General features: G+C 38.4%; 1 protein-coding gene across 10 annotated transcripts; it reads left to right on the top strand.

Annotated features, from left to right (window-relative positions):
• Nucleotides 1-53,484: 53,484 nt before the first annotated feature.
• STXBP5L (syntaxin binding protein 5L) lies at nucleotides 53,485-248,081 on the top strand. Of its 10 annotated transcripts, none has more exons than XM_068957917.1 (28): nucleotides 53,950-54,387; nucleotides 69,948-70,045; nucleotides 122,941-123,022; nucleotides 125,083-125,183; nucleotides 142,446-142,580; nucleotides 153,855-153,918; nucleotides 160,924-161,007; nucleotides 167,646-167,769; nucleotides 169,328-169,406; nucleotides 171,030-171,184; nucleotides 173,335-173,407; nucleotides 174,662-174,809; nucleotides 176,595-176,662; nucleotides 177,893-177,933; nucleotides 181,357-181,574; nucleotides 185,359-185,531; nucleotides 191,453-191,578; nucleotides 195,516-195,667; nucleotides 197,340-197,411; nucleotides 212,408-212,458; nucleotides 221,425-221,595; nucleotides 233,198-233,296; nucleotides 238,136-238,375; nucleotides 239,349-239,709; nucleotides 240,688-240,853; nucleotides 243,446-243,557; nucleotides 243,945-244,165; nucleotides 245,222-248,081. In XM_068957917.1, exons 1-28 carry the CDS (start codon nucleotides 54,190-54,192, stop codon nucleotides 245,261-245,263), a joined length of 3,654 nt encoding a protein of 1,217 aa, XP_068814018.1. In that variant the 5' UTR covers nucleotides 53,950-54,189; the 3' UTR covers nucleotides 245,264-248,081. The 10 variants fall into 10 exon arrangements, with proteins under 10 accessions (XP_009687936.1, XP_068814018.1, XP_009687934.1 ...); XM_009689639.2 differs by having other exon boundaries at nucleotides 233,195-233,296; XM_009689638.2 differs by lacking the exon at nucleotides 212,408-212,458 and adding an exon at nucleotides 204,157-204,222.
• Nucleotides 248,082-250,275: the final 2,194 nt, after the last annotated feature.

The following is a 250,275-nucleotide window of genomic DNA, read 5'->3' as shown; positions in this document are numbered from 1 at the left end:
GTAGGATTTGTGTAGCACATTAGCAGTAAGAGACACACAGATCGTTGTCTCCTGGAAATGTTACTCTTCTTTCCTGGCCTGTTTACTTCCCCCAACCCTTCTCTTTTGTTTGAAGAGGCCAAATACGGAAAAAGTAAATTTGCTTTCAAACTGAGGGAAAGAAATAGATAGTGCCCAAGCTTAATGGTGAGGAATCAAGGAGAACAGATGTTTTCAGGCCATTTCAGTCTACCTTGCTGATAACTTTTCCTCACACCAAGGGCTGTAAATATAAGGAAGGCTGCTCGGACACATGGATGCTTAGAGCAAGGGTTTTGCTCCCAGCACCCAGTGGCACAGGCTCCATTCTTGAAGAAGGAGGGCACCTTACCTCACTGCTACTGCCTCTAGGATCTCAGCTAAAAGTGCTCTTACCCCCTGCTTGGTGCTCCTCTTCCAGGAGGCTTGGCCTCCAGATGAACCATCCAGCATGCCAGGAGGCGGGGGGGCCTCTGCATTGTGAATGCCCAGCAGATGGTCAGGAGGTGCAGCAAGACACCTGCCTGCTTGCAGCTGTCCCAAAAGGATTTTTTTGGCACGAGAGAGTGAGAGCTGCGTCGCTGGAGCAGGAGCTGTCCCCCAAGGGGACAAGTGTTACTGGGCTGGCAGGTCCCACACACGTTTCTGAGGCCCGGCATGACTGAACACGCTGGGTGAAAAGTGCCTGTGGAAGTGGAGAGAAAAGTGGAGAAGCGGTATCCGGAGAGCAATAAACAGGGCACTTACCTCCTCCTTAATCACGGCCCAGCCTTCAGGAAGTCTGCAGGGAGATCTAATGGATTAAATGCAGGTATTAAATGAAATCTTGAAAACATTCACCTCACCTTAAAGAAGCTGATGATACTGTAGAGCACTCTGAGCACTGTGTAGCATGTCAGGGCTGGTCAGCAACTGTTGTAAAAGGAGTCCAAAGGGAAAAGAGATGCCATTACTTGCAGCTGGTTGTGGGGTCTAATAACCTGGTTTTGCCTGATGGGTGCCGAGATGAGTTCTAAAGTTACCCGAGTTTTTTTTAGCAGTTCCAAATGAATTCGCCCCAGTGCTCCTTCTGAAGTTGTTTTAGTCTGAGGAGGAGATAAATACATGCTTTATTTCACCATGGTCACTTGCTGGAAAGCTTGGCCTCCTCCAGCGCTGTGCCCCATGCCCATGCACAAGATACATTAGCAAAAAGCTGCAGCTCTTTTACATCCAAAGACTATAGCAGCATTGTAAGAGATTTGTCTCCAGATGCCTTATCTGCTATTGATATGAACTGGACAAAATCTAACTGGAGTGTCCTTAAAATGCTTATCTGGGTCCTTCTATCTGAAGGGTAAAGTGTTGTTACCCTTTAACAGAAGGAAGACCCCAAATGCCCAGCTGAAGATGAGGGGTGCTCTCTGTCCTGGTGCCCTGGCTGGCTGAATGTGCATGGGGGCTTCCCAGGAAGGCTTCAACGGGTAAAAGCACGCTTGTCCTCTGTGATTTACGTGAGTCAGGTCACTGCCTACACTGCCCAGCCCAAGGCAGGACTGGCATTGCTCTTGGGGAGAGAAATCCAAAGGACCTGTTGGCTCAGTGCTTATCCCAACGGGAGGGCCAACAAGAGAGGCTTGGGACTGGTACACCCAGTTCGGGTCAGCAGCTCTACCCCCGGCAAAACCCGGGGCTTTTACTTGTTTGATCTCTGCCACACGAGACAAAAATGAAACACAAACAAAACAAGGCACTGGCAAAGAGGCATGAGCAAGGGATAGTTCAGGCCTCGTCCTGCTGTCTGCCAGGACCATCTGTCTCAAAGTCGGAACAAACCTGGTGATGGACCTCTTTTACCCACAGGCCTGAGTGGAGCCTTTCATGTTGCTGCTGAACTGTTCAGAACTAGGAAATGGAGGGAGCACCGTGTATTGTTAATAATATGCCTTGGTGTGGTGAGTTTTAATAAAAGCTATGTTCCTGGGTCAAAGGATCTCACCACCATTGGTGGTGCATTCAGCAAGGATCCAGTAAGCTTTCTTCCTCCTTTTTCTCCTGGCAACTGCACAATATACGAAGCATTGCAACAGGAGCTGCCTTCTTAGCTGTTCCCTTGCTCTGAAAAAGGAAGCAAACTGAATACTACCGATTTTTGATGCCATGTGACACTGTTTTCAGGGAAGAAGGCTTTTAGGACCTGCTCTGCTGAGGAATGGAGCTCTGCCTCTCCAAGATCTTTGATTTTGACTGCTTGGCTGCCCCTTGGTGATGGTGCAGGTCTTCACGACTAAGCTAGAAACAATGCAGGAAATTGACTTCCAAAGAGATGACAGAGCAAGGAGCAAAGTCTTTTTTTCTTACTTCCCCTTCATGCTTGCACCAATGACAGAGGCCTCTCTTGAAAGCAGAAGGGCCCACTGGGAAAACAGTAGCAGAGAGGAAAGGAGGAGGGAAGGCTTCTGTTCATTTCCTTCCTTCTCCGGGTGGGAGCTAAATTATAACAACACTTCTGGAACAATTAGCTGCTGTTGTCAAGCATATTTAACAGTAAGAGTAAAACTCATCAAAACAGATAGGCTACAATAATAAAAGAGAGCTCCTTCCAGTCTGGGCACAGAGAAAGAGAACTGCTAACAGGAAAGGGCCAGGCTGAGTTAATGGGCGACTGAAGAGGTTTCAGGCAGGTCCTTCCAATTAATTTAAGTACGTGGCTCAGGAGGAACAGCAGCTCAGAGAGAGAGCTTCCCAACAGGCAGCCAAACAATTGCCCTTTCCAGACAACGGAGGGATGGACATAGGACTAGATTCAGTGTAAAGCCTCAGCTTAATTACAGAACGCAAATGAAACGTGTCATCAGGGTCAGCACAGCAAAGATGTCCAGGGGAACAGTGTAATGCAGAGAGGATACAAGACACCTTAACGCACCAGCACAGGCAACGCATATGGATGCATCCGCAGGCAAGTGGAGCGCCCCATTATGTTCTAAAGTCAAGATACCAAGAGATAGACTCCTTGCCCCAGCCCCCAGGGTGATTTTCCTTTCCGCTTGCTTACACGCACTCTACATTAAGTACTGCATAGTGGATGTTGGCCAATGAGGACCAGGGGAGCTCCCTGATCTGTAGAGCTGTATTGATGCACTACACACAAAGATCTGACCTCAGCTTCCCATAGCATCATTTTTAGAAACTTACCACAGAAGGATGTTTTTCCCAAAACGCAGCTGTCTTTGAGCTGGAGCCCAGCAGTGCTGCCATAGTGCAGAGCAATTCAGGACAGGAGCTGGAAGCTGCAGCAGAGAATATGGGGAAAACAAATGCAGTAAACCTACAACCATCAGGAGGCTGTGCACCCAGCAACTTAGGCCATGGGAGTTTTAGGGTCCATCAGTACTGAGGACTGGCTTTCTGTCTAACCGAAAACTGGCAAATTCCCTCCTAGCCCTGTGCTCACAAAATGCCTGCATGCTGTTCCAGAGAAAGGGCCCTCAGCGTTCCAGTGGTACCTAGTAACAGCAGATGGGAAAAGCCACCGGGACGCTGACTGACATCCAGCCCCATGCAGCCCACAGCTACAACTGGGCTCTCAATTAACCAGTGAAATTCCTGGAGAAAGGTAATCTGGCCTCATTCTCCAAATCTGTCCACCTTCCTGTCAGCACCTGCTGTGTCATTTCTAGTCATTACGTGGCCACAGGAAGAACAGCCTTGCTGAGATAGCCTGCGCTTCTCCCAGATTGCTTCCCAGCAGATTAAGGTCTCCCTAAAAACATCAGGGAAACCATTGCTTTTCAACATTTTGGTGTGTGAACCAGACTTGCTGCTCACATGGCTGTAGTACAGTGGAGTATGAGGGGTTATCTGCCTCCTTTAGTACTTGTGGATGGGCTGGTTGGAGCCAACTGCCCCTTCACAACCAAATGACTTGCAAGTGCTATTGGGGAGGATCGCTATGCCCCCGGCTGAAACTAACACTGTAAACTCGTCTTTGAAAACTAAGCTTCAGGTACGTGGGCAAAAGCAACACATCTGTTAAATGAAAGAAAACATTAATAAATGGTATCATCATTCAAAGTATTTTCTTGATAGAAGACTAAATTAATGTAATACACTTCTTAGGGACAAATCAAGAGCAATCAGGCTAATCAAATTGACGTTTAAAATAATCCGACACAAGCTAGAAAATCCTATTTAGCTAAGTAATGATGACAGTCATTTTATTCAGTCACTTTCAGAGTATAAAGAGAATACTGCATCTTTGAAGCTGGCAACATTATTAGTTTTCTCCAGATCCCCCTCCCTTTCCTAACACATGGTGTGGCTCCCCTTTGCTTTTGGAAGGTCAATGGCTAGGAAGTCTATTTCCCAGAACCCTTATGCCATCACTGCCTAAATAAAATCTCAACAGAAGTAATACTTTATTAATACACTCCATTAACACCTTCCAATTGTGTTATATAAGCATTAAATGCTGAATTATCATTAGAGGGTGCTTGAGCAAGACTAGGAGTACAGACCCCCCCCCCTTGCATTTTAAACAAAACTACATTGTTGTTGTTGCTGTTGTTGTTTTGACAGTGGGAAAAGGCCAGGTTGACGAGGTGTAGCCAAGTGTTGGGATGTTTGAAGCTCTGAAGATCAGGTCTAGGGGCTTCATTTGGGGCTGCTGAATGATGAAGGGAACTCACTTGAAAGCTCTGAATGAGGCCAGGACTGCAGTTTGCATCAAACTTTTAAAGTAGGTGCCTGAAGACAGGAGGAGAGAATTAAATACTGTGAAGAACTATTCCCATGTGGGAATGCAATTTCTCTCTTTTCTGCCTTACTGCAAGGAGCCAGACTGGGTAGTTGTGGACTATGGGACTTGCAGTTGCGGGACACAGCTACAGCACAGCAAAGCTGTCCCGGCAGGGTTCATCTGAGTGCCGCCTGCAACACACTAGGAGCAGCCTGGACCTCATGCCATTCCCAGAAACCTACCCAAAATCTACCTGTGACCAAATGCTGAGTGAAGCCATGTGCCGACAGCAGTCATGATGGTGGTGGTGGTGGCTAATGAGGCAGGTACTGACCAGCCTCCATGGGAACCCCCAACGTCTTGCCAGGGAAAACAGCCACCTAAGCACAGGGCTGTCCTGGAGGCTACAGCACTGACCTGCCCAACAGACAGCTCAGTCTTCAGGGGCTCTTCGCTTCCTTCTAAGCTGGCAGCTCATCCTAGCTCCTGCAATGACACCTCTTTGCTAGCTGAGAGCAGAACAGCTCATAATATCTGTACGCCATGCCCTGAAAGCACAGGTCTTTGCATCCTGGGGCCTTATGGTGGAGCAGAAATGGTGATAATGATGCAAGGTATCCATCACTGTGTAACAAGCTCTTCTTCATTATCTCTCTCCTCTTCCCCTCCCCAAGATGGATGGAGTCTGTCTTTTGTTGTGTGACCACGTGGCTTGGTTAACACCTGCCAGGTAGGATCAACACCATACATGGTCTGACTGATCAGAAAAGCGGGACCTAAAGTCATCGTTTAACCAACACTGAAATGATAATAATTAAAACACAGCAGCAGGATATTACTTGGAAAATGTTTTAAAAGAGCATCTGTTCCCAGACTGACAAACCTATTTCAGTACTATGACTGGTCAAGAGGCAACCTGAGGTGAAAACTGGATGGAAGGCGATAGGCATAGAAGTTAAAAATTAATAGCTAAATCATTCATCAGATAACACGTGGGCATTGCTATCTCATCTACTTGTCTTCAGCTGTAAGGCATCCAAGGATCTCTGGAAGTCATATGTACAAGATGCTCTGGTGATCATTATTTCTATGTCCTAAGTTGGAGACTGCTAATCCTGCAATATGTACCAGCTGCTGTCTGGAATATAAATCAGCCTGTGCTGTCAGGATAAGAGCAAAACCCCACCTTTTGCAGGGACTTTTCAGCTCTTTCATTCTGTAGGAAAAAGATCTTCCCAACCAAATTGTTTTCCAAGCATTTCCACTCTTTCCTCCCCAGATGCCTCCAGGAAGCTACTTCTGAGTTCTGCTACTCCAGGGCCTGTCGAAAGCCCCACCACATTCACAGATACAGTGGTGTTATGGCTGCCTAAGAGGGAAAGCGGAAACTGAGCATCCCTAAGAGGGTGAAGAAGGAAGCCTGTGAAGCCCAGCAGGTGTAAGATCACACCCCTGAGGGTTAGGCACTGCTATATTCAACTGAATGTGACGGTATACTCTTCCCCTCCTCGATGTGCTCTTCCTCCCCACAACCTGATCGCTCCATAAACAGCACATAGCCACGGGCTAATTAAGCATGCGCCCACCCAAATACGGCTGGTATGCAAATATGACTACGAGTCAACCATCTTACCCCATAAATAGGAGGCAGCCCAGAGGCCACTGAGCTCTCCTGCACAGCAGCGGACTGCACGGCAGAATTTCCTCTTGAGCAGGGACGCCTCTCAAGGTTACTCCTCCAGGTTGAGAGATTCCTTACCCGTGACAGATCCTCAGTAAGTGACTAATAGCATGCTAAAACTTTGCAAACTTTGCTAAGTTACAGCTCTGATTGATTGATTGTGCGCGCAGTCCTTTAGACATAAGCTGTTGACAAAGTCTGGGACTAAGACTGGAGCCAGTTGCACCCAGACTCCTCTGAGAAGGAGTTTGGAAAGCAAGGGGGTCCATTCTCAACCTCGTGACTCAACGGCTGTCCTCCATGCAGTAAATAACCGAGTGAACCTTGCCATCGGCCCTTGTTAAATCATTGTCTTACTTACGATTGAACTTTTGTTAAATCACTATCTTATCTCAACAAAACATGTTGCTGCTTCTCTCTTACAAGTGAAGTGCATCACTCCCCACTCATCTGTGACAAATTGTCATAGTCGGCAAGATGGCAAGTAGTATCACTGATTATTTACGGAGGCATGGAATGAATCGGAGTCCCAATTTCTCAGAAGAATTGGCTCGTGACAATTGGCATAATAGGGAAGCTGTTGAAGAACACCTAAAAGTAACTAGGGGCCACACAAAGGATGGAAAAGGGAAAGGAGTTATCTGCAAGATGCTAGGTACCTGTTTAGAAGCTGCATATCAAGAAAGGGAGAACAGAAATAGAAAGGAGCAGGACCTAGAGAAAGAAATGGAAGGTAGGAAAGGCAACTGAGTTTTTACTGTCTTTGAAAACTGAACAGATGCAGAAACAGTTACAGGAGGAAAAGGAGAAAAAACAAAAGTTGGGAGAAAATGTTGAAATGATGCTTATGCAGGCTCCTCACCCGCCTGACATCATACAGACAAGAAAACTAATAGTATCCCCTGAAGACTGGGATGGAGACATCTGGGGTGATCCCAATAATAGCGAGCCAGAAGATGATGATCCTTTGTTTCCCTCAAATCCCCCTGAATATGAAGCTAGACCCATTGTTATAACAGAAAGAACCAAGGCACCTCAGGGCGGTGCTCTGCAATACACTACATGAACCATCCCTTGCGATTCATTACAACTGACAAACTTGCAAGAGAGAGAGAGCAGAAAACCAGGTGAAAGTGAAACTGAATATCTGTGGCAAGTCTGCCTAAGTGGCGGCAACCGAGTAATGCCGAGTGGGGATGAAGCAAACGGCTCTTGGGGTCCAGGAGTTTTCTTAAATTTAGGACCTGACCCGGCAGATACACTCCATTCTCTCACCAGCCAAGTAGCTTATTGGGCTGGGTGAATAGACACCATGGAGAGAGATGAACTCTCTGTAACCCCCATTAAAGCTCTAAGTGAGCTCTCTACAGCCATCACAAAAGCCGCTTGCATACAAGCCATGCGTGAATGAGGATCCCATAATGTCCCACTATCTGCTACAGTAGATTTTGCAATGTTAAAATCACTGATTAGAGGAGCCCCGGCAATTCTTAAACCCTATCTAGTTGCAAAACGGAATGAGATCAAAAGGGACACAGAATCTAATGAAAGACGAGGTAATAACTCTGGCAGGCATCTCCCTACATGGGCAGAATTAATGCACGGCATTGTTAACTATAGCTATGAAATGGGCTGGGACGACGCACCAGCTGAAAAACCAAACTTGAAGCCCTGGGGAGGAGCTCATAAGATGAGATGTGTGAAACAGGGAACAGAAACTAAATCAAAGGTAAATAAATCTAAAAACCTACAAACAAAATCTCGAGAACGGAGAAATGAATTACGGAGGAAAGCCTTAGCCCTAGGCATTCTCAGAGCCGCGATTCAAGGTCAGCCTACCGGCATTATCTTGAGTCTGACTGAAGCATTCCAGAAGTGAGATAATGGTGAAGGGAGGCAGTGTATTTCGACTCCTCCAGTGCCAGTTCCCAGAGAGGGAGACAACCCCTTACCCCCTCTTAGGGAGGAATTGCAGGGCATAAAGCAAAAAAGAGTAATGCCCGGAAGGCAATAGGGTCTGCCTGTCCTGCAAGTGGAGGCTTATCAGTGGATAAGTGATGATGGCCCATATATCTTGATTCCAGTTGGTCCTCAAGGACAATTGGTGAAGTTTTTAATAGACATGAGAGCACAAATTTCAATACTAACACAACAAGACACCAAAAAGCTGGGTGTGCGATCCGGATGGCAAAGAGTTAATATTACCAGTGTGAACAGAGCAAGTATTGTGTGCCAAACTGCCAAGGTCAATTTATGGCTCCCAGGCAAGAAGAGCATGTCGACTACTCGCTTTGCAATTAAAGATCATCGTGAAAACATTTCAGGTTTCAGTGTTTTAAACAGATGAACCTGGCGCCTGCCTGCAGGGTGTGGTCCTTCGGCTCAAACATTGACCCCAACCCCAGTAGAAACAGGGATGCTACAGAGCGTGTACTTCATGCAGCTCCTGCCCTCCCTGATTCAAAAATTACTAATGTATCGCAATATCCAATTTCTGCTGTGGCACGAAATGGAATTTCTGAAGTCATAGCTGATTTGGAGAAAAGACAAATTACCCCCAGAACCCACTACCCATATAACTCACCTATCTGGCCAGTTCGGAAACCAGACGGGAGGTGGCGTTTGACAATTGGTTATCGGTGCCTGAATGCTAATACAGCCCCATTAACAGCTGCTGTACCAAATATTGCAAACTTAAAAGTTATATTAGAAGCAGCTGCACACCCATGGATGGCAGCGCTAGACGTGAAAGATATGTTCTTTATGGTTCCCTTGAAGGAGAAGTTGGGAGGGAGGAGAAGCTTTCACTTGGGAGGGAATACAATATACCTTTAACAGACTCCCACAGGGGTATAAACATTCACCCAAGATTGCTCATGCTGCACTTGCTCAACTTTTACAGACAGTCTCACTCCCTCAAGATGTGAAATTGTACCAATATATAGATGATATTCTCATGGGAGGAACTTCCCCTAAGAAGGTGGGGGAAGCAGCAGCAGCAGTATGGCAAGCACTACATAAAGCAGAAGTTGAGGTTCCACCTTAAAAATGTCAGAGACCAAGTAAAGAGGTAAAATGTTTAGGTACTTGATGGATAGCAGGCAGTGCAGTGATTCTTTCAGACACTTAAAAAAAAAAATCAAAGAAAGAGCTGCAAATGCCCAGTGAAGGTAGGAGTTACAACAGTTAATGGGAACTTTAGGATATGGAGGAAGCATATATCTGGGTTTTCTATTATCGCTCATCCATTATTTTCACTCTTACGGAAAGGCAAAACTCTAGGAGTGGAAATTAGAACACAAAGAGGCGGTCAAAATTCTAACAGAAGAATTAAAAACATATCAGTCATTGGGACCAGTACACCCCCGCAATCCTATTATAGCTGAATGGAGTTTCGCCAAGCATGCTACTTACTGTAACGTGTTCCAAACTGGCCCTAATGGACCAAAAAGACACTGTGCCTATGACTCTAACTCAACCTCATGGCCCACTTGCCTGGGAAGCTACCAATAGCAGTGGTGCAAAACACAGAATTAGTGCATGATGGATTTTTCCTTCTTTTTAGCAGGGTAACCTGTCTGTACAACCCCACCAAGATGGGTCTATTCTATCCTTTTGTTTTGCAGCACCCAACAAGATGAAAGGATGCGTTATTCTGCTGCTGTTGAAGATTTTGTTGACGACGACATCCATACCTGCTGTGATTACTCCTCCAGTTGTACTGAGGAGTTTAAATAAGCGTGCTGTGTTCAGGCCTAAATATATTACAATAACAACTGCTAACAAGAGCTATAATTTCACAGAGTCAGGATTTCTAAATCCTCACCTAAATCTAACAGAAGAGACTATAAGTATAATATGTGAAATACACCCCCCAAACCATAAAGGGATTATGTCCTTACTTAGTCATCAAAATAATCTTTATGAAGAGGCAATACTGTAAAATAGCTAGTAGCTGTTCGATGGATGTTATGTTAAAGAGAAATACAAAGAAATGAATACAATGTGCATGCAGGTTCAGTTGTGCTACACCCACTGGGGTATGTACATCCATGTCTCTGCTGTTATAAAAGATGGGAAGCCCTACCCCCACAGATTTCTGACATTGGACCGTACGCAATTAAATATGCAGGCCAATAATGTGTGTTATTTAATCCATCATAGTCTCTTAAATGAGTAGAATGATTGATTCAAATTAATATCTCCACTACCAAACCGACCTGTTCACCATCCCTAAGCACGTCCTATGCAGGATGGTCAGCATACCTGAATGGGAAAACCCTCACCTCTCCAAAACGGACAAGGAGAGATGTGACCAGTATCATAGGAACAGGATTGGGAGTCTTAAATAGTATAGATGCTGAAGTGCTCGTAAATAAATTAAGTTTATCACAACAAGAAGTGACTTGCACAAATTAGAACATCCATTGCAGTCTTCTCTGTTAGCACTGGAAACTAACAAATGGCTCTTATATGATATATTGCCTCAATGGGAAAGAATTAATGAAAGAGACCACCAATTAATTGTGGATGCACTTGGTGTAGCCCAAAATAATGTTTTTCTAGCTCTTAGTTATATCCAAGCTCAACTGTGGATGCAGCTCATGGTAGCAGCAATTATAAGAGAAGGTGAAGAGGGCACCTTACCTACTGAAATTTGAAAGGTAATTTGGGATGATGCAACTAAATTTGAAAAGGAATTCCAGTCTGGGTGATTTTTAGTCAGTTTTGCTTACGACCCCATCCACAATAAGGCCACAGCTTTTGTCTTAACAGTATGCAATACTTTGGTATACACCATATACTCAATCGTTGCTCTGGGATTAAATCACAACAGAACTATACTCTATCCATTAGAACATAATAATGTGGGCTCAATGAAACGGAAACAAATGGCAAACTGTTGATGTTAACGTATGTGTAGTTTGGGAACAACAAGGATTTATTTGTGTAGGTAATACCATCAAAGCCCAAGACATTTGTCTTAACACTAAACAAAATGGTTGTCTTTTCGAGATACATCCTGATGAAACCCCTAAAACTGTACTTGTATATCTTGGAAAAGCACGTGTTTGTATGAGAACTCTTTGTGATTTTATATTTGTAGATAATATTGCTGTAGATATAAGCAATCACTCAAATACTTGTGTTTGTAACTTTACTGAAATTATGGGATGTGACTTTAATTATTCAGCTCCTGTTACGTCTCATCAATCGTTACAATCTAATTATACATTAAATTGAGATTTATTGCCTACCCCCATCAGAATTAATCTTACATTGGTGAAAAACTGCTACAACACGCTAACCTGTGTCAACTGCTGAAACGCATCCGAAACAATGGACAAAGAACCCTAATCACCGTTCATCATGATAGAGAAGAGATATACCATGTTCTGGAAAGAGTGAAAAAAGATGGAGAACATCACTGGTGGAAAACTCTTCTTAGATGGTCACGGACAGCAATGGGAATTCTTAATCTCATGCTTCATCCAGCTGTGATTTTACTAACTCTTAACACTATTGTATCTATCACTTACTTATAATCATAATGTATATAGGGGCCTGGTACATGATGGAACAAATAATCTGTATTCAACTACCCAAAACATATAAGTTAGTACATAATTAAGAGCAAAACTTTATGCTAAAACTGCTTATTTGCCGTGGACCTGTAAGTGCATCAATTACCAATATACTATTTTTGGCACAGAGGCAAGAGATGACCATACCACCACTCTGTGAAGGATAAGATGGATTGACTATAGTCATAGGGTAGAGTATGATGGTATACTCTTCCCCTCCTCGATGTGCTCTTCCTCCCCACAACCTGATCGCTCCATAAACAGCACATAGCCACGGGCTAATTAAGCATGCGCCCACCCAAATACGGCTGGTATGCAAATATGACTACGAGTCAACCATCTTACCCCATAAATAGGAGGCAGCCCAGAGGCCACTGAGCTCTCCTGCACAGCAGCGGACTGCACGGCAGAATTTCCTCTTGAGCAGGGACGCCTCTCAAGGTTACTCCTCCAGGTTGAGAGATTCCTTACCCGTGACAGATCCTCAGTAAGTGACTAATAGCATGCTAAAACTTTGCAAACTTTGCTAAGTTACAGCTCTGATTGATTGATTGTGCGCGCAGTCCTTTAGACATAAGCTGTTGACAAAGTCTGGGACTAAGACTGGAGCCAGTTGCACCCAGACTCCTCTGAGAAGGAGTTTGGAAAGCAAGGGGGTCCATTCTCAACCTCGTGACTCAACGGCTGTCCTCCATGCAGTAAATAACCGAGTGAACCTTGCCATCGGCCCTTGTTAAATCATTGTCTTACTTACGATTGAACTTTTGTTAAATCACTATCTTATCTCAACAAAACATGTTGCTGCTTCTCTCTTACAAGTGAAGTGCATCACTCCCCACTCATCTGTGACACTGAGCCAAGCCAAACCTCAGCGCTGTCATTACCACCAACATGAGCCCAAACATGTAGTGAGCCTGTTACCTGTTAGGTTGTAACACACACAGTCCCACCTTTGCACTCACTGTGCAATTTTAGATGGTAGACCTCTTTTTAATTCAAATAACTTCTAACTCACTACTAATTTGCCTTCTTTGGTCATTTTATTCCTGAAATTAGAATCAACATTTCCTTCTCTTTGTGCTCCTGAAAAGCAGTTGCACCTTTGTGCAGTTATAACAGTCAGCACGTGCAAAGCTATGTAATTCAGCCACATGCTTAGTGTCATTTTCTTCCTCACTCACCACCTTTTTTTCTCCCCCAGGCTACCATTTGGGCATTTCTAACCATCTCATAGTTTTATGAGCAGGTGATCTATCTCCTTTGATTTCTTCCTGCCCAGGAATCTCTACATTACAGAAATGTTTTTTGACCATTTCTTTTGCTCTGTATCCCTAGAACCTCACAGGGGGTCCTTTTCATTGGTCCCTGGCTCTGCCACTACCACCACTGTCCTAATGTCAGGGAAAAACGTGTGGGCAAGAAGGTCCTTCAGAAAATCACCATTGCCCTGGGTTGCTGTTCCCCAGCTCTGGAGAGAAATAACAATGAAGTCGCTCATCTGCTATGTGATTTGCCATCTGGAGAAACTATCCCACACACAGAAGGGCGTTAACATGAGCTGAGGGATTCAGGCACGTCTCAACAATTTGAATGCATGTGAACTTTCAGGGAGTATTAGATTCAAAAATATTACCATGCCATGCCAGTACCAGGCACACCAGAGAAGTAGATTGAAGGATGCCCTTCTCAAATAAGTCAATTCAACTTCTTTAGCTATGGCTTCCTAGGGAAATCATGTTTCCCCTCTCTCTCCCCTCATTTGGGACGCTGGAAATGCGGACTTCAGAAGATGGATACATGCAATTAAGTTCATTCTCTCCGATATACTGGAGGTCATCCAAGGGCTAGGCTACCTAGGTGAGTAGAAATATCTAGATAACATGGAACATAACAGAGAGCAAAGTGCAGAGGGGGTACCCAGGGGACCTTGCAGAGGGGAAGTGTGGGCTTGGGAAAATTTCTTCTCTGTTTCTCTTCCTCCTGCTGGCTCCTGCTCTACCCATTTCTCCTTTTAGTGCCAGTCTCTCCCAGTGCCACCGCATACCACTGCTCCCAGGACATGAGGCAATATGGTATAGAGAGAGATATATGGGTTGCTTTGATGCCTGGGTGGCATCAAGCTAGTCCTAAAAAATGTCCTTGGACTCCAATTGAACTCATCCAGGGTATTTATTTCTCAAAGCATCCCCCACAAGCGTTCTGCGCAGAGCTTGTTGACCCTACAGTTTAATAACTGTGGTTCCATGCTGTGCAAAAGTTGCCAAACTGCTTCTGGACCAGAGCTGGCAATAACAGTGATAGATGGGTTTGCACAGTACTGCATCCAAGCTATGACACCATCCTGGATCTGAAATGACACTACAAGAGCCAGCTGCCATGTCTGCATCCACAGCACAGCAAGTCCACAGCTTGGATGAACTGCCTGTGAGAAGGGAGATTTTTGCCGTAGTCTTAGATATACATGTCTCCATGGCAGTGTCTGGCAACCTGCTGTCCCATTCAGCTGCGGCCCTTCTCAGGAAAGGGATACAACAGCATCTTTAGGTCCCAGTAGTGTTAGCACCATCAGTGGGAGCTTCCTGGAATCATTGGGCTGTTGCTGCAAGTTGTTCCATAGGGACACTGGATGCTGTCAACTTCTGGGAGGAATAAGCCCTTAGGGAAAAATGGGAAGTTATTGTTCAAAGGTGTTGTGTGTGCTCTGGAGCTTTGCAATCAAGTTTGCTTTACAAACTCCAAGAGCCTCTCTTATTGCAGTCTTCATTCTTCATGCAGCCATTAGAAATCTCCCTGTGCTTTTCCAAAGCTACCCTGGTGGCAAACACCTGTGTTGGGACTTTGAACCAAAAGGTATATCCACACCAGTGCAAAACACCCTGCTATAAACAAGCCCAATATCTGTATCTGCCTTTCATTCCTACAGCAGTCCTTTCCTCTCTCTTTTTCTCTCTAATAAAGACATCCTGGCAAGTATCTAATTTTTCAAGAATGTTCATAGTTGCCAGTTGCTCTGGCTTTGGCTGCATGGAAAAATAAAAGGCCTCTTCCTCTGCCCTCATTAATTCCTCTTTTAATTAGATCACAATGAAAGGGAAGCGGCAGTGTAATTTAATTGTCCTCTGAGTACAGCGAGGTTGAGAGCAATGATAGTGATGAAGAGTCCTGCTCAGAAGACAGCTTCACCCTCATCCCTTGCTTCAATGGCAACAAGGCAGTTTATTGTGTTCTCAGGAGAGGAAATAATCTGCCCCATTATGGAAGGGGAAGTGGTGTTGCTTGGATTGGCTCTGGTTGGTGAGACCAGAGGCATCCAGGCCATACTTGTTTGTCACCAGGTACCCACTACAGCCTTCCTCTTTAGGACATCCTTTAGTGACTTTAGGACATCCAAGAGCCAGGGCTCTCCCTTTACAGAAGTACAACGGTTCATGTCATTGTTTCCTCTTTATTTCCCTATATTTTATTTTGTGGGGTCTTGGCATTAGCTTCCTCTCTGGAGGACTGTTCCTAACTCTGTTATAATATTCCTGAAATCGCAGTGAGAGCTGAGAGTCATCTAGAATGTACCTGCCACCCCTGCGTGGCTTCCAGCCTTGCATATGCACTGACAGGGAACTGCTGAAGTTCCCTGTGCTTCAGGTCCCTCTATGGGGAAAATGAGAAAATCAAGACATCCTCACTCTGCTCTGGGTGTAGGGATGGTGGATGGTGAATGGGAATTAATTAGACAATAGTTGCATGAGCTTTGAAATATAAAGTGCTCTGTCACTGTGGTTATCAGACAGTTCCTGTAACTTGGCATAGCAGTACTGGATCTAGTTCTGTCTCCAGTGAGTGGGAGTGGGGGAGAGGAGGGACTGTGAACTGAGAAATCTGTATAAGGAGTATTTTCTGCAGAGAGAGAAGCTCATTAAAAAAGAGAGTAGGGGCAGTAGCCAGGGTAGCCATAGCAGTTGATGTTGGTTGGGAAATGGCTCTAGACATTTGTTAAAAACTACTAGATGCTCAGACACACAAATGAACTGCCTTGGGTAGGAAGGTACCTCACATGACCTGAGCAACAGTGCGTCTCTGTGTAAGTGTGCTCTTGTACACAGGCAAAATCACAGTAACAAGAATTAGCGTACTTTTTTTTTCATCAGGGGCCAAAGCTATGCTAAGATACCTGCTTTTCTCCACAGGGAAAGAGCATGTCCTCAAACAGTTACCATGCTCCAGCTGATGCACGGTAACGTGTTTGCTCTCTCTCTGTTCCTTAAGCTCCGGGTTCAAATTAAGACAGTGTTGGCTTTTTTCTTCCTCTTAATTTCTTTGCATTATTCTAAGGCTTTCTCCAATCTGTTATCCTTCAGAAAATTGTCACTAACTTGGGCAATTAGATAAAAGTGACCGTTTATTGGGTAGCTACTGGCTGGTATGGTCGGAAAGCTCAAGAAAAGTGTTGATCTGGAGTCAAGGAACACTGAGACTTCATTTCCACTTTGTCCTTAGGCAAATTTAATTCTAGAGATTCTGATACATATAGGCTTATGTATGATAGAGAGATCAGCTGCAGAGGCTGTCTGCATGGAAGTGGAGGACATTGCCCAGCTTTCCTTGCCCAAAAAGCAGGAAAAAGATGGGAAAGGTGAGTGGGACACCCCTGTGACTGTCTGTAGGAGGTGAAACTGAGGAGTCTGGATCATGTTTTATGATCTCAGGCTCAGCTCTACATTCAGCAATGATCCACCGGAAATAAAGCAAAGGCAGCAGGTGACATGGTTGGGGAACAGGGTTAGCAGAGAAAGTCCTGGCTAACACATTAGAAAATCTGAATTGATAGATGGTAGCAGCCCATCTTGCTATAAGCCATGATGGAAAGGCGTATAAGCAACAGTGATCTGCTATAATGCTGTCAGCCTGTCACAGAGATACCGTGGCCCTGTGCATAGGTGAGAACTAGTGCTGGATCTCCTATACTGAGCTACAGGAAGAGGTATGCTGTGTTCTTGCTTCTCTGGTGCCTTTGCAGCCTTTCCTCTTCTCTCGAAGTTATGTGTGGGGATCCCCAGCTGGCTGCTGTAAGGGGGTGAGCCATTCTCCTGGAATCAGATGAGAAAGAGTTAAAGAGGTGCTCTAGGTGTGAGTAGGTCCAGGTGGGCCACAGCTGCCAGATGCAGCCAGGCCAGAGAGAGGCTCTAAAGGAGAGAGCAGGAGCCTCACTTCTCTGGGAGGTGCCTGAGGAGGAGTGGTGGCTCCTCATGAGATTAGCAGCTTACCTGGAACAGAAGTGGGCTTGAGCACATGTCAGCACTGACAAAACCTGCTGTGGTGCCTCTGAGGAGAAGGATATCTGCTATATACCCTTCTAAAGAAAAGAAAAGGATTGGGGCTAGAAAGAGGTGAGGCCTGGCTCTAACACCCCCAAGCAACATCCATGGCTAAACAGATGTAGTGTTTTGATCCACAGACTTGTTACTGTAATCCTGGGCTCTTTTTCCTATTCCTCTATCTGCTCCCAAACTTCTTGCATAGCTGGGTATTTACTGTCCTCTTCTCTATTTTTTTAATGTCTTCTTGAGTTCAGCTCATAATCTTGTTCATTTTCCCTGTGCTTATTCAGTCCGAGCTTTCCTTCTTCCAGTGACACCTCATCTCTCAAGCTGTGGTAGGCATAGCTGGCAGTGGAAAGCTTCAACCTAGGTACCTGTGTCAAGTTAGAAGTAGCTGAAAACAGGGTCACTCTAATAGATGCTATGACCGGTCATGTCAATAAAAGGCATCTGCTGTTGATTTAGAGATAACCTGAATTTAAGTAGTTGCATGCAGTATGTGTAGCACCTGTGAAAAGCTCTCATTAGCTGCTGGATACCAGAGACCTTTAGCTGCATGAGGTGGTAGCTACAATTACAAGCATGTACGTTTTCATTGTTTGGGTTGTCTTGTGCTGTTGGCTCTCTGTCCTGCAATTTCCAAGCAGGCCTTCTGTTTCTACTCCCCATCAAGATCAAAAGGTCTTGCTGGTAAAATATTCCTGTTTCCTCACTTAAAAATGACTGAAGTGTTATATGCATCTGACTTTCCCTCCAGGTGTTTTGTGATTTAATTAATCCCAAGTCAAATCTGAATATCTTCTGGGATGGAGGCAAGATACTAATCCACTTGACTAGGAAAAAGGATATGAAGATAATTGCTTCTGGGTCTCTTTTCATATGGGAAGAAAGCTGATCAGATGAGGAGTCACTTCCTTACACAATTCTCATGAATTAATGTATTCATTCAAATTCCATAAAATAATAATGTAAGTTGATATGCTCCTGAGTATACTGGCCTCCGAATCATTGCTGGATGAGATATCAATGGCAAGTGTTTAGCAGACTGCAGTCTGCCTGGCTGTGCAATATCAGGCTGAGATGGACAAGACTTCTCCTATGTGATAAGTGGCCCTTACCTGCCTGGATCCTGTCTAATATCCTGAGGATGTAATTCTGACCAGAAGTGGTCAGAAATGCTTTGCAGAAACATGTGAGCTCTTAAATCCTGGTAGAAGTAGATAGGAGCAAGGATGTGCCTGGTTCTTTAAGTGACTTCTTATTTGCTGTGAGATTGAGCCCTTGTTTCCAGCTTTTTGTCTCCTCAGCAGCCTGTGCGCTCATGGCCTCCAGGCTCCTTGCTCCTTGCCAGCCCTTCTGGAGTCAGTTGTCCTGTTTTGGAGCTGAATTTTCGTCTTTCAGCCAGCTCTGGTAACTGATTAATACCCAACCTGTGTCTAAATCAGATTAAGTTCAAACACAGTTGCCACCAAGGACACAGCTGTTGAAGTGGCAGAATAAGAAACAGATGCAAACCAGGGCACACAAACATCCTCAGACTTTGACGTATGAAATGTTTATAACCCAGACTATTTACAGTGAGATGTCAAACATCATGAAGATGAACAAATGGCCTTGTAACTAAACAAGCAGTAGAAATCATGGTAGGTAAAAGCACGTGTGAGATGTTGCTGATCCTGGTCACCTGAACCATGGCTTAGAAAGGAAGACAACGGTCTGACAAACTCAGTTCCTTCCCTTCTCATATAGCGCAGAGCTGGATAATCTAAAAAAACCTATCTGATTTTTCTTCTGGTGTATAAAGACCTTTCGTCTTGCCTTCCCTTGACCTGCAAGCTGTTCTGGTCTGTCACTGCTTCTGATGGCTTTCCTTCTACATATGCTTGGCAAAGGACCTGCTACACAGAAATCCATGCTGGGTAGAGCTGGATGTTGACAGCAGTCATTGCAAGCTTGAAAATTTAAGGAGTAGCTCTTACTCTGTATTCTACAAATAGAGGATCTAATCTTCCATTAGACCAAGTTGAAAAATACCATGTCTATTTCTATTTGCACTCGCACTGCAAATGACAGTGAATGGCAAATTCCAGGCAAAACACTCTGAAGCTGAAAGTGAGGCTGTAAGCGTGTGTGCCTCTGCATCTGTGTATACATGCAAACATATGCATATAGGTTTATATATGTAGAATATTAAGTGACTAGTACTGGAAAGAAATGCATGGCTTGCCCTTGAGATGCTCTCCTCTGCATGAGGAACTTGGTGTGGAATGGTATGCCCTTACTTGGAGTCGTCTTAGCTCCTGTATTTAGGAATAACTAAATTAACTTTGAGTTTGCATGTCTTCAAACATTGTGCAAAACTGACAGGTGTAATGCTATGGCTTTGTAACCGTGAGCTAGTTGTGCTGGAATCTATATACTGTCCTGAGTCTAAGTAATTTTAGCCATATATACTGGGATTTTAGATGCTAAAATGTGTGGTGTTGCTAGTACTTCCTGGCAGAAAGGGTTCATCTATTCCGTATCAAAATATGCGTGTTTGAGTTTGCTTTCATTGCTTAATGAACAGCCAACCTCAGCAGGTGATCAGAACATCTCTGGTACAGCTCACTGCTTCCAAAGTCTGAAGGTGGAGGAGGAAAGCAAAAGTGAGTCTGCGATCACGCTCTCAGCAGCGTAGCACAGACTCACAGCCTGGGTATCAGAGCAGCAGCAGGAGGCAACTGTGTCCAATTCCTTTACAGGATGTGACTTCCATACTCGTCAAATAGTGGAAACTGGAGTAAATAGAATTAATGAGCTCTTGGATGATTGCACAAGGTGTCAATAGAAGTTCATAGGCAGAAGCTGCACTTTCCTGATTTTAGTGCTCTTAAAGGAGGCACTGAGTGTGTGAAGAAGGGCAATCCTGCTTGCATCCCACACTTTTTTTCCAACCAACTCCTACATCAAATGCTCATAAATGAACAAAGGATGAGATTGGGAGCAAAGATGGAAAGAAATGTTCAGTGCTCTCACTGGAGAGAGGCGTGCTCCAAGAAAATCCCTGCTGAGCCAGATGCTGTTCAGAACAGTCCTTCTGATGGAAGGGCCTAAAACTTAGTGTGCTAGTGAGGAACTGCTAGAAAGATTTGACAACACGGGATGATCAGAAAAACAATTGTTTATACGTGTAAAGCAATGGGAACTGGTAGAGGAAGCAGGTGGGGAATAAACCAACCCTAAACCATGTTATTTCCACTGCTCAGCAAACACTGAGAGTCACCATGGATGACCCCATGAAGACAATGATCAAAACTCAGTAGTGATCACAAAGGGACACAAAAAGCTGGCAGTGACATGGAAAGAAGTAGAGTACAAACCATAACCCTGTAATACCAGGGTATGCCCACATCTTGAAAAAACTGATTGCAGTTCTGCAAGTTCCTGTCCCCAGACCTCAGGGGGGTGTATTAGCACTTGAAAAGGTACACAAAAAAGTGACAAAACCCACAAAATGCCTGTCACTTCAGTGTCTTGTTTCCCTGATTCTCACCCAGCGATCTACCCAGTCAGTTTTCAGCCTCTAAATTAAACAGAGCATTGGAGGTTGCTATGTGCTGCGGTCACCTCCCTTCCCTGCTTTGGAGCTGTCATGGGGCTGAAATGACCCAGACTTGCTAGATCCTAGAGTTAGACAGAGGGAAGATAGGGAATTGGCCCTCTGTGAAGAGAGATTAAATAGATTAAGACATTTGCCTGGAAATAAGATGATGAATCCCTCAAATTTAGTACAGAGCCTGTTGACAGAAGAAGCCTTATTCACTTAGGTACGTAATTTCATGAGGTGTCTCCAGTTCTTGGGTTATCAGGCAGCATCTTTACAATCACCAGGAAGCACTTTTTCCACAGAGCATCCCTGTGCAGAACTAATCATTGTGAGATGCTGTGGTGGCAAGAATCATAAACCTGTTCAAAGAGACTTAAAAAATCTGCAGATGAAGTCATAATTTGCTATTAGAAATGATGTAGCTTCTAATACAGCAACTGGCTGTTTAGGAATGTGTTCTTCCCTGTGGCCCTGTAGAGTTTTTTGTTCTTTACTGCCTCCTAAGCTACTTCCATGGATCATTGATTAGACTGGCTTCTTGTCCCAGTGTCTTACTAAGACACAATATGGATGTTTTTAAGTTTAAAATGGGGACATAAGAGGTTCTGTCCTCCCAGGTCTCATCTTCGTGGGAGCTAGTAAGATCCTTGGGTAACAGAGCTTTGTGCGCTGCGCTGCCCCTGGGGTTATAGTGCTGCCTGGCTTACCTGGGCCACGGCTTATAACAAGGGTTGTAGGGGGTTTTTTTCCCCTCCTCTCCCTTGTGCATAATGTAAAAGGAAGGATTTTTCTCTGCAAGTTACAGGCCTTTTATAACTCTGATACTATTGTGGCTTCTGTCATTAAGAGTCAAGAAGAGGGTCTCATCCTCTAAGTTCTAACCCTGGTTCTGCAAGGACCCACTACTGAGATAATAACTATTTCACTTAAAAAATACTGTTTTCATAGTGAAAGAAGGAGCTGAAAAAAAGAAGTTGCTAATTAATGCTATTGATGATTTATGGAAGAAACGCAATAAGAAACACTCTTGGTGTGAAACTGAGATGAAACCAATTTAAAAATTACTTTCCCCCCTTTGAAGGCAGAAATAATTAACTTAGAAGTCCTGGCAATATAATACCAGCTCTGAGTACTTTTAGTACTTCAGTTGTCCAGTTCTGAGAGATGCTAGGGGATAAGTTTTATAACAACTATATTATCTCCACATCAAAGAGTTTGTTTTTTTTTTTTTTCATTTTTTTCATTTTCAAAGTCAAGCTTTGCAAAAGTCATGATGAACAGCAAGGATGGCTAATGGGCAAAACAAATCCTTGGGAATGGATAGATGTTTGTTCCCCTGCACGGGTGTTTAGAAAAAGATTTTTGGGAGTTGTATTTGCTGAAATTTATCCCAGTTTCTGGGGAGATCAATGGAAACATATCTGCCCCTTAAAGTATATCTGTTTATGTCCTAGTGTCAAAGACTCCTGGAGGGAATAGGGAAACTGGAGTATTTTCCTGGTACAAAAAACCTTAAAAGCATAATCTCACTGTGCTTTAGTTGTTTTGTGAGTGACCTTAGGCTTCAGGGCTTAGTATATCCCGGGATAGGATTTTTTGCTTTGTCTTTGGTGCTTTGGAAAGAACATTGGATCTTTTATACAAATGATTGTACTGAGCCAGGCAAAAATGAAGTTTTAATTGTGTGACTGTTCATCCTGGAACAACGACGTGGTAAGATGCATAGATCTGCTCAGTACAATCAGAAGAAAACAATTTTCAACTGCTGCTCTGTGGTGATAAAGCTATCTTCCCAAATCACAGAGAATGGAAATGGGGCTGGGCTTGGCTAACGCTAGCCACACAAGGGGAAGAAAAAGCATACCTCAGTAGGTGAAGTTCATATCATCATTGACCAAATTAAGTTGGCAGGGTTCTCTGGAGGCCACCCAGTCCAAACCCCAACCCAAAGCAGGCTTAATGAGAGCAGGTTGTTTAGGGCTTTGTCCAGTCAAGTTTTGAATATCTCCAAGGCTGGAGATTTCATAACTTCTCTGGGTGCCTATTTAAGTCTTTGATCACCCTCATGATGAAGTTTCTCTCATATCAAGTTGGAATTTCTCATATTCCACTTTGTGGCTGTTCCTTTTTGTCTTCTCACAGTGCATCTTTGAGAAAAATCTGGCTCCATTACTCTATACCTTCCCATTGTAAACAGAAATAAGATCTCTTGATACCTTCTCTTCCTAAGGCTGAACAAGCCCGATTCTCTCAGCCTCCCCTCATGTTTCATATGCTCCAGTTCCCTAACCATTTTAGTGGCTCACTGCTAAACTCAGTCTAGTATGTCAATGTCTTCCTTTACTGAGGAGCCTGAAACAGGACACAGTACTCCAGATGTACTGTTTAAAATGTGTGGAAAAACCTGATTCTGCAACTGGAAATTCCTAGTTAGTGTTAGCTACATGCCTTGTGTCTCAGGATGCGAAGTTTCCATCTCCCTTGCTGGCAACACAAATATACGTCATTCTTTTCCCAGCCCATAACCAGACTGGATATTTGCACAAAGTGCAAGGAGTCTATTAGCAGGAATGCTGTTAGAGGAAAACAAGTGTTGTCAGATCATTAAAAATAAAAAAAAAAGCTGCAGGGGTCAGATCACTCACGAGTCCAAACTGTAATGGGTTCACACGCTGAATATCCTTTGAAATGTAAATGATTCCAAATCATTTCATTTCATAGGTCAAATCATAGCAAAGAAGGCAGCTGGATATGAATCTTGGATGCTCCCAGGTTGCAAGTAGTACCTCCAGAGGCAGGTAGGGTGTACAGCTTATTCCTTTTCTGCTGGATAAGAAGATTGGAGGAATACAGAGTGGGAGGGGAAGTGGGTCCTGGACTCTAGCACAACGCTCAAGGCGGGAGAGAGCTGCCAAATCAAAGTTGCCTGGAGAAATGACATCAAATAAGCCACGACTGTTGGTTGACACCTGAACGTCGCTGTAAGTCTCTTAGATGGAGCAGATCAGGCTTTTTCACAAATTACACACAGCTTGAAAGGAAAGCAAGGCTAGGTTTTTTGGTGTCTCAACCAAGGAAGAAGATATCACAGGTAATCCCACTCTTAATGGCAGGTAGAAGACCTTATTCTAAAGGAGGGAGAGAAACAGGATCACACACGGCACATTCCAGTTCTGTTACAGATCTTTCTTCTGAGGAGCGTTGGTTTTATCTATTTTTACTTTAAAAGCCCAGGCTTTGATGTTCTGTGGCTCTTAAATGCAGAGGAGGAAGGCATGGGGATGCACGGTGGGAGCTGGGAGTCCTGAGGGCTGCCCTATCGGATCAAGGGAAGCTGTGTGAGGCTGAGAGCAGCAGGAAATCTCATTTTCTTTGGGTAGTTTGTTCTGATTATGAAAGTTCAACAGATTTTTGTTCTCTGGCATTGAGTGGGTAGGTGTAGGGGGAAGGAGTAATCAAGCTAACATGGCTGATTTTAAGAAGCATCTGCTGAGTACTCTGGCTTTGAGGCAGAAAGCAGCACTGAAGAAAAAGCGAGGGACTGAGGAGCCTTCCCTCCCACCCACCCACCATGTTGCAGTGCTGCTGTTACTGGCAGGCACTAAGATAATATCTTCACATGGCTTGAAACAGCTTGTAAAATATTGTTAAAAGGCTTGAAATTCTCAAGAAGACTTGGATTAAAGTACAGACTTTCAGTACTTTTACTATTTATATTTGTGACTGATGATTTTTTTCCCCTCTGCTATCAGGCTGTGACTTTCCATATATTTTTGTGACAAATCACTCACCCTAATTATTGTGCCATTTAGAAAAAGTAAGGGGTTGGCTATGGGAGGAGGTTTTGATATATTATACTTTGGGGTGTGTGTGTGTATATGTGTGTGCGTGTTTGTGTAAATATATATAATTTCTCACATTTTATTCCAAATGGACTGCTCTAAGCATGTGAGAGGCTCAGGTCACCTAGAGGCAGACACCAATATAGAAAATGTATTCTAACAACAGTCTGTGCTGCCAAGTCCTTGTGTTCAGAAAGCTGAAATATGGGAAACAATTCTGAACAGTTCTCATCCTATTACTCTCAACATGTGCATGTAGGAAGCTTCCATGCATATCCATCTCTTGTCTTCCATATTCATCCACTCAGACATCTCAGAATTATAGTTCTGCCATTTTGCTATGTCAAAAATCCTCTTGAAAAGCTATTTTCAGTGCATGTGAATGATTTTTAATTCAATTTTTGTTTTCAGAAGCAAATAGGCAATTGCCTAAAAAGAGGAGATGAATAAAGCTCACACAGTTCATACTGGCCTCACGTAACTCATTAACGTTAAAACACTTTCTGCACTGTGCTGCCAGCATTGTTAAAATGTCACCTGTTATTTATAGTGCTGCAGCCAAACATTTTATTCATGATTCTAAATGAGCAGTAAATTTGACACACAAACAAAGGTGCTGAGTCCCACTGTTTCACCCCATTGCCTGTCACGTTTCTTGAGTTCTGCGTTGCCAGCTGCAGTTTAGCATGGGGAGACCTGGGCTGCGTTTGCTGAAGGGCTGTGATTCACAGGAATGCTCACTGCTTTGGGTCTCTTATGGTTTAAATATAACTTTAAATATAGATAGAGCCTTCTGCTTCATTGAAAAATAGCCAGAAAGCAGTCTTGCAGTGAGGGTGGCTGTGGGGACTCTGCAGTCCTGAAGCTCAGGGGGCCTGGTTGGGTGCTCCCTGCCTTCCCCTGCAGCTTCCCACCTGAGCTGGCCCAACACAATGCTCTCTCTGGAGCACTGCAGATGGTGTAGCTCCAAAGCAGCAGAAGAACTGCAAGCCTACGCCTGCAGCTGTCCCTGCCTTCCAGCAGCCCATGGCTTGCAACCTCAAATCTCTTTCCCCTTTAGCTCTTCAGCTCGGGATCTGACTGTCTTTCCAGGCACAGCTCAGAGCTCATGGGTTTGAGCTCACTTTTAGTGAGAGGATTCCTTGCCTTTCAGAGTGGTGCTGCACGGCTAACGTATTATCCCCCTTTCCTGCCCTCTTACATGCCTGTGTAAACCAGCAGTCTCTCACTGCCAGCACTGTGCTTTTACAATGCTGCTGCATTTTCATGTTTCATAAAGTTTGGTACTAATTGAAAAGTGCTCATTCCTGTTTAACTCTGTGTTTAATGCTGCCTGTGTGGTTTTCAGAGGGAGGAACAGGCAATGACTCCAGTGCTAACGAAGAACTAAAGTTCAAAAAGTAGGGATTCGCTGTACGTCATGTATGAAAAATGTCTTAGCCTGTCTGGAGCTGTGGTATTTCTACAGCACAGGAGAAATTTTTCTGATGCTACTCAAGTTAAACTGCTAGCAGTTTAGAAACTGAAAAGGATTCAGTTAGATGCCGTCTTTTCCTCACCTCTATAATAATCTGACAGGGAAGAGGTGCCCCAGCTTCCTCACCCTACAAGCCACATAACCTCCATGTAGCTAGAAGCTGTGTATTGCTTACCACAAATTGTCGAGGAGATCCCTGGGAATTGTTCACAGATGAGAAATCATCTCATCTGTGCACGTCATCTCAACCTCCCAGCACCCTATTGGTATTTCCAGGCTAGGACGTGGCTGTTGGATCATCCCTGTAGCTGGGCCTCGGCTTAGCCAGCTGCCAGCTCAGGCTTGTAGCCAGCCGCATGACAAAGTCCCAATAGAGGAGCTGGACACTATGAGATTGGAGCTGGCACTAGTAAAACAATCTTGTAGTTGCTAGGAATGATAGATACGCTTTCTTTTGGAAAGTTATTACAGTCAGCTATGACTCATGCTCTGTTAGTCCTTTTTCTGAAGGATAAAAACCAAGTCATTCACAGAACTAGAAGTTAGTGCCTCCCTCCGTGGAAATGCTGACAAAGTCTGTTATGTGCCAACAGAGCATGTTCCCAGCCTGAAATAATCTATTTGATTCTTTCCAAAGACAAAGTCTAGAGGTCAACTACAATAAAAGAATAGTTACAAGGAAAAACGTTCACATAAAAATGTGGATGTTAGAGTTACTTTTTTAGAAAACCTAATCAGATTCCCTCAAAACCACAAACTGTAGTTCTGCAAGACGTTTTTTGATCTCAAGTCAATCTTAGTAAAGATAAGAAGTGAAAGTAGCAACCAAAAATGATCATTACAAACCCTATTACATATAACAAATACAAAAAAAAAAAAACAGAAGAAAAAGTGATAGCTATCCAAACAAGTCACCAGCTAGGAAACAGACAGCTGATGGAGGAAGAGAAAACATTAATGAAAAAATCCTGATTTAAGGATTAAGGGCAAGAAGGCATTATTTAAGTATCCTGAGACCTAATGAAATCCTTGCTATAGTACAGGAGAATAGGGTTCATAGGGACCTCTTGGATGCTACTCCTCAAATCCTCCTGCTATCAGTAGCGCTACACTAGGTTATCCTCTTCGTGAACAAATTGAATTTAATCTTAAAGTAGTTCTTTTTGTCCTAGATCCCAAGGGAGGAGGAGTGTAGAAACTATTTTAGAACCTCATAATTTGGTTGGTTATAACCTTCTCGTGATTTCCTATTTGAATTTATTTGGGGCTATCTCATATCCATTTTGTCTGACTAAAACACCATTCATCACCTTCACTAACTCCTTCTCCCCTTGTTAGTACCTCTAGGTCCAGTATTAAAAACGGTATTGTCAATCGTGATATACAGAAAGAAGAAATATTCACTGAATATTTATGTTTTGTATTTGTACACGGGATGTACTTATTTAATAGGGATGAAGAAACACTTTCTATTTCATCAGCAACAATAGAGGATGTCAAATAGCAACAATTACAGCAACGTACAGTTAGCAGTACCAGAACACTTGTAACTAAGAATATTGAAAGAAGTGTCTGAGGAGCTTCCTGAATCACTGATAGCGATTGGTAAACGTTTTGAAAGATGAGGGAAGCTATAACGGACAAGAAGAATGCTGAAGTTATACTGTTCATTATACTGGATGAACCAGGGTGGTCCTCAGAAATCATGCAGTCCTAGGTATAGCTCCTTCGCAGATGCACAAAACCCTGTTGTATGTCCAGTTTTCCACAGACTGACAGTCTGCCAGTGCAGTTGGTGCAGCATGTCTGGTGTCCTCCTGGCTAGCCTGTGATCAGTATGACACCCTTGAAAAAATGCGAGTCCACACTTCACAATGCTATTGTGATGACCTGGATATCCCAAGTCCAATTAGCCTGACAGCAGTCCCAGAGAAAGTCATGGCTAAGCAGATATGGGAGGCAAGTAAAACATTAATGAATGGTAGCACAGTCAATGCCAGTCAATGACAAAACCTATTTCCTTAAAAGCAATCAATGAAACCTCTTATAAAAATGAGATTGCAAGTTTATCTGATCAAGGTAAGTTATCTTTATAGATCTCTGGAAATCAGAGAGGCCTATTTGACAGTTTCGTGTGTCCTTCTGATTTAAAAAAACAAATGCAATACAAAAATCAGTATAGCATGAACCACACTGGTAAGATTAAGAACTGGTTACTAAATCTCCAAGTAATTGTCAAAAAGAAAGAGTTTAGTGAGTTATTTATATAGGAGTCTCAACTTCATTCCAGAGAAGATCAAGAAGTAACTTGATTGTGATCTATAAATACATGCATGGGGAAGAATTTCTGACAGTAGAGAGCTCTTTAATCTAGCAGGAAAAAGACTGAAGCTACATAAATTCTGGGTAAGAAGAAAAGATTTTTAACAGGGGAAGCTGACCATTAGAACAGCTCATTAGACAAGTGGTGGATTCACCACTACTTGAAATCTTTATACCAAGATCGACAGTTTGCCAAGACAAATTCCAAAGCTAAAGAAGATTATAAGTCTGTGTACAAATCCCTGTGTCAGAGCTGGTGGCCAGTGCGAGACAGCAAGTCTGACTAGATAACTCAGGTGAACCCTTTCTGCTATAAAATTTCGGAAAAGCTGCATAGGAATCTAGTTACTTCAGTTTAATTCCACAGTGTAAAGTGGTGGTGTCAGCTCACACCACAGTGCATGCACCATTTTAAGCTTCTCAGCTTGTGAGCCATTAAATTCCCAGAGGACAGCAGAGTATCAGTAAGAGTGCATTGCACTGCAGGCAGATATTTCAGAGTGCCAGTCACTGCTCTAAGCTTTGTTTCTATATCTTTTTTTATGGCGGTGTGTGGGGTAGCCCCTGAACCCAGGGTCAGATATAACAACATTCATGATACCTCTTGCTACAGAAATCATCTGATTGTTACTTGCGTGCACTGTTTCCAGGCAGCTGCTTGCACTAGTTTCAAATAGCTGCTTGCAAGTATTGCAGATACACACTTGAATTTCATTATCTGATCTGTTGCACACGAGTTACTCAGCTAGATATTTGTGCATCATATCACGTTACGTCAGGCACTGTAATTTCTGTGAAGTTACTCTGGGAAACTTAAGGAGGAATCTGTATAACCGGTTCCCTAAGCATCTAATCTCAGAAAAGGACCACTTCTGGGACAGTCTGAAAAGCATAAAACAAATAGTGGGTCAAAGCGGGGGTAAAGTAATGATGCAGACTTGGCTGACCAACCATGCCCACAAGACTGCAGAATGAGAAAATGCTTTAATAGTGGGAAGATCATCTTGGCCCTGCAGTACTAAACTTGTGACATGAGAATCCTCATCTGCCTCTAGGCGCGTGGCAAATGCCATCTGGAACCTAGCTATACCACGTGGTTAGCGGACAAGCAGCTCTGTTTTTAAAACAAGTAGATGCACAAACAGCAAACAGGGTAGCTGTGGTAAAGGTATATCAGCCTTTGTTACAAGATCTGAACTGTACATGTTTGTGGCAGGGAACAGGGGCCTGGTTCAGTCTAGCTCTAGTTTGGTCCCATGGACTGAATTACCCATTAGCAGCTGGAGCACGTTGGGAGTGTTTCTGGAGCGTGTCCTTTGCTTCTACTTCATCTGAAAGGAATTCCATTTGTGTGCTCCAAGGCTGCTCCACCTTGCAAGCCAAAGTGCAAGATGGGGGGACAACCACAAAAGTCTCCCCAAAAGCACTTGTCTAATCCAAACTGAAATGCTGATGTTGACTTGCTCACCAAAGTTCACACTGCAGTATGCAGGAAATGAGAGCTGAATACTTAGGGTTACCAAATTGTGGTAAGAATTGCTACCTTTGGCACATCCTCTTCTTATGGGGAAGTTGCTTAACAGGGAAAGCTTGCTTTCTTCAAGTCATCACAGAAGATTATCCAGCTTTCTAAGAGTGGTAGGCTCATGTCTGCTCTTAAAGCAATGGAACTTCTGTTCCTAATCACACTATGGCTGATAACGGCATGGGAAGGCCAATCTTGCTTATTCTTTTTCTCACTTAAACAGGAAACGTGAAAAAAATCTATGCAGATACTACATGCCTCCTTGGATGACACTAGAAGGAAATATAAATGACACAAGTGCATCCCTTCTTGTATAGCTGACCTCATAAAATGTTGAATCTTAGTGTATAAAACTATCTACTTTTAATGCAAAATCAGTATCACGCATATTCTGCAGAATCTGGTTGAAAGCTTGTTAAAGTCAGTGAAAACTTTTTATCTTTGGGCTCGTAACAGGCTCACAGAGCTGTTTTCCAGCTGAAGGGTACTGCTTTAGATGTAGCATGATAGCAGGTTTTTCTAAAGCCTCTACAAAATTAAGGCATATAGAATGAGAGAGAGAGTATGTAGGAGAGATCTACCTACATCTCTTACATATTTCACCAAAACAAATCTAAACATCTGTCAAGAGATATAGGGTTGAGACTACAAAGCTCTAAGCTCTCTTTAAGGTGATGAAAGCACTTATCTCTCACTGACCTCTATGGAGAATCAAACACCCTAAATGTCAAATCCCAAAGTTTAGTGAGGCGAGAAGTTTGTTTGTTTGTTTTTTTCCTGCTCTTTCTTCTGATCACCAGTGGCTTTGTCTTGCTTTCCTCTACTCTATTTCTGAGCAGTGTGTTGCAGAGAGGGAAGGGAATGTCTGAAGTGTGCAAATCCAGCTGTTTTCTCTTGGCTTCTGACACAGCATGAATATCCTGTAATGACAGGAGTTTGCATTTACCTTTGGAATTTCATTTCAGTTGTTTTTCTGCCTGTCTCTTCTAATATTCCCTGGCTGCAAGGAAACGACATTGCACTAGTCATTGAAATGTTAGGTAGGGGATGGTTACTGGCAAAGTAATGATGATCAAAGCACGACACACTTCTCTTCACATGTATGAAAAGACATTTCAATTATTCAGAAGCAGCACTGAAAAAATCTACATCCAAATTAAGGTCTAAACTGTGTGGCTTGCAAGGTGCAGGGAAATAGTTGCAAATCCCGTTTGCAGGGACTGCTTGAAAAATAGCAGCAGTGGGTGCTGTAAAAGTAGTAGAGAGAGAAACATCACAAATACAAATGGATGAGAATAAGTGATACCATCCGCACCTCTCTGTCTGAGTTTGTCTGTAGCTATAGAGCTGGCAGTTGTAAAAAGTTCCTAGCTTTTCTGATGCATGTGAGCATAGATTGCTGCTGAACATGACAAGCAGTGCGACTACGGCCCCTTGCTGTAGCTGGCTCCCCGCTTGCTGTGGGAAGCTAAGCAAAAACTCCATCCCAAAAGCTTTTCTGCCTCTCTACTCTTAGCTAGCTGCTTTGCAGGCCTTCTCTTCTAGTCAGTCAGTCACAAGTGTCCATTTTCCCCTCCATCTTTATTTCTAATCTCAGCCAAAAACATCACTCGTTTTCTTTTGCTGCGATCTCTTAACTTCCTTTTTTTTGTACGCTATTATTTATTATTTAAAGCAGTGCCTGTACTTAACTCACTAAAGCATTTTTAGGATAAGGTTTTCATGAAAGAGGCTGTGCAGCATCACTGTGCTGCACTATGAAATAACTACGCCGAGGGCAACTCCCTTCTTTGTTACAAATTTTCTTTTGACAGGCTGTTCACAAGTTTAGAAATACTGCCTCTAAAAACATCTGAGATTAATTAAAGTGTATTTATATATACATGTTTACATATATGTGCACGTGTGTAGTTCCATGTGTATGGTACGTGTCCAGAGGATGTGACAATCCACTGGATAATCTGCAGAGTCTTTCTTCAACTGCAGCTTTCTGTACCCTGTGCTGTTTATCATGGGTCCTTGCCTGCCCCACCAGCACTCTCACCCCCACTAGACTGTTTCCCAGTGAGCTTTCTGCTGTAGCTCTGTCTCTGCTTTCCTCCGCTCCACGCTGAAGCTGGCCACGTTCTGATGTGGATTAAGCTACAGGTTTGCGATAATATACATGCTCAAAGGAAGAAGCAAACTGGCTAACCATTCCACTAACTGTCCTTTAGTACACAAGGCATTTGTTTCTCTATATGTTCAGGGGAGACTGTCTCTCTAGATACTCTACTCACTTACAGGGCAACTGTTTTTTTCTATCAGCTGAACGCTCTTTCTGCTGATCCACCATGGAACTATTTAGTGACTATTTAGTTTCTCAGTCTTAAGGCTCAAGGGCTGTCATGCAATTTAATTTTTTGCCTGTGGTTCTGTTAGTATTTCTCTGACTTCTCCCCATTCAGTCCCTCTTCCTCTCATTCTGCCATAGGTTTGCCAGAGCCTTGGGCTATGTGTGCTCTGCAGCTCTGTTTTAGTTCCCTGTCAATTATTCCTCCTTGTTTACGGTAACAGCTCATATCACATTTTATTACTGTGGCTCATCTGCCTTTTACATCACTGCTTTCGAAATACTGAATTTATTCTGAAATGCGTCTGGTTTTTGGTCTCGCTCCTTATTGTTTCTTAAACCCAGGGGGATTTTGATGTTGGTTTTGCATCATTTTTGTTTGTTATAGCTGTGTCCATGTTCCAGGATTATTGCTCAAGTTTCTGTGAGGAAACATGGGAGTTTTCCCCCTCTTCTCAGGCCTTTCAGCTGCCTCTGCCCCTTCTTCCCCTCCTTTCTGAGCTTTAAATGCTGTGCTCCCTTGCTGGCCATTGTGTTGAGCAGAGATGAAATGACTGGGGCGTGTGAAAGTGCTTGCTGACACTTCAGCATTATCTTCTCCTGCAGGATATCACAGTTAACCCTGAGTCTCTATTGCCATTTATAACTGCCTTATTTTCATTTTGAGAGAATTCCATGTTCCCAGCAGCATGGGACTAATATCTCAGCTTCTGCTACGCACAATCTAGGCAGGCACAGAGCCAGCTTCCTCTCACATCGCGTTGCCAAACTGTCTCTCACTTGACCACCTGTATTGCTGCATGCTTAAGGACAGCCCTGAGCTGTTTATCCCTCTTGCAGTTCCTCCAAGTCAGTATATATCTATGTTAGGGCCCAATTTCACCCAGGGATCTGAATATTCTAGAGGGCATGTGTCAGACTTACAGGGGGGCTTCTGCTACTCCCTTAGCAGAAGCAGAGAAGTTCCTGTTTCAGCTGTGCACTTCTTTAAACCCGCTCTAGCTGCTCTGGGGGGAATGGGAGCAATGAATTCTGTTTACAATGCAAACAGGATTTAAGACTTCCCCAGATGTCCATACTTTTGCCAACTCCAAATGTTAAAAAGACATGCGTCAGGTCTCAAAACACAAGATTGTCTTTAAAATTCATGAGATTTAAGAATACACGTTTTGAATGCTTATTCACCCTCTGCATTCTAGGCCTGCAAGCACATATAATAGAAACTTCCTTCTTATTTTTCTCTAAGGAAGCAAGCTTTAAACCTCCTTTAATCACAGGGCTTCAGCATTTGGGGTATGGAAAACATCAACTGCCTAGAGAGGTGATAGCTCAGGAATGACTCAAAGCTTCAGTGATTTTGGCAAAACTGAATTCTGCTCTTTGAGGGTTGAGGGTCTTAGGAAAGGGAGGGGAGAGAAAGGAAGGATAGGCCTGCACTGAAGGACTGGAGAAACCCCTGGAGAGTTGATTTTGTTGTTTCTGAGAAGTGAGGGTGACTACTTCTAGCTTTAACACCTGCTGTCCCCCCACTAGTTCCAAATATGGAAACTTTTTTCAGCAACTCATGTAGCTTGATTGCCCATGCCCCTGACTTACGGAAGTAGGCAAAAAAGCCATGATAATTTTGCTAAACCTAATACTCTAGTACTCTAGGTGACAGCATATTCTCTACCTCTAGAGCTAGCTCCATCTTATCTCATGGCAGAGATTTCTCTGGAAAAGGATTTTAAGGAGCTCAAGCTACAGGGTAAAACCATAAGGCTGGGGAGACCTCCAGAGCCATCTTTTTCTTGTGAGTGACAGAAAGAACCAGAAGAAATTCAAGGGGCATTTCACCCAAAGTGTGCATCTGGCTATTGCACGAGGAGAGAGCATCTCAGGAAAAAGAGAGCTGAGTGCAGTGGAATCGCCAGCTAGAAAACTTGAATGTAGAATATTACTCAGTATAGCACAACAAAATGTAAGCTGGTTAACTAGCTGAAATGTCAGAAGCCCTGGGGATTACTTGTGAGTGTTCCTGAAAGGGGAGTGAGACCCTAAAGGCTGTCTGTTGCTAAAACATATGAAATAACATTTCCTTTCAAGAAATGAGATGACTTCCTCTCTATACAGGTAATGGAGGAACAAGAACATAAACATTAATATCAATAGCTAGCAAACTGGTAGAGCAATTAATAAAGCAGTAGTTTTGTAAGCAGCTACAGCAAAATATGGTGATAAATAGCAAGCCACTGGGGTTTATAATACATCTAAACAAACTACCTTAATTGTATTCTGACAGGATAACAAGCCTACTGGATAAAAAATACCCCAGGGTAGTTTTTCATATAGTTTGCTGAGATGTTCTTATATGGAGATAATTGAAATCTGAATGGCACTTCTCAAACTCCAGCTCTTCCAATGTGTGCGCCAAATGCAGGGAAGTGTGTGACGCCAGACATGGTGTTTTGCAGCCAACAGATAATAATTTTAAACTATACAACTGTTTTAAGGGTGTTTTCCCAATTCACAAATTCAAAAGCTATTGAATGAAAAGCAGATTACAGCACATCTTCTTTTTTCTTTGAGTTTAGTCAAGAAGGATTTGAATCTTAAAACTTCAGTATTCCGAGGGGCTCAAAACCCCAGCTATGCCGACATTTTGCTATTAGAGCAGCCAGTAGAGGTGATACATAAATCTAGTTAATTTTACCATCAGCTAATAGTCAGCAGTTTCTTGGAGGTAGAAATCATAAGCTGTGAACAGATATCCTCTTCCAAATGCATCGAGAAGGCTACTGCCCAGGCGTGCATACGTCTCTCCTCCTTACTGCCTATCATGCCCCTTGCCTGCCTGACCTCTCATACTGGGTGGCAGAAATGTTCATGTACCTGTACTGATTTCAGATAGTTTTGAAGGAGATCTTTCCCTGGTCTTCTCTATAATACATTTTCAGGCAACTTGCAAGGGGACTAGGAGGGGTAGGAAATGGTGTCAATCTAAATATTGCCATGACATGACAGATGTTATGTGTAGAGGTTAGAGCTGTGTTTGAAACATTGGCAACGTGCAGCATATTGGCATGCCTGTAGTAAAGGCTATTTGGTTTCCCAGGTCCTGTTTCTGGCTCTAAGAACACAATGTGCTCTAGAGGTCAGAAACAGCATAGCTTGCATAATGACTTTTTAGTATCACTGATAGGAGGAAAAAACATGAGCCACTGAATGACAGGGTCAGATCTGCTAACACAGAGGTACTAGAAAATTCATAAACCTCACTGTGGTCTTGCCAGTAGAGGAGGACAAAAAGCCATATTCTCAGATGAGGTCACATGAGAATGCACTTTCATCCATTTCTCCTGAGAGGCTGTGCAGCAAAGTGCTTGGTCTCTGGCTTCTACTGGTTCCTGCCCTCAGCTGCGTCCTGTATGAGTATGTACTGTATCAGTCCTCTCTTATCTTTGTGTGAACGACAAAGAAACAAAAAAAGCTTTGGTTAAGAACAGGGCTTATCAAGTGAGCAGAAGAAATGTTAAGCTTGAGAAGAGGTGAAACTACCTCATGGCCTCAGGGCTTACAGGTAAGCACCTGTTCCTTGGTAGCAGTAGTTTTTTTTAAGAGGTTTCTGTCTTACTAAACACATGGTATAGCGCCTTTTCTGCGGGAGATGAGGACAGACTGGCCACCGGAGGAGTGTAAAGTGGGATGGAAAACTAGTGATAGGCTGCCCTGTAGAAAGCCTGGTAAAAAATAACTAGGTGTCCAGGATAAGTGTTAGTGGTAGAGGATTAAGCAAGGAGATCTCCTGGCAAGCCCAACCTCTCTCAGCTGGACAAGAGACTGTGCAGAACCTAACCTGCAGGATACAAAGATGAAGGAAGATACATAACTGAGGAGAGTGAGAAATACAAAGTGCAAGCTAGAGGAATGAGCTAAAATCAATAAATTGAAGTTCAACCCCAATAAGTATAAAAGAAGAGATGAATAAACATGAGTACAGAGAAATGGAGAGATCACAGAAAAAAGTCCAGGGGTTAATGAGAACACAGTCAAGGGGGAATTGCTAGATGTGGTTGGCACAACTGCACAAAATGCTACGTCAAATGGTTACTGGGATTAATGGGTGTCATGACTTTAAGCAAATAACGTGGCTGTAGAGTATCAAAGCTCGCTTTGGTCAGCATAATTCAAAAAAATGCCTAAGCCAAATGGATGGAAATGAGATGACAACGCAAGAATTGGAGAACCTGGTCCTTTTTGTTCATGTTTTTTAAAAAAACGAAAAAAAAGTATGAAACTTTCTTAATGCTGATATGCATACATCTTCTAACTACAGGGCCTAGAGAACTGGGACCCTTGGTTCTCTCCAAGAGAGAAAATGGAACCAGGCATTTCTAGTCAGTCTTATTTACATGAATTAGTTTTGTTTACCCATGGCTTCACATACAGTGTCCCGTTACGTTATTTACAAATGGAACAACCCCTAACTAATATGTTGTTGCTCTGACTGTGCCCCTCAAAAGGTACAGGGAATGTGTATGATAGGCTTTAGAGTGGGTGAACTGTGAATTTGTTGATAACTTTCTAGATTGGGGATAAGGATGCAAAATTAATAAAGGGAAGAGAGCTCTGTCTAAAACAGTCTAGATCTCAGGGCATCACCACTTTTCAGACTCGGAAGAGACTCTGGAATGATTTTTGCACCTCTCAAGGCTGGCCTGGTGATGGCAAGCTATCTTCACAGCAAAGACCACAGCAGACCATTTTCAGAGGTGCACAGGTGAAACATAAGATACCTGATTAAACCAATAGCAGTGGCATGAGTTCAGTGCTTTAGACAGGTGGTGTCAAATGCAGAAGGAGAGCAGAACAAACCAGATGTGATGAGCCAAACCAGACGGCTCAAGTTTATCTGTATTGGAGAAAATGGATTTGGTACCCATACCTGTGAGCGGGCTGGAACAACTGTGTTCTTCCATTTTCATGGCAATAATTGCCATGCAATGTAGAGATATCCAATCCAGCTTTACATGAGGGTGGAGTTCAGCATTAGCCATCACCTTGGTGAGAAACAGAATGGGATGGCAGAGGGAAGAAAAAATTGCACACAAGGCAGAAACAAGCTGTTCTGTTTAGAGATCTTCAAGTGAAGAGCCATTAAGAAGGCAAGCTCCGAAAAGCCTGCCCAGTAAGAGTGGCACTCAGTGGTGCAGTGAAAAGGGCTTGATGCAGCTGTGGTGTGGACAGGGGGCCTGTGCAATCGTGTGGCTACTACAGCATCTAGTGCTGGGGAGCATGTAGCAGTAGTGCTGAGGAATAAAAAGACACCTTTAGGCCCCTGTCTCCTCTTTTTCCAGCTACTGTAAATCCACCATGCATAAATGAGTGGCATGAAGAGAAAGGAAAGTAAGCAAAGTTAAAACATAACCAGGATACCCTCAAGTTAAGGATGGACACAGTATATGTGATGGGGAAGTTTTCATCTTTAGTTATTTTTTAAAATGTTTGTTATCTTGTTCAGAAAGTTTTCCGGCAATGAGCTGAATATAAACTGCTGGCTCCTCACTCTGAAGCAGATCTAAAGGAGGCATCCTAAAGTGATGTTAACTCTGGAAACAAATTATGATAACTTAGCCCTTTAACTCCTGTGAACTTGTTAACTTTCACTGATTATAGCTACTGAGGAACATCCAGTTACCAAAGGCTGTATCTATTCTGCTAAAGGCCATCCACCCTAAGAGATAAGCCCTGGTCTCCAGGCCAAGTCATGAAAAGTGGAGCAGTCACCATGGCTAGTCACTTCTAGAGAATGGCTCCCATACTTTCTGCAGCAAGGAGCTCCTGTGACCCTAATACACAGTTCTTCTAGTGTTTTTCTTCCTTTGCCAATTCAATATGCCTTAAAATGGAAGACCTATGTTGTAGCCCTAGCAGTTTTTATGCGGTTACATGCTTGGTGGGGCTATTTCTTTCTTCAGTCCCAGCTTTGTTGGCCTCAACAGAGACTCACCTTGCATGTTTCAGATACGCTTCTTTTGATGAGAGGAAGTGTTACAGCTGTGCAGAAGATGAGTCTGTTATGCTTGCAAGACGGATCTTAATTACAGGGTGCAAATTGTTACTTGGTGTTAAAGCCCTAGGAGAAGATAAATGAAAGCAGAGGAAACATTCAGAAGCTGTTGAAATGGACCTACAGCACCCAGACACAAGGAGATATCTCAGTAATCACTTGCTTCAGGCCCCTTTTGGGCTCCAAAGACAGTGGCAATAAAATTACTTTTGTTTGCAGCTGTGAGTTCTGCTCTGACTGAGATATATGTTTTCTATTTATACCTTAATGTGTTTTAATGTATTTTGTTCTGGTGTGGGAATTAATTGCCTAGAACTTGTTTTACCTACAGCCTATGCTTCCATCCATGTGTCAATCATTCTTGTTTAATGCTGTCGCAAAAACTGTAAAAGAAGTAAGGACTACTAATACCAGAGCAATCCTTCTATCATAGACTGAGCCACTCAGGACATAGCTGTTAAATGCCAGCACAAGTAAGTATGTGATATTATGCATTTGAATTCTTCGTCACTGAAATAGCAGTAGTCCTCTCTGGGATGAATTCCAGAGAAAATCTCTTCTCCTAGGAATCAGCTTTGTGCTTCTGTTTTTCTTTTCCAACATTTCTAATTGGAAATCTTGAAGACAGTTCAGAGAAAAGTAACAGAAACCAGTGAGAGACTAAGTTACAAAGAAGTAGTGAAGTAAAACAGTACCAATTCCCCAGATAAAAGATAACTACTTCAGATTAGCAAGGGGCCTTAACTTGTGATGTTGCAGCCTAACCCCATTCAAAATGCATAAATATAGCAGTCAGGTTTTTCATAGCCTTATGAAAGAAAGGCAGTGATGAAAGTCTGAGTTTCCTGAAATGTGAGAGATACTATAGGCCTCGGGATTTGTTTCAGAACCGTTCCTTGTTAAATGGAATTTGTGACTCTCTTAGGAATAGCTTAGCCCTATGAATCATCCGCATCTGTATTTGTTTACCAAGTATGGTGGGGAGGGACAGGGGGAGCTGCAGTAACACCAGCCATTCTTGAACTAGGACCTATAATGCCGGTTTGCCTGCTTTGTTCATCTTGCACCTTTCCACCTTATTCCCCAGAAGAATGGAATATGTGAGAGAATATTGGGCCACCTCTCCACTGTGCTTTGCCACCACTACCCATGATCTTGGCAGTTTATGTTTATTCAGGGAGAGAGGAGGCAAATCAAAAAGAGGAAGGGAAGACAGAGGAACAGATGAGAAACTAACAATTTATAAAGCTACAAAACCTGCCAGGCTCTGATTTTATGGCATCACGGTGGAGGGCTGCACAATGAAGAGCCTGCTTCTGTTGTTAGCAATACTATCAGCAATTTCCCATCCAGCTGGGAAAGGTTTTTTGTTAATACACATCATGATTTTAATAGTATGTGTGTAGGTGGTGAAGAATTGGATTTTTTTTAAACTTCATAATCAAGGTGAGAGGAGGCAGGCACAGTACATGAGAAACACGCAGTGTCAAAATACTCTCATCTATTATCCCCCAGGTCACACTGGCAAATCCTTCCCACTTCCCACCTACTGACCGGTCTTACAGTTCAGAACTGTATCCAGCTCTGAAAACTTGGATTTACTAATTTATTTATTGTAAAAACTGAGCTACAGATAGAGATGAAGTACCACTGAGTACATCTGTTCATCTCAGAGGTTAAAAGTGATTGTTCATACTTTGTACCCCCAAAATGTTTACATTCGAACCTCAATGTAAACTGTGCCTATAGAAGGAAATCAAAAAACGTTTGTTCATGGAATAAGATGAAGAGGAATGTGCAAAAAGCAAAATCAAAGATAAAGTAGTTAGTAGTTTTACTGTTAACACATGTAAATGTAATACAGAACTGCAGCCTTGCAATTTATTCTGCTCTGGTAACTTGGATTAAAGTACAGCCTGCTTCATCGGCACAAGGATGTTTTTACTTTATGCTAATTACAGGGAGATTGACTCCAGTGCTACTTTTTGTTGCACCTAATCCAGTGGCTCCTGGAAGAGGCAGTTCCCAGCTGTGTGCTCCTGCCACTTTTCTTGCATCAGCTCTAAGCTCTAGAGATTGTGCAACTCCAGGGTGAGCTGAATGAACAAGCTGACCCAATGAAAAAGCAAATAGTTTTAGCATGTTGATCTGACTTATGTTTCTGACCTCACAAGGTCTGATACAAGAGATGGGGCATGAGGCAAAGGAGAGATGGCTGGTGTGATGTTAGATTAAGTCAGACCAGGATTGCCCTACCATCAGCACCACAAAGCCTGACTGAGTTACTGTGAATAAGTCAATTTTGAGATACCTCTTCAGAGCAGTATGTCTGCGGGTTTTCTCCTTCTTAGGGGAAAATTGTTTGATAACTCAGATGGTTGGCCTTGTGCCACTCCTATTAAATAATGCAAAAAGGTTAGGCCCTGTGCAAAGTTTGCTGGCCCACAGATGAACAAAGGACTCTTCTGAGCTCATCATGTGGAAGGGCAGAGAACAATTCATCCTGCTACCCGTCCACTTAAAGCAGCTCTGTCTCCAAAGATGGCATGGCATATGCTGCCTCCAAAGATGGCACGGCATGGCATCATCATCTCTGTGCTTCTGGGTCAGCAATATTTGGTTAAAATGATAAAAACCTTTCTACCCTCTCCAACATGGCAGTATGTTGGTTCCTATGTCTTAAATGGTTTGTGGTGGTCCCATAGCCTTGGCTCTAGTTTATTTTCCCTCTGCATGTTCCCTGTGGGTAATTTCACCCACAAACACAAATTCAACTACCATCTCTATACTGACAAATTCAGAACAGAGTGGAGGCAGTACTGTGCCCAAACTAAAATCTCAATTATTTTCTGACGTCATTTTGGGGGTTAGCCAGCTAGCAACTTAAATTCAGTATGGCCAAAACAGAAAGCTAATTTTGCTTTGTTTTTTCCTCTCTTTCTCTGTTACTTCCTCTTCTCTTCCTGAATCAATGTGAAAACCCATGTCCTCCTCGCAACAAAAAAACAAAATCACTTTGAATTCTGATCTTTTTCTGCAGACTGCTTGCAAATCCTTTTAGCTGTTGCAAGATGCAGAAATATGCTTTTATTGCACCATCTAAATCATAAATTAAAATATTAAATAGAATCAAAAAGCCAGTATAGATTCCTGAAATGACCTTTTAGTCTGACAAAAAAAATTAATAATTACTTTGAGACTAGTTTTGACCTTGCATATAGCAACCGCATCTAGATTGTATTTCTGTTCTTTGCTTGTGAGAATGTCACAAATACCTGCAGAGTCAAATGGGTAGCGGAACCAGAAGCCACTGTCGTCACAAAGCTGTCTGTATTGGATACAGCATATTGCTTTCTTATAGCCTGCGCAAATCCTGTTCAATGGAACAGAATAGATAGATAGTTCTAGCCCAGGAGTATTCTTCAGCATTATAGATGCCTTTTATGGTTTTACTGATTCTAGTCACTGCATTATTACCATACTAATTTCTTAGCAACTAATGATATATCTTCCTATGTGCCAGCCAGAGCAGGTTGTACAGCAGGTTGAAGGAAGGGATCCTTCCCCTCTGCTCAGCAGTAGTGAGGCCACATCTGGAGTACTGTGTCTTGCTCCAGTATGTCCATGTCTCTCCTGTAGAAGGAAGCTCAGAACAAGTTCAGTGAAGGGCCACAAAGATGATTAAGGGACTGGAGCATCTCTGATATAGGGAGAGACTGAGAGAACTGGAACTGTTAGAGAAAGCTTGGGGGTATCTTACAGTGTTTATAAATATCTGATGGCAGGGTGTACAGAAGACAGAGCCAGTCTCTTCTCAGTGGCAGGACAAGAGGCAGTGGGAACAAACTGAAACATGGGAAATCCCATCTAAACATAAGAAAGCACTTTTTCACTGTGAGGTAGTTTCACTTCTCCGTGGTGCCCAGCAACAGGACAAGAGGCAACGGGCAGAAACTGAACCACAGCAAGTTCCATCTGAACCTGAGAAGAAACTTCTTCACTGTGAGGGTGACAGAGCATTGGAACAGGTTGCCCAGAGAGGTAGTGGAGTCTCCTTCCCTGGAGATATTCAAAACCCGTCTGGATGTGATCCTGGGCAATATGCTCTAGGTGACCCTGCTTGAGCAGGGAGGTTGGACTAGATGATCTCTGGAGGTCCCTTCCAACCTAAACGATTCTGTGATTCTGTGATTCTGTGATTCTGTAGTTGAACACTGGAACAGGGTGCCCAGAGGTTGTGGAGGCTCCATCCTTGGAGACATTCAAACTCATCTGGCCATGGTCTTGGGCAACCTGCTCCAGGTGAACCTGCTTGAGCAGAGGGGTTGGACCAGATGTTTTCCAGAGGTCCCTTCCAACATCAAGCATTCTGTGATTCCATAAAATATAGCAGTAGTCTATATTTGTAGTGCTCTTTACTATAGCAGAGTCAGAACAAATTATGGAGAGAGATCTAATATTGAAACTAAACTATTTCTCCAGTGGAGGAAGCAAATCCCAAATATGTGAGTAAAGAGGGAATTTAAAAATTCAATTTTTTTTCTTCTAAATAAATGTAAGGCATCCGTAGCATCAGAATAAAAAATACTTAAAAAAAATAAAGTCTTTGTCATAAAGATCCAACACAGATTGAATTTTAACACAAGTTACTATTTGTCTCTGGAAAGAAAAGCCACCTCATCTAGCCAGAACTGTTTTTGGTGAGCCCAGACTAAATACAATGATCAGAATGCTAAGTCAGCCAGTTATGTGATATATTTTAAAGAAAGACTGATGAGAACGAGAAACTTTCATTGTTCTATCAGTCATTTGAAAAGCATTTCCTTCCAAGTGTGTCTAGAATCTACACAAGCATCAATGTATGTAAATTCAGAGCTGAAAGTGATAATTCATACTGGTAGGAAAGCATAATGCATTTCTCGTATGAATGCCAATCATCCTCCATAGGTTATCTTGCTGAACAATGAATAAGACGTGTACGTACATCTGCTCAAAACTGAACATTTCAGAAGAGAGACAGCCCCTACAGTATCTGGGGTCTTAATATTCAAAACGAGCAAGTACTTTGGGTTTTTACTTTGTCTGAAGTGGATGGCAGAGGCAAAGTAGCTCTGATACGCTGTGTTCATTTTAATGAAGAACGGAGAGTGTAGCCCAGACTTTTCCAGAAGTGCTGGGCACTTAAGGAAAAGGCCAAAATCTATATTGTCTGGAGGACAAGTGTGGAGAACTTTTGATGAGTCACCTAGACTGCTTCAGTCCAGACACCAGTATGAAAGCCTAAATACTGAATAAATTCCTACTTGTATCTGTTTTACCCATTCACCTTCAAAGCTGCCAACAGGTGAAACAAATGACCAAAATATGTGACAAATGACTGAAAAGAAGTGTATTTAGGTTTGGGTGCATGCTGTTTAATAGCTGTCAGATTATTACAGTGTTATCCTTTAGACTAGCATTTATAGTTTGATTTACTTTATGGAATGAGAAAATTCTCAACAACAACAAAAAAAGAATTCTGTTAGAAAGGAACTATCAAAATGCTCCATACATACGGTTTATCAAAATGGTTTGAACGCTTTCTTAACAGTGAAGCCAAAAGATTACATGTAGTTTTCCTTGTGGGTAGAGATGATTATGACATGACGTACATCAGTGGGCTACACAATTACTTGCTAGGCACTTACTAGAACAATAGGTGGAAAGATTTATGAATTCTTTTCCTGGATCTGGGTAATACAGTATGGCTTTATGACACAGATTAGCTAAGCACATGGGTCTGGTGTATCTCATCTAGAAGGCAGAGGATCTGCACGATAGAGACTTGAATTTGCAAGGTAGAAGCATGGCCTACCCCAGACAGTTCAAAAAACGCCTCCTGAAAATTCCTCCTGCAGCTTCTTGGGACACTCCTTTGGTTCAATGGTCGTCACACAAAGCTTGAGATGTAGGATAGCTGGATTTACTTCTCCTCTGGCAAAGCCTTCTAATTGGCCAAGGTTAGGATAGGCTTGCACTGACAGTCTGGCCAGTATAATGTTCTCCCTCAGGCCCAGACCTGCTGATGGTAACTGTAATCCCCAGCGCAACCAGACAGCCACAGCTCCAGCCCACGCTTGGGAGCCTGGTTCATGTCAGCTTGATGGCCACCTCTGTCTCTTTCCTGCTAAGAGCACAGGGACTTTCCCTGGGCTTCAGTTCTGCAGGGCAGCTGCTTCTCCTGCAACCTATCAGGAAGCTTCTGCTTCCTGATCTCTGCTTATCCTCTCTCACTCAGAATGAAAGACCCTCATGCTCACCTCTAAACGCCAGTTCAAATAGACTCTTCATGTTCTGCTTCAGATCTTCAGTAGAAAAATGGACCACATTTCCTTCCTGCATTTGTGTGCTCTGGAGATACATTATATATATATATATATAGATAGGTTCATCAGACATTATGGGAACAGAAACAATACAATTGCCATAGGCAGGTGAAATGAGGAGATATCCTCTCCTACAACAGAAATGAAGAGCCTTGCTCTGTAAGAACAAATGGAAACTGCCACCAGGGAGATAAGACTAAGAACCCTGGCTCCTACATCATCCTGGCTTTTACGTCATATTCTCTTATGACATAATATTCTCTGGTCATCTTTTGTCTGAGACGCGTTATTCTGGAATACAGTGGAACAGGGAGCCTGGCGCAAATGAGCTGCGGAATATGCCTCAAAACTTAAATAAAAGTGAGTTCTCTGGTTTTCAAAATCAAGGAAGTGAAGTTGAAGTTGGACAGGTTGAAGTCACTGGCAAATCCTTTCCAAAGGACAGGAGTAGAGGTCAGTGGCCTGTTTTGAGTCAACAGAAAGCCCAAATGAGTATGTCAGGTTTAGAAAGTCGTTCTGGTATAAGTAAAATATAAACAACATTTTGAAAAAAGTCTTTCTGATATTTTAAAAGCAAACATTTCCTATTTGAATTAACATTTAGAAATTTTTTACAGTATACTTACAAATGTTTTAACATTTTTTTGAACTTCCAGGAAACTGGAAAATAAATCATTCCTATCACCCTAAATAAAATATGCTGATTATAACATCAAGTAAATTCTGCAGGTTCTGCCTGAAGGTATAGGAAGTGAAACAGATTTCAGCATTTGGGATATGAGTAAAAAAGGAAAACTTGCATATGTATTTTCAAGAACAGCTATATGTGTTCTCCAGGATTACCGTTCTGATGATCTGGCGTGGATTTTTGGGAAACACGTATTAATTCTTCCTTGAGGAACGATTACTGAAAATATCAGTAAAAATTCTTCATGGAATTTGCAAAAGGGGAGTTGGATGGAGAACGAAGCTGCCTCTGACCATGTCTCAACAGAACAAAGAAAGGGGCAAACTGAGATCGTTATCTTGAGCCAGCTGCAGATACAGCTTTAATTCCTCTGCTTTCATGTTAGAGAATAAAACAGGATTATTTCTTAGTTGCTCTCTAGAGATTTTAGATCTGTTCATTCCAGTTGTTATGGGGCACTATCTGCATCCAATTCACTATAGCCAACTACTATAACACAGATGTTTGTTTTTCTGCCTTCTGGGAAAGCACTGCCCACCTGAATACTTTTCTGGCAATTTGGAAAAAAAGTAGCCCTTATTATATATGTGTCCTCTCTGAAGACCTTCCTTGGGCAATGGCTAATTGCCAGCACTGTTTGTGGACAAGACCTCCTGGACCCAAGATGATGAGTGAGAGGAATATGTCACTTAGATCCTTCTTGTTCGTTTTAGAAAACGGAGCAACGATTGACTGGGATCCATAAAGACTGTGGCTGCACCAACTGAAACGCATGTGCTGAAGAGTAAATCTTGAACTTGGCCTGAGGGGGCCAAATAGGGGTAACTCTTAATCATGGGAAGGGCCAAGATTCTCATATCCTTCAGTCCTTGAAGAAATAGCCATTAATAGGATTACACATAGCATACGAATTGCAGAGGTGCAGGCTTTACATGGAGCATTGTGTTGCAGACCAGCACTACACTAACGTCTTCAGTGGAAAAGCACTCTACAAAATATCCACTGCCTGAAGAATGTGGATGGGACAGCGAGGATTCAAAGCCCTTGAGACAACTCAATCCAATACAATATGGGCACTACAAACCAAATTCTTATTTGATACATCGTATTGGCATAATCCCTGACTGAGAGACAGAACAAGGGCTGCAGAATAATACAGCTGTCATTCCTAGCAAGAAGAAACGTTTTCTTAACTTCTAGGACTGATTGTATTTTCACTGCAAACGTTTCTGTCAGACTTCCTTTCGCTGAAGCATCAAGACTGGAATGGAATATTTTGTAGGACACTGGCAGAAGATACAGAATGGTCCCATTTTTCTTCCATTTTTTCTCACAAAAAGATTGAAAGTGGGGGGTAGCAGGATGGAGAGAGGGGGGAAGGAGCCATTGGAGCTGATCAAACTCACACAGCAACTAGCTCAACCTGGGGTAATCCGTAGACAGTTGATTAGGTGGTTTTCAGTCTCTCTGACGAGGTACCATGGCATGGCTGTGGTCAGGACGTGGTCCTGAAGCAATGGCATGGGGGATGATGCCATAGAGTATTAACTAGCGTTCTTCACAGGCTTCTTAAAGGCATTGAAAGTCAGACTACAAGTAGCATTTCTTCCCTGGATTCTTCTGATGAGACTGTTTATTGAAAAGTATTGCCTATTCTAGAAGAGAGAACTGTATTGGTCTTGCAGTCAATAGTAATGTATTTGCAATTATCCCAGGTTTTAAAAAGGAAAAATGCAGACACAAAATTGAATGCTTTCAATGACAGAGGGATTGAAATACGGGGATGTGGCTCCATTTTCCCTTGCTCATCTCCCTTTCTCTCTCTGTTTTCATCTTTCTGACTTATTTTATGCAAATATGGACAGTAAATTTAAGGCTATCCATATGAACTCCCATTCCCCTGCTTTTGGATGAAGGTTATGGCAGGTCTAGACTTTTCTATGGAGATTTTTTTGCACAGAGATCAAGGATGTGATATCTGATGTTTTATGAACTAACACATCATATTTTTGGTTCCTATGATTCATAGAACTAGTTTGAGTGTATGGACCTTTTTACCCTATAATTTAAACTGAAAGATTTTGAAGGGCAGCTGAAATTTTCCCCTAGCTAAAAAGAAGCCTCGTTTCTCTAAGCATTGGAAGAAACCCCCATAAAATGTAAAATGTGCTGATGGTTTTTCTATAGAACAAGGGTAGACTCATTAAATGTATTTTTTTTTCTTTCCAGCTCCTTATGCTCTTACTTTACAGACTCCTCTAAGTGCAATATGAATTCAAAAATTATGTTCAAACTCACAAGACTGTGTGGGTTTGAAAGCAACCAAGACAAGTAGCCCAGTCCTAATTGAGACCTTTGTTAGTGGAGGATCTAGCAAAATGCACTAACAATTTGGAATGCATTAGCTGTCACTTCAAATGCCACTGATAATTTGCAAAAAACTCAGAGCACTAATGGAAAAAGGCATAAAGCGTCAAATTTGTAGCAAAGCTGACAACAAAAAGAATATTCACTGTGAATTACAGTCTTCCTGATTTGATAAAGCTCTTTCTGATTCTGCTTTAATAAAGGATCTTGTTCTCTCAAGGGATTTAAATACAGTAGATTATCTAACACGTTCAATTAATGCTTTAAGTAAGTTCCTTATCTAAAGGCTTATACTTGATTCCTTGGAAATTTGTGATCCTTTGCTAATGTGCTTGGAAGGGTGTTTGGTCAGTTCAGTGATCTGGCTATATATTATCAGGATAGGTACCTATTTGGTCAAAGACCACTAGCCTTTCTTTCTATTTAGATCTATCACATTTTCATAGCAGCCCTTTTTAGAAAACTGTTTTCAGAACTAGTAACAATGGACTTTGAAAATGCATTAGTTCTGCAGATAGATGCATCTGTTTTGCAGACAGAGAAGACGGAAACTTTCAGAATTGAAAAAGCACTAATGAAAATATTTTGCAAAAAATTCAGAAAATGTACAGATTGATCAAAAGTCAGACAGATCTTAAGATGGAGTTCTTCAGGGTAGGAAAATAGCAACTTTGCTTTCTGACTGTCTGCATTAGTTACTAAATATATTTTAATGAATCATTACACCTTCAGATTCATTAGGTGTCCAAACAGTTTAAACCCCAATCAGATATACAGGCTGGATTGCAACCCAGGCCGTTAGAAGTCCAAATAACCTGGCTCACAGCAGGACCTGGGAAAGATGGGCAGTTTTGGCTAGGGGTAAGAGGGGAAAGATGTCATCAAGCTATGTGACAGCTAGTGATCTATAAAATGAACTGCTAAGAAAAAAGGCTTAAGAGGAAAGACTGGAAAACTGTGTATGGAGTGCAGTACAAGCTGGCTGCAGAGGGAAGACCAAAAAGTTAGCCTGAGAACTAAGACAAAAGCTGATGAGATTAGCTGCTAACCTAAGAGGTAGACTGGGGCCTGCAGGTGAGCAGCAATAGTGGCAGCAAAAAGGAAAAGCTTGCAACAAAGTACTCTCTGGAGGAGTCTAGTATCTCAGATTACAGGACTGAGCTACGGATTGATGGGAAGAGGACCAGGCTTAAATACACTTTTAGAGAAGACAGGAGACTAGGTGGCCCAGGTGCTAATTCTGAACACTGCTCCCCAAGAACTAAAGCAAGAATCCAAACTGCAGAGCAAGTTTGGCTTCTGAGTCAGGCAATCTTGCAATGATTCAAGTGATTCCACTAGATTTTCAGAGAGACAAAATGAGAGAAATTGTCCCACGTGGTGCTCTGTTCTCTAGGAACTAAATATCAAGATGCCAGATATTCTTGTCCCAGGTCTATAGCAGGACCCAATTACACAACAGAACCAAGCCTTCTCTATCTTATCACAGACATGCATGGTTCAAAGGAGAAATTTCTATAATCATTAGTGATTTACCAGTAAAGGTGACTCAAAGTATACCTACACTGCAATCAGAGAAGACAGCATAGCGTAGTGGTACACCTTTTGATCAAACTATAACACCTAACTATCCACAGACACCTGTACTTAGCCCACTGTGCAAAGTGCAGTTCTTATTACAAAATTACATTCTCAGTTTTGTATAGACACATCCTCCCTTGTCATAGCTTCTTCACTACGAAATCTGGTCTCTGAGCATGAATAAGAAATCCAACTTTTACGGTAAATATTTTTATCTTGTACTCATGAAAAAAATAGGATAATGTATTAATGATACATGAGGATAATGAACTGTTTTCCTAGTCATTGATACTTAAGGAGGATGTAAAATGGCATTACTGGTTTTCAGTCAGCGATGTCACAGGCACCTGGACATCCAAAATTCCTAAATAGTGGGCTTACAAGACTTCTAGCCTTCTAATGTAACTTGTCAATAGCTCTCTATACAGCAACAAAATTTGAAAGGCCAAAGGAACACCTATGTTATCCCAAGAATCAAAAGAAGCAGAATGACCCAGGTAATAATAGACCTGGCATCCTCAGCAATCCTAGACAAAACAATGATGTTTTGTGAATTTAAACAGTCATGCTATGTGTGATTCAATCAATGAGGAGTTAAAGGGTAGGACTATAATGAAAGCAAGTCCACATGGCTTTATGGAAACAAGTCTTGACAAGCAGGCCTGACTTCACTTTTTGATGAGATTACAGGTTTGTTTGATCAAGGTAACCACACAGATGTGATATACATAGACTTTGCTAATGAATTTGATTTAGTACTGCTTGACATTTTGATTAAAACATTAGCATTATATAGCCTTAATAAAACACATTAAATAGATTAAGATCTGGCTAATTGATAGAGTTCAGCAAGCAAGTTCGAACCAGATACTCAGCGCTGCATGGGGGTATTTTTAGTGGGATTCTGCAGTCAGGAACATTATGCTTGCTGCCATTTGATGTTCTCCTCTAGTGTGTGGAATTACATAGAAACATACATAAAACTGGCAAAAGTCCCAAAGTCTAATGAGGAACGGGCAGTTACGGAAAGTCACAGGTTCCATTATGCCACCTCCCAATTCTCACTTGCATTGCTCTGCCTCTGCTTCTGGATTTGTGTCTAGCTTAGTGCAAAACTTTGAAAAAGGGGCTCCATGCCTACATATGTTAAGAAGTGAACCCAAGCATTGGTGTTTCTAAACAGGATTGCTTAAGGTTTTGCTGGGCAGTAACCATTTTTTTCTCTTTTCTACAACTCTGTTTTTCTAGAAGCACATTGGTATTGTGAGGTTCCTGACCCTTTTGGATTCTCTGAAGTAATATGCAACCATCGCTAGCTATCTCTTAATACCGAATCTCTGAAAGACAATGTTGTTGATATTTCAGAAATGCATGTATTTTATTCCACTTTCACAGGCATTTCTCATTCTTTTAACTGCAGCCCTTGCCTTTCTTCACTTAAATCTAATCATCGTATCTTTGTCCTCCTGTGGGAGGACAAACTGTGGGAGGACAAACTGTGGGACCATTTATTAGCTTTTCTACCTCTAGCCTCCCCTGAGTCCCTGTCCACTTTCTGTTTTGCATGTCTGTCCATGACAGTTTCTTCATCCTAGTTATTTCATTTTGAACTTATATTTCTTTATTCTTTCCTATATTTCTTTCGTACAATTCATTTTGTTATCTTACTTTTGTTTTTTTTTTTTTTTGGCCTGCACTTCCTGCAGGGAAAATAACATCTGTAGGACATGGCATTCTTCAAATAGCCTCAGTTGAGTTTTGACTTTTCCTTATTCTCCAAAACCTTGCACTTACATTTTCACAGATCTGCTTATTGAGTGCCATCCTTTTTCATTTTTGCCTGCTGGCCAGTCTTTATATATTTTATTTCCCACACAAAGATTTGTTCCTTCTTCAGGCTGTAGAAACTTACCAACCTTTCCAGATTCATCAGTCATGCATCCTTTATGTTTCATGATGATATAAGTGAAGCTATAGTTACTCTTTGAGCTTCACTGAAATCTTCTTATTCTTCAGATAGGAAGAACTAAGCCCTTTTGGAACACACAAGCATGATCCAGAGTAAAAACAAAATTGTATGGAGCTCTGCACAAGAAGCCGAAATAAACACTTATTGCCCTGTTCTACCAAACTGCAGGGTTTACAAAAAATGCATTAGGCATTAGAATGAGTACCATAACTACACTAAGCGCTCCTGAAGACTCTATGGATTAGGGTGAGCAATTTGAAACACTTACAGGTTTTATCATACACGAAGACATGCTATATATTTAGTAGTACACAAAATAAGTTTGTTGTTTACACATTTTCAGTCAGTTCTAAGCTTCCACCTACCTTGACAGCCCTGTGTCGTGACTCATTTTTAATAGGTATCTCATTTGCTTCTGACCTGAATAACCTTCTTATAGTTTCTAGCGTGCAGCATAACCTTTCTCTTGCTGCATCACGCTTCCAAGGCTGGAGACACCGTCCTACACAGGTGCCAGGAGCTGGGAGCAAGCCTTGGAGAATCTCCAGAACTATCCTTGCAAGCCCCTGGCAAGGTAACGGGGGTTATTTTACTGTGGTGTTTTTCTCAGGAAGAATAAAGGGATTTGTACCAGAAGTGTCAAGCAGTATCAGCAAGCAGCTCGGACGCTGAACTGCACGGCCTGCTCTGCGCCTGAATCCACTGAGGTAGAAAATGGAACCCCAAATTTGCTGTTAAGCACCTACAGAACGGCTGCCCTCCGCTACTGCTGGAAACGGCAGAAACGGTAATTTCCTGAGGCGTTTTATGTTTGTTTGGTCTTCCACAGAATGAAAGGTATTACAAAAAAAAAAAAAAAATAAGGATTCTGTCAGGAGAGCAAAGAAACTGAGGCCCCGAGCTCGTCCTCCTCCCGGGCCGCTGGGCCGGGCCGGGCGCCGCCGCATTTGGGCGTGGCCAACGGGCGAGGCGGCCCCGCCCCCCGCGGCCACCCGCACGTGCCCCACCACGAGCGCGCCCCTCCCCTCCCCCCTGCTCGGCTGGGCCCGGCCGCGCTGGGGGTGGGGCGCCCCCGCGGGGCCAGCACCGCGCGGCTTGCGGGCAAATTTTTTGGCCTGTTGGCTCTTCCAATTGGTGGATGTGCATGCCCATCTTTGTCGTGGCCCAATCAGAGGCCGGGCAGCCGGCGCTGCGGGCTCCGCAGCTGTCAGTCATGTGGACCCCACCCTAGCAAGTGCCACCCCCGACCCGGTCTGAGGCTCTGCCTATTGGTCCGCTTGCCCAGCCTTGAGCCTACTGGCCAGGGAGCCAATGAGAGCAGTCCCCGCCCTCCATTCATGTCACCCAGCTGGCCCTCAGGCAGCCAATCTGAGCCTGCCGCTGCTGTCAATCATCAACCGTTGCCCCTCCCCCTGCCGAGCGGCTGGGCGCGCGCCCTCCAAGCCGGGTCGGGGGGGGGTGGGGGGAGGAAAGGGGAGAGGGAGGGGCGAAAGCGCCCGGGCGCGCGCTGGTGCGGCGGGCGGGGTCGGGCGAAGAGGGTGGGCGCGGGGGAGGGAAGGAGGAGGAGGAGGAGGAGGAGGAGGAGCAGCTGCGGCTCAGTACCTCGGAGAGCGGCTGGCGAGCGCGCCGGGCGGGCGGGCAGGAGCCGCAGCCGCGGGCTGCGACCGCAGCCCCCGCCGCCCTCCGCAGCCCCCGCTCCCCTTGCTCCGCTACCCCCCCGTCCGCGCCAGCCACTCGCGCCCCCGGCGACCGTTAGGAACGGTTGCCCCGGCGCGAGCGGCCGCGCCACACGCGTTGCCCCGGTTACCCCCGGGGCCGAGGGGGCGGCGGGCAGTCCCCGCTGCGGCGGGAGGGCGCCAGGGCTGCGGGGGAAGGAGGCAGGGGGTGCCGCGGGGCAGCGCCGGCAGGCACGGGGCGGGCGGTCAGCCCCGGGACGGCCCGGCTGGCTGAAGGGGTCGCCGGTTGCTGCGGCTCGGTCCTCGCGGGGCGGCCGGGCGCGGAGAGCCGGGCGCGGCCCCTCGCCCCGGTGAGGCAGCAGCTGGGCGCCGAGGGGAGCCAGGGCTTCGCCCCCCGGCCCGGGAACGGCTGCTCACCCTCCCGCTCGGGAGTCCGGCGGGGGAGAGGAGGATCAAGGGCAGCAGCCGCCGCCGCCGGCACTTGCTCGGAGAGACGGATAAATAGGTAGCAAGAGTAGCGGCAGCTACAGGAGGAGAGTGGCGGTAGGGAAAGAGAATCCACTCTTCTAAAATCCTGGAGGCAGGAATACCTGTTATTGACAGGCTTTTGGGGAGGGAGAGGAGATTGAACGTAGTTGCATTTTTGCAGTTTGGTTAAAATATCCTGGTGCCGAGGGCAAATTATAGACCAAAAAAAAAAAAAGATAGAGAGATGGACCCTACTCTTTTGGATCCTGGCTTGAATTTTTTACTTACTTTTCTTCTTTAGCCACAGCTAAATGTGGATTCTGTGAGAGGAGTCAGCCGGTGGGTTTTCCATTGTTCCTTGTTTGAACATAAATCGTAGTTTTGCTGCTTGTGGAATTTTTTATTTCTTGAAAGGACCTCTCCAGGTAGCTTTTACGTCTGACAAAATGAAGCCTTTGTATTTTTCAGTCAATTATACCTAATACTAACGTTCTGTTTGGTACAAGGGACTAAAGTGCTGCCTCACTCAGAGGACCGTTAAAGACTTTCTCTTCTGCTACACGTAGCTGAATGTGTTATGATACATCCTTTCCTCCTCCCCAAACCCTCCTAAAGATTTTTCCAAAATGAAGAAATTTAATTTTCGCAAAGTTCTGGACGGTTTAACTGCCTCATCCCCTGGTGGAAGCAGTGGTGGTGGCAGCGGCGGTGGAAGTGGGGCTGGTGGTGGCTCCATGCACCCAGGAGGAACTGCGGGAGCTGCAGGGACTCCCCGAGATGAGATCCAGGAGACGCTAACTTCAGATTATTTTCAAATTTGTAAGGTAAGAGCTGTCAATATTTTTTTTAACTATGGAAATAAAAAAGCTGCGTTTTAGGGGGGGGCTTGGTAATACGACACCAACAAATCTTTTACTTGAGAACTGCAGTGGTTGTATAAGGACTTTAGCATGCAAGGACAGAAGTCTCACTGATGATTTTTCTTTCTGCTGCAGAGTTGGGGTAGTCAGTAAATTCATTAAAAAAATCTTAATTTCAGCATTGAGGGCCCATTCCTAAGTTCATTTGCAGACCCAAAACTAGTAACGAGATCATGGTCAGAAAAGCAAATCAATAGGTGCTAGTACAAAAAACACTTACAAGTCATTACAAATCTAAAATTGTATACATCCACTACCCCTCCTCCCTGTTCCCATCCTCTCCTCCTTTCCTTCCCTTTTGTAAGGAAAGGGCATAAACTAGAAATAAAAGCAGTGCAGTTTTTGCTTAACATAGTGTTTTCATTTATTATTTGTGAGGGATTGAATGTAGCTTCAGTTAGTTTTGTGGGTTTGGTTTTTTTTTTTTTTTTTTTTGGTATTAGCCCTGAAAATAATCATTGGATGACAACAAACTTAGTAGGACAGCATAAATATTGAAAGTTTGCAAATTTGTTTGGTACTGGTTTTAGGTATTTGTTAGGTCCTTCAAGTAGAAGGCATAAGATATCCCTATGTTTACTACGTTTTATGCCTGTTTTCTGCAACAAAGCTTTCTGTGCTGTTCTTAAATACAAGAGTAAAATCAGTACAAGCTACTTGGCACTTCTGACCAACCTTGGAATACAAAATTACACTTCTGTAACAAAGAACAAAAAAGAAAAGAGAGATTGCATTATGATCTTCTGATCCTATGCTGTTATCTTCAACTTTAACCTTAATTCTGTAGACTTCACTAGAAGTTTTGTTTGCTTATTTGTTTTGCTTAGAACCTTTGAAAAACAGTGTTTTAAATGAGTGCAATTTATATTATTAAGAGTGAATGACCTTCACCTGTTAAATATACCATCCTTTCTTTAGCCAGTGTAAGGACATCCATTGATTTGAAATTTAGGTTATGGTCAACTTCAGCACATTGTCATTTCTTTTTATGTTTTGGGAAGAAGGAAGAAGTATAAATGAGCAAGACAACCCTATAAAACAGCTGTGTGCAGATCTGGTCCTAGTGAAAAACACAGCTTTCATAATCTCAGATATTATGATTCATGTTCTAATCTATTTTCGGATACAGCTGATGTCAAAAATCATACAGACTTCAGGGCAAGAAGGATGAGCCACCATGACTTAAAGAGCTTTGGAATAGGTTCTATACAAATTCTAATTGCTGGGAGTTTTACAGTCCTTTGCCATCCATGAAAGCATATTCAGGCCTTTTGAGTCAAATTCATCTGTAGTTTAACAGAATGCCAGTAGCAGTTGCATTAGAATCATATCTGTTTATACCAGGGTTGAACTTGACTCCTTTTCTGTATGTGCACTGTATCTTATGAAATTCCAGATAGTTCAGTACATCATTTTCTCTTGTTAACACTTCAATAAAAAGGTAATGAAAATAATCAAGATACCTTGAAATATCATTAGAAGGTCTGACGTTCTGAAAATTTGGAGTAAGGCTAAAACTGAACACAGTTCTCCATGTTTAAGTCATTTGATAGTGCCAAAGATCTGTATTTTGTATGATATATTTTTATTTTGTGGGGTATGTGGGCAAAAATAGACAAAAGAAGATGAATCATAAACAAAAAAAAATGAATTCTCTACCTTATCTCTGTGTTTCTCTTCTTTGGCTTAATATTGCTTGAAGACAGTAGCGTGTTATGTTCTGAAAGATCTACTTGGGAACATGAAAGATCTACTTGGGAATATGAGTGTGCTGGGAATACATCATCTTGAGAAGATTTCAGTAGGCAATAATTGCCTCCCTTTTTAAATTAGAAGACTTAACTCTCAGGTTAAAATGTTCTCAACAAAGTAAATATTTGTATAGAGGGGCTTTTGGTTGCAGCAGCACTTGCTTGTGAATGCATGGTACTGCAGAAGTCAAGGTACAGTGTACAAAATATCGGCTTCCTTTTTTCAAAGTACAGAAGTATTTTGGGAAGTTTGCTTTTAGTATACTTTGTGATTATGTGCACAAAATACTGCAATGTATATTCAACACGCTCACCTTATTCAGCTGTATTGCAGTCTAGTAACATTACAAACATGTTTGAGTAAACCAGCAAAAAACCCACAGGCCCCAATCCTGCATTATGTAGTATGCAAGTGGACTGAAAGCAGTGGGACTCTACGCAGGCGCAGCTTTCAGTCTGCATGCTACAGGGCGAAGGATCTGGGCCATAATTTGTGCCTCAATCAATTTGAATTAAATTAAAAATAAAAGCAAGACACAGATAATGAAAGCTTTGTCTTTCTCAAGCTTTTGTTGTGTGGAACTTCTGACACTTCAGTTACTTTCAGTTATTTTCACGTTAAGTTACATAAGTTACATAGGCTGCATGTTTAAGGACCCATGATCTGTGATCCTGCCACACACACAACTGATTAAAGCTAATGGCAGTTTTAGGCTGTTATAATCTGCAGGATCAAGGCAGATTGGATGCACAGTCTAAGTAATGTTCTAAAACAGTTTCCATTTCTTTGCTGATTATTAAATCTTCATTTAGATATGAAACATAAAAGCTGACTCATACTTAAGAATTAAAGGGCCTTACCCTGCAGTCTTTACTGAAAGTAAATAAATTGACTTTTTGGAGTTTGTGGGAGGTCTTCTAGACTGAAAATATAGATTTGATGCTCTGTCAGAACACTGGTTTTATCAGTAACACACCTGAAAGCTGCTTCTCCCTTTTGTGATATTTTTAGGATTCTTATTACTACAGCGTCTTTTCAAGATGTAGATGAAACTTAATAGAAATAAACTTGAATATTTTACTTTACTCTGAGATATTCACAACGAGTTACTTCAGGCATTTATTTTTCAATACTGAAGATGACATTAATGATTTAAAGAATACAAATGAAATGTTCTTGACACTATTATGTATAAAATAGCTGCAGCTTTTCTTAAGCCTGATAAATTTATATCTATGTAGCTGTACTATTGAATCAGTGGCACCCTTTTAAAAGTGTTAATGTAATGATGTGAAATTCTGTCAGCTGTATTTTGGGACAACAGCAAGCTGAGGTATAGTTCATGCTGTATTTAGGACTGCCCTTGGGATTTGGGTATCCACACGCAGATCATAAAGATATTGATTATAGTTCACATTAGCTGAATTGAATGTGTGAGGTAGTCTCATGCCAAAAACTAGGTATGATCCAGTAGAATGTTTTAGTAAAGTTTATGTTAATTTTAATAAGGATAAATTAATTTTAATAAGGGTAGAGCTAGTTTCCTAGTTAATCCTCCTTTATTTTCCCCTCAGGTATTTTTCTGGCAAGGGTTTTTTAGGCCAGCCTGTGTTTGTCCGTAGTACGAAAAAGTTATTATATAGCAGTGGGAAGAAGTCTCATATTAGTATAGGAACTGAGAAGATCACAATTAGGAAGTTGCAAATCATTTGAGTAGAACTTTCAGCAGCAAGAACGTAAATAGAGGAACTAGTGATTTCATTACTTCTGTAGAAGGTCAATTGTTAGGGGATGACGTAGTTCGGAGAAGACTGAATAAGAATGAAGATGCATGTTTTTTGAACATATAGTGCGTATTATTTACGAAAGTAAGTCTCCCATAGAGAACTACATGAGCTTGCCTTGAAGAAGGATCATAGGATTGAATTTGTAGAGCATGATGTTAATAACTATATGCAGAAAATGTTTGAAATCAATACCTCAGTTAGGAACATAGTAAAAGTTATACTTCACTAGGCCTGTCTAAGTTAATCCAGTCCAGTATATTTTCTGTAGCTCTAGGCAGCAGCCAAATACTCTGGAAAATGTTCAAGAGCCCTAGAGTATTCTAACATAATTGTTTCTGAAACTGATGGTTTTGTGACTGCCTTTAAACCTTGAAGTATGAGATTTATGTTCTCTCCAAAACTGGTCCAACCTGTAATCATTGGGTAGCTTTGCATCCCATAATAATCAACTCATAATAAGCATCCCTTTGAATTTTGCTGTGTTACTCATGTTGCTAGTGTAGTCTTAGTTTCAGTATGCATATTACCTGGTCCTTACAGAAAAATCTGTGGAGGCCAGAACAGGTTTAGGATTTTGTTGAAAGTGGTATGGAAGCCCTCAGGTTGATTACAAAGGTGCCTTCCTAATCCCACTTATATTTGACAAAAACAAGCTGTCAAGATGCATCCAATCAGTAGCCGTATTTCAAAGACAATTTCCCTTTCTCATTTTTCTGCTAGCATTTCTTTCCTTTGGGCTCACAGCTATAATAGAGGGTGTACTGTTTTTTGGCCAAACTCCTGTTTCACAAAGTGAAATTATCTAAAAATATTTTATTTAGATATTTCAAAGTGTATGATGCCAATGTAGATGCAGATGAGTTTTAAAGACCTATTAGATGTTTTTATCATTTTGGTGACCCAATAGGACAGAATAAGATTCTGGTAGTGCTGTTAAAGCCTATATTTACATACCTTAACTATCTGGCTTTCCTATAAGCTGGCCTTAAATTTTAGCTTCTAGGGTTTACAGATGGTAATACTTTATTTGGTCCACCTATGAAGCGGAGCATTCAGTCCCTCTGACAGCAGTTGAGTAGATAACTTGAAGTATGGATACAACATGGAGCTGCAGTTCAAAGATAATAGAAGATGAATTTTGAAAGGAGAGTTTAAGAACAATTGTGTAGTAGCACATTATTCTATTTTTGCTTATAGAGCATAATGGAAAAATACTTCTGACCTTAAAAAAATTCTTTGGTGTAAGACGTGCATAGTGTTTTAGTTTGAACTGTTTGGTTAATTTGTGCTGTTTCTGTGTTGTAAGATCATTCAGGTCCAAAATAAAGAAAATCTGTATGAAGTGCTATATTTCAGAAAAGGCCCATTTTAATATTAGCCCTACTTAGAAGTGCTCAGAGTTCATTCTATAGTCAGAGAGTAAATAAGATATAATGTCGGGAAGGATTTCTCCTATGTAACAGAGTTTGAATCTAATGTTAGATGCAAAACCCGAGTTCTGTTGAAATGTACAGAGCCAGAAGTGACACTTCTGTAATTAAATGATGATAATTTTATGGGATATGTGATGAATGTGATGTATTTTTCTTTTTTAAATGTCTATGTTAATCTGAAATAAGGCTGATCAGTGGTAAAGAGCATAGCACGCTAAAAGCTTCTTTGTTAGCAAATTTGAAGATATTAAGTCTACCTATGGTAGCATAACTGGAGACACTGTTTTGATTTTTTTTTTTTGCAAATAAAATACTAACCTTTTTGCATTAGTATATCTGATTTGTTAATCAAGTATTAATTCTAAATGCATTAATGAAGACCCATCAAGGCCAATACATGCAATTACAGCCTCAAAATCATTGTAAGAGGAATGTTAAGGTGCAAAACAAAGCACTGCAAAATTCTGAATTTCCTAAATTAAGTCTACTTGTAAATACAGCCTTTAATTACATGATCACATATTAGTTCTTCTATATGTCTTATTTAGTATAATGAATAGTGTTTGCTGAATTGAAAACCCTTCAATATTTCTTTGCGTACTTATCATTCATAACATACCCTTATACTAAGTTCCCCACGGGCTTTCTCAGCAGAAGTGCTCATCGCTGTAGTTTTGAAAGCTTTATAAACATTAATGAATTGACTTTCACAATGTTTCTGTAAGATGGAGGTATTATTATTCCCACAGTATAGATGAGGAAATGAGGCACAGAAAATCCGAAATGCCAGACTGTTGAGTGTCCAGCTTGACCTGCCTGGTTTTCTTTTTAATATACTTAATATTTTCATACCACTTATATCTTCCAGATATGACTTCTGTTGTTTTCACATTCTGTTGTAAATATTGCTGCACCTCTACAGAACAGTCTTTAGACTGGTTATCCACATTGTCAGTTTAGATGTCCACCTTAGTCTAAATGGCCCTGAATTTCCTTCTTGTCTCCAATGGGCTAGATGGAATTCTAATTGGAACTGTGAATTTTGCCTGAGATGTCTGAATATCATCAGCCTCCATTATCTCGTCGTTCAGAAAATGAAGTACACGTGATTAGCTGCCACATGAGAAAAGCTTAATCTGTTGCCCTTGGCTGTATCATTTGTAAAACCAAGGGGTAAAAGCATTGGCAGAATTTACTTTCTGCAATCTCAATTATACCTTGCACCTTCATATTTTGTACCAAATAGACCAAATTGACAGAAATATCTCTTCTATTACATGCCTTTGGTATGTCCATAGGACAGGCCAGACTGTACTATGCATGGCGTGAGGTGAAAGTTTTATGGCGGAAACAGATTATTTAATGACAGATAATGCATACACAAAAGGGGAACAAATTCACATTGCATAGATTACCTTCATTTGCGTATGTCCTAATTTTTCTGCTTTTCATGGTTGACTTTGCATTTTTAGCAATATTCTTTCAGTGTAGTTTTGTGTGACATTTCAAGTGTATTTTTTTCTTTTATCTAATAATTCCTTAATTTCAGTTATGTGAAGTCCTTGGATAAAGAACTGGAACCCAGGATATACTTGTTCCACATGAGAAACTGAGAATCTCTCTCCTCCCTGGGAGCATACATTAAGGATAGCTAACTTCCCCATATTTAGGGGTCACTTTTTCACAGCCACTTGTTCAGAGGTCAGACCATCAAAACAGGATGATGTTACACTCCACTCTTCCTTTCCTGAGCTGATGATGAGACTGTGAAATCCTGGGATATCATGGGAAAAGATGAAAAAAAGCCCATGGAATGTACTGAGGAAGAGTACATTCCTCAGTACATGAGGAGTGTACTGAGTGTCTTCTCACTTGTATAGCACAGGCTTCCAGCAGTCTGGTGTGGTGATGTGGTCTCTCACCCTGTGAGAACTGTAATGAATTCATACCTGGGATTTGGAGCCTGTCTCTCAAAGTTGATTCCCATCCCAAAGTTTTCTCTCATTGTCTCTCTTTTTGAGTGCTATAATTTTTATCCTCTTACCTGCTCTCCCCAGCTAGTGGGAACTGGATGCACTGTTTCCATGTGCTGTACCTCACCTGTGGGTCACCAGTTGGTCGATGAGAAAGTTTCTCACTATTGTGTTAAAAGTGATTTTGAAACGCTTCTAGGAGGATGGAGGAGATTCAGCTTGGGCTGTCCATATCGCAAGATTTTTAACTATAGAGCTGTTGCACAAAACATTGGCTACATAAGCAACTCTTCTTCCTCTGCTTATGTGTGAAAGAAAATGATCTGTACTTCACTTTTGAAAGAAATGACTGAAGTACATGCTATTAGAGCCTTATGGATAAAATATGAAGTAGCGGGAGATTTTATTCCCAGTAGAAATGCATATACCACCCAAAATAAACAGCTGTCTTCAAGGGAGATGAACTGAATCTAAGACAGACCCCATTGCCTTTGGTTGGTTTAGAGACTCTCCTTTCTTATCTGACTCCTATTCTGAGGCTTCTGATGCTCTGTGGTGCATATTGTCTTCCTAAATCCCTTGTTGGGCTCTGTGTCAAAATATTGTGAAAAGTTGATATCAATATCTTCATTTTATAAATAGTGAAAAGGAAGCAGGGGAGAGGTGAAGTAGTAGACTCCAGGTTCTGTAAATGTACTGTTTTACTGGCTGTACCAAGAAACTGCTCATAAAAGCAGCTTATATGGATTGGCTAATTTTGTCACAATGTATGTTAGAATCTTGTTAGGAGGCGGTTAGAGGGCTGTATGATTAGAAGTACCAATAATATGCATCAGTGGAGGGGAGAGAGAGCAATATTGTTAGGTACAGATGGCTGGTAAATATGCTCAAAAGTAATGAGATGTTATCTTTGAACAGTGCTATGTCCATTTCTAATAGTTCACTAGTAAAGACTGTGAATAGTAAAAAATAGTGGAGACAGTCTGTTGCCTGTAGCTAGGGTCAAAGTCTATTGAGATACATTTTTTACGGTTCTGTTGAAGTTAAGTTGTGCAAGGTACTGAAAAAAAAATTGATCCCTTGTATTTAACGGTTTGAGTTGATGAATGCATGTACTCAAAAGTATCCCCAATGAACTCAATGGGATACCGTACAGATCCAGGTGTATATGGTAGCACATCTTTTTGCAGAATTGGAGTCTAATAAATTAAAAATCAATGTATATATTTCATACAAATTCAAGTTCATACTATATATGGACTTTCATGTTGCAAAGTCAAACACTCAGAAGTCAGAACCCTTATTCAGCTCTTATTCAGTTATGCTTGTATGTAAAACAATCTAGTCATTATCATATGAAGTGTCTGCTTATATTTTGTTCAGAACCTCCATTACATTTGGTTTGAACATTACACAAAATACAGGTTGCATGGATGCTTGTCTGTAGTGTTCTTTGCTGCGGTTCCTGTGAGAAAATCTTTGTATTATCCATTGGGCATTACAAAAAGTCATACTGAAGGAGTTACAAACTTTGACCTCTGCTTCATTCATCCCATTCCATCTTTCCTGTCCTTTAAGAATGGAGATGTGTTCTCAGTTACACCTGTCTATAGTCGGTTTTATTACAGATATTTTCCATCATAATTCTGGATAAAAGTTGGAAAAAAGCAGGTCTTTAGAATCCTTGTTCATTCATTATTTTTCCTTAAATATATTTTAAAATATATTTTAAATGAGGCAGTGGCAGGAAAACAGCTATGTGATTATGTGAACAGAGATGTGATTCTTCTGAGCTTTGGATATTGTGTCCTCGTTTGTGTCTGTAAGCTATGCCCTTATTGGTATGTAGGGAGGAATAGCGGTGTGCAGGAGCTGCTGGATTTCACTGTTGTTAGAGGGTGAAAAGCTGCCACAAAATATCTCTGTTTCATTCAGAATATATTTTCACCACATGTGAGAGGAGACACTGGCCAATATCTCCAGATTAAGTTCTATATTCAGTATCAGAAGAAAAAAAAGTACTCAAATTGCATAAAATATGCATACAGTGAAAAGTTAGGAAAAGATTAATTATAAATTAATAATAAATTGTAAATTATGTTGTGTATGATGAGTTAGCAATGAATTCTGCTAATAGTATTTTGTGTTCTGGTGTCTGTGGTGATAATACAAGAACAGCAGATTATGGTGCAGATTATGTCAGTGGAGTGCTGATGATTCTATCCTAAAAATACAGATTATTTCTGTGTCAAAATAGGAATGTAACACTGTTTTTATTCAGCTTTTCAAAAACAAGCTTCAATAATTTTTTTCATAGCAGTGAAATCATGGGAACTTTCTGCAGAATTTTTTAATTCCCCAATATGGCTGAATTTTTAATTAAAATATTGTGAAAATATCAAACAAAACATCCAATTCAGAACAGTAACCAGATCTGGATATAATCAGCCCAAAGCATTAATTTTCTAGAAAATCTGAAAATGGAAAGGCCTGAAATATTAATTTGAGATACTACCATGTTGTTCTGGTGCAACTTTAATAAAAACAGATTTTTTTTAAAAAGTTTCCTATCAAAGTTATGAAATCATGTTATTCTCTGCCTCCCCAGTCATGATGAAGGCAGAAGTGTTTTCATTTCAGAGGTATCAAGTAGGCTGAATGTTTTTACCTTTCTTGTAAATATCCATAAAACAGATCTCTGCTGTATTGATGACATTCTGACCATAATTTTGAGTTTTGGAGTAGTATGTTTAGATGCTGTGACAAAACCAAGAAAGATCAATATGAGCTGCTGTTTGAATTACTTTGACATAAAGCCTGTGATAAGCCATTTGGATAGAAGTCTTATTTAAATAAATAGGCCAAATTTAGGTTCATTAAAGTCCATTGCATTTTTCTATTTTACACCAAAGCTGAAGTTGACCATAGGTATTTTTATAAAGGTTTGATGCCCCATTTCTTCTTGCCAGTTTCACTGGCAAAAGTGGGAAGTCTGTTACAGCACGTTTGCTGAACAAGGGATGCAATTCCTTCCTTATATTCTCCATTTCCTGTCTTTTTGTGTATTTCTGTAATTGTGAAAAATCCTCTAGTGAGGATTGCAAAATTTGGTCTTTGTTTTTTGATTGTGTCAGACTTTAGTGTTTGGTTTTTTTTCAAAAATACATTTTAAAAGAAAATGTTTTCATTTTTAAAAATAAAATGTATCCGGAAGATGCATTTGGATATATATATATATATTTTTTTTTTTTTTCAGAGCCAAAGTAATATGATGGAATTCAAAATTTATGTGATGTGTTGCAGAACTGGCATGTTTCTTAAAAATAGTCATATGGTCTGCAGGCAGACTTTTTAAAAATAGTAGAGTGAAAAAGAATACATATTAAAAATATATACTTTATATTAATTTTTGCAGTCTTAATGTTTTAAATTTTTGAAGTAGAGTTTTGAAGTACAGCAGCTTCCAAAAGAAGAAAGTTTCATATGTTCATAGTACAAAAATGTATAATATACAAGTCAGTTCGTTCAAATACTAACAATATATATCTCTGAAATTTTCATTAAAAATATAATTATCGGTGTATAATATTTGTGAAACCAAACTGTTAAAATTTCAGGTTGTTTTTAAAGTCTATTTTCTGTCCAGGATGGAGGTTTTCTCAGAATTCTACTGTAGCTTATTAAGTGACCTTTTGTAACAAAGTCAGTTTTGTAATTTAAAAATTAAGAGAGAAAATCCCCACTGAAGCTCCTTCATCACCTTTTTGCCCATCTAGCCAGGTTAATGAAGTCTTTTTTTGGAGTTGCTCACTGTTGGTACTGAATTTGACCACCCAAAAGGGCTTAGTATCAACTACAAACTTGGGGATCTATATTCAGTACCTTTTCTAGATTGCTGAAGATGCTGGATAAAATTGGTCTGAGCAAGTGGGGTACCCCATTTCTGACTTCTCCACGATAAAAGTCAACATTAAACCCCATCCTGTGTTTTCCTGTTCTTTACCAGCTTCCAGTCCATAAAATAACCTTTTCCCCAGTCCTATGGCAACTTTGTTACTTTAATAGCCTTGCTATGTGACGTTATTGGAAAGCTTTTAGAAAATTCAAATATATCCATATCCCCTTTGTCCACATGCTTACTAACAGTTTCATAGAATTCCAAGCAACTAGTCAGACAGAATTTCCCATTGCGGAAACCCTGCTGGCTCTTTTCCAGCAGACCATCTTTATCCATTCACTCAATGATCTCAGACTTTATTTTACCATCTTGTCAGGGACAGAAGTCAGCCTTCCTGGTCTGTAGTTTCCAAGATCTCTTCTAGAGTCCTTTTGGTAGACTGATTTTTCCATGCTGCTGTTTCTAGCTTTTATGTGCAGAGAGAAACAGAGTAAAAAAACAACAACAAAACAAAAAAAAACAACAAAAAACCAAAACAAACATACATACATATATAAATATTCCTTTGAAAAATGAAAATTTAGCTTATAAAAATGTATCCTTCCTGAATCATTTCCTTGAAGTGGAAGACCACTGCTATCTTGTCCTCTTTTCATCTTTCCTGAGCAGGAAGCAAACAGTGTTACCAATGAGAGAATCCAGACACAGAAGCCTATAAATGAGGGAAGTCATGGCTGTATAGGGCTACAATGCATGGCAACATGTCTTTATGAAGGCGCATTTTCACCACTACAACCTCAGTGAAAGCTGAAATCATTGACATTTATTAATTTCTTACATAGCTGAGAGTAACAGTATCTCTGAGAATTGTATGCAGGTTTCAATCAACACTTCATCCCTTATTGCACAAACAAATAAATTACTTGCTTCAGGGAGACTGTTGCATGTAGCAGACTGGTTGCTAACTGGAAGCGGATTCTATGTTCTGAGTCACAGGCTTAGACTGCACTGTTCAATTTTAGTAAATACACTCAAAATATTATTTACCTAAGTAAATCCATTTTGCTGTCAAATGTTACACAAAATGGGATATATATAAAGTATGAGTAGAACAGTTACAAATTTTACCTTCAGACAAGTTAGTAGGGACAGTTGTGCATCATACATCTTAGTACTTCACTGATAGAGTTTAAAATAGAGTTTAGTCCCTTATTTTCTGAAATGATTTAGAGAAAATCAAAATTACTTTGAAAAAAGCATAGCTTTGCAGTCGAATATAAGGTACCGTAGGAAAAAAGTTAGGAAACACTCTTATACTGAAAGGCTACATTATTTACCATGTGAACAATTAGACTGGATGTTGCATATTACTGCTAATGGGCTTTTGGTTTTTGGCCACAGAAATGTATCATGGTATCTTAGAAATTGTTGTTTCATTCTGTATAGATTATTCAAATTCATTGATAAAATACTGGCAAGCCCAAATAATCAATTTCCTACATTCATTTAGGTAAATTGGTTGTATAAAGATTATTTTAATGATATATACATGCAATTCACCATAAGAAAACGTATTTTAAATGATTTTCATCACATTTAAAATGGAATAACAAAACTGAACAAGGATTTATGCTGAAATTGTAGCTGCATTTATAATTGTTCTGTTTCAAATAAAATATTGTAAGTATTGCATATACACTGTATGTTCTAGGGAGCACAGACTGCCTCTAGAGACAACACACCAAAAAAAGGAGACATAAAGGAAGCTGGATAATGCAGAGAGAAGCAGTCTTGGCTCCATCTGCTGTCTGCTTTTTCTCTCCCTTCTTTTGGCACCTTTCTTAGGAGAGTAGCAATAAGTAGGTCCTACATTTATGAGAAGGCTGATTGGTATTTTAGGATTCTTTTTCGCTGCTCTTGTCTGCTATTGAGATAATTTAATTTTGGAAAAGATTTCTACCTTATTTTGCATTTTCTGGTCACTGTTGATAGTTTTGATCTACATTATTCCTACCAGACACAGCACACAGTAAGTGGTAATATACTTTGTCATCTTAGGATCAAGTTATTTCTGTAGTCCTCCCTGCTTCTTCACTTGTATTACTAAACGCTGTGAGGAAGTGCAGGCACAGTTCTAGGATCATTACTAATTCTTGCATATATGCTCATATTAATTGTATCAATATATTGTTGACAAATCTACTTTAAGTGCTATGTTCTCACGTCCGTTTTTCTCATAGTCCCTGGAAATAGGACGGTTCCTAAGGACAGGAGGCTGGGGTCAAAAGTGTTAGAACTTGTCCCTGTTCTTATATTGAATAGGCTTGATCTCCAGAATGACATCTGAATCTGCTCCAATTTATGCCACAGTCTCAGTCACTGAGACTTTTTTTCCACTTCAATGGTGTACAATATAGTTTGGCTTTCCTTCTAGAGTGTGTTTGTCCTCGTTTTTTTTTATTATTATTATTTTTAATTGGGAGTTCTAATAAATATGATTATTTTACTTGAAAATTGTGATTTACTTGAAAGATCAGTAGATGTCAACAATATTTCTTATTCTACAAATGGAAGAATCATGCATTTACAAGATCTTAGGTTAATTCCACACAGGAATAAGTGTAAATCCCCTAATTTCAAAAGTGGCTGCAAAATAGAAATAACAGTTTTGAATTAGTCCTAGAATTCAGGAATTTTTACTGAGCTATGATCCTGAAAAGATGCACACAGCGATTCCCTTCCAAGTAGCTCTGCCTCCAAATGAAAAGTTTGACTGCATATAGACTGCAGAAATACTGAAAATACAAGGAAGATGCTAAATGCATAGGCAAGATTCACATAAATCTTTAAAAATGCTGATATTTAGGTTCTTAGATTGAAGAAACAGGACTATAAGCTGCATCCAGGGATAAACCTCAGAAAAGTTTTATTGTGATTGGAATTGCTAGAAATTCAACTTTATTTTAGGGAGGATATTTAAAAACTAATAATCCAAAAAACGTTTTTGAAAAATATGTTTTTTTCAGATAGGGAAGAACATTTATTCAGCAGAATATAGAAATTTCAAGTGTAATAGAAAATTAGTAATGCAGTTAAGCCACACATTAGACACACTAGAAGATATTCCAATTAGTAATTTCAGAGGGTTTTGTGACATGAGAGGTAAAAGCATTTTTACAGGATGTAAGTCTAGTTCCATTTTAAGTGTCAAAAACCAAGTTGTTTAGTTTGAGCAATCTTATGATTTGAGAAGATGAGAAAATTAAAAAAAAAAATAGAGATCTTTAATACATGTCTACATTAACATAAAAAATCAGTTATTATTTTGCAACTTACTGAAGTAGTATATGTTTCTAAATTTTTGGGGTCTGGAAACTAGTAATTAGGATTTTTTTTATAGATATCCCTTATCAGCAATAATTAAAAATGAGATGAGTAAGATTTCTTTTAAGGAAGAGTTTATATGCTGAACAACATGCATTTAGTTGTTCCCAAACTACTTGTGAATGTCAGCTGAAATGTTTCCAGCTGGAAAGAAAGAAATCAGAGTTGGAGTGATACAGCTGTAGAGATCATCAGCTGCCTTTTACTCAACAGGTCTGCAATTAAGGACTCCCTCTTGTTGAAGTTGTTCCACAGGGACTGCTGAATACTTCAGCAGACACAGATCATGAAGCAGATAATTTAAAAGGAAGAAAAAATATCTGAAAATGTTAAATTTCATTTAGTTCAATGTACTTCCTCTCCAAACCCACCTGTATACTAAAAAAGACAATTTGTTACCCAGCCTTAGGTAAGCAGTCATACCCATTGCAGTTTCTTTTTTGCTATTATTTATATGTATATGGTCTAGTGTAGTTATTCTTTTCCTTATGCTGGAGTCTTACTCCTTCATGAAAATCAGGTAGGTCATACTGGTCATAACCCTCAGGCTAATATTTTTTTAAATATCGTTGTTGTCAAACTCAACCATGCATTACATCATGCCCAGTTCATTTATTCCCCAGGGTATCTCTTAAGCAATTAGAATTAAAAGCATAATATTATAGATAAAGATTAAGAAAGGATGGGTGGTTCCGTTGCTCATTTTGAGAACATTTTTGGTATGTTATTTTTTTAAATGATATTAAGGATCTTTACCTCATAGACTCAATTCAATTTATTGGTTTATGGGATGTCTTGCCCTGGACATACTCCATTTCTTTCTGCTGCTGCTGTTTGTGACAGTGTTTTAAAAGCATATTAACTGTATTTTTTTTCATTTTGCAATTACAGTTGCTTGATATATTAAGGTTATCTTTCAATATACCATATAAGCAAAATGTACCAGTTATATATTGACATATTTTGCCATCTACTTTGTTACAATAAGAGCACATTTAAAAAAAAAAAGCATATAAAACATTACAGCATAAATAGCATAATTTGAAATTGGCATGAGTGAAGTTCACCTCTGTATTCAGAATGTTGCATCTTTTTTAATACTTTTCTTGAAATGTATTGCAAACAATACAAATAAAGCAAAATACAGATTCTCTTCCTATGCAGGTAAAATAAAATATAAACTTGTTCTCTATTGCTATAAATCATTCAGTTTGACTATTCATTTATTCTATTTCAGACTGTTCGCCATGGTTTTCCTTATCTACCCACTGCCTTAGCTTTTGACCCAGTTCAGAAAATTCTGGCAATTGGGACAAGAACAGGAGCCATACGAATGTATCCTTTTTTAATTCAGAATTTACATGATTTCTATATGTTTGTAATACAGTGATATGAATCATCTTTACTTCCACAAGCACTCAGGTAAGATTATACTTTATGATGTTCTACTTCATTCTATTTTACTATATGGACCAGAAAAGAATGTGTTGTTGAGGAATTACTATTGGTTTATTAATGTGTCCAAAGGAAAATTTTTTGACAAGACTTTTTGGCATATTATCAATATTGGTTAATATAAAGCAGAATCAATTTTTGGTTTTCAGTATGTAAAAGTAGACATAGAACCACCAAGTGGTAATAAGCAAGGTGTGAATGTCATGCTAGCAATAAATATAGTAATTGCTGCAATGCAGCTAACAAACTGGAGGGATTTGCAATGTAGATATCCATGGATGAGATCTTTTTCACACTCTCCACAGTGAATGGTGGGATATAGGTAGTTCTAGGGCACAGTCCACCTCCTGGAGGAAGTGTCTCAAAAAGGTCAAATGAAGCACTCCAAAAGTGCCTGTTTCTCTTCATTAATTATAAAGGTACTCTAGTGCCAGTAACTTATACTTAGATTTTTATACCATAGGAATTTTAAGTTAGGTGTCTACACAGAATGAATTGAACATAAATGTAACGAATATATTCTAATTTGATGAAACTACATATAAAGTGAGAAAAAAATGAAAGAGAGAAAAAAGAATATTACAGGAAAGTTTAAGAGTTCTGGGATACAGAAGTAATAAAAGTAATGCTTTTTTATAATCACTTATACCTAAATAAATTCAAGGGTTGAAAGTAGGGGACAATGCTTTAAAAAAATACTAAACTAATGTTTTCTGGTCCTTTTGCTCCCAAGATAGCTATGAACCTAATGAACCCAAAGGCAGATTACAACTTAAAGAAAAATTTCCTCCTGGAGAATCTGACTGTGCTTCACGTAATATAACTAAAACTGGGAATATTAATTTCCTCCATTTTTAGGTGCTCTTGTTCTGAACAGTTGCGTTGTTATAAGCCTACTTTTAATTGTAATCCAGAGATTTCCACAAAACTCAAACAAACCAGCTATACCATGAAGTTTACTCTGAGGATTCTACTCAATATTTACTTAAATGGAGTAGATTGTAATTATGTATTGAATATAATATATTCTAAGTGCAAAATTCCCATTACTTTGTGCACTTCTGAGAAAGTACAAGTTTAATAGTCATGCTTTCTTCTTATGGGAGGTATCCTAAGTCAGAAAGTTAGAGCTTTGTCTCTGGAAGCTTCATTCGTATCAACTTCTGTAAGAGGAGGGATTGGGAATTTCACAGGTAATATAGATTTTGTAGGAAGAACTTGCAGAAGGTTGACCCCTTAGCCCACCTGTCCTTTCCATTTCAGCAGCCAGGCTTTTGTAGGAGCTGTGCTGCTACTGGCTAGACATCCGATTCCTGTATAAATCCCTCTTTTAAGAAAAATGTAGGTGCAGAGCCTGATTTAATACTTCCTCACATAGCATTAAGTTAAATCTGCATGTCTTCTGCCACAGGAATGGAACATACTGTGGAAAACAGCTGTATGCCTAAAAAGTAGGAAGAATGCTTTTTCAAGCATCTCTTCCTTTAATATTTCTTCTCTGGTTCTGCTAGCAAAAACATCCTTCATTCACGGAAAACTTTCTACCAGTTCTAGTACCTGAATCAAACAACAGCATCCAGATTACCAGACATTTGAATTTTTAAGAATATTAATGTCTCATCTCATAAGTCCCTATCTGCTTTGGCACACAGAGCCTAATTTGCAAAACAGAGCACTGAGTCAATGCGAGCTGTGCTTTGAAGACAGGGGGTACTGTGAAAGGAATTATGTATTTATTTTAAATCAAATGTCTGAATGTGACACTGAAATGTTTGTGGAACCTATTCCATAAAAACCTAGGTGGAGACTAATATGTTTGTTTGTTCACAGGGCTGAGCAGTGACCAGTAAAATAGGGCCTGAGACCACACACTGAACACCACTCGTTTAAGCCGACTTTGTTACAGTCTTTTTAATTGTTGAAGTCAGGCTATAAGATTCAAGCCAAGATGTAACAGGTTTAGTGTTACACTTCTGAAAATACAATTTATAGTGAAAAATTCTAAAGCAAACTAAAAAAGCATAGATTTTAATGGCTCTCAACCTTCCACAGTATCCTATGAAAATATTTTTAACAGAGCGACACAATTTCATTCTGCCATGAAATTGATTAGTGTTAGATAATGGAATAAGATAATTTGTACCGTACGTTCATTGTATTCTGTTTTGTTGGTGCCTCTCAGCAGTATTGTGGATGGAATGAAAGGACAGACTGTTTGACTACCATCAGAGAAATGCATTCCAGTTTTGGTATTTTTATTTTGATGGTACCAAAACAGCCTAGTCTGGATCAGACTGTTGTGCTGGGCAGCACAAACGCATGACATGAGAGAGTTTATGTTTAGTATTCATGTAGTGATATGGAACGAGTTTTCCTGTGACCAGTGTAAATCACCTAATGGTATTGTTGCTCCCCTGTCTTTCCAAAAGATTCACAGAGTACTAGGATGTCTATTGGTAGCAGGTTAAAAGCTCTCAAAAGGCAAGCTATTTCCAAAGAATATGAAGTGAGTATCTCAATGTTGGGAATTACGGTTTAACATCAAGCCTTCTGGTGTTCGTTTCAAATGGTCAAGCTGCATTACTGAAATTGACTATGCTGAATTGGCCCGAAATAGAGTATATTTTTCAAAAGCTGCCATTAGAGTACAGAGATTAATGAAAGTTCATATTGGTATGAGAATCAATTTGTTTTCTCCCAGACTTCTTTTCAAGTTGCTTTAGATGCAACTGCTATAGCTTCTATAGCAAGGGGAATTGCTGTTGCTATGCTCTACTGATCCTAGCAGTCTCCTTGGGGTTTTCGAGGAACTTTAGACAACAGTGTAGGTTTTACCATTTGATGACTACTGGGTACTGGATCCTCACAGGGACAGCTATGATCCAGCTCTAGAATGAATGCACTGCAAGTTATCTGTGAAAGATATTCTTTCTGCTACAAACACAGGCTACCAAAATCTGCAAATAAAAGGCAAAAAACCCTACTCTTTAAACAATTTTTATGTGACCTGATCATCCTTCTCCTTCCTCCTAAACACAGCAAACTTCATGTCCCCTCTGAGAACAACTTATTTCCTCTTTGAACCTTTCTGTCAGCTCCCATACTTTTGAACATTGCTCAGATCATCATTCAGATTGTTGCTTATTACTACTCTACCTGGACTAGCCTTACTTCTGGCAAACAAGTTCAGGTTTTAAGGTCATGAAACTGAATTCCTTTTCTTACTGTCTCCATACTCTTCCTCTCTCCTCGTAGTCCAGAGAACTTTATGACATTAAACACAATAATCAGAGGTTGCACACTTTGTTTTACTATCAGAGAAGGTTCTATATCGCCATACAATGGGGAGAGAAATTAAGAAACTTCATCAGACTGAGGTCTCTTCCTCATTTCAGAGGAAAAGTAGTAGTCTGGGGTTTTATCACATCCTAGATCTGAATTACAATTCTAGCTGGCATATTAAAATCAGTGTTGTTAGCAATGATAATTCCAATATCATATCTGGAGAAGTGTCATGCTGCTCTCAGATTTCAGGATGCAAATTTCTGTATTGTCTTTCATCCAGCTCACAAATATTTGCTGAAATTCATTGTAGGTTCTTTCTGGAGTCACTGAATCCTTTCCTTTGGACTTCTTCCATCACATCAAAGATGTGCTTAACCAGTACGGTGACCTACTTTCAAGCACATAAGCATCTAAGAATAATTGTAAATGAGTGATTGATTAGCTGGTAGTCAGCTGAAGTAACAAATTCTAAAAGATCTTGAGACTATTCTGTAGCTATTGTCATCTTTGTTGATTAAGAAATAAGAGAAAGTCTATTTTAAATCCAGTGCAAAGAAAATGACTTACTGGGTCCACACTGGACTAGATCCCAGTGAAAGCTTATCCATCATCAAGGACATGTGAATTAATAAAATATCTTTGGACACATTTAAACTATTATATTGTTATTCATAATAGATCTTTTCCAGAGTTATGCACTTCACGTTGTCATGGATGCTAGCCATGGAGTATTCAAATCTTCATTTCCACTGTTTGTTGCTCAAGTAAAAAAGCAAGCTACCCCCAACACATACAAGGCCTTTCTACAAGGCATAGCAGCTTACTCTCTTCCAATATTATCAGACAATGTAGCAGCCATTTTATACCTAAGCAAACAAAATTATTATGACTCTCTGCCACGTGAAAGTGGAAGTGTTGCTCTGCCTTCCCCTCTCACCTGGCTGCATGGTGCATCCTTGTTCTGACTCTTATCTACTGTCAGATAGATCATCAGATCTTTCCACAAGCAATCCAATTTACAAACATGACGAAAAACTTTCTTTTTTGCCGTGTTATTTTTTTGCCAGGTTAGTGAGCTGAACTGTCTGGTGCTTACCTCAGATATTTGTTTGTCAGAGTGATGCATAAAAACAGAACAAAAATTCTATAGGCCCTGCTCAGGAGAGGTTCTGATTTATGCATCATATTAGGTATCATTCTTCTGACCTGTTTGATGCGTTTCTTCTCATGCTTTCTTAGCGAGAGTAATTTTTTGAATGTCAAATATAGTACAGCACTGCTTATTTTAGTAGGTGCATCTGGTGAAAAAACAAAACATGACTCCAAGACTATAACAATTCTTTCCATGAAACAGCTAATAATCATATATTTGATTCCAGTGTTCATGTCCCAAGTAAAGGGGAAAGTGAAATCTAAATCTAAGATCGTTCCATTGACTAGCAGCTCATGTATACCAAGAGACATTACTAGGAAGTATCATTTGGACTGTTTGTGCACTCTGGAAAAAAATAAGACAAAGAAAACAAATAGCAGTAATTTAATCGTGGACCTGTTGTGTATGTAGAATCCTGAGGAGGGATGGAAACTTACAGCAGTTAAAGGAAGTGTGATAAAGAATGTTTGACATCATGTCTGATATCCTTAAAAAGAAAAAAGAGAAAATAACTTGAGGTTTTGCCCTCTGAGAAGGGTGGCGTAGCATCTAAATATAAAGTGTGGCAGATTTACTATCTCTGGAACTATTGTCTTCTAATCTAAACAAAGTTTCATTAGATCTGTATCCTTAAAATAAGCAAATTCTGTTCCATGCTGTTTACTCTGTGTGATTTGTTGGGCAGATGGAATGGGGGAAGCACAGACAAGATCGTAAAAACAAAGTTCTGTTGTTTGACTTGGAAAAATCATTGATGTATTTTATCTTTATCTCATTGTGCAATATATCTGGGATTTTTCCAGAGCACTTCAGTGATTCAGGAACACAAACCTCACTGACAGTCAGTAACATAAATTCTGCTGAATATTCCTCTGATCATTAATATATGTATATATTCATTTTTATATGCACAGATACCTACATAGGCTATTATGGAAATTAAGTTATTGTCAATCTACAAGAGTACAAAGGTATTATATTTGATATTTTTTCTATATTTTATACTTGTATCATTAAATCTGAAAGGACCAGGGTGTAGGGAATTTTAAATCTGTACTGAGATTATTATGCATCTGATTGTATGTGCACTCATATGTGTACACATATTAAGTCTATGCATATATGCATATATTTGGGCCCATTCAGCTCCCAAGCCCCTTTTATGCTTTTTAAGTAAACAGGTTTGTTACAGGTAAATATATCCCTTTCAATTGATGTTTATCCAGGAGATGAAAATTGAATCTAACATCTGCAAGCAACTCTACTAAGAAAAAATATATTTTTCATATATTCTGAGATGCGCATAAAAACGGCATACAGGTGGATGGATCTGGCAACATTTAAATTAGAGCTGAGAAAAATATTCATGATCACTGTCTGGAAAAACTCTTCTCGATGTTTGAGTCAAGAATATTTTGGAGTTTAATAAAAAATATTTGTGATAATGAAAAGATGTCTATTGGTGATAGGCAACTACCCTAAAGAAGCAATCAGCCTCAGTTAGACTGTGTGAGGTATGGAGCGCATCACCTTTGCCTACCTTTTTTTGTTCAAAGCAGCCTGTCTGGGCCCATACATCTTGTCTTTGGTAGATGTATATGTTTTATATTAACAAATTAATGGATAAAATGAACAGATTATAATAATAATAGGGGCTGGAACACAAGATTTCTCCATCCCAAATGAAAGCCTGCTGTCTATGATCTCTTTTTTCCCCTCTCTCTCTTACTTGACTTACCTTCTTTTTCCACTCACACACTGAAAACAATCATTCAACCATAAGCGTTCCAAGCTGTCAGCTCTCTCAGGTAGGCTCTCCTAGCTAAAAAGAAAACAAAACTAGAAAATCAAGGATTTTGCTGGAACAACAGGAGAAGCAAATTGTCCTGTAACGATCACCTGTAAGAATGTCCTCTCCCATGCTCCAGAAGTTCTTAGCTTAGGAGTGCTAGCATTGCAACTCTCATCTCAGGTGAAAGGCAAGAGCAATGAAAAACTGTTTGGTTTTATAGGTTCCTTCAGTTTTAATTGAGAGATCATTCTTTTGTACTTAAGAGTAGGAAGTAGAAGAATCACTTCATTAGGCTGGCAGATTTTACGACAGTAAAGAAGTGCTCTCAATTTCTTTTAAGAGGAAATTAAATCCTAGGGAAATCAATATTTGCAATAAGAAAACTTTAATTTTCAAGGCTGCTGAACAACTTAGGGACTTTAGACTTTTTCCAGTTGTTAAAACAAAAAAAAAAAATTTAAACTATTTTTAAAGAAGGTTTTAAAGGTGGCTGCTGTTTTGTCTTCCTTCAGCCTCTCCTCACAGGGCAGATGCTTCAGCTCCTTGACAGGCTTGGTATCCCACTGCTAAACTCACTCCAGTTTAACATCTTTCTTGTACTAGTGTAGTACAAGAGTAGTAGTACAAGATACGGTCTTGTAAGTCCTGAGTAGAGGGTGGGATAATTGTTTCCCTCAATCTACTGGCTATGTTCCTGTTACTACAACCCAGTATGCTGTTGGCTTCCTTTGCTGCCAGGGCACCCTGCTGTCTCACGTTTAGCTTGTTGCCTACTTCTAGGTCTCTTTCTGCAGAGCTGGCCCCCAGCCAATCTGTCCTCAGCTTATATCATTGCAAGGGGTTCTTCCATCCCAGGTGCAGGACTTTGCATTTGTCCTTATTAATTTTCATCAGGTTTCTGTCAGTCCATTCCTCCAGCCTGTCTAGGTCCCTCTGCATGGTGACCCTGCCCTCGAGTGTATCAGCTTGTCCCCCCAATTTAGTGTCATCTGCCAACTTGATGAGAGCATACCCTGTCACTTCCTCCAGGCCATTAATAAAGGAGGTAATAGTCTGAGGGCAGGATGAGCCTTGACAGTCTCTCCTGAATATCACACATATGAGGCACCAGGAAGCAGCAAACCTCCCAAGACAGGAATTCAGGTCAGCAGGTAGGCGCCTCCATTCCCTGCAGCAGGGAGTCTCCCTCTCTTATCACCTGCTGCTTCTTTGTAGTACTGACATATGTTTCAGGCTGAGCCAGCTCTGATACCTCCCTAGGCAGAGCTTTCATTCCCTTGTTTGCTACCAGGGGACTGAGCCTATTCTGCCATTGAGGATCTGAGGGCAGAGAAGATGTCCTCCCATTCCCAGAAATCAAAAGCTTCCAGCCATCTCCATCTTGGGAATCTCTATTTGCTGTGCAATTGAGCACAGTCTCACTGCATCCCTTTCTGTGCAGTTAGGGGTTTAGTCCCTTGTCAGGCTTTCTATCTCTGAGAAGATATTCTCAATCTCTTTTTCATTTGCTGCACAGTCTGCTCACTTTCTTCCACTACTCCTTAGCTTGGTAACACAGCTCCTCAAGCAGAGCACACATCCTGTAGGCAAAGATAGTGTCTCCCGAGCCTCAGCCTCAGGGAGAAGCACCAGATGCTCCCTGCAGCCTAAGACCTGGATGGCTGTGTCCAAGTCAAGGCCTCTGATGTGGCAGAGGTTATTGTTCCAGTAGATGCTGGGGACAATGCCTTGTGGCACATCACCACAGGATGCAGCCCAAAGCTGTCTTGAGCAATACTTCTGGCCACCCGCTGTGTGTGCTGATGCAAATGTAAGGCCAAAAAGCCCAGCTGTAATGGAGAAATTCAGTGCGTCATTGGTATCGTATCATAGAGTAGCATAGTAACATGTTCCTAGAAGTAAGTTAGAACCCATGCTACACAGGAGGATAGAAAAAGGGTTACAGTTTCATTTGGAGGAAGAATTCTGTTCTGACTTCAAATCTATGAATGTTGTGCCTTACTTGCATGTTTTAGCTAGCCATGGTTGGTTCTGGGATTTCACAGAAAGACATTAAAAAAGGTAATATTAAGGGTGACATTTTTCCTTCTTACTTCCTATATCTAACCAAGGAGACTCTGAAACACAGAGAAAATACAAGTATAGTACAACCAGGTCTGCCCCTTCAGCTGAGTCATTTTCCTTCAATCCTGTATCAGTTCTGTTCCCCTACCTGCTCTCCAAATTTACTTCTACCACTCTCAGGATTCTTCAGCAATCGTATGCTTCTGGGCCTGGTGGGGAAGAGCTGCATCAGGCTCCTTCTCTCTACTTTGCCATATTGAATGCTACAGAAAAAGGAAGAAGCACAAGCACTGCAGTTAGAGGAAATGAGAATGAAAGAATGAAATATAGCCTCTCTGAGCTACTGCATTCTTTGTATTTTTCTGCCTTCCCTTCTGTCAGATAGGTGTCATTTTGCGAAGGGAAAGAGAGAAAATTTTGGTAATTTCCTAAAGCAGTCTAATTGGCATTGCCTATTCCCAAAGAAGAGGAATCATAATATCTAATCCTGTTCTCCTAGCAGGCTTGAAAGAGGCTTGAGAGGGACTGAAGTAATGAGGGTTCTTTCTAGACTGGCATCAAGTCCAGCTAAACTTATGGGGGAGGAATAAAGCTACCAAAACTGCTGCCACTGGTTCAGTTGATACTGAAATATAGTTTGAAGATCTCTTATGCTTCCATAGTTTAGAACAGGATCCTGAAAGTTGGCAATTGAGAAATCATAAAAGCCCACTTCCAGCAATCTGGTAATGAGGTGCAATTTCTAATAGGAAGGAGAAACTTGTGAAGGATGGGGACTTTCAGAGAGAATGTTCATAATCTGTGTGTTGGGTGTCATCTTGGCTTTCTAGAAACAAGACTTCCACTGATATCTAATAGTTATCTGGTTACTGGTTTCCTTTTTAGCACAAGTGGAAGAGGTTCATGCTATATACTTATATTTAAAGTTTCCTGAGTTTGCAAAGATAAGGAAACAGGAGTTAAGTAAGGATATGTTATCTTTCCTTAATTCTGATACTTCCCATATTCAAGGCTTCACCTGTTTGATCATCAGCTCTTGGACTTTGTTTTGACAGAGGATAGACAATGGAAGACTATTACCTTGTATTTTACAGATCAAACCTAGAGTAAAGTAAATATATTTCACTTCTGGTCTCTTTGATATGATATTAGCATCATGATCATAACTAATACACAATGAAAGAGCAAAACAAGGCTGTGCATATAAATTTTACTCTTGTGTTTGATAATCTGTAGAATTTTTGGCTTTAAAGTCTTCAATATTCAACACGAAGTCTATGGAATTCCTTTAACACTGTAGTGTGATTGTGTAATAAATAATTCTCATACAAGACATGATCACAGAAGTAGAGTTAGTTTTTGCTAGTGTAGGAGTCATAACTTTTATTTTCTTGATTAAAATGAATTTCAGACTTGAGTGCAACTATTGAATTAATCTTTGTGTACAGTGTAGGTGAGTTTGGGACAAAATTAGATTGTATAAAGTAGTTCACAAATAAAATCTGAATTGGAAAGAGCCAAATCTATTAAAATCATCATTTTATTTGCTCTTTAATTAGCAGCTTTATGATCCTAATTAAAACAATAATTAATAGTCATCCTCATTGCTAGACATATCTCTAGAGTCCAAGTTGTAATTAAATTTTCTCATTCTTGCTTTCTCTTATTGTCCTTTAGTAAGGAGTAGGAAGAACTATTATTGTCTATAGTTCCAGCAGTGATTGTAAATGAAACTTTGTCAGTATGCCATGAAGGCATGAATACTATCATGAATAAGGCTAAGCCAGGAGTCAAAGACATAGGAGATCAATTTTTATCTGCCCCTGTTGCTGCTTGTGGAATAAACTGCTGTAATTGAGTATGTTGTATGATAATAAATAAAGCTTAACTAAGCTAGGTAGCGTGATAATTTTTTAATAAGCATTACCAAAGTGATTGAAGAACTAGTAAAATTCTTGCTAAAGGAAACTTTTAGGGGAAGTGGACTCTTCTGTACGCTCTCTTTATTTAAAAAAAAACCTTTCAGTTTTCACTTATGAACTTGCATATTTAGAAAGTTTCTTATTTTCTAAAGGGCAAGACCAACTACATGGACTTTTATCAAGTGTTATTTAAGTGAGATTTTTATATTGTCCATGGAAATTATGCTGCTTTTTTTTTTAGTTCTAGTCAATCTATGATTGTATAATCACAGTATATGTGCCATGGAACCTTGTTCTCGCCACTCATTGCAATTATTGGTCAGACGTGATTTCTCGAAATTCAGGCAGGGTAGTTTTAACAAAAGTGTTGTAAAGTTTTCTCTTGAAGAGAAATTGAGCTGTCAATCTTCATGTCAGATTTAAGCTGACAGGCGCATAGGATCTTGCAAAAAGGAGGCCATAACTCCCTTCTCCAAAGGAGCCCAACAGAGGGATGTACAAAGGACCTATATAACCCTCTTTAATAGTAGGGATAGTTGTATCTAGACAATTTTTGATAACCTTTTTCCTATCCTATTTTTAAAGATTTCTGAAGATGAAGAGTCCACAAGCTCACCAGGCAGTAGATGCTGCTACAGTAGTTCAAAATACTAGATAAATACCCAATCCTCTTTGAATCTTGTTAAAACATAACAGCTCTGACAGTATCATACAACTAAGCTAGGAGCTGCACAAGAAGTTCCTTTAATCATTTGTGAATTTGCTAGCTTCAGTCACTTTTTTGCTGTTATTTTTTTAAAAAATAAGAGAATATAAATGTTCAATCCACCTTATCAATATCACTTTTTTTTTTGTATAGCTCTGTCTTGTCCTCTGTCCCCACCTTGTCCTCTCTTCTTATAGAAATATTTGTTTTGCACTCTCTCCCTCCAGAAAGATTTTTTATGCCTCTGCTCATTTTTACTCCCCATCTCAATCATCTGATTCTGCAGTATGTTTTCGCTGTGCATAGTGGTTTTTGCACACATGAGGCCAAAAGATGGATTTTCATAAAAAGGTCACAACATTAGTTTTTATTTTTCTCTGTACTTTCTTTATGGTTCCTTTATTGCTTTTTTAAATTGCAACTTTGTATTCAGCAGCAATCTATATAGATCTAGTTACAGGGTTTTACATATCTCTTGAATTCATGCTGTAAATTTAGAATCTTCTAATGTGCATAAGCAATTAAACTTACTTTTCTTTCCAGTGGAAATTACTTTGAGTTTTTCAACATCACACATGGCCATCATCTTGCTCTTTCACCACATTTGGTTGGGTGTGTTGAAAGGTCCTTGCTAAACTTTTGGATCTGACTAGCCTAAATTACGTTGTCACATGTTTAACTCTTCAGGTCTTTTACAGATTAACAAATATATTGAACTTTACAGGATCTGTAGTGGAATATTGTGACTTCAGCCTAAGTGCCTTTGATTTTCAGTGAGATTGTCTTCAGAATGCCAAAATCATTGTTGAAAATGGATTGTGCTCCCATGTATCCTACCCATTTTTGAAATGCTTTTCAAATTCTTGAAAATCTAACTAGAAATTTTTGAAGTGTGTTACAATTCAAGTTTTTCAAATTGTTAACAATTGATCATACACACTGTCTTTCTGTTATGTTTTTGATCAATGGAAGTATTTTCCTTGTTCAATGTCTTTTCATTTCCCTATTGTTCTCTTGTTAAGGATGCTGTCTGCAGCCTTTTGAAAACTGTAGAAATTGTTACCCAGTTTCACTTTACTTATGATTTTTTACAAAGCCAAACAGTAACAAGAGATTAGTATCACAAGACCCTTTTTTCTGAGGATTTTCTATTATTTTTAGGGAGTGCTGATTAGACTAGATACTTTATTGCTCTAATTTTATTTAAATTTAAACAAGATTGTTAGGTGCCAGCATAAGATTTACTGGTTTGTAATTTCCCATTTCATCCCAAATACCTTTTAAAACTATGTTATCATCCCGTCAATATTTTTTTTGCTGGCATCTGCTCTGCTTCATTCCTAGGCCCCTCCTAAACGCTCACATATAAATCATCTAAACTTAATGGTAATTTAGTTGGTACACTGTCAGTTTGTTCCTGAACCTACTACTCTGATATCCTGATCTCTAATAGCATTACATTTAAAAAAAAAAAAAAAAAAGTATGTGCATACAGGATCCTCCACTAATATCCTCTGTTAAAAGCAGAATCAAAAAAAAATTTTTTTTTAATATTCTTGTTTAATTGCTTCCTTTAGCCCTGGGTAACCCAATCATCAGTTTTTGTTACTGTTGTTGTTGTTGTTGTTTTGTAAGCTTGTCATTTCCAATGTGATAAAAACATGCAAGATTTGTTTTTTCTTTTAGCTTTTTTAATATTCTGGGCCTTAGTGTAAATCTAGAGCAACTCTACTGAGTTGAATTAGGTTATTCCAGATCTATTCCTCCTCCACACAGCCTGATTGCATTTTTTCCCCAGGTTTTATTCTCTGCATTAAAATATAATAAAATGGTTGAACAAGAACATATATTTGCTTTTTAAAATAACGGCCAAAGAGTTGTGTTTGAAATTGATTTTGCGTGAAGAAGTTTGGACTGTTAGCCCAGACTCTGTAGTTATTTCTATATTTTTTGCTACATTAGCTACTGTTCTTTAAATGATAAAATCTCCACTGTAAATATTTTCTCATACCTTCTGCAGGAAAAAATGTCATTCATATTGGTGTGATCATGTTTAAAATGTAACATAGCCTTTAGCTGAGGTGAATTCTGTCTTCTGAGGATTTGTAAAATCAAGAAGAGATCTTTATTATTAACTAATGCTTTTTGGTGTAACACTAAGCAAAATGCATAATCCTGCTGAATCTCAGTCAGTTTTCCTAAAAAGAAAGTTTAAATGCTCTTTAGAAGCGTGACATGTAATGGAAGACAGCATTGTTTAATTTTTAATGCCATGACTTACACTTTGCATTTACAGTTTTGCATGGACTTTCAAATGGAACAGTTCTAAATAAGTATTTTATAAGCTGTGCAGGTATGAGTTAAGATTGCAAGATGCAGCACTGTATAGAATGGGGGAAGAAAGTATCTCTTAAAGGAGCTTTTATCACTAGGTTTCAGAGTAAAAAGGGAATCGATACAGCTATCCCAGTTTTACTGAGGAGGAAGCTGAGGCACAGAGTGGTGAAGTAATTTGACCCAGCCTTTTATAACAGATGTGTAAAGGGCATAGGTTCTTTGAGTTCTAGACTGGCACTTTGGCCACAAGCTGTTTAATGCAATGGCATTTAGCCTGAAAGTTTGTGTTCATATTTATGACCGTACTCTTTTGTGTTGTCTTCTAGATCATAAGGACTTCAGGACTGATTCCCTTACTCTCTTGCACTGTACTGCTGTAAGAGCAGCCTAATACTGCAATGAGTTACAGATGTGTCAAGTACATTCTATGCTTTATTTTCCCCCTATATGTTACTATTGTTGAGGCTTAATACATAGGTTTTAGATTACATATTACAATCACTAGATGGAATATGTGGCATAAATGGAAACTGTTCCGAGTCAGATTTTGAGCACTTTGATGGCATACATAGGCATTGGCTTAATGTTCTGCTACACAGGGAAAGGCTGTACAAAATCCCAGAATGAATAGATTCAGTAGGCACGTTCCTCAAATGTCAGAAGAGGTTTTAAAAATTTCATTGCCCGAACGCGCATCACTGTGTGTTATTTTAGTTCTTATCTGAAGTGAGGAAAAAGGAAACAGAATATACATAAAAAGAGAAAACAAAAGGATATTTTGGCATTTGAATACTTCCAGATTGCATTTGCTTTTTGGGGAGTTTTCTGGGAAAATGCTCTGTAAGGTTGCCACCTGTCAGGAAAATTACCAGCTGTCTCCTGCCTTGATCATAGTTGTTCAAAACACAAAAGGAACATAAAAATAGTGGTATCACTGGAAGTGAAAACAGTTGATAGGGTAATCATTTTTAATAGGATTACGAATTATTTACCTGGGTAATAAAAGACTAAATAAATTGCTTGTACTGTATATCAGAATATCAAAGTCTCAGGCAGACAGAACTGGCTCTTGATATCAGTTGACCTGTATGTTACTTTTTAGGTACTATAAACCTGAATATTAAAAACCTCTATTTAAATATCTCTCTTACCTTAGTACCGCTCAGTCCTTTCATTTCTGCCACAGTGGCAAATTTTGATCGCTATCACTTGTGGGTTCAAGCAACTACCAGCCTTCTCATCCATACTGTAGAATCCCATTGTTTGTTTCTCTCACCCCCTTTTTCCCAAACAGAGAATGGGAAACATTTGGGTTCTCCTTTGCCACTTCTTCTCTATCTTTTCAGTCTGAAGGATGAGGCAATGTTAACCACTGATCATTCACTGCCATTATGAATACATATATGAAGACCTCAGCCTCCAGTAGCAGTTATTATTACCATAGCCGGTCTTGAGTCCTGAAGTTACTCAGTGTGGATCACATCTTAAGGGAAAAATGTTCATAGGCAAATCCTGCTGCTGTTACGTGTCTTCTACCTGTGCTTTCTTACTATTTTCAAACCTTCCCTGCTACCAGTCAAGTAAACCAGGACTCTACCTCTCACAGTCCTGAAATGCATCTTAAATTTGGCTGCACTCTCATGTTCTGCAAAACTTTAGGAAATTGATAGGTGATTTGCCTTAGCTCTGTCACGTGTGATAGTTATCATATCTGCTGGACAGGAAGCCTGGTATTGTCCATCTGGCTATTCTGCTGAGATCTAACAAGGGAAGATAACCAGGAGAGGAGGAAGCTGAGACAATATGATCTCAGGGTGAGGCCACAGTCTTCCCGAAGACTGCTGCTGTAGAATACTCTCCTGCTATCATGGGAGTTCTAAGATTCAGTTCCAGCATGTTCATGCTAGTTATTCCTCATGCAATGTGGTACCTCTGTTATTGCATGTATCTGCAGCCAATTTCCTGCAGCCTCTCACTATACCAGAAACCCACACCACAGCTATCTTAAATTGAAGAACCCTTCACTCCTACCTGCCTAGCGTTCCTCTGCATGTTACAATGTTCTGCATGTTACTCAGCTGTAATAGTTGCCTTTCATTCTACAGCGTCCCAGAAGTTCTCAATATACCCAGTGACACATATCTTAATATACATGTATACATACATACAATATTTGTATCTCAGTGTACCCCTTTGATTCTCCTGCAAGAGCTGCCAAGTTTTGTGCAGAGCTGTGACTTTTCTTCCTATTGTTTTCAGCAAGATACACTGCTGGTGATGGAATATATACTGATGTTTCTACCTATACACAAAATATTTGCAAGTATACAGATTACCTCACTAAATAATTTGTGTTAAATACAGAACTTGAGGACTTGGCAGTTATGAAGCAGGGCAAAAACTTCTTCTACTTGCAATCGAAGAATGTCCCAGTGACAGCTATAGCAATTGCTAACAGGGGAACAGAATAGAAAAAAATGTACTGTGATTTTCACTTCTTTTAATGCAATTGGATCAGTTGAAAAGAGGAGGAGAATAAAGACCATCTGATTTGGACAGTTGTCTGAATTCTTCAGCAAGACTCCAGAGATTGTTTGAATACGCTTGCGCTTTCAAGTCTGTTTTTCTAGTCTTTATAAAAACTTTGAAATTTCTTTGAGTATAGCCACTCTGCCAACTCCACCAGCAGTGGACACACCTAAGATTATTCCCTGGAATACAGTTGTGCTAGGAAAGAACTCAGTGAAGGCTATAAAGGCTAGCTAGGAATGTGAGTCGTACTAGGGGGTCAGCCCATACTGATTGCCATGCTGCAGCAGATAGCGTTGTTATCAATACTTGAGCTTTATGAACTTGTTGCAAATTATCTACCTGAGTTGTAGTCACATATTTGCCTACTGTATGATTGTCTTTGTGTCACTAGAAGCTGTACTCTTTTCATACTTTACAACAACTCAGAAATGTTTAAGACAGTTTTTGAGCAATTAGTACTGCTTCTGCTCTAGAAGCTATGAATTTGTTATGTGCAATGATTTTCATAATGTGTCATCTTAATTGATTTCAGTCAGTTTGGCAGAGAAAAGCAGTAAAACTGAAAACATGCGAGATTGCAGTTTTCTAGTTGCATGAATAATGCGTGATAAGAATTCTAATCCTTTTTCACGAAAAAGTAACAAATGGCTTATTCCGCTCTATTCTTAGCCTGGAAACCTGCTGACGCATCTAATGCATCATGAAAAGCAATTTACACGTGAGTTACCTTGGTTAGCGGCTCACTGGCTCCCATACTACTGATTTGTATTTACAAAGTGAGAATACAATTAAGTGCAATTTATTTTGTAATGCTAAGATACAAATAACCCTTTACAGGTATGAAAATGTGAAAAAAAATCCATTAGGCTAGCAATCTTTTCTTTTCACAGCATTTTTTTTCTTTCTCTTCGAGGATATGGTTGTCATATATTTCTTATTCATCCCTCGTGCATGACCTATCAGACTGCAGTGGTTTGTGAAGTGGAAAAGCAGTTCCAAGATATAATACTAGGCATAGCACTGGAAGAACACTCATGTAGCTTTATTTTTAAAAAAAAATCCACGTCAAAAAGACAGGAAGGGAATGAATTTTTGACTTGTGCCCATTGACAAACATTTTTTTCAGAACATGCTGGAAAGTATATTTATTTGCTTATCTGTAATCATTCTCCTCTTACAATGTGATCATTTGGACTTGATATGTTTCCTGGAACACTTGAGAATTCTTGTCTTGATGAGTTCTTGGGCTGCAGCTGAGGTTGGTTATTGTATTATCTCTCTAAGAAGGTCATCCATCACAGCTAGAGGCCATCTGGGTAACTGGAAATGGTGAGCTGTGCTGCATGCATGCACGCACTGCATCAGGTGGTACTGAGGCAAAAGAGACGACAATGAAAGATACTGTCCTTTCCACTTCACCTTTCTCTCATTACAACTGCTCCATTTGCCTCTCTTTTTTCCGTTGTGTGTGTGTTTTGGGGGAGGTGGAGCAGGCTGAGGGGAGGGATGCATTTCTATCACTTTCAGAGGAAAGGCCAGAAAATAGCATTGAAATTGTTTAACTTTGGTCGTCAGCGTTAGCTCTCTGGTGTCTGATTTCCAATGTTCCTGAGAATATGCAGATCCACTTCTATCCTGTAATTGGATTTCCCTTAAATGGCCTATTTCAGAATTCAGGATCAAGATAAATCAAGATAAACAATTTTGAAACATAATCAAGAAAATACGATGCCACAGTGAATATTCAAATTAAAAAAAAAAAATTCTCCTAGATAACTACTTGATATACCTGATAGAAATTTGGAATTCCCATTGTTTGGAATAACTTAAGCTGAAAGTCACAGGAGAAAAGAAAACCTTACAGAAAAAAATCTCCTGTTTTTGCTACCGTTGTTCAGAGCCAACTCATGAAGTAAAGTAGCTTTTGATTTAATCACTTCAAGATGTTTTTTCTTTTTTAAGATTCCTCACCCATTAAAAGTTATATGACAGGTACAGATTTGCCTAAAGCTTTGGATCTCTCTCCATTTTCCAAGAATTCACATAATATGCTGTATAGTGTAAGCTAGCTTTACTTCAGATTCTAATGATTTTATTATTTTTATTCTGTTAGGAGTGTGAATGAAATTTCTCTTTGTTGAAAATGGTCCAGATGAGAGAGCTTCCTTATGGAAATTCTCCATACTTTGTTCTGACTCAGGTATAATTGTGATTTCTCTTCATAGGAGAGACGTTCATAGAACAGGTTGATTTCTTTCAGAAATAAGGAACACTGACAAATCCCATTTACTTTAGTTTAGTAAGATTTTTTTTATAATGAACACCTAGAAAAATCAGGTTGCTTCTCTTCTGGTGTTAAATTATGCATTTTTGAAGTTCAGTACCAAAATCTGAAAATGTTAGAATAAAATATTTAACATTGTCTCAGAGGGTGCAGTTACACAACTGATTTAAACAAATTTGTGTGTATTCTTGCTGTAGGGGTTGCTTCCATTCAGTACCCTCCTCCAACAACCATGAATTCCCATTCCCTCCCTCTTGCTGGCTGGTGAGCCAGGTCTGGAAACTGATCTCACTGAAAAGTAGACTTTTGAGAGGATGGGGCTGTTTTGTTGCGGAGCTGGTTTGCGGCACAATTGGTTTCCTGTTGTGTTTGTGTAGCAGTGGAATGAGCCCTAGTGTCAGCCCAAGGAAGAGTATAGGACTGTTCAGCCAAGGGGAGTGATGAGAAAAGCAGGAGCATGACATTTGGTGGTAGCATGAACTTAAATTAGTTTAGATGAATTATGAAGCCACACAATAGGATTTCTCTCTTTAGTATTTAACATTTGAAATTAAGGATGAACTGAAAGTATTAACTAGATTGATTTTCAGTTTGGCAGGCATCTTGCAAACATGGTAGATTAAATCGGTCCCTAAGAGTTAACTATCAAAAAGACAAATAAGAAGGAGGAAGTCAGGTCACAAGAGTTCCACATATAATATGAAGTTTCAAAAGACTGAGTGCATTTATATAACTAACACTCTAGATGTTATTAATATGTGTCTTGTTCACCGGAGACGGCAAATTTCAGTGAGGAATATCTCTATTTTAGAAGTTTCTGTTGGGTTGTAGGATGGCTATTCCTTAACCAGAATTTCCACATGCAACATTTTGTCTTGTCAAATGCATTTTTGTTTCTTTCAGAAGAATATCTGTATAAACAATTCTAAACTCTTCTTTTAACTAGTTTTTTTTTCCCATCATCTTGAAAAGAGTGATGTCTGCAACAGTTACCTAGTTAGTTTCAAATTATGCTTTAGTTGTAAGTTTTAGCTTTCTTATTCAGATGTTATGTGCGAATGTGACTATGGACTTCCTACCCTTGACAGTTATTTATATGAATACTTTTTAAACATATTTTTGCTTTATCTTATTTTACTCCAGACAAATCATATAGATTGTCCAAAAACTCTAATATAAATCTTAATCCATATTTTTAATTTGTGCCTGAGTCTATGATTTCCATCCTCGTTTCCCTTCACCTTTCATTTTCCAGTACTTTAAGGAATTGTCCTGGACAATGAACGGTCAACATTTTACAGTCTACGATGAGTAGTGGATTACTGTGGACCTCATACTTGAATTAGTTAAAAACATTTTCCCACAAGAAAACAAATGTTGCATGTGCACAAATTGTTTACGGCCTCTGTGTAGTCGGTGATGATAACAAAGGGAGAAAAAAGTCCTAGAAAGTAAGCTATGCAGAGATTTGCTCTTTAATTTTGATGGTATATTGGCGACTGCATGATTTTTATGAAGACTAGAAATATAAAGTGCAGTTCTTGTTAAAAAATCACCATCGGTTGCTGAGACAGATGCTTTTCAGTATGACATTCAATCTGTGACATTCAAGTAGTCAAAATGTTTTTTCTTGTGCCAACCTATTGCTTATCTTATTATGTTTAGATAATTTTGTCAGATCGTATTGTATAATTACATGATAGCTTCTCTTGGAACAGTGAAGAGTTATGTTTCTGTCTTGGTTTGTGCCTTTTTCATTTCTTTTCCCATTCACATTCTCTAAGTGAGCACTTCCCTACTGGCAGTTTGATTTTCTGTTTAAGAATTTGTTCTTTATTTAGTAGCTGAGTTTAACAGCAGTAAAACATCATTATCACTCTTTGTACTTCTGTTCCTTTTATTCCCGTGTTGTTGTTTCATTATTACTGATGGAAATATGTTTTTATTATATATTGAGTTCTCAGTCAAAATATTGGCTTGATTTGATAACAAAGCAGACCTGTTCCATCAATCAGGCATAATTTTATAGATTAAAAAAGATTAGAAATTAAACAATATACATGTAACAGTTGTATAATATACACATACAGTGTACAAATGAATATACATGGAACTGTGTGCCTCGAACAGAGCAAATACTTCGGAACATTTAACTTCCACATTGACTGAAATTCAAAACCGCTGGATGTTGAAGTGATTTTCAAGTTTTCTTTGTTAAACACTGAAAACTTACTGAGCTCAGACAGGCCTTCTGAACCACTAAATTACCTATGTTATGTTTATATTATACTTCACGTGACTGTGCTTGGAAGCTTGCTGAGCACATACACTTGAATCCCCAGAATGCTGGATGTGTATAGCTAAGGTGGTAGTTCCCTGTTGCATAATGACTGAGCTCTTCCAAGACCTCACAGCCAATTGTCTGTCAGATGTTACCCTCTACACTGTAAAGGTAGAGGGATGATAGAGGGGTGAATTGGAACAGGTTCAGGATAGACATCTGTCATACTTCAGGATTTTCCTGGTGCCATGGAAAGTTTTTGACAACTATCTTTCCTTTTCAAAAGCTTGGGGGAAGTGGTGATTCTTAAATGAAATGGTGAGGCTGCATGGACAGTGCAAAAATTTGTCTGTCTAAAGGAACGCCTGCTGGACTCCAGGGAATGGAGTGGCCTTCCTCAAAACTATGCAAGTCTTTATGGCCACAGTCACCCAGCATAACACTTGATCAGGGGTCTTCTGTGGGCCTAAGATGCAAGTTTTGTTTTGTTTTCTCTTTTCACTTCAAACCTCTGAATTAAAGCAAGCGTGTGTTTCAGTACATGATGCTGTTATAACACGAGACCAAGGATGTGTCTTAAAAGCACCAGAATGTGGTATGAGTGCATGTAGTAGTATCCGAGGATGAAAAGCCTTTGGAGATAGAGCTGAAAGACTGCATAGGGCAGAAAGAGCCAAATTAGGCACAACCTTTTCACACTGCCTATGGGGAGCAGTCCCTGGAATATTCCTCCCTGTGAACTGCTCCCTGGTTATGTCTCAGAGTGAGATAAATGGGGCCCTCCAAAAGAGAGTCTGGGAGCTAAGTACAGTTATGTCACATGGACAGTCAGGGAATCTGATCCTAGGTTTGCTCCTGAGTATTATTTTATTTAGCAGAGTAGATGCAGTAATCTGCTTTTCAAGTGGCACCTGAGTACATTTTGGACTACTTCCACATTCATCTATGGTCTTTTATATTCCTTTGGTTTAAAACTGTAGATGTAAATGCATTTGATGACTATTGCTAGAATCAGGCAATCTGATTACTTGAAGGTTCCTACCTAATTAACCAGGAGTATGTCAACTATGGAAATGTCACTGAGGGCTTTTCCTGGGGCCAGACACCATAATTAAAGACTATCTACCTCCTGCTTGTCAGCCAGCTGCAATTGTCCGCTATGGATTTTTCATTTTACAATCACTGAATTACTAAGGCCACTATTATGTTACTTTTAAATATTACATAAGATACCTGTTATGCATACATTTCATGATCTTTGGTACCCTTCCTGTCTCCCTATGTTGCTAGTGAAGTATCATATTAACAACATATGAACATACGATACTTTATTAACATAGCTGATAGACCCAGGAAAAAATTGTTTTGCTTAAGTAGGGCTATTAGAACAAGCTTGTCCTATTTACCCTGCTCTGAATTCTCCAACTCTTACTGGGGTTCCAGCACCTTATGCAGCTATAAGTAGACATGTATTCTGGGTAGTCTAAGCTTTCTCCCGCTGTGTGTTTCAAGGCTTATATGAAATCTGAGTACAGACTTTGTCTCCCCATGGTGTGAACATGGAAAGACTTTGAGCTCCACACACATATCATAAGCCCTTTAATTCCATCTACCTACCTCTATATAAAACCCAGCAACTTGTGTTTTAGCTGCAATATATGCATCAATAAGACATAAGAATTGATATGAAGATATAGAATGTAAAATTCACCCTTTTGCTTCTATACTATTTTCCTGAATTATCCTCATTGTTTATAAAAATAATAATTTTTTCCATGTTTCTAATTTGATTCTTTTCCAACTTCAGCTTTTAGCAATTGCTTCTTGTTATGACTTTCTTAGATTAAAGAACTCTTTAGTATCCATTTTTTCCTCTTGAACCAGATTTATAGACAATAATCAAATCATCTCTGTCTTCTTTTTGGTAAGCTATACTGATAGCTTATATTTTGTCCTTGATTCCTTTCTGAGCATTTTCTCTTTTTGTGTATGAATATCACAGACCTGTTCCATTATCTCTTTTGATAATGCTTCTAATCTCACTATCACATATCCAAAGGTCACAGTAGCCTTGGTTTTAGAAGTTCATAGGGAGTTGTTTGTGTGCTATGATTCCTGAAACCTACTTAGTCACTACTTTTCAAGATTCATTAATCCATTTTGTTTGCCTGGGCCACAGAGTCTGGAATTCTGCAGGGCTGACTTTCCCCCTTTTTATTTATTCTCGAAGAATACCTTTTGCTTTCCCTGCAGATTTTACCAGCACTAGTTTAGCTTTTAAGTCACAAATGAAAAATATAAATAATGTTGGCCTCCTAGGCAACCCTGTGGAGCCTCACTAGCAACATTATCTCTCTGACCACAGAAAGGAGCTCATGAAACTATTTGATGCCTTTGTTTCTGGCACATTGGCATTGCATACTAATAAAGGTGTTTTGGGACCACGCAACAGTCTCTGAGAAATTGACTTTGGCCACCTTCCCTTAGATGCAAAAAAAGCATTAAAAAGATACAAAGTGCACAAAATTACTTCAGACAGTTCTGTATGCATTCAGTTCTGGGATTTCTAGAGACCTTTGTTTAAGAAGTCATCCTCATTGGTTAAAAGATTTCCTGTGTTAAAGTCATCTATATTATGGTTTAGATATGTTTCTGGATACATGTAAGTGATATGCAACACATGAACTCTTAAGTACTGTATAGATTTAGCAAAATATTCTACTTCTGGTTTGGAAGATTCATCCTGTTATCATTTCATTCATTTTTAACCATAATTCCCCTGCCACACACATACTATTTATCTGATGAGATACTGTTGGTTAGTCTTCCATAAGTGCAAATGCAGAGAAACCTCCACAAAGAATCAAATTGATTGATTGTTAAGTGTTTTCTGTTTGAGGAAATGTCTTTATATTTACGCAGCTATCCACCTTCCATATGAAAGTTTTTTGTGGTATCATGATCCGGGATGTGGGGGGAGAAACAAGCCAGGAGGAAACATGTATTTCTCTGTATTGAGTAGAGGATGACACCATTTTTATGCAAGGCTCTTGTCTAAATGAAGCTTTTTAAAACAATTCTGCAGCTCAGCAGTAAAAGGGTGAATGCACAATATGCACTCTTGAACAACACTGAGTGTTGACATCTTGAAGGCAATATTCGGTCACTAAGTTATATTTGTCTGTTGAAACAGAATCATAATAGCACATGAATCACGTAACAAAAACCTGTGACCCCATATTATGTGTAGATAAAATTATCTGGTTATAATAATCCCTTTTTACCTTAAAAGCTTGTTATGAATCACTTTCTTTTCAATGTGATCATTAATAAACTCATATTTAAAGACAAGTCACATGGAAAATCAGGAAGGCTATTCCATTTTCCATTAATTTGTTCCTATACTTTTTGAAGATATTCCAAAGATCCTGCTAGCAAATGATTTCATTAGGTGAAACTATTTCCTTTGCAGTTTCCGAGCAAGATATGATCAAATTTAATAGTATCAAAAATATATTCTATAACTTGATGCTTATTAATTGCAACAGTCCAAAAAGAAGCTGGATTATTTTTAGTACTAGTTCCAGAATGGCTTTTTGAGGTTCCATTTAGACCATTTCTTTTTCAGAAAGTTCAGAGCTTAAAACTACTATCATTCCTAAAAGTTCATAGATTTTAAGAGTGAAATCCATTGCACAACTGCTGATTTCAAACTTGTGGGCAAGCTGCAATAAGTCAGTACATCAATCAGAATTATACTGTCTCAAGGGAACTTTTAAAAGTTCTCTCAATGAGTTTATGTACAAGTTGACTATTGTTCGTTTATCTGTTACATAATGGCAATACTATATCCAGTGAAGTATTTATTTTTATTTAGAAATACAGGAATCATTTTTTATTATGCTATTAAGAATAGAATATAACTCAGGAGGTTAAGTATATTTAAAACAAGGAATTACATTGTATTTATGTCTGGAGTTCTAATTTTAAATCTGTCTCTTGGAAATACATTAGAGGTGATCTTTAATTACATGAACATGCAGTATTTTTTCCATATGATTCTTGACTTCATTAAAGTTAGCAGATGGATTAAGTTTGGGATAAGTTACATGTTCAGTAGTTTTATGAATATCTTTTGGTTACCTGACTATCATATTTACAGTCCAGTGTCCAAACGTTGCAGGGAATACATTCTTTTTTTTTTTTTTTTAATATTCTTTTTAGAGCAATCATGAATATTAGCACAAGCTTGTGGTCATTTTAATGCAGCTACATAGATTCCAGACATAGAGGTAGCATGCATTTTATCTACTTGGAGCCCACAGAACTTGGATGAGTGACTGCAGTTGTCTGACTGTCTGGGTAGACTTAACTAGCAGTGTCTTCTGGCTAATGTTTGAAAGTCTTGAAAGAGGAGACCAGAAGAGCATTGGTGAAATTTTTTTAAAGAATAAACAGAAAATCAGTTTATCCATGTGAGCAACATCTGGACAATAACCTCCTATCTACTAGAGAGCAAGGGAAGCTGCTAAGCTGGAACAGCTTTCACTTGTATACCAGTTGTGAGCCAGTTAGATCTCCCCAGCAGTTATGCTCTGCTAAGCCCCCACAGTAAAGGGCTGGGAGCATAGCAAGGAAGCAGAATAGTGGCAAGTTACTTCAGTAGCCACTCACAGCTGTGAAAGAAACTCTGACCTAGACTTTTGTCAGCATTATTCTGGGAGAGTGGTATTCCTAATTACTCAAGTTTCCCTCTTTTTCATTCAATATACATCTATTTGCTTAAATCTCTGTGTCATCTGTTGCCCATGAGAGGAAGTGCTGCTCATTTTCAAAGTGCCACTTAGTTTCTGCCATTTCTGGCCAGGATCTTGCACTGATGTAATGCCGATGTTTTTAGTAAGAACTCTTAAAATTCTTCAGACTACTGCCAATTACACAACTATGCTGGCTCTATATACTCTAATCGCTGTTATATGCTCTGGATGTCTTCCCTTTTTAATTCCAGGGAGAAAATAGAAAAAAGAAATACTGAACCACAGAGTGTTTTCATACTTTGAGGCATATTCCAGGAAGCCCCAGCATGGACCACCTTGTCCAGGAGTAAGGACTTAGCACATAACAAGGCCTCTATATAAATGAAGAATAGAAGTCCTAGAATACTGATGTTTATATGACACATGGCATCATGTGTTTGTACATCCTCCAATCTATCCCATGCCAAACCACCATGAATTCTAACTAACTTCTGCATTTTTCATTCCAAAATGTACAGTTATGTGTGTAAAAGACATCCAGTGGTTATATTCTGTAACAAAGACCTTAATATTTAGATATGTTTGTTGAAAGTGATACCTAGGAATTAAAAGAATGAGGGGAAAAAAAAAACGTTCAGATAGAAACAGTAGCAGAATAGAACTATTCAGAAGCAGTTTTACCTGGCTGGAGTTTGAAGAAAAATCATCATTTTGAGAACATACGTGGATGCAATTTAAAATGGCCATTCTCATACTTCACAAGATGTGGACATAGCATTGCATGTTTTTTTCAAGGCATAGAAGTGTTAGCACTAATCTTTCTCCTTGAGGTTGTAAAATGAGAAGGGGCAATGACAGTTGCAAAGATAGGCAACATGATTAAAAAACACTGACTAGTGCTTTATTCTAATGCAGAAATGGTAAATGGACGTTTTGACTGCAGTGTACTGCCTGAATTATTAAATAGCTGAGAAATGAAAATGAGCAGAATTTTGGCAGGCTTCCTCAAAAGCTTATGCAGAGTTTGCCGTTTCCTTAATTGTGGCTCTTTCTAGGGGAAAAATGAGTAGATTCTATTAGTTTGTTGCATCTATTTCGGTTAACTCATTGATAATTATTAAAATGTGCTCCCAAAACACAACATTTCAGGAATTCCAGAATCTGTAGAACTCTCTTTTCTCTGCTGCTTTCCTTAATAAATGTTCTCTTTAACTGGAAATAAGGAAGGCCTGAGTTCTTATCCCCTTTCTTCCCTTGATTTGTCTTTATAATTTGCTTGTGATTCACAGTCCTAAACTTTGTTGACCAAATTTCGTTACCCTGTCTTGAAGGTAGGATTGTTGAGGCTTAAATTGTCCGTCTGTGACAGTGTTGTAATTTGAATCCTTTAGTACTCCGCAACAAAAATACGTCCATAGACAATGTTTCCACTGATGTGCAGGTGTTCACATCACCATTGCAATTAAACTGCATATACTCTGAACAGTTGCTAACATTATGCACCAAACAAGTGGGAAGTTGCAGTATTAGTGTGGACAAAACAAGTAACTTACTGTTGCAGAAAGAGGCATCTGGTAAAATGGAAAAGGAAAATAATTTGTAGGTTTGCAGAACCTCGAAACTCTAGCAAATTAAGCTGATTCTTTTGAATGTTTTCTTTCCCTATTCCTTTTTCTGTTTCAAATGGAGATAAAACTAGATAGATGTTCAAGGGAAAAAATGGCAGGAGCTTACAAGTGTATCCCTTCAAGGTTTTGCAAGTAGGGACTATAAGGAAATCAAATAATTCCAATGAATGATTTCTGGACATCGGTTAGACAGAACACCGTGGGATAAGGGCATGGATATGATGTTTTAAAGTCTCTTGTTCTGTTTTCTCTGAGCTCTACCTCTTCTTTATGCTACACAGCATAACTGGGTTGCATTCACTTTGAAAAATAGCTTAAAATATATTCTCCTACAACACTGAATATAAATAGGTACTGCTTCTCTATTCTGTGTAGTCATTTATATAAAAAAAAATAGTTTAACTAACTACATATGTGTGATATTACTATTTTAATACATTTTTCTCTCCTACATGAATGTTGTATACAATTAAAGGCACAAGAAACTTAGAGTAGCTTCAGTATTGTCAATATCCTTCTTAAATAGCTTTATTTTCCAGGTTTAAAAAAAAGTAATTCTTATTCTTTTTGTTAGTATTTGGATGTTTTACTTGAATAAGAATTTGACGCATTTTGTTCTGTGTCCATTGTACTCGTTATACATAGGATGACTGAATAAGAAACCTGGATTAGGATCAGATTTGGGGAACTTTGATTCCTGTTATCAGTTTTTCAATTTGACAAACTCTGAAAGCTATATCAGTGTGTCTTTCAGAGATTATCTCATCTATAAGCTGGACATCCATTATTATCCATATGTTACTGCTGCAAAAACTGAGTAAGCAAAGGATAAAACAGAAAGATCTAAAAAATCAGTTTACTTTTTAAATTGTCTCAGCACATAACTTCAGGCATAACGTTTTAGGCATACAACTTGAGAGCTGGGGCAATTTTGGCATCTTTAACTTAACAAAGGAGAAAAAAGAAACAAGTGCTTCAGCAGCGTTCAGTCCATGTTGATGCTATTGATCTGGTTCTTCTTTTGACCAAAGGTTATGTTGACTGAAAAGGAGAGAGTGGCTGAGCAAAAAGCAACTGACTTAGAAGGAGGTTGTTATTAGAGGTAGCTCAGAAAATACTGTCCTTTCAACTGTAAACTGAGCTGGGATTTCTGCAGAATTTGTTGCTTCTGCTTTATTTCTCTGAGTTCAAGAGGCCAATTTTGAGCAGCTGAACTGAGCAATATGAGTAACGTGACGTTTAGAAAAAGTACATATTTTTAATGTAGCAGTCATATGCTGTCAGTTGCATTCATATATTATATGTGTGTGTGTATTTATACTTTTATATATATATATATATACACACACACACATTTTTTTTCCAAGATTTTTGTTTTATACCAGGGATTTGGCAGCAGTTGAAAAGACATTAAGAGACATGCAGTGGAAACACCTTCCTTCAAAGCTTATGTTAGCTTCTGCTATAGGATCTGAATGCCAGAACCAGGACAATATTTGTTTTGTCTGTTTTCTCCAGGCTATCTACCAAGCTTAGTTCAGTGGTTACTGCTTCAAGTTACTTCCTATCTCCACGTCACAAGAGAGAAAAGAATGATAAACAGATTATATTTGCTAGATTCTGATAAATGAACTATTGTGCCTCCATGTATTCCTTAGAAGTCTTTTGACTTCCCTTCTCCTCCTTTAGGATTTTCCAGTATCTTCTCTTGGTACTTCCATCTCACTTCCAAAGTCTTGAGAGTCTGGTCTTCCTAATAGAGGGGATTTTCAGTTAATAGTTCACCCTATGAATTAACAAGTTATTCTGCAGGAGAAAACGTCTTTCCAGAAAGGGGAGAAGTGAGCTTCCATAAAACATGGTTTACTGGAGCATTATGGGCCACTATGAATTTTATTCTGATTTTTTGCCCTGCAAAGTTACTCTACTTTGTTTAAGTGTGACTGGTATGATTGTTCACAATCATCCACTGTTAAAATAATTGCTTCAAATACCTGATGTTGGAGACAGGGAAGGACAAATTACAGCACTATAATCTCATGAAAATAGATTCTAAATTAAATCTAATCTGTTGTGAGTAGTTAATGCTTCCAGTGAGTAACAATCTCTGTGACATTATCATTAGCTCACATACTGCTCCAAACTGATATCAATACCTGCCACCAAAGAAAGAAATTTCTTTTTAAAAATGTCCTAATTTGGGATAGCATATTTTTCACAAAGTAGTTATTGTTTCTTTAGACTTACTGGGCTGAGCGTATTTGACATAGGAAGATAAGGCATTCTGGACTCACCTAGTACTAGACAGGGAGAGCACCTTAAAATTCCAGATCCTGAGGGTCCAAGACAATAAATAATGATGGAGAGCCTGAGGAATGCTAGACCATTTGTTCCCATCATTGTTGTGTTATGGGGGAAAAGAAAGAGAAGCTCTGCTAGCTTATATTAACTCTTTATGGAATGCTTTATTCAAGATCAATGGGGTTCTAAGCAAGCACATCATCAACCTTTTAACTACTTGATCTAAAGTTTCCTTAACATCAGAACTGAAAACATTGCATATATAAAAAAGCAACAATATATTTCTTTGAATAATAGCATAAAGAGATACCTCTGTAGTTAACATTTCTTACAGAAACATATTTTTTAATGTTAATAAGGTTGCTTGAATATTAGCATTTATTCTTTGAAACCACCCATGATAAAATGGCAGAAATAGCTGCTTATTTCTGAGTTTTGTTTTGACTTCTAATTAATTTTTTACTCATACGGTAATGTCTTTCTTTTATTCTGATGTAATTTCAGTAATTTTTGTGACATTTGTTCAAAGATTTCAGCTTGAACTTGGGCAGACCTCAGAACTCCAGCTAACAGGCTACAGTCAGGTGGAGTTAAGAGAACAGTTCTTCTTTCCTTCTTTCTTGCTATGTTATGCTTGGAAGATATATCTATTTATCAGTCTAACATGGATATTCAGTAGTTCAGAAATAGAATTTCATAAGCTGGGTAGTGTTTTCCCCTAACTCTTTCTCTGCAGTCCTCTAGGTTTGTGTATCTTACTTCCTTGCTTCTTTTCTAGCCTCTCTGTTCAGCATTCTGCTCACCGCACTTCTAAATGGTTCAGATAAATGCCCGCTGACTACATAGAGTGCTACAGTCTACTTTCCTGTTACCTCTAATATTTCTGATGTTAGGCTTACTTTTTAAAGAAAGTTTGTTTTGTTTCTTGATATTCCTGCAGTCCAGCTTTCATCAGAGCTTATGTTATTGCTTTCCCCAACCATCAGCAGGTTAGTGACCCTCATGGCAGGTGACCCTGTAAGCACTGTAGAGTCAGTTTTGTTCTATATAACCTGCTAGTTAACTACTGACTCTCTACAACTTTGAGAGTGATCTCTGAGAGTAATTTTAAAAAAATCCAGTGATTACTGGATCTGAAGAGTGGAGAAGCAACACTGAAAACTTACTGCAGGGTGAGTCCGATGAAACACACTGAAAAGAATATTTTAGGGATTTCTACAGTTTGTACAATCATTGGAAGTGACACTGAAATCTTTCACGGCAAGCTTGACGCCTCTCAAAACTGCCTATACAAGCGTTATGCATTGTGCAGCCTAACTTAAGCTCTTAGAAAACGTCAAATGTGCCATAGTCTTCATTTGTCCCATACAAAACAATAAATTTGACTGTGACTGAGCCAGTGTTTTCAGTTGTTGTGCAGACATTGACTATGTGCCAAATGCAGCAGTGACTAAGTTAATTTTGGCTTGCTTACCTGGAGATTTTTCCAGGCTGGATGGCAAGTTTTGTTGAAGTGCAGAAGAGACATCTTCTGACCAGCAATCCATGAGAAAATGAAATGAGGAGGTTTGGGGTCTAGGTTGCACTGCCTCTCTTAGGAGGAGCAAGATAGCATGTGAGCTCTCAGCTTGTCTGCTCTGCTTGCATGCATTGCTGTGATTCATGCAGGAAGTGACAGTGCATGACAGCATGTCTGACAGAATAGAGTGAGCCTTTTACACAGACAGCACAGGGCTGGAAAGTGGGAAATGTGCAGTGAGGGTGGAGGCTTATGGTAAAAGAATGGAGCATACATGTGCTCTCGTATAAACTACGGTTAGGAGAAATGTAGGGGTGTCTGGGTGTGGTACAGTTATATGACTCATAAAGCAAGGAGGTGTTGTATACCCAAGCAAGGAGGTATTGTATACTCAAGCAAGGAGGTATTGTATATGTATTTCATCAGTGCTGCATTCTTCAGATTTGAGAATACTTGGGTCATAGTAATGTCCTTAAATAGAAGGAAGTGAAAGAATTTTTTCTTTATGAGTTGAAGGTGTCTGTATACTTCATGGATTTTAAATATTTTTGAAAATTGGTTCATGTTTTTGTGTAACATTGTTTAAACTCTTCTGAACAGATAACCCTCTCATCTGTATTAGTACGTGATTTTTGGAGGTGAGTTAAGAAAGGATAACTGTCAGCTGAATTCTCTCAGACCTTAACCTAGAACTGTGGAAAGATACTACAGACTGACTTGTCTCATAGCTAGCAGGTCTAATATCTTTAGGGTGGCTAGGCTTAAACTGAAACTAGGCTATTTTGGGTTGCTTCTCTCATGTTAACTTATTTTTTTCTGTAGGCTGCAAATGCCTGAATGTTCTCTTTTGCTCTTTTTTCTGCTGTAGTCTTTCCATTTCCAATTTAGAGATCCATTGGAGTTTTCACACAATGTAACAATAACTTCTGTTTAATTATTACTTTTTCATTCTGGAGCAATAAGTATAGTGAACTGTTTTACTGAAATTCTGAAATAAAGAGGAGTTACAACTTGACAGTGAAAGATAAATTACCACCTTTGCTATGTTAATAAGTAGTATTTATATAATTACACAGCCACATGAATATTATCTGTGATATTACAAGATAACCCACATTTTAAAGCACAAATAGCAATAGTAACGATGGTGTAAAATTTATAGCTAAATAAATTAATTTATAACTTATTATTGTAGGCTGAACTATAAAAGATTCCAATTTATACATAATAATAAACAACTATTTTCCTTTTATTTGCTTTATAGATTTGCATTTTTTTGTAAAATAGATTTTGAATTTTCAAAATATTGCTGTAATGTTTTTATTATATTGTTTATGTAACATCCTATATCTAGATTTCTTGTGTCAGTCCTTGTTCTATATGCTGAAAAGACTAATAGTGTTCTGCATATGCAGTAAGAAAGACAGACAGCTTAATAGTCTGAAAGCTCAAACTATATGTATGTAAGGACAATTCACGTTAAGTAGTTATCTGTGGAATTAGGTGAAATCTCTTGCATTACCTCCGAGTGAGTAATTTCTGACAGACAGAAGATAACTTGTTAGAAAATACCCGGCTATTTGAAAACAAAACCTCAAAATATGGAAGTCATCATAAGAGTTCTAGTTTCTAGTAATGTAAAACATTTATTTCAACTTTTCTTCAAGAATAAATGTATTTAGAGAGTGTGAGTTCTTATGAGCCTATGAAGCAAAATAACAATATGAAAACAGTTATGTTCGCCATATATAGCATGCTTTTGCACACATTTATATGTCCTGAATATTGCACGGTTGTAACTATGCATAGAAGTCTGTAGAACTGTACTGCATCACTTTTTATTTAAGCAAATAAAAAATAATAAATGGCTATATATCTGATGCATTTAAAAATAGCCTATTGATCATGGGACTAGTGGGATACCATATCAATATCACACAATAAAAAAACTCTTGGAAAGTCTTATTGTCTAGCATAACCGAAAGTAGGAAATATATTCCAGTATGCCTCCCCAAGTTATTTTCAGATATCAGATCACAAAAATTATGTAACTTCTGAGAAGGCCCATATGTTCTTTGGATGACAGTAAGTGTGGATTCCTCTATAGGTATACAAGCATTTAAAGTATGGGATAAGTTTATTTCAGAATATTGGTGTCTGCTATAACCATGCCAATACTTTTCAGCAACTGCTCACATCTTCAGACTCGTTTCACTTCCTATGTACTCCCCTGCTGATAAAATGGAATATTACAATTTGCTTTCTTCTTAATTTCTGAGATCATTTGAATTGCTGTTATTTTATAGTACGTTATGTTTATTTTATGATCACAGGAAGACTCATCCTAAAACTCTGGTGCTTTAGTATTTTTGCCATATCAAAAATAAATGATTAGTTTCTATTATTTCAAAATTTTATTGGACTAATCCCTGCTTCCACAGCTGCAATAAGCTACAGTTGTCTCAGCTACATAAGATACTTGTGAAGCCTGGTAAAACCACTACCAGCACAGGGTTCTGCCTTCTGGCATTTCCTTATCATCAAAAACATTTGAAAGATTTGCATAGCAGAGGGAGTCTCCATTAGGTCTCTAGGTCTTACCCTTTTCTGGATGACTGACTAATACGGGTATCATTTTCATAATGTGACACAAACTCTTGTAGAAAAGGTTATAGGTTTTGTAGGTTTTGTTTTTTCTCACAAAATCATTGGCTAGGTATGGTGCAAAATACTGCATTTCTGGGGCAGTGTTAGAATCCATGCTGGTAAATAAAGGGATACCACCTCAGCAGAGATACCACACCATGACAGCCCTTATATAGCAGACTTCATGTTAAGTCCAAGCAAGCTCCTTTGCACCAGGGGATAGTTATACAAAGGTTCTGAAACGTGTAACAGCAGGCATCTATGTCACAAAGGGTGCCAGGCCTCATCTCTGTGCTCTCAAGAGTTCCTAAAATCAGTATATGTGGCGAACAGGCCTAGAAAGGGCCACAGTATAGTCTTCCTCCTCATGGGAGCACTTTCATTGTTGACAGATTTGCCAACGTGAGTGTGGGGGAATTCTGTTCTCCATATCACCTCTATCAATGACAGCCACTATTCAATGATGCAAAATGTGCTGAGACCAGGTACAGGTTCAAGAGAAACAATCGGCTCATGAAGACTTACTCTATATCAGTAGGTCAGAATTTGAATTTTGTCACAAAAGTATCTTTTGCTTCTCTTCTATGGACTCAAGGAAGAAGTGCTGACTGAGAGCATTACAGCAACGGGCAGGTGAGCTAGCTTCACTAGGAAGTAATATGCATGTGAACTTGCCATGCTTGGAACAGTGACATCCTAAAACTATCGAGCTTTCCAAATTTTAGAAAACTGTGGCAAAATAGCTCAACAGATGCCTCTCAGAGTACAGCAATGATGCCACATTGCAGGCATCAGCTTATCTTCTGCAGAGGGAATGCTCTGATGGCTTGTTCTTCTGTGCCTGTTGTACCAGCTGCATAAGACTTCTTTCTTATTCCTAAACCAACAGATGTAGCTATAACAGACAGAAGTTTTGGTTAGTTGGTTGTGTTTTGGTAAAGGGTTGTAATTGGGCAGCAGAAAGAGAGGCTTTCCATTTGCCTCATCCTTGCTGGGTGGATCCCAGAGGGAAGGTTGCCTCTTTGTGAGTTGCTGAGCACTCTCAGCTGGGGGAGGTTTCCAGCATATGGAGGAAGGGGAGAGGGCAGAGAGTGAGGATCAACACGCCAGGAGCTTGGAGACACTGATAGATGATAAAGAAAAGATTTTTCCTGGGGGCTAAAGAGAGACTGTATAGGGTTAGAGTGCCTTCTTTGCAAGTATGCTGTGGGGAGATTTGTTCTCATGAGCTTTTACTTGGAGCCACCTCATCCCCAGCTGAACTGAGTTTTCTTCCTTTCCCTTGTTTTTGTGTCCTGAGAAGAGTTAATGTCAGGAGCTCTGAGCCATCAGGGAGTTCTGGGGATTGCTCCCTTGAAGCAATGGAGCTGGCAGATCTGCTGTAATGTCTGGTTGTGCAGGGGCAATGCTTCACAAGGGCTCAGGATGCAAGCTTTGCAAGAAGAACTAAGGCTAAGGCTGGGTTGTGTTCTCTTCTGCTATGGGGAAATGTCTAAAGCAGTGCTTTGAGCTTTTCACCTCTCAAGCCTTTCTTTTCTGCTGTTTCAAGGTAGTGTTGCATGATTCAATATATGTCTTTCTATTCAGTGGCTACTTGCGTTTGTTCCCATATCTTCTTGCTGACTGTAAACGTCACTTGAAGCGTTGGAAGAACTCATGCTCTTCCTTATTTTTCATGAAAAATAAAAAATTGTCTTCAATAAAAAATTGTCCTGATTTTCTTACAATTTCAAGCTTGTAAACAAATCAGTAGGCAGTATTTGTTTCCAAAGTCTTCACAGGCTGTGCTAATTCCTGCTTCAGAGACCTTTTTATTGTGCAAATCTGGAACTGAATTTGTGTAGACGTGAGAGCTTGGAGAGCTAAGTTGTGTGTGAAGTGACAAGCTTTCTTGTGTGTTTAAAATGTACTTTTTAATAAGTATTTTTTTTAGCTACTTAGAGCACTTTTTATTGGATTAAGAGTGTTGTACTCTGAAAAAGAGAGCTCTCTTGACTAGTGTTCTCTTAAACAAAAAAAAAGAGCAAATTAGAATGCATATCATGAAAAATGTTTTTGAGTTGCTTTTGAATGCTGGGTTTGTGCTAGTCAAAAGTCATATCATTAGCTTGCAGAAAACATGAATGCTTTTACATAATATGAGGGATGTTAGCAATTGGAAGAACTATAGAAAATATTGTATTTTTAAAATATCAGGAAAATGTTGTATGCTGTTGCTTACCTGACATTACCTGTGTTATGTGCTGTCCACCTGAAAATTTTCTGATTTTCCTTTGAATAATGCAGCTGTTACAAAATACTCCTCATGCTCTAATTGTTTGAAGTCCAGGAAACAATTTCCTTATTATTTTATACACTATGTTGTAGTTTATTTTTTAGTGAAAGCCAGGGAATTGGCAGCACTAGGTAGGAACTCTGTAACTAATGAAAAATCAGTCAGAATTGTCAATGGTTACTAATCTCTTACTTTTTGAAAAAATACTCTTGTTCTTTGAAGGTATTTATTTTTCAGTATATAGCAAAATGTTTCTTCTTATAGGTTTTGTTGCCTTCTTTGATTACTGTATCATTAAAGAATTACATAAAATTCCTTTTGTTTCATACTTACAGATGTGATCACTCTGAAGTGTTTTTTGCAGTTTTTTCTCAATATTAATGAAAAAAATGAACGTTTAAAAGATAATCACATTCATGAATTACATGAAAATTTAACCCTGCAAATGAGAGGTGTTATCAGAGCTGAGGAAAACGTTCCTCAGCTGCTTCTTGGTGCTTGTGGCTTTAACTACACTACAAGGCTGAAAGTATTCTCATTAATGGGGTTTCAGATTAGGCCAGGCTTTCCAGGTTGAATGCAATACCTGGAATTGTACCATGGAAAGTTTCAGTAGATATCTGTAGCTGATAGAACAATTCTATGGCATAAACACGCTCTGAGAACCTGCTTTAGGACTAGGAAAAGGTTGCTGTTACCTTCTGTCTGGCAATGGTACTGGGATTCATCTCTACTTTTAAAAGTCTAGTTTTGAGTATGATAGAAGCCTGATAGCTAAGATAACTGATATTTTTAGCCATAGGGTAATCTTAGTGCTCGAGAGTAGTTTGTGACTTAGAAAGGTCCGCTTGTCTTTTAAATCATATGCTCTTTTAGAAGCTAAGGAGGGGAGAGGGGAAGAGACAGCAAAATAATTAGCATTGAGAAATCTGTTCCTTGGACGGAATTGTTCCCAAAATGTCCTAAAAATATATCTGGAAGTATATCTCTTCTTTCTGCTGGACAATGACAGAGGCTTTGATTATGCCAACTAACAACAGACCACTACTTTTCTGACAGCCCTCCTAGTTAGAAAAGACACAAGTCTAATTAGAAGTGATAGCCTAAACCATCCCAGAAGCTCTGATACTACTGTGAGTAGCAGCAGCTATGGCTAGCATAACTGAAGACTTCATACCTATCATGGTGAGTCACAGCTTGGTCTAATCTTTATCTGAAAAGAAAGTGAAAAGAGAAGGAGATCATATTTAATTATTTTGATCTAGGATGTATTTACTGCTGCTGTGTTTAAAGAAGATCATATTAGAAAATCTCTCTGAGTGGCTGCAGAAAAAGGCCAGTAGATTACTTCATCTGCAGAAACAAGTCTATATTTTCAAGGAGAATTTAGTAACATAGGTTAGGATAAAATGGATAAAGACACTTCCAGTGAAGAAGCAGAATGTATGAATCATTTTCTTGAAGTAAATATATGATAAGTTTCCATTTGTGATTCTGTACCTTAATGTAAGAGTTATTATTTAGGGAATTGGTTACTTGCCTTACCAATAGGAACGTACATTGCTGGTACTGAAGTTTTAACAATTGACTGCTTCATTGCTAGTTTAATTTTGCATTGGTCATTGCAGTATTTCCTCTAGTGGAGGTGCTAAATTACTAGTCTGCGTAATGTAAATACTAACTTCAGCCAAGGGCTACGTAACCAGGAGGCAGTGCCTGTTAGGGAAACTTTCACCGTTTTCTCTCTCTCTTTTGCTTATCTTGTCTTCTTGGTTTTGTGTATATGAAAGACAACTGTAGAAATCGTGATAGATATACAGGAGAGCTACAAAAATGATTTGGCTGGAAAAAATGTGCTGAGAGACTTGAGGATCTCAGTCTGGTTTAGTTTATTAAAAAGAAGACAGAGTGATGGCCTTATTGCTTTGTACATGTTCTTTCACAGGAAGAAAATGGGTCCTGAAAAGGTTTACTCTCATAGAAATGCATGATATTGGTAGCCTGAAATTAAGGTCTGACAACTTCAAACTAAAAATTGGCATCAAATTTCCTCAGTGTTTGTAGATAGTCTTTGGAATGTATTACCAAGCAAAGTCATAAGGTATTTGTCTCTTGATATCTTGAACTCTACTGACTTTCTGGAAGATAGGCTTCTGTTAAACACAATATTGCCTTTATTGGGACATAAATAAATGGATTTATGGCTTTGTAACACAGAACATCAGACCATACAGTTTCATGGTCCCACTGGAACCTCTGGAGGAATATACATCTGGAATGAAATTCCCTGGGTGGAGAAAATGCTATTGTTCTTGGGAAGTCAGTACATGTTCTCTTACGGCATGTCACTGGTTAAAAGCCTCTGCAGTGAGTGTCTTAGAAACGACATCCACAGATATCATATCTGCCTACTTTGTTGTGGTTTCACTACTGGACGTAGATGTGAAGAGTATGTGTAGGATGAATAAAGGTTGCGCTTATTACTGTTTTGGGAATATTTACTGGTAAACAGCAAAGATAGATCAGATGTGAAGCAAATATTCTTGGAAGGACTTCATTGGAGAAAATAATGTTACAGAGGCTTACTTTTTCCATTGAATTACTATAATTTGAATGAGACCTACAACATTTTTAAGGGTTCACACTTCTGCATGTGTGTTACAGCTTAGAATTCGATGAATCGGTCAGAAAAAAGAAGAGATCATGCCTTTCTGCTATTGTAGAGCCAAAAGTTTCACTTCTCTACCAGTCATTTCTTCCCAAAACAAACTATGCACGTTTGTCTCCCATCCTAGAAGAGAATTAATAGCAAAGAAAATTTCTTTTTTCTCCATTAAACTATTAGAGACTTTAAAAAAATTAATATCAGGCAGAGTAATCTTTTTTTAGTACTTTACCTAGTGTTTTTTTCTCCTTCAGTTTATTTAATGTTAATCCAGCAATTCTAGTAAGGTTTGTAAAACTGGAGCTGGAAATAAAGAAAAAAATGATGAAGGATGCAGTATTAAGAGTTGTGGCTAGACAACCAATAACTGACTACTCTTACTTTTTATGACAACATGATATATAGTACAGTGGAATAATATTTCAGTGGAATTGAAATAAATTCAGTGCTAGAAAAGACATCTTGGCAAATGAAGTATAAATCTGTTTTAAGTTTCATACTCTGTCTTGCAAACAATATGTCAAAACATACCTGAATTAATACAGGACACTTTGGCATAAAAAGTGCCTTGGTGCAAAGCTTGGAATTTGTGATATCTGAGTCAAACAAGGCTTAAAACAGAGGAGGAGCTCCCCAGAGTTATGCTCTGCCACCTGGACTGTCAGGCCTTGGGTCAGTAGAGGATTACAGTCACTTTGTTTTTCTGCTATTTTCTTCATCTAATAAAAGGCAGAGTACAGGGTCAAACCAGGGTCCAACTATGTCATCTGTATTGTGCTAGAGGAACATGACTGATGCTGATAGCATGGTGGGACAAGTGTGGCCATCATCTGAATATTTTGTATTCAGAGATGTTGTCTACTGTAGAAAACATTGTTTTGAAAAGGTAATGATAGAGTGCATTAAAGCTGGCGTCATTATCTTGGACTAGGTATTAGGTGAAGTGGGATGGATGCATTGATCATCCACAAGCATAATGTCTTGAAGTTGTCAGAAATTTAGGATGTGACCTGCATCACTTAAAAATAACAACAAAACAAAGGAACAACAAAAACCCCTTTTCCTTACCTGCCTTAGCATTATAAATTAATTTCTTAATTCACTTCTATTTCTGGGTCCTATTTGTTAATGAGCAAATATAGCACAGAATAATAACGTGTAATGTGTATATTCAATTACTAAAATAAGTGTTTGGACTTTCCAGGTGAAACAAAATGCTTGCATTTCTGTGTGTGACTGTAGTGGCTGGAGCTAGCAAGTAGATTTTATGTATTCCCATTGTGAAGCCGTAGTCTAGAAGGAGTGAAAGAAAATTACAAGTATTCAATGTTATAAAGATAGTAAATGAAAAGAATAGCTTGACTGATTCTAACATGCCATGGATTGCTGGTACAAAAATTAATCATTCTAAAGCTGGTAGACAGCCTTTTCCGTTGTCTACAGTAAGCTGAACTTGGAATGCTTTTTTGCAAAATACAAGTTTATGAAACATTATGTATATTTGAGTTATTGGGTCGATAACTTAAGTCTCCAAACAGTTTGCTATTTGACGAGTGTTATTGAATATATTCTTCTTCTCTGTGTCAGAGGGCCCACTTAATTCTGATATTATCAGTATCCTTTTGCAGTACCATTAGCAATAAGGCTGTCAGACGAATAATATGCAATGAATATGAATGCTGAAGGTTGGAATAGGCTTCAGGAAATACGTCTTTGTGGTTTGGATTTTAAATCTGCTCTGGTGTGTGTGCTTTAATCAAAAATAATAATTTTTTAATGGGATCATAGAAATCATGTTGAGCAATGAACACTGTCTAGTTCTGTGTAGTCAGGAAAATGAAGATTCTGGTCCCAGGAAAAGCTTCAGGGTGGTAAGTTTACTGTTACCCTATTCCTGACAGGATCAGCATGGGGAGGACAGTTAGGGCTCCTTCTTCATTGTTGATTGTTGAAAAAGAAAATCAAGTTACAAGAAAAATTGGGCAATGAGTTAGGAAACAAAGGCCTAATTTAGTATTTTACCTCTTTTATATGTATAGAGCTGAACTCATTGGCAAATGTGAGCTTAAGAAGGAAGGTTTTGCTGTAGGATACAAGGGCAGAGGACTTTTTGAGAGGCTTTCATGTTCTTGTGTGAAAACGAGTATAAATATTGAATGTGCATATTGTACATAATAGCTTAACTTGTAGGAAAGTAGCTGTTGTGGACACTAATCAGTTGCAAGTTCTAACACCTGTCTTTGGCAGAGAGTGAGACCAAGTAAGAATAAATATTTGTATTCAAACACGGAGAGCTGGACAAACTTCCCTTTCTTGTGGCGTTTCATCTCTTGCCGCTTACAAAACGGTTCAATTTTTCATGCCAAATTCAGTGTTTTGATGTTACATATCTAAACTATGTAACTTTAAACCATGCCCCTCTATTTCTATCACATATTAGGGTACATCTCATCTCAGAGAGATCCGTCAGCAAATTTGGAAAAGAAAGCTTCCAAGTACTGTCAGTAGCTGTGAGTATGTCTTGTCGGTGCTAGTTCTAATGCATCGTTCTGTTCTCTGTAGGCCTTTTGGTGCAGCTCCTAGTTTATCTGTGTGGATACTGGCATTTCTCTGGGCAGACCTAAACTCTAAATCTATCCGTCAGGGTACTGACAGCTAATAGGCTTCAAGTTTACCTGTTCTTTGAAGATTCAGAGAATCCTTCCAAAGTATAAAACTCACAGCATGAGAAAGATCTATGTGGATTTTTTTGTTTGTTTAGGTTTATTGGGGGAGGGCGGGTGGTGCATAGTTTTTTTTTGTTTTTGTTTTTTGGTCAGGATTTTGTCAGGAAGTAAAGTTTTTGTTGAAGACTATAGTTCCTTAGGTATTTAAAGTATTTTTTTGCATCGCAAAGTTTTGATTATCCTATGTTGGGTCAGTGACCTTCTGGTAGGAATCATCTGACCTTTGTATCCGCTTTCAAGTCTTGCAGATAATATAGGATTAAAGAAATGTAATTTTTATATGGATTTTTGTGGGATAGAATGGAATAGATATTTTTGTTATTTAATGTTCAGTAATATTTGTTAGAATTTAGCAAAATGAAAGCTAAAAGTTGATATCTATGTTTGACCTCTCAAAGATTTCTGTTTTGCCTCTTGTGTTAGAGTCCAAGGCTTTTAACTAGTCAAGGGTAGCCACCCTTCCTAATCTTACCTACCTTTTATGTACTAAGGCCTGTGTACATAGCCATATGGCTATGCAACCGATATCTCAGACTTATGAAAATCAGTGGGGGAGAAGCTCATGCAATGGGTATGTATGCTGTCAAGCTGCATTTCTTCCTCTGTTGCTGCAGGTTTCAGTTCTCCATTTGCTCTTGCGACATGCATGTTAGATTGCTTATTAGAGAAGTCCCTGTATTAATTATAATTACTAAGGTGGATTTTGCCTGGGGAGAGACAGTTGTTACCATCTAAAAGGGAACTTAAGAGCAATGTGAATGGTCTACATCGTGTCTTGCTTCTTATGCCAATCCTGTATTCCTGCAGGCTTCCTTCTCACGTCACATTGCAAAAATACAGATAAGATGGACTTGAGGCATTTTTCTCATTATCTTTGGTGGAGGAGACCTAGGCTCTTGTGGTGTTTTACCTGGTGCTGTGCTGGGTCTGCAGCTATCTGCGTGGCCATATCTGGAACCAATGTAGTTTTATGCTGAAGTGTTTAAGCCTAGTCCTGAGGGGCACCACATGAACTCAACAAAAACTAGCCCACTTTAAGACTTGTAATGAGAACCACTATGGCTCCATGTAATCATGCAGAAAACAGGCCTGTGTTGTTATATGTGGCTGTTTTGTCATGCTAGGCAACCTGTAAGGATATGCAAAGGACTGTGGATAGGTGTAAAATCAAGGATTACTCCAATTCTGGCTATTTGATATAGAGGCAGACATTCTGCTGCGTGGTATCTCATTATGAGTAGCTTGAGTGTGTCAGTTCATACCGGTTGGCCCAGAGAATATAAGTTGCTTTCTGAAGTAGATAACGGGCCCTACAGAATTAGCCAAACAGCACAGCAACCCATGGTAGGACAGGACTACCATGATAGTGATCCAGCCTCAACAGTCTCTGCTGGATCTTTTCATTCTGTTAGAGAGGGATCTGGATTATTGCAAAGCCCCCCATGTTAGCACCATCTTGCTGTCAGTGACCTGATATAGCCTCCGCATGAGAGCTACACTTGAACCATGCCAGTGTTTCAGTTCTCTCAGATTCTACTAAGTGTAATTGCTTGAAGGGTAGCAAAGCCTTCAGTCTTTTTTTCATTTAGATTTCCAAGGAAGTGTAAAAGCAATTCTCATCCCTTTTGACTCTTGTCTAGCAAGATTCAGAAATAGATTAGTCTGGAACTCGAATGACATATTAGCATGGCAAGTCTGGGAACAGTGTCCTGTTTCACTGAAGCATGCAGGCTTTGAATAATTTGCATGAAAAGATTGGAATCCTGGAAGGTATCTGTTAGATTCTGCTTTATTCTCAGAAGTTAAGTCTTTTCTTAAAATGCTAACCTTCTTTGGAAGTTGCTCAGTATTCACCAAGTATACTTGTAAATCCTTACTCATGTTTCAACCCATGTTAACTAATGTGATTATAAATCTTAATGCAAATGAAACATAAATGCTTGATACAATGGACATCAAATGTATGTAGTTTGTACATTACAATCTCCAAGTGTTTAAATTGGCAAAAGTATTGTTCGTACTCATTTACACTGAAAGATAACCAGTTGCTGGTTATCTATTTCATGTAATTTAAATGGAAAGGTTAATTAACTGTGGTCCACTGTGTATTCTGTTTGAAAATCTGACAGTGATTATGTGGCCCAGGAAGCATATGAGAGAGATGAAATGTAGATAACATTTAACCTATATCTTGCACTAGAAAGGCGTAATGCCCTTTCCATATAATTTGTTACTGAAAACTTTTCTTAAAAAAAAATCTTCAGATCTAAAATAATAGAAGGCAAAGCTAGTTAAGGTTGACTGTCTAATATTTGGGATACCTTTAAATTCATGCACGTTTACAGCATGAGAGAACTGAACCTAAAAAACTCCACCAAATAATTCAGTGAAACCGAATTTGTCAAACTCTAAAAAAAAATTTCTTAAATTAACAACATTCATCTTTCTAAATGCTGTTTTTTTTCCAAACTTGAGTAACTTCATTGCCAGTTTTGTTCTTTATTCATAAATAATTCTTGTGTATTTTATATTCCTCTCCTTCCTCAACAAATGAAATTCTAGATTAATATCTTTACTAAGTGTCAAAAATAAGTACTTTGATTCACAAAAGTGCTGGGTATTAATAAAACTTATCTGAAGCTTATCAAAATGTCACTCTTCTATTTTTCTGGAGCAGGAATGAAATTTCTACTCAATTCTACAAATTGAATCTGCTTTTAATAAGTTATAGAATGTGAAGTCCTTATTGTGTTGTACCACAGCCTCGTGAAATCACTTAGAACTAAATAGATAATAACAGCGCTGAAGCAGCTCATGAATTTGAGGCATTACTTATAACCTGACTAAAAAGCTGTGAGCAGTTTTCTTTTAAGTAATAAGACAATTTAATAATTTAGGCAGCACTGCACTGCCTAGAAGAAATGTGATTTATGACCTCAGCATCTATATTATCTTGTGGATGGATAAACAATGGAATGTCTGAATGAAAGTCTTTTAAAGTAAGTATTTCTTCTAGCATCTTGATCTTATAGAGTATACCCCTTTGGAACAATGGAAATGTTCAAAAAATCAAGGAAATGAACCATAAACCACTCATCACTTACAAAGCCTGAGTCAAGATCAGGTACTGGGTTTTTTTAGTGCATTAATGTGCCCTTGTGTTACTGTAATTTTGTGTGACTAAAGTGCCCTTCTTTAATGCATCTCTATAGGGATACTGATAATGATACTTAGACTACCCCGTTAAACAGAAGTGTTCTCTAATGCTAGGCATGGAAATTTTCTCAAAGTTACTGAATAAGACTGTACGGTACTGCTCACTGCTTATTCCAGTGTAATCAGAAAACTTACAGAATATTACCTTAATTTGATTTATGAAGTTGAGTTCTTACAGTAAAAATGTGAATCAGAATACAAGCTCTACTTAACAATCTATTATTGGACTGTTACCTCACTGTCATAATTGATTAGCTGTCTTGATAGCTAGTGGTGTGAAAAGTTTTCAGGGACTAACTTCAAACAAAAAAAACCAAATTCTGTTTCATGGATCAGATTTGTTAGGCTTTGCATTTCCTTGTGAATCTAACTCTGAGACCAAATAGGGTAATTATAGAAAACAATTATTTTCCAGTTAAAGGACTTTCTATTGAATGTATTGTTAAGGTGCTCCTAATTTTTCTGAGGAGTATGGAATTATCTCACCTTCTCAGTTGAAATTTTTCATTCTTTATTTCAATTTATTTCAGTTTTTTCATTCTTTATTTCAGTTTTTTGAGAAGTCTAAATGAAAGTAGATTGGGGGAATCTTATCACATGATAAAAATAAAATCCAGGATGTTATCAGTGCAGGACTGATGTTTGAGAGTAGAAAAATGGCCCGTGTTAAGTAGTTGTGTATATGCTCCTAGAAGAAATTGCTTTTGCTTTGATCAAACTGGGAGCATGAAAATGGTGTGTTTAGTCTACGCAATAGAGCTTGGCTTAAAACTCCTTACATGCTTATGGAGCACAGAACTGTAATTGTCTGGCACTCATTGGTGTGAAGTATCTGGCATGAAGAAGTGTTCAAATGTAATCAGGGCAACTTTTAATTACTCTGAAAACCTACTCTGAAAAGTTTTTCTTCCCCATATCTATATTAGCCAAAATAGATACTCGTGCACTTTCAGATCAGAAGGACAAACTCTTTAATCATCTATTCTCATCTGCTGCAGACTAGAGGCCTGGCCACATCACCCTCCTGACCTTGTTCTAATTCCAGTGGTTGTGGATGAAATTAGAACTTGGAAAAATATGCAGTCTTATTGTAAAGATTTCCAGTAATGTCTAATTGCTGTCTCTTTTTAAAAGAAAAAGTGCAATGTGTATTCTCAAACTCTTTCATGACATGGATTAAAGTTCAATAGATTAATTATATAGCTTTTCCTTAGCAACGACAGGAGGAAGTAATATGTGGAAAAATGTCTTTTTATTTTTAGATGTGTTTAGTTTGAGAGGTGTTTTGACCGTTTAAAAAAAAAAAAAAAGTGATTATTGTTCCTCATAACTGGCAGCTATGAGGAAAATCAGCACCTTAGGGTCATTGTTATAAAACTGCTAAAAATGCAATGAATGCTTTCAAATCTGTGCTGTCAGAAAATATGGAAAGTCCTAAGTTCTGATCTTATGTAGGTCATACATAAACAGCCTTCCCCTCTTTTGTGTAGAGCAAGGACAAAATTTCTTAAAACCTGCTCTGAACCTATTATCAACAAATTTCGGGTAAAGTATGCAAACAGATAAAACAAGTACTAACACAACATCACACCTTCCTTTCAAGTGCAATGCTTTTTAGTATGAAATCATTATATATAGTTACTTTTTTTTCAGTAGCTGTACACAATATAATCTGTGTAATGTATGTTGTGGGTATACAGATATATGAAGCAGATACTGTGTTAAATATTAGTGTCTGAAAGTCAAGAAAACAAAATTTAAAAATGACTGACTTACAACGGAAACCATACAGATGGCTTTAAGACAGAATATGTTAGACTACTGTCTGCCCTGTGTTTATAGATAGCCAGCAAAGAATATAATTTGCATAGTCTTCCCAAAGGGCGGTAAATTGAGTAAAATGTAGTTTTGTCATTGGATTTTTTTAATCTATATCTCTATGTGGTGTTATGCAGGCTCCTTGGTTGTGTTAAAGTGGCTTTCTGGCTTTAGGACATTCCAAAATGCACAGGCTTCTATTTTTAGCTCAGCTTATTTTTCTATAATCTCCAATGTATATTAGGATTAGAGTATTATTCTTTCCCACTTTATTCCTTCATTCTGTAGCATTTTATCAGATGTGTATATAAACAATCTTTTGCAGATACTCTCTTACATCTATTCCCATATTCTTTATGCCTTTGACTAACTTGTGTCTGCTAGCTTCTCTGAAATAACAGCACCTGGGTATGTAATAAATGTGCTCTTCATTCACCTCTGCGGATTCAGTTTTCACTCATTGCCTCTCGTTTTATTTGCATGTGCTAGTGAGCTTACTTTGTGACTACCTGAAAAAAGAGGCGGCCTTTCATAAATGCAAATTCATAATGTTATTTGTTACTACTGCGCTGGAAGTGCAGTCTCAAAATACAGAGCTTTCAAGGTGGCTGCAGGATAGCTAAATGGCTTCTTTGGGGGGAGAGTTTACAGTTAGATGGTCTCTATATTGGGTATAAACAGGAAATAAGGAAGGACTGAGCCACTGAGAATTAGGCTGCCTACGTGGCAGCCTATGCTTGTCTGCCGAGGATTGACTTCCTGGGTGAACATATTGTGGTGAACCTTTCATCTTTCCATTTACTAAACTTCACTTTATTAAAAATATATATGTACAAATGGTATGTATGAACTTATCAGCCTGCATGTTTTTTTCAAAACATTACTCAAGTCATTACATTTGAGTATTTGCTTTTCATAGTTCTCTATTTGAGGTTTAGGATTGATTGAGTTCAGTCACAGGTTGAGTGTATTTGTATTCAGTTTCTTGAACAGGTGATTCTCAAAATGACAAAGCTTTCAAGGTAGTCTTGCAAAGAAATGAAAATGTATAGCCCTATGAGTGTTGGTAATGCTTTTGGTGTTTGTAAGTATTTTGAGAAGCAAAATAGCTCCTAAAATGTCCGTAGCAATCAAACTGGTGAATTTGGGAATTTGCATTTTAATTGAATAAATGGTCAGTTATATTTTTCATAGTATTCCCCCAGCTATCCAACTGTAGTTAACGTTTTGCTGACAAATATATATATATATACACATACATACATATAGACTTGCCATTAAATATAAGCTGTCTGTAAGTAGCTTATCATCCTGAAATAAATGAAGGTTGTCAGTGGCAAATATTTCAGCTTTTGTGTATCATAACAGATATCTAACAGTTCCTGAGATTGATTCTACTGTAATTGGTACATGTTCTTAACGGAGAAATCTGTGTCAAAATAAATACGCAAAGCAAAAGTCGTTGTAGTGAAAAGCTGATGCTTACTGGTACCAAAAAGTTTGTCTGTGTTTATAAGATGGTCCCGGTTTAGGATCCTAAAAGAGCAGCCAAGCGTAGCAGTATTTCACCTTTTGGTAGCTAAGGGAAAAATAAGAGGTCTTTATTAACAGCCAAATGAACTCAAAACATAATGCAGGTCTTTGCAAAACTGAATCCCTTTATGTTTAAAACAAAAAACACTAACAGTTATTGCTTAACGGAGTGGTTCTCAGTGCATCCGCAGCACACAGAAGGCCATACAGTTAGAATGTGGTTGCATGTCCTTTCTGAGGAATTCAGTGAGTTCAATTACATGTAGCTAACAGAATGAGGGTTTTTCGCAAAGCAGTAGAGAAGTCTCAAAAAACATAACGAACATTAGTTCCTAGTTTGATAACGTAACTAAGAGTTGTCACTTAGAGTTGTATAAACAAAGATGTGTTGAATTTAAAGAATAATAAAATGTTGTATGCTTTTTTACACTGTATTAGAGAAATCTTTACTAAAATGATATGTGGCTACGTTTTGCATGCCTGAAAGGTGATGAAAACAAATTATAAAAGAGTAAGATCTATTCAAGAACTAACAAAACTGCTGTGCAACATAAGAATAAGGGAGCTCAGGGTTTTTACTTTTATTATGCAAAAGATGGATAAGATACAGCTTGATCATAGTTTCAAAGCGTTAGCAGAAATTTCCTGTAGCAGATAAAGTTACTTAATTTAACATACAAAGACATAATGAGATCCAAAGGCTAGAAACTGAAGCTAAATATATTCATTTTACATACAACACAACATTTCTAATAGTAATGCGGATGACTTAACATTGCAGCAATATGCTTCAGAAATCATGAACTCTTTGTTGCTTGTACTGTTAAATGAAAATAGACTATCTCACAAAGGGAGAGAATAACTCAACTGGAAATCCATAAGAAGTAGAAAAAATAGGATTATGGAGTTTATTTTATTTATATTAGAATTTAGACTATCCTTACTATACAGAGAATTAACATATATAAGGCTTACAGACATTCTAGGAAGGAACTGTAAAAATGTATGTTCCAGGAACTGAAAGTGACTGTATGAAAAGTCAGGGCACTAGTCCAGAACTGCAAGTCTAGGTGATAAACTTTGACCTAAAGATATATAGTAAAAATATCTGGTGTTTTCTTAATTGTTATCTTTGACAGAATCCATCTTATGAGAAAGAGACAACTGACTAACCTTCTAGATGTTTTGGTTGTTTTTGTGTTTTGTTTAAATCATTTGACCATTCTATTCATTGATTGTTTAGTTAGATACATTGGTACATTTTAACTGATAAATCATTCAAATCAGTGCACTAGTTCTTCTGCAAGTAATAGCTGTCCTATATTCAAGAAACATGCTAAATCAATTTTGCAGTTGGTTTATATAATGGAGTAACACCATCCCACAAGCATCTGCTCTTAGTGTGCTGCTTATTCCTACTCAAACATGTACCAGTCATTGCAGATCAGATGATGGCATCTCCTGCAAGCAGCACTGCTACTTCTGCAGCACCCCACAATTCCTGACAGTTTTAAAGGAGAGGCTATAAAAGCAGTTGCCCTTTTCCACCTCTGTATCATTTAATAAAAATGATGAGTGTGAGCTTCTTCAGACCAGGATTTCTGCTTATTAGTCCCTTATTTTAGTGTTCATTTCTGTATGAAGAGTACTTTTAGACTTGCGACAAGTTAGTTAAGTAGTTGAAAAATGTTAGACTTATTTATTTACATAACTTTTTTTTTTCTACTACTAAATTTTTGTTTTGAAAAGATGCCATATATAATTTGACTGTTTTAGTTGACATTGGATGTTTATGTCAGCTACTTGGCATGAGGTCCTTTGGGACGCCATGGCTTCAGCTCCTCTACCTTCCAAGTATGCAAGGAGAAAAAAGTCAGACTACAGTCCTTTTTATCTCAAGAAGAGTTAACATGAAAACATTTGGATCTGACACTACTGAAGAGCTGTGCATCTTGAGAAAGAAGAAAATGTCTCACCTCTGGATGCTCTGGTGCTAAAGAGGTTGAAGACCTGCTGCAGGAAACTCTGGTCTCAAATGCAGGAGTCAGTTCAAAAGTATCTGTGCTCTTGGTTCTCAGTAAACACACAAGACTTCAAGTCTTTAGATTCTGTTAGTACTAATTTCTTAGAGGAATGAGAGACATCAGATCTATCTGTACCAGAATTTTAAAGATGAGTGCTGGAATAAGAAAGCTGTGGGGCACTGGTGGAAGCTGCTACCATATACCGTGCTTGTGAGAACCATGGTATCTCCCCAAGATATACAAACAGTTGCTGTGAATTTTCGTTTCCAGTAAAGCATATCCACATGTATATGTGCTCTGACATCTGTTATTTTGGTTTTATTTAACAATAATAAGCTTGGAAATAAATAATTATCCTTCTCGTGGGTAGTATGAGAAAAGATCAGAGGTAGGAGAAATTGTTTTGTTTAATTTTTATTGTGGGGTATTCTCATTCCCTTTTAGTTTTTCTGCGTATTTGTGATCCTCTAGCCATGGAGGGAAAGAGTCTAGCTGACTCCTCAGATTCTCTTATTTGTATAGCTACAGGACAAACTTGAAACAATATAAACAGCATATTCCACGGAAGATCAGATGTGATGCATGTATGTAGCATGTCGAAATAGTCTCCAAAAAACTGTTGCATGCAAGAGAACACAGAGCAAAATATTTCATTTCATGCGTACAGATCTTAAAAATAGGGCATTAAATGTTGTTTTCTAAAAGAACATTTCCTTATTAGAATGTTATTACTGTGATACTAATGCTTCTTGATGCATGTAGTTCTGAGTCTATTTGTTTTACTCTGGATCTCAAGCTTAGTTTTCATCATTTTCCCTTTTATGTATTAATTAGTATAATCTGACATGTTGCCTGTGAAGGCCCTTCAGGGGCTTCCACATATTGATAAGAGAGAGGGGACAGTGACTGGCTTTTAGGCTTGAAATCCATGATATGAGGTAGTCAGATGTATCAGTATTAGTCCTCCCTTTTAATATCTTCAAAAAGTATTCCACTCTCCCTGTTAGCAGAGTCATTATTTAATAAAAAGACAGAAATAAAAGAATAAATTCAGTCCGAAGCCTCCACTACTATTACTTCTGCTATATGTCCTGGTAGAGGATACTGGCATAAGAAGGTTTGATGAAGTAAGGTTGTACTTCTCCAAGCTTGGCAACAAAACACAACCGTTTGCAGAAGATGGGCTAAAGTGCCAAAAACGTGTGCTGGGTCATCCTATTTCTTCAATTTTTTCTGCTGGAAGGACCCCAGTGCAGCTCCTAGCATTGTCACTGACTGATGGTGTTTTTCAAATATTCTATTATTTAAGATTCAGCCCTTACTTCAGGGTGATTAGCCAGACTGAAGCAGACGGTGTATTTTATCTCTTACTGAAGTAATTTGTGAAGTATTTATTGGCAAATGCATACTCAAATAAATGTGAAATATTGGAGAGTACTTTGTTTAGAATATGCTGAATAAAATCATCTAGTTCATTAGGATGTTTCCTAGAAAACTGATTTAGCTTCCTGATGATCAATGGTGATGTCCTGATTAATCAGGACAATATTAGGATAATTTTTATTAATAAAAATCATTAGCTAGTACCCTGTATTCATGTTGAGTATAAAGCTCAAGTTAGAGTGAAGATTTTTTTTTCCAGCTAGTAATGGAGAGCAATATAAAAATGAGGGCCACAGAACAATCATTCAAAATGGACTAAGGGATCACTTATCAACCCTTAAAATATATTCTGGGCTACCATATACCTGTATTGTCCATTTTAAAAAGGTAATTTAAATGATGTACACTTTAATATTTTTTCACTTAGGATTGCATTCAGGACAACAATTTGGGAACAAGTGGCATTTAGGGTTACCCAGTGATTTCTCTATTCTTACCATCCCACAATGCAGTTATGATGTTTGAGATTTAGGTAAAGCTTTTCATCTATAGGTATCAATACACTGAGATCACTATCAAAGGAGATACTGTATTTTTTGGTAAAACACAATGTCCGGTTTACAAATAGGGAAATGAAGACACAGGCAGGAAAAGGGATTTTTTTTTTCCTCCCCCAAGGTTATCCAGTAGGCCAGCTGGCAAAGTCAGGAGTAGAACTCGGGTATCTGAAGGCAGGTGGTTGTTTAAAATTGCTAAATTGCTTGTTTAATAACTGTAATTGCTTAATACATAAAAGTTTTAACCCTCAAATTCGCTGACTACGGAATTTGCTTCCCTGAGGCCCGTTTTGGAAGAATTTACTACAAATCTCTTCACTTATAAAAGGGCAAGTAAAGATTACGCTCTTCTGACATTTGCAGTCAGTTTGGGTGGGCATTTGGTATTTTTATTCAGGAATTTAAAATATGCTAATAGGATCATGTATGACAAGTAAATAGGGCCCTATCTTGTAAAAATTTTTTTCTCTTGCTTTCTGTCATGAATATATATGGAGTTTTTTCACCCGTTTCATACAGCGTGGTTGTTAACAATATATTTCATATTCCTCTCTTCTTTTATTTTACCCTTTTGGTTAAATTTCTGGAAGAGCAGTTTCTAATTAAACTCTCTGACTCAGATTGGAAAGGCTGTCATCTAAGTTAGGGAGGTTGCAGTTAAGCATGCAGAATAAAAGATTCAAAGGGAACAGGTAGAAAGCTACATCCATGACATATGTGGACAAGACGATGCGCTGCTTTGCAGAAACATCTGTGTTAATTCTGAGTGAAGTAGGTGGGTTGCCAGAAACTGTAACTGTGGTTTCATTCAAGAATTGGTGTAGTGCATGTAGTGTGCAGCTAGGCTTGGGTACCTCTGCATGGCACTGCATTGTGCTGTGTTGATGAGACAGCAATAGTTATGTGTAGGCTTTTATGTAAATGTGGTATGACTCACTCTAATTAGCACTTTCTTAGTTAAAAAAAAAAAACAAAACACTGCCACAGAACTGTTACTGATCTTAGTTCTAAATCACTAATTTTGTATTATCTGGATAAGTATAAAAATCTAACGTGTTCATGTGTAACATGAACCAATAATGTGTAAAAAGGAATTTAAAGTAAATCCTGCTGAATCTTCATGTTAATTCATGCTCTTTATTGCAAAAAAAGCAGCCAAGAACAAATCGCTCATAATTGCATGTGTTTCAGGCTGATGGTATTCATACTTTATTAGAACAGTGGAAAGGCGATGTGAATTCTTTTGATTTGCAGTAAGCAAGAACAATTGAGGTTAATTAAAGGTTAATTAGATGTTAATTGATAGGTCCCTCTCCCCCCTCCCCCCCAGCGATAACAGAATGTTGGAACCCTTGACTCTGACTGCAATAGACTGGGCAGGCCTGGTGTTGATTGCTACTGCCAACATGAGAGCGGTGCTGCAGTCCTACAGCTTCAGTTCTTAATCAATGAGGTAAGGATATACTTATTTAGATTTTTCTATATAAATTTAGTTTAATAAGGCAATTAGTGTATTGTAATTGAGTGATATAACTTTCCATATGACAAATTGGGCCAACAAGTAAGAGGCTTACATCCAAAAGATGTTTACTGTATGGACTTTTAGAAGACGATGTAAAAGACTTCATGCAGAGAAAAGCGTTGCCTTCGTATACATCAGTATAAAATACTGAACGAAAGATATTCAATACATCAGTTTGTACAGGTAGATGTAAAATCCCTTAAGTTACTGAATCTGTTGCACTATCCTGTTTCAGATAGAAATTAATAAAGGAGCTAGGTCTTTCTATGGAAGGATGATGATGGTGACTGACTGAAAACTCACAGGTTGAGGGTATGCTACTACTTGTAGCAAGAAAAAGCAATTGCAGGGATTATCCATCAAACCTGTATGCTTAGTCTTTGTAAATGCTTTGTGAACACCAATTTTTGGGCAATATACAGGAACGATGAGAGACTGTAGCTTACCTTCTGCAGAAGGTCTGTGGAGATAATAATAGTCAAAAGGACTCTGCTGAGCATATAATTCTTTTTTTTCAGAAGCCCATAAGTTGGCCAAATTCATAAACTAGTCATCTTAGTTTAATTAACTTTCTTCTGTGAAATAAGAAAACACTTTTGACATGTTCAAGTCCTATTTTCTGAGCATGGAGATGTTGTAGTTTCTCAAGAAAGAGTCTTGAGTTAATTTTGTTAAGCCTGGCAAAAAATTGATTTTTATAAGCTCGTTGGGGGGAAAAAAATGTCTGATTCTTTAAAAGTAATCAGTCCAGTCAAATCCTTCAGAGGAAGGTGGAAGAAAAATAGGGAAACCAAGATTTGATTCAGTATTCTTTCTTCTCATGAGGTGACCAGAAGAAGCCCTAATACAAGGGATTAATTTGATTTCCATGGTGGAGATAATCCCCTCTCTGACATTGGTTTAAACTCCTAGGGAAATGAGAAAGTATGAATTACTCCATATTAGAGAAGTCTCGCTTTCATAAATTGCATTTGCATATGTTGATATCGAAAAGAACAGATGTTAGGATTAGAAAGGAAATCCAAGATGCAGAGAGAGCTTTATCTCCGTCAAACAGTCGTGGTTGGTATGACCTGATCTTTCAGTTATATCCTCCCCAGGCCCCAGGATTGAGCACCGCCTGCTGTTTAGGCAGTATCTATTTCCTCTGTGTCCTTACAGATATGTAGGGATTGATCCTTCTTACTAGACCTGATTTGAGGTGTAAATTTAGTAAACTTCTGCAGCAGGAGTAGGTAGCTTCCTCTGCATTCCCTTTTCCCCTGGCTTCACTGTTCCATGGTGAGGAGAAAGATGCTAGGAAGGAGGAAGAATATGGTTACTTCCAGCTGTCCAGGCAGTTGGAGGTCTGGACCTTGAAAGAAGCCCATTTCTGGGAGACCAGAAGCAGAAATAGGCTTCAGAGCATTATTGATCTGTGACAGACTCCTTCCTTTTGTCTGTATCTCTTCTTCCTCGTTCCTCTCCCTGTACTAGCTGTTCCTGCTTTCTTACCTGCTTTACCCAGTTCCAGTTTTGAATTTCTTGTTGTCTTGATGTGACCTCTAAGTTGTGCTTGGCACTGTCGTTTGTGTGTGTGTGTTTGCACACTAATCACTTTTTCTTTCAGTTATATCCTTCAGGATCACCTTTTTAAGTAACTGCTGTCTCTCCCCCTTTTCATTAATCTCTATGCTTGCTCTCGTCATTTTAGAAATATATGAGAGTTCAGATGTATAAGCTTCGTACAAAGCTTTAATTTGTATTTTAAATTGATGGAGTTTTATTTTAACCTTGGCTGATCTTGTACTGTTTTAAAATGTTTGCATTTACCAGATTGGCTCAAACTGAGTGTTATTTATGGTAGAAAATATTTTTCTACAATAAAGCAAGTATTTATCAGAAACTGTACAGTTTTCTACAGCTGCATCACTGTAATTGAGGATCACTTAAAAATAAGACAGAATCTGCAGAAAAATAATCTGCTGTGCCATATTTTGTGTCTACTCTAGGGTGCTTTGGTCAGTGCAAGTGCAGATGACACACTTCATTTGTGGAATCTCAGACAGAAACGACCAGCTATCCTTCATTCTCTGAAATTTAATAGAGAACGGTAAGACTATATAACACAACATGATCATCTCATTTAAAAAAAATTACTTGCTTTGTTTTCAATAGTACCTGCTTATTATTTTGTCATTCTAATAGAGGATATAATTTCTGTCTCAACTTTTTTTCTTACGTTTTTTATATCTTGTTTCCACAGAACAAAAACACTTTGTGTTGCAGCAGCCTTCTCGGAACTAGAAAAACTTTATCTGCTTTTTGTCAAAGTGTTTTTCATGTGAACTTCTATTTACGTGAACTGGTTCTTTTTAAGGGCTAGACACAACCACTGTGATCTTTTAGGCTGACCTGTTAAGTACAAGCCAGAGTACCTCAGCTGGCTGTATCGGGGAAAGAATTCATTTCTCCACCTTGAAAGCATTTGTTTTGTCAAATACTGGAAACTTGGTGAAAATAATTTGTGATTTTATGTTATTATGGTAAATCTCAAATAAATCCAAGACTTTCTAGTCTTGGATTTTCTAAATTTTACTTTTTCAATACAAAATTGTATAAATCCATACACAAAGTAGATTATATCAATGGCTATTATTTTCAAACTCAAATAGACAGAAGTTAGGTGCCTTAATCTGTATTTAGCTGCTCAAGTAAAGCATGCTACAGTACTAGGGAGGCTGATTGTCACGCTTATACAAATATTAAGAAAAAGTTTGATGTTTCTGCTAGGAATTAAGTCAGTAGTCAGAAGAACAAGTTTCAGTGCACAAATGCAGCAGCTATTTTCTGTGAGTGCTTGAGCTTTACTTCCTCTTTGAGATGGATTTTTTTTTTTTCTTTTAACACAACTGTAATGCAGAGTAGTTTTGGTTAGGGGTTTAAATGAGACTGTAATTCTGTTATTATATGCACTCAGTCTCTCTGAAGATGCAGTGCTGAAAGCAGTCAGTACTAACTTTACCACAGCTATGAAGTAAACAGGTTCATCAAAGTTTTATCTGCAGCAAATCTGAAAATTGCTATGGAAATAGACATTTTCTTTCTTCTTATTATGTCTTAGAATAGACATTCTTCTTATTATTATTCACATCTATGTTGTGAATCTATATCTATATTGTGCTTGCACTTAAATGTCATCAAGTTGCAGGTTTTGTTGTGAGAAGTACTACGTAATAATTTAGAAAATACAAATTCTGATTTCAAAGAGTTGATAATGTATGGGAAAAATATACTAAGTGGTTTGGGACTGGGGGAGTAACTGGGTATGGGGGGGATGACAAAAATGATATGTACATTTGCTAGCTGCATCTAAACAATAAGTCACTGTCTTACATATGTAAAAATATCTGAATCTTGGTACACTCATGAGGTAGGTAATTTATCTACATTTTTGTAGATGATAAATCTAAATATTGTAGAAGCTATTCCAGTTTGCCGTGATCTAACTTTTTCACCAGCAGCCTTCCTTACAACCTAAGGAGTCAATACTTAAAGAATGCAATGTCTGTCTATCTGTTTGCCTATCTTTTTTCTTTTTTCTTTTTTTTTTTTTTTTTTTCAGAGAGGCCAGCATGGTATCTTGGTCAGAATTGTTTTAGAATTTGTTGATGAAATAAACTCACATGTATTTGGGCTTAAATGAGAGCAAAACATTTGTCATAAAATTTTCTGCAACTTTCTTTTGCTTCTGATAGTTTAAAACACTAGGCAAAATATTTGGAGGCAAGTTATTTGGAATCCTCGAAAGCTTTGTGTAAAACCGAATTTTGTGTTATACCATATTTGAACTGAGGTTAAAAATCTTTTTGTTTAAAGATATAGTTATTTGTGAAGAAAAAGGAAAGGGAAAAAAGCATAGCTAGCTAACTAGCCTTTTATCAAAATCTAGTAAATTGTGAGTAGGGTTAAAAAAACCCAACAAACTAATATCAGTTCTATGATGCATATTTTAAGTAACTGGTAGTCGCTACCATTGAAAAGCGCTTAACTGGCACATTAAAGGCTGCCAGGTAAACATCCTGATCCATATGTAAATAATAATGGCACTTAATCAGGTCCAGTTTTAAGTTTAAAAGGAGGTTTAATAAATATGAAGAAATAACTTTATAGACAGGAATTCTTTCTTGTTGAGAGTTCAGATGCAGTTCAGCTGTGAGAATGGAGCATGTTGTTTCTTTTTATTTTACTATTTGTGTATTTCTCCTTGGAGGAATTATTAAGATGGTAATTTTACTTCTATGGTATTTTTGTCTCCTTGATGTGCAGTTTGATTTAGATTTCTTCCTGAACATTTGAGAGATTTGTTTTATAAAATGATACAACCTAATGCACTTGTACTTAAAATTCTAGTATTTTATCTCCACATGTGATGAGAAAGATCACTGTAGCAGCCCAGATTCTTGATTAATTTGATTGAAATCAATTAGATTTAATGTAGAACCAGTTTATTCTAAGCTTTTAAAATATTTGAAGCAAGATCTGTACATCTGTTTGATTCTGTTAGATGGACGAGCACTGCTTAAGTCTCTGCATTAGTCAGTGTTTTGTTTTTTATTGTGCCAGGCTTCATATTGTTGAACTGTTTAATTTGGTTCTGTTTCTTCACTTTTAAAATAGTGGGATAATGGACCAAAATCTATTCTTGGTAATGTTTATGTACATGTTTAACTAACTACTTGAGTCAAATTTTGCCAAGTGTATACATTCCTCCTCTCCCTCCTCCAAACATCAAAAACATGTTTGTTCTTTTCTTTAGATGTTGGCAGCAACATAGATGAATAGTGCAGAGAACTCTGCAACCAATATCTATGTTTGTATTTTATAGCTTTGCGTTGCTCAAATAATTCCGGGATTGCTGTTTCAACATTAACAATATTAACTTGTTTCTGACAATTCATTGCTCCTTTACTTTGGCACAAGCGTAGAAAGAACACTGAAGAATGAGACGTAATGGCGAATTGATATTTTTGTTTTACAGCGTAATGCCCTGCACTTTTTAGAATGTGATAGGTTTTTGCCTTGTATCCAAATATAAAGTTACCATCTTAAATTCCTCTTCCTATAATTGGAAGGTAGTTCAGAGCATTAGGAACCTTCAAAAATGTATAAATGTAAGCATTTAGTTTTAGTGCTTAGCCCCATACTGAGAGCTATAATGATGGAACTCAAAGACATGCTTGACAGTAGCATGTGGTTGATACTGTAGGATTTGATGTTCTGTTTACAAATAGGAAGCACAGGTAGAGGTTTTTAACTTATGTGGTTACTCCATAACAATGACTCCTAAAACTCTTGAGGGATAACATTATGTAGCTGTTCTGTAGATTCACCCCTCCCTTGACTTCTCTGACATCACAGAAGATGCCAGATTCATCTTCAGAGGACGCTTTAGGCAAGATATGTAACTTGGCTAGTGGGACTAGATGATGTCTTTAGCCGTTATAAAGAACATTAACGTTAAACTGAACTACCAAGAACTATAATAGACCTTAATTTTATTTTCTTTTTTTTATTACAGTCAGTTTTTTATTACAGTCAGAGCAGACTGTAGACTTCATCAAGTATGACTTTAAATATAGTTAACACAGTTTTCTTGTGTAAGATAAGTGATCTTAGTTTAAAAAAAGGAGGGGCAGGGGAGGAACTAGCAAAGGATACAGTGTGAAATCCAGGTCTTTTATATTTGCTTGCATTAGTGTCATTTATGGATATGGTTCATATTTTTCGGTATAGAAAATTTTAAACATCCAGATCCAACCGTGAACTTAAGTGTCTGTCCTTTTTTTAATGATGACTTGCCTAATCTTTCCCTAAAGTAATTTTTGGTCCACCCAGACCCTGCTCATACCATTTTCAGTTTCGTTTCCGTTTAAAATGTCCTTAACGTACTTCATGCCAGTGTCTACTTTTATACCTGTTTGCTAAGAAACTTAACTTCTCCAAAGGCAAGATAGATGCTTAAGATATTTAAGATTTATTTTTGCATAGCTTACTATAAGCTGAGTTTTTTTTTCTGAAATGAGACTTAAAAACACAGGATAATAACATTAGGCAGCACAGTATATAGTAATTTCATTTGTGATAGCTACTCAGAAAAGTCTCAAAATAGCAAGTGCACATACCAAGTTATATTGTTTACATATATATCTTTGTTTTTAAAAGCTTCTGTCCAGGTCTTGAAAAAGGTCATGCCAAAGTATGAGGAATAATTTGACATATTTTCCTTTTTCTTGGTTATAAATCCATTGCAAGTCAATTCGGTCAATGTGCATTAAAGTAGGTTAACATCAGCTGACATGGTATATGTGAATTAATCCTAGAGATCCTAGCTGCATTTAATAGCACACGGACCAAAGAACTGAAAAGGTAGCTTACAACCAGTCACCTCTACTTTTCCCCATTTGCTAAAATTGTAACAGACAGCCAGCATTTCTCCCGGGCAGCTCTCAAGCTGTGCATTAGGCCGTTATTCTTTTATCTAAGGCTTTGTACAAGAAGTATTTTGGGACCTGATCTAAAGCCCACTGAAATGAGTAGGAGACTCTTGGGATTTGATCTGGGACTTTACAGTGCTGCAGAAAGCGTATTAAATGAAGATTTCTAAGCGAGAAGTTTCTAAAATCTGAAACAGCAAGGTTGCTCTTTCTCTGACTGATAATAAACCAAATATTATGGCTATAAATACAGCACAGTTAAAACGTTTGACAAGTGAAATTTAATTATTAGAGTTTATAATTTAATTTTCTAAATTTGCTCTATATGTGTATATATGTACACATGAAATAACTCTGACCAATAGAACTCCTGGAGAAGGGTGCCTATTTAGCACAGTTAGCAGAGGATTTGCCAACAGTAAGGAGACTATAGGGCCCCGTGCCCTGACAAACCCTCTCTTCCAGATTACCTCTTCCTCTATGTCACTCTGATTGTCCTTCCTTCTGTTATTTCTGTGAGAAAACAGATATCTCTTTGGAATTTGATGTTGCAAAAAATCTCTGTGCAGTTTTGTTTTTACTCCAATGAAAAACATGTTCTGAAATATTTCGGTTCTCGTGTCACCTAGCCAATTCTGATTGCCTGCCTGAGTAACTTGTTTGTGTGGATTTCTTTCCTCGGAAAAATCCTTTAACTCTTAGCAGTAGACATAATGTTGATATATGCTACAAAACTTCAAACCTACACTAAGTGATGTGCTCGTTATTTCTAATAGCTTGTAGAAAACATATCGTGTTTGTCAACAAATTTCCACTTTTTTGAGGCAACACAGGATGACATTTTATGTTGCTTTTATAATAGCAGCTGCATTGCCAACCTGTCCTAAGGCCAGTTTGGATAGCAAAAAATAAAATATATACACATGGCCATATATTAATCAACAATGTTTTGAGACCTTAGTTATAACAAGTGAGACGTCTGCTATTGTAAAATAAAAATATATTATAATGTAATCATCATAGTTGGGTCATCTCCTTCATATCATATCTACTTGTATTAGACAACAGCACAAAAAGATATCTTCAAAAATGTAAATAAATTCAGATAGGAGTGTAAATTCCGAGACAATGTGGAATAGTCTACGTTATCAGTTGGGTTTTTCAGGTTGCTACAGTTACAATATACTGTTACAGGAATTTGGTTTTTAATTTTATATTTAACTACTATCAAATTTGAGTTTTAAGACATCTTCCATAGCCAATCTTTTCCATGATGTCATTTGATTCTTGGAAACCATATCACTCCTTTCCTGTTCAAGCACATGGCAGCATTAAGCGGAATGCAATGCAATGATTTAGGATACTTTTCCTTCTGTCCTGATAAACTCTGGGCATTATTCCAGTAAATCAGAAGTAGAGCTAGTAATGTCAGTGTTGAGATTATCTCATTAACAGTATGTGAGCAAGAGAAGAGAGACTACAGCTTGCAGAAAAACAAAGGCCGTTAATCACAGAGTCCCTATCTGCTGAAGCATAGCAAACAATAACAGCTGGTCTCCAATAAGACTACATGATTATAATTGATGGTTAAAAAAAGCTGGTTAAAAAAAAAGTGTGTATACACAGAAAGCATATACACACATACATGCACACACATAAAAAACTACAATTTTTTTTTACTTTGGAGTCAATTACATAATTTTAATAATATCCTGACAGAGTCATTCAAAATAACAATATTGATATAAAATAGGTTTTAAACTTGTTATAGTGAGAAAGTATAACATAGTCACGGATTTCTGTATGTTGCAGCAAATAGTTTTGGGGATGAAGCGATAGCATATCTTTAGTTTACCTTTCTCAAAACTATGCAAAGCCAAGCTGTTTAGCAGAAGGTAAGCTTCAACCTTTCATCTCTGAGCTTTCTCAAATTACATTTTTGAAGCTATAAGATTGGGAAGAAAAAAGTGCATTTTCTTTTTATAGCATCAATGTTGGATGAAATGAAGGCAGAAACTATTCTTATTTTATTATTTTTTTAATGCTGCTTCTACAAAATCAATGACAGAAATAAATAAAAAACCTTCCCTTTTAAGAATTCCAGTCCACTCTTTCCTCCTCTGTTTTTTGGCTTTCCTTTATTGCTAAGATGAAGCAGAATGGCTATTACTGTGGACTGCATTGTCCATCACTGTCACAATGCTTGATACTACAACTACGTTTTTACTTAACTTCCAAAGAAATTAATGGAGAATTGATGAACTGCTACGGATGAGAAAAATCATGCACGCTGTCTTTCCCTTAAAGGTGAAAGCAACAATCTAGTCTATTTGCCTACCTCATTTCGTTAATTTTCTCACTTCACTGATTTTGTGGAACTTTTTTCTGCTCTGTTGTCTAAGACATCAGAAACAAATTGGAAGACAATAGAAAGTAGGAAAGTATGCTTCTTTCTTTCTGCATCTCCTTCCTGTTAAGGAAACACGTTTCCATGCTGAAATTGTGTGTAGTTCCCTTGTCTTGTTCCTTAGTTCCAAGCCCACTGGTTATACCTGTTCAATCCACTGGGTTACTGTTGTGTCATAATAAAGGTCTAGTCAGGGAGAGCACATCATGGTCAATGACCTGTTTCCACATAAAGAAATCACGAAGAGTTTATAATCAAAACTAGAAAATGGGAGCTGACAAATGAGGTGTCTTTTTGCTGTGAGTTTGTCCCAGAGAAAGGAAAGTAATTTTCTGTGATCCTGAAGATGGACAAGTTAGTAGTAGTACAGGCTACAGAAGCCGTGATATTCTTGCAAGCTGGGGTTTTAAGAATGACCGTTAAATTGTTCTGGAGTTCTAAGAACGCCAGTTAAAACGATGCAGTTTTGCTGTTGCAGGTAGCCATTGAGTTACTGAGGTTTTGGATTAAAGTGCCTGTGTTATTAATTATAATGAGTTATAGTGCAGCTGTCTTTCTGGATGTGTTATGACATATGGAACAGGACCAGATGATGTTTTATGGGATTGTAAGAAAGTTAGGAAATAAAAGGTAAAAAATGGGAAATAAAACTAGTTTTAAAAAAAAGGGGGGGGGGGGAAGGACTTGCTGCACACTTTATATTTCGGGTGTCCTTGTAAAGTGCTCTGGTAACTTTGTAAAGTTTTATCTAAATATGTATATTCTGTCTGTATCGAAGGAAGATCTCTAGGTTTAAGCATTTAATCTAGTAAAATGTAGAGTGCATTTTCTATTGTGATTTTCTGTAGTGATTTTTGATTTGTCTAGGTTCTTTTAAGTTTGAATGAACTGCTTGTAAATAATTTATGATAACCCCCATTATAAATGCTCGTACAGTTGCTACACTAACATTTTGTTTCTTGAGTAGTTAACATAAGCATTTGTACCTTAAAACAAGTATTTATGGAATACAGTAAGCTACTATTTATAGCTGTGACTGCAAACTTAAAATGCTAGGCTCACAACTGAAGAATAGCCCCAGCTTTTGGCTTACGGAGTTATTTCATCTGTCCAGAAGTTTTGCCTAGGAACTTACCACTTCTGAAGAAATAGAAGCACAACCTGCTTTTATTCAGGATAGTTTTAACAGGGAAAAAGAGTTGAAAATACTACTGATAGTGCTTTGCTCTTTATAGTTTAACTTCTAACCCTTTAAAGGGTTAATTAGGAAAAACCAGGTGCTTCAGAATGTGCCAGTAGATCCAGAAAAGAAAGCCAGCTAATGGAAAAAAACCAAAATATCCCAAGAGATAAATATTTTATGCACATTTTTTGCTGCTTCTTGTATTACTTTTTCTTGTAGGTTGTTTAAGTGAAATATTTCAGGGAATGGATACCATGAAAAACACATGGATGCCTTAAACACTACAAAGGAAGCAGTGGACCGCTGCCAGTTGGACAAGTCTAAATAATTTACTGTAGAATAGCTACAAACGCTTTTTTACTTTATCAAAGCAGAGCAGTATTTGTAATATCCATTTCTTAAAATAAAACTGTAAAGACATTAAGTCAAAATGTTTTTTCAACACTTTTACCAAATAGTATTTATGGAAACTGTGTATATAATTAACTGTTAATCATATACAGCACCTTCACAAATAGAAGAATACTTTGTTTTGTTTAGGATATGTTTATATTGAAATTATAGTTCAGAGACAGAATTCTGATTTATTGTACTTCAGTACTTGTAGAGAATCTTCTTTCACTGGAATTTTTGGAATCAAGATGCGTATCTTTTAAGATCAAGCAGTAATTAATCTGAAGGAATCCTGCAGTCCTTATTAAGCAGAAGTGATGAGCCCCAAATATCTATTTCTTATCTTACAATCTACAGATGAAATTACTGCTGTTGTGCAAATAACGACTGTGACAAATACTTGTAGCTAGCACACTGTAAAATAGAGACAAATAAAATTAGTCTGTGAATTGATCAGACGTTGAATAATCTGAGATACTGTACTTGAAAGGGGCATTGGCAAACAAATGTATGGCACCTTCTCAGTATGGGATTAGACTAGAAAGTAGCAGTTACCACTGCTTTGATTACATATTTGTGGGGGCAATTCACTTCAGCATCTCATTCTTTAAAACATTGCTCTCTACAGACTACTCTGCCCCTTTAAAAAATCTAAGCCTAAGTGAAGTCTTCAAGTGGTCTTATTGCTGCAAGTATTGATAATTCAGTCGGGAAATAGCCACAGTAGCCTACAGGCTAAATAATAACTTGTTATCTGTAAAATAGTTTGTGACTTTCATTAATAAGCGACGATTTATTGCTACAAGTGATTCACTGAGCAATTATAAAGAGTAAGCAAATTCAGAGGAGTCACATTCAGCTCATGATTAGTTTGATGGAAAAATAGAACTAAGTTCTAATTAATGTACTAGTCATTAAATATTCTTCACTCACCCTGTACTCTCATAATCTTTCATTGTAGTGTATACACTGTAGTCTTAAAACAACAAAGAATAACTTTGAGCATTCTGTATAATAGCTGGAAAAATCTGGAGATGATAATGTTTGTGCAGTGTTTTCAGAATATTATTTACCTTAACACTACTTTTGTGTTCAAAGACCTGCAAATAATGATGGGCTTTTACACTGCAATACCTTTGTTATGCTGTCATCGGCATCTAATACGAGTTATGTAGTGCTTTTTCAGCTCTACTTACCTTTCTCCTATGTAAATAATGAAAACATAAAATAAGAAGGAGCAATTAATGTTAATCCAAAGCAAAAGTTGGCTGACAATGTTAGAGGGAAATATACTTGGAACATAGAGGGTTTTTCCTAATTTAAATTGCAGCCAAATCACACTGAAACAAAGATGGGCCACAGCATCACAGGCATGTTTGATTCATTCTGCTAAGATCACTGTCAACCCTGATTCATCCGAGTATTTTTCCAAATTTGTTTTGAGGAAATATTGCAGATATGCAAAAACAAAATCAAGCTTTATATTTCTCTCTTAATGTGCAATAGATTTCAGTTCTGGCATACTGGTTTTCCAATTTAATTTTGATTGGTTCCTTGTGTCCCATAACTACTGTTTTTAACTATATTATGGTCATTACCAGCCTGTCTCTGGTTAATACTAAAGTAATCACCATTAACTATGAATTTTTGATCTCCCAAATCTCTCCTTTTTCCTTTTTTTCCAGCCGAGGATGTATTAAGTGATGAGGAACGCCTCCTTTTTAATAATAAACTTGATTTGGATTATTTTGATCATTGCTGATGCACAAGCCTGTGAAAAACGAACATTTATCAAATGTTTTTGTGACCATTGGACTAAAACGTCATGAGATAAATAAGCAAGAAATACATATTTTGATAACTGAGCAATGTTTTCCCTTATTTAGTTTATACTTTTTTTTTTCTAGGAAAATGCCTGATTCCATGCCAAGAATTCTACGCCTTTTTATGGTTTTCTTTCCGTTCAAAGTACGATGAAATTACCATACTGATCTAGCTTGCCTGGGTGGGACTACTATAAATGTTCGGATTGACCTTGTGTCGTATGTGGGGAACACAGTTTGAGTGAAAGAAAGCTTTATGTTGTAATATGGTGTCACCAAGACCCTGAAATAAAACACCGTCCAGATGTATTGAATTGCTCTATATTTCCTCTGACTCTTAGTCATGCATGCTATTAAATAAAGTATTTCCCATGTTCCTATGTCAGCCTTAGACACTGTGCACATACTTTACCTAAATTAAACTAAATGTTTAAATTAAACATTGGGGTTCTAATAGTGGACTTCATCTTGGATTTCTGCCTTCCTAGGACTTCCTGGTAAATAGTCCTTCTACACTGCAGGGGAAACACTGTTATCGTTACTAGGGGCAAACACAACTCAGATCTATCTAGGGAACTGCACAGCCATCTGGTTGCAAACACATCGTGTGATATGGAGGGCAGACTGCACAGATTACCGCTAATACATGTCCTTTGCACACCTTAACTATTCAGATGATTAAAATGTACAGAAATCCACCTTATGATTTACATTTTCTAAATAACCAAAACAACCCTACGTGTGTTGGATCTTAAGGCAAATGTATGATTTATTGACCATTTTGTCAGAACTGTAAGTTTATTTGCATATTCTGATTCCTAATGTTTCCTTTTCTTATCAGTTTAAAGCAGCATTCTTAAGTGTTCTCTCTTACTTATTATGCAGTTATCTACATCAGATGTTTCAATCACTTATTTTAAGACAGTTCCTTTTTGAAAACTGTATTCTGAAAATCATTCTACTTTCTCAATGTTTTTAATTCAGAATCAGTTTAGATAAATCTGTTGAAGCTGTAAAATAAATTTAGACATTTACATTCTAACTAATCTTTAATAATATACTGCTAGACTCTTCAAGGCTGGATTTTGGAAAGTAGTTACATAGCTGATGAGCTCTGGATTTCTGTGTAGCCGGGGGAGAAGAAAAAATACCTCCAGAGGGCAACTAGCTTTTAACTTAGGTTCTCTGAACGATCTGCTGGAGACAACTAATTTGTCTTCCTTGCCTATAGTTATAGCTTGGGCTTCTGTTTATGCATTTCGGCTAGGCTACTAATTTGTTAGGCTGCATGAATGCCTGTCTAAATGTACCTGTGTGCATTTTGTGATCTAAAGCAATAATTTCAACAATAACTGAACCCACTGAAAAGCAGCCCAACACGCTCTGGGAATACTGCAGTCAGAAAGGGCCAAGCTGTTTTCAGCCGTATTCATATGTCAGTGAGGACATTTCTGAGTATTTTTATTCAAAAAAGCCAAAAGGTTAAAGCAGGGAGGGGGTTGGAAATAATGTTTTTGCTTGCTGATGTAGGGAGAGGAGGATTGCATATAAAGTCACGAGGCACCCTAGGCAGCTGTACATGCTGCATCTCAGATGAAGAAGTCTTGCACAGGTCAAAAAGAAAGGGAAGGGCTTCTCTAGTGATTTTCATCTGCTGCTGTGAAGATTCAGTGAGGGCTGCACAGGCCACAGATTACCTTCTAAAAAGAGCTATTTTAAAAGAGGACCTGATAGAACAGCAGCTAGTACCAAGGATGATGACTAGTTTATCAGGTGGCAATCAACCGCTGGTGTTGACCAGCTGAGGTGCGTAATGTATAAATTGCTAGAGAGTACAAAAAGCATCAGATTAAATCAAGCACTCTGGAGAGGATCCCTTGAGCCAGAAGGGAAGTTGTTATCACTAACTAAAAGTTAGACTTAAGTCTAACTTAAGTCTAACTTACTCTGTTTAGGAAGGAGATCAGCTTTCTCAGCAGAAGGACTTAACCATGTTTCGACACCAACGCACTATGAATTGGGTCTAAAAACCATGTCTAGATAGCTTAGTAGTTGCTCACAGCTGTGAGAAAAGGCTGGGCCAGGACCGCAGCTGGTGTGCCTTGCAGCTAGTAGACTTGCTTGCTGTCAGTTACTTTTTCCCAAGGTAATGCTCTGTCATCTCTCACTTTCCTCTTCTCCTTCTCCTTAAGTTCTGTTTAAACCTTTTTGCTGTAAACATACTAAGGAGATTGCATCATTTTTGAGAGCCTACAAGGTGTAATTTAGGTTTCTGGGGTGGGGATTTGAGCTGATGTTTGATTTAGTGGTAAGTTTTAGAAACTGAACCCTTTTTACTGCCAGTCAGTACCTGGCGTACGGGCTGTTATGAGTTATATACTTGCCCATATCTATGAGGGGCGGGGGGAAGGCATATGTTAATACAAATTCAGCTGAAGTTTTGATTTCAAGGAATGAGAAAGTAAGTAATGAAACTGGATAAACTATTTATTCCAGAAGCGTTGACAAAAATACTATTTATTTCTCCCCTCCCCCCAGGAAAAATGTTTCAGGAAACTTGTTCATACAAAAAAAAAAGGAAAAACAGAAATAACAAAGCAGCAGGAAATGTTCTGGACGTTATCTATTATTTTTTGAACAGTATAATTTCCCTTTTCAATATTGCTGCAATAAAGATGATATTAAGCTGTCTAAATGTTTTACTAGTATATCAAGGAATGTAGCAGTCTAAACTCTTTAAAACTTCTAGTATTCAACTGAGATGTAATGTGATTTTTTTGGTCAGAATTCTTAGTCTGTAGAGTGCTGTGATTTTTCTTAAAAATTCTTCTCAAGATTTGCTAGTCAGGAATAATATATTCCTTTTTAAAATGAGGTTTAAATTTTTGTCTTAGCAGTTTTTTGTATGTCCCATTAAGTTAAGTCGCTATTTCTCATAGCTTTTATAAAATCTTGAAAACATTTCTAAAATTATCTAATGATTTTTTTGCATAATAAATTCTCATTTAGGTGTTTTATTTGGCACCTATTAGTTTTTATTATGTTTTATATCCTGCTTTGTGTTTAAATACCTTGAAAAACTGATACAATGTTCCAGTCTATTTTTGACTGTGTAGAAATTCCTTTCATAGTATTAGTGCATAGTTTTTACTATATCTTATAACGGCCAATGAGATTCATATTGTTTTTGCTGCTATTTAACATCTGGCTCCTAAGAATGTAGAATATCCACAGCTGTTGTAGACTTCCTGTAAGTGGTTAATGTTGAGCACGTTCTCAGGACTCCATTTACTCAGGTTTCACGTCAACCGGAGTGAGATAACAACTTGTTTGACTAAGTTTAGGCAGAAGCACTACTGCAATTCATGCTTTCTTAATGTGAGTATCAGCCTCCCCTCCCCCCCACCCCCGCCAAGCCCTGCCCCACTGGCTAGTTGACTGGCTTTTGTACAGGCATCAAAAGATACCTCAATTTGCTTTGGGGAAATACGACTAATAGAGGGATGCCTTTCTTCCACAGTAAAAACTACAACATGAGACTTCAGCGTCTTCTCTTGAAGAAATCATTACGTAACTGTAGTACTTGCTGAAATGGAAGATTTTTATTATGAATCTGAGCCAACGCTTTCAAGCCTCAAATTCAAGTTAATATTTCCTGTAAAACAAAATTCAGTAATACCATGAATACCATGACTCAGTAATACAGTCTACACTTAGTTTATATAATGTTAAGGAAACTACTCCAGAAGCGCAGTTTTCCGAGAATGTGAAAATCATTGGGCTTTGTTTGGTGAAGCCTAACAACACATTGCATTAAAATTCCTAATAATGTCCTGATCTTTAATATGATTTTAATTTTTTTTAAGTATTTATAAGTTTGTTACAGGTGGTCAGTCTGATAGCTAGGAAAACTTGCATACAATTATATTACTGTAGTGGAAAACAGAATGTTTTATGTGTATTTTTGGCATTTTCTCAGTTGTTTTAATTTCATATTATATATTTATTGGGCTTCATTTTATACTGTGCTCTTCAAGGACAAATTGAAGAGACAATAGAGACATACAGACACGTCTATGTTTCCATCCTGATCACTGCTTTTTATTGGGATTTTTTTAGAAGTAGATTTTCTTTAAGGGAGTACCATTTTCTTATAAAGTCACGTATTTTAAAAGGTAGCGTTTGATAATGTGTAGTAACAATTTTGGTAAACAATGAAGTCTCGTGCTGTGGTCTTCATTGTGGAAGAAAGAATATGCAGAATATTTTCTCATCTGGCTGTCCCATATATTTAACAAAACAAAATAAAATTATTTAAGAAGAAATAACTGAGCTTAAGACAGCAGTAGACTTTGTGGTCACTGTCTTTGTATTTAAGCAACTGCTACTTCTCTTCTGGTCCTTCATACTACATACACAGACTTAGCCACTAGTGTCTGGGATTTCGACTTGGCCACATTGGAAAATGAGAATAGTAGCTGATGGCCAGTGATTTATGCTCTGGTTTGATCATGCTCTTAAAGCAGGACCTTGCTCTTGAAACGTTGCTCTTGAATTTTTAAAATCAAGGTGGGCAAATGGAGGAAATGCAATAGTTGGGCAATTAGACTTCCTTTTGAAGACTGAGGTTGCAGTAAATGCTGGTGAAGGTAACCTAGAACTATTAGAAGCAAATTTCAAAAAGGAAAAATAGCAAGCAAAAGCAGTATTGCATTGTGTCAGAGGTGATTTTGAGTCTTTGTTCATCATCAAGAAGTTTGATTCAAGCTTGTGCTGTGGAGATCTATTTTTTTGCGCTACACCATAATAGCTTGTGAACAGATTTGTCAGAATGCTGAAAATTACTGTTGTTCTAGGTGGCCTAAACCTGCTAGCTTGATGACACAAATGCATGAATTTGGAATAGCAGCATTCGAGTCAACTAGGGTTCACTCTGTCACTCACAAGTCATTTGTCAGTCATTAGACAGCTACATTTTTCACCACAATTTTCATTTTTTTTTCTCTTTCTGTAATTTAACAATTTTCTACAAACAAGAGCTGAGTAAGCATTAGTCTGAGGTGGTTAAGAGGATTAATCAGCCAGGCATCTAAGGAGCTTTTTGCATGGGACTGGAACCTAATAAAGCATGCATGTACCACAGATAGTCTGGAGAACAAGAAAGAAAAGCAGAGCTAGTGTAGAAACTAGAAAAATAAGTCTAAATATGAATCTGACCAGAAGTCTAGCAAATGGTGCTTCTGAAGAGAAAGTAATTGAATTGTTCAGTTTAAAAAAAAAAAAAAAATCAGGGAACTCACAGGAAGAGTAATTTTTGCTTTGCATCTTTTAAGAACAGAACAATAAAGCTAAGAGCTTAAATTCCAGCAAGGAAAATGTAGGTGGCATACTTTTCTTGCAATTGTTTGTATCGTATTTGTTGATCTGACTGCACTCACAATATAAGTACTAAGTTGCTGCTGGAAAGTGTTTTTATTTACACACACTAAACTGTTTCCCATTCTGAAAGCCATTGTCTTGAAAAAACTTGATCCTTTTCCCACTAAAGGCAGTGCAATCATTGCCATAATTAGACCACTAATAATAAAATGAACCCCTGTGCAGATGGCCAGAACAAAGCCTGCATCACACTTCAGTCTCACTTGAATCAACGAAACAGGATATCTGTGAAGGGTAAACCTTGTGCTGGAGTCCTTTTTAGTGATAATTGTGCCCATAAATCAGTATTTGAAGACTGCATATCTCAACTGTGTTCAGTCTAGAGTGATATATAAAGTAAAAATAAATTTTGCTCACTGTAACGCATTCAACAGTAAATGTTCTGACACATGAGCAGATACTTTCAAAACTGTAAAACTGTGCAAATACTGTGTAGAATCTGTCTAGAATCTTTCTGTTTGAGAATCCCATAGATGGAACAATTACAGAAAATATGTGAAATCTGTATTAATGTTAAACAATTCCTTTAATTCCAAGGGTGGCAAATCCTCTTCTACTCAGAGGACTTTACATATTTAAGGTTAAATTGCTGGAAGATAGCCAGCACTCCTCTCATTCTTTTATAATGAATTCAAAGATTGCTCTAGCGTAAGAATATAAATTGGAATTATATATGTTCATGCATGCTGTTGTTTGGTTTTTTTTTTAAGGATAAAAATTATTGCATAGCTGTTAACTCTAGCTTATACATCAAAGCTAGAAATACCTTGCCTGTGGAATTGACTGATAAATATAATCATGTATGGCCTACTAAGCAAAATACTTGCTTCTTGTAAAAACTCCTGTGGCTCCAAGGGATCAGATGAAGTTTTAGTCTATGTAGGTAACATACATTCAGTTAGATTTCAGCCACAAATAGTTTTGTATCTTATGTGGAATCAGTTTTGTTTGAATGTGAATACTATAATATTAAAAAAACCTGAATCTACTCATTCATCATATCTGTGCGAATTTTTACGTGTTATCATGAGAAATTATTATGACATCCAAACTAATACAGCACTGGTTTATCACTCTGGAGGAATGATATGAACGTAGGATTCAGAGCGTATATCATAATAATGCTTGGCTGCACTTAGTAGTGCTCTATCTAGTGACCTGCTCTCCCAACTAGCAGCTCATAGAGTGAATGTTTTCTTGTCTGAATGATGGTGTTACACTTCTGTTGTTCAAAACATTAATCATGCTGATGTTCCATCAACTTCCTCTTTGTTGATTTGGAAGAATAGCTTATTGTAAGAATGAAAATAAGAAGGCCTAGCTTGAGAATCTTGGATACTTTAATAGTGCAGTTTGCATATTCCTGGAGATAATGTAACTAGCGTGCTCAAGTGCTACTATGGTTCTTTTTCCCTGCCCTGACTATAGGCAGGCAGGATGGCCCTTTTTTGTTTCAGGTCCCCCAGTGTGATTTTTCTGTAGAAGGCCTGCAAAAACTGCACTTGCTGAAAACTGCTGCCCAGCCTTTCTTCAAATTTTAAGATGTAAAGGACAGATATTTCATCGGTAAATGTGCTGAAAATATTGTTGATACAGTGTTCAGTCACTTTTTTTTTTTCTTTTTCCTTTACAGGATTACTTACTGTCATCTACCTTTCCAGAGTAAATGGCTTTATGTTGGAACAGAGAGGGGAAATACACACATTGTAAATATCGAGTCCTTCATTCTTTCCGGATATGTTATCATGTGGAACAAGGCAATAGAACTGTAAGTACAGATTTCTTTGTATTTGTGTCTGTGGTCATTTTCATATTGCAGGCAACTGACTTTAGATTCCTTTTTAAGAATAATTTGTTTTTACAAATATTTGCAAGTCTCTTGAAAACCTTTTATTTTCATAAAAGCCTGTGCAGTATTAATTGTTTGTTATGGAACTTTGCAAAATTAGATATATGATTATGAAATTATATTCTTATATAAACGAAAAAGTTACTTGGGAACCCGTATAACTCTCAAGTTCAATTAAATACAGATAATCATGAATCTCACAAATTCAGACTTTACTGTTTTTATCAGTGTAGTTTGATTACCATCTCTTCCAAACATCCTCAGAAGAGAATAATGGAGTGTAATGGTCTGTATTACTCTATGTAGAACTTTTCTTCATTGAATTGTAGAATAATTTGCATCGGAAGGGACTTCTGGAAGTCTCTAGACGAAGTCCCTGCTCAAAGTAAGGCTGATCTCAAAGTTAAATCAGGCTCATCAAAACCTGATGATCTTCTTGAAAAGTTGCTGATGAACTTAAAAGGGCAGGTAATGAGCAGGTTTTAGTGGCTGTCAAATGTCGGTTTCCTGACAGGCTAACTCAGCTTGTATGTGCAGTGCATATGAAATGCAGGGAGATGTGTAAGAGTCTGACTGGGATGAGTCTTTGGTCCTTGCCAGTAAAAGCCACAGTAGAAATGAAAAAGTACTTCTCTGCTGTTTCCTCTGTGGAATTCCAGCAAACAGAAGTGCTGCAGACAAACTCGTACTTCATGCAGGTACAGAGACTTATGCTTCCTGTTGTGAGGTACCTGTAACCTTTAGGTAGTACAATGAAATTAATCAAGGTCAGCGGACCAAGACGATAGCATCCAAGAATACATTTACAGGCCTCCTACCTTTCAGTGGTGGATCTAATTCTCTGTCTCAAGCAGAGATCACATTGATAGCGGTCAGCTTTTTCCACAATCCTTCCCTTTGCCGTGTTTCTTTTATAATTATTGCCTACTTACTGTTCACTGTATCCCCTAGGCTGACAAAACTGATGCCCCTTTTTACTTCTTCTGCCCTGCCCCTACCAAACTGTGTAGGCACAGTCATAAAAAGTCTAATTTTCTCTTCAAAGGAGATAAATTCAAGGATTCAAATGGTAATCAGGATTCATACAGTCTTCTGGTAAAACTTTTGTCCTTTTCTGAATTTTAGAATGTTTTTCTTCCTTTTGTAAAACTTTGCTTAGCTCTGTTCAGTAGTTTTAGTTGAAAAAAATCTTGCTGGAAAATGTGATTTAATCAAAACCAGAATTAATATGTTCATTTTGGTGACTTTCTTCAGAGGGGAAGCATCTTAATTATTTCCTCTCTCATTTTGTTTTGATAACGTTGGTATACTTAGAGTTTTCTTTTGATTTTTATATTTTTAAAAAGTATTATATGCACTGAATTGGATATGTAATGTCTTGGAGAATTTGAGAACAATGGACTTTTGTGAATATTTAGAATTTTTCTTCCTCCAAATATTAGGATGCTTTTCTTCTGTGGAGAAACCAATTTCAAAACTTAAGTTTTTATGAAACTGAAGTTTTACACCTATTTCCGCTTCCTAATTAGTTCAAAACTCTTTTGCATAAGTCTTTTCTTTCTTTTTTTATGGCTATAATATAGCTCTTTTATTGAGAAATGATTAGAATGATGCTTTTATTCAATGAAAAAGTACTTATGTGGGGATACAAGGGCTGCTTACTAATGAGCTTCATTGCTGACTTACTGAGATAGGCTAGATGCTGTGCAAGAGGCGGCCTCCTGAGAACCTTTTGGTAAACTAGCAGCCTCTCTTGAATTTCTTCACTATGTTTTGGCTATACAAAAATATATTTGTTTTATGATTTTTTTTCTTCCAAAAAATTGTTAAAGATAATAACAATGTGATACAGATATGCCTTCTCACCTCAAGTACTTGGAGATACTGCATGGTTACCATAATCATTTCTTCTGAAAAAACTTTTTTGTCATGTACCACTTTGGTGACAGTTGAGTACAAGTATTCATTCATTGCAGCTTTTAGTTCTATCGATCTTACAAGTGTACCTTGATCCCTGTAAGCAGTGTGCTAATCTAAGAAGGCTGTCTCCTCTCCATGCTGTCTCCTCTTGTACTTCTTGATATTGGATGGGGGAAGTTGTCCTCTCCTGTAAATACAGGTAGATACTGGGATGCTATATGTCTTCAGATTAGTTTCTCTGTATTAAAGTGAGAGGCTACTGGAGATAATGGTGATGTTTACCACAGCAGACACCTTTAACAGATGCTATAGCACTGCTGATGTTGAAACTAGGTAACTTTTCCTGGTAAAGTAACTTGAACTCTGTCTGGAATATGGCATAAGATAATAACAGACTATCAACTGTCTTCCAGTACTATTACTTTCTTGTGGGAAAAACATAACTTAGATTACTTTTTAAAATGAATTTGATTAACTCTAGGTGTGTTTCATGAGAATGGGCATTTAGTGGTAGACTTTCCTTTTCGATCGTACTGAGCTGTATTTTTACAAGAACTATTTTATTTTGGTCCAATGGATGTGTTCTTATTTGATTATATTTTTTTAATCTGCTGAGTCATATTTTTGTATTCTAGAATCACATAATAATTCAGGTTGGAAGGCACCTCAGAAGGTCTCTAGGCCAACCTCCTGCTTGCAGCAGGATCAGCTATGAGTTTGAAGATGTTACTATTCTCTGTAAAGCTTAGAAGTAGAGCGTTTGCTTTCTGTGCAGGCATATTTGGGTCAAATTTACTGGCAAAGAAAGCCCAGTAAAAATGATTGCTTTGTTACGTTCTTAACGTCCTCTGTTCAGATGGAGAGTTTATGAATAGAGTTTTGAGTGTGTCAGGCTTGTATGTCATCTGCCCAAACAAGCCTGAAGGAGTTTTCCCTCTTTACGCAACTCCCATCTGCAGTTTCTACAATTGCAGGCTAACAACTTGATTTTCTCTCAAAATCCATGTTCGTTATTTACACTGACTTGCAGTCCCCCTCTGATGAAATCCTAGTGAATTCTCATAATGTGACTTTAATTCAGTTGTCTTCAAGATTTCAAGGTTTTACCCTGAAAATGAGTAAAAGATGGAATTGATACAATTTTTAAAAACCTGAAATGTTTCAGCTTTGGAGTGTTAAGCTGTGTATTACCATATGTCTCTGAGTCATGGTAAAGCCACATTACGGCTGGTTTTGTGAGAGTGGAAAAAAAAAATCAGGTAAAATCAGATAAATCAGATAAAATTCCAGTTCTCTCAGTTCTCCAGATCATGAATGAGGAGAGCCTCCACAGAAAGTAGAGATTAAGATAACCTGAAAAGGTTAGAATGCCTGTGTTGTCATTTCCTCCTCTGGAAAATACGTACAAGCTATATTGTAGTCTTTCATCACAGAATGAATTTCTCCATGTAAGGTCAGGATGCTGTTGTTCAACAAGTAATGTAAGAAATGGTTTTGCATAGGTGCAAAAAATATGGGGCATAGAAAATGTATTCCAACAGCTCATTTTAGTCCATTCATAGGCTTACCAAGCTATTAACTTCACAGAGAGTTTCTTCAGACTGACTGAGATTAATTAATTCCGGAGAAAATAACTGCTCACTCTCAGGGAAAAAAAAAAAACCAACACTGTCAGGTAGTGAGGGCCATAAAATGACTGCAACAATTTTTTTCTAACAGTGGTATGAAAGAGGAATAACTCCAGATGTAACCTTTTTGGTCTTTGCATATAATGCAAGAAATCCCATTGCTTTGTCCTACATGTCTACTATTGACTTAAAATGTAGGGGAGTTGTTTGTTTGTTTGTTTGTTTGTTTGTTTGTTTGTTTGTTTTCATCAGGAGCTTATTCCATTTGTGTTTTTTTTTTCTGTTTGGGTTTTTTTTTTTTGCCTCCTTTTGTATCACAATGTACTGGAAGAGCTGTAGAGCACTACATTTTGGAATGATAGTGTTTTTCTTATTATTTTTAAGCAATTCAGAAGTAACAAGAATAGAAATGCATCAGAAAGATTGAAATACCTGTTTTATCTGTGATGAGACTACTGTCTCCTATATAGGAGAAATCACCCTGCTTGCTTTAAACCGTATGTAATACCAGTGAGAAATTAAAGCCTGAACAAACTAGTAATGCAAAGGAAACATTCTTTTTCTTTTTATTTGGGATGATTTTCGGTACTAAGGCATAACTGATGCTGGAAATTGCAAGAAAAAAACCGTTATAAATCGTGTGCACTGTTTAAGTTGCAGTGGATGTCACCTTGTTCAGAGCAAAGGAAGAAGATTAGAATATAGGTAGTTTTAGAAACATTTGCTCTAGTGATTCTTGTCTCAGCTATTTTTATCTCATGCATTACTACTACCTCAGACCACAATAAAAGCATCTTTTCAGCTGAGAAGAAATAATAAGTTAAAGCTTTTCTGTTTGTCATTTCTTTGGCGCGCAGCAGAGCTAGTCCTTAATTAAATACATTGTTTGCTCATCATACTGCTTGGTTTTCCACACTCTAATCAAAACCTTTGGAAATAGGTCTAGAACAGAGGAGTAGTCAGTGACCTCAACATATGTCTGCGTTTACTCCAGCTACTGTGGGATTATTTTTCTCAGCCTGCTGGGTCAGACATTTTGGAAGGTCATGTGGTGTTTGGGTTGCAGAAAGATCTCACCAGGAGTCCACCAAACTCAGAAAATGAGAAATCTGCAGTCTCACCCCCTTCCCAAGTGTGCAGATTCCAGGGTTTGAACACCTCACTAATGAATGAATAACTGAAATTTGTCAAAAGTTATGGGTTTTGGAGTATCACAAAAGTGGGAAAAATGGAAGTCAGTTGTAACAGATTCGTAACTTCTCTTTCCTTCCTTAGCCCTTTCCTTGTGCAGCTCCATTCTCTAGGTGTGTCTAAAAGCCAGCAGTCCCACTGTGGTAAAGGAGAGGTAGCAGCCCAGGAGCAACTAGATCACAGCCTCTATGCTGTGACACAAGTTGCGTGGTGTCCTTCTTCTAGACACTTTAGAAATCAGTTGTCTAAAAAGCTAAACATGCATCCCGAGGCTGAAATGATGCTTACTTGCCCCAAGCCCTAGCCTTAATCCACAATATGGGAACTATGTATCCAACTTTTTTTTTTTTTTAGTTTCCCAATAACTCTACCAATGGAAAGAAATTCTTAATGTCTGGTGCACAGCACTTTTGTGAGAGCAGAACTGCAGATGATTTCTGACTGCTGACACTATAGGAATATCTCTTTATGCCTATCCTTTTCTCAGCACTGTTATGTTCAGTCATCTCCAGCTCCATTGACTAATATAGATGTTTTACTTTTTTTTCTCTCAACTTCTTGTTCCACTTTCTACCTCTGACTGATTTTCATTCTTCTCAGAAATCTTTACAGCCTGGTTCTTCTGTAATTGTACTTTCTATTTTCTTAAAAGAAAAGTTGTTTCCTCTTGGTTTAATTCTTTTTTGTCATGTAACACTTTAACCTGCTTTAAAGATTGTCTTGATATTTCATGAAGTTCTTTCAACATTACTTATGCCACTTAGTTTCTCAGAATGAATAGAATTTCCCGGAAGGATGGTATGTCTTCGCATATCGCTTATATATTTTCCCCATTTTCCTCATTCCAAATTGTAAAATTGCTGAAGATTTCTTCTTTTCGAGCTTTCTAATTTTAAAATAAATCATGTAAAACCTTGTATCCTTACAAGTTTTGTGAATATTTATTTTCACAATAAATAGTTTCTCCATTTCATTCCTGTTCCTCCCATTAAGAGTCAAGTCTTACATAATTGGCACCTCAGCTCTTCTTTCCCAGCACAAACATGCCCCAAATAAATTACTACATACTGCTCTCAGGAATAACTTCTGATGAAACAGGAAACAGTTCAATAGATCAATAGTTTGTTAACGCACTTGTAGTCTTGTTATGAGAACCTTTTGTTCCATTTTTCAATTCTTCTACGGTCTGTTTTTGTGGACGTTCTCCTCCCAGGACTAAGCAACTCGTTCTTTCTTCTTGTTCAATTGAAGGTAGCTTTCTGAGCTTCTTTACTGCAGCTCATAGCTGATACTTTTTGGACTTGACCTGCTACGTATGAGCTTGGCTTTGGTTTTGATCCTTCTCGTCTCTTTATAGAGCTTTATCTTCTCATTTGCTCTCAGCCATATCCCAGCTAGTATCTGGAAATGAAGAATTCTCTGCGCAAGCATTTCAATTCCACTTTATTTCATCTGCTGCTGCTTCATTATTTTTCTCTTCCTCTAGGGTTAGGATCTAGTTACTTTTTATGCAGTGTCACAAAGACAGCTAGAAGGAATGCCTGTGTAGAAATATCTGGAATAAGCAGCAGTGTGTTTTATTCAAGATATCCTCATATTTTTTTGGTTTCCCAGCACGTTTTCATCCTTTCCAGGAACTTCTGGATCTCTACTTTTGTTTTTAATTTAATTCAACAGCGCTTTCCTTTCTTTGCTACTGTATGACAGCATACAGCTTTATCATCTCCTTGACATTTCTACCGTAATAGCAGTGAGAGGAAATAAAATAGTTTGTTTACTGAGGCTAAAGCTATAATGAGGCAAAATGTTGTCTTGTGTAGATATTTCCGCATATAGTATAATGTACTGTATGCAAGTAGTAATTACTCTATCTGTAACTCTGATACATGAGTTCTGTAAACTAATATTATTGATATAACATAGCTAACTAAATAATCGCTTCCCATAAACCTGCTTGTAGTGCAGTCACGATGTCTACCTTAGGAGAAATTGACTTTAGAGCCTACAGCCTGGCAGTCATTTTATGTACAATGCTTTTCTAGGGCTCCAAAAGACATCGCTGTTGTCTCTGTATATTCTTTTCTTGAGGAAACAAACAAATGTACATCAAGTAAGACACTTGTATTAAAAACCAATCTTCCTTTGGCATATTCCTGGTCTTAATGTGCAGCACAAAGGATTAGATTTAGGTTTCTAGGATTAGCTTTGGGCTCCACGGTGCTGCACTAGGAGAGATGATATCACTTCAAGAGAAGCAAGAAAGCTGCATTGCCAGTGAGAAAATGGTTAATCATGTCTCTCCTTCTGTGCTCAATCATAGGGCAGGATCAGAGCAGCAAGGGAAAGACCATCTGTGTTCCTTCTCACACACAGTTTTCTTGCCTGCTGCATCTGAAATGGTGTTATTTTCTATCAAACAACTTCCCCAAACATCTCCCCCAACGCAGCACTGAGTCTTAGAAACCAAACCAAATCCTTTGTGCTTCACGTTGTGAACCTTCCTCATCGTTCAGACCAAAGAAGAGTCAGTTTTGATGCAAATGCTTTACTTGATCTGTATCTTCTTGTTTCTGCAAGGAAAGACTAAACATAAAAATATATATTTCTTAGAGCCCTGGAAAAGTAGTGGAAGTAGAAGGATTGCCAAGGAGTAAGCTTTCTAATCCCAGAATGCTTCAAGAACATCTTGTTGTCATCACCCCAGAAACTCTATGTGAGATCTTGTGTGTGATGGCAAGTCTGAATTGAGTCTTAGGACATAAAATCATTTGGAAAAGATCCTTTCTCACTTCCTGACAGAGTTAGCGCTGTGACTGCCGAACTCTGGTACATGTTCTTACCTACCTGTAATCAAAGCTAGGCACTGTCAGACAGTCATGGTATTAATACTTGATATAAAAAAAAGCTAACAAGAACTGAAGCAAAGACTGCTGGCATAGGTGTGAAAGCAGAGCAATAGTTCATTGAGCCTATTTTTTGATAGAATGACACACCTGCCAAACTAAAATAATACAACTAGAAAAAAATGGAAATAGTCTGGAACCTAATAAAAAGATATTGCTACTAAAGAAAATAAGAAGTGCCTAATATCTTGAAAAGCAAAACGAAATTCTATTACAGTGTTTCGGAATGCAAACCTCATAGGATCTTCCAGCTATCATGATACAGTAGACTCGGTGAAAAACAGAAAGATGGAAAAATGCAGGAGGTAGGAGAGCGTATGGTGTTGTTGAAGATTATCCCGTTTAGCTGTTTGGAAGCCAGAGGCTATTCCCCTGCAAGAATATAAAAGGAAAATAAGACTGATATTAAAAGACAATTCCTTATCATTTACAGAGGAAGAAGGGGTTTGACATGTTTGACATCTTTGTATGACAATGAAAGTATAATTAGCCTAAAATTAGATGTAATATGGAGTAACTACAGGTCATGTAACAATGTAATTCCCCCTGAAGATAAATAGAGGCTTACTTTAGTATGCAATAGTGTGTGTATAGCTTAAAAAGAAAACGGTGGTTGTGCTACTTTGATTAAATTGTTCTCAACTTTTAAAATTCATAAGTAGAAAGAGCAATCTAGATGGGATCAGCCTTCAGCTTAGAAAGACAGTATGCTCTTTCCTTTGCTTCCTCCATTCCCCTCTTGCCAATATTTCTGGTCAAATACCAATGCTGGAGTAGCCAAGCAACCTAACCTGCCTAATAATCAGCTCAATGGGCTGGAATAACTGGCTGAAAACAGCACACCTTGTCAGACAGCTTGTGTGCTTGTGCTCCTTCTGCCATTTTGCCTGTCATCAGCTTAGTCAAGCCTGGCATTTGCTCGGCTCTGCTCAGTCTTCTGTCTTGCTAATCAGCCTAGAGCAGTCTTGAAACTATACTTTTTTTGAACACCAAGAAGTGCTACGTACAAAGGCAAAGAAAAATGGATAAAGAGTGTACTGGAGTGGTTCTCGTTTGACTACAAAGTATTCCAGATAGTGTCTCCATCTGCCCAATTCTTCCTCTTATTCTCCTCCCTTCTTTTCCCATCAGCCTTTATTTTCGATGCTGGATGCTGTAGGGGAATAAAATTATGTGTGGCAGGATGTAACCTATACCGACCTAGTTCTTTCCTTCAAAATGCTTTGACCGGTCCAAACAGTAAACCTCTGTCAGAAGCAAAGTTTAAAGCAGCCTAGAATGTCCTAGGATGCCATATGTACTCCTTGAGGACATACAGCGCAGAACATGAATGGGTTTAAGCCCTGTTTGTGAATATCCTTATCCCACCTCTCAGTTCCCTGTCACTGCCCACTCCCAGGTCTGACTTTGTAGGAAATTTTTATGTCAATATAAGTTACTTAGAAGCAGAAGCTCCCCTTTGGGGAGTTAGCTTGGATAGAAATGACAGCCAGGCCTTCTGCTAACCATGCCTCTGCAAACAGTCCACTGGAAAAATTGTTGCATTCCATGACTCAAGCCAACTGAGTACTTGCTGCTGGCACCATTAAAGACAGTCAGTATAAAATGTCACTTTAAAAATAGGCTGTCCGGTGTGTTCCTGCTGATCTCACTTCTGTACTGGGATATGTTGTATAGTGCTCATGTGGAACCTTGCTCACCTAAACATCACGTAGGAAGGTAAAATGCTGCAGTTATCTGTGGAAACATGATCTGTCAAAGCTAACGGTAGCATGGGATCATTTCATGCAGAAGATTCACCACAGAAGTGGCTGCCCCACTGCCCCTAGCTTTGTAAGCCAAGTCTTATTTTTAGTGTTTGCAATGTATGCAGCTAACAGTAGTATCAAAACATGTAAAGGAGTGGAGCATAGCCTTGGGAGGCTGCCTGGCCTTTAGATGACTCAAAGTTTTGCATCTTTTTGATCTGGAGCAAACTTAGTTTGGAAATCTAAGGATGTCTGGAGTAGTTTTTCATTGTCTTCAGCACATAAATAAATACCAGAGAAGGTCTTTGCCAACCTGCCTTGGCCTAGCTTTGGTACACACCCTCACCTGAGAGGTCCTAACAGTTGAGATATTTAAAACATCTCATGGAAAAAAATAGAGGCCAGAGGAAAGTGGGCATGCTCTAAAGAATGTCGGAATGCATCGTTATGGAGAGGGGAGGGGCCTATGCACGTATTACTCTATAATGTTTTAATGTTCAAGTTGCCTGGAAATTTTTGCATACTACCCTTAGTCTTGATTTGGAGTCCAACATGGCGGAACAAAGTGTTTTGAGGCCAGTTTTGCTACAGTTCTGTATTTGAGCCAAAGGGGGAGGCATACTCTTAGTTTTGGGGATGCCTTTGAGGACTTCGGTTGGAGAACCTTTTGTTTTGTTTTATTTTGCTATGATTTTTATACAGCTGTTTCCAGCAGATTTTTTTCAACGAGGAGTGTACAGAATGTTAGATTCAGCTTCTAGGTGAATGCTTAGCTTTGTGGGCTCTGCCAGTCTCTGCCATATTTCTTCTCTTAGTGAACTTTGTTGAACCCAGACCAGCCATGTAAGCAGGGACAGCAAGTCGAAATCCTATGTTGATCTCTATGGCATGTGCACCCTGGCCACAGAATCTAGGGGGAGGAAAGGACCTGTACTGTGCAGGCATTCAAATAGCCTAAAGCTCTACGGGCTGGCATTCATCTTTATGCTCTGTATGACTACCAGACTGCAAAGGACTGGTCAGAAAGGATGACAGTTCAAAAATCTTAATCTGTCCCTTCAGCTTCCTATGATTTGCATTTGCTATCAGGTGCTGGACAATGGTGACTTGAGCAGCAGTCCTTGTACTGAGTTACATAATAAGTTGCTGATAGTTATTGCGATAAGGTAGGAGATAGCATGAACAACAGGAAATCTTTATAGTGTGTTATGAAGGCTCATGGGATGGGTCTGATGGCTGAGCAGCCTCACTGAACAGGTGTTGTGAGTGTAACTGTAATAGTTGGTCTGAAGATAGCATAAGGCTTTGTAGAATGGACAAAGGCAAGATGCTTCATCTTGGAAACCTCACTGAAGCTGATGGAGCAGTGTAGATGAGGTTACTGAATCCCTATCATTCATGAAACTGATGGGGCTTGAGATCAGTTATTGAAATGAAACCAGTGAAGACTTAATGAATCCTTGACAGATTAGCCTTGAAATCAGGCAAAGGTGGAGAGCAGGGAGAGGGAGTGGGCCACAGAAGCGGCAAAAAACCCTAGAAATTAGATGAAAATTTTAATGTAATGAGAAGACTAATGAGATTAAAAATTAAAAAAGAAAAAAAAAGGATTTAAAGGAGAGTCTTTACCAATAACAGAGGAAAAAGGAAATATGAGGAAGACACAGAAAGATTACGATAACCTTCAGGTAAGTATCTTCCCCTCTTGGGCTTTTTAGAATGACTTTTAAACCATTTGAAGTACAGGGCTCTTTATACAAAAAAAAAAAAAATCACAGATTTGAATTGATTTTTGTTTTGCAGATCCACAAAGACTCACCCTGGGCCAGTAGTACATTTAAGCGACAGCCCAAGAGATGAGGGAAAAGTGAGTACAACTAATGATATGAAACATTACAATATTTCATAGCTCTCACTGACCTTAATAGCACTTTGTTTTTGCTTACTCACTAATTTAATTATCTACTTTCATTATATGTCTGTAAGGGAACTTTTTACGGTTTTTTAGAAAGCAATTCTCTCTGGAAAATTTTAATGAGAAAAAATGTTACAGTTCTGAGGTACAAACAGCATACTGTACTTTGAAATCTACAGTCAGTCAAAATTGTTCCTGAATAAATAAATTTGAGTTTTTCTTAAGAAAGAATTGACTAAAACCTGTGTGAGGACTTCAGGTTTGGATAAGCGTGCTATTTTGAGGGAATTTTTTTTAAGTTTTAATAAGTTTCCACAAGATCATAAGTCTTTTCTTCTGCAAGAATACTCATGATAGAATCCCACATTTGGAACTTGCTGCTGTTTGTGAACAGAGCTCAGAATAGCAAAGAACTGTCAACCAATGGAAACAAAACATATAGTCTGAAAGTTAGGGCAGTGATTGATACCATCAGGAGGCAAAAATCTGAGTCAGGTTTATTTGTATGTAGCCTTTCCAAAATGAAATTTGGTTGTCGCAATACCAGTTTTACTTGTGCTGGTTTTATTTATATGATGGTACTGGATTTTTGAGCATTTTACCTATGTAAAAGGGACATTTAAGTATATAACCATTTTTGTGATGACTTTTGCTAACTGCATTTCAGTAAATGTATATATTGGACTGCATCTTACAAACGGTGTATCTATTTGGCTGTGTCCTTAAGTTAAGTAAGGTGAGGGTAATTGGAAACTGCCAACAGTCTGAATTTCTGATATAGTATAGGGGACTATATGCTGAAATTAGTATGAGTGTCTGGAAAAAAAGGCTGGAGGCTACATCTGAATTTCATTTGTGTTGTCACTCCCTGGACTTTTCCGTACTGCAAACTGAACTATGTGCAAATGATGCACTTGCCAATTAGCCCTCCAACTGCTTGTTATTTCAGATTGGATCTCTAAACCCTTTTGGAAGAATCACAATAGATCAAGCAATTGAGGATAGAGCAAATGAAGGCAATTAAACACTGTGAAGCACAGCGTTTCAGCTTCAAAACAGAAGCTGTCAAGAAATGTTGTTTAACTATTAATGACCAAATACTTGATCGCAATCAAGGCTTATTAATCAGGCATAAATCTTGTCCTCTGACTACAACAGGAGCTGTTGATAACCTACCTAAAGTACACAGTGTAGGGAGTAAGGATACAATAATTTAAAAAAAAAAATTTCTTGAAAGCGAGCATCCCTTAAAAGAATGTCATGTACCATGTCCAAACAGAAATCTAAAGTACTTTGCCATCAGCAGAAAGAGAGAAGATGAACAGGTCTCAGAAAAGGGAGCTATAGAAGAATCTACTTGGAAATACAATTGTTTGTTGTTCAGGACTCATTGGAGACATCTGGGCACTGCTGAAGTACTAGCATACTAACAAGGCTCTGGCAATGGCAAAATCAGATGAATCTCTATGAAGAACGGACAGGGAGAGAGAGAGTATAAAAAAATCTAAGCCATATTGAAACCATTCCAGTGCAGCTTTTCATGCCATTGATAGATTGAGAGTGATATAAAGAACAACTGATGCTAGAAAAACACTTGCAGATTTGCAGAATGTGCCTGTTGATTACATGTAGGGGCAGAAGACTGTGTAATTAATACACTGTTTCACAGTTGCTAGAAGATATCAGGAAAAGGTACACAAAGAGAGGATCCAAGCATTAAATGAAAGACACAACTCCAGATCACAAGAACCAGCAATAGAGAAAATTGTAAACTAAATTTTTCAACTAAGCCTCATCAAATTTTGACTGAAAGAATAAAGGAAAAAAAGTCATTCTTCAGAATGGGGGAGGAGGGGGAGAAAAAGACTTCTGGGACTTTTGCTGTTCAGCATAGTCATAAACAACCTAGAAAACAGGGTAAGCAGTGACCAAGTTTGTTGGACTTCAGGAGACTCAGAAACTCAGCAGTAAAATGGCAATTAAAATTCAGTATAAATAATGGGAAGTGTTACATATGGGGAAAAGAATAATTCTAGCATATAAAACAATGGGTCTGAGCTGATCGTTACTGTTTTGTAGTAAGATTTTGGTGTGATGATTAATAGTTCAGTGAAAATGTCAGCTTAGTGCTCAGTAGCAATCAAAAAAGAAAATCAGTCATGGATGCTTGCCCGCTTCACATACTCTTCTTTGGTTTTTGCTTTTGGCCATTTAAGTACAAGACACTGTGGTAGATAGACCTTTTGTTTAGTTTAGGACAGCTGCTCTTAAGAAACAGATCACAAAGAGCAGTTTCAAAGCAGTTCCACACACCCTGCTTAGCTTTTCAGCTTCAAGGCCAACCAAAGACCATTGTGAGGTGTTTGTGGAAGAAATTGATCTCCCCAAATCACTTCATGAGGGGGCAGCAGATACCTGTGTTCCTTTACATATGCTTCAGGAATTAAATGGTGGGTACAAATCAATCATAATCACTGCTGAAGACACAAATATTCTTGTGCTCTACCTTGGATCCAGTGGTGTATCTTTTCCTAGGATATCACAAAGTTGATTATGGATCTAGGTATGTTTCACTGAGGTAAATAAGTAGCATTCTCCCGTGGGACTGATGTTTAGAGAGCACTGAGTGGATGAGAGTCCTAAAACACAGACAGCTAGGACTATCTTCAGATCTCTTTCTGGAAGTTGCAGGAGTTTATGTGCCCACTGTATATTCATTTCAAAAAAATACTTTATATTCCTAACGGTTCAGTAGTTCATATCAGTGACTGATGACCTGCTTTTCTGTGCCAAAAGGGTTAATGTAGTTTCAGAAGACTTCTCCCATTCACAAGTTTTCCGGAGTGCTCTGCAGAAATTATCAAGGCAGGGTTCGGAGACAGTCTCTGTTATGGATCTAGCAAGTTGTGGTTGGAAGACAGATAACAGAATCTGGGCATTTGGATTGTTGCTTAAGAACAATTTGGGGTCCTGGTGATTGTGTGTGTGAATAAGACTATGTCTGCCAAATGAGTGAGCAAGTATGCATTAATAACAGACTAAAGTGCATAGACGTTTGTAAGTGGCAGATCTGTGGCAAACATGATTTTTAATGCTGACACAGAAGACATTAGCTGCAGTGATCTGCCCAGCAATCTTTCGCAGCAATTGGAGAAAGCTTAATAGGAAATGGTTTAATGTTATTAACCATTAGCTGGCGGACTAAACTTCCTGTCGCTGAGTCTGTATTCTGAGATATAACAACACCTAAGTACAGTGTGCATTTTGGCAGGGTTCCCCACCACCATACACCCAGCTGTTTAGTGCTACCAGGACAACGAAAAGTGCTGGCGTGTACCGGGATGCAATTTGTTGATAGTAAAGGAGAAATCTCCCTAAAACACCATCATCAAAAGCTTCTCACTTTCTTAAGGCAAAACGTGCAGCAACTCCACTATATGCAGAAGATCTTGCCTTGGCTCCTCTCCCCTTTGAATTTCATTCAGCCTTCTGCACTGTTCTTAACCTACAGAAAGCAGGAAGAGTTGCCATTCTGTTTTCTCCCTGCTAACTTAACAGTGTCAGAGAGAGGAGTTTTGGAGATACTCCCTGGGTCACCCTGTAGAGCTAAAGGTTTCCCAACTAACACTTTGCCAGATCAAATACTTCTCAAAAACTTGGACTGTCTCAATACCAATGTGTAAAATGGAGATGCCAATACAGTTCTTTAGTTTCTGTTTAGATTGGAAATTCTTGAACGTAGAGAGATGTATATGGCTATCATGTATGCATCATGTATATGTATAGCTTGTAGCAAAATGGAACATTTTTACCCACCTTTGTCACTGAGTACCACTTAAATACAGTCACTGCAACTAATAAATAAATGACAAATTCTAGGACTTCCCATAAAACAGGAATGTGTTCACTTTTATCTAACAGGAGTCACAGAGGGGGGTCCTTCTCCCACAGAAATGCCAAAGAATGTACTTTGTTGAACATATGAAAATCCTATAATGTATTCAGAAGTTTGAGCTATACCTGATAATAATTAATATAATTAATTATGAGTAATTGAAAGAGAGGATATGAAAATCAAGTTAAAGGGAAATCCTTGCTTCTTCCTTCCCGGACGTATTTACAGGTATCTTTCTTCTTTGTGTTTTCTCTTCCAACTGCACTTCAGGATGTTTTCTCTTCTACTGAGTTAAATATTACAGACATGAAGATTTTCTTATAGATCTCTCAAGTGCTTATCATGACCAAGAGGCATGAGAACGTCAGGGTTTTCTATGGTCCAGACAGGTCAGAATTCAGACCATCATAAATCTGCTAGAGATGAGACTAATTACATTCACTCTGTTGGAGTTCTGACTTTATTGTCATACCAACACATGATCAGTTAAGCAGCACGGCTACAATGGCATATCTGAGCAGATGAGAGATTCCCAGCAATGTAGCAGAGCTGTTCGTCTTTCAGTGGACTTCTGCCTTGAATTTACAGCACTTTGTATCTTGCGATTCTGTAGCGCTGTTGTGTGCTGAGTATTTCAGCAGCAGATCAGGTGGAAGGCTGTCTCTGAAAGGAGGTATTTGGCCTTATAGCAATTACATGGAGCACAATATCTTTGCAAAAGAGAATAACAACAATCAAAAGACAAGCCAGCTTCACCAGGGAGAAAGATTTATTATAAAGCAGGGTCACATATTAAATGTTTTTCTATTCCTTCAGTTTCCTGATTACGTTTGTACAAAAGCTGAGGAGGGAAGAATACTGGCAGATGTGAACTCAGTTCAACTCTCATTTGGTACCCAGCTGTAGTGCACCAGTGCTAGTGTTCATTATGATCTCAGTCAGAAAGGCATTCAGACTCCATAAGGTACTGATTAAAATACCGTTAATTGGAACTAAACAAAAAAAGGAAAAAGAGGATAGATAATCTTACATCCCTTCAAATGCTGGGAACCTCAAGGTGTGCATCATCAGACAGACCTCCAATCAGGGCACAGCATGCTGTCCCAATCTCATCTGTGGAGAAGTTCACCAGCATTTTGGTCTTTAGAGCTTTTACAGCGTTTTCTTAGAACAAAACAATTCTATTCATCATTTCTGCTGTCAAGCAAAAGGGTGTTCACATGAAAACCTGCTACTTTACTTTAAGATAAAGACAAGGACACACAGATGGTGTAGTGGGACACAGCAGCAAGTGGGAGCTGCCTACAGGCTCCTCTGGTATGATTTAGCCAACTGAGTTTATCGTGCAGCCACAGGATCTGTGCAGCACCGCACAGGCCTGAAGGCCAAGTGCTGTGTGCACTACAGCATGGCACGGCACAGCACAGCACAGGCCTGCACCTGCTCAGGTTAACTGTAATGTCGATCATCTAACTCCTTGAAACGTAATAGTTTTCCAGCCAGGATCGCTACGATAGCAGTAGAAGAAATTGCAGTAAGACCCTTCTTTGTTCACTCTCCCAGTGCGAATCTACTAACCCAAAATACTGTATGGCATCCTGACACCAGTGCTATCTAGTTAACTCTGTGCTGTCTGAACAGGATGTTTTTTCACATTTACTCTGCTGCGGAATCACGGAATGTGTGGAATTTTTCCAGCACAGTTTGAATTTTGGTCAGGAGCAGAATTCTTAAATAATGAGATATCATTCGTATTCAAGCACTAAATTTTTAAACTGCAAATCATTCCCAGATTATGTAATGCATCTTCTTATAACAAATATTCTCACAACAATATAAAGAATTGCATCTAGTAGGTCTGAGAAAATTCCCGGATTCTGTTGCACTGGTGTTTATGCATTAATGATATTTATCTTGCTACACAAAACATCACTTTTTTCAATCCAGTAAAGTTTCTTTTTTATGACTTATGCAAGCTAAAATTATTGCAAAGATGCTGATAAGGTTTCATAGACTAAGAAATATTCTTGTTGCTCTTCTGCTCAAATTCTTAATATTGAAACTCTAAATTCTTCCCTGTATTCTGTGATCCGTGTTTTTATGGACAAAGAACAATTGCAATTATCACTGCTAGGTGTATAAAATAGTCCACAATAGAAATCTGTGAGCCTGCCAATTTGGTCATTCCCAGAATCTTCATGTCCAGGACAGGTTCTTATGAAGATGGACTCTATGAGAAGCAATCTGCAGGGCACCTAAATAGGCCAAACTTCACATTTTCCATAAGAACTGAAACTAACTGTGTTACTGTGGAAATATATTGTTCATATGAACAGTACTCAATACTGTAGCCAACCAATAATATGATTCTTTTAGTACAGACCAGGAAAAAGCACTGTGTTCATTTGTTCATTCTTCTTTTTCTCCTGATCATTATTTTTCTTCTCTTTCCTCTTTAAGCAAGTCTTTATTACTTCTGTTTCTCAATTGTGGGTGTTTATAGGACATACTAGTACTAAAAGAAGTGAAAATTGACTTACTGGTTTGTTTATTTTGAGTTCAGAGGAAGATATGTCGTTTCTTATTTTCTGCAAGAGTTTCATCTTCCGAATCTTTTTAAAACAGCAGAAAACAGAATATCTGTAGCTCGGTGAGAGTTTAATGTAGTGACTCTTTCATTTGGCGTTATTTAAGTAATCACTTAGGTGTCGAGCAGTTTTCTCTCCAATCAGGAGACAAGGAAGATAACAGCCAAGAGGAACGCCCTTCATTCATAATTTCTCAGCAGATAATAAATTGTGGGGACGGGCCTGTCACATAATCTTGCAGAAAAAAAGGAAATGTATAAAGCATGTTATTTTTCTTCTATTTCAGAAGTTGAATTGTCAGATAATTTGAAAGCAGGTTATGCGTAGTGTAAACTACAATCTTGCACATCAGTTTGGCATTTCTTTTTATAGTCTTCATATATTTTTTAAATGTCTTAAAATCATGAAGTTGTTAAATGTTTGTGTATACCGTTTGACTCTGAAACCGTAATTGTGTTCATTTCCCTCCTCCAGCTGCTGATAGGCTATGAAAATGGGACTGTAGTATTCTGGGACTTACGCTCTAAAAGAGCTGATTTGAGAGCTTATTATGATGAGGTAAGCAATTTCCATTAATTCAGCAAAAATACTATTCAGCAGCTTGTCACATGTTTTAACTAGCAGATGGCTATTTATTTTAAGGCACTGTTTGTTCTGGAAATACTGTTTGTGCTCTGCTTTTGAATGAGTTATCAACAATAGAGATGAAATCTTGAGATCTCTAATTCTAATGTGTTAGCCTCTTTTGAGTGTACTAAGACAGAGAGTCTCCTCCCCTGGGTTCTAAAAAGTTTATCAGCGTCTCTGTGGGGATTCCCGCTCTTAGCAGAATGTAGTAGGGAGCTGACCCTGAGAAACAGCTAAATTAGGAATTTTATTAGCTTTATTACATATTGCCGGTACATTAATTAGTGTGAAAGGCAAATTGCTGTGTAGGGCTATTCATAATACTTAGTAGTCAAGATCTGAGTAAAAGAATTTCAGTATTTTATTCTCATACGTTGATCAGACTGTTGTTTCTTGTCATTTGTAACCAAGTCTTACAATGTTCCAGATCTGCTAGAAAAGGGATTCCTTTTAAAATTCTGGGGTATATAGCTTTTGTGAGCCACAACAGATTAGTTCAGCATGTGCCATCTCGTACTTGACACCAACCCAAGTTTGGAGCCCTAGGCCTCTTCTTACAAGTTGGTCACCTAAGATTAGGATCTAAAAACACTCTTCCTGCTCCCCTTCACCATTCTATACGGAGTGATGCAAGGGCTCTGCGCCCTATAAGCTCTGATCAGTCTTTCAGAATTGTTCTTCTGAGACTCAGCCAGCCAGCAATTTCAGGATACCTGTGAAGTCTAGGTAAAGTGCTGTACATGATCTGTATCTTCACTGAATGCTTTTTTGAGCAGGGTCTGAATGAAATTAATCCAGCCTTGCTTTTCTTGTTAGTGATATGCTTTCTTTAGCACCAGTTTTTCAACTAATGTAGTCACTGTATTTGACAGTGAAAGATCTGGGTATCTTGTCTAACTCGCCACTTCCTCTTGTGGCATCTCTAAGGACAGTCAGGTGGCACCAGCTTTATCTGGCTCATCAGTGAAGCAGATACTTCGGTTTAGTGTCAAAAATTCTCCTGGCCCTTCTCCATCAAGGGGCACTTAATATGTACTGTGAGAAACGATTTATCCTGTTCTCTTTGATGCACCGTGAGCCTTCAGCACCAAGGCAAGTTCGTTCTTCTCTGTCACCTTCTTCAGGTAGTTGTCCATCCTAGTAATGACACTTGGAGCAGATGTAAGCACCCTCAAGACTCCATCCTCATACTCATCCTTTCACAGTTCTCCTGTTTTACCCTGACAGCATTGAGTCCCCGTCTCCTCCAAACCAGACTTTGAGAAGTAGGCTCTCTCTTGTTACTCAGATTTGTAGACTCAATTATGATGCAGCACAAGGGCAAGGAGTTAACAGCAGATATTTTCTGATACTGAAGAGGAAGGGAGGCTGGCAGCTCATTGTGTGTCTGCAAATCTAAATGTTCTTCTTTTTTAAGTTCAAGATGGGGACCATATCTACTGTTGTTCAATTATTAAAAACAGGAATAGTTTCATATCTTTTGACTGTTAAGATGCTTGCTTTCATACAGCTACAAGAAATGCCTTCATTTCATTGTCAGTCAGTAACAATCAAATAAAAACAATCTCTTCCATTCAGATTTTTCACCATGTTGAGTGTTTTTTCTTCTTCTTCTTCTTCTTCTTTTTTTAAACAAGATCTTAGAAGTAGTGGCTGCTCAGCTCAGATGGAACAGGTCCTCTTTATTTCAGCATTTGGATAGCTGGCAAACAAAGGGATCATCAAGAGATAAGGGCTCTCCATTCATTCGGCCTTCACCACTATGAAATCTTGTCTGTCCTTTCTAGGCTGCACGCATTGTCATACCAGTGTGATGCTTCACATCACATGAGACTTACGGGCTTGGACCTGTGGTGTGTATTGCAGACGTCTCCTCAACACGTGGGGTTTTTTTTCACTGGAAAGTGAGTTGTTCCCTACAATATTAGCAGAATCTGTGCTGTGCTTGCAGAAGCATGTTCTTTCTTTTTCTTTCCCATCAAATTAATGTCATGGACACACTACCGCTAGAATAAAGTCCTCACTGGGATAACCCAATAGCAAACAGGGACCAGAGGACTCTGCCCCTGTTCACAAACCTGCTATTGCAGCATTTAACAGCTCCTTTCCCTATTCCATCTTATTTGTGCTATACTTCATGTTATGAAGGCTGGATAGCTTTCTATGTCTATCTGCTCATTTCAAGTGAGGGAGGTTCTCACCAAGGCTGTACAAGTACGTTATCTGGAACTTCTCTGCTTGATGTTCTTGTAAACCGTATCTTCTCTTTAAAACTTCTTCCTGATATTCATGACTTATTCACTAGAGTTACTAAAAGTAGTCCTGACTGTCTTTTAGCCCAACTGAAGTCTGGTTAGAAGCTGCATCAGCTCATGGTGCAGGAAGTTTTTATGAATTCTCCTCTACCGTTTCAAAACTGCTCAAGAGGCTAACTGAAATGTTCTCACTTGTGAAACACCTGATGCCACAGTAGAGCTTGAACCTGCTGTTAAAGACTCTAGTGTCTGTTCTTTGAGTCATCAGCACCAAGTTTCTTGGGTGTTTTGTGTGATGATGATTCCCATCTTCCCAGTGGCAATCTTATCTGTTGAGTGTGAGATATTCAGGCCTTTTCCATCAATATTCCTATGTTATGCCCTCTATGTAAGGCTCCCCTTGCAAACCCTTTTCTAAATTTCTTCAAAAGTTTATTTCCAGAGAGAGGAAACTTTGGGGGAGAGAGTGCATACAGAAGCCAGATCCTTCAAAGACTCTGCAAGTTATTGTTGAAAGTTGGCAGACCCAAAGAAACAGCCATCTTCATATGCAGATTGTTTAAATGTTTGACAAGTTGTGTCAAAACATATTCTGAGGTTTCTAAAGCATAGTCGTCATCTTTCCTCTGAACACATCTCCAAAATGAAGCTATAGAGGCCTCAGAGACATTTTGCATATGACTTTTCCCTACCTTTACCAAGCACTATGCCATTATGGACATATCAAATCTGATGTGGCCCTTTGTATAATTGTCCTGCAGTACTACTAACACAAAGGATTCTTAAGACTAAAGTAATATGATGAAATGAGTGTGGTACTTGTTCAAGTATGGTTAAAAAAGGTTCTGGAGTCCCTTTTGAGTTCTTATCAATTGGAGTTTTGTGCTTGGGAGGGAACTGAAATGGTGTTAGTACATGCTGAGTATGAGAGAAGATGGAATATGTATGCAACTATTGTGGGTATTGCAGAAGGAAAAATATATCCAATCTAGAGTGATAAAGTTTATGTGTATGTACTGTGCGAACAGACACATGAGTCACAGGCAGTGACAAACTCCTCTTAGTGAGCAACTGCTCCTTTTTTATGTGAATGCCGCAGGAGCGGATCAGAATGCTAGGCGTATTCTAGCAGAGAGAAAATTAGGAACTTGTTCTGTACCACCTTTCAGTGTCAGTCGTGACTCCCAGGTGAGACCTCCAAAACCAGTTCTAAACAATTCTTGCCCATTTTAGAGGAAAATCTAACAGGTGAGTTTGAGTTGCTGCTAAGCCAACCGTCTGTGACTGTGGGAGCATTCCTCCTCAGCTCCACTCAACAGGAGGTTTATGATGGCGGTTTGCACCTAGCAGCTGAGAGGCAGTTTAACCAGCAGCTTGGTAGGCTTCTTAGCTGCTAGTTAGCAACTGTAACCACATGAAATGCCTCTATGTGTGATAACGCATCAAAAGTGGATTCCGATTTGACATGAAAGCAAGCATGAATGAGCTCATATCAGAATTAATTTACACAAGTATAGACATGCCTTCAGTATAAGTGAAGCAGCACTCCCTACAGATCTAAGCTTATTACCTGAGAGAAACGGCATTGGGCTGTGCGTGGTAACACACCTTCGTGTAATACCATTTGTTGCTTCAATACTTGCTGTGGTGTCTTCTGAGTCTTTAAGAGGAATTCTGTGCCCACCCTGCTCTGGTAAGTAGAAGGTTTCAGTGACACCTGTTATTTCACTTAAATATCTAGTTCCCCTTGTTCAGCTCAGTTTGTTGTGTCTTTATTGGTGTGACTGGCTTATCAGCACGTTGGCAAAGTGTTCAGATACAAGGCATGTCAGATTCCTGTAGCAGCATCTGGAACATCTTACTGCCAAGGCTCATTTGCAGATATGCTTTCCAGCCTCAAGTGCTGAGTAAAGTTCTGGGAAGGGGTCATAGCCTTTTCATTGATTTCTTCTGAAATCACCTCCCGACCATCAAACTTTACCAACCATACCAATCAATATACTTATTAAAAGAGTAAGATCAACAGGGAGTTTTGAATAGTGACCCAGCAGCATTTAAGATAATTCCTTATCAGCTTAAGCAAAACTGATATGAACAATTCCAGCACTGGCTTAGGACTATCCAGACATGATTTTAAAATGTTTTGAATAAAGCAGGTAAAAAGTTCATGCGCAACTGTAAGTGTACACAAGGTGTTAGCATTTCCTGGAGTGCAAAAATGAAAATTCATTGAACTGCATTCAAAAATAGGTCTCACTTATTCACATTTACATAAAAATACATTGTATTTTGTGCTACTTGGCAACTAGTATTTCTGGAAGGAAAATGTATTCCAGGGAAAATTCTGCAAGTTTCAAGTTATGGCTTGCAAAATAAATTACTTAAGAGAATTGCTTTTAGAATTCCTTTGCTTCCTGTTTTGCCAAGCGATCCAGAGACAGTTATAGTGCTTCTTGCAAAAAACTATGTATAAGGCCTCAGAAAAGAATTGTATCTGCACAGGTTTCTTTTTCCAGTAAGCTATTTACTTTTTTAAGATTCTGCTTTTTTGCTTCTGGATCTCTAACTTTCAATGTGTTTAAGCAAAATATCTAAAAAAGAAAATGCTCTCTTCAATCTCTGTGTGAAATGGCATTCTGTTTACTTACATTATCTGTTTGTATCTTAGTTGTAGGTCTTAACTTTTGTACTAGTCCTTTTCTCTCCAGACTTTTCCCTGTTGACTTTTACTCTTTTATCATTCTCAACTCCAACACAAATTGCATCATTCCAGTTTCACACACTTGCCTCTTCAAGCTGCATAGTCATTATTTAAGGACCATTCTTGACTCCTTCACTTCTGTGAACTCATTTGCTCTTTCTGTTCCCTTCCTATCTCATCTTTCCATTATTTGTTTCATTTACCCTTATCTCGTTTTTACGGTATGTTCTCATCTTGCATAAGACTCTGCAGCTGACATTGTCATCCTTTTCTGTTGAATTAGTGGCGCGTCAGTTATTTTAGACATAGATTAACCTGTTTTTTAAATGAGATGTCCAATAGATTATGCCAAACTAATTGTGTTTAATGTTAATCAAATTCTAAGAAAATGGAAGGATTTTTTGTCACTGAATTGTTGAATATAGATGAAAAAGATAAATATCAAGACAAGATAGCACCTCACATGACATAGTAGTGGGACCAAAGACAAATAGGAATTTTTCCCTTCGGCACACCTCCCTGCCAAGTGGTGGATTATGCTGAAGAATCCCAAATTTAAGAAAAGCCACAGTTCCTTCATCTTGCCTCTCTCTCCACATCAGTGTTCAGCCGAAATAGTTCGTAAGACTGACTGGCCTGAATCAGACAAGCGTTCCACCCTGTACTGTGTTCTGCTTCTTTCAGTACCAGAAGCAAGTGCTTCCAAGGGGAGTGTGGGAGAAGCTGGTATTCAATGAGACAAAACTTTGTTCTTGTCAGAAATGTCTTTTGTTAGTGTCTATTATCTTTCGAGCTTATCTGATGCAATTGGAAGTAGTCTTATTATTTATTCTAAGTGTCTCATCCTTTTTTCCTGAAATCTTGTGCCAGTCAATTTCACTAATTGTGCATGAGATATTAAAAATGTTCTATTAATTTAAAAGTGTTGCTTTTCAGTATACTTATTATTCATTACAAGGCACTTACATTATGTACATAGGAGTGCCAGATTCCCATTCTCTGAAGCACTGCCAGTTTCAAAATTATCTTATGTTATTGTTTGTTAATTTTCTATATCAATGAAACAGTCTTGATCACTTTAGACTTTTTGTTTTTATTCCTAAACATCCCATTTTTCTGTGTACTCACTCAGAAACTGAAGAATGTAGAAAAAAAGAGATTCAAGAACAAAGTACTCTTTCTGCTTTTCCTAAGTAGTCTTCTGGGGAAGCTTCTGGGAATATTGTATATTACCCACAAAAACTTGTTACACGGCGTTCCTGTACGTTTGCCCAGTAAAATAATCCTAAGGAGAGCTATCAGAAATGTAATGATTGCACTGTATATCCCTTTTTCTTATACTCTTCCCTTAACCTGTTGCTGCCGTTTTGGTCTGACCAAGTACAGGCTTTCTTACATTCCTGTGTTGTGTTAGCATTTATAGTTGATTTTTTTGCTTGATGAGCAGCTAATTACAGTCATGTGCTACTAAACAGTTCTGAATGAATTCTGGTTAAACAAGAACCACCCAGCTGTTGATATACCATTGGATAAAGATAGTCCAAAGTCACACATTGAAATATCATTTGTGTAAATGCTGTATTCCACCTTGACTTCTTCTACCATTTCTATAGGCTATTCATTCTGTTGCTTGGCACCATGAAGGGAAACAGTTCATGTGCAGTCACTCTGATGGCAGCTTGACCCTCTGGAACCTGAAAAGTCCTAATAGACCATTCCAGACCACAATTCCACATGGTAATTTTGTTAACTAAAATGTATAACAAAGAAGCAATGCAACATTGCCTATGATATTTGCTAATATCTATATTTATTTCTTTTTTTCATTACTGGAGCCCAAATGAAGAGTTACTTTTCATATAAATATTTCTAATCTGCAAAGTAGCTGCAAAATATTATGAAAAGCAGATAGTTTTCATCAAACATGTTTTGTTTTCTGTCAGAGTGTCATAAATGCTTCTTATTGGGTAATGTTGCTCTAATGTCTTCTTTTGACCTTTACATCTTAGTAGTCCCCTACTAATCTTTGATGCCCTCAGACTACAGAATTTTCAAGCTTTTTTTCTTATATATTTTGTGCTTTTGTATTTTGTGCTCAGTATGTGGAATTTTCACAAGTAGTATACTTTGTGCAGGGTAGGATGTTGCTTGTTATAGAGGTGGTACAAGACTTCGCAAGTCACTGCAATAAAAAATTTAAATGAACCGTATTAAGAAATGGCTATTATCTCTTATGACTGGGACTTTATTTGCCATTACTTCATATCAAGGTGAAAGGCTATTAACTCTATTGTAAATCAGTGCATTAGAAAGTAGCCTGATTTGGGGCAGGAGGGAAATCTGTGCAGCCCAGAGAAGTTTTATATATTTTCTTGAATTTCCCAATTGCTTTTGTTTTATCATTTTTAGAGACATAGAATCATAACTTATGTTGGAAGAGACCTTCAGAGGTCATCTAGTCTAACTTCCAGCTCCAAATAGGCCCAATTAGATCAGGTTGCTCAAAGTGGTGTCCAGTTGAGTCTTGAACACCTCCAAGGACAGATATTTCACATACTCGCTGAGCACTCTGTTCCAGTGTTTAATCGCCTTCATGGTACCATTTTCTTTTCCTAATTCTAAAGAGATTTTCCCATGTTCCAGCTTGTCCTTTGCTTCTTGTTCTATCCTTGTGCATCTTCAAGAAGAGTTTAGGTCAGTCTTCTCTGTATGCTCCAATCAGGTTGTTGTAGAAAGCAAGCTTAAGTCTTCCAAAACAATGAAAACATAATTGCTAATGTTCTGGTTTACAAATGGTTCTTCTCTGACTGAAAGACAGTACTGAGCCATAACCAATCAAGAACCTGTGAATTTCAATTAATTTTCATTCATTAAGTTTCATTTAATTTTATCACTGACTTGGTCACAGTCCAGAGTATATAAATTTTGTCAACAAAGGGAATTGTGTCAAAATAAGAATGACTTAGGAAAAAATTAAGAGGTACGCAGTTGTTCAGATTCATTAATTATTAGCTGAGCGTCATCCTGCCAGTAACCTGGATGGTTTTCAGAAGTCTTTAAAGTGTGGCCTGTAGTCCTTTAGACATATGTGGCAGTAAAAATTTAAAGCCATGGTAAGTGTAATTTAGCAAAATTCATATCTTAGGGAAATAGATGTTAATACTCTTATCATCTTCTATAGCTTTAAAGTTCCATTCTCTTGCTGCTAAACAGTTGCTTCACCGTGTATATTTTAGTTTGATAGTTCAGTTATAATCATGTTTTAATAAAGTTTTTACCCTCTTTCTTTCCTTAGGAAAAATTCAGAGAGATGGAAAAAAAACTGAATCTTGTAAACCAATTCTAAAAGTAGAGTACAAGACCTGTAAAAACAGGTATGATTTCCTCCTCTGTAGGTGAAGTCTAGGCAAAACCCTTCATAAGGGCATGCTACGTGTAAAGTAGACCTACTCTGGCAAACCGCATTTACAGAGTGCTGCAGGTCATGCAAATGTATGACGTAAACTTCAGTTGTGGCCTCCAGTGCTGCTGTTTTCTAGTTACTCTCAATATGGAAACACTCTCTCTTGATCATAGAATGGAAATACAGGCATGAAGAAGTCATCCAAGTCAAGTTTCTACGTAGCCCGTGAAAATTACTTTCATAGTTTGTGCTCTGAAATGATGTTTTACATTCATTTTAGTTAAAACTTAAGCTGTTTTTTAAATGCAAAACTTAAGGTAAAATAAGGTTATAGTGTAAGTATTAATAACTATTAAGCTTTCTTATACAATGTACTAAATAGTCTGAAATGAAGTGTTTCTTTTTCTTGTGAGAATGTATATAATGTTCCAAATTTATTTAAAAATCATGTATGAGATTTTTAGGACCAGTGATGTATAGTTTATGGTTCTCAAAGATTAGGCACCCGTTTAATGCACAGATCTCATCTATCCTAGGCAGGGGGAGGGCTTGGCCTAAGCTTCATGTGTAGCATGGTCACGTTCATGTGATCCTTTGCTGGCACCCCCCCAGCTTCCTTGTTGGCCTCACTAAAGTCCCTTCATAGGACTGATGTTTTTGCCAAGTATGAGCGTACAGTGAGCAGCATTGTATCAAGTTCAGCCACATACCTCTTCATCAACTCTCAGCCCTTCAAATGCCACTGAGCTTACACTGTTTTTCTTGAAAAGCCCTCTTCAAAGAGTGCTTCAAAGAGTGAAATGTTTAAGGAAGGTTGCCTGGGCCATCGCAGCCTGGGGAAGTTCACCAAGATCGTGTAGAAAGATAGACACAAAGTGGCATTCAGGAAAAGGACTTCTGCGTTGTAGGTCTAAATCTGCTTTTGGTCAAAGTAAGGTTTTCTTTTCTGTAAGAAATTTTGAAAAGCTCAGATAAGTTTTCATTCTAAAAAGCAATCAGTTATTTTTAGCATCTGTGGAACAGACTTGCCTTGAGAGGAATTGACTTTGTTGTTGAATAAGAAACCAACTGTTTTAAATTTTTGCTGTGGTTACAGACTGTATAAGTTATCTCACCTATATGGACTTTCAGATACCTGATAAGGAATGAGCTCACCTCACCACCTTTCTCTCAAGATATTTATAGATCTGTCAGCTGTATCTGGTTGACAATTTTCATAGGGCTTGTAGTTTGGAAACTTCGTCTGTCTAATTTGGTTGAAATTAGCCAAAACCTTACAGAAAAAAAGTGGAGGAGGAGAGGAGAAACATAAACATAAGCATAGAACAAAACAGTTGTAAACGATATGAAATTTGCAGCTGCATTAGAGCAGTCACTTTCATAATAGACCTTACCTTAAATAGAAGGAACTTCAATATGTCAACAGGTATTTTGACAAAGGACTGGATCCTTTCAACTGTGTAATTAACTTGAGTTAAATTCCTGAGTCAATAAAGTACTTTTAGAATCTTTTTCTTTTTGCAAAGCTATTTTTATTTAAAAGGTACTACTGCAATGCAAATTTATAGTTGCCATGTTTTGCTTTTTAATACAGTGAACCGTTTGTGATATTTTCTGGTGGACTGTCATATGACAAAGCTTGTAGAAGACCAAGTCTAACCATCATGCATGGGAAAGCGATTACAGTTCTTGAAATGGATCACCCTATAGTTGATTTTTTAACTCTTTGTGAAACTCCGTATCCAAATGGTGAGTTCGTTAAGCAAAACACAGTCATAGAAAATGTAAATGAAGTGATCTTCTCTCAAACCTTAATGTCTTAATTGTATTCAATGAACTGAGGTCTTCCATTCTGACAGTTGCCTCCGTCTCAAAAAAAAAAAAAAACCAAAGCAAAACAAAACCATAACTGAAAGTAACTGGAACCTGTTTGCATTCTTAACATTGGAAACAAGTAATGAATGGACAATAAAGCCTGCAATGATCTCCAAATATAAGCTTGAAACACATGAACTAGTGTGAGGAAATATTGCTATTAATAAGATATATGTGCTTATATTTCTGACACTTCTCATGAGGCTGGAAATCTATAGATTGGTAAATTATTTAAATTTAAATTATCACTTTTCTGCAAAATACTTAAATAGATTCTTACTCATCTGCCTGAATTCAGCTCTTTAAGTGTTTTTCCGCATATTGTTGGACAGCTACATTCTGAAGTAAATTCACAGAAAATTCCAGAAACCAAAATAAGAAAAGCTGTAAGCCAGAAAGAAAATAAGTTTAACATTTTAAGTCCTCAGGCAGAGAAGTAAAGTCAGTCTTTTATATATAGCTAAATCAAATGCATATTAAAAACAATTAATAAAGATAAAGTGCCTTTTCATTTCAATGTCATGCAATAAATTTAATTTTCAGTAGTCAAAGTGAGTGTTGACTTTCATTTACTTATGGCAAATGCAGTGATACTTTCCAATATTAAGAATGTATAGCCCCTCCCTCAGCTTACACAGAAATATTTAAATTTTTGATTTAACCTATGTTATTCGCAGACTGGTATGAGGCTATTAAATGATGTGCGTTCATAACAGGCCTGAAATGGCAGTAAATCAATCAGTTTACTCAGTCTTTTGGCATCAGCTATCTGATGAGTGTAATGTGAGCCTGTACATACTGGAATGGCTTGCTGCTGTTTGACTGATAGTCTTGATTTTATATTTATAATTTTTAAAATAATATTTACACTATTGACACAGGGGTACCCTGTGCATGAAAAAGAGCATATACAAGTGTCTTTTCAATCTAAAAATGTTTGTTTATGATAAGGGAAAAAAGCATGAAGAACAGAACACAACTATATAATCTGCCAAAGAGAGTATGGGAGTAAGGAACATGACATCTGAATTGAACATAACTTACAAGAGTATTACAGCAATTACTTAGCTTTGTAAAGCAGTTTAGATTGTGTAAGCTATTATTATAAAATATGTGTGCTGTGGAAAAAGTCATAAATAATTATGTAGAACAGATTATAAATGTATTTCTCCAGTGGTACTGTCTCTGTTGAACTCAGCAGAACTCATCTGTATTTAAAAAGCAAAAATCAACTCTGTTATATTTGATAGCTCCATAATTTGAATGCCAGCAGAAGACAAAACTTAGGTAAAAATGCTCTCTGGCAAAAGAAAAGCTGCTGAGAGATCACAGTCCACCACTTCAAGCGCAGCTTTGTTCTTTAGCTGGACAAGGAACAGTTCTGCTCTTCATGCTCTCAGTCTGACATGGGTGCTCTCCCCACCCCAGCTTTGTTTGAAACACACATGCATCTATTGGATCATGTGCCAGCTCTCCAGGATACTTCTGTCATGTTGTTTCTTCAGCTTTCTCTTGTTATTGTTAAAATTAGGGTCTAGAGAACATTTTCCTTTGGAATTCCTTTGGAAATGAGCGCATTATGTATCATCAGGTAGACCCGACCAGCTGCTCACAATCTATTTTTGGAGAAACAGTTGTACACAGAAAAGTATTAGTATTGGAGAGTGAAGACACATTTTCTGTGTAGTAACTGGTTCAGTGATGCAGTAATACCACAACTTCCACATGTTCTATTTCTTTATGTTCAATTTGCCATCATGTTGGCATGCTATAATATGCCATTAGGGTTCTGCCACATATGGTGATCAGCTGCACTGCCCAAAAGTCATTTCTCCTCTTAGTTCCGATCTGGCCCTAATCAAATGCTTTCTAGTTTGCAGGTATGTCTAGTTATTGTATGATTTCTATCTCAAATCTTTTGTTTAATATACTGTGAGTGTTTAGAGGTTATAAACCTGACTTGTTTATTTAAAATGATTAATAGGAGAACTCCATGTTTTTTAAACTTGATTCTTCATTTACAGAATTTCAAGAACCCTATGCTGTGGTTGTGCTTTTGGAAAAAGATCTCATTGTTGTTGACCTGACACAAAGCAAGTAAGTATGAAGTCTTATAAGAAGTTAGCAGATAAAAATCTGACCAAATGTTATCATACGATGTCATTTTGCTATCCAAAGTTAGTCATTCTTTGTGATAATTCTGTATGTTTGCCTCCACCTTAGAAGCGAAGGTTTTAATAGATTAGCACGTACTCTATAATAGATTAGCACTTAATCTGATAATATATTTTTTAAGTTTAGGAATAAATCTAAGCCTGCACAGACCTCATACGTGCACGTGCTGAATTGTGACCTAAATTTGTGTGTTGGAAACCAGATTCAACATGTATTTTTATGCATGTCTAACTTCACTAGACTCTGCAGGGACTACCGCTTAGGTATTTACTCAGGCATCTTAATAAACAATGGCATTGATTTATACCGACGGATCTATGGGATGCTTTCATAATCCAGTTGCTGTTTTAAATGGCAAGTAATTCTTTCACTCTAGGATCAATATTCTTGTGAAAGCGGAACTACACATTATGTAATGCAGGATCCGATTCTTATTTTGTTACGTCTCCAACACTTCCGATTATGTACATCCACATGCACACTGGTATAACTAAGAACAGATTTTTGCCCTCAACATCTTAAAAACATTTTAACTGAATCACATTCTGATCTCACTCACTTTCAAGAATAATTCAAATCATCTCAGCAGTATAAAATGGTTGTAATCGAAATCAGAATCAGGCTTTCTGCGTTTTTGAATTATGAATGGCATTGTGTAATCTGCTAGAGTGGGGCCATCCCTTTGATCAGACAGTCCAAAATGGTGCAAGTGAGAAATGAACAGAGATCCACTTCAGCTGTTATTGGTAACGTTCATTGTAGAATCAGTAGTCTATCAACACAAAAACGTTTGATGTAAAATCCACAAATATCTAGGTAATTCTTAGGTCATGACATAGGTCATATGCATGAATAGGATGCTTCTAGAAAATGTATAACCTCTGTATTTCTTAAATAAAATTTTGAGATGTTGGGAAAAATTAAATGTAAATGGGTATTTACATTGCAATAAGAGGATTCTTATCGTAGTACAAGAATTTTTGCATCCTTATTTGAATAACTACACATTATTATTGATATTAAGAACAATACCTGTGTTTTGCAGGACTAAGGTAAAGTATGATTTATTAGTAATAATTTTACCTAGATTATTTTATATACTTTAGTAGAAGAATATGTTTTCTTATATGCCTCAGTGTGTCACAGTGGTTCTAATAAATTGTCTTCCTTGACTAGTTTTCCAATCTTTGAAAATCCATATCCCATTGACATTCATGAGTCACCTGTTACCTGCACAGAGTATTTTGCCGACTGTCCTCCAGATTTGATTCCTGTACTCTATTCTGTAGGAGCAAAACATAAAAAGCAAGGATACAGCAATAAGGTAAACAAAAATAATATTGTTTGAAATGAAGAAAGTGTAACTAGATATACAACGTAACACTGTTGGAATACCTTGCTGAATTTTTTTCATTCTGCTGCTTCTTTAATAATCACTTCCAGGTTGGTCCAGCCAGCAGCTCAGAGGCTGACTATGACCTGTAGAGATAGATATACTTGAACGCACCTAGTGTTTTTCCTCAGAGGAAACAGATTGTGGGTGTTCAGGCAGCCTGTGCCCATCTAGTACCTCGAACGATACATGGCAAGAGCTTAGCATCAAGGCAGCTGCCACAGAGCCTATTTGGGAAGGGCAGAGGAGGCTGCGGGCGGTCTTCCTTCTGTGGTTGCTTGTGGGCTGATATTTGTCCCTCTGAAACACCATCAGTTAAGTATAATCATTAACCACCGTTATATAGGACTTAATGATGTGACTGCTGAAGTTATGCCAATTCAGATTGTGTTAAAGAAATACCGTCAGTTTAAACCGCAGACTTATCTGAATACACTATCTCTACTAGAAGCACCTACACTTCTCTACTAGAAGAAAAAAGTAGCACCTAAAATCATTACGACTGAATGAAGTTAGCAAAGAGCTTCAGTGGAAGTTGAGAGTTCACATTTTTATTAAAAGGAGATATTAATAATTATTTTACTGAGCTACTAAAGTCTTAATGAAATGATTTTAGAAATAATACCAGCTGCAGAAATAAAAAGAGGAAATACTATTTTTTTATAGATTTCAAGCATTAATCTGGTATATGTTTTGATCAGAATGAATCCATCATAAATAATTCAGAAAAACTTTGGGTAAACGAATCAGAGTTATCATCAGTTTTCTATTCATAGGAACAGAAGTATTCTGGGAGTTGCCTGGTTTTCCATGAACTGAGAGATTGGACCCTGTGTATTTCTTTTGGATATTAATTGAGCAAAGCACTTCAGAGAATATTTTTTCTCTCACTTCATCCTGTCTGCTTATCTATCCTTGTTTTGTATGCATAACTTCCCAAACTTTTCACCACCTACCTGTGTTCATTGTACACTCTTTTGTCCACTTGCTTTATTTCTGCACACACAAATACACCCTGTGAATGTAGCCCACCACTGACGCCGTCCACCCATGCCCCCACACATCCATTCCCTATATTCACATAACCGCTTTCTGCTCCCAGTTTTTTCCACCCACTTATACTCTCCACGCATCCTCACCCACTCTGCACATATGTCATCCTCCACATTTTGCTCTACCAGCCTCATCCCAGAAAGAGAGTAGGAGTCTTGCCATTAGTACACAAAAGGCAGAGAAGGGGTAATGATTTCATATATTCTGTGAGAGTCTCGTTCCCTCATCTTTTATCCCATTACATTATGCTTGGATAGTTGTTTCCCACTTTTCTGGGTCAGCATCTTCAGTAGTCCTTATGCTCAAAATTGATTCTCAGTTCTGTTCAGTGTCCTATACAAGCTCCAAGAGTCAACCCCTATGAAAAAAGTGGCAGGATTGTTTGCTATTCCTTCCTCTAGTTTCTATTACGAATCACTGCAGTGTTAAAGCTGTATTTCACCTTCCCATGTAGATGTGCAGAAATCTTTAAAAATATAGAACTTTAATCGATAATATAAAAATGCTAATAAGTTTTAAACACTTCTAATGTTACACATCTTTACTCCTTTATATGAGCTGTATTGCTTTGTGGAAGAAGATGTTGTCAACTGTTGAGTTCAAAAATTAATCAGTCCAGGCTCCGGATTGGTTGTGATCTCTGTGTTCTTGTCCTTTGCTTAGGAGTGGCCAGTCAGTGGTGGAGCATGGAACCTTGGAGCACAGACGTATCCTGAAATTATTATTACAGGGTGAGAATGAAAGTGAAGTTTTGTGCTTTTAAAATGTTAGTGTCTACAACTTTTGATTATGGGCTAGCTACGAGTGAGAGTTGAATCTTGATAGAGTGTCAAAGTATACATATATGGACCTCTTTAATTGAGGTAGGTAGTTTTTATTCTTGATGCAGAGTCACCATAGAAATTCCCACTTGCTGGAGAAAACAGCAAACAATGCTCAGGGGCGAACTACTGTGAGAATTGCTGATTGAGGCCCCAGTGCTAGAGGGCAAGTCTATAAACTTATGAAGATGGGATCTTTGGAAAGGAGTGTCCATTGCAAGAGAAGTTTGTGGCCCTGAAGGGCACAGAGAATAGCATTAGAAAAGGGGCCAGTTTTTCTTCCACGCCTCTGACCTCCTGGGGATTCTGTATTGACAATGGATTTGGAATTCTTTTTAGTATACCGTCATTAGTGATGGTATGGTGCACTGGAATGAATTTTACCTTCTAAGTGAGAGACAGTCCCATAGAAAAAAGGCATAGAAAGCCTCAGGTTGCAGTGACCACCCCATGAGCAATGCCTGCTGGATTTTCAAGGCACCACACTGTAAAACAGAAGCCGGTAAAACAGCCTTCTTGCATGACGGAGTCTATGTTTACCTCCAGTCTTGGTCGCATAGATGATAGCAATACATTTGGTAAACTGTTATAATCTACGATGCTTAAAAGCTATTTTTAAAAATTTATCTGCGAGAGTACCAATAAGAGGAAGGGGAGATTATCCTCATTTTAAACAGAAATGTATCCTTTCTCCAATTCTACTCCAAGAATGATTTTCTATTAATAAAAAACACACAGGAAGGTTTTAAGAAAAATGAAGTTAGCCTCTGTCTTTTCAAAGTTAGATGTATATGGCATTTTTACAGTGCAAAGGTGTGATGTTGGCACACTGTAAGGCCAAAGGTACTGTATCTTACACTTGTCATTAGTATGGCAATTAAGTTCATGCTGTTGCAATCTTTGGATTCATTGGGGGTTTAGTTCTTTATAGGAAATACATCAAAAAACATTTTACTAACCTAAACAAATGAATAACAAAATATTTTCTTGCAGTTAATATGGCTATCACTATATATTGTCAATAAGGTATGAAAAGTTACCACACAAAATGCAGTTTTGTATTTATCACTCACTGAAAGTATAAAATGGTTTAGAGTTGCATCTTATTTTAACACATTTAATTGTTATGTTTTTTTTAAGCCATGCAGATGGATCAGTAAAGTTTTGGGATGCTTCTGCCAGTAAGTGTCTGAAGTTCACTTTTCTATAATATTAACAAGTCACATAAATATATGATATTTAACAACATGAGCAGTAATATTTGGGATGGTAAAATTTGGAATAATTAGGTCAAATTAGGTGAATATTTGATTAAATTAAGGGGAAAAAAAATTTGCTAGTGAGATATGTTAGATGAAAACAGTGAAAGTCAAGGAGAATGATAAAATCTCCAGACATGATATATTGAAACCTGTGGTAAATAATTCCTGGGGCACTATTCTGTTGTGTGTATAGAAGAGGGGGCAGAATTAATCTAGTGTTCAGTTCCGTTGCTCGTGTCTCTTCTATTCCGAGTACAAAATATTTGTTTTACAGCTAAGTAAAAACAAAATATTGAAATACAATTATACATCCTAATACATATCTAATTTATAATTTTTCCCTCAAATATCAGGCTGTAGATTATCCATTTAAATCTATGTGTCTATTAAATTTGTGAATATGTGGAGGGAGGAGGGAGACCTAAATCTTTATTTTTCTGGTCTTGAGTTCCAGGAAATAAATGGAGAGTGTCTCCATTCATTCTAGCAGGGAGAAGCCTCAGAAAATAGTCATTTCATACATTCTGACTATTACTTACTATATATATCATAGAACAGAATTTTTCCTCTACAGAAAATACATATGGTACTTATTAGTAAAATGTCTTTCTTAAAAATATACATATATTTTGGTTGAAATTTAAAATATTTTGATTCAAATAATATAACTGTGCTTCATAGAAGTTACAGTAGAGAGACCTTGTATTCTGTTTCCTCTATGATCCTAGGTTCTCTGAGTAGAATACCTCTTCCACGAGGTATCAGTCTCTTCCCACTTCTTCAAGAAAAGAGAATGTGAAAGGAATAGCTCTGTGAAATGTTAGGCGCAGGGAGGTGTTGTTTGACCCTAATGACTGGTCTGTAATAGTGTTAAAGAACACAGAGCATGAAACATTTATACTACCTGCTACTTCCACATAGTACCACAGAATTGTCATGAGTAATAGTACTACCAATTCCATCCAAACATGGGGAAGATATGCAAGATTTTAATGTTAGCTAAACTTGATGACTGTCCCAGGTAATTGGCTTTTTACCTAATAGCAAATCCTTTCACTCATCAGATTGGACAAGGAGAAAATGAGGATTTCCAAAGTCTTGTTGCACACAGGAATTTTTTATAGACCTGCCAGTTGAACATGATTAGAAATTCACTTTTTATTATACTTTTTTTTTATTTGAGAATGGAAGAAAAACAGATAGATGGCAGCCTTGGAGTTTGTATCGTCCATCATTTCTAAGTTATGGTGAGCACCAAAAAGAGGAAAAGGTTTAAAAGACCTATTTTAGAAGCTATTAGTAATATAGAAAATGACTTGATAGCATTTCCTTCAAAGTTTGTGCCAAAAATGGTATTGAGGTCCTAGGAGTTTATCTACAATGTCAACAAGTTTTAGAGAGCTTTAATATAAAGAAAATGGGGGTAATGACTTGCATATAGAGAATTAGCATGAGGTATTAGACCTAGTCTTGTGCATATTTCCTTACATACATGTGCTCTCCTTGCAGGAATGTGCAAATAACAGGAATTAATGTTAATGTGAAACAAAACAGAATATTGTAAAAGTGTCTAGCAGATATGCTGCATTGGAACCAATGTACTAGTGATTCCTTCTATAAATAACTGGCAGGAGTGGGGAAAGGAAAAACCTTATCATCAGGAATAAACATAACCCACTAAGCAGTATGTACATGCTGCAATAGGAATTGGTCCTAGAGGTAAAAGCTTAGATGATTCTGAATATTCACAGATCCCTTTAACAGTAATAGGACTTTCCGTGCATCTCTGAAGTCCTGATCTCAATCCTGCTTCTCAAGATAATGTACTGCCCTACTGGTACAGTACTTGGTGCTTACTAGTTACAAGCTTTTAATTTAAATTATTTTATTGGAGTTCAAATTTTGTTTGAGGATTCACAGCAAATATAATATACTGCTGATACTTGAAAGCAAAAAGTACTTTGTTAGTAGGCATATTTTATTCGTGCAATTTTGTATCTCAAAGCACAGATTTGTGGGAGACAGAGTTGCAAAGCCATTGAAGCAGTTTTCCAAATTTATCTTTGCTCAAAAGCCACTGCTCTTCCATATTTGTTCCCGTGCAGATGGTGCATAGTAATTCCCAGAAGCATAAGGAAGGCATAGAGTCCTTTTGGTGCCCTAAAATTCTGTAATTCTTCCAATCCCGGTATGCACAGACCCAAGGTGTCTGATTCTAAGTGCCAGCCTGGATTTATCAGTGGGATTTTGTGCATCTTGAGGCCTCTTCCACCATCACAGAAGGCCAGAAGAATTTTGTATTCATTACACAGAAGCCCTTGCTGTAATTTGTGAAGATTTAGTAGCATGCATATGCTAAGACTCCTAAAATATATCTGCACTGCAAAATGAAGATGTAATTATGCTGTGTTTGTAGTCTCATTACATACCTAAAATACCATTCTTCCATCCTTTTTTTGTTTGTTACAGAAGCTAGCTTGACAGATATAGCACGATAACACCGACATATGTAACAGCTTTTCTTTTATGTATATATATGATCATAGAGGTGCTGGGCCTGACTGCCTGTTGTTCTGACCTTATGCAGTCATTAATTAATGCCACTGATAAATTAATGCAAAAAAGTGTAAAACACAACAGACAAGAATGTTAATAGTTTGTACTTCCTCCCCAGTGGAGTGAATGGCTACGGAGCAATCACACAGAGCAATTGTAAAAGATTTGTCAATAAAACAGAATATGGTTAGTTATAATCCCTTAACCTCCAAAATTCACTGCAGTGGCGTTCTAGTCTTCACCAAAGCGTCTGGATATTAAGGCTTGATGCATAGGTACAGCTGTAGATATATTTATTAGTCAATTATTCAAAGCTTTTTAAAACTCCTGTTCTTTCAGAAAATCTTTGCGTTGTCCCAGCCTGCAGAATGCTTTCCTACTTTTTTCCCTTGAAGTGCCATACATCCACTTTCTCACAAGAGAATAACCTCAGACAAAAAAAATTTTAGTTTTATAACTTACTAGAAAACAGCTACATGTATCACAGCCTCTCCTTAGCACTGTGTATGAACAGAAATATGGACATATGGTTGGTACACCTTTGACATCCTGTCTCAGAAAGTATTAACAAATACTTCACAGGGCAAATATCCGTTATGGAAATATTAAATGCATATACTGCATACCAGAATAATATCTATACTGTATAATACCCCTATTTTTCTTCCTGTAGGCCTTCATATGATTTTGTTATGTCACAACTGAAAAGATGATAGTTTCTGAGGAATTTTGTAACTGATTTGTTTAATGTTAAACAATATTTTGATATGTTTTAATATTTTACAGTTACTCTACAGATGTTGTACAAGTTAAAAACATCAAAGGTGTTTGAAAAACAGAAATTAGGAGAAGGAAAAGCAACAGCTGAAATTGTGGAAGAAGACCCTTTTGCTGTTCAGATGATGTATTGGTGTCCTGAAAGTCGAATTTTCTGTGTGGCAGGAGTTTCTGCATATGTGATTGTTTACAAGTTCAGCAAACATGAAGTAAACACTGAAATTGCGGTAAGTCCTTTAGAATTTTACTCTCATAATAGACCACCATTGCTAAATCTGAGTGCCTTGCTGCATCTGTGTTCATATACTTAAATATAACTTATATCAAACTATGTAAATATAGCTTCAGATATGATTTGCTTTCAGGACTTTATGATACTGCAAGTCTCTGTCATACCTACCTGCTGTAAAAATTCTGGGCGCATAATACATGCGTAGTGTTGGTCGTCTTAATTCAAGCATTTCATCTCTTTAGTTTATGTTCATAGTGTTTGTAACACACTACACAGGGGAACTGAAAATTGTCACTGCTTTTAACAAAATAGTTTTTGATTTTTTTGGCTTATGCTAACTGTGTTTCCTCAAAAGTGGACACTATGTAATGCCAAACTACTTATGCCTAAGCGATTGAAAGTGATAATTTCCTAAGCATCTTGTTCCTCATTCCTGTTGAAATACTCCTTTTTCTGACTCAGGTCTTAAGCAAGCACTTGATTTGAGGTAGAAGCAGACAGTTCATACTCTTTTAACTGCACTGCAGTCACCTTGTTCTTACCATAGTCACACAGCAAGCCTGACTTTGATTTAAACTTTGCGTTTCTGTTTCGCACAGGAGCGACAACCATTGCTAATAGAGTGGCTGAACAGCATGCATAAAATAAAGTATTCTTTCTTAAGTCTAAGATCTTTAACAAAAGACTACTGTTAAGAATGAGACAACCTAAACATGAATGTCTCTCCCTCAGGCTTGCCTTAACTCGCTCTGGAGAATAGTTCGCATCTTTGGGCGCTCTCTCGCCAGAAAGTCTTTCTCTGTGTCTGCCAGCTCTCAACAAACCCAGTGGCTGAACCAAACTTTCTCTTCTATGTTCCATCTCTCCAACAAAAATTCTTTTCCTTTTCACAGTATTTTAATGTCCTTTTGATATCTATGGCTCTAGCCTGGCAAAAACATTTATGTCACTTCTGGGCTGTAATCATGTGCCAGTTGGTTAGGAGATTCATTACCCTTTCAGGAAAGTTTAAAAACTAATGAACAGTAATTCTGCCTTACTGACCAGCTGATCTATAATGCTGTTATTACATCTGAATGTCCTTATACTATTCCATAGCAACTGCACAGTAGCTCTTATTACCTATCTTTTATTTTCAGTATTTTCATGTCTCTTAATTTTTCAGCTGAATTGCAGCAGAACTGGTATTTTCTAAAATGTAATAATATGTGCAATTTAACAGTTTCTCAATTTCATCTGTAGTTTGGAAGCTTTTGTGTGAGGGATTGTTTTGTGAAGCGTTGTTCTATTACTACCTAATATTGCTGACATTGTCAATGAGTTTCCCTGGGCTTTGTGCATCCCTATTCAACAGATGTGCCTCAGCTTTTGGTTTCAGCATTTTTATTGCAAGCACTCAATCATCACTCCTAATTGGTGCCTTTTTTTTTTTTTTAATATAAAAAATATTGCAGTCTTTGTTGGAATACCTACCTGACTTAGGTTGTTTAGTTTGTCTACATTGAGCCTGAGCTGATCAGTCTCAGGACCTTTCTACTGCATTAAGTGAACTCAGATTCTAGCACTTGGTGTCCTCACATCTCTAGCAACCAGCCTAAACTCAACTTGAGTTCAATCCACAAATCCTTTGAGTACAGCAGCAGACAGCATTTTAAGTAGTAACCCATGTTAGTTTATCTGCCTGACATCAGTCTTGTAGCATCATTGCTATGGTGAATGGAAAGCGTGGAGGCTACACAGAGGTTTCTTCATGTGACAGGTTAAGTCCACGCCTGGGTGTGCCCTAAGGCCTGCGTTGGCTTTGGGATCTCCTGAACAGGAGAATTATTTGCATCCTTCCATATCGGACTTCCAGTCTTGGAGTCAGTCTCATACAGTTATATAAATAGCCTTCTTTTCCTTTTTGACATCTGAATCCATTCCATCCAGTCCAGGAAAGAAAAACATGTTAAGCTTTCCCACTTTTATAAGAAACAGGTGTCTAGTAAGCATGATCACTTTCTGAAGAAAGGAACTTAAATTACTATGATAGTATCAGTCTTTCCTCAGTATAGCTCATTTTCTAAGCTCTTGAGAAGAATCAGAAAAAAAAGTTTGCATTAGTTTGAATGTCAAAAGGAGAATCAGTGAACCTAATGATGGGATCCTCCAAAGAGATCTTTACAAAGTGGACCAAAATAAACTGGTATGACAGGTCTGCATTGCTTTCAAGGCCCAGTCAGCTGGGACCAATGCTTAAAAATATTAGCAGTCATATGATTAGCCTAAATTTTTCTTTCTGTCTGCAAGTGAATGATAACTAGAACTTAACAAAATGAATGTTATTTAAAAAAAAAAAAAAGAGAGAGAGAGAGAGAGAGGAAAAAAAAAAAAAAAAGGAGACAGATTAAAACAACCGAAGAAGAATGAAGTCTTTCTAACATGGTAAGCAGGAGAAACATATTCTTCAATAGTTACTTCAGTCAGTCATGAAGACTAAACAACGTTATAAATTGTTTCATTCAGGCAGCAGTTATTTCCAAGAGATTATAGCACAGTATTTTGCTCGTTAGTCTTTGAAGGCAAAGACTGTCTGTAGGTTTCTTAGTCATTTTAGGCAAAAAAAATCTATAGTTTTTGCAGTGGAGAAAGCAAAAGTGAAATTTTGGGATACTTTCTCTTCTAATTGAATAGAATCACTTATTTCTGCAAGCTCGTGTTTTAACATAGCCCTTGATTTTTAGTGATAGGCGAGTGCTCAGTGCTCAGATCTTTATCTCCTGATTTCATAAAACCTAGCTATTTTCCTAATGCTGCCATCTTCATCTTGGTATAGATGTTGTCTCAGAGAGAGATCGCTAACTGAGAAGAACTTTGCAGTGTCTATATCTGTAATTGTTTCTGATGTGTTGACCGCTTCAGAAAACCAGCATTGCAATTACTATTCAGATAGTATTCCCAGGACCTTACCACTCTGAGGGCTGTTCCTTGTTTCTTACTTTTTTCAAAATAGCAATCTCCTTGGGCAATTCATGAGAGAGAAAGAATTACCCAACATTTATTGTGAATCTTTGAGATCATTAGTCGTATAGATTTGAGCCTGTTTCCTTTTCTCTAGCCCAGAATGAACGTGAAAGATAGCTGTTTTGGACTTTGCTTTCCAGAATCTGCCAAACTTATTTGCCATCTAAAGAATATGGAATGTTATGGGCTGTTATCTCTGTATGATTTCCTGACTCCTACCTATGGGCAAATGAAATCCCTTGGTCAGTACTATCCACACTGTCAGGTTTTTGCATGCTGGCTGAAATCTATCCGATAGGTAGTACACCGACTTTGGTGTACTAGCAGTATGAAGACGGAGCTGATGATTCTTTCAATTAATTTGCTTAGGAAAAGGATATTGGACAACAGGCAGAACATTTCAGGACATTAATCCTAAGTGATGCCTTCTTATACTGAAATAATTTGTATTTTAGGATGAATGATTCATTTCTCTTTTCATACTAAGTGTTAGAAATTTGTATTTATATTCTTTCCTTTTACCTACAATAAAAGGCTTAGATCAAAGTAGGACTTGGAGAAATATGCCTACATACCCTTCACCAGTATAGGGTAGATGACTAGTTCCCTATCTGCTTATGCTGTTAGGCTGCATAAGTAAGAAATAACGGGTTTTGTTGCCGGGAAAAGGTGTGTTTATTTTCAGAAAGACAGAGTTACTGGTATTTATTTGAAAGTAATAGAACTTCCAGTAGCTTTCTTTACTAAATTATAACTTAGTTTTTTATTTATTTAAGTCATTAGAGGTACGACTTCAGTATGAAGTAGAAGATATCATTACTCCTGAACCGGAAATCGTTCCGCCATTTCCTGATGCCTCCTCCCAGCTTCCTTCTTTAAAGAACCTTTCAGGCAGTACCAACACTGTAGCATGTGAAGGATCGATGAAGGACAGTATCCCGTGTCTTAGGTAAGACTATGCCATTGTTCAAAGACTTATCTTCCTAAGAAGTATTTGTACCAATTGTATTAACGAACACATTAACTATCAGGAAGAGGAGGTTAATCATAGGTACGTGACCCAAAATGAGAAGAAATCAGCATGCAAAGCTAGCAAAAGAGTTGAGAAAAAAAACTTTGCAAGGGATGTGAAAAGGCTGGAAGTAAGGACTGAAAAGATCAAGTGAGATTCATCTTGAAGTTTTGATACAAGGGGGAAAAATTATAGCAAATAAAACTTGAGGGCAGTTAATAAACTGTTACACTAAGATTCAGCTGTAATTTTCCAGTGTGATGTAGGAGTAAATCTCCTTCTCACACCCACATTTTGAATGGAATACAAGCACTGTAGAATAGTTCAAGAAACTTCTGAGAAACATAGTTGTTTTTTGAGTTCACAAAGAGATTTCTATAAAACCATCATTCGCAAAGCTTTCCCTCCTTGATTAATTAATATTACACTTTGTGAAAAAATCTGTATGCTTTTTATGGGGAAGGGAGGAAGGGAACTGGTCATAGGCATGAAATATCTTGAAAATATACACTTATGAAATGGTTTCACTGTGTGGAAGTGCATATGCATTTTAAATCTTTAGAAAGTACCTAATTGTTGTTTGCTATAGTACACTTTGACAGTATTTGGAGTAAATTAATATGTTCTTACTAGTAAGGGAGATAAATTATGGGTTTTAATAGTTTCAAAACAGAATTCCATGCAAGATTCTGTAAACTGTAATTTCACAGCAATTATAGTGCACTGCTGATAATAATGATTGCTCTCATTTTAGTGTATTCGTTCTTATTTTAGTCTAATTATTATTAAATATTTTGATGCCTCAGTTATTTCAAAAGCAGTTTAACTGAAATTTGCAGATACTTCAGCCTGTTGTACTCCTGAAAATAGTGTTTTAGCATTTAAAAGCAATATTGTGACATCATTCGTTCATAATTAACAGTATTTATTTGGCATCCTGTTAATCTGTTCACTTCATTCAGTAAGGCAGTTGAATCTCAGGCCTAATTTTAATCACGGGTATAAACCATTAAAGTCAATAAAAGAGGCACTGAGAAGTTATTAAAAAAAAAATCCCAAGCTGAAAACTGTTTTTTCCCATTGAAATTGATAAGAATGCAATTGTTGATTTCAGTGGAATAAGATTTTCCTGTAAGGGATTTTTATTTGATTTGATATGGGAGGGACAAGGGGAGGGTGTTCACCTTGAAGGTAGAAGGGTTCTTGTGAGCTGGAAGAAGTTCTGCTGGTTAGTATTTAGACGTTTGCTTAACTAACTATGTAATCTCACATTAAAGTGGCAGACTGACTTTTGTGTGATTTTGCCCAAAGTAAGGATATAATTAATTTTTTAGAGAGGTAATTTTTAAAAATCCAAATAATTATACTACTACAACTAGTGGCATACTCCCTCTTACATTGATTTAAAAGTGTGCTGTGCGCTTTCACTTCCCTTTCTGTAGGGAAAGAGATATAAATATCCCAGTTCTTTCCCCAGACCCTAACCAGGCCCTTTCCTTTCCTGACCAAAGACTTCTATTCTAAGGAGAAAGATGATGATAAGAGGAAAGTAGTGCTGGAGATGCAGAAAAGCCACTAAACACCAGAATGCTGCTATTGATTTTATACACAAGTCATGCAGGTGGGCAGCAGTACAGGATCTAAGATTCAGTGATAGTAACGTAAAGTTGCAGCCACCTACACAAGGAGGGTAGCTGCACAGCTTGAACTATAATGACATTCTGCTTAAATTTTATATACAGACTATATTTTTAATCCTTGCTATGTTATGTTTCCTTTCATAGTTGCTTCTCAACCTCATTATAGCGAACAGGCGGCACTGCGCACCACATAATTTTTGCTAGTCATTGCCAGAAATCAATGTCTGAATGTATTTGTCTTTGCAGATAGGTACTAGTGATTGAATATACTGAAGTAATGAAAGCTTAGAATTTTTCTGAGACTTAAAAGTAAATATAAAAGTAAAAAGTAAAAAAAAAAAATGCTTATTTCAGAAGTTGCCCTGAAAGGGCAACTGGTCTTGGGTCTTACTTTCTCAGATCTCATCTGTTTGTTTTGTATCCTGTATAACGTTTTAAGGACAGAAGCAGATAACGGAAAACTAGAAATGAGGTGCAAGATGGGACCACTGCCACTAGCATACCCCTTAATAGCTTATCCACAGCCATAAAAAGTGGGGGGGGACACATTACAGAGGATTTTCTGGTGGACTACTTTGTATTCAGCTTCTTTCTGCTTGCTGTGATTTTTTTTTTTTTTTGAAAGGAGTAAGTTACGTTGTTTGCAGCTTTTGTTTCTAGCTTCCCCAGCTCTCAAAAGGACCCCTCTCCCTTAGGTTGGGTGCACAAACATTCTTCCCTTTGTTTTCACAATACTCCTGGGTAATCCAGGGCTTCATTAAGCTCATGGAAGGCATCACTTCAGAACTGCTGCTTTATGAACAAGTGGAAAGACCAAGGCTTTATTGCCGGTCGACAGGTAAGAAAGTGCAACACTTTGAGCAGAGCTTTGCTGTTTATAGGAAGCAAATATGCAAAGCTATTGCTGGCATGTGCAACTTTATATACTTGTGCAGTCAAAATGGGAAAAAGGTAGGAGAAGATCAGGGTCATGGAAGGTGGGAGCATATGGTTGTCTTGGAGCTCCAGGTGAAGGTCTTGTTCCTCCTACTGAAACGTTGCATACGTTCTGCCATGATCCCAGCAGGCAGTATTTTCAGGGGACTGTAGGACACAGTTTGAATTTTCTAATTGGACTAATAAATATACTCTGGAGCTGTGGAGTTTGAGGAGGCTACAGGACCTAATAAAATTGTAGATGATTGTGAGAGAGTCATCGCATGTCTAACGGTAAACCCTTCAGCTCTTTCAGCACTTGTACCAGCTCCTGTTTTTGCTGCTTCCTCTCTTCGGGCTTGACGCAACTGCACACTAGTTCCAACGAGGTGTCTTATGCAACCACACTATACCACGTGCTTATTATGGTTTGGTAAACCTGCACTTGGCAAAGTCATATCTTACTCCCGCCAGTGCCACTTTTTGGCTCCCATGATTTCTGTGGCATGCAGTAGTGCTAGTACGTTGCTATATCTGTTGCAGTCTCTGGCATCAGCCATGAGTGACAAGATTCCTTATGAAATAAAATGGAAGTGTTTTTTTTTTTTTCTTTCTAACTAGGCGGATAAGATACCATTCATCTCCATTATTTAAATGTCATGGTCAGGCCCTCTTCCAGTCTGAGTCAAGACTTGTGCTGTTGAGTCCTTTCCTTTTGCTTTTGTGACTGCAGGAGCCCTGATTAGGGCGAGGAATAGTAATCCAGACCCATTGCCTGGAGGTCTGTTCTCGCAGCTGGTCCTGGATGATAAGGAGGAGGAAAACAAGGGAGGGGGAAAGCGTCTGCCTTTTTTCAGTGCTGTGACGTCTTTCCTAAGACAGGATCTGAGTCAAGTAACTGACTATTCTTTAAGATAAACGGATATGTAAGATCTGAGTAATACTGCAGAAAAAGGGAAGATAATAGCATATCAATCCACTGTTCAGGAAATTCATTTAGAAAGATAGATGAAGAATACTTTTCTCATTAAAGAGTGAATAAGTGAAAGATTTGGAAAGCTTAATGAGCCCTCTGCAGTAAAAATATAAGCAGTACAGCAGGAACGGTACAACTGAAATGGTTAAACAATTCCAAAATAGTATGTGGGTGTATTTTGAAAAAAACAGTTATCAAATATATCATGAAGATCATATAATAATATATCATTAAGCAAATAGCCATTATCCTTTGAGTACTTCTCCAAAAGTACCTTCAAGTGTTTTTACTGCTAACACTTGAGCTTGAGATTTTCTCTTTGTGTCATAAGGTACATCCATGTCAAGTCTTTCCTCATGCCTTGCACTAGCCATGAAAGCATGAAACATGTGCTACAGTCCTCTGTTCTTCATAACTCCTGTCTGAACTAGAACACTTTGCTTTGTGAATTGTCAGTTGTGCCACTTGGATGGTTTGGTTCAGAAACTATGCTACATTTTGTCCTTATATGGTTATTTTTTACTTCATTTTACTTCAGTTTTCTGCTTCCATCTTCATGTTTTCGAGGGTGATAGACAAATTTGTTTGACTTTCATTTGCTCCTGCTCTGTTGTTTTAAACAGTGGTCTCTTTCATATGCAGACAGTTTTTGTAGCTCTGTTACTGCATGGGATCCTAAAGATGAACTTTGGCCCTATATCCCTTCCTGTTTCGAGCAGAAACTGTTTCTATCCTCTTTGGTGGATCCAGTAGAAGGATCTTGCCCTTCCTTCGTATTATTATAAACATTTAGACCTTTCATTTCACATCCTTGATGTTTCCTGGTAGTCCTGTCATTTCCAGAGCTATGTTGGTATGTTTTGTGCAACAGTCTCGTACATCCATCTTCAAGACTGCAGTCCCAAAAAAGGAAATCTGGCATATTCCATTCACATGCCACATGTCTGGCCATCTTGGCAACACAGTGGCATATCTTCCTTCCTCAAGGGCCCTTTTGAACTCTGACTGAAACAACAGTCAGGGCTACAGAAGAAGGAAGTCATATTCTCCAATATGTTAGGCTATATTACCTCCTTTTGATACTCTAGTGTCACATACCATCCTACAACTGAACTCATGGTCAGCCCTAGGCATCTTTGTGAGTCTAGCTGAATTTTTTTCTCTCTAGCGCACTTCCTACTGAAGTGTGTGCCAAGGTCCATTCAGATCCGTCTGAGTTTGGCGAGGAAAATTGTTTCAGCCCTCAATATTCTAGTTAAGATTTCTTGAAGAACTTTTTTTTTTCCTTTGCAGAGCTTTTTCATTACTTTCTATATATTTTTGCGATGTTGCCGTTCTTATCAATAATGCTGTGATTCAGCTTGCCTGATTTCAATGACAAGCATCTACATCCCACTGCTCTGCTACAGGACAGATGAGGAAATATTATCAGGGGGCTTCTGGGAAAGTTGAATCTCACTATTTTCTTCTCATCCGTTCCTTCATGATTTGCAGGCCACCAAGAAGTGCCTCATGTAACAAGGAGTTTGAGGAGATGGATATGCTTGAAAGTTGGGCTTAAACTTAAGTGTCCCTGAACAGGAGGGTGGCTAATTGCTAAATTCTCATTGTTTTAGTAATTATGCTTATTGGTGATTAGTTACTGAATACTTTGAACCCAGATATATTTGCTATAAACAGAATTCATGGTGACAGGTGATGCAAGATCAAAAGATCTGCTCTTCTGGTACACCCAGCTTTGCAGGGTGGAGTCTATAATGGTGGATTGGGATTTGAGCAAGGAGAAGAATGGAATTCTACTGAATTGTTTTTACAAGAGTGCTCATGCTGCCAAAACCAGCTTTATTTCAGAGTAAGAAAGTTGCAACAATATAGAAATATCCTGTTTCAAAGTTTTAGAAGAAAGTACTTTAAGTTTTCCTTTTAAGTTGATTATTCATGCTGATTTTTAATTATACATTATATACTACAGGAAAATGTTATGACAATGGAAAATCAAAGTGATTATACAAAAAAAATTTTTATTCACCCCAAGAATTCGCCTCACCTACACCTTCTCTAGAGTTTCTCTTGTAGCAAATGCTGAAGTTTTCAGATTTGTTCTTACGACAGAAATTAAAGTCAAAACCTGGAATTCCTCCATAATATACCTGTTCTAATTGCAATGCATAGTCTCAATGTACCGCTACATTCACAATATGCTAGAAATGCTAATACTGCTCTCAGCTTATTAAGGGATAACTACTTCACTAGTATTTCTTCAAGGGAAGCAGATGTTATTCATTGCCCAGTCTGTCTGTTCTAACTTTATACCTTTTTCTTCTTAGTGTTAAGACTCGACCTGTGCGAATGCCTCCTGGATACCAAGCAGATCTTGTTATTCAGTTGGTGTGGGTGGATGGCGAGCCTCCGCAGCAGATTACCAGTCTTGCTGTAAACTCTGCTTATGGACTGTAAGTAACTCAAAATTAAGGTGTATTGATTTATTCTTTATTGCACCAAATCGTGTATGTTCCAGTTATACTTCAAAGTTCCCTGCAGACACTTAAAGTCAGAGTAAAAAATCAAAACCTACCGTTCCCCGCGTTCTTGGGGGAAAATTGCTTGAACAGGTAACTTGTGAAGACTGTAATATGAGATATTAAACTGTCCTTCTTGCCAGTATTTTTACTGTCCCTGGTTAAAAGACTGAATCTTTTCAGATCATTCTGTCCCTCCTTTCAAACAAAATCTGATTACCTTTCAGATCTATAATTTTCAAAGATATTTTGAAAGGATCACCAAGAGGAAATACATTTCGTAGAAATTAGTGATGCGATTAAGCACTAAATGTCATTTGTCATGACTTCATATATTTAATTGAGAAATTCTCTTGTGATAGCAACATTTTTATGTGCTAATCCCCATACATATATTGAAATAGATTGTATATTTTCACAAGATAACCAGAGACCTGAAATTAAAAATTGAATAAGGAACATTTCAATGCTAATTTCTGTATGAAAATGCAAGTAGGTGTGTCTGTGTATATATTTTTGCTCGTGCTCAATTTAGTTGCTAATTTTTACTGTTTTCTCCCATTGAGAGTTACCCAGATACATTAAACTGATTTTTGAGGGAGAAGGTGTTATTTCAGTAAAAAACATAGGCCTCAGTAGGTATTCAGTGGCTGACTCCCACTGATTTTCAATAGATTGCTTGACTGTGTTTGGACACTTTGGAAACTTTAAGCAGAGCCTTCACATTTGTGCAAAAATATTGTGGGATGGGGCTTGTCTTATATTGGGTTTTTGTCCTGAATTTCCAGAGTTTCCTGGAATCTAGATGTTTCTTTTGTTTTACCACACCAAGATGCATTTGTGAAAATTACTTTTTTTTTTTTTTTGCCTAATTTGCTCCCTTACAGGTCTCAGATCTTAGGCCAGAATGTGACATCTGGCTCTCTCAATGGTTTCCTAAACATACTTGATTCAATCAAATGTTTTAAATTACTTCCTTTCCTAGCAGCAGTAATAGTTTACAGGACAGTTGTCTTAAAACCAAGTTTACTAAATCCATGAGTGTTTCAGAAAAAAACATGTGAACATGTGAGATGATAAAAAAGCTAAAGCTAACCTAATGCAAAACCTAAAGGTAACGTTCCTACAAAACTTACCAAAAAAAAAAAAAAAGTATTTCTTTGAATTTCTTCTGCGGAGTCCCTTCTCTCTTCCTCTCACTTGTCTTTCTCAACTTTTTCCTTGGGTCTGTACTGAGAAGTTATAACCCTTTCTCCTCATCAGAATCTCTTTTAATGCTTTAGTTTTCTCCTGGTATCTAGCTTCACAATCTGGCAAAACAACTGTCTTTCAGCATAAAGCTTGAGGATGTGCCATTCTCGTCATGCTAGTTATGATGCTGTTTATTTGGGTTATTCTTTTTGCCTTTCTATGTTTTTCCTATAATAGTTTAATTGGGAGGAAGGAATATTGTAGTGAGCAAGTGTATCCTGGAGTATCTACTTTCAGTATTCTTTTAACTATTTTGATTTCTGTAACTGTGTGATACAAATAGTAGTGACTTGGTGTCCTTGATGTTACTGCAGCCACAAGAAAGGACTAAACCAAGATATGAAAAAAATTTATCCCAGCAAAGATAAATCAACATAGGCATTGTGAAATTTTATCTATTTTGATTTATTTTGTTTATTTTTAATGATAGAAATCTACAAATTAAACATATGAACACCATTTTTATTTCTGTTACAATGAAGCATCACATTCTACTTTCATATATATAACTTTGTACAAAATGGTCGTCTGGCAAATACGACTGGTAGCATTCATTTTTGTCCCAAGGAAACTGTATTAAAAAACTTTTGTTCTTCTATTAAGTGAAATATGTTTTAGTAATTTCTGAAACAGATAAAACTCTTAAGTGTGTAGATTATGGAATTTATTCTGCAGTACACTTCATGATCTTCTCAAATAAGCACAAAATATTGCCAAATAAAAGTGTATTTTGTACCCACTTTGAGCAGGACTATATTCCTACTTAGGCTACGGATCAGTGAAGAATCAACAAGGGAAAAAATACTATGCTCATTCACAGATGCTATACTAAATGCACTGTTAAGTATAGAGTTTTCTAGAGAAAACATGATATGGTGACAGGCGGTAGACTTTGAACTACTGTTGTACATGGGACCTTAATTTGCCAGAATGATGAATAAGAAAAATCCACCTTATTTTCGCCCTTTGCCTTTTCTGTTTGCTGTATGGAACCCTCTTTTGTATGATGGAAAGAGAGGGAGAGAAGGTGCAACAAAGGAACATGTTTCATCTATAACACTTCCTCTTCCTCCATCTCATTACTTCTCTTCATATACTTTCCTACATACAAATTCATGTATCTTCTTAAACATCTTTTGAAGCTATATCGAGAAGAGTCAGCAGAAGGTGAGTGCACAGCTCAGTTTTAGTGTGAATTGAGCACCCAAATATCTTGCAGTCCTTCGAACTGACAGCCTCAATCAAGTTTTACATAAAATCATGGAACTTGATGAGGAATGATTCCTAATCTGATTGACCATGCTTTGGGATTCCGAGTTTCCTGATGGCTGTACCCCTGATCCTTTCTATCTGGAAGTTAAAGCTGTAGTCTGACAGAAAAGGAAAGATTTGCATAGAGTAATTATCAGTATGTAATATTCCTACTTAAATGGAGTCTCCAGCAATGCAGTGCCAGGAGTTTGGTATACGGATTCTTTGGGTAGGCATAAAGTTCTCTGTGAGTTTATTTGCCATTATTTAAGTCACAAATAAATAAGTCAATTTTGTTTGTCTATTTTAGTACTAAATCTTAAATAGATTCAAAGTATTACTGAGAGTATGAAGCAAAGATATCTGCTGAGATACAGGGGGTTTCATACACTATGGTTAACTTCAGGCTTTCCCCTAGGTCTTGCACAGAGACATGGTTAGTGTCTTTTTTTGTTGTTGTTCCTTTTCCCCTTTTTTTATTCTTTTTCCTTAGCTAGATCCATGCTTTGTCTCCCCCCAACCTCTATCCCTTCTGAGCTGTGAAAAAAACATGGACAGAAGGCATCTTTTGTAGGAGAGGAGGAGAAAGTGCTGCTGATCCAACACAACTTCTTCCCCGTTTTTGAAATTGGTGTCAGCAGGGAATTGGTAGAATGCAATCGAGCAGAAGCAGGGGCCAAGTACTTCTAAAGGGAATTTCTAAGCAGCAAAGAAATGGTCCCAACTCTTCTTCCTTATACTGAGATTGCGGTCCAGATCTTAAGTAATCTCATAGCAGTTGGGAGTTCTTGCCCGTGTTTCAAACCACCATCAAAATGCTGGTTGTGGAAATGTTTCAGAGGGTTACAGACTGATTTAGCAGAAATCTGTAATGTAGCTGAGCTGGTGCACTTGGAAAAAAGTTTCATAAACATCCTTCAGATTTGGGTATCTGCACAGCACCTCTTAACATATTCCGTTTATCATTTTTATTTAGATAAATGTTTTTATTTATGCATGTATTTATATATTAATTTATGTGTATATTTTATATTTATGTATAACTACTTGTTAAGATCTATGGCCAGATCTGTAGTCTTAATTTACATCAGTATTATTAGAATGATACAGTTCAGTAAAGCAATTTAGATATTACTGCAATACATGTAGCACAGAACAGTAATTAAAGTGGACAGTCTGCTTTCTGGAATGTCGGTTACTCTGTTTCAGGAAACAAGCTTGCAAATTCAGAATTATATCATGAAATTATTAAAACTAAGCTTTGAGAAGAGTTTCTTCTCCAAGCATTTTTCCACAATGAAGAATAATTATTGTTTGCACCATTTAATTGCATATTATTAATACCTTTGAGGAACATTTCTATTCTCAGAGTGGCATTTGGAAACTGCAATGGTTTGGCCGTAGTGGACTTTATGCAGAAGACAGTACTGCTGAGCATGGGAACCGTTGACCTATACGGATCAAGTGATCCTTACCAGCGTCAACCCCGTTCTCCTCGCAAAAGCAAGCAGTTTACTGCAGGTAGGAGATAAAATATGGTGGTTATGAGCCTGACATGTTCTTTGGTTTTTTGCCTGTGGCTTTGTATAGTGCTTTTGAAATGCATGACTATCTGCCAGCCAGTGGAATTTCTGTAACTTGATGAAAGAAATCTGATATGCTTTCGGTACTGATACTTTCTCAAAAACGGGATGTTTTATGAAGTTTATTCTTTCGGGATGGAGGTCAGCAAGTGATCCCCTTAGCTGAGTCTCTAAGAAATTGTAATGAGTAAAGCAGTGACAGTCACCTGACCTGTGTGCAATTTTCTTCCAAGTTTCAAAAAGTTCAGACCAATAAGTAATTCTTCAATCTAAACTTAATGGTCGTCTTCCAAAAGTTAATCATTGCTATTTGAACAAACAGATGTGTTCAGAGGACAATGTAATCCCTGAGATACATGTTATTTAGGTAGCAAAAGCAGCTCAAATTAGCCATTTTGTTAATGAAATGAAAATTGATATAAACGTGTTAAATCCAGCTATACCACTTTTTAAAATATGACACCAAGAGGAGCATATTTGTATCTTCCTGGCTATTATTATGCACTGCATGTTAGAAGTATCAGTCCATCAGCACAGATAAATTTTGGCATAAGTTTTTGTTAATCTCAAAAAAATGGCATGTGTGAGAAAAAGAGTCAGAAAGTCTTATATGTTTCAAGTCTTTCTTGACTTGCATATTTCATAGTAACTCTGCGTATTTCATAGTAACATAACTGAGCCAGACATGATTGTGAAATGTTATTCACATAGTTCTGAAGTTTTAAAGTTAGATTTTAAAATGTGTTTGATAATATTCAGTGTTTATAATCTATCCATAAAATTATAAAAGCAGCAGATTATAGTGGCTTTATGACATCAGCATTTTCATCAGCAGAGCCTACATTAAATCATCTAATACTGTTTCTCCACAAAGTCAATGGAAACATTTTTCATTGGAAATAAGATTGAACTCTGGAAAAAAAAAAAGTAAAAATAGAGAAGAAAATGCAATTCTTCAGGCTTACTTCTGTTCCTGAAAGCCCATTTATCTCACTTTGTAGGCATTTAATCATGGTGAGGTTAGTTCTCATCTGTGCCAAGTGTTAACATGTGAATTTGGCAGAGCTGAGGAGAGAAGAGACAAGCAGCTTCAAGCCACCTTTAACTTCTCTGTCTGGGCCGGCCAGACTCATGGCAGCTTCCAGCATAACTTTAGCAGCCGCAGACAATATGTTGCGGAGCCACGTCCAAAAGGTGGAGGGTGACTGATGTAGAAATAGCTATATCAGCGCTGCACCACCCAGCATTGCTCTGTGTCAGCGAGATTCTTGGCCAGTCCTTTAAGGCAACGTTCCAGCTATGCAGTGCTGCTAGAATGGAGCCCACTGGCAATAAAAGGCTATTAAGAAGAACACACGTTTTTAGATCGCTATAGAAATTATGCATCTGAAAAAAACCTCAGCTGCTTTCTCACCATCCATCCCACAACCTTTACTTTTTTAATTATTTTTCTTGTTGTATCTTCTGATCTGAAGGTAAGAATCTGCTGAAATTTCTTCACCTTGGCTGTTCTAGATGCTGGTTATGATATCACTTCCTTTCACTTTAGACTGTTTTTTCTCTCTTTCTTCTGCCTGCTGCTGATGCTGGTGTACTGGCATGTTCCAAAGACAACTTTTGCATGCGTGGCCTGTCTAACTTTTATCCAGATTTAACGAAACGGATCCGTACTTCCTATCAGAGTAAGTTCTATAAAGGTTAGGCAACTAGCTATACGATCAGAATATGCCTGACTTAAACCCGTATGTATGTGCTTTGTAATGTGTTTTTTTTAAACACATTCAGCATGCATGCAAATTTGTTACATTTTGTAATGTCAGTCATGCTTCATTTTGACAACTATCTATATTATACAGCTATTTCAGATCTGTTTTCTTCTTATGCCCATTGACTTACTTGAGGTAGACTGGGCCTTAGAAATGATTTTTCAGTGATGTTAAGTTCTTGATAACAGTATCTTCCATTGTTTTTGTATTTGTTTCAGCATTCATTACTTATATGAAGCATTTCTTGTTTTGCAATGGCACTGCCTGGTTGTAGTTATAAACTAATTCTTCCGTATTTTCAGTAGAGCAATGTGGTTTAAACGAATAAACACTGGACTGGGTGCTGTGAAATTTTAAATTTTAATCGTGACTATTTGGCTTTGGGGAACCAATGCATGGCTCTGATCCTTAATGGAGAATAACATACATCAAACAGTTATGAAAATTAATGTTGTTAATATTTTTAAATATTTAAGTTATAAAGTGATATTAAATTTAAATATTAGTATTCATCACTGCAGAATGTGATGAACAAAGCTATAATTAATTTTGCTAAAATGACTCTTCAACAGATAAGCTGTATGTATCTTAATTAACTGCAATGCTTGTATGTAATTAGGTCTCCAGGATGCCTCCTATTCATCTCTTTTTAAAGTAATTTTCCTAGAACAATTGGATAGGCAGTCTAAATTAAATACTCAATGTAAGCAAGATAGAAAGGGGTGGTGGTTGTTTCATCATTTCGCATAAATATGGAGTCATATATCTATTAAAATACAGTTGCACGCTCATACTAGAAATTCTATTTCCTTTCTATGGACTGATTGCTCAGCAACTGATTTCTATGATGTTATTTCATAATACTTAATTAAAGATGGACTATTTATTTAAAAGACTAGGCCAGTTATATATTCAACAGTTTGTGCAAAGCATTGGTGTATAATTTCTTAAACTGTATTAATCAGGTCTTGCTAGTTTTACTTCAAGTCTATAAGAGAGAACCTGAGGAGCAGATTGCAGTCATAAGTTTGGGGTTTTTTTCCCCAAAACCAAATTAATAAATTGGAAAGACCAACATGATCATCCAAACTAACAAACAAACACCAGTGAGTTTTTCTCAGCTACAAATGCAGTGTCTAGTTTCTGCCTTCAGTTCCAAAATCAGGAAAGTCCTAAAAATCTGTCTGCATATGTCTTAACTGAAAAGTCTGAGAGTTTGACTCTTTTGCAGGGTCGTTAGCCGCTTCATCCTTTTCCTTAAAAATTGTTTTGTTGTTGCTTTTGCCAGTCAGTACTTACACAGGTGTATGTACCACACAAATACAGTCATAACAGTCCCTGATCCAAAATTGCTTATGAGCTAAAAGATGCACCAGAAAGTAAGACAAAGAGCAGGGCAAGAATATTCCCTAATAGAATGTAAAATAAGTTAGCTAGTAAGTGGTAATTATACCAAATCTCCATTTGCTGAATCATTCTCAGGTTGTCATTTGCTGTACATCTTATATGGCAACTCAGTTTTAAGGGGGTGATTGAGGATGGATTTACAGACTTTGTTTAGGAGTTTATCCCCCTCTTATAAGGGATGATGATGGGAAAAGAAATTTTCTTTGTGTGTGTAGTTGAAGTTGATATTATCAAGGCAAAAACAGGAATCAGTCATGATAGCATAAGCATGAGATCTGAAATACTGAATGTTATTTAAATAAAAATGGAAGTTAATGGAAAGACAAATTGGAAGTTGATTCAATTAGAGTAATGAACCAAGAAGATAATCACACCAGGATCAGCCTGAGAGAATCAGACTTACAGGCATTGAAGCTAAAGCACTGATAAAGCCGTTGATAAAGCCAGGCATTATCAATGAGCAAGATACTTTTGTCAGTTGTATTTTGGAGGTAACTGCAGCAAGAAAAGAAGACAATTTGTATCCAGCCTGAATCTGAGAGTCAAAGAAGTGTGATGTTCCAAGGAGGAAACCAGTGTTACGGATTTTAGTATAAGGGAAGACAGTGGTGCTGTTTACTGTGATAAGATAGTGAAGAGTGAGCAGGTTTCTGCAGGAAGAACTAGAGTTCATCTTGGCCATGATAAGGTAGTATCTGGACACTGATGAGTAAATTTCAGAAGGGTAGGAATACCACTCTACCTTGGATGGAAGGAATCCAAGTTAGAAATTTATGTTTATGAATTATTAGGCTAACAAAGATACTTAGCACCCTGTTTGTAGGTGAGAATCCATTCAAATACTGGGATAGAGAGATAAAGAAAGGGCTAAGGTTTCAGTCTGGAGTGTCTTGCAACTGAAAAAGAAAAAACCCGTCAAACAGGAATAAGAAGCAGTATCTCGGAGACAATAGGTTTTCCAAAGGAAAGACTTGATCAACAATGTCAAGGGCATCTGATATACAAAGCACAACAGTGGAATAATTGTCCTGCAATTTGGCCAGAGGGCTTGATAAGAGTGATATATACATGTGTAAAAACAGATGTGTAAAACAGATTGGAAAGGGTCTGGAACGGAATTAAACATTAGCGTTCAGACAGTACATTCTGTGGTTTAGTAGGTGAAAGTGGGAAGGGAGAAGCAAGAAAGAGGAAAGAAATTTGAAGGAGAAATGGATTCAACTCTGGCCATAAAATGAGAGAGAGTGAAATGTCTGTATTAGGACCATTAGATCCTATCAGGGAAAGTAATCTGAGGAAAGTAAGAGGCTGAAACGAAGGGTAAGTGGAAAGCCAGAGGTAGCTTTCTGTTGATGACCCATTCTATTTGCTGTAACAGCTGCCGGCAACCACCTTCCTTTGTAGCAAGACTACATGCCAAGCCAAATAAAATAAACTCTTCCTGAAGTAGTACAGAACTGTTTTTTTTTTTTTTTCAATTGAAATCAAGTTGTATATGTTATTAGCTAGCAGTAGATAACATATACTGAAATATTAAAACAAGTACATTTACCTCATCTAGAGAGAGAGAGTATTGGCAGCAGAAGATAAAAATGCCAACTTGCAGAAGAAAGTCGATCTCTTATTAGGAATTCATACCATCTGTTGACGAAACAAGAAAATGATTAGTCTATATGAAGCATCCAAAAAGTTAACAAGCTAGGAGGGCGTTGATCCATTGGAAACTAGTTTTCAGAATCCAGACTTTTCACTGAGAAGTCTTTGTTTCTCACGTCCTCTGAACTGGCAGGTCTGAAGGAGCAAAAGTATCGTAGCTCTGAAAGAAGCAGACAGAAAATTCTATGTTATGAGTTGTTATAGATCAGTAATTAACACTTTAAATCACACCTGGCAACAAATTAGAATATATTGTAGACTCAATTTTAAGTGAACAGCTATGTTCTCAACTACCTATAGTTTTTGAAGTGTGCATTATACTTAAACATAAATCAAATACAGAATGGTAATTCAGTGTGGAGCAAATGAGTTAGGGTAACAATGGGCTTACTTACTGGCTTATGGACATTTTTGAGATTTACAAGCAAAGATGTGACAGCCTGGCTGCCTTTAGCAAATGATCAGTCCAAATAATGAAATCGTAGAGACCGAAATTTTAAGTGATGAATTCGCAAAAGTTATTACTCCAAATTATACAGTACATTTTTTGTTCTTTGATAAAGGGAAAATGCCAATCACAGTAAACTTTAAAAAGTGTCCATGGGACGTTTTTAAAACTGCTTTGTGGCCTCATATACAACATTTACACATTGTATGATTTTCATATATTTACAATTTGTTCAAATCAAAGCCAGTTTCATTTTAATGTCAATGGGTACATCTTCTCACAGGTGTTTGTTTTTGTGGTTGCACAAATTGGGCCTGCAGAATTTCAAAAGGAAAATTGAAAGTATTTTTCTAAAGTAACTTCAGAGGCTGTTGTAGTCTCTCAAGGAGTCAAAGAAAACTGAGCTGCATGGAAATACTCTACATATGAGGAATTATTTAAAAGATTCCTTAAAAAAGAAATGACCATAGAAAATAAGGAGTAGTACAAAGAAGGTAGTTTGAGAATTTACTTTCTTAACTCATAAGAGAAACAAAAGACAAAATTTACTGAAATCAAAGGTGACACATCAAAGTTGACAAAAGGTATGTTTATTCCTTTCAGTGAATTATTTGATTGCACAAGTATTGTCACAGAGCATCTTTGGGGCTGATAATTTAGTAAGATAAAAGAAGACTTTGGATGTTTGGATGGATAATGAGAGGAACTGGCTATAACAAGTCTAAGCCAGAAAGATTTATGGCAGTGGAAATTCTGCAGGTATCAGTGCATAAGCAAATCTAAGTATCTAAGATTAAGATAATGGCTTTGTGCAGGGCAGATTGAGCCACTTTTGCTTAATGTGGGGCTTTATTGCACTTTTTTTTAAAGAATCTGTTGGTTGTGACCATTAGAGGTGATAGTGGCTTGACAATAAGTCTAGGCTAGTAGAGAAGTTCACATATTCACTATTTTAAAATATCATACCATGAAATGTATGTTTATGCTAGTAAGTTGTAAAACTGTTGTCAAGCAGAGAGCCTGTGGTATCCTCACTGTGATTGCTCCTGGTTTTTCAGAACAGTGGTGTGATTTGGTGCATTTCCTACTTAGTTCACCGCAGCATAATTTGCATTGAGTGATAATATTGTTTTAATGAGCTCACAAAAAAGAAATTGTATTTAGAAGCAAAATCTGACCTGGGATTTGAAATTAGAACTGTCAGCAATACTAACTCTACATGATTTAGAAAATGTTCATTAATCACAACATTGTAACTGTAGTATTACAATTTTAATAACTTAATACTGTTTGGAAAAGAAACAGAATTTAATATTTCTTATTTATCCAAAGCCTCTGACACTATACGTTTGTGTCATATTCACACTAGATCTCACAGAAAGCTGCAGAACAAAAAGTCGAGTATGTCCTAAATCTGCAGATTGAAAAGATACACACAGAGTTCCCAGAATCAGGTAGAAGTCAGATTTGCGGTAAGAAAGCTGTACGCAGAGATGTTCCCGAAATGGTTGTAGTGCCTGAGATCTGTCATAACTCCAAAAGTGACTGCACTCAGAACTGACTGGAATATAAAACTCTCTCAAAGATTCCAAGTTGAATCAAAGAACAATTCAAAGAAATTTTTAAAAATGAGAAGAAAAAACTTTTGTTTTTTGACGTTAATATCCAGATAGTAATCTTTTATGATTTAAAAGTCGGGAGCAAGTAACCCTTACTGCTTGCTTAACACACCACATCTATACTGCTGTTTTGCCAAAGTTCTCTCACAACTGTCCCCATTTTTTTAGAGCAGTTTGAAGTTACACTGCAATAAAAATGTCAGCACCTGCATCAAGATCTCACTATATTTAGTACGAATTGACCGGCACTGGTGACTGAGGGGTATTGGAAAATATTTTTAAACCTAAAGTCTAGACAGGTTTTAGAGGCCAGGATCTCAGAGGTGAACAGTCTAGAAGCCATAAAAGTTAAAACATATGTCCCGTTGCAAGTTTATGGTGCCAGATTAAAGCATATTGAGAAGTCCTAATGGGATATTTGATTTAAAGGGTACCTCAGCTTAGATTCTATGTGTGCGTGTAGTATTACAGTATGTGCACCTGACTGCGGGCTAACATTCACTAGGCTCTATGACCTGAGTGCTGAGAGTCCACATTGCTGGCAGATGGATGCCCTGGGGTTTGGCTGTCTGTCAGTCCCAGAGTACGCTATGGCATGAAATGTCAGACCTCTTCATAAGGGGTGTGAACTGTTTGATATCGGCCATATGGCACCATGGGATACGCATGAACGGCTCGTTTGAGTAGCTATGGCCATGCCCAGGTCACACACACAAAAGCCCATGCTAAAGGACAGCTCAAGCTCAGGTTTCCCCTCCCTTGCGTGCCAAAGGGCATATTTAATCATGTACATGCAATCTGTACAGAAAGTGTATCTTGGTTTGGTCACAGACACAAGCCCGTGCTCTTCAAGCAGTGTAAACTAAGATTGCGTTACTTATTGTCATCTTCCATGGTAGCCTGCAACAAATGAACTCCTCGTACAAATTAATAAATAATATGTAAAGTGTCTCACCCAAAAATAGTGTGTTATATTCGGGCAGCGTTATCATTGCGTCTGCTCTTTAAAATGAGCTACCTCGTGTGAATTCATACAAAAGATCCAAATACTATGTAGTAGAAGTGATTTTTGTATTTACTTTCTTCTTTCACCAGAACTGTCTTTTTCTTCTGTTTTTTGGTTTCCTTCCTGGATTCTGCAGCAGTCGGAAGCATACAGAATTGTTTCTGCATCAGTCTGACAGGGATGAATGAGTTTGATTGATTTGGTTCATATCACAGACATTTAAATTTTAAGCTGTATTTACTTGTTTTCACACATTAGGTACGGTTGGTCTTTGTCTACCCAGAGGCACTCAGAAAACAAGTCTGAATTAACCACACCTCTGAATTAAGATGTGTGATTTTAAACCAGATCTAAATTTCTGTAGTGACAGTCTGATACCAGCAGTTATTCTGAAATAAATATTTCCCTGCCTTTCACACCATACTTTTCTCCAAATTGACTTTGAAGTGTAGAATGCCACCAACCACAAAAGTTGAAGCATGCCCTGTTAGATTGTAACTTAACTTTTTAACTCCATTTTTTCAGGCCTGACTGAACTCAGTGACAGTCCAGTTTCCCTGGAGCTAGAGCGTTGCAAGTCTCCCACTTCAGGTAAAGGTGATTGGCATCTCTTCCTGCAGTCTGTATAAGCAATTCATGTCATGCATCACTGTGTTTCATTATTCCCTAAGAAGTGAAGTGCACAGTCACAGTTCCAAAGGGAGGAATTCTTTGGAGAAGTGCCTGTGGTATACCAGCATATAACACTAAGTCTGCATATATAAAGGAAAGTTAAATGGATATGGTGCATCTTCAGGTGAGGAGTATGAACACATTTAAACTGACAGCATCCTACAGATGTATTCCTGTATTTCAAATGGATTCAGGATTTTTCTTAGGGGCTTGTTTCCTCGTTTTCTTAAAAGGCTTTTTGACTTTCTAATAAAGAGTCCCTCTAGTTGTATCTATGTATTATACATAAGTGCACATACAGAAATTTTTTGATAAAGAACAAAATGGAGAGGGAAAATTTTAACCATTAGAACCCACCAGTGCCTAAGTGCTATAATTTACAATAGAAGCATAACCTCAAATAAAAGTATTAGCTGATCAACTATTATGACCCTGCAGTGAAAGCTTAGCCTTTTAAAAACTCAATGTTTTTCAATTTTACCCATAGTCCTTCAGAAGGTGGAGTACAGCATTTTCCTAGAGACTTTTTCTGCAAGTGCCTAGTGTCTGCATTGATCTCTTTTAGTATGAGTTCACTATCTTAAAGATAATAGCTTAGAGCTATTTTCTAATAGCTGGCTTTCAAATGTGGTGGAGAATAAGCAGGTGTAGCTGTAATACATTCATTTTGCTTGTGGTGTGCATATCACACTTTTTTTGTTGCATTTTGGTAAGTATTGATAGATACTTTTCCTTTTTTCTTAGTTATGGTACCGGAAATTCCCGTAAATATGCTGTTCACATCCTCTGTTATTATTTCAGATATTTTATTTGTTTTTAAAGGGACACATTTACGTTGACTATAGTCCAGTAATAAGTAGTTTGCAAAAGCTGAAACTAATAAAAGTGTTTTCATAACACATCAAGAACTAAAACAAAAATAGCTGTTCTGAAAAAATATTCATTTCCTTATAGTATTTACAACCCAGATTTTACAGACATGAGACTATCAAAGTGAAATGTACTGTAACAATATTGTTGTAACACTAGGAATTCAAACTCATGTTCTAGGTCTCAGAAACTCGTGAGTTGGGTTTTAAAACAAACTATTTGATAATTCAGTGTAATTGGACTATTTACTGTGTGTCACTGGGATTCATCTTTTCATTCTTTCCTCCAAAAACAGGCTACAAACTTCCTCCTCCTTTTTACTGACAGCTAAGAGTTCACTGACTTGGCATTTTTGTATGCCTGCATATATTTTTATAATGATGAGTGAAGCCTGTAGTACCTGACTTTTTCTGGAATTAATTTCAATTTTTCATTCTGCTACTGTTCAAAAATATCTATTTTAGATAAATATAAGTTAATTTGCTCCAGAATTTGTTCTACTTTTATATTTTTGGAGAACATTTGGCAGGGAATATTTGACAAATGTATAAATGTTTCCTTTTTCAGCCCTTCCATGTTGTTTTCCAAGCTACATTTGGATCTTTAAAATGTGAAATCAGGAGAAATTTTATTAGCAGTAACTGTTATTAAGATTAACTGCAGTTCAAAATAGAAGTTACTTTTACTGTGATTTATATTAATTATTCTTAGAAAGGTAATGCAATTGTCAAAACTGGAATAATTCAGCTCTGGCATACCCACTCTAATACTAGGCAAAATCCAGACTAAACTTTCAGAGTGACCAGTCTCAAAATTGTGATTACCAAGAACATGAGCTTGGAACTACCTTATGCTCGCAGCTCGCACAGCCTCACAGCTACAATAGTCTTTGTACTGGCTAGCATTTCTGCCTCGTGGGAATAAAACTGGTTGATCTACATAGTTATAGATTCACTGGCCAGGATCCTTCTTTTTCCGGTCTTGGTTTTGATCTTTTTAATGATCATGTCACACAAGGATTCATAGTGGAAGTGCATTCTGCTCTCTAGAGTCCCATAATGCCTGAGGTGTAAAAATAGCCAACATATATCTTTGCTGAAGACAGGCCAATATATTTCTGACTTTTTCCATCAGAAATATAGCTGAAATGGAGAGAAAAACAAAAAAAACTTGGCTGCTGAGTCAAGTAATAGAAACTGCTGCCCAAGGGCTATGTTATCAACTGATAGGGTTGCAAAGAGGGAAAGAACAGATTTTGACTTGCTGCAATTCATTATGGTTGCCAGGCCACATCAACATCAAGTCTTCTCTGGCAGTGAAGCTAAGGCCACTTGCTGCCCCTAAGTAAGCTCAGTGTATACCCAAAGAGCACACTGCTGGAGAACACCATACTCTTGATGGCCAACTGGTGAGCAACTTCTTCCTGGGCTCCATCAGAAGGGAAACTATTTTGAGCACACCTTTAGTGTGTTCAAGCACATGCTTCAAGTCTCCAGTGTTTTAACCTCTGACTATGGACCTGCAAAACGAGGCCAAGGTTAGCTCAGTAATTCAGCCTTGTTTCTCTCCCCACCCCACCCCACCCCCAATCAAAGCGAGTCATTTGAGTGCTGTCATTGATCTCTCTCTTCTGGAGCTTAATACTGTGAATGTTGGAGCACTGAGCAAAAGATGCACCCAGCTGAAGAGTGCTTCTTATTTTACATACCGGATTGTTTTCTAGTTCCAGTACAAATCCAACAACTTCTACTATGCAATATTTCAAACTTGTTTCACAGCAAGGCTGTTTTTTCAGGTGTCCCTCATCTACTATTTAGGAAGGCATGGCTTTACAGACAATATAAGTGAAAAATCAGATTCCCAGTCTGAACAACTTTAAGCCTATAACATGAAATTAAACCGTCTGATGAAAACATCTCTGAAATTCTCAATGCCACACAGCAGGTAACAGCCAGCAAAGAAATTTCAAACTTGCACTTCAAGGAAGAAAACAGCAGTGATCTTTTTTTGACCACTGGTATCTTCTTTTAATTAAATTAGTGTTTAAACGCTGCAGTACTGGCTTTCCAATACTGTATAGGAATGCAAGAAAACAATTAGGAAGAGTCTATTTCCTTTTGAATGTCTGGTTGGTGGCAATTTTCTCCATGAATAAAATGTGTTTCATGTATCTTGATGTATATGGAATGACACTGGTAAAAACTGCAGAATGAAAATTCTTAACACTTCCCTTTTTAAAGTGTACTTCATGAGAACACCGATGCAGCACGGCATGCCGTGAAATGGTATTTGATTGGATTAAAAAATACATCAGACCATATAAAGAAATGTTGAGATCAGTGCCATCAGAATGCCTTACTTTTGCTCTTGGATGCCATACTCTGAATTAAGAACGTCAAACCACATTTTGCATGTATTTTGTGATTTGGGGTTCAAAAATTAGGGCTTTGCATCCTCAATGAGAGCTGTAGTGCTCAGTAGCTCTTAAAAAAAAATAAATAAATGAAGCTCTGAGGCCTTGTAGGCCCTCATAATATAAATGGTGTCACACGCAAATGCAGGAGTTAATTCCCATATAATGTAGTACAAAATCCAGTGAGCTTTACTTTTAATTTTATCACCTCATTGAAGACAATGTATTCAGGGGCTTTTAGGAATGTAGATTTTCTCTCTCTTGATTCTTTGTCCATTTATGTACAGCTTCATACTGAAGCACATAGTTGAGAACACGCTGTGAGCGCAAAGCTTGCATCTTTAAGAGACCATTATTTCACTTCATTGTTAGATTTTTCTATAAGACGTGATGGACATTTTAGATTTCTTTCAAAGACTCATAGGAAAGAATTTCATTAGTTTGTAATTAGGACAGTGAATTCTCAACTGTGCATTTTAAGCTGAAAGTGCATTTGTATTTGTTCTTAAGGAATCACCTTGCTATTGGGGACCCATATCCAGAATGCGTGTAAGACAATAGGTTGGAGAAGACAATGTGTAGACTTCTGCAAATGATTTCCATGAGCTTCTGAGCAGATTCCTGATTAAATGATTTCTAATTAATATGCTTATTATGATTTCCAAATGTTTCTGTCTTGATTCATTCCACTGGTTAAATTGGCTAGGATTGGGCCCATGCAAAGCTACTGTTTCCCCACATGAAATGTTTTTAAATAGCTTTTTTTCAAAAAGAATTTTATGAAGTTCATAAGAGTCTTTTTTTTTTTTTTTTTTTTTTTTTTTTAACTCTTGGGTAACTGCAAAATAGCTGAAGAGATTTGAGACTATATTAAATTCTTCTTGTGGAAACTAAGCTAGAAAATAAATGTTTCAAAACATTGTGCCTATGTGAAAACACAGAATTAGAATGTGATTTATTTTGAAACTTGGTTACTGACAGCACTGCCAGCATAACCATTTCTACTTATTTGTATTAAATTTAAAAGAATATTTACTAGTCAGAAGGCGAATTAATCATAAAAGAGAGGTTGGCGCTTGCACGGAGGGCACAGAAGGTATTTTATCACTTTTTCTAGCCTGTGAGGGGTTTTCCGATCAGATAAATTAATGTGCGTGTAATATCTTGAGCAGGGATGTGCGCGTCAAGGAGCAGCGAGGGCTGACTGCTCCCTAAGGGCTGGGGAGCCACAAGGTGAGCACGATGCTGTGCCAGTCCGGCGGGGGCCTCCCCAACGAGGGCTCCACACCGCAGCACCTAATCCAGGGAGCAGGGCAAGCCCAGGGGTGGCAGCCAGGGTCCAACGCAGCACTGTAATGGCCAGTGGGGATGGGGACAGGCCAAGACTCATCTGGGACATCAGCACACGGGTTGGGGTCCGGATCGGTGGGGGCTGTGGCCAGGCAGCAGCAGGGCTGTGGTGGGGCTGGAGACCGGTTTTGCTGCAGCGTAACTCGGGCAGGGGTCAAATAGTAGCGGCTCAGCTTAAAAGCAGATCCTGTGGGAAGGGGGCCAGCCCCAGCTGTGCTGTCCATACATTGGCCCTGAGCCCCAGTAGCCAGATCTGCAGGACCTTGCAGTGTACATGAAGAGAGCCTGATTGTCTAACTGGGTATTTAAATATTAGGATCTTAAATCCATGTTTTAGCAGCTGAATATGAGGCCTGGTGTGTTACAGAGCCTGAAGCTGTCTAGCAGAAAAACAGCCCTATGAAGTCACCTTTCTTTGAATAATATGAAATTCTCTGAGTACGCTCCTGTTGTACGAGCTAAGAGGAGCACACAACCAAATGCCATAGCTGCCAGCACACATTTGTGTGTTGATTGTGCCTTGGCGTTTTCCTTGAAGGGCTAATAGGAACCATAGGGTTTCCAAATAGGACATTATCCAGTCAGGAGATCTGGGTTCTTGTCTTAGCTAGCTGCCGGACCATACGCAGTTACCCTCTGTGAGTCTCTTTCTCATCCTTCCTTTGGATAGCTTGACTGTTAAGACATTAAACTCTTTTGGGCAGGGGCTTTCTTGCTATGTGTTTATACAGTGCCTTGCACTGTAGCATCACAGTTTCTGCTGGCTGCCTCAAGTATGAACACAAGCAAGTAATGATGCTAAATGATTCTGCTCTTCTCTTGAGCCTTTACTGCATTATTAAATTAAATTGATTTTCAAAAGCTCATTCTTAGCAAGACAGCCTCACTAAGTGTGATCCGTCTTTATAATAAAGGTAGAGCGAGTAAGATACGCATGATTTAGATATTAAAAATAGGTTACATAGCAATATCTACTTCCTGATCAGTTTAATATTAATGTTAGTTATACATGCAAAAAGTATTATGCACAATTTTAATCACTTAAAACATGAAAGCAGTCAGCTCAATCTTTTGTTTTTTACCCTAAGAAGTCTGGTTTGTTGATGGTGGTCCATGCTCTGCTAACATGGTCTTAGCACAATCGTGTCCTACACCAATAATTTCCAAATCTGGTGTTGGACATGGTGGTTGCAGCAACTCTCGGCTTCCTCGGCTGTACTTCCTTCATTTCCCAGTGCCATGCTTCTCTGTCCTTTATCCCCCTACTGCCTATATTCCCTACTACATCTCCCTCTAAAGAACAACTCTAAGCTCATGCCCCTGTTTCTCTCAGTTTTTTTCCAGGCTGGGATGCCCACACTGTCCCTGTACCCATAGCCCAACTCATGAGCTTTACACTCCCTTTCTTTCTCAGCCTCAGTCACTTCAGCATCCTGAGACAGTGTTAGATTGCAGCCTTCAGTAGGGTACACCTGGAGCCATGGCAGCCCCCAAATCTTGCCTATCTGGGGTCTTTGAGAGGAATCAGAAAGTGCTTACTTTGTATCTCCACTAAGAGCCTGCACAGGAATAGTTGGGAGCTATTTCTGCAATCTTCCAGTTCAGACATATCTCCGTGGTATGTATGCCCCAATTTGGTAACACCTGTGGCATAAAGCCAAAGACATGTAATCCTGGTACTACAGAAATACCTGTAACATAGAAGGTGTTAAACTAGCGTTTTACAAAGCTTGAAACCTCTGTGATGAAAGCACTAACTAGTAAGGCTCCTTAGTGTCAAATGTAGCTAGGTTTTACAGCTCTGAAATAGCCTAATCCAGATCCTAGTCTGAGAGCGAAATGGCCTACAGTTTTCCTTAGAAATTAGTAATCCTTTCTCAGGAGGCTGGTTAGGCCATATGTTGCTGTTTCCTTAAAACAAAAGGAGATTATATCACAGGTGCTGCTTTTTTCTCTTCCTCTATAGGAAAGCACTGTTCCTCTAGAGCAGTATTCTCCCTTATGAGCCTGAAAGTGTATGACAACTGCTCACCCTTTGGGTGAGTGCCTAAAACGGATGTAGGAGCCTAACATTTGTTATCCTGATTAGATGATCTTCATTTATTAGTAATGCATATTTTGACTTTGGGTTGTCTGAGGAGAGCTCCTCACCTTATCCTAAAACATCTAGCTATAGTGACAGCAATAAAAGGGTTACTGAGAGCGCTATGCTGGTTCTTCTGATACCAAAACCTTGCTCAAGAGCCTGAAGGGCTCTCCTACACATCCCTGTCCCAAAAAAATACAATTTAGTGTAGATGTGATTTGATATTTTCCTCTGCCACATTATAGATTTTGTAGCTTTTGACATTTTGCAACACGGGTCTTCAGTTTCTTTTAGGGGCTCTGTGACTTGAAGCTTTAAGTGACTGTTCTGGGCATCCTTCTGACCTAAAAGCTTCTTAAATAGCATTTGCAAATGACTTGTTCCTTATTTTATATGTCCCAGTGTTCCTGCCACTGTGGTATTTATCATGTGGGTATTTCTTCAGAAGTAATAAAATAATTAGATAATACTTCATTGCTCACTTTTATTAACCTACAGTATGAGTAAGCTTTAAAAGCCAGAAAACAATGTGAAAAAACGATGAATGACAGTAACATGAAGGAACCATTTTGGAAATGAAGTCTTCTGAATAATTAATAAATGTTTTCTTAAGACTTTTTTTTTCCCACAAATTCAAGGCCTTTTGATTGCTACAAGACATGCTTCATTTCAGTTCTCTGGTGCTCGTTGTTTAAAAATATGCTCAAGTGTAAAATAATGAAAGTATTTTTGAGCAAAAGCAAAATCATAGATTTATTTTTTAACTAGTATACAGATAATTAAATCTTTAAGAAAGAGTGTAATATTTTTATGTCTGGATAATGCCTTATTTTATCCTACAGCTGATATTTCATTTCTGTGCATTGTCTTCTTTTCCATAATATGTACAATAATATGTTTTGAGTCCATTACCTGTACAATATGCCCTCTCTTTTTCAAATAATGTCTTGAGATATGATGTCATCAGAACTCATAATTTCATTGCACCCTCTTATTAACTTGGTTTCTGGGTGTTTAAATATTTGTGATATGCTGCCCGACCAGCATTTGCAATATTTGCTTTAATCTCATTTGCTTTTTCATCCTTCCTGTCATCACAAGGTAAGATATTGCAGCACACAGCCAAAGCTATGTAAAACACCATTCACTTTGTGAGAGCTGGAGTAATGTTTTTTCCAGTGCCTCTTTGTTCAGTTACATTTATTTTGCTGGATGGTGGTACATGAAAATATTTAAACAATAATTCTGCCTTTATATGCTGCTAAAAAAATATGCTTCCAAACTTTCAAAATAGTATTAATCAGAAGATGGCATGTTGTTTTCCCTCGCTACTTTTGCTTTCTTACTTATTAACAACTACCTTTCTCCTTTTTCTGTTGTTCCAGTTAAAGGATCAAGAAAGTTAAGTCTGCCAACAGATCTTAAGACTGATCTTGGTACGGTAGGCAAAAGCCAACAGCTTTGAACTTCTTTACATTCATTGGCAAAGCATTTTACCAACTGATTCATGAGATAACACAATAACCTTGGAGGCTTTGTCTGAAAAGGCTTTCTAAAAACCACCTATTAACCCATACAGTTCTGTTGGCAGCTCTCAGAATTTTGCTTGTTTAATGCTCATTTATGTCATGTAGACACATTTGGCCAATCATTACACATTGGGTGTGTAGTATTTTATTATGAAATGGCTCCAGAACTTTGGACACGCTTGAACCATTATAACTGGTTGTCAGTGATGTTTATCTCTGTCTGTAACACCCAGTGCATGCGCTAGTCTATTTTCTTTATTTGATGTACAAATTCCGTGCCACAGCACTCATAAGACACTTAAACAAACATGTCTATTTTATGGTGTCTTTCAACTTCTGAGAAACCGGGTCAGAAGTCTATCCTTTGTATCTCAAAACTCTCCTTGAGACTTACCTCAGCCAACTGTTAAGTACACTGTTTCTTGTAACTTCTTCCTCAACTCTTCTTTAATATTTCAGTGGAAATACATAGCAAGAGCAGAAATTCACCACAGAAAATCTAAAGTGAAAATTTAAGATACTGTATAACCTAAAAATGTTTGGGGCAAATCATGCCCTCTTAAATATCCGTGTTAAAGGCATCCATCCTGGCATTTGGACTGGAATGTATGGTTCACACAAAGATTTTTATAATTAACTTTAAATATTCTCAGTCCCAAGGAGTCCTTTCTGGTTTTGCTCTCATGGGAAGTTTCTCGTGTAAGATGACTGAAAAAGCCTTGTAGCCCTGTCTCATTACTCTGAGTGTCTTTTCAGAGATAGAAAATAAAGTTGAGTCATATTCTTGCATAATGCATCTGAACTTAATTTCTGTCACTAGGAATCATATGTGTGTACAAACCAACATAGCACTGGTCCCCAAGGCAAGCATTAGGGGAATAAATATGCTCTCCACATTATGAGTGACTGAGCAACTTAGAAAACTGCTAACAACTCCTGATAAAGACAGTATAGAAACATTGCAAAATAACTGAGAAATTCAGTCTAGTTTTTGCAGATTTCAGTGCACAGCTGATTCAGCTGAAATAACTTACTCCATCATTAACGATGATATTTGAGAAATATCACTGAATGCAGGAATGCACTAGCAAATTTTGGAGTGGAAAATTACAGTACTGATATTCCAAAAAGGTAAAAAGGAGTGATGTAGGCAGTTGTAGACCTGTAAAAATAACTTTTATCACTAATTGAACGGGCAGCTATTAAGAAGGAAAGTGAATATATAGCGTTTTGAAATAATCATAGAATATGATCTTAGGCTAAATCATGTTATAAAATCAGACTTTTTTTTGTTACTATTATTAAAAAAGATCACAATGAGGAGCATATAACATGATATACATTTACAGTTCATTAGCACATCTGAAAGTCCTGAATCTTAAGGAAAAAAATGGTATTTAGCAAAGCAAAAAAACAAAACAATGTATACTGAAGCAGTGAGGGCTTTACTGTATAATAGAGGAATCAAAATTGTGATTTGATTCTGTTTAACGTCTTGAGACAGAGAACTTTCAAATCACATATCAGAGAAAAAATAGCCTTATCCACAACTCTCTTGCAATCATGCTGAGGGGGCTGGATGATATCATAAACGTTAGCTAAAATATATTGACAAATTGGAAGCAGATTTACGTATTTAAAAAAAAAAAAAAACTAGGATGGGAGTGCAGGTCAAATATGTACAAAAGGAAAGCTGTAAAAGGTTAAACAAATTCAGCCTAAGAGTATAGAAGGCATAATGATCCATTTTAAATATGTGATATATAGGGAGGTTCTTGAAGCTCCCTCCTTTGGAGCTAGGCAGACAGGAGAGGAATAAACATGCAGTATCACAACTGCGGGTTTGCAGATTAATGATTTGAAAACAGTCATGTTGCTACTATTCCTCTATTTGCCGGTATCCATTATTTTTGAATAATATAGAACAAGTTCAGTATAAACTCGAAATAAGGGAAGGCCTGTTTCAGTGGCCTACAGAAGCTGGTGGAGCTCAGTTAATTTCAAAAATTTCTTGCAGACTGAGAAGTAGTATCAAATTGTCACTTAAGCATTATGTTTGCTGTCACTGCCGCAGTTTTTAGATACTCTGTCCTCATATATTATCAACATCAGTGAGCCTGATAGACTGCTGTGGATAGCGCGTGCAGAAGCAGCACTCAGTGTATAAGCTGGCAAATCAACTGCAGAAGAGGGATTAAAAAAATAAATAAAACAAAAAACTTGTTTTAATTCTGCTTCATGGCTGTTAAAGGGGTGGAAGATTCCCTTTAATTATTCTACCCATTTAAACTGTGCTGAATTGTAGACAGCTTGTTTTGCAAATCACTGGAAAAAAGGCCCCCCACCAAAGTGAGGAGCTACGTTTTGATAAGAGTTCCTGGACAAGGTGATGAATAATGTCTGCATTTCATCTATTTTTACTCCAAAACGTCCTGGCCACCCTGGTAGAGCTCTTATAGATTATTTATCTGCTACTTGGCTGTTACCTGAGATTGTATCGATAGTCTTAATATCCAGTGGATAACAATATTTTCTGGCCCATGCTAGGTCTTTGGCAGGGCGCTGCTTTCCCATGAAAAGATGCTGTGCGTCCATCCTGTTGGCTCCGGGTCACGGGTTTTCAAAGAGTACCGATATATCACCTTCTTTCAGCGCTGACTGCAGCTAATTGGGAAATACGTTACTGTCTGGCAGCTTACGGCTCTGCTCCCCTCCTGGGAGCTGGACCGTGTAATGTCCTTGCTTTCACTTTTCTTTGAATTAAAATAGTAGAGGCTAAGTAGAGGTTAAATCTATTTCTGGGGGAGGTGCTACCAGTACTGATAATTGCTTGAGGAGTAGTTTGCTAGTGTGTAAGGGAATAACACGTGATCCCATGACTGAAGGCAGCTGGATACACCTTGTATAGGCTTTTCATGACTTGAGGGTACTCTGGGACTTCAGTTTGCCCCTTGTATGGCTGATAATGAAGCTGATCTCAGCGTGGTTTTATTTTGATGTAGTGGTTATTACCTATCCTGGTTGAGGAACTTGTCGTCTGCGTATGCCGTATCTCCACACAGAAACGTTAGAATATGCTGTACATGGGGATGCATTGAAACTTCCTGGTACTTTCAGCTACTACAGATCGTGGTAGCTCAAAGGTTTACTTGGGTTGGCCAGCGGGAAGATGCAGCATTGTTGCTGCATCTGCGGTAAAGTTTTACTATTCTCATTCAGATGCAGCTCTGAATGATGGTATTGTTATTTTTAAACCTCATGTTGTTTTCAAAAAGATCATCTAGGTTTGCACGTACTGTTGCAGAGAAATAAAGTAGGGGGATAATCTTAACTGCATTTAATCAGGTGGAGAATCTGGTATATATCCGGACCTATATAGCTGCATTTATAATAAAGTTTTCCAGCTTTACCTCAACCCACACTTTAAGCATCAACTGATATTTTTCTCTTAGGAAGGAATTCTACTCATTTCATTAAAATCTTTCAATGTTTCCATGTGATCACAGGGAGTTAGACCCAAGTCCCATCTGAAAATGGTGAAACTTGGTTACTGCCAGTATATGATATAATGGATTTTATAACAGCTGGCTGTAGTCATACTTAAAATGATATTCTAGTCAAAATGTTTGCAAATGATATAGGCAAATTTAGTCATGAAAGAAAAGTAGGTTAATTTCTTTGTTATTGAACAGCAAAATAGGCAGTAAAGATCATCATACATTTAAGAGCTGATAATGATAAACTGACACTCGTTTGGTAGGATCACAGTATGATAGATATTCACTTTTCCCAAGTTCTCTGTTTTTACTTAATAAAGAGCTCCTCACTGAGGACTCTCAAAGGTAAGCCTTTTTTTTTTTTCCAAAACATACAAACACATATTGTTGTATTCTGTGGTCTCTGCACAGAAGGATTTCATTAGATTAAAAAGAATGTTATTAGAATTAGAAGAATTGTAATAGAATATTAGAAGGTTTGACTAAAATTTGTATTCTTTTTGAATTGTTTGGTTGCTGCAGAAAAATTAATGTGGAAGCTTAATTATATTTGGAATGCCGTGTTTGACCACATCTGTGCCTTTTTCCATTGAGTATTTGCAAGCAAGTTATTTGTGTATTAACATCTATGGAACAGCTGTTCTTCCTGTAAATTATACTGGCACACCACCAAGGACACTTTGGACAAAGACCAAATTTTTGCACCCAAAATAATTATGAGTAACAAGTGCATCACTGATTGATCACGTTGCAAAATAGAATGCTACCAGCTTCAGTTCTCTCGGGATATAATGATGTAAAAATTGTGTATAACTTAGGCTGAGGTGGCAAGTTAAGGTATAGGTCAACAAAAAATTATGAATGTTAAATAACCCTGTAGGCATTTTAGATTTCCAGGTAAAAAATATGCCAACAGATTTGAAAAGATCTGCAATGTGTTCTCCTGTGGGTAAACAAAATTGCACTCTTTGATGTTCTGTCTTTTCTTGTTTCAGTAGCTATTTGTTTCAATAATTGTATCTGGAAGCCAGCACTAAAGAGGCATTACAAATGAGAGCAGTATTGCTAGCTCAATTATTTCAGCAATTCCTAACCTCCAGTTAAAAACAAAGACTTTCAGGGAAAAATTTATCTTCCCAAATATGAATGAAAAGTCAAAATGTTTAAAATCAATACGATCTGCACTTTTTGAGAAAAAGGGTCCAGTAGCGTGATGTTATATGATCACTAGAGATTTGACAGAGGAAACCAAGGAGTAGAATTCATCTGAAGCATTCCAAAAAAACAAAGCTAGATTTATTTTTAAATTCAAAATGACAGGATCTGCTTATTGAGATGATGTAGAGGTGATATTATGCCATACGATAATATCTTCTCTGTTTCTCATTTAGATATTGTTTATTTTGTATTGTGGTTTCGTTGTTCATAAGTGCTGGCAAAAATAGTTTGTGAGGGGCTCCATCAGTGACGACACACATGCTTTGCTGCTAGTACAGTTAAAATACTGGGATGTGGTTGAAAATATTTGTTATTTCTCTGAAAAATAAATCTGTTCACCTTGTCTTCAGGAAACTGGTGATGTTTAGGATTAAGTGTATGGTAGGCGCTCCTTACCATTGTGAGAACACTATTATGTTGTACAGGCAGTATACGATAACGACAGCATCATATACTGTGGACCTAAATGTACTAGCGAGATGCCAATAGGGTAACTCATCCTTCCTCTTCAAACTGATGAAAGCATGATGGTAATAATGCACGTTTGCGGGCAGAACATCTGCACTAACAACCTCTGCTAGGGCCTGCACCTTCTCCCCTGCCTGGCTGACAGAACTGCAACAAGAGAAAATTGTGATCATGGCTTTGCAAGGGATTTTCAATTAAGAAGAATTAAGAAGTTTGGTAATTTCTATGCAAACCTGAGACTGTCCTGTACAGTGATTTGTACAGCTCTATGAGGTCTCTTTTTTTCTTAGTTTAAGGGTATGTCTTTTTTGCTGTGAAGAAAAAGGGTGTTAGTCACACCCATAATTATCAATCAAAATCTAGTTTACTGATAACACGAAAATCCCATAGTGCAAAGAGATGGGCTTTTCCTCCCTTTAGCAGCATAGATAGTAATCCTCAGCATCTGCTGAGGAAATTCTCTGGGACTCGATCATTTTTGTGGATCTTCCTGCTTCATATTAAAACAGCGCTCTCTGCTCCGTCTACCTGCTCTTTTATTGATCGTTTCCTTCTAAAATAGGGTGATATTGTCATTCCTCTCTCACATCATTAGTTAGAAGTGATTTTCAGCTAGTTTTTTCTGTGTGACTTTATCACTTTGTTAGAACTGGAAAAAGAGGTCTTTCTTGTCCTTTTTTGTTTTTGTAACGTCCGCTGCAATACAACGGTCTAGGCGGCAACGGCAAAAGCACACTCCTCCTTTCTTACTGACAATTCAGTACATTTTGTTTTAACAGAGATTCAGCTTTTCACTGGTGTATTATTGGTTCCTTTTGCTTTTTGCAAAGATCACTGAGTAGTGTGAGGCAGACGTACGACTGCAGTGTTTGAAAATGCAGGTTATATAACACACATGTTAATGAGTGTAAACTAAAATTAGCCCATGTATATACCTCATATGCCTTATGTCTGTGTAATAGTCTTTGTTTTTTTAAAAAAAAAAAAAAGATTGGATTTGAGGCTCTCCTGCAGGCTTGCTGCTGTCATGTCGTGCACTGCATTTCTCCCAAGGCAACGCCAGTGGTTCTCTCTAGTTCACAATAACAAATATTTTAATTCCTCAGTTCCTCTTAGTCTCATCATCTGCCTGGTATTTGATGTCACACACGGGCCTTCCCTCCAACTGTTTCTTTTTTGAAGACGTACCTATTGCGGGGAAATAGGCTGTTTGAGATTCCCAGCTGAATATTGTACTGTGACGCAACATCACTTTGCAGTAGGGCACAGCCCTAGTTTAACTGGGAGGTGGGTTTTATCTTGTTCATTCTCCTCAGCTTCTCAGCAAAAACGTTGCAGTCATGCATCTCAGAATTATACTAGTCTTTGTGCAGTCTTTTATTTTCTACTAAGGTTTGAAGAGTTGCGTTGCTGCTAGTTGTATACCTTTGACAAATAAATGTATCTAACTGGAAGAACAGAACTGAAAAGAGTGTAGCTGATCACTAAAATCCCTCTTCCCTCCAATATTTTAACACTTATGAACGTTTCACCAGCTTCAGTTCTGGAAGGCAATCCTGGCAGCTTCTAGGATGAGGTCTGATTTATTTTCTGCACAGGAACTGACTTTGCTTATTTGGAAAGGCGTTGTCAAAACAGCTAAAGGGAATTAGGTGCTCAGATCGTATTGATTTTTTGCTTAATTTGGGCCCGTGAAGGTAAGCTGAGACAAACAAGCATACTAAAAGAAAGGCAGCAAAATTTCTCTTAAAACTTGTGCTAGTCAGTAGGGACTTAGATGAATTGTGTCCATTCTGTACAATGTCCAGGGAAAGGGACTCTCAAATGTTGTTGATGTTTCCATAGGATTTGATTCTTTTTACTCTGTTGTGTTCCTCACCACCTCATAGGATCCCCCTGGAGATAATTAGATATCACACTGAAACTCCTTCACACAAACTGAATTTTGAAGAAAGGAAACAGCTGGATGAGGATGTATCTGTTGCTGAGGTTGAACAGTCAGCCTGTGCCCTTGAACAAAGCCCTGATCTCTAAGGACTTTCTACTGAAAGATATGAATAGTTCCAGCATGTTTTGGAAACTTCCCTAACTACAAGTTGAATGAATCATCCACGTCAGTTTTTTTTTTTTTTAATCTGCTGTTAGCTCAGTAAATAGTCATGCATTAAGAAATATTATAAGAATCATGAAAGTTGTCTCCTATAGAACTGTTTCATTATGCAGTACAGATACTAAATTGCTCTCTAAAATATACATCTGAACAATTCTTTCCTGTTTTGTTCAAGACCAAACTGCTTTCACATGAAAGGGACATGACTTACAAATTAGAAGATTACATACAATAGTACATTATAGGCTGTATTCAGTATAGGAGCTGTGCCAGTTTTCTCATTTAAACATAGGAATAAATTTTGATTTTGTACAATGGCATAGTAACAATGAAGTACATTTGTCTTGGTATGTTAAAATTCATATTTTCCTTGGATACAAAACAAACCGAAGAGAATTAACTGAGTTTGATATGTATGTACAGAATCTAAATGACTAATTTTGAGATATAAATGTATAAATGGCCTGACATTTAAAATAAAGGCAGAAGCTCCAAGTTTACCCTTACCTGTAGTATTGAGCTTCCACTGTTTTGAATAGAAATATTCAGTGTGCTTGCATAGATCTGAATTTATGTTCTTTACTTGTGATTTATATAAATTACATAGCACGTGAATTGTTTTCCGTATGGTAAGCGTGACTTATCTGCAGACCAGAAATAATTCTGGCCGTATATCCTTTCATATGTTGAGAGGAAAATTGCTTTCAGTAATTCATCTCCTCCTATTATTGTATCCAATGTAGAAGGAAGAAAAGTATCCCTTGAGTATGTGTTGTAGTCCAGTGATCCAGTCCAACTTGCTCTGAACTCTGATCTAAGCATTGCTCAGTGGATTTTTGTGGTTTAAAGGACCTGTTTCCAGTGATGAGGAACAGACTAATATAGCCAGCATCTCCTGCAGCCTTATTTCATTCTCCTATCAGATAGCAGCATACCTGCTGTGTTGATTGACCACAGCCTGTGGCATGGGTTCAAAGTCAGCCTTGGCCTTACAGCTTTAGCTCTGTAGCAGACATATCACCTCTTCAGTAGTCATTTTTTTTAACAGTAAATTAAATCTGTGTGGTATAAAAAGAATAAAACACTAAGCAATATTATGGCTAGTCTTATAATCATCCCAAACATAGATGCCTGCTGCACATCATCTTCAAGTCAGGTGGGTAAGATATCTAGCAGTAAGCTCCATCTTGTAATAAATTACACTTGCAATTATTTAGGAGAGCAAAAAGAAAAGATAGTTTTCAAATCTGTGTGGTATCTATGAGGAGACACAACATCAGAGATGACGGTGTTACCATCCATATCTTGATAAACTGCTTGTATATGTAGGTCAGCAAAACGCAGTGCAATCTTCAGCTGTAGGAACATGCATCAGTTGTATGTCCCTTTTTAAATTTCAAAATATACCTTAAAAATATAACAAGTTATTCCTACCTATGTGTACTGGGTTGATAAAACAAATAGTTTATCTCAGAGGATTGGGGTTAGACCGTTCCTACATATCAGAACTTCTGTCTTTCCTCCAGTCTGAATTTGGGGCGCTGACACTTTACCTAGTAATTTTTGCATTCACTTTCCAGATCATGTCAATGGTCACTGTACAAGCCCAACGTCCCAGAGCTGCAGTTCAGGAAAACGACTTTCTAGTGCGGATGTCACCAAAGCAAATCGCCGTGGGCCTGGGAGGCCCCCCTTTAGAAAAGCACAGTCTGCCGCCTGCATGGAGATTTCTCTCCCCGTCACCACAGAAGGTGGGTGGCAATGAGCATTTTTCTAGGCATTTGTGGTTTTTCACTTTCTCACCAGCTGTGAAAGCAAATAAGTTGCTCTCTATTTAGCATGAGCCTTGTCCTAGTCATTGCCCTGAACTGCTGTCTTCATCTGACTGTTTAGAACTAGAGCGATCCCTGTGTGTTAGTGTCGTTACTAACCAGCCTGCTCCCGAGCTCTGCGCTGCCTAGAGACGCGGGATGCTAAGCCTCTCTCAAGTCTTTCCGTCGTCCCCTTGCCTGTACCAGTCAGGTGCTTTGTTCCAGAAAAGCGATTGCTCATAGCAGCTTCTGTACAGTAACTGTGGCAGCCAGGAATACTAACATTTTAAACTCTCGTTGTCTCCGTTACTCAAGTCTGAAAATGCGTAAGATATTTTTAGAATGTGAGTTCAGGCTTTGCACGTATATATTTATTTATTCACTAGTACTGAAGACTTTATAAAATTCCACAATCAACCCTTTACTGTAAAAATGTAGCCCGTAATCTAATTGATTTTTATACTTGCAATAAGTTTCTATCTCTAATTCTTGAAAAAACAGTCTTCAAATCTTGACCTTCCTGAATGCAGAGACTCAATAATTAACTGAGCTATATAAAGTGGAACACTCATGGCAGTGCATTGTGCTTGAAATTTAGAATAAGCCCATTTTAAATTCCAGCACCACCAGCCATTTCACTGCGGAGTGTTTAAGCAGGAGCATTCAGCTAAAGTATTTTCCTTCAATCCTGATAGTGTTCTCACTCTGCTGGTGGTGCCCTCTGCTTTGCTCCTACCTCCCAGGCTTTCAGCTTTCCCCATATTCCTGCAATAGAAGGATGCGTTGTCTGTGCAGAAAAGTTCCAGCTTATCAAAAACTGAAGAAGTATGATATTAAAAAAAAAAAACATAGAACTGTAGTGTTGGCTGTACTCAATTTTAATAATAAATATAAATTTAAAAATATTTGAGTAAGTGATAAAATGTACTATTTTAAATATTTAAAATATTTTTTTTAATAGTTAACTCTTTTAAAAATCCATTTTTAATTTAATGAAGTTGCAGGATAATTTCTTAAGTGCCTAGTGTTTGGCTGTAGCCCTGTGTAGACCCCTGTGATGCTACATATTGTAGGCCATTAGCAGCTCAGTGGCCTTAACCCCCATGTCTTGCAAGGAGTGTTTGTATACTATCTGCAAAAGTGCCTGCAGCACAGAAGTTCTTTACAGCTGGGGTCAGGACTTACCCATTTTGCCTATTCTTGATGGGGACAGAGCAAAGGGGAATTATATCACTCAAAGTGTCTAATTTTGTATTTTTAAATGCAAATTGTAGCAAATACCTTTGTTACTAGCTGCAAATTGCTAGAATCCTTGATTTTTTTTTTCTTTAGGACAGCATAAAATAGGAGAATTCTTACTGAACCTTTCTTCTGACTAGTGTGAGATCACACCATAGGAAAATACAGTCTATTTGTCTGAGACTTAATCAGAAAGCATATTAGTTAAGTATATATGGCTCCAAGATTATGTTCTTGGCTGGAATGGAGCTGATATCCCTAAGATTGCTGCAATGTCCTCAAGCAACTCTCTCCGTTTGATTTAAGAGCAGCGTTGACCTACAGGATGTACAGGGAGGCATGGTCAGGCATTCTCTGCAAAAATGATTGTACTCACTGCAGGTGTTAACAGCTTCCGTCTAAGTCGTTACTCCTCTGCCAGAAGTCACCTCCCATCGCCAGAGGTTAATCACACTAGAACAGACAGTGGTGGAAGAGGGATTGTCTGAGCTGTCCCCATCTGCTTAAGTACAAAATCATTTAGCTTAATTTAGTCAGCTTTCTGTATTGGGTTACATTGTCTCACTGTCTTTACTAGGGGAGCATTAACCTTCTCTGCAGAGGAACAGGAACAAAACCCGAGAGTAGAGACATTTCAATTGACGCAGCTAGTTCTTTAGTGACTATCCAACCATTGCCTTAGATTGTGTGTAAAACTAGAATGTTTTAACATACCTAAACGTTATTTCAGTGAAGTTCTTGTAACTGTAGCGAAATCACACTGTGTTACCGATACCAAAGCAACTACTGGGCCCAAGTTTTCTGATATAACTTTACCTGCACAGCATTGTTAGCGCAGCTATTGCACATCTTCCCATGCATGGCAAACACAGGGCTGCTGACTGGCATCTGTAGTGTAAACTTGGCCTTTGGGTGATTGTTACAGTATTGTGGATTCTTCATAGATGCAGTTTTAGGCTGACCAGCAAAAATGTTAAATCACATTGTAGACTTCATCTGACAAAGAGTAATCCGCCAGCATTCACTTATAAAAAGTAATCCGATTTAAATACTAAACCATCTATAATCTCAAATGTAAATTAAAATTAAATTAATGATTCATAAGTGAATATTTTACTAAGGTAGATTTAGAGAGGTCTGAGGTCTTTATAAAATCCTATGGATAAGATAAATTTTCACCTGTGTAATCACCGTATTTTCCTCCAGATTAGTTACCAGTGATGATCATAACATGTAGTTCTTACCTAACACTTTCATCTACATATCCTTGTGCACCATACAAAGATGGTAAGTACCCTTGTCATATTACAGCTCATGATGGACAATATATCACTGCCACAATAGTTTCTGTTGCTATGTATTTTTCTTGATTCTATGTAGTATCAAACTCTACTAGAATCGTTGCCTGCTGATACTGCTGCAATATTAGCACTAACTGTGTATAACCTGGCCATGATACTTCCTACTTCTTCTGTGTTTCTTCTTTTCCTTCTCCCTCCCATCTCCCACAGTAAGCAGGGTCAATGGCAGGAGCAAGAGAGAACCTACAGCCCCCTAAGATCCCACTGACCCTCGTGTACAAAAAGTTTAGGAGTACGGTGACACTTTTGATGGCATCATGATGCTTTTCGGGATATCCGTATCATGAAAGATTCAGTTTGTATTGCTCACCACTAATTATAATGCCTATCAAAATTAATATTAAAGTATACATCTTTCTCGAGATAGTGATCTGACCTCCTTTCAGGGATGTGGAATAAACTAATGTATTACTAAAGGAATAAACTAATGTAACTGATGTATTTAAAAGTATCACTGGTGTCACTGAAATGGTATCACAGCTCTCAGTAAGGTCAGTGAAATGACCGTAACACAGTGAAAGAGCCGTCCAGAGTCTTCAAGGTATTTTGTGTTAACATGAACATGATAGAGCATGGTTTGGGTTTGTTCCTGAGTATGTGGGTTTATGTGCACTAACATACATGCAGGTCACTCTTTAGCACATCTGTTGAGTAAAATAGCTTTCTGATGCTTTGTGTTCTCCCATTGAAATGAAACCATTTATCTAACCTTTTAAAACTTTTTTTTAAATGGCTGTGGCATTAGTCTTTTGAATTCTGGCTCCTCTAACTGATTAGCCTGGACTGATGGACAATTAGCAGTTCTTCGTGCATCTTGAATTTCTAGACGTACTACTTTGGCAGGTGGCTTCATTTATCTCTGTAGGATTTTATATTCAATGCCATGGTAGAAGATGATCTGATCCTTGAAAAGTTTCTTAGCTTGGGGATAAAGAGAAGAGTGAGGGAGAAGGAAGATGAGAAGTTAAAAGATTTGAGAAAGAATGTACTTAGAATAAATGTTCTCTGGTTGGGCTCTTTCAAATCCCCCTCTCCTCATCAAAAAAAAGACTTTCTTGGCTAATTGGGAATATATGCTGTAATAAGCAATGAATGCATTTATAAGAAATGACTGTTCATATTCTCATGTAGTGAATAAAGTTACATATTTTATGTCCTTGCTATTTCAGAGAGAGGTGATATTTCAGATTAGTCTTTGGTAGGATTTTATTATTCTACTTGAGTAGAATTTTGATTAGAGATTGCTAGCTCAGTGAAGTTAAGCACTTTTTATGCATTTAAAAAAAAAAGCCTTTGTGCGTGGGTAAATGATTCTTACCTTTTCTTAAGCTGCAGGCCTATCTCTGAGGCACTGAAAACACTTGGAGATTTTTTAATTTTTCCAGTTCCTCCTCTTTCCAACCCCTGCTAATTGATTTGATTAAAAAGATAATACATGGTGACTAATCATAGGATATATATTAGAATAATAAATCACCCTTTTACTCTCACATTGGGTTTCAAAGCCCATTTATTTAAATGTGATCTTTTAGCACAGTAGCGTGTGTATTTCCAGCATTTTCATCAAGTGTATTTTCAGGCAACCTTTACACAGTAAATTCTTCTGACTTCAAGATGTTACTTCCTTCCTTTTAGATGATCTTCAAGATATTTTGCTGACTCTCACCTCTTTATATGTGTAGGAGGATTCCTTATGTAGAAAAACATTTTGAATAATGTCTTTGAAAGATAGATTGAGCTTAGGAAGAAAATGGAGGGTTTTTTTTTCTTTCTGCCAGTCAAAATACTGCAAACTGTTAAGCTTCATAAAGTGCTGACATTTATTCCACGTTCATTGAAGAACAGTTCAAAATCCAAGCAACAGTAGCAGAGGAAAAGTGATTATGCCTTGAATCTTTATTGTTATTGCTTAAACATGTCTTTCCCAAGCATCCTCATCTGATATAGAAAGTTTATTAGAAAGCTCTCAAGGTTTTCAAATGCAAGTTAATTTTATTCCAGGCTAAAAATTACTGCTACTTCAGATTCAAAGGCTGGTTTCTTCTCCCGAAAGACTAGTACCTAGATCAAATAGCTTGTTATGATTATATTTTTGTCAATAGTTGCTGCTGGACATTTAGTACAGCATTTCTCAAATACCGTTTATGCTATTTAAAATGTTACATATTTTTCTGTAGTATCTTTTAGTATCTTTCATAAAAGCAATATTGTCACAGCTGCACTAATTAACTCTGGAGTTGCTGAATGTTCTATATCTAATTTTAGCAAGAAAAGAGGAAAATTTTACAAGTTCTTAATAGCATATTATTGATTCTAAACAATCCTGTTTTCACATCTCTTTATTAAGCTGTTTCTTCCTAGCACTAATGTAAGAACTTATGTGCATTCTAAATAAAACCGTAAATATAGCACATTCCATTAATGAACTTTTCCTAAACTCTATACTTTTCCTAGTCCTTTTTTGAGTAAGTCTGAGACTTTAGGAGTTAGTAATACATTTCTTAGATAAGGCCTTCTTACACAGGGTGTAAATTACAATTTTGATTATCAAGCTAACACTGCGCTATAAAAAATATGCATGAATGCATATTATTCTTACTCAAGAAGATCCTGACAGAGACTCCTTCCCATGATATCATCCTGTGGAAAGGGAATGTGTTTTTTCCCCAAGCTTAGTGGACCTCCTTGTAGGCTGTAGCCATTTGCACTGATCACCTCTTTATCTGCTCCAGCTATTTCCTTGTTTTGCCTGCAAGTGCATTCGCAGAAACCTTGAAACAGGGAGTGTATTAACCTTTTGTTTAGCTTCTGCAAGGAAAACGTGCCCCCATAACTGACTTACCTTCTGTGCTGTTGCACAGATCGTACACAGTCCACCTCAGTCTCAGAAATAATACTACATACTCAGTAAACTCATTAAAGCTCCATTTCCATCTAGAACAGCAGAGATCCCACTCTGATCAAGAGTTTCAGTGTAGATGAACTGACCCACAATGACCTGTTCATTAGGTCTTGGTGCTACATACTTGTCTCCAAACAAAGAATCCTAACAAGGGTTTGAGGTACGTTGCAATTTTCTGAGAATGCTAAGGGCAGGAGCTTTGGATTTTTTTTAGGTTTTCTTTAAAATAATTGTTTTGATATTTACCTCAGTTTTTTGCTTCATTTATTTGGTTATACACAGTCAAAATTTGATATAGAGTACTTGAATTGAAATGCCACTGTGAGATAGCAAAATCAACCACTGAGGAATAGTTAGCCATTATCTTCATGACTTTATTTAAAATTCTATAGCAAGTACAATGCAATTTCCATTTTAATAGATCCAGTATACCTTTTACTTGAAATGTTTCTTTTGAATCTGTATATAGAATAACTAAAACTGTTCTTGGGATAAGTTATTTTGTTTCTTGTCTGGTTTTATCCAATTTGTTCTGGAAATGAATAGTTTCTGAACTATATATATGCTATATACTTTGAACTTCTGTTCTTATTCAGAGGTTTTAGTGATGAGCATAAGAAGCTTTGTATGTGGCTTCTGGTTTTTCTTCTTTTTGGATTTTGGTTTAGGTTTGGGGGTGGTGAGTTTTTTAGTTTTTTTTGTTTTGTTTTTTAGATATAGCAAATTCTAGGATAATTTTCAGAAGTTTACCCATTACTTTGATCTATTGTTTCTGTAACAAGGCTTCCAAAATCTATCTGTACCTGAATCAGTATTTGCCTGTAAATACATGCATGAAACTATAGAGAAGTGCTGACATTTGTTATCCTAATTCCTGTCAGCTGTAGTTAAGGCCATGAAAATATAATACTGCATGGCCATGTTATTGAAAGTCCGCAGCCTGGGGAACCAGACTAAACTGATATCTTGTGCTGTGTATTGCAGCATTTCTTACCATTGCTATTATAAATTTTGCATCAATTTTTCCCTTGTATATTATGGCTGAGTGGTTATGCTGTTTGTGGTAGTGTTGTATGCACATTATATTGGAATTTTGTGGCCTGGATGAGTGAATGTGGTCATTAGTTCTCCTTTTGGGAGGGGGCAAGAAGAGGGGAATTTCTCCATTTTTATCACTGTATCCCTTTTTCTTGGGTCTGTTGGGTCTGAAGCTCACACATGGATGTGAACCAACTAATGGTAGTCTAGAAGATAGAAACTGAAGTCTTCGAAGACCATGGTTCCTGGGCCTCTAAGGAAAGATAGAAGCAACCTGATTGCTTGATCTAGAGAAGTGTTGAAGAGGAATCACAATATGCTTCAAATACACGGCAGGGTACTGCAGAGAGGAAGGGAATAAGGCACTGTCCATATCTGCTGAGAGAACGCTGGAAAGTAACGGACATAGGTTGCTACAGCACAGGGACAGCTTAAGGGAGACAGTGGGGGAACCGCTCTAATCACAGGGAGAGTTACCTGTGTAAAAGCATTCTCTGAGGAAGTTACTGCATCTCTGGCAAGTTTTCACAACAGCTTCTATTCTCCACCGCATTCCCTACGTCGTACCTCTTGTTATTCCAAAAGAAGTGCATAATTTCTGGTAAACTTTCTTTCCCAACCAGTCAGTCAGTCAGGTGCTTGCCTGATCCCCCAAGAATGTTACACAACTCAGGGACCACCCGTCAGTAGGCAGTAGTTTTCACTAAGCTGGTTTTCACAGCAGATGGAAAAGCCCATCTTGACTTGAGATTTCTTTCTTTATTTCTCAATGAGTGGTTTATTAGGGTGTTGGTTCTACTTGTAAATCATTTCACTTTTAGTTGCATTTGAATTTACTTTACATCGTTATAACAAGTAACAATAGGAATACTATAGTAGGAGATGGCTTATAGACACTGTGGTAAGCTGCAGTCTCCACTAGTTGCTCAGCTTCTCACTACCATATTTCTTGTCTGTGAAGAGAGGCAGGCAAAAAGGTTGTGCAAAGCACCTGTTAGATATCTGGAAAGTCTGTTTCTCACTGCAGAAAGCTTTACTGAAATAAAAAAAGAAATTATTAAGAAAGCTGAGATGATTTTTTTCCAGTGCTTAGCAGAACTACACCACTTCTGGCTGCCTGAGTACTGCAAACTCAAAGATTTCTTATGAGCAAATTCTGCATAGCTGGAATAAAAATGTGGCATCAAATGAGCAAGTGTTCCAGGGAAGGATATTCTAGCGTCTTCTGTAAGATTTTCTTATCCATTTCAAAGTATTCCATTTGAGCACTAAACTATAAGGTCCGCAAATTATTCAAGAGAGAATATAGTTCTTTCTGGGAATGACTTGTCTGTAATGGTACGTCCCTTTCTAGTTATGGTGGAGACAAGAGTGTATCTGCTTGTTTTCTAATGTAGGCAAAAAATATTTTAGAAGACTCTTCCTGCTTCCTCTCAGAAAATAGGTGTAGAGAGATTTTACAAGTGAACAAGGGACAAAACCCAGTCTGCCTGGGGGGCAGCCACATCAAAACCAATGGCAGCTGGTTCTGGGAGTAAGGCCACAATCCAGCCCACCTACCCCAGTCCATTGCTTTAGGATGCAGGCTAGGTAGGATGCTTAATGTAATGGATGTCCTAACCAAATGGATGGGGCATATCACTTGCCCAAGAAGTCTGGTGGTTAGAGGACCTGCATAATAACTAGGTTGTTATGGCAAAGGGGAGACCAGTTTCTCGACCCTAGGGATGGTGTTCAAGTGTAGCTTCCCACATGTTCACATTTTATATGAGGCCCTCAACAAATAAAAAATGGGACCGGAAGGGTCAGAAGCCTTAGGCTTGCCCTCTCAGCTGAGCATCATAACCAGGAGGCTGAAGTAAAGCTCCCTCTACTCTGCCTGGCTACACAGTGGCTCAGCTTCAAGGGGAGACATGAAGTTACTCCCAATACCTGTTAGTCTGAATACCTAGTGGCCTTAGCTGCAGAAGGCACGGATCCAGTTTTCTCAGGCTGATTTAGGTCTAGAGCTGAGGGTCTCCAGCTTTCTGCTGAGTGCTACAATCACTTGACTGTTTGCAAAAAGTCACTGGAGCTGTCATTGCCTGGGCTGAGTCACAGTCTTCATCAGATCTAACCACTGCCTTCCTTCAGAGGTTTAAGTAGAGTTTAAGTATATGCTTAAACCTGGTCACAGGAGAACTTTAGATGTTCACGTCCATGGAAGAAGCAGCGTGGGGAGGTGGTCATCTAGAGGCTGGGGTGCTGAGGAATGAGGGCATCTAGTAGCTAGGAAAGTCTTGTGAAGAAAGGGACAAGAGCCTTGTTTGGAGGCATGTAGGTTTTTCTGTGAGGTTCTTGTTGGATGTTAGGGTTCACTTTTTTTTCTTATAGGAAGCTGCAAAATGTCCTTATTTTTTAAAACAACCAACTGAACAAAAACTTTACTCTTCTTACAGTCACTGAACGTCTACTCAGTTTTAATTTAAATGGTGATTTGATTCCAAGTTAAACTGATTTCACACTGAGTTCTAGATGTGTTGAATTTGGAAGGTGGGTTTTGCACTGCATGCTGGGTTTTTGTGCCTGCTAGCAATCACTTCTGACCAACATAAATTATTTTTCTATACCTGAAATAATTTTTTTTTTTGTTTGAAGTGGAGCACACCATTAGGTGGTTACTGATACTTCTATGGCAGAATGGAACAGGTGCTGGGCTGTTGTGTATGCAGAGCTAGGGAAGAACATATGAATATTTTTAGATGGTTCAAAAGTTACATGATAATAGCCATTCCAGACATTTACTTTAAAACAAAACACTTCATAATAACACTAGAGTTACACTGTACTCATATAAGCAAGCAGAAAATTTAAAAATTCCTTTAAAATGCTTTCACTTGCTTCATTATAACAGTAGCTATTGTGACTCCTCTATTGAATGAACGCAAGGCTTTTTTTTCTGTTATGCCCTTTGTCTCCCTTGAGCCCTTCCACATTTGAAAGTTACACAAATTATTCTTTTCCAAACCTTGAATGTTATGAAGATGCTTCAGCCAGAATGGGTGTTCTGGATTTGGATTTAAATTCTAGAGATTTCTGATATCGTTGACTAAAAATATCGATCCAAATTTATAACCTGCATTCAAATTGAGATCTTAGTGATCTGAATGTGAAGATACTTTGCTTGTGAAAGTACAGGGAAGTGGCTCATACAATTGAATATGGAAATTTGCTACAGATTACATACTGTAAAGATCTCTAACATTTTTATCTTGCTATAAGAATGCTTATTTCTACCTTATTCTTGATACAAACAACTAGTCTGGCTGTAACAGTTCCTTTCTATTTTTAAAACATGCTGAAGCAAAACCTAAGCCTGAACTTTTCCATATTCTGGAAATATCAAAATAAAGATCCAAGTCCAGTGACTTGAATCTGTTTTCTCTTTCAGGGCTTTATTTGCAATCATTCACATCTGTCTTCTGTCAGTATAATTCTTTGAAGCCATTAGAGTTACGCTGCTATAACTATAGCAACATCAGGATAATCCGTTCCAGAGTTGTTTTCGGGGAGGGCCAAGCGTCCCACAGGTGTGAAGTCTGTGGAAGCCAACATAGCCATCCTGATTTGAATGCTCTGCAAGCAATACATTCACATTCTTTTCATTTTTAGGGAAATCAATTTGATTTGATCCAGTAGGAAATAATTCACAGTAAAATTCCAAATTATTAGTGCAGTGCTTGTGCTTAAAACAACTTCTGCTGCTTCCTAGTGAATTGCTTTCATGTGCGGTGCAGCTTTAGAGTGGTGCTATTAAAGTGTGTTTGAAGGTGTTTTTAGCCAAATAACTGTGCAGTGTTCTTAAATGTGTGAAAACCCTGCCCCTTTCTCCTCTGTGTTGCTGAAGCATTGCCATCACTAATACAGTTCAGTCTCTGTTTATGTCTGTATGACGTTACTGTGTGCAAATTCATGTTTGCAGTATAACTCCTTTACTGTATGTTTACGTTGGCATTCAGAGCTTTGCGTGATTTCCTGAATCAATAACAACTTGCATATTTTAAAAGTGACAGATTTATCTCAAAATTTGAAGGTGGTGATACTTAGACTGGCAAATGTTTTAATGTTTTTATTAGCTTCTGTTACATCAGCTATTTGGGAATGAAACTTTCAGAAATCTCCAAATAAGGAGAACATAAACCGTTTAGCTTTGTTTCCAGAATATACTGATTTTCATTTCAAAAAAGGTGAATTTTCATATAGGTTTTATAAGCAGGTCAGTTATTCTGTGCTTTTAAAACTAGGAGAAAACCTGCAAAGAGAATCCAGGAGGCTATCAGTTGATTGCAAAACTCTGCAGGAATGAATGTAAACATCAGAGTGAAAATGTTCATTTTCATCACTCGTAGTTCTCTTTCATTCTTCATACCAAGTGATACTTTTGCTTTCACGATTCCTAACTTCCAAAAGAGAATGACTTTACGTTTCTGTGTTAGTCTTTATTGTGTTATTTTAGCGTGATCACAATGACGATCTCTTGGAAAAGATGGTATGTGAGGATATGTTCCCCTTGCAAAGCTTTTGCCGAAGCTGAGGGTAGAGAAATCTGAATATTCCCCAAAGATACACAAGCCAGTGGCCTAAATATTGTCATTAGTATTTTCTCTCTCTTTGTTGGAATTGCATGGGGAGGTAAGGAAACTCCAGTGTCATTTCCTCTAAAGAAAAGGGAGCTAATAAATAAAATAGTAAATAAAAGCCATAATATTCTCCACCGGTGTTCTGTAAAGGCAGCAGCTGAAACATAGGGAATTGTTTGCTTGAACTGTCTTTTAAATTCTCAGAAAACCCCAGAACTCAGAATTAGATCTTCTCCTCGATAGCCATGCAGTGGGCCTGCCCTGTCAGACAAGGAACCAGCTAGACCAGTAGCTGCTCGGGGCTGCTTTCACATAAATGTCACAATGACGGTTGGCTCAATTGTTCTTGTCCTTTTGCAATGCATGCGGTTTTGTGGCAGTAGGTTACATTTCCAGACGGGCAATGCTTCAGCAATTACATGGAATCAGTACATTCTCACACGACGAGCGTCACTACACTGCTCACATAAGGATGAACAAAGGTAAGACTGAAAAACACTGGCTTCGTTTTTATCCTAGCATGTAAGTGGAAGTGTCCTGTCTGTTTCTGTCAGTGAGGTGGGTAGCAAGTTAGAGGTTTTGCTTCTTTTTTTTTTTTTTTTTTTTTTGGATTGGACGCATTCGACTTGCACGCTGTTGCTTATAACTGGGATTTAACAGTCAAGCTAGTGTTGTGATTCTTGAGTGTCCGTCTGCATCTTACTAACCCACACAATGAGTTCAAACATTCTGAAGAAAGCACAACTACGTTTTGGAGTAGTGGTATTTATAGAGTGTGGTTTTAACCCCTGGTATGTAGCTGCAAATAGTAATGCTTGTTCTCAGAGCTGTAGCCTAATAGCCTGGACAGCAGCATCTCCCAAATCCTATTCGCTTACTAGCTGTCAGTGGACACTGGACCCCTTTGATGGTGCTGTCAGCTCCTGTGCTCCCAGGTGCAGGAACAGCCTGGAGACCTATTTAGAAAAAAAGAAGAAGAGCAGTAAAAATGCACAGCTACAAGGGGATGAGGAGGAAAAAGGACATGCTAGACTGAGAAAGAGACAACTGGGTAGGAAGAGAGGGATTGCAACAGTTGGATATAAGCCTCAGAAAAAAGGGAAAACTGGACCCCCTCAAAGCCAGAGGCAATTTAGGAGCAAGAGCATTTGAGAAAGCGTCATGCTGCAGGGTATCCTCTAGAGGAGGAGAAGAGGGAAAGGGCACTGAGGAGCGGAAAGGTATTTGCCTTTGACAAAGAAGAAGAGATAGGAGAAATAAAATGAAGGTAAAAACAGAAATGAAAAGGGCAAGGTTTAACTCATTAAAAGGAGTTATACTTCAGTTTCCTGACGTTACTTTACAATATAATCAACTGCTAAGCTGCCACAAAAAGCTGTTAGGTGTTCCCAGGTGAGAGAGGTGACTTCCCACATGTCAGGAAAAGGAGAGGTGGACCCCATGAGGCATTCATTTTATTGAAAAGCAGTCGACAATATGAAGACGCCTGAGAAAACCTTTAGCCTGATCCAATATAGCATAGACTGTATTCTGTATAACTGAGACGTTCTTTGCATTAACAAATTGTAGCAGTAGGAAAAAAGTCTTGAAAGGTATCACAGAATTGTTTAGGTTGGAAGGGACCTCTGGAGATCGTCTAGTCCAACCTCCCTGCTCAAGCAGGGTCACCTAGAAGTATAATGTAATGTTGAATGTGAGAAATTACACAATAAGCTGATCCATTATCTTGATAGCCTCAGCAAGTTAGTTGACACAGACACCCTTGCGAAACTTAAAGTATCAACTTTGGAAACAGTGTCACAGTCGGTTTTTTAACTAGCCCATCCCTGTGAGGTAGGACTGCTGACCTCTAGAGGAAAGGTGTAGGCAGAAATGAGACGGGGGTTGTTGAGACAGCCAAATCCACAGAAACCATGGTGTCTGCCCAGGTTTGTAAAATAATTCCATGTAGTCAGTCTTGGGGATTTCTCTAACTTAGGAACTTAGGATGTAGGAGCTAAAATAAAGGTTTGTAAGGAAAAATTCAATGTAAAAAAAAAAAAAAAACCTTTTTTATGATGCAATGTAAATTTAGGGGGAAATCTAGAATCATTAAACCCCACAGATGAAAAGGAATGCTGCCAAGGTAAAGGTTGTCCCTTCTGTGGGAAAGTGGCCAAGAGAGAGAGTCTTACAGAGGTTTGGCAATCTGACCTCCTAGAAGAGGATGTGCCCATAGAAGTAGAAGGCATAAAGGTAACCTGCCCAGCCAACTTGGGGACCAGAGAGCCTTGTGCGAGAGGGCTTCTATGGACAAGATGAATGTTCCCGGGGGCTTCCAAGGGATAAAGGCCTGTATCTGCAGGGACTCCAGATTCTAGGAGCAGCAGCAGCCTGGCTCCTTACTGAAGCAGGGAAACCGCATAAACTTTGTTTGGCCTTGGGTTACAGAAAGCTCTTGCAAGTGATCATGGTGCTGGTTCAGAATCATGCAAAGAGATGTGTTTTAGCTGATGGTCTTGCTAGTCACCCTTGTGCAACAGAAGGAAAACATGAGAGAAAACTCAGGATTTGGCAGTAGCCTTAAGGATTACTACAGATTGGCAGTGTTTGTACAGGACAGCTTTTAGCAGATGGGAACATCCTTTTAGAAAATATAAATCCTGCTAGAAAAGACTGTGGCAAGTTTTTACAGTTTCCCAAAGAAAGTATTTTTGTGTTTCTCTCAAATATAATGGAGTGGTTCCTAAATAGAGAATTTGGGGTGTAGTCTTTCTGAGAAAGAAGTCCCAGGGAATAGGCCTAAATTAAATTTTAACCCAAAAATCTAGGAACAGGAGAGATTTCTACTTTTTTTTAGAGCTAGCCAATAAACTCACATAGTGATTGCGACCTTTCTTAAGTTTTGCTTTTCTATTCAGATATGTTTAATGATATCAGAGTTTGAGAGATGTGTCATGTTGGAATTTCACTTTGAGTAGGGTATGTAATAGAAAATGGCACAGTATGTTCCCAAAAGTGTCCCGAAGATTATAGCTGTTAATGTCAGTTCTGCTAAGAGGTATTAGTTAACTGTACTGCACAGGAGCAAGGAACACTTCTTGTTATTTAAGGGAAGGAAAAAACTTGATGACACACACAAATGGCACATCATGTATTTTAAGTTCCTTATACGTCGCCTACACTAACTGAGCAGATGCATTTGTCCTTTCAACATTGTTCTCAGTTTTAGCACCAGTATATTTGAATGTAATGTCACTGTGATAGTAATACACTTCTTAAAGAGAAAATGAAATATATAATAATATATTTTTAAAATTAAGTATCCTTTGGGGGGGAGGAAAAAAAAAAAAAAAAAAGTGAGGCCCTGAAAATCTCTGCCGTGAAATTGCTGCCCACCCCTCCTTTGTCCAGCACTTGTCACAGTGCTCAGGAAGGAGCTGGGCCGACCACTCCACAGCAGGAGAAGTGCAAAGTGCTTGAGGTTATAGGAGACACTAATTCACAAGGTATTAGAAGGTGTGTTTGCACAGGAATAAACAATCCCAGTTTTATGCAGACACATTTAGCAGTATCAAGCCAGAACTGGACAGCAGCAAGAATGCCACGCAAAGGCGATACAGGCTGAGGAGAAGCTGATGCTTGGAAATGCGAGTAGGCATAAGTTTCTCCTCCATCAGAGTGAGGCTCAAGTGCCAGGGAACGCTGCCCTGTGAAGCTCCAGTCTGACAAGTTGTGGATGCACTTGAAGGAGAAGCTGTTACCAAGTGCGAATGAGCAGAATGAAAATGAGCCCCCAGCACTGTGTGCCAGCTTGTAAGGTGGCATATATAGTAACATCTGTTGTGGTTGTAGTAATGCTTTGCCTTGGTTTTCTCCAGTCATTCCCAGGTAGTTTCTGGGAAGAGGATAATTCTAGCAGCTAACATGGAGTAATCTTGGTAAGGGAACGTACTGCTGGAGCATATTGTCCGAGGAAGAGATTCACCAGCCAAACTCTGCCGTTTCTGGTGGAGAGCAGGACAGCAATGCAATACAATAGTTTAGTCCAGATTTAAGTTTGAATATTACAGCGAGTCCTTTTCTAATTTTATTCCTCTGCCATGACAGGAAGCGTTCCTCTTAGTCATTTCTACTGGCTCTGAAAAGACAGCTCTTTCTTCTGAGGTATAAGAAGGATAATTTCAGTTTCAAACACAGATCTAGTGAGTAGTGATAGGCTCAGAAACAAGCTTCTTATCCCAGGTGCAATAGCTCCAAATATTCCTCCATCTGCAGGGCCTGCTCGCCCTCTCATTGCTTATGTTGCAGAAGAACATGGGAGCTTTCCAACGGTCTAGACCAGCTTATGACTCCAGGTTGTTAGGCATTAGCACTAGCACAAACTGTTTTGCAAAGACTGTGCTAACAGCCATCCCTGCTTTTGTCTTCCCTCTGGCTCCTTGAGTATTCAGTAACTTTTTCACCTCAATGTGCTTTTTAGCTTCCTGTGTGCTGCCACTTACACTTCCTGGCAATGGCAGGAGCTCCCTTGCACAGCTTTTGTTTTCCTCGATGCAAAGCAAGGCTGAGTGAGGAGAAACTTGAACCCTGCAGGAGTCAGGCCATGCTCGTTGTCATTTCTCCATACACGCGTATTCGCAGTGAGGACAATATGGCACTATCCTCAGCTGACACTCGATGTCGCCTGCTAAAGCATAGGGCAAAAGATGAACCTGTCGGAGCAGGCTCACTGTGCAGTTGTTGCCAAAGAGGCAGAGCAGGCTTTTCATTTCAGTGCCTGGGAAGCCAGAATTGGTTTGCACCCTGCGACGTTTCTGAGGCTGGGATCTGCTTTAGCAATGGGCGTCCTTTCCCCACAGAGCAGTTATTAATAGGCTGACAATAAATGATGGTTGTGAAAACAGTGCTACTCATCCCTAGGGATGAAGACAGCAGCAGGGCAAGGGACATATTCTGAAGTGGGTAAAGGCTCCTCCCTTCATGTCCTGCAGCGATGAGATACGTGGATTAATTTTAAATGTATCGGTAACATATGGGTCTAAAATTATTTCATGCTATTTAGAACAAGTCCTTTGAGCTGAGGCTGTTGTAAATTCTAATTAGGCTATGCTAATCTCCATAATAAGCAGCTATTTCTAATGCAGAGCTATCTGATGAGGTCTGCCAGTATCTTCCACCCTTATTTATATGCTGGCAGGAAGGTGGTATCGTGCTAGTATCAGCATGTTTGCCCAGGTTATAAAACTCAGTATTTCCTGTATTCTACCATATGTGCTGAAGGCTTGTGTCTGTTCTAAGATTGCCAGCTTATGCCTGTTTGATTGTATTTATTTATGCAGAGAACCGAGAAAACTCCTTCAGCCGTTCCCGAAGCTCCAGTGTGTCCAGTATTGACAGGGACTCCAAGGAAGCAATTACAGCTTTGTACTTCATGGAGTCCTTTGCCCGGAAGAATGACTCTGCTGTCTCCCCCTGTCTCTGGGTTGGAACAGGCCTTGGTATGGTCTTAATCCTCTCTCTTAATCTGCCTGCTAGTGATGAATTACGGCAGACAGAGCCAGTCATGGTCTCACCAAGTGGTAAGAGTTCATCTATTTATTGTCTTGGTACAACAGAAGGAATAACTGTATGATTTTGTACGGCCTTTCTGACAAAAATTTCTCAATAAATTTATCAAACAATGGTAACTCACTACCTTGAGGGCACCAAGGTACAAATTGATGCTCATGAGAGACCTGTAACTTCAAGAATGAAGACACTTTGGTTGTGTTCGTCTTGAAGATTACCGTAGACCTTGGGCAAAGTTACCTATGTTTCTTGCAAGGATATGGAAATTAGCAGAGCTTCGTCAGACTCGGCAATTAGAGTTCTGTGCACAGCTCTGACGCGATCCTGCCTGCAATGCTGTGAACAGTTTGGCTCTCTTACTATCGGGAAGCTACAGAGAAACAGAAGGGACCTCAGAAAAGGAAACAAAAACGTTGGCAGGTTGATTTACCAGGAGCGATTCTTGGCTGAGTGAGTGACAGATGGTAGAGTAGAAAGAACAGAGGGCAAAGAGAGGGCAGGTCTGAGGAGAGGCAGTATGTGTTTAGCATGGTTGAAGGAAAATAATGACAAAGACCAGAGGATACATAGGAGTGCATCTCTTCAGGGAAACTATAGGAGTGCCCCTGAGTTTATTAGAAAAAAACAACACTGGAAGGTCACACAACTAATGAGAGCGATTTTACTTGAAAGAGGGAATCAATGTCCTGCTAGCATAATGTAGATAAAAACAGCCTATCTTTATCGTATTCAACAGCACGTATTATAGACAGTGTTTGATACAGGCTGCCTGAGATTTTTTCAGTTACCACAGCGTATTTGTTCACCTCCCTATGTGGTCAGGAAGAACTGAGCTAGAAAGACCTGTTAACTTTTAGCTAGATTACCGTCTGCTGTGTTTACAAAAGACAAACCTGAACGTCAGCTATGCCTCATGTGTTCACAGTACTGACAACCCGTTTTATTTTAGTGCCAGTGCCAGTGAGAAGAAATTATATTTTGCAGGCACAGTCCTGACACTGAAAGGAGCAGTGCTGACCTTCGCGTGCTTGGACTGCATGGGGACCCTGACACATCCACCGTATGAAGTGTGGCGGGACCCAAACAGTGCTGATGATGGGGAAAAAACAAGAAAAAGGAGACTTGTCATGCATTCCCCTTCCTCTTCCCAGGACATGGGTGATCATCAGTTTGCAGTCATTTGTTCAGAAAAACAAGCCAAAGTCTTCTCAATGCCCTCCCAAACATGTCTTTATGTCCACAACATCACTGAAACATCCTTTTTATTGAGAGCAGATGTGGTCACCCTCTGTAACAGCGTCTGTCTGGCTTGCTTTTGTGCCAACGGGCACATCATGACATTGAGGTATTTATCTAACTTATCTTATGGCAAAACTAAATGAAGAAGTGGCACAGTGCTGTCACTTCCCACTTGCACTTGCTCCGACATGTGCTTACAATGGTTGATGCTCTGTATTAACTCCCTTGAGGCTGCATTTAGTGCACATCTAATACACAGTTAAGTACTCCACTGGGAGCTGCCTTGCCCATTGCCCCCCTTTTCCACGGTCAGCCTCTACCTGGGCAGTTCTTAGGAACTTTCTCACATTGAAAAGTAATGGCTGATGATTTTCAACTATCCTAAAAGAAAACTGTGATAATGTTGCTCAATTACAGTACCTCAGGGATAGAGCAGTAAAGAAAGCTCAGGTATAGAGATGGTACTGTTTATCCAGTGGGAAGTAGCAACCCCCCCCCCCACCACCACCACCACCCCTCACCTTAGCAATTCAGCGTAACTGCTAGTCAGGACACCTTGTTTCACTTCCTCACAGTTGCCACCGTTGAGCTGACTGCGCAGTATCCTTGTAGCGCCTCACCACTCCCACTCTCCTCTTGCCAGGTCAGATAAATTTTGGAAACAGCTGTCCTCTTCTACAGCTAACAAAGGTGAAACAGGAGAAGCTGGAGGACAGCAAACAGGAAGCAGGAACTTTTGCACCCAGGCGTGAGCAGCGCCATCCCCTGTGGTAGCTGGGGTAGACAGACCTTACCCCAGTGCTGCAGCCTGCAGAGCCCCCGCCCCAGATGTGTGGCACAAGCCACGCTGTGTTTCAGGCCTGTCCCAAATCCATAAAGCAGTAGAAGCCTCAGGATCACTGAAACCTCTCCACGCAGGAAAACAAAGTATGAACGAAAGGTGCTGTGTTTATGGCAGAGTTTTTTCCCCCCCATTCCATTTAAGAAAAACCATAAACTGATGTGTGTGTTTGAAATGCAGCCATAGAGCAGCTGGACCACGCGTGACAATTGGTGACTAACGCAGGTATCTGCTTCCCTTCAGCTTGCCCAGCCTTCGCCCACTGCTGGACATCAACTATTTGCCTGTAACAGATATGAGGATAGCGCGGACCTTTTGTTTCACGAATGAAGGGCAAGCTTTGTACCTCAGCTCTCCCACAGAGATCCAGCGCCTGACATACAGCCAGGAGATGTGTGACAACCTACAGGTAGGGTTTCAACCCTTACATGTTTGCTTGCCTTTGTGTTTGTGTGGGAGGGCCAGCAGCCTGCCCAGTGATCTCAGCATGTGCGAATTATCAGGTTATCTGGAGTGGCACATGTGTACTGGTGAAGTTCTCAAAGCAACATTTCATACCAGTCTATGATTTGTACTCAGAAGAGAAATTATGAAATGGTTTAAAAAAATTAGCATTACCAGAGATGATAACCTGGTGTCTAATAGCAAGCAGACATGTTGGTGAAAAAGACTTTTCTTCTAGTATTTTTAAGTGAGGTCTGTGCTGCAGGAACAGGACAGACAGATAGATGCCTTTCTGCTTGCCTCGTGTGAATCACACTACAGAGGCAGAGTTGGGGTGAGCAGCTCAGCTGCTATTGGGACTTTGTCATGATACTGTCACCTTGCCCTGGCTTCTGTGCCCTAGGGGCTGGCCTGAGTCCACAGCCTGCCCTCACGTAATTGCAATTTCTGCTGGCTCTCTGCATGGCCACATTTGAACCCAAATGGGACTCACCACAGCCTGCTTCTCTCAAGAGTCCCACTATATCAAAGACCAACAGTTTAAAAATGACTGAAGGGGAAGTTACAAATTTATAGTGGCTACAGCAATTGGTATCAGCATGTATCCAACTGCACAGAAACTGCCTTAGTGAAGATAGTATTTTGCATGTTTTATCATTTCTTATTTTACTCTAAAAATATCTTCATACCTGCAGCATTCAGTAGACAGGTGGAGCACAGGAGAAGCCAATATATTTACTATCAAAAATAAGCTTTATTTAAATATATTTTTAATTATTTACTGTTGTTTTCACTCCAGTAATTGGTACAGCCCCTCCCCCCCTTTTCTTTTGGCCACATAAGCAAAGCATCTCTGGTTGTACATTAAAATACAGTAGCTATGGAGATAGTCTAATTAAAATCATTTAATTTGAGCAAAAGGGCTTTACATTATTTTTATTTATATATATATATATATAAAATGAAAATGCAAATTAAAATGTCATTTACAGAAAAGCAGGCTTTGTAAGAGGTTAGAGGGAGACACATCCATAACAAAAGGAAAAAAAAAGAATAAGTTTAGGCGATGTAATTAGCAGTGACCGAGGATAGAAAAATAAAAGCAATGGTCCTGCCAGCACTCACTCTGCCCTAGGGAATAGCATGTGCTGAGCTGCTCAGATCACATCACAGCATCATCTATCTCGAGACTGAAGAATCACTGTGAGGACTGAGCATTACATGCAAGCTTATGTTCGTTGGAAAAGAGATTATTTTGCAGGGAACCAATTGTGAAATTATCGAAAGGGTTGATCAGTGTGTCTTGGATAATGGGCCTATAGCTAGAGGCTGTTATAAGCCACATATTTTATTAACCTTAATAGGGCCATACAACAACAGAAGGGAACTGCAGCCCTGGCTTTTCTGTACTGCCATACTGTGGCTGCTCACAGCTTGGCTTTCATGCAGAGAGGCTAGTTAAAGGCTTGCACAGTCACTATCCCTGTTCAAAAAAGCAGATGCTCCAACACCACCTACTATCTAGCAAAATAAGCCAAGCTGCGTGAGCGATTCCACTTACTTGGGCTCAAAGCACTACACTAATTCTTCTCCCTATAGCAGGTGACTGTGCAAAGGAGCAGTACGTGTGAGTCACGGCTCTGTCCGAGGCACTTGGCTTCCCAGGAGCCTCGTGCTCTGTGCAGCACAACAGCTGCCTCTGCCTAGCGAGGCTTGGCTGTGCAAACACAGAGCTGAGCACCAGGGCAGCAACTGGCCTTGTAGCACAGCCTCATTGGGTTCAAACACTAACGGGGCTCCATGCTTTTTCAATCCATCAGTTTTATTCTGCAGCGCTCACTTTCCTAATACTCTTGCAAATAAATAAATCTGAGCCTGAGATTGGCTCTAACGTGGTTTGACTGCTCCAAAACCTGTGGCGCCATGACAGTGCCTTCAGACAGGCTTATTTAGCATTACTGATGGCATTGCCAAAATGCACAGTAGCAGCGCAGGGGGATAGAGGTTTTAGGTTTATTAAAAATAGAAAACAGGAAAAAAAAAACAAAAAAAACCAAACAACTCCACAATGAATGGTTAGCAAGCACTGAACTCACGTACACTACAAAGAGAAAGGAGAGTAAATGCCCTGCTTGCCTGGATAATCACTACAGCAAAACACATACTTCACAACAAATTGTTTATTCAATTACAGTGTTGCCTCTGCTGTTCCTAAGCAAAATGTGATCGTATCAATTACTGACATTTCGCTCTGTGTATTGCTTATAAAATGTTTTCTCTGTATTAACAAACATGAGACGAGGCAGTGACAAAGTGAGTTCCTGTGAAAGCATACATGACTCTGGTTAGCCGCTCTCGCCCCCCCCCCCCCAATTCACAAATGTTTCATGCTTGATACTGCTCTTCATGCAACAGACATAACTAGTGGACTAGATCCAATGTATGTAGTTCTTTCATCTAATCCAAATGAAGACAACCCCCTATAACAACTTTCACCTCACTTTTTTTGTTGTTGTTGGTTTTTTCCCCTACATGGACTTGTATCTGACTCTGCTAGGACATGCTTGGGGATTTGTTTACTCCTGTGGAAACACCAGAAGCCCAAAACAGAGGCTTTCTCAAAGGACTTTTTGGAGGAAGTGGACAAGCTTTTGACAGAGAGGAGCTTTGTAAGTGCTTCTTCTTTTGCAGCAATTAACATGTGATTCCCCTGCCCTTCTCACCTAGGACTGGAGAGGTACACAAGCTTTCTATCAATCACTGATGAAAAAAATAAAGCTGACAGCATGAAGAAAGGGGAGGGTCCTTAGTTGCCTCATCTGTGAGTCCTTCTCCTCAGCAGACTCAGAGCAGCTGAGTAGGGGCCCATGACTGCCCTATTGCTGTGCAAGTGCCAAGGCACCTAGTGTCTTCCCTTGCTGGAGAGCCAAGTGCTCCACCTGTGCTATCCGCACATCAAACAGCATCTCTGCTGCAACACTGGAGCTCAAGGGAGAGACGCACTGACAGAGCCAGGGCAGACGGCTCATTCCCTTCTCTTTGTTTCAACTTTGCAGTTGGTGAGGCCACGGCTGGAAAAGCCTCTCGCAGTCTTGCCCAGCACATCCCTGGATCAGGGGGGATCGAAGGTGTGAGAGGAGCTGCAGGAGGAGTTATTGGGGACTTGACTCGTGCACGCATTGCCCTTGATGAGAGAGGACAGAAACTGGGAGAACTGGATGAAAGGACTGCAAGCATGATGGCCAGCGCAGAGGCATTTTCCAAACATGCACATGAGGTAGGGGCCCTGGCACTACATCCCCTAGAACCAGGAACACGCTTACCTTCAGACATTCAAGCACTGTTCTCCCCCTGGCCCCCCCCACCCGACTCAGTCATGTTGTTTTACGTCTGCTTGCTTTCGCTTATGCAACATTCTTCCTGCCCCACACAATGGGAAGCTCAGCATAAAAACCTTTGGCACGCACCTGCCTCTCAAGTTTTCCTAAATGAGCATCCACCATTAGCCTCTGAATTTAGAATGGGACACTTCTCAACCTTTGTCACTAATTCACCATGACTTTTTTTTTTTTTTTTAAAGCCACTTGTTGCAGCAGATCTGTTGCAGTAGGGCATAAAACACCTACGCACAACACGGTGGTATAGTTATTATAGCGCAGGCTGGCTAGCACAGACAGCGTCTGTGTTTACAGATGGCAACAGAATGCTCTTCCATGTCCTGGTGCTAAGGTTGGGAACCAACTAAAGCGATTTTCTTTGAAAATAAAACAATGATGTTAAATAATACTTACTTCCCATAATGCATGTTTTTCAACTATCTGTACAGCTAGTTTAACATGTGTCTCATCTCTGGACAAGACCTTCACCTTTTGTTGGCTGTTGCAAGTGTGAAGCAAAAATTGTCAATAGGAACTTGCCCTGAAACTCTGAAAAAGTTTATATATTTAGGACATATCTACTATGCTCCATAGGAGGGTTATTCCATAGGAGTAAAAAGCAAGTCTCTGCTGATTCCTACTCATCTGCAAAAAGTACAGAGGTGAATTAGTTAAAATTCCGCAGGAAAAAAATCTTTTTAAGGAACAGGAATAACAGGTAAGTCTTTTTTGTAGAAATATAACAACTATGAAATTAAAAGTCTCTCAGCAGAATCAAGACCTGGTGATACAGTAAAGCATTGTGTTCATGTTTCTTTTTTAAACTTACAAGTTTTGTGACAGTTAATTGACCCAAGTCATTTGTGATACTAGAGTAGTAGGCTTGTATCAACGGCTTTATCATATGCAGGGCACTGTTTTATATCCCTCTTTGTATTTGTTTCCCATTTCTGTAGGTGATGCTGAAATACAAGGACAAAAAATGGTACCAGTTTTAGACTTTTGGAGAAGCTACTTGTGGCTTTACTAAGAATGCTGTTCAGGGAACCAACATTCATTCCTAGATATACCAGGCGCTGGCCAGAAACAACTATTTTTCTCCTAGAAGATGTTTTCCTGTTACTCAGTTGGATTCATCACAGTTGGCACCAAGGAGAAATTTTACAGACCACGAGATGAAAGCCAGAATCATGGGGGTCCTACTCCAACACTTAGCTTATGCAGCAGCCAATTTTTTTCCCCAAGTGGAACTCAACGAGCACTGTGGCATGTAGTTTTTCAGAAGCTGTAGGTATGAACTGAATGGGGAGTGTGTCTGGTTAAAAATATTCTGTACAAACTAGAATGTTAATGCACTTATAAAACTTGCATGTCTAATTGACAACTTAAAAAAAAGAAAAAGAAAGCATGTTGTGACCGAAGGGAAAAAAAAAAGGATTTATTTCTAGTCTGAGCAAAAAAATTACTTAAACATCAAAAATCTTTATTTTTAAAATGACATTACAAAAAGACAGTACCTTTCAAGCATGTTTGCTACTGTTCTCAACAGAAAAGTGAGTTGAGCTGCATATTCTTATCTGCTATTTATTTTCCTTGAAAAACCTAGCTTGAAATCAGTGCTGTTTAATTCCTAGCAGAAAAATAAATAACTTCAAAATCCTGTGCCCAAAATTACAGCTTTTTCAAGTAGCAAGACAGGCACTAACTGAAATGTCATTTAAACATGAGAGTAGACAGTTTATTTGCAAGCCAGAGCACATGAAATGTCATCCTTATCTGTAAAATGTGCTCTAGATTCATCTCAGTTGTCCTTGAAGGGGGCTATGGCATTTTTCATCCTAGTAGTTTCTGTATCACTTGGTTGCCTTATTTCTCAGTAGTAGGAAGAGAAGACAAGCTTATGAAATCACTTTTGAATTTAGCAAAGGAAAGGTGGAAAACAGTGCTACAAGGTGGAGAGTCCCGTTGATTTCTGCTCAATATAGCTGCTCAGCAGCTTGCAGAACAGGGACTTTCCTTAAGTAGTAGGTTGAAATTACGCTAAGGAAACTGCAGTGTAACCCCCGTAAAGCTGGTGGCCAGAAATCACAACAACAAGACTAAAAGATGGGCCTGGGGAGGAGCGTGAAAAACAACTGTCAGCATATGGCATCGCATTGGCACATACGTATATAACACCACAGGTGCGTGGCAGTTAGATTTTCTGCTCCCATTGCTAAAAGTAATTTGCTTCTGCCTCAGAGTGGCTTGTTTGGTTTCTACAGTGAACTCTGCAGAAAACTCACCAACTTGCAGATACAGAAGAGAACAGTAAATAGCACCTACTACCTATTACCATGAACAGACTCCTATTCCACATGAGTATGTTGCAGTTACAGGAGCCTACAAGATCCTGACTTTCACAGAGGCCAAACATGAAGTTAGAAAAATTTTCCACAACTAGCTTCGAAACAAGGCACTCAAGGCCTGTTTTCATGTACCTGGACGTAAGTTCAAATTAGAAAAGGAGAGTGAGGAAAAGCAGCATTAAAAATTTTTCTGAGAAGAGAAACAGCCTCTGTCCCTTCAAGGAGTCTTGACTGACACTTGGATGCAGACAGAGACAGCTCCACTCCTAACTAGATCTTAACTTCAGTGATATTTGCATCATGCTAGTGTCAGATGAGCTCGCTCTCAAAAGATGCCTTCCGCACACCTTTCATTTTCCTTTAATAAAATGGAGCCCAGGAAATTGTACAGCGCTGCAGCTTCCAGAGGTCTGCCTTCACCATCAGCCCAGCCGTGCAAGTTAGAGGGACAGAACAGATTTGAGATGTTACGTTTTAAATTCACGTTGTAGCACAACAGAAATTCTGGGCTTTACAGGATTTTTACATTTCTCTGAGGACAAAATCAAAATTACAGCTCTGACAGCTCTAGCTCAACTGGAAATGTGACAAGACAAGTTTCTCTCTTTGTCATGCAAAAAACTGCACTATAATTGTAGAAGCTAAAGAACGAAGATAGTAGAAACTTGTGGGGAAAAAGGTCAAAGTCTAAGCAATGCCTAAGTCTGGGTTTCTGCTCAGAATTAAGGAGTTGTAATTGCCCATGACCGAACAGGATGTCTGTGTGTTCCAGGAAACTGCAAACTCACCACTCTGATGCCAGTATGAACCAGGTTGAGGAACTCCTTCCTGATCACAGAACTGGTCACTTGCATATGATGAAGAATCACTGTAACTAGGCATCTAGACTGGCAGACAAATGAGAACATTATAGCAATTCTATTTTCTATGTTAATGTACATTCACTCTGCCTATACTCTGGCCACTACTCTTAAAACACTGATCTCTGGGATCATTTCATGCACCTGATCCTTCAAACCCCCCAACCAGCTTTATAGACCTTATTCTTCCTAGGTTCTCTGCTTCTACAGAGAAGCTAAGTAGTCTTCAATGAAATCAAGTCAAGGCCATTCCACCTGAGTTTGGGCCGTAACCAGCCCTATACTTGCTTCTGCACTTAGCATAGTGCAGATGAAAAGGCTGTTTCCAATTTAAGTATAACGTGAAGACCCATGATGACAGAGCCAGTTTCCAAATTAGTGTAACCTGTCAACTTCTAGAAAAGCAGCCCAGGTGAGTGCTAGCACCTCGTGGTAAGGCAACAGTTGGTACACTTAAATGACAAGGTAGCTACTAGTTCTATGTTACATGTTCAGTAGGTTGTACCTCGTGTATGTTGCTAATATTGCAAAGGTCTTCATTTCCTTGATCTCAGTGGAAGTGTCTTCAGGCTGGAGCTAGAGTGCAATCACTCATTTGAGTCAGATGCAAAAAAAAACAAAAACAAAAACAAAACAAACAAACAAAAAAAAAACTAAGCGCAACTTTTAAGCAGCATGCCCAGAGAGAAAAGTATCTTCAATAAGTCATTTACACCATGTCTGACTTGCTTTGGCAGCGGTCTCTAGCTTAACAACAGGGAAAAAGCCTGCCAGTAGACTTTGATGTGCATTTTTATGCAACAGAAAAATGAGAATTTAGCATCCCTCTAACTTGCAATTTTTAATAATAGACTCTTTTAAGCAACTTTTCTCTAGTACTCCTCATCAAGTCACAGCTGTATCTTGCTTTCCACCCTTACCTATTTTACATATTTCCAGACAGTTACAAATTACCATTTCTGTTAAGTTCACCACTTGTGACTCTAATTATCAATTTTCTTGTAGTCTGTAGAGATCCGAAAAGTTGTATATGTTTGTATATAGAACATTCTATATATAAAAATATATATATATATGTAATGTACATGTTGTATAAGTTTGTTAGTGCACACTGTTAAATGCTTTCTATCAAGATTTACCATGTATGTGAGGAAAAAAAAAAAAAAAAAAAAAACAACCTTCACTTAAAAACTTCAGTGAGGGAAGAAAACTCTTGCCTGGTTGCTTTCTTGTGAAATGAGGGGGAGTGTGGGATTTTTGAAAGGCCTGACCTGAACTCTATTAAAGACTATTAATGAAAGTAATAAAGATGCCTCATTCAGAGTGACAAACACAGCATCTGACTTTACTTGCTGTAAGAAAATTAAGGACACTAGCTGTCACTGTGTATGTTGGAATCATGTGCTTTCACCTTTTCCACTAAGACAGCACCAGCTCAAGCAAAACCTTAAACTTCTGAATCCTGTTACCAGAGACCAGACTGGCTATAAATACTTCTTAAATTTAAAATGTTTTTTTGTTCATTTGGATACTTTTCTCGCTCCCATTAATGTATACAGGAGCTCTCTATCCCAACCGCATCTGAAAACCAAATACATAGAACTTGCAAGAGCACACATGTACCGCTGGTCAAACCCAGAGATACTTACCCTTATGCAGAGAGCTGTAGATAGAAGGAGTATATATTAAATTAGATTCTTTACATGGCAGTAAGCAAGTCTTCAATGAAGTACAAGCTATGTTTTTTTTAAAAAAAATTCCATTCCATTCCTAGAGTTTTAAATTCAGCTTCAAATTTTGAATTAAAAGGTAAGCTAAAGGAAATACTGACTATCAATCAATCAGGTTTGTTTTTGTATAATCACATATTCTTTAAATGATTTTTTTTTCAGTCCTACCATTCAACTATTTACATTTTGAATAGAAGTGAGCAGACTGCACCCCATCAATTAGACATTCTCTGCGTTATCAGAATATAGCTTCTTACATAAATATTTAAGAGAGATTCTATTTATTTACTGCACTTATTGTATAAAGTTATCACACAGAAATTCTCTGAAATAGTTTACATATGCTTTTTCACAGAAGCCATCTCACACCCAAATATGTATAATAGAATGAAAATACACGTACAAAAATATTTTTTAATATATAAGAAGTGAAAAAATATTGCAGCTTAAATAACAGCTGTAATAAACCTCAGGACTTCTCCATTTATAAAGAGTGTGTATTGTAACAAACAGAGGCAAAAAAGCCAGATTGCATTTAATTACGCTCCCCTTAAATACCCTGGCGCTCCTCCGTCATTTTCCACAACCTAATGGTGAACTCAAGCACAGTATACTTCAGTCCTGAATGTTTTTTGCCTTGGTAGGGGCTTAGTAAGTACACACTCTCGCTCATTAAGGAACTACGTGTGGCCGTTTGTAGTCAACTCTTCATGTAGGTGTATAAGCAATAGTCAGGTAAATGAATGTTTTCATTCATGTGTTTTGTTTTGTGAGTAAATCAACAAATCAAACATTGTACTTTTTTTAAATAGCAACCAATTCAGATTCAGTGTCAAGGAAGCGTGGACAGGTTATACGTGGGTTTTGTTAACAAGTCATCACCTATATTTCAGAATGGCGACATCTGGGGTGAGCCACACAAGCCTGTGCTAATCGTTTCCTTTTTCCATGGGTATCCTAAATCAACATCATAAAGGGAAAAATAAGGCACCTTTGACTGAAGCTGTTTTGAGTCCCCAATAAAAATTAAAATAATAAATAACTAAATAAATATACAGGAAAGAAAATAAAG

The sequence above is a fragment of the Struthio camelus genome, chromosome 1 (assembly GCF_040807025.1).
Source record: "Struthio camelus isolate bStrCam1 chromosome 1, bStrCam1.hap1, whole genome shotgun sequence".
NCBI classification, from domain to species: domain Eukaryota; kingdom Metazoa; phylum Chordata; class Aves; order Struthioniformes; family Struthionidae; genus Struthio; species Struthio camelus.
This window is presented reverse-complemented; position numbering and strand designations above follow the sequence as displayed.

What these genes read in the sequence shown, in the direction of transcription:
- STXBP5L (XM_068957896.1), top strand. Translation starts at nt 54,190, where the DNA reads ATGAAGAAATTTAATTTTCGCAAAGTTCTGGACGGTTTAACTGCCTCA. An exon ending in AGCAAGGATACAGCAATAAG is followed by an intron (nt 174,810 to 176,594) that starts GTAAACAAAAAT and finishes TCCTTTGCTTAG; the next exon opens with GAGTGGCCAGTCAGTGGTGG. An exon ending in TCTCCCCGTCACCACAGAAG is followed by an intron (nt 221,596 to 233,194) that starts GTGGGTGGCAAT and finishes GTTTTGTGGCAG; the next exon opens with TAGGTTACATTTCCAGACGG.